At 38.4% G+C, this 258,090-nt stretch overlaps 2 protein-coding genes across 3 annotated transcripts; one reads left to right on the forward strand and one right to left on the reverse strand.

Moving 5' to 3' along the window:
- The first annotated feature begins 15,682 nt into the window (after positions 1-15,682).
- On the forward strand, positions 15,683-105,987 carry ST6GALNAC5 (ST6 N-acetylgalactosaminide alpha-2,6-sialyltransferase 5). 2 transcript variants are annotated; one of them, XM_063298139.1, is made up of 5 exons: positions 15,685-15,920; positions 17,121-17,384; positions 86,670-87,079; positions 97,149-97,256; positions 104,211-105,987. In XM_063298139.1, the coding sequence occupies exons 1-5, from the start codon at positions 15,906-15,908 to the stop codon at positions 104,440-104,442; spliced, it is 1,029 nt and encodes a 342-aa protein (XP_063154209.1). In that variant the 5' UTR covers positions 15,685-15,905; the 3' UTR covers positions 104,443-105,987. The 2 variants fall into 2 exon arrangements, with proteins under 2 accessions (XP_063154210.1, XP_063154209.1); XM_063298140.1 differs by lacking the exon at positions 86,670-87,079 and having other exon boundaries at positions 15,683-15,920; positions 104,211-104,328.
- A 4,629-nt stretch (positions 105,988-110,616) lies between these two features.
- PIGK (phosphatidylinositol glycan anchor biosynthesis class K) lies at positions 110,617-226,333 on the reverse strand. The gene is made up of 11 exons (XM_063298141.1): positions 226,217-226,333; positions 224,446-224,499; positions 223,231-223,322; positions 220,117-220,252; positions 218,405-218,516; positions 215,245-215,341; positions 213,833-213,950; positions 213,059-213,169; positions 210,271-210,443; positions 152,272-152,347; positions 110,617-111,418 (listed from the first exon to the last, which is right to left on the reverse strand). Exons 1-11 carry the CDS (start codon positions 226,313-226,315, stop codon positions 111,302-111,304), a joined length of 1,185 nt encoding a protein of 394 aa, XP_063154211.1. The 5' UTR covers positions 226,316-226,333; the 3' UTR covers positions 110,617-111,301.
- Positions 226,334-258,090: the final 31,757 nt, after the last annotated feature.

Consider the following 258,090-nt stretch of genomic DNA (forward strand, 5'->3'; position numbering starts at 1 on the left):
TTAAATTCTTTTAAATTTAAAATTTTTTAAATCTCACCATATATCCTTTCTATGTTCTCAATCTTATCTCCAAGATCTGAAAAATGTTTATTAAGCTAATTTACCATAACAAGAAACTCAAAATTATTTACTTCACAAGGAATGACATCAAAAGGAATTTCTGGGGTAAACACAGATCTTGTGTATCTCCCATTTGAATTGGGATCCCAGTCAAAGTTTCCACCTGGTGAGAAGTAGGTAGTTTCTAATTTGAAACCTCACTCCCCAGTTCTACTGCAATCTCTTTGGAAACAGAGATGGGAGAGGGGGAGGCATGAATGGTAGGTGTCTCTGCTGAAGGAGAAGGAAAAGGAAGAAAGAGGCTGCTTCTTAAGTTTACGAGGCATTTTTATCTTCCCAAATTACCAAAAGTGGCAGAAGTTTAATTAGATTTTCAATTTGCCATCTCTCTTCAAACACAGTCCACAAATTTTATTTTTGCAGCTTACAGGGGAGAGAATAAACTGCATCTTAGCATGTGACCATTTTGCCAGAAGTGTAAATTTACATCTTCACAACTGCTTAATAAACCATCTGAAAGTTGGCGAAGTCCTTCTATGAATGATAATGGATTCCAAAAGCAAATGAATGCTGAGACATTGCAATACTTTGAATTATATGCTGGAATGGATAGCCCTTAAACATTGTAGAAGGCTTACAAAGCTTAAATGTGTAGTTGTATTATTGCATATGCATTGTATGAAAGGAAAATTTAAAAAAATGAATGAGATTTAAAAATAAATTGAAACTCTTTGGAAACAGCTAGCTATTCTAAATCCAGTCTATATAGGGAGATACAACAAACTAAATATGAATTTAATAATATTTTATCATAAGTTTGTGTTAACATTCTTGTGTCAAAAGTACTAGGAAAATGGTGAGATACTTGGATGGATTTGAAGTGAAAAAATCATATTTTTTCACAGCCTTTAAAGATGGGAATAATAAGATATGTAGTTCCCTTAAAGAAGATACCTGTTCCTGGTGGTATTAGTCAATCCATTAAGTTTGAGAAGGGAAAGCTGTCTTTGATTCCTATTTTAAGGAAGTGACATCTTTGGGGGCAGTAATGGAAAAGCCTTACCTTTGTGGCCTTGAAGATCACACTCCCTCAAAGATGGACCTTTTCTGTTAAGGCTTGTCTTCTTTGGAACAGCATTTTTCCCTAGGATTAGAGCATCTCTAATGTTAAGATTTAGAAAGGTCATTTAAGACTGTGTTGTTCCTAGAAGCCTTGGGGAACTGAAATTAGTTATAGGTCCCCTACAGTAAGTGACTATTAATACTAATAAAGTTTTTATGTATAATTTTAATCCTTTTTTTCAATATAGAGAAAACACTGCTTGGAGAAGGTTCCGACTGAAGCACCTTATACGCCTTACTATTACATATACACACAAATATTAAAGAGAGGAAAATGGATGGAGAAATACTTTTCACAAATGCTGACAGAAAGGTAGTGGGTAGTAGGTAGAGTAGGTGGTCTGTTGTACAGAATGAATGAAAGAAATGTTTGCAAGAAATGATTCAAAAAAGCAAAAATAGCTAGAGGTAAGACTGTGCTTCTGTGCACTTTGTTATATGAAAGTGGAAGGTGAGTATGTCAAAGAAAGATAAAAGCTGAATGCAGTGGAAATTGATCAGTTAAGGAGTATGCATGGCAAAACAAGACAGGGTCAAGAATGAATGGGTGATGAACAAATGTAGATTGAATATAAAAGTGTAAAAGAAATACATTGAGCTGTTTTGTTCATATAGACATAATGAGTAAGGTTCAAATTATTAAAAAAATGTATGAAGAAAGAATGAATGGGTTGAGAGAAAAGGAAAGGCCAAGAAAATAATGGGTACGTAGAGCTGATTACATCTTCAAAAAGAGAGAGGTGAGAAGTATGAAGAATTTATCTTCTGCTCTTTGCTTAACATATATCCTGAAAGGAAATAGTGTGCTAATCTGTGAATATATGTACATGGAGATGTGTATGTGTGCATATGTGTATTTAGTGTATTATTTGGCTACAGCTATTAAAGAAAAGAATGCATAGCTGTTATAAAAGATGACATCGCATTTGAATCACTATTTTCCTCAACTGAAAATGTTCATGGGAGGATTCAATCCACATATTATCTCTTTGCGTATATGGATGCAATGCCCACATTTAAATTAATGGAGGAACCATTGCCAATGACAGCATGCAAAGAAGATTCAGGCCTTTGAAGGACCTAGTTAATGTGGACAATAGCATTGCTCCTTCTAAGAGTTCTAAGGGAACTAATTCTTACTGCAAAAGCATCCTTCTTCCATGCTGCTTAGCTGACCCTCTTCCAGACAATAGTGGAAGTCTGATCCGAGTTGGCTTGTGCCCACCCTTGTACTGATCTGGGCAAATATACAAGTTTGAAAATGTGTATTTCTATTATTTGGATTTTGTATGTATATTACAAAATAAGACCAGATTAAAACACCCATTAATAACTAGATTTATTTTAATGTATCTCTGATATGAGGATCATTTCTCAGTTTTTCTGTCAGTGTCGTCTAACGAGTCAGATCCTACCTCGGGTGGCAGCCAGCAGGTTGGCCGACAAGGTGAAACTTAGAGCACCAACTGCATCTAATTTTTATACATGCTATTAAGTGATGGAGGCAGCAGCAAGAACTTATTAACAGGGTGCCATGCAAACATCAGCATCCAATATTCTCATAAAAACCAATTATTCGGTCTTCTCTAGCCCATAAAACTAAATTACATACAGTGGAAAAAGAATCACTACTAACAAAGGTCTTGATGACTTTGGCTACCTAAACTTCATACATCCAAATACCTGATGGTAAGAAATAGTACTGTTGCTTTGTTGCTCTCTCTTGTGTGCGTTCATCACCTATCCCCAAAATAATTAATTATATGAGGGTCACGACAATCCTGTAAAACATTCCAGGGATTCTCTCTAACCTTCCCTTTCCCCCTCCCCAATACATACAAACATACAGCAAAAACATTTGCTAAGCTGATGTCAAGGACATTTGAAGAGCTTCTGACATGCTCTTGGACGGGTTTCACAGCATCAGATCTACGTTGTCACTACTGCAGTTTCAGCCTGTCTTCATAAGTGATGTTTGTGTAAGTAGCAGCAGGAGAACTCCCTGTGGGCTATCTACTAATACACAAGGCGCTAGAAACTGAGCCATAATATATTGTTATCTTTTGGTTCTTTCTCATGCTTTATTAATGCTTTTTCCTCTGCATATTAGTTAGATGAGCCTTTCCTCTTTATGTTAATGTTTTCTCCAAGAGCAACATTGTTCTGCAGTATTTCTTAGCTAGGCAAAAAACAAAAAGAAACAAAAAGAAACAAAAAGAAATGCAGACTGTAAATCTGCTTAAAACACAGCGAAATCTGGTTTAGAGTTCAGCCTTTTGTGTATTACATCTATCCTCTAATATTTCTGAAACAGCTGTCCAGTCTTTTTAAATGGTTGCAGCATTTTCACTTAGTTTTCTATGAATTCTATAGCATACTGTATATACTTTTCCATAGAAAATTGTCTAGGTAGAGAATGGTAGAGATCTCTAGGTAGAGATTCTTTTGAAGTTAGTAAATATGTATAAAATTCTTGGGAGGTGTAAATCAAATGTCCAAAGGTTTAAATTAAAAATAGAAAAATAAAAACATGCTTTCTCTGCTTCAGATATGCCAATGTTTTTATATTAAAAAATTTCAAAGGTATATTTTTTCATCTCAGTTTCTTAAAGATATGTAAGATTGTTAAACCATTGTATTTTAAAAGAAACAAGTACATTGCATATTCAGTCTTAACTGGTGTGTTTTTCCCATGCTGCTTGATAATATTTGCTGTCAAATAGCCAAAGTCTTTTAATGTTATTCAGAAAAGGAGAAAGTCCGGAAACAAGATGTATTAAAATGGCTGACTCAGCAGATCCTATCGTTTTTTTCCCCCCATGCATTTTCATTTGCACTCATTCCTTCTCTGCAATGTTTCATTCTTTAGCTGTTTGCTTCTGTCAGAAGTTCAGAGACAACCCAATTTCATAATAGGGAGATAGTATTGATTGTTTCAGCATATTGTATCTTCCCTTTTTTTCTTTACCAGTTCTCAATGCACATTCCGAATTTTGAAAAGCATTTCATGAATCAGTGAGCAGTTTGAAAAATCTATAAAATGAACTCATTACCATCCTGGTTGCTGAGCACTGGTTACGTTTGCAATGCAAAACTGACTCCAGTAATCTTTTAACTTTGCATAACAAAAATTAAAAAAAAATCATCCATGCACAAAATGTACAATATACTGTATATAATGCAACCTATAGTCACAACACGTAGATATTAAGTGGCACAGCATACTTTTAACGGCTTCTCTGTTCAAATTTAACTCAGAAGTGTTACCTCCTTTGTGCATCTTGACATCTATTAAAGACAAAGGTGGCTTATGCTGGTGTTTTGTAATGCTCTTCCAATTAAAGAATTATAGATGTTGCAGTGTCAGAAATGGAATAACCATATGTTGAGATCAGGGATGAGGAACTATGGCTCAGCATACCCAGTAATGAAGTATACTGAGTTTTAGCCAAACAACACATCAGACTTAGTATTGGAGAAGCACAGACCCATAATTCTATCCTAGACAGATAAAACACAGAGATTGCTTAACAAAATCTAAAATACACTAACAATGTTTAGGGTAGTTTTGTATGAAAAACCTACCGATTTATATTTTTAAATCTCAGAACAGCTCAATACCTATTGGATCACTGGTATACAATCTGAGACCCGATGGCTAAGGGGTCAGATACAGCCTATTTTTCTCCAGATTTTGCTGCCCATCAGAAGTTGCCAGATCTGGAGAAACACTAGATGGCAGCAGAGATAGAGAAAATTCTTAGTAGATAAACTGTTATCTATTGGTCTAGAGAAGTGTTTCTTAAACTTTTGCTCTCAGGATGCTTTCCCACTTTTAAAAATTATGGGAGACCCCAACAGAGCTTTTTTTTGCTTGGGTGATTTTTATCAATATTTACTGTATTAAAAATTAGAAGTGATGCATTTGTAGAATATTTATTTATTGAATCATGTAAAAATAACTATATTAAACTCACTAGATATTAATATAAATATTTGCATGAAAACCTATTTTTAATAAATAAAAAATGACAAGAGTGACATTGTTTTAAATTTTTGCAAGTATCTTCAATATCTGGCAAATAATTTTGATTTCGTAGACCCCCAAGAGGGTCTCGGGGGACCTCCTGGGGTCCTTGGTCCACACTTTAAGAAACACTGGTCTAGTGATTACTGTAAGCCAGGTACAGTAGCCTTAATACCAGCAACAAATCCTCACATTGTTGCCACTACCTCTCTCTATATTGTCCTACATCCTCTTTCACACACGATTGTGTGTGCAGTGAAGTACAGGTATGATTGTATGGGTGTGAGGCTTTGGAATTTTTAGGTTGCTCATATTTATTGGTTTTAAACATGGGAATCAGCTAAGTATGAGGGGTTGGTGATCACTTTAAATGTGCCACTTAAAAAAGTTAATTAAGTGGGAAATGCTATTAAATATTTAATATATATATTTACTATAAGTATACATAATATCTTCAGCAAAGGATCGTTACCTTGTCGTGGTGCTGGAGCTTGAGCACCTCAATGATGCCATGAGCTAAACCGTGAAGGGCCACCCAAGACGGGAAGGTCATGTCAGAGAGGTCAGACTAAATCCGATCCCTGGGGAAGGTAATGGCAACCCACCCCAGTATTCTTGCCGTGAAAACTAAATGGATCAATACAACCAGAGATATGTCGGTATACCATCGGAAGATGAGACCCCCAGGTCGGAAGATGGTCAAAATGCTACTGGGGAGGAACAGAGGATGAGCTCAACTAGCCCCAGACGTGATGACGCAGCTAGCTCAAAGCCGAAAGGATGGCTAGCGGCCGACCGTGCTGGTGGTGAACAGCGAATCTGATGTTCTAAGGATCAACACACCATTGGAACCTGGAATGTAAGATCTATGAGCCAGGGAAAATTGGATGTGGTTATTGGTGAGATGTCAAGATTAAAGATAGACATTCTGGGCGTCAGTGAACTGAAATGGACTGGAATGGGCCACTTCACATCAAATGACCACCAGATCTACTACTGTGGACAAGAGGACCACAGAAGAAATGGAGTAGCCTTCATAATTAATAGTCAAGTGGCTAAAGCAGTGCTTGGATACAATCCAAAAAATGATAGAATGATCTCAATTCGAATTCAGGGCAAGCCATCTAACATCACAGTGATCCAAATATACGCCCCAACCACAAATGCTGAAGAAGCTGAAGTAGAGCAGTTCTATGAGGATCTGCAGCACCTACTGGACCACACGCCTAAAAGAGATGTTATTTTCATCACAGGAGACTGGAATGCTAAGGTGGGCAGTCAAATGACACCTCGAATTACAGGTAAGTATGGCCTGGGAGAACAAAATGAAGCAGGACATAGGCTGATAGAATTTTGCCAAGACAATTCACTCTGCATAACAAACACTCTCTTCCAACAACCTAAGAGACGGCTTTATACATGGACTTCACCAGATGGACAACACCGAAATCAGATTGATTACATCCTTTGCAGCCAAAGGTGGCGGACATCTGTACAGTCGGTAAAAACAAGACCTGGAGCTGACTGTAGTTCAGATCACGAACTTCTTCTTGCACAATTTAGGATCAGACTAAAGAGATTAGGGAAGACCCACAGATCAGCTAGATATGAGCTCACTAATATTCCTAAGGAATATGCAGTGGAGGTGAAGAATAGATTTAAGGGACTGGACTTAGTAGATAGGGTCCCGGAAGAACTATGGACAGAGGTTGGCAGCATTGTTCAGGAGGCAGCAACAAAATACATCCCAAAGAAAGAGAAAACCAAGAAGGCAAAATGGCTGTCTACAGAGACACTAGAAGTAGCCCAAGAAAGAAGGAAAACAAAAGGCAACAGTGATAGGGGGAGATATGCCCAATTAAATGCAAAATTCCAGAGGTTAGCCAGAAGAGATAAGGAATTATTTTTAAACAAGCAATGTGCGGAAGTGGAAGAAGACAATAGAATAGGAAGGACAAGAGACCTCTTCCAGAAAATTAGAAACATTGGAGGTAAATTCCAGGCAAAAATGGGTATGATCAAAAACAAAGATGGCAAGGACCTAACAGAAGAAGAAGAGATCAAGAAAAGGTGGCAAGTATATACGGAAGACCTGTATAGGAAGGATAACAATATCGGGGATAGCTTTGACGGTGTGGTCAGTGAGCTAGAGCCAGACATCCTGAAGAGTGAGGTTGAGTGGGCCTTAAGAAGCATAGCTAATAACAAGGCAGCAGGAGATGACGGCATCGCAGCTGAACTGTTCAAAATCTTGCAAGATGATGCTGTCAAGGTAATGCATGCTATATGCCAGCAAATTTGGAAAACACAAGAATGGCCATCAGATTGGAAAAAATCAACTTATATCCCCATACCAAAAAAGGGAAACACTAAAGAATGTTCAAACTATCGAACAGTGGCACTCATTTCACATGCCAGTAAGGTAATGCTCAAGATCCTGCAAGGTAGACTTCAGCAGTTCATGGAGCGAGAATTGCCAGATGTACAAGCTGGGTTTAGAAAAGGCAGAGGAACTCGGGACCAAATTGCCAATATCCGCTGGATAATGGAAAAAGCCAGGGAGTTTCAGAAAAACATCTATTTCTGTTTTATTGACTATTCTAAAGCCTTTGACTGTGTGGACCATAACAAATTGTGGCAAGTTCTTAGCGGTATGGGGATACCAAGTCATCTTCTCTGCCTCCTGAAGAATCTGTATAACGACCAAGTAGCAACAGTAAGAACAGACCACGGAACAACGGACTGGTTTAAGATTGGGAAAGGAGTACGGCAGGGCTGTATACTCTCACCCTACCTATTCAACTTGTATGCAGAACACATCATGCGACAAGCTGGCCTTGAGGAATCCAAGGCTGGAGTTAAAATTGCTGGAAGAAACATTAACAATCTCAGATATGCAGATGATACCATTTTGATGGCTGAAAGCAGAGAGGAACTGAGGAGCCTTATGATGAAGGTGAAAGAAGAAAGTGCAAAAGCTGGCTTGCAGCTAAACCTCAAAAAAACCAAGATTATGGCAACCAGCTTGATTGATAACTGGCAAATAGAGGGAGAAAATGTAGAAGCAGTGAAAGACTTTGTATTCCTAGGTGCAAAGATTACTGCAGATGCTGACTGCAGTCAGGAAATCAGAAGACGCTTAATCCTTGGGAGAAGAGCAATGACAAATCTCGATAAAATAGTTAAGAGCAGAGACATCACACTGACAACAAAGGCCCGCATAGTTAAAGCAATGGTGTTCCCTGTAGTAACATATGGCTGCGAGAGCTGGACCATAAGGAAGGCTGAGCGAAGGAAGATCGATGCTTTTGAACTGTGGTGTTGGAGGAAAATTCTGAGAGTGCCTTGGACTGCAAGAAGATCCAACCAGTCCATCCTCCAGGAAATAAAGCCAGACTGCTCACTTGAGGGAATGATATTAAAGGCAAAACTGAAATACTTTGGCCACATAATGAGAAGACAGGACACCCTGGAGAAGATGCTGATGCTAGGGAGAGTGGAAGGCAAAAGGAAGAGGGGCCGACCAAGGGCAAGATGGATGGATGATATTCTAGAGGTGACGGACTCGTCCCTGGGGGAGCTGGGGGTGTTGACGACCGACAGAAAGCTCTGGCGTGGGCTGGTCCATGAAGTCACGAAGAGTCGGAAGCGACTAAACGAATAAACAACAATACATAATATAAATGTATTATAAATATAAACTATATAATATAAATGTTTAATCAGTTTCTGTGCTATATCCACTTTCTAAATCTTATAATGTGATCCTGAAGGCTGTCTGACTGGAAGGTTGGTATACAGGTCACTGGCTTTATCTCCGACTTACAGTTCTGAGACAGAAGCACCCAACATGTAATTGCCTGCCTCTGATGAAGATTGGATACGTAGCAGTGAAAGCTCAATGACTAACTTGGCTTAGAAGATCACTCATATCTTAGCAATTGCTACTGCTAATGCTAGGAAAATGAATCATGGAGGATGTGGTCTGGCAGAAGAAACAAGTGGCAATAACAAAGGGCTGAAGATGTTGAGGTGGTGACCTACCTCTGAAATCCAATTGCAATGACTAGGTGGAATCTATAGAGAATGGCAGAAAATGATCCAACCCTAGATCAAGGAGCCATCAGAGAGGTATAGATGGTCTAAACATGAGCTGAATAAGGTGATGTAAGAAAGGCAAGGAAATGGTAAAAAGTACAGTGGTTAGTCTGGCAGTAATCCTTTTGATGAACAATTTTCTTCAGAACCCTGTGAGTGGATTACAGAGCACCTGCCACAGTGGTCACGTGGTGGCTATACAATATTCAGCTGACTTGTCCTAGAAACTGAAGCCAGGAGTAGGCCAGATATATGTCTTGAACAGTTGTGTCCTCTGGAGAACTGAATGTGGAATAGAATACTGTTGAAGCCATTGGTTCTGGTTATGAATCTGCTTCAGGGTTTGTTGCGTAGCCTGATAGGACTGAGGACTTCTTTTGTTCTGAATGCTAATTCTTAGACTTATTTGGCTTTTTTTGCTTGGACTTCTTAGATTTAGCACTTAATTTTTTAACAAATAAATGCAGCCAAGGTAAAAATGATCTACCTATGATTAGAGAAGCCCATACTGTAGTTTCTCCTGATCTGTTATACTTTTCGATGTCCAGCTTATTCTTTGGAGAGAATGTCCATCATAGAAATTTTAGTTGGAAAGATGGAAGTTGGACTTTTAGCACTTTGGGTGTTGAAGACCATGGAATGGTCAGCTGACACCTGTTCTTACCACAATGCCCGAAAACATGTTGATTCCCCCAGCCAGTTCAGTGAAGGGTCAAGCAGCAGGGTCATAGTTCAACAATGTGGTCCTCACCTAGGCAAGTAAGACACAGGGAGTGGCTGTTTGTCAGCAGTTTACTACTGCTATGCTGGTACTCGTAAGATGATGTCTTTAGCACCATATGGTATTGAGGAGGTGCAAAATACACCAACAGTACACAAGCCAACCAAAAGAAAACACTAACAAAGAGCAACAAAATAAAGCAATAGGGGAAAAAAAACTGATTTTGAGAACTTGTTCCAAAAGACTACTATGGTGGTCAAAATGGAACCAAGGGGAAGGGTGGGAGCCATACAGAAAATGTAACCGCCAAGTGGAGCTGTCACCAAAAGCTTTAGCTGTGGAAGGATAGTCGGCATGTACAGAACTCACCTGGGTAGTTCACAGAGACCATGGTATTTCATCTTTTTTTCTGTGATTTGCAATACTCTGCAAGCACGCTTCACAATTCATTTCATAATTTTGCAAAAATTATGCAAAAAAAGCAAAATAACGCATAGAGAAAATGCAACGTACTGCTTCTCTAATTTTTTTCTCCAGTCCTCTTTCTCCCCCTCTTCTGCCATGCAAAAATAATCTGTAGCATGATGACATGGTGAATATTATTCTATATCCACCTATACTCTACTGTTTGCAAGTACAATGCTGGCTCATATATAATATATTCTTACATAGGATATTCTCTTATAAACATAGGTCAAGCAAAAGGTCAACATCTCTTTTTCAGTATTAAAATTTAAATACTGTGTATCATAGGGAGGTACAGAGTTAAACATTCAAGATTAAGTTTTGAGTTTGATGGAAGGATAAAGTTGAACAGCTGTAGACTCTGCATGGCAATGGCTTGAAGGCATTCTGAAAGAAGAGGACAGATGATAATGGGCTGATTTTGGAGTTATTACAGGGAAAACATTTGCATGATCAGAAGTGGAAGACCCAGTTAACAATGGGAGCATTTCAGAAAATTATGTTAATTTCAGCAGTCAGGAACAGTAAGTGTTCTACGCTGATATTTAAGTGTTGAAGTATACATTTTATTTAGTATATATATCTTTCTCACATATACACATGAAGAAAAAAACTTTCTTGTTCCTGTTTTCCATGTTATCTCTTCTAAGCCATCACAGAAGTTCTAGTACTAATCCAAAGTATCTCATGAAATAATTGAAATGTGCATGAAATGACTGGAAGAGGTTTGTGTCTCTCTTTAAATATAACTAGTCTATGACATTGATCTATTGGCAAATAATCTCTGAATCTGGAAGGATACTGCATTCCCTGAAAGAATAATTCTAAAACCCGATGTCTGTGTGCACACACAAAATACACACAATAAGAAATAAAACACAGACTCCCACTGCACATTATTATTTTGTAACTGACTGGACCATAATTCTCTCTTACAAAAAAAAATCTTTGTCAGTCCACAGTAAGGCAACAACACAGTCACAAAGGAAGCTTTGGCATATTTGTATCTGCACTGAAGATGCCATTTCAGTTTTGACTCTTCCTAACTTCCTTCCCATCCACCACTGTATAAAACTCCTATTTTCTACAACAACATGATAATACACATGGTTGTCCAAAGGAGCCTGCTTCTCTTCTAAGTCCATTAAGTGCAGGGTCTAATTATCCAGCTGCATCTTTAAGAGCTAACAACTAGGGCAAAACAGGAAATCTCTATGGCATTAAAGCATTCCTAGTGTATTGCCTGGAGTACTAAAACACGGATGCTATGTAGCACTAACACCAGTGCTTCTCTCCAGAATTTTAATTAGCCTTAAATGGAAGTGTCATAATGCTAGCACTAGCTCTATGCAACACACCTGTTCATATCTGGCTTCTATTTAGAAAATCAATCTTATTCTAGTGCTACCATATTTCTGCTGAGGCTGACAGAATAACTGGAAATTTGGACTGTAGCACTTCGGAGTACAGGTGAATCCTACCCCATCCCACATGTCATTATTGGTGATCCTCTGACAAAAATCTACAAAACAGTTATGTAGCACAAGGCTAAAACTTAGTGGATTACAGGTCAGTTACTGCCAAGGGAAGAGACAACTTCTCTGAAACACCTTTCCTGGACCAATGAACTTTCTCACGAACTCCAAGATACTTCCCACTGAATGATATAATTGATTAGCAATGGGTTCCTAATCAATTATATCATACAATGGGAAGTATCTTGTATATAACAATTCCTATACATCACAGGTTCAAGATATGGTTGGACCTGTATTTTAATTTTTAGATAGAGAATGAATAAGCACACACATTTAAAACCAGACAATAGCATTTTGGAGGCTTATGATGCAAAAGTATCATGAGAGGATTAATCAGGAACTACTTGCATAAGGCAGGGAAAGTATAATCTCAAAACCTCGATAAAGGAATCAGTTCAGACCTCTTATAATCGCTGTCCATCCTACTTACAGTCTGTTGCTTGGAAAAGAAAAAAGTGGGTGTCAGAACAACAGCAACAACAGACTGTCAAAAGGAAGAAGAATGACTTTGGCTCTGCCCACTACTACTTCAGCCCCACCACTATGGATTCTCCAACAGACTATCTCTTATGAGATGAAACAACAACATCAACAACAAAAATGGCCAGCCCTGATGGAGGAAAGATTAACCACAATTTAGAATAGTAATAATTTCAGTATCCATCTATATTTTTAAAAAATAATCATTATTCACTTTATATTGAATCTAGCAAGTTCAAAGAACTTTTAAAATTATTTTATTTACCTGATTCTAATTCAGTGAGAAATGTTTATGAATTCAGACTGAATGACTATTTCTGGAAAATGTTTTGTGCCTTTCCATGTATGTACACACACACACACTAATATTAATAGGCACCAAGCTAAGACAAACCACCTTCAGTTTAAAAATAGATAACTTGGCTTTTTTTATAATTGTCTTAAAGATTTCCCTTGATACACCATGTCTACACATAAGAAGTATGACACAGTGTGCACTGATGACTTGTTTGTAACAGTAGTAGTTCAGCTGCCAAATGCTGTATCTATGACCATCATGGCAAACTAATTATCTGAGAATCAGACAACTGGATATGATTCAAAGCAAGCTCAACATTAAATTACAAAATTTAACCTCACCACTTAATCAAGACACTCTGTAGCTAACTCTATCACCCCAACTCATAAGCTTGATGACTCGGTTAGACATACTGTGTAACAGATGTCCAACATACAGCTATGAGCCTTAATCATAAATATGGTGTTTTTGTTTGGCATGAGATAACATAAAAAACTTTGCCAGTTGCAAGCAAATGGCTTGCTGCTGATGGTGGAAGGAAAAGTACTTTTAGATGAACGACCTATCTTTCATAGTTTACTGAGGGAAGTCTTAAAGAACCACTACTAATTTGCTTTCAATGATTCATCAAGCTCATTCACTAATATAAGTATCCAGTGAAATTACATAATAATGAAACACCAAGACTTCATCTTTTTCTCAGACTGCTCTATTTTGTAATAATGTTCAGTTTTAAACCAAAAATTTTGTTTCATGTAAGCAATCTTTGTTTTAAGATAAAATATGTTGGCTATTATCTAATCACTGAACTATTTATTATACAATACATACAGTCGAAGAAGAATCTGGTGGCACTTTAAAGCCTAACAGATTATATTCTGTCTTTGTGAAGTATACACTTTATCAAAGAGAAGTAACTTTTTGCAGACCACAATGAACTACAGCATATACCACAAGTGTACTATAATGGAACTGTACACTTTGTTAATTATTAAGATGCCAAACACTTTGATGGGTTTTTTAGTGGGGTGGGGAGACATGCTTGCTAGGAGAAGTTTCCACTGTACTCAGTGGGTCTTCTGAGTAGGTACATACAAGATCGCACTATTAAGTGCCAACTCTATCACATACAGAGGTGGCATTTATTTCATTTTAGTGAGGTAATAAGAGTGGATTTTATCAACAATTTCAGCTTTGAAAGAGATACCATTTGTCCTCCGGATAAATTAGTTTGCAGATAGTTTTCTTCTTAAAATACTTTTTAATATTAGATAGAGATTAGAGCAGCTGCTATGTTATTCTGTAGTTACTTGAAAAGAAGTTTGAATACAATTAAGAAGCATCTTATTTAAATGCTATCATTTTGCCATTTTAATCATTTCATAAGAAAACTTCCTGAAGCACCATCATTTAATTGTACGATCTGCAGAAGGGAAGTATGCCATAGAATAATTATTTTTATTTTAAAAATTAGATACATTAAAATACATCTTTAATGCAGCAAGAAAATATAACATTACAGGTGGCTCATGCTACCTATATTCTCTGGTTCTGCATATCTGCCATTGGTAATCAGAACAAAACCTTGTATATACATAAGGCATTCCATGATATCCATAATTTTGATCTTATTTTCTGTTACTTTACAGATGCATAAAATGATAGCCTGGCTTTTAATATGTATGAAGTCTATTTTTTAAGGATAACTTTGGGCCCTCTGCATAGTGTAGTTCTCCTCTCCTCCTGCTTGCTGGTTACAGAGGACCTGGTGGGGCAGCCCAGACAAGAGGCTCCAAGCAGTTTGCTTGTAGCACCTGGGATCTCCTTCTTTGGAATGGCTAATTTGGCTGATGAGGAAAGAAGCTGGGTCATACTAGCTCTGCCATTCCATGTGGCTTTCACAATCTCAGGAGGAGCACCTTTTGATCACACCACTGGACACTAATGCTGCCTGTAGGTTGCTCATGACTAGGCTGAACAAGCAAAATCTACTGCAATCAAGCAAGGAGAAGGACGAACAACTCTAGGTACGTTGCATAGACAACAGCTATGGGAAGAAGAATCCCCAAATTCCCATAGGCTCAATTGTCTTAGTTCATGGGTTAGTGAACCATGGTTTTATGCATGAATGGAACCCCATCGACTAAGCCAAAATAATTTCCTTTACACAGAAAGTTCCTATTAACATGCTATAAGTAATATATACATCTGGATGGTACAATATAGATGAATCCTACCTTCTTAAACATAAAGCAATAAATAAGATATAGACAAGCGTGCTGTATGAATAGGCAGTGGAAATATTTTAAATTTTTATTTTATAAAGATGATGATAGAGTAATTTTGTATATAACAACCATCCTGACTTTAATGTTTTAATGTGGTTTACTCCCAGTAAGCAAGTTATTATAGCTCAAATGTAAATCTTGAGGGATGGGGTAAATGGTTACTAGTGGCCAGAACATGTGGTACTTTTACAGGAAAGAGGAAAATAATTGGAACTTTTTCCTTAAAACAGGATTTTAAAAATGATCCCCTTCAAGAATGTAATACTGCTGTGTTTTTAAAGCACGTCATTGCTGATTACAAGATCACCCAGTGATTAAATATGAGACTGTGGAACACCGAAACCAAAAGCTTTTGCTGGCTGGGACTGCTTGGGTCATGTCTCCACCACAGAGGACACATCTTCTTAATAGCACCAGATTCCTGCTTTGATAAAATGTGTTATTTTAGATTGCTAGGTAGGAATAACCAAAAGGAAAGCTGTTAATTTCTACACACACTGAAATTCAGTGGGAGAAGACATAGGAAAAGGCGGGGTTTAGGACCCTGAAAGCCTCGTCAGGCGGTAGTTGTGCAGATCACTGGGAGACTCTAAAAGGGTCCAGTTTTAATTCTGCCTCTAATCTCTGCAACAGCCGCGCTTCTCCCAGCAGCTCAAGGTTGGGTTGATCCTGACCGTGGCTCTGGATTTTCGCTCTCTGTTCCCGCCAGAAACTATGTCGCCGGCTCCTTCGCAATGGAAGCCGTAGAAGAAAAAGTGATTTCAGATGCTCGAGTCTGAGATCGCGGTATAAAGGAAGGGGTACAAAAATGAAGACGCTGCTGGTAAGTCAGTTGATCCCAGATCGCCCCGAGGAATTGAACGGAAACCACAAGATTCGGCGTGGGAATTGGCGGGTGATCTCAGCGTTTCTAGGGCAGGCTGGATTTGTTATTTCATCCGGGGTTGGGTGTGCAGCTTTGCCCTGCCGATGGGCATTTTGCAAAACCTGCGAAAACCTGCAGGAAGAGGCGAAGAACTTTCCGCTGCTTGCTTTTTTTTGGGAGGCGTAGGTAGTGTTGGGGTTTAGGGCTGGCGGGGAAGACGAGATCTGCTTGAAATGAAGGGATGCGGGTCGTCATTAGGAATAACAAGTGATGGTGATAATGCTCTGGCACTTTGAGCAGCTATCTCCGACCTAGCATGTAGGGTTGTATATATTCACGCCTTAATTCTTGGCGAGGGAAGGCAGGGTACAAATCTAGCAAATCGATAGATTCAAAATAGAAGCAAAAATGAGAGGTCAACGGGGATGAAAGGAAAGGTGGGTGAGCCCGAGAGGGGTGCGGATATGAAAAAGGACTAAGAAGCGGAGGAAGTAGAAGAAAGAGAAAGGGCAACACATTACAACAACCAAGTACACTTTTCACAGGGCGTCTTTGCTTTGGAACTTGCAACGGGCTGGGCAGAGGTGCGCGGTCTCTTTCCATCTCAGTCAGGAACTGTAAATGAGTCAACCGAGCAAGCGTTCCGCCCTTCTTTCCCGCGCTCCCCAGCTGTCCTTTTCCAGAATTTATCAGAAAATAATTTAAAAACCGTCCAGCCGTTCCAGAAGAAGTCAAAACTTCCACAGGCTGCAAGCTGCTTCAACAAGGGGCGTGCTTAAGTGTGCGCGCGGCGTGCGCTCCCTTGGCAGCCTTGCTGAGAATTCATTTACCCCGACGGGAGTGCTCCGGGCATTTGCAGCACTGCCTAATTGCAGGGGTGGGGGGCGCACAAAGCAGAAGGGCAGCCAGGCACTGCTGCAAGTCGCGCGCAGCGGGAAGAAGAAGAGCCGCGTGGAGGGAGGCTGTGGAGCTCGTACAAGCTCCTCGGGAGATCCTGGCGGCCGAGCGCCGTTACCTTACCGCCGCACTTCTCTCCGCGCGTCACTGTGGTGCTGAGGTCCACAGTTTTTCCTCATCGCCTGCCTCTTGCCAGCTCAACCCTGACCCAAGCTGTGTCCAGCGGGTTCTCAGCCTCTCCTTGCCCCTCCCTCCTTACAGCGCCATGGGCTGGCTGTGTCTTTAGCGCTCACCACCATGTGCACGAGCTTGTTGCTTATGTACGGCAGCATCGGGAGCGGAGGCGGCGGCAATGACGGTACCGGCCGCGGGCGAGCCTTGAAAGAGCAAGTCCAACAGCAGGTGGCGGCGACCAGCCTCCAGAAGCCGGAGAACCAGCAGCGCCTGGGTGGCGCTTCCCTGCGACCCTTTCCCAGACTCGCCGACCGCCCTTTGGAAGGCTACATCAGCGTCCTGGATCACAAGGTGAGCGCCGAAAAGCGGTACCGCGGAGGGAGGCGCCAGGCGGATGATTGACGTTTGAGATTGAACTCCTCTTTGCCTCCCGCTTTAAGGTGCTGGATAAAAGGATTTCAAAAAAGGAGGAACGTTGCAGGGGGACCAAAGGTCAGAAAGGGAAGATGTATGCACTCTCTTCTTTGCATCATGGCAATTGGGAGTGGAGATTTCAAATGCACGGTATCTTGTAGCTGCACCTGGGTAGCTAAAGGGAGGTAGGGCTGTGGGATGTTTTTAGCAGCCAAACTGTGTTTTGAATGATTGCTCTGTATTCTGGATAATTGCAATCTATAAAGAATAATGATGGTAACAACAACTGGGGTTGAGAGACTCTAAAGAGCAAGCACCATCTCTCTCACACAGGTTTTTTTTTTTAATTGCATGGCATAGCAGTTAAATGTTCATGCTGCTTTTTCTTGCTGGGAAGTCCAGCAGCCAGATGTGTAGACTATTTAGCCTGACAAGTCACTTGCCCGGGGTGCACCACCAGGAGGCTAGTCTACATTGCACCAAGTTGGGCTGAGAGAAAGTGACTGGCCCAAGGTCACCCAGCCGGCTTTCGTGTCTAAGGTGGGACAAGAACTCACAGACTCCTGGTTTCTAGCCCAGCACCTTAACCACTAGACCAAACTGGCTCTCTTCTCCCACAGGTTGTTACAGATGAATGTTTAATTTGGTAACAATGCCAAACCAGTTTCAAGATAGTTTACAAATAGTTTACAGCATGTTCTATTTCCTTGGAGATATTTGCCCTGCTCTGAAAGGTCAAGCCACCACTCAAGCAGGTCCTAAATTATCTAACAGATAAGTAGTTTTGATCACTCTGCTTTGCTGGAGTGGTTCTATAAAAAGAGGGCAATTTTTAAAGGGCACCTCTTACTTTTAAAGTGTAGCTTATCAGCTGTAATGGGAAGTTTCTGCTCCTTGGGAGAATAACATCTGTGATACTGATTTTTTTTAGTTCTCTGTAGATCTGAGACTATTGGTACTCAAGAGACAAAAGGAAAGAAGTAGAATTTACAATTACATGTTCATTTTTAAAAATATTGTGCATGCTGATTAAGAAACCAGGGTGAATGAGTCTGTGAAGTGGTTCTGTATGTATTATTCCTAAAACAGCGAACAATGGAAAAAAAACTGGTTACCTAGTTAAGTTCAGAAAGCTTTCAAGATATAGTTGTCCTTTATTTTACTTTATTTTGAAGAGGAGTTTAGAAGCATGTTCTATTAGAACAGAAGAGATGCTGAAAAACTTGTTTGTTTGTATCCTCTGTTTGTGTAAACACTCAAAATATAAAGCAGTAATAAAGCCAGTGCATTCATTACATTAATATGCCTCTTAAAAGTAGCTGCATCTTCTTCCTCAGGCTCACCAGGAAGTCTGAAGACACATCTGCTTTTCAAAAAGTGCTATGTTCATGCACCCCTTCTTTCTGTAGCACCTCTTCTGGATCATTTTAGAAGAATGTAGAGCCGAATTAGGTGCAGTAATAGAATTCAGAAAGAGGGGTTTAACCACTTCTATACTCTTGCCAGGAAAACTGCATAAATATGTCCGTGCTGTCATTTCCCCTGTGATCAGAGTAATCCCAACTGGTACAGAATTCATGAAAGCTATGAAGACCTGGTTATGCCAAGCAGTGTGTTCGTGGAGTGTAGTATCAACACCCCTCTGCAGGCATTGCTTGTTTTAACAGGACAGTGTTTTCTTAGGATATCCAGTTGCAGATTATTCATGTTTTCTTTTAAACTGTTGTAATTTTCCTACAAAAGTGGAGTGTTTTCTGCTTAGAGCTGGCTACAGTTGAAGAAGCCTGTGTGCCTACAAATTAAAAATAAATATTAGCCACCAGGACCCAACTAGACTTAAGGGCATCTATCTTTTTATTTTATCTAGCATACTGTACTCATGGGCAACCTACAGGTTCTTATATAATTTCTAATGATCAGTAAATGTTGCTCATGGAACAGTAATGCTAATTTAAAAAGTCCTGTTTGTAACTTTAACTAGTTTTATTACTTCTTGATTTCATGACGTATAGTCCTTTCTTTCTTTTGATTAGTTTTGCCAATGTGTAAGTTTCTCTTCCTATCGTAGAGTGAAGCTTTATTGATTTCCCGTCATTCTATCTTTTCTTTTTAAAATGGAAAATAGTATTTTTTTTAAAAAAAACCAATGCTTTAAATGGAAGGAAAGCAAAGTAATCTATAACTAATGCTATCCTCCACTTCAGAAAAATAGACTTAACATCATTTTGCTCTTTAGGGAGTTCGGTGAGTAAATAAAACATTTGCTGTCACTAATCCCACTCACAACCTCAGCCCAGATGAGCAGGAAACAATAAAGCTGGTAGAAACTACAAAAATAGTGTTCATTTAATCACAGAAAAGTTAAAAGCATTTATAGAACTTGTCCTGTAGATTTTGTCAAGTAAGTCAGATCTGAAATAACATGGGAGAATTTCTTAGAAAATACTGGAATGAAATGACACTAATCACAAAAGAATATGAATGCTTCATTCAAAGTGAGAGAGGAAAGAATAATAATTCCAGATAAAAGAACTAGCCTAAAAATAATGGTTCTGGAGGCAATGTCTAACAAGCCTTACAAACAGAGGATATGGTGAAAATCGCAGTGTTCCATCTCAATTCCAGCTGTTTTTTATTATTTACATTTATAGGCTCTTTGTCAAAGTACCATACATAATTTCTGTGAGTCAACCCTGATCATATTTCAAAAGTCAACAGTTGCATTCTTCCTTCCATTCATCTCTGTAGGCTTGATCCAATGAAAAGCAGAGTTGCTTTTTCCAGAAAGAAATGTTAGTGTGAGTAATTTAACAAAAATGAGGCTGTCTGTGCTGAAAAACACAAGGTAATGCTGATAATTTGCAAGTTTCTTACATAGAATTCATTTTAAAAAGAAATGTTAGTATTATTCCTTATAGAAAAAGACCTCTTTATTCTAAATTAATTGCTACTTTTCCTCATTACAAATTTTTCATTTTTTAATGAGTTAGTATTTAAATAACTGGCAGTAAAATCACTTTCCATAGAAACAGTTTTGAGGGAAGAAATCCTTCAGATATCAATTAGTTTGCATTTTCAGTAGACCGCCATACTAAGAAAAGTTCGGAGGACTTAGATATATCCTTAAATACTTTCACCAGATAAGAGAGCCAGTATATAACATTTAATTAGAAAGCAATGTTGTGTGTATAGAAATGGAGCAAGAACAGTATTGTAATTAAGTGTGTGATGAAATGTTTGTGCATAGTTTGTACTTCTATAATCTTCAGTATTGAAGAACACTGTTGGGTACATAATTATTTTGTGTAAATCAATGAGAGATATTACTAGTATTTGAGAACAAAGAATATACTCTACATTCTGTTCTATGGAGACTGTTTTGTAACAGTTATAAAATATAGTTGGAAATCTATTGAGACTTGCTGCTTCATCTCTCTTCTGTTACAAGATAAGTCCATTACTTAGCCAGTGATAGAATATATCAGCTATTCAATTCAGGCTTAACATCAATTCAGTTTTACTCTGGAGGGTGAAGATTTTCAAATATACCAGAGATGTTATAATATTGAGTATATTAATGGAATATTTGCTGGATAACAGATCTAGCTGGGGAGTCTTTTATTCAAGAAAAAACTATTTTAGGATTGGGTTATCTTTATATAGTTACAATTTCCCCAAACGTGTCCCAATCTGCTTACACACATTAATACATTATTTATTTATACATTTATACATTAATATTTATTTATTTATTTGTAGCATTTTATGTCTTTACTTAAATAGGAAAAAAATGCTTTCAAAGCACTTTAAAGAAGTAGATAGTAAGAAATTCCTTGCCTTCAGGTGTATGATGGAAGAGATAGAGCACAAAAGGAAAAGGAATTGGGAGGACAATGAAAGTAGCAAACTGAAGCACTAGGCCTTTTTTTTTTACGGTATTTTATAGTGACCATATATGGAATGGAAACTGTTCTAGAGAAGGAATCAGATGTTACTGATGTTTCCTTGTAATCAACAGGGTAGCTTACTTCCCAGTTCTCTCTGTATCTCTTACAGCCGCATAGTATGAGTTGCTACATGAGAACTAAGTGAGAGGAGTACTAGATGAAGCTGAAATCAGCAACTGATGGAATGATGTCGCTTCTTTCTTTCACAATAGTTAAGACTTCACCTAGGGGTAGGATCATTTGTATAGCTTTTAAAAAAATATATATTATTAGATTTTTATCCCTCCTTTTTCATATATAACTCAAGGTGGTGAACATACCTAATACTTCTGCCTGCTATTTTCCCTGTAACATCAACCCTGTGAGGTGAGTTGGGCTGAGAGAGAGTGACTGGCTCAAAGTCACCCAGCTGGCTTTCATGCCTAAGGCAGGACTAGAACTCTCAGTCTCCTGGTTTCTAGCCCAGCACCTTAACCACTACACCACACTGGTTCTTTAATAGAATAATTGGTCCACAAATTCATTATCTGTAGAAGAAGCTCTTCAGCAAAGGATCGTTACCTTGCCGTGGTGCTGGAGCTTGAGCACCTCAATGATGCCATGAGCTAAACCGTGGAGGGCCACCCAAGACGGGAAGGTCATGACAGAGAGGTCAGACTAAATGCGATCCCTGGGGAAGGTAATGGCAACCCACCCCAGTATTCTTGCCGTGAAAACTAAATGGATCAGTACAACCAGAGATATGTCGGTATACCATCGGAAGATGAGACCCCCAGGTCGGAAGATGGTCAAAATGCTACTGGGGAGGAACAGAGGATGAGCTCAACTAGCCCCAGACGTGATGACGCAGCTAGCTCAAAGCCGAAAGGACGGCTAGCGGCCGACGGTGCTGGTGGTGAACAGCGAATCCGATGTTCTAAGGATCAACACACCATCGGAACCTGGAACGTAAGATCTATGAGCGAGGGCAAATTGGATGTGGTTATTGGTGAGATGTCAAGATTAAAGATAGACATTTTGGGCGTCAGTGAACTGAAATGGACTGGAATGGGCCACTTCACATCAAATGACCACCAGATCTACTACTGTGGACAAGAGGACCACAGAAGAAATGGAGTAGCCTTCATAATTAATAGTCAAGTGGCTAAAGCAGTGCTTGGATACAATCCAAAAAATGATAGAATGATCTCAATTCGAATTCAGGGCAAGCCATCTAACATCACAGTGATCCAAATATACGCCCCAACCACAGATGCTGAAGAAGCTGAAGTAGAGCAGTTCTATGAGGATCTGCAGCACCTACTGGACAACACGCCTAAAAGAGATGTTATTTTCATCACGGGAGACTGGAATGCTAAGGTGGGCAGTCAAATGACACCTCGAATTACAGGTAAGTATGGCCTGGGAGAACAAAATGAAGCAGGACATAGGCTGATAGAATTTTGCCAAGACAACTCGCTCTGCATAACAAACACTCTCTTCCAACAGCCTAAGAGACGGCTTTATACATGGACTTCCCCAGATGGACAACACCGAAATCAGATTGACTACATCCTTTGCAGCCAAAGGTGGCGGTCATCTATACAGTCGGTAAAAACAAGACCTGGAGCTGACTGTAGTTCCGATCACGAACTTCTTCTTGCACAATTTAGGATCAGACTAAAGAGATTAGGGAAGACCCACAGATCAGCTAGATATGAGCTCACTAATATTCCTAAGGAATATGCAGTGGAGGTGAAGAATAGATTTAAGGGACTGGACTTAGTAGATAGGGCCCCGGAAGAACTCTGGACAGAAGTTCGCAACATTGTTCAGGAGGCGGCAACAAAACACATCCCAAAGAAAGAGAAAACCAAGAAGGCAAAATGGCTGTCTGCTGAGACACTAGAAGTAGCCCAAGAAAGAAGGAAAGCAAAAGGCAACAGTGATAGGGGGAGATATGCCCAATTAAATGCAAAATTCCAGAGGTTAGCCAGAAGAGATGAGGAATTATTTTTAAACAAGCAATGCACGGAAGTGGAAGAAGACAATAGAATAGGAAGGACAAGAGACCTCTTCCAGAAAATTAGGAACATCGGAGGTAAATTCCAGGCAAAAATGGGTATGATCAAAAATAAAGATGGCAAGGACCTAACAGAAGAAGAGGAGATCAAGAAAAGGTGGCAAGTATATACGGAAGACCTGTATAGGAAGGATAACAATATCGGGGATAGCTTTGACTGTGTGGTCAGTGAGCTAGAGCCAGACATCCTGAAGAGTGAGGTTGAATGGGCCTTAAGAAGCATTGCTAATAACAAGGCAGCAGGAGACGACGGCATCCCAGCTGAACTGTTCAAAACCTTGCAAGATGATGCTGTCAAGGTAATGCACGCTATATGCCAGCAAATTTGGAAAACACAAGAATGGCCATCAGACTGGAAAAAATCAACTTACATCCCCATACCAAAAAAAGGAAACATTAAAGAATGTTCAAACTATCGAACAGTGGCACTCATCTCACATGCCAGTAAGGTAATGCTCAAGATCCTGCAAGGTAGACTTCAGCAATTCATGGAGCGAGAATTGCCAGATGTACAAGCTGGGTTTAGAAAAGGCAGAGGAACTAGAGACTAACTTGCCAATATCCGCTGGATAATGGAAAAAGCCAGGGAGTTTCAGAAAAACATCTGTTTCTGTTTTATTGACTATTCTAAAGCCTTTGACTGTGTGGACCATAATAAATTGTGGCAGGTTCTTAGCGGTATGGGGATACCTAGTCATCTTCTCTGCCTCCTGAAGAATCTGTATAACGACTAAGTAGCAATAGTAAGAACAGACCATGGAACAACGGACTGGTCTAATATTGGGAAAGGAGTACGGCAGGGCTGTATACTCTCACCCTACTTATTCAACTTGTACACAGAACACATCATGCAACATGCTGGGCTTGAGGAATCCAAGGGTGGACTTAAAATTGCTGGAAGAAACATTAACAATCTCAGATATGCAGATGATACCACTTTGATGGCTGAAAGCGAAGAGGAACTGAGGAGCCTCATGATGAAGGTGAAAGAAGAAAGTACAAAAGCTGGCTTGCGGCTAAACCTCAAAAAAACCAAGATTATGGCAACCAGCTTGATTGATAACTGGCAAATAGAGGGAGAAAATGTAGAAGCAGTGAAAGACTTTGTATTTCTAGGTGCGAAGATTACTGCAGATGCTGACTGCAGTGAGGAAATCAGAAGACGCTTAATCCTTGGGAGAAGAGCAATGACAAATCTCGATAAAATAGTTAAGAGCAGAGACATCACACTGACAACAAAGGTCCGCATAGTTAAAGGAATGGTGTTCCCCGTAGTACCATATGGCTGCGAGAGCTGGACCATAAGGAAGGCTGAGGGAAGGAAGATCGATGCTTTGGAACTGTGGTGTTGGAGGAAAATTCTGAGAGTGCCTTGGACTGCAAGAAGATCAAACCAGTCCATCCTCCAGGAAATAAAGCCAGACTGCTCACTGGAGGGAATGATATTAAAGGCAAAACTGAAATACTTCGGCCGCATAATGAGAAGACAGGAGACCCTGGAGAAGATGCTAATGCTGGGGAAAGTGGAAGGCAAAAGGAAGAGGGGCCAACCAAGAGCAAGATAGATAGACCTTTTTAGGGAAGGTGGTTCAGAAGGTGGTGGCGCTGCAGCTCCAGAGGGTCCTGGAGGAAACGGATTATCTGGACCCCTTTCAGTCAGGTTTCAGGCCAGGATATGGGACAGAAACTGTATTGGTTGCACTTATGGATGATCTCTGGCAGGAGCGGGATGGAGGCAGTGCATCCATCCTTGCTCTCCTTGATCTCTCAGCGGCTTTCAATACCATCGACCATGGTATCCTTTTGGGACGGCTCAGGGAGTTGGGGGTGGGCGGCATAGTTCTGCGCTGGTTCACCTCCTTCCTCCAGGGCCGGTCCCAGTCGGTGGTAATAGGAGAGGAGAGATCTGACTCTCGACCCCTCCATTGTGGGGTGCCGCAGGGTTCGGTTCTCTCTCCTCTCTTGTTTAACATCTACATGAAACCACTGGGTGAGATCATCCGTCACCATGAGTTGAGGTATCATCAGTATGCTGATGATACCCAATTATACATCTATCCCGGGTGAGGTAAGTGATGCAGTGACTGCCCTTTCTCAGTGCCTGGGGGCTATGGGGGTCTGGATGGGGAACAATAGGCTTCAACTGAACCCTGGTAAGACAGAGTGGCTGTGGGTTGATGGGGCTTCAACTTCCGGGAAACTGTCATCTTTAGTTCTTGATGGGGTGGCACTGCCCCAGACAGACTCAGTGCGTAATCTGGGGGTTCTCCTGGACTCATGACTCCTGCTCAAAGAGCAGGTGGCAGTCGCGGCCAGGAGGGCCTTTGCGCAACTTCGGGTTGTGCGCCAGTAACGCCCGTTCCTGGATCGTGAAGCCCTCCGAACAGTCATGCCCTGGTTATCTTCCATATATACTACTGCTATGCAGTCTACATGGGGCTACCCCTGAAGAGTATCCGGAAGCTTCAGCTGGTCCAAAATGTAGCTGCGCGGGCTATTTTTGGTGCACCTAGGTGGGCACATATAACACCGTTGCTGCGCGAGCTGCACTGGGTGCCAGTTTGCTTCCGGGTCCAATTCAAGGTGTTGGTTATTACCTTTAAAGCCCTACATGGCATGGGGCCAGGTTACCTGAGGGACTGTCTCATCTCCATTACATCGGCCCACCCCACCCGATCATCCAGAGGGGGCATGTTACGGACCCCGTCCATAAGAGAATTTCATCTGGCAGGGTCCAGGAAGCGGGCCTTCTCTGTGGTGGCCCCCGCTCTCTGGAATATCTTGCCCCCGGAGGTGAGGCAGGCCCCTTCTCTCCTGACCTACTGGAAGGCCCTGAAGACCTGGTTTTGCTTTCTTGCTGGGGCGGGAAAGTGAATAGCCATTCTTGGGGATGGCTCGCACCCTAGAGTCCCTCCCGCCAGCCTGGATTTTACATTTCTCTTGGATTTTATTTATTTATTGGGTTTTATTATAATTGTTTTATGTGATTTTAATGTTTATGTTTTATGTGGGATTTTATTGTAAACCGCCCAGAGTCCCTCTTCTGGGGGAGATGGGCGGTGGCTAAATATGAGTAATAAATAAATAAAAATAGATGATATTCTAGAGGTGAAGGACTCGTCCCTGGGGGAGCAGGGGGGTGTTGACGACCGACAGGAAGCTCTGGCGTGGGCTGGTCCATGATGTCACGAAGAGTCGGAAGTGACAATGAATAAACAACAAGAAGAAGCTACAAACAGGCTTTCTTTTGGGGTCGTTTGATATTGAATTAGTTCTTGTTTGGGCTAGCCTCAATTAAATTAGAATTTAAAATTAATATTTTTAAAAAGTAGGAAAATGTCACTAAGGAGTACTTTTACCCTACGATTTAATAATCAATTACCTTACGTTTAGTTACAAGAAAGTACGTGAATTGAGCTAGGTCCTAGTGTCTTATATGGATTCATGCGGTCTTCTTGGCATAATAAGGATGTCCTTCGCCTTTTTCTGCAATATTTTTCAGTTTCCCAGAGTGTCCCCCATATTAACTAGAACCAAATAAGTCAATGATGCATTCTTTTATATGTTTACTTGGACATAATTTTGTAAGATTTACCGCCTAGTCCATATACATAGGATTGTCACTTGAGCATTTATTTTAAAGAAATATTTTACAGCTGAAAATTTAAGGGTTTTTTAATGAAATCATTTTGATTAAATTTAACAGGCAAATTATATATTTTAGGGCAACTACATAGCTTGAAAGCTAGGCATATTTCCTAACCCTGCTCAGTAATTGGTTTATACATGATAAAAAAATTGGCTTTCTGTATGTCAAACCAGTAAAAAAATACCACTTAGAGGGGGAATATTATTGTCTAATTGGCAACTAGACACAAACAAATATATCACATTATAACATCTGATACTCTTTTATGTGGGTTGTTCTGAATAAAAGCCACTGACATTAGCATTGAAGAAAAATGGGGCAATTGCATTTTATGAAATTTTTCTTTTTCGTGTCAGAAGCACCTACCAAGGTGCTTCTGATTTGAAAGGATCTGCCAGTGACATCACCGTTGCCCGGGGGACGCCTTAGGGTGCTCCTTTCATGTCCCTGTTATTTTCCCACCAGAGTGGTACCTGTTCATTTACTTGCATTTGCATGCTTTTGAACTACTCGGTTAGCAAGACCTGGGACAAGTTGATGGGAGCTCACTCCATCATGCAGCTCATGCTTTTGGATTTCAAACTGCCAAGCTGCCAATCTTAATGGTCCTCTGACTCAGCTTCTTAACCACTGAACCACCATGGCCCCTTATTTTATGAAATAATTGAGTATAATAATTATAACAGTGGTCAGTGAGTTAGAGCCAGACATCCTGAAGAGTGAGGTTGAATGGGCCTTGAGATGCATTGCTAATAACAAGGCAGCAGGAGACGACGGCATCCCAGCTGAATTGTTCAAAATCTGGTGAGATGATGCTGTAAAGGTAATGCATGCTATATGCCAGCAAATTTGGAAAACACAAGAATGGCCATCAGATTGGAAAAAATCAACTTACATCCCCATACCAAAAAAGGGAAACACTAAAGAATGTTCAAACTGTCGAACAGTGGCACTCATCTCACATGCCAGTAAGGTAATGCTCAAGATCCTGCAAGGTAGACTTCAGCAATTCATGGAGCGAGAATTGCCAGATGTACAAGCTGGGTTTAGAAAAAGCAGAGGAACTAGGGACCAAATTGCCAACATCCGCTGCATAATGGAAAAAGCCAGGGAGTTTCAGAAAAACACCTGTTTCTGTTTTATTGACTATTCTAAAGCCTTTGACTGTGTGGACCATAATAAATTGTGGCAAGTTCTTAGCAGTATGGGGATACCAAGTCATCTTCTCTGCCTCCTGAAGAATCTGTATAACGACTAAGTAGCAACAGTAAGAACAGGCCATGGAACAACGGACTGGTTTAAGATTGGGAAAGGAGTATGGCAGGGCTGTATGCTCTCACCCTACTTATTCAACTTGTGCACAGAACACATCATGCGACATGCTGGGCTTGAGGAATCCAAGGCTGGAGTTAAAATTGCTGGAAGAAACATTAACAATCTCAGATATGCAGATGATACCACTTTGATGGCTGAAAGCGAAGAGGAACTGAGGAGCCTCATGATGAAGGTGAAAGAAGAAAGTACAAAAGCTGGCTTGCGGCTAAACCTCAAAAAAACCAAGATTATGGCAACCAGCTTGATTGAGAACTGGCAAATAGAGGGAGAAAATGTAGAAGCAGTGAAAGACTTTGTATTTCTAGGTGCGAAGATTACTGCAGATGTTGACTGCAGTGAGGAAATCAGAAGACGCTTAATCCTTGGGAGAAGAGCAATGACAAATCTCGATAAAATAGTTAAGAGCAGAGACATCACACTGACAACAAAGGTCCACATAGTTAAAGCAATGGTGTTCCCCGTAGTAACATATGGCTGCGAGAGCTGGACCATAAGGAAGGCTGAGGGAAGGAAGATCGATGCTTTGGAACTGTGGTGTTGGAGGAAAATTCTGAGAGTGCCTTGGACTGCAAGAAGATCAAACCAGTCCATCCTCCAGGAAATAAAGCCAGACTGCTCACTGGAGGGAATGATATTAAAGGCAAAACTGAAATACTTTGGCCACATAATGAGAAGACAGGACACCCTGGAGAAGATGCTGATCCTGGGGAGAGTGGAAGGCAAAAGGAAGAGGGGCTGACCAAGGGCAAGGTGGATGGATGATATTCTAGAGGTGACGGACTTGTCCCTGGGGGAGCTGGGGGTGTTGATGACCGACAGGAAACTCTGGCGTGGGCTGGTCCGTGAAGTCACGAAGAGTCGGAAGTGACTGAATGAATAAACAAAAAATAATTATAACATATATGCTTAATGCAGGCGGCTTTGTAAATCCTCCTTCAAACTTGGAGAAAAACAGCAACAAAAAGCATTGATTAAATTTAACACAACATGGAATGAAACCAAGTGGCTGAGATGTGTAATTACACTGAAAAGCCTTGTCCAGCAGTGTCTATCTGCAAAAGAAATTTTTCTTCCCTCTGTAGCTTCCCATGCACCCTGAAAATCTACTATAAAGAGGTAGCAGTTGCGTGGCCTTCATGTGTATATTAGGGAAGAGAAGAAAGAAAAAAACCCATTGCATGAGCAGAAGTCCCCTCATGGAATGTTGAATAGGATATTATCCTATCCTAGTTAATTTTAGAGTTTAGCCACTTAACACTGGCTGTTAGAATATTGATTACTCACTATCGTGTTCTAAATGGCTATGGAATTGCTTAATCATGAGCCCTCTGCCAAATTCTTCATATGCTGCATTCTTCTTTAACAACATAACTGCTGACCGAATACATGGAGCAACAAAGCATACAATTGTTTCACTGCATTTCCAGTTATGGCGCAATGTACAGGTCCTAACGAATCAGTAAGACCCTTCCTTCTTTCATTTAGAATCTTAACTATGTGACCGCATGCTTCTTTTTGTTCTTAGCAGCATTATTTCTCTGAGCTGGAAAAATGGCATTGCTGGTTCACTTCATTTAGGTTCTTCTTGTTTAAACTTTCACTCTGTATTAAGTAATAACATCCTGCCTGTATTAAAAAGGAATGGAACCAAGTTAGAAGTTCATACCTTTAGTTGAATTCCAGATTGCTCACTTCGTAGCAAAGCAGCTGTCAATCTTGACTTGGCACCAGCTCTCTCATCTTTTGAAGTTCTTTATTCATTATTGACACGATCAATGTAAAAATATGCTCAACATGCTCTGTATTTAAAATTCCATACTGTTAATCATTTGCTATCTAGAATCAAATTGGGAAACATGACACCTTTCTTATTTGGTTGTTTGCGTGTAAAGCAGGGAGTAAACGTAAACTGTAAATGCCATTTTTAAAGATGGATGAAGTATATAGTAAAGTGACAAAATGAGATGTGTGATCACATCTCTCCAGTAGAAGTGGTTTCACTGGTAGCAGTCTATTGAACAAGCCAGTATGTGGAATTCAGAGTCCGAGGCAGGGAATATGGTCAAGGCAAGATGCCAGAATACATCATTTTACAGCAACAAGATGAAGTAGTAGCTCAGATTAGTCTGATATCAGAGCAAGATCCCAGAGGCTCTACATAATGTAGAACTAGTTCCCATATTTCTTCTTGCTGCTATGTGGAAGGAATTTTCATATTATTCTCTTGTTGCTAGCATGAAAAATTCTACACTTTTTTGTCCAACAGTAATAACTTACGTCATTAGAAGTGCAGTAATGCTATATAGGCCCACTAATCAGATAGTTACAGGTAATGAGCTTCTGGCTACATAATACATCTGAGGTAAAATGTTATTCTAGATAAATTCATAATCTCTGGTATGGCTTACTCATACCTGCCTACAAGTTTTAGAACATCCTACTTATTGGAAATGTACAGAAGAAAAAATTAGAATTATTTTTTTAAAAATTGGCAACTCTATAAATGCATCATAATGGTGAAAATGTATCATTTATGACTATACAATCTATCTCAGTTTGATACAGAGGTCTTCCACCCAGTCTCCCCCAGCCCCCAATAAATATAGGTAATGGGTAGATGTTAAAAGCTAGAAGTTAAGGTAATAGCTAAGAAGTTAATTGCCTGACTTTTAATGCAATCAGCTGATATAAAATTTATTGGCTGGAAGCATATTGGTTAGAGCCAGTTTGGTGTACTGGTTAAGGCATCAGGCTAGAAACCGGGAGACCGTGAGTTCTAGTCCTGCCTTAGGCACAAAGCCAGCTGGGTGACCTTGGGCCAGTCACTTTGTGTCAGCCCTAGGAAGGCGGCAATGGCAACCCACTTCTGAAAAGCCTTGCCAAGAAAACTGCAGGGACTTGTCCAGGAAGTTTCTGAGAATTGGACACAATTGAATGGATTAAAAAAAAAAGCTTATTGCTTAAAGAAAAAGTAGGCTTCAGCTTTATATTTCCTTTTAGTGCTATTGTTTATATGGCCTAAGTTGTGCAATACAAGTACAAATGATGGCATGATTCTCATGAAACCAAGACAAAATACTGATTTAGCTTCTCATTACTATAATCAACTCAGCTGAGCTTTGGTGCTGATATAAGTTAATGTGACAGCACAAAAGCCATTCTCAAGGTGAGGCTAATTATTGACATTGCTTCTGCCCTATGAAAGATGCTTTTTGGTGCTTCCACTTATTGCTTCAAGATTGATTTAATTAATAATTTTATACTGTATATTAAATTATTTAATAAGTATTTTAAATCTGTTTATCTAGTGCTCCATCTTCTGGGATGAAGTAAAATTGTATGTAAAAGGTAAATTTAAAATTGTAATCTAATAACATTACAACAAAAATGAACACAAAATTTTAAAAGTCAAAACAATAGTAAAACCCTTTAGAAGTCATTGATAAGATTTTTATTAAAACTTAATAGGGATGGAATCTAATTCTGTCTTAGGGATTTCTGTAGGAAGAAATTTCATAAGATGCTGCTTCAGAAGCTCTTCTTTGTGTATCCACCAATCTGAACTTTTTCTTTGGCGGAACATAAAACCCGATCTTCACAAATGGACTCATATTAGCAGTTGGCTCACAACGTTCAGATATCGTGGCTCAAGATACTTAGCATTTATAGATCCAAACAAGTTAGGGAATTTTAGAAGAATGTATATTGTTGGAATTTTAAACTAGTCAGTATGCTTCAGAAGTCTTAATTTCAGAGAGAAAGAATCCAATTTACATTTTATAATGAGTCTCTGAGATATAGTTGACCATACCTTATTAATCTTGCCTTGCACATAAGAGCTGCTTGTTCATTTATTTATACAATTTATGAACCACCTCAATCCATATGGACTCTGGGTGGTATTCCCTATCAACCAACATTCCAATAAGCAGGAAACAGCACCAGATAAACAATCAGAAAAGAAACAATAGCCTAATCAAGGGCCATTATGTAAGAAACCACACCCCAACCAAAACTGGCAGGGCAGCCAGCAGACTTCACTCTCCCAAGCGCTCGTGATGTTACCAGCCTAGTAATCTGCAGGAAAACAATCCCATCTCAGAGAAATGCTAGAGTCCAACCACTCAAACCTGAGTTACATACAGCATATTCTTTAGTCGTTGAGATTGTGGGGTTATAAGAACTTCTGATTAAAAAATACGTAATACTGTATCAAATCATAAGAGAAAAAAATTAAGGCAGGTGTTAAGTAGGGTGTTAAGTAGGGTTTTTAAATCTTTTTTGATAACCAATATCAAAAAACTAGTAACTAAAATATATATTATAATAATTTAGTAGGGATTTTTTTGCACTTCTGATTGCTTTTTGAAAGCACTAATATATAAAAATAGTATTATGGAATATATTATTTACTAAGAAATGGTCTGAAAAATTGAGAGGATATTGGTTCAAAGCAAATTATGAATTGTGAGCTTGCCTTGCATTTTTCCTTCAGATAATCAGATTTCCTTTGCTTGTTGTGTCCAAGGAACCCGCTGTACAAATGTGCTATTAATGCATGTTAGATTTACTACAGCTTTAATAACCATAAAATAAATATTTTCTAACATCTATCCTTTGCTTTTTGTTAAATTTGAATAAAGTTTGCCCTTTGGTTATGGGAAGGTCAAAGTAGATGAAACGGTTATAATAACACTAGTTAGCACATTAGTCCCCGCAGCTTTCTCTAAGGGAAAATAACATTAACCCTGCAGAGCTATGGAACATGCACTACTCTACATGAGGTATAGGGTACATACTGTAAATACCTTCAGGGAAAAGTACTGTGCTTGGGAAATTGTTTAGTGATAAAGGGTCCAGCCTAAAAGGACAGAAGTGTTCTGGAGATGGGATTTGTTTTCACAAACATGTTCTCTTTCCAGTTCTCCAAATAGTGATAGAATACTCTCTTATGGCACCATAGTGTGTGCCTCAACTTATTTTTCTTCTCTCTGTTCTCTTTTCTACCACCTTCTCAGCTAACCTTAATTTCATTCTCTGTGTACAAATCTCGGTTCTGTCCATTATCTATATATAATTAAAGATAGTTGTTAAAAAAACAACTTCTGACCATAATTTGTGTTCCCTTTTATTATTACTATATTTCCATATAGCACAATTTATCACCAGTACTGCAGCCCAATAGAAACACGATAATATTCTATTGTTTACAGCTCAGGGGCTTGTGTGTTTTATTTGCCATAGAAGAAGACAAATTATTTAGGTTTATTTTAAATATAGACCTCATGAATGTTAATGCCTTGTTATCTAATCTCTTGGAGTCTCCAAGAATCTTTAGATTGTGATCTAATCAACTACAACAGAGTTCCAGTCTGTATTCATTATAATATTTTCTACTTACATGTGTTTTTTTTTAAAAATCCGTTCAGTCATGTCTGATTCTCAGAGACTGCTTGGACAAGTCCCTGCCGTTTTCTTGGCAAGGTTTTTCAGAAGTGGTTCGCCATTGCCTGCTTCCTAGGGCTCAGAGAAAGTGACTGGCCCAAGGTCACCCAGCTGGCTTTGTGCCTGAAGTGGGACTAGATGTCACAGTCTCCCAGTTTCTAGCCTGATGCCTTATCCACTACACCAAACTGGCTCTCAGTTACAAGGATATAATGAGGTAAACAGAAATTGAGGCTATCATGTCATTTGAGAAATCTCAGTTGATTAATCTATGTATGAGTTAAAACCAGTATTTCTAATGAGAAAAAAAGTGATATGAAAAGTTTGTCTTTTGAAGTCAGGCATACTGCATATTTAAGGCTCAAGCAGGTAAATAAGTTATGATTTTCCCTGCCCAATAATTACCTTTGAATTGGGAATGGAGTTGGCTCATTAGAGTAAAAGAAGCTTTGAACAACAGGAATGAGCAAGGGATGCAAATGGCTGCAAACTTGCAGCAAACCATGGATGCCTTGAATATTAACTTTTGTTTGGGAGTGGCTGTTTGGTGAATGTAATCCTTTTTATGTGTTTGGTTATTTAGTACTATTTATGCTGTTTCAATCTAACCTAAGTGGCATATAGAGTCAAATAGAGTCAAAATAAAGCAACACATATAAAAATAACAACACAATTCCTCTCACTATCCCCTCCCTCAACTCCCAAGATAAAAATTCACATAGAGTTCACATATTTTCTTTAGTCCTCAAAGGCTCTGTGAAAAGCCTTGGTCTTAACAAGCTTCCTGGATCTTACAGTGGATGTGACCAATCTTTCCTCTAGGGTTAAACTATTCCTGAGGGGAGCTTCAATGAAGAATGCTCTCTTCATAGCCCTCTCCTGCCAAATGCCCTGATAGGTGCACTTTCAGCATGCACTCTCTTTTGCACACATTGGGCAGGCACTTTCTATTTGGAGTAGGTCATCTCAAAGATAGCCAGGGCCCAAACCCCATAAGTTATAATCTGCAACTTGGACTGTACCCCCCAAGAAACTTGTAATAGGCACAGTTTCCAGAACAACAGTATAATATGGCCCTAATTTTCCCAGTAAGCAAACAGGCCACTATGTTTTATACCAGTTGAAATTTCAAGATGGCCTTCAAGGGCAGCTAGATGTAGAGTGAATTATAGTAGTCCAGCTGTAAGGTAACAAGGGCATAAATGTCCTCATGTATCAGGAATGCCCCGCAATTGGACACCAGTGGAATTTGGTCCAGGGCCTTCCTGATCACTGCTTCCATCTACTCTTCCAGCAAGAACTGTGAGTACTGGATAGTCATCAGAACCAAAATTGGTTCAGTCCTGGAATTGCCCAGCTTCTGAATCGGCTGCCTTTCCATCTTGTTTGGGTTTAGCTTTAGCCTATTTTTCCCATCCAGGTACTGATGGCTTCCAAGCACCACCAAAAAGTTGATGGATTACTTTTTCCAGTGGTTTCTTTTTTTTAATATAATTCTTATTAAAGAAATTTTTAACAAAATAAAAACAATAAAAATTTTAGAGAATAAATAAAATAAAGAAAAATAGTGAATAGATAAGAAAGAACACAAGAAAAGGAAAAAAGAAAGAACAGATAAAGAAACTGCTTCTGGTTTTCTTAACGGTGGTTATAAAGGCATTTATGTTTACCTTCTCGCTAAGATTACATCATAATTTCCTTCTTTCCATAGTCTACCCTTTCTAATCATCAAACCCATACATCACAAGTTCATTTTTTTCTTCGTTCAGCAAAAAGTCCATAAAGGGTTTCCAGTCACTAATAAATAAGGTGATTGTCCTTTCCCTAATCAGAAACTTTTTCCAGTGGTTTCATGTCAATATTAAGCAAATTTGGGGAGGGGCCAAGCTTTTGGGCACCCCTATATTGGAGGACTTTATTGTCTTCCTTTTCTCCATAATATTGACTTAGGAAGGAGTGGAACCATCACGAAGTGATACCCGCCCTTTACCTTCACTGTTGATCTAGAATGATACCATAATTCACAGTAAGAGCTGCTGAAAAATGCAGGTTGCAAAGCTCACCTCATCAAGGGCACGTCTTCGAGATCCACATGCTCAAACACCCCTTTGGTAACATCACAAGACATCACCTCTGTCAACTCCTTAGACTCTGCCCAGCCTCAACTACTTCTGAGCAAATGTGTGTAATTTTATCCACAAAATGTCTAGCTAAAAGATCACAACAGCACACAATTGGTTTTTTTGGCCTTTCCTTCTCTAACAGGGTCCTAAACAAAGGTTCTTTTTCTTTTCTTTCCTGTCCTTATTTCTTTCCTTACCTTATCTCTGTCCAACCTTTTTCTTCCCTTCCTCTTTCCCAGCAGTGTCCCCAGCAAGCCATAATATAAAAATGTCAGTGACATAACATGAATGCCACCCTTGCCTATTTGCATCCTGATGCTGCCACAAGTAGACATGTCACAGTGTTTGCATCATGGTGCTCATTTTGCCACTTGTTCACTCTCTCTTCCCCCTAATTCATCTCCATCCTCTTTCCTTCACCTTTTTCACTATTTCTGCTGAGGGAGAGAAATATGTGCAATTAATTTTAATTAAATGTCTTTTTGTCCTGGCTATGCCTTCCTGGGGAGGGAGGCTTGTGGTAATTATACATATAGCTGTATATGTATACATGTGTGTCACATTTATCGGGGATAGGGAATCTATTGCTTTCAACTGGGCTGGTGGTTAGATGGATGTGGAAGTCTGTCTTTAGATAAGGCTACCAATGTAAACTTGGTAGGTGCTTCTGACACATACACACAAACACAAATGTAAACTGATTAAGAGACACTCCTGGTCTTATCTTCCACCTGAGTTTCATCAGGATTGAGTCTGGTCTAGTGGTTAAGGCAACGGGCTAGAAACCAGGAGGCTGTGAGTTCTAGTTCTACCTTAGGCATGAAAGCGGGCTGGGTGACCTTGGGCCAGTCATTCTCTCTCAGCCCAACTCACCTCACAGGGTTGCTGTTGTAGGGAAAATAGGAGGAGAAAGGAGTATTAGGTATGTTCGCCGCCTTGAGGCGGGCTGAGAACCAGACGGTGGAAGACTGTCTAACGCATATAATGTTTTATATGGAACATTGAGTTTTCCTACTTGCAGCAGTGCTATTTTTCCTAGATTAAATTTCAGTGTGTTTGTTCTCACCTGACCCTGACCCTGATTCAAGAGCTCCGCAGATGCCGTGTATGAAATAAATGGAAGTAAAAGATAGAATTATGTTATCCTCAGTCCAATCCTTGCATCCCCATCAGTTTCATAAACACTGAAAAGCATAGAAGACAAGATAGATTTGTACAGTATCCCCTGGGGCCATGGGACAAAAATCTTGTATCGGAGCACCATTTCTTAAAATGATATACCAAAAAAGAATAAAATCGTAATATCATTGCTTGCGTCTGCAAAATATATTTAATCATAAACTAAACAACAGGCTAAGTTATATATTCTCATCCTAAGTAAATGTATGTGGATTTAGTTGCTAGGTCTAATTTAACTGTTTAATTATATTATGTGAACTCACCTGTTACGTCTCCCAAGTCCAACCCATATAGACAGTCTCACTGAATACCATGATTGATGGAATCATAGCCTGCTGAAATATTCAGTGAAGCCAGCAAGATTGCATTCTCTGTATTTTGTGTTTTGGGAAGGAATTAAACCTGTTATATGTGGTCTATATATACTCTTCATACAGTCTTCTCATTCTGCTATGTAAGTAGGCCAGGTGTTAATGTCACTAATATATTTGTTTATTGAGTTGCTGTTGTACTACTGGTTCCACACAATTTTATTACCATCATGAAGTATTTATGTCATTTTTCCAGCCTCTTAATGTTGCAGGATTTGTTTCATTTATTTTTTTAAAATTGATACCCTGGTTCCTGATTGTTTTTAAATAATTCTTAAACAAATAACAACAGATGTTTTAATTTCGGGTAAGAAACTATTCTGTTCTTTGTTCTTGAGTAGAAAGGGTCTACCTAACTACATGCTTTCCAACCTGGGCAACTTTAAGATGTGAGGACTTTACCTCCCAAAATTCCCTAGCCAGCATGGCCATTACTAAGAATTCTGGGAATTGAAGTCCACACATCTCAATATTGTCCGGGTTTGGAAATACTGGCCTAGCTACTTTACAATAGTTACATGTTTATAGATGATATGGCAGCATGCTGGACAGCTGGATGTCTTTACCTTCAACTCTGTAAATGTTTAATCCATGTTGCTTACCTCATGAGTGACTCACCACCGTTTGCTAAAATATAATTCCCAATATTCTTTACAATTGGTTATGCTAATTTGGGATTCTGGGGGTCAAAGTCTGGTGATACCTGGAGAGCTATAGTCTAGATTAGACTATAGAAAATTGTTTAGAATAAACTTGCAATATTGGGTGGCTTGCATTTGCTTTATTTACTTTCTAGGCTGAATGGTTACTTGCTTTCAGACTTGGCCTTTCATTACAGTAATAGTACACAGCTGTAGCACAAAGTGAGTGGAGTCAAGATTATGGTCTGCTGCTGAGGGATTTTGGAATCCCAGCATTTAAATACTTTAAACAAGTGCTGAGTTGAACCCCAGAGATTTACTAAAAGGTCAAAGCTTTTCCTCATAAGCCACTGACCTTTCTTTTTAATTATCTTTGTGGATTGCTTCAGTCTTTGGGTTAATAGAACTTAATAATCAAGGAGCTAAAACTGGAAGCTTGGGGTAGAAGTGACAGATTGGCTAGATGTGTGGTAAATACAAAGGAAGAAAAAGCAGCTTTGACATTATGGGCATGTAAACATCATAAACATTTCCTAGAAATACAGAAGAATGCATAGTATTGTACCATAGATATAATCAGTGCTACTAAATATTACACAGAGCTTGCCTTGTGCTGCTTCAGACTTGTAAACAAAATATTTTGTGTGTACTGTAAAACAGGATTATTTCTTGGAGCTCATGTTTTTATCTATCTAGCCCTAGGGATTCTGAGAATAGCCATAAGTATTTTTTATCTTTCTCTCATCGGAGGAGAAAGACATGGCAAATACTACTTAAGGATCCTAAGAGCAACAACTTAGGTCATTTGCTCAATGTAGATTTCTTAAAATAAGTAATTCCTCCCCATCCCAGATTGTTATAGAATCACTGCATTCTGAAGTTCTACTGAACCATTTGGGATTAGTCATGCTTTGGCAGGTACCAAACCCAGAACATTTGACGTATTCTGGTTTTTGGCTAGACTCATCTGGAATGATATCAGTTGAGTAGGGCAGGTCCAATTCAAATTGCCATCTACTCCTCTGTATGGTCTCTGCACCTATCCTTTACTGAGGTGGTCTCAGCATCTCTCTGCTCAGCATATCCTACCATCCCTTTCCATCTCGTGAACTTCCTTGTCTTTCTCCTCCTATCAGCTGCTGCTGATGTCTGTATGGTAAGAGGGAAGGAGTGAGCCAGTTGTTGTTATTGAGTTTATAATCCACACAACTCCAATGGGCTCAATGGAATTAGTGAGAATTCAGTATGGGTGAAATATAAGGCCTTCTCTGTATCACATTGGTGACATAAGGGGCTAGCTCCTCCCTTCTCATCTTTCACTACCTTTCCACATCACTTTAGCATCATAGGCACACACTGTCGTTAGGAACACAAAAACACTTCTTCCCAGAACAACTGTCTTTCAGTTCATATCCAGAACTAAAAGCCCTATTTCATTCCATGTATGGGTCAAAATAAATGTAACTTGCATGTTTCGGATTATGAATGGACCCACCCAAAACCAGATTTACTGTATACGAAACAATTTAAGCTCAGAATATTTATTTGAAATTAATGGATGTAATAAAAATATAGGGTTTTTTTTGTGTATGTGCAGGCAACTTAATACATGTGCTATTATTTGTTCATCCACTCAGATCCCATTTTTTAGCATTTAACCTTCATTCTTCAAGTCTTCAGAATAAATCCAAATAAATAACATTCCTAAAGGGGCTGTTGAGAAATATAGGAAATGGAAAACTATCAGCACCTTTATCTTAAGGGAAATCTAACAGCTCCTGTTGAATACTTATTTCCCTGTCTTAACTGATTTGCTCAAACATTCCTTTAAATTCTCACTAGGGATTTGTCTATGCTGGGCCAGTATTTAATGCAAGATAAAGCTCTATCAAAATAATGTTTGTGATAAGGAGTTGCTGTTTCTAAAACAGACAGTCTTTATATTATTATAGTTGACAACAACTGTTGAATGTCATGATCCACTGTTGTCCAAATGAAATAATCGAGGGATATGTACTGTATATGTTTTTAGTGTTCTAATTTTGCTTATGTTGAAAATTAAATATAAAGGGCTTGCTGTACAAATACTGTCTTATTTAGTGAGCTGTTGATTACATGTGTCTACTTGGAAGTAATTCCCACTGAAATCAATTGGACTTACAGTATTTCTAGTTAAGTGAGTGTAGAGGTTCAGCCTTAGTGACTGGACATGCTAGATAGCAGAGAACATATTCAGAGTATATTTTACAGCCTGGGCTTCACTTTTTATTTGTGGATCTTTGTATTTGTAAAAGCAGTACATTTTTAGATTTCTCTAGAAATAAACTGCAGTGATGTGTGCATCTTAACAATGAATAGATACAGTCTCACTGCATATTTTATATTACAGTTTTCAAATGTGACATGTAATCATTGCATAGCTTTCACTTTTCCCATTGTAAAGTTTCAATCATTCTTCTAGCATCTTTATGAGCTTCTTCAGTGGTGTCCCTAGATCGGCAGTTTATTTATGTATTAGATTTATATCCTGCCTTTCACTCAGGAACTCTTTGGAAGGATATATTTTTCTGAACATAAACTCCATATCCTAGTTCTCCTGATCTAACCCTTTTCCCTATGTGATCCACCAAACTGAATGCATCCTTTCAACCGTATAAGGAATACTGTTGAGATTACTATGATTTTATTGCCTATTTAAACTGAAGTGGGAAAGCTGGGGACAAGGGTTTGGGTGGAGGCAACTGGCAGTCCATGGTACATACATGTTGGTCAGATTTACTCAGTATGGGTCTCAGTATAATTTATTGCATGAAATACTGCATTGGTTTTACTCAAGGCATTTAAAAATAATTGTTACCATGAGCTAAAGCAGCAAGTAAAAAATGCCGCTTGAAATCATTGAATATAAATAATTCTTTCCTATTGAGCAGTGTTTGAGCAGAATAATGGGCAATATGAATGAGTTTCAGTTTCTTAGCTATATAAACAAGGTAAGAGATATTGTTTGCATTTATTTAATTTATTTCTCAAATTTTTACTACTGCCCATCTCCCCCCACATGCTTTTTTTCCCTATAATTCTCTAGTTTAGTGGAGACTGTTGGATTACAACACCCATTGGTGTAGCTAGCATGGCAAATGATCAGAGATGATGAAAACAGCCTTCTAATTATAACTGAAAGATCACAGATACCCATGTTGCTATAAAGGAATCTTTAAATAATGATTTCCAGCCTTAGTCCGATTAAAGTATTACAGAGGCCAAAATAAAAAAATGTTCTTTTAAATTGACTAAATGCTTGGGAGATGGACAAATTTCATAAGATTTTGATGTTCTCAAGTTTTCAGTTGGTATCAAAATCTCATGAAATTTGATATCCACAGGATTTGGACCTTTTTAAAGTTAAAAATATATTAAATACAGTAGTTTTAAATTATCTGTGAATGTCCTTTAAAGTAGACATGTATGTCATAATGCTGCAGTTCCCAAACTGTGCGCTATCATGCCCCAAGGTACTGCAGCAAAGTTGCAGGGGCATTGTGGAATATTTTAAACTTTTGAGAGAAACGCATTCATACTTGACATCTGTTAGATGCTGCATGAACTTCTAGTCTAGTATTGCTGGGGCACTGCAACACACAATTTGGGAACTGAGGGGTGCCATGAAAAACTTAACAGTACTAAAACACTAAAGATGCTATGAACCAAGTTTGGGAACCTCTGTCATAATGTACAGATAGTCCTCACTTAACCATTGGTTTAGTGATGGTTCGGGCTTACGATGGTGCTGAAAAAACAACTTATGACCGGTCCTCAAACTTATGACCATTGCAGCGTCCCCACACTCACATGATCATGATTTGGGCACTTGGCAACCGGTTCGCATTTATGACCATCACAGCATCCCATGGTCATATGATCACCCACATAGTTTGCTTAATACCTGCAGTGATCCACTTAACGACTGTGGCAAAAAGGTCGTAAAATTGGGTCAGATTCACTTAATGACTGCTTCACTTAGCAACTGAAATTCCAGGCCCAAGACTACCTGTAATTGTTGGTTCCTAGACTGGTAAATATTTAGGAGGTGATTGTTATTAAGGTGTTGAACTGGCATGAGGGTAACCTAATTCTACTCTGTCCTTAGCCACAGAAACTCACTAGGGACTTGGGCCAGTCATTTTCATAGCCTGACCTACTTCACAGAGTTGTTGGGGAAAATAGCTAAGAATGCTATGTGCACCACCTTGAACTCCTGAATGAAAGGCAGGTTATAAATGAATTAGTGAATAAATGAATGTTAATACTATTTAAAAAATAGGCCAAAACAAGGAATGCTCCTAAAATTTTAGGCAGACCGCTGATGAGGAATGGAGGAAAAGAAACTTGAGAGTACAAGGATTGCTCATACAAAATCTTTTCATGGGATTTTCAGCATGGGTTCTTTTTATGTGTTTATGGGGCCTGAAGGGAATTATTTCTAGATACCTTCCAGTTGCAGGATTCTGATTACTTATACTATTTAATTATTTTTTACTGCTTTATTTATTGCCTAGTTAATCTTCCTTCTTCCCCAGCCAAGTATAACCACAGTAATTCAGTCAACAGCAGTGTCAGCTCATGCTTTTTCTCCCCCTTGTAACTCAATTAGCTCATAGTCAATTAATATGAATGAATTATTCTCACACCTACCCCATTCTATCAAATAATAATCCTATCAATTTATTCATTTTCCATCTCCACACTATGTTGTCCATATCTGATTGTACAGACTTTAAAATTAGGTATCTTGCAGTTCCTCATTCCTCACAAAGCAATATAGTTGCCCTAACATGATCCTGAATCTGAACACAAGTATTAGTAAGAACATATTGATTTGTGCTTCTATTATTTTTATCTCTATTTATTCAATTTCTTGTTGTTTATTCATTTAGTCGCTTCCGACTCTTCGTGACTTCATGGACCAGCCCACGCCAGAGCTTCCTGTCGGTCGTCAACACCCCCAGCTCTCCCAGGGACGAGTCCGTCACCTCTAGAATATCATCCATCCACCTTGCCCTTGGTCGGCCCCTCTTGCTTTTGCCTTCCACTCTCCCTAGCATCAGCATCTTCTCCAGGGTGTCCTGTCTTCTCATGATGTGGCCAAAGTATTTCAGTTTTGCCTTTAATATCATTCCCTCCAGTGAGCAGTCTGGCTTTATTTCCTGGAGGATGGACTGGTTTGATCTTCTTGCAGTCCAAGGCACTCTCAGAACTTTCCTCCAACACCACAGTTCCAAAGCATCGATCTTCCTTCTTTCAGCCTTCCTTATGGTCCAGCTCTTGCAGCCATATGTTACTACGGGGAACACCATTCCTTTAACTATTCGGACCTTTGTTGTCAGTGTGATGTCTCTGCTCTTAACTATTTTATCGAGATTTGTCATTGCTCTTCTCCCAAGGATTAAGCGTCTTCTGATTTCCTGACTGCAATCAGCAACTGCAGTCATCTTTGCACCTAGAAATACAAAGTCTTTCACTGCTTCTACATTTTCTCCCTCTATTTGCCAGTTCTCAATCAATCTGCTTGCCATAATCTTGGTTTTTTTGAGGTTTAGCTGCAATCCAGCTTTTGCACTTTCTTCTTTCACCTTCATCATGAGGCTCCTCAGTTCCTCTTCGCTTTCAGCCATCAAAGTGGTATCATCTGCATATCTGAGATTGTTAATGTTTCCTCCAGCGATTTTAACTCCAGCCTTGGATTCCTCAAGTCCAGCATGTCGCATGATGTGTTCTGAGTACAAGTTGAATAGGTAGGGTGAGAGTATACAGCCCTGCCATACTCCTTTCTCAATCTTAAACCAGTCCGTTGTTCCGTGGTCTGTTCTTACTGTTGCTACTTGGTCGTTATACAGGTTCTTCAGGAGGCAGAGAAGATGACTTGGTATCCCCATACCACTAAGAACTTGCCACAATTTGTTATGGTCCACACAGTCAAAGGCTTTACAATAGTTAATAAAACAGAAAGAGATGTTTTTCTGAAACTCCCTGGCTTTTTCCATTATGCAGCAGATATTGGCAAGTTGGTCCCTAGTTCCTCTGCCTTTTCTAAACCCAGCTTGTACATCTGGCAATTCTCGCTCCATGAATTGCTGAAATCTGCCTGCAGGATCTTGAGCATTACCTTACTGGCATGTGAAATGAGTGCCACTGTTCGATAGTTTGAACATTCTTTAGTGTTTCCCTTTTTTGGTGTAGGGATATAAGTTGATTTTTTCCAATCTGATGGCCATTCTTGTGTTTTCCAAATTTGCTGGCATATAGCATGCATTACCTTGACAGCATCATCTTGCAAGATTTTGAACAGTTCAGCTGGGATGCCGTCGTCTCCTGCTGCCTTGTTATTAGCAATGGTTCTTAAGGCCCATTCAACCTCACTCTTCAGGATGTCTGGCTCTAGCTCACTGACCACACCGTCAAAGCTATCCCCGATATTGTTATCCTTCCTATACAGGTCTTCTGTATATTCTTGCCACCTTTCCTTGATCTCTTCTTCTGTTAGGTCCTTGCCATCTTTGTTTTTGATCATACCCATTTTTGCCTGGAATTTACCTCCAATGTTTCTAATTTTCTGGAAGAGGTCTCTTGTCCTTCCTATTCTATTGTCTTCTTCCACTTCCGCGCATTGCTTGTTTAAAAATAATTCCTTATCTCTTCTGGCTAACCTCTGGAATTTTGCATTTAATTGGGCATATCTCCCCTCATCACTGTTGCCTTTTGCTTTCCTTCTTTGTTGGGCTACTTCTAGTGTCTCAGCAGACAGCCATTTTGCCTTCTTGGTTTTCTCTTTCTTTGGGATGTATTTTGTTGCCGCCTCCTGAACAGTGTTGCGAACCTCTGTCCATGGTTCTTCCGGGACCCTATCTACTAAGTCCAGTCTCTTAAATCTATTCTTCACCTCCACTGCATATTCCTTAGGAATATTAGTGAGCTCATATCTAGCTGATCTGTGGGTCTTCCCTAATCTCTTTAGTCTGATCCTAAATTGTGCAAGAAGAAGTTCGTGATCGGAACTACAGTCAGCTCCAGGTCTTGTTTTTACCGACTGTATAGATGTCCGCCACCTTTGGCTGCAAAGGATGTAGTCAGTCTGATTTCGGTGTTGTCCATCTGGTGAAGTCCATTCGTTTTGTTCTCCCAGGTGATGCTTACCTGTAATTCCAGGTGTCAGTTGACTGCCCACCTTAGCATTCCAGTCTCCTGTGATGAAAATAACATCTCTTTTAGGCGTGTTGTCCACTAGGTGCTGCAGATTCTCATAGAACTGCTCTACTTCAGCTTCTTCAGCATCTGTGGTTGGGGCATATATTTGGATCACTGTGATGTTAGATGGCTTGCCCTGAATTCGAATTGAGATCATTCTGTCGTTTTTTGGATTGTATCCAAGCACTGCTTTAGCCACTTGACTATTAATTATGAAGGCTACTCCATTTCTTCTGTGGTCCTCTTGTCCACAGTAGTAGATCTGGTGGTCATTTGATGTGAAGTGGCCCATTCCAGTCCATTTCAGTTCACTGACGCCCGAAATGTCTATCTTTAATCTTGACATCTCACCAATAACCACATCCAATTTGCCCTGGCTCATAGATCTTACGTTCCAGGTTCGAATGGTGTGTTGATCCTTAGAACATTGGATTCGCTGTTCACCACCAGCACCGTCGGCCGCTAGCCGTCCTTTCGGCTTTGAGCTAGCTGCGTCATCAGGTCTGGGGCTAGTTGAACTCATCCTCTGTTCCTCCCCAGTAGCATTTTGACCATCTTCCAACCTGGGGGTGTCATCTTCCGATGGTATACCGACATATCTCTGGTTGTACTGATCCATTTAGTTTTCACGGCAAGAATACTGGGGTGGGTTGCCATTACCTTCCCCAGGGATTGCATTTAGTCTGACCTCTCTGACATGACCTTCCCGTCTTGGGTGGCCCTTCACGGTTTAGCTCATGGCATCATGGAGGTGCTCAAGCTCCAGCACCACGACAAGGTAACAATCCTTTGCTGAATTCAACTTCTAAGGCTGCCTAATTGCCAAGTAACCTGAAGTGCATACAAAGAGGATTGAAAGCATATCACAACAATGAAAAGAATAGAAATAATAAAATGCACACTAGATTATACAAAAAGTTAAAGTCCTGTAACATTCCAGTGTGTTCACGGATCTGTTGTCCTGTTAGTTCATTTTTAAAAGTGTGTTGGGATTTCATGGTGTATTGTTATTTCTGTTTTGTACTTTGTTTTGCAATAAGTGTTTATCAATGAAAAATAGGTAACGAAAAAAGTAATAATAATGTCCAGGAATTGTGGAAAAATATAATCCAGTTAAGGTAGCCATGCCAATATAGGTGTACTTGAGCAAGTATATTCATACATCTTACTTTTTGTGTGTGTGTATGTGCTTGTCTTAGCAAAGATAATTCTGTGTTCAGATCTTTTTTTTTTTGCTGTTCTCTCAATCCTCACAACTTGTATTGTCTTTACTAACAAAACACTAAAAATTGTGTGCAAGAGGGAGACTTGCCAAAGATCACTGTTTTTATTTTAGTTTCTTACAATTATTGCACTGTCACTTCTGCTTAATCTTGATAAAATGTGTTATAAAATGAACATGTGGAAAACACAAAAACACACCTATAGATCCAATGTGATAATGAGAACCAATTAAATAGAAAAAAATATGCATTATTATTTATGTAGTGCTGTATGAGTTCACTGGCTGTTTGATATACAGTAAGTTATATGGCATGGCATATTGATTTTACATAATTCAGTAAGAAATGAGTATAGGTCTTCACATGTCCCTATTTTGTTGCAATTTTATGGTTCTTTAGAATTATAAAGTGCTACTGACGTATGTAACTTGATGTGGTTCTTCAGGAGGCAAATATTTGTCTTAGTGGAGTTTGAAATAAAATAGCAAAGATACAAATAACAGGAAGAGTAGTCTATGGGATTTTTTTTTCCTGCAGAGAAGACCAGAAAAAAATAAAAAGAATTTGCAAGGCATATATCTAATATAGCTAGACAAAATGTCTCACAGAGAAGTGTAATTAAGTAAATGCTTCAATACCTCTGTTGAAGACAAATAACTCCAGGTGATTGGATGCACTCCCAGTAGTGCTGTATGGACACCCAATGTATGCAGCTTACTGCCCATGTAAGATCCCAGAATGCTCAGAGTGAGGTAGATATCCAATGCTGCTATTTTCAGTATTTACTTGCATGCAGCATTAGGTATACAGTAGTTTTTACCTGAAACCATCTGTGAAAGCTAATTTGTCATATTTGCAAAATGAAATACTACATGTAGATTATTTTGTAATAAGAACTACTTGTCCACAATCTAGGGTAGGGAGTTTTCAAATTATACTCCTATATATATATGCCATTATAGTCCTATTTATACAGTATCAGGAACCCTACCATTAGATAGAGTGATACAGCTGTCTTGAGTGGCAGATTCCTGAAGGGCAGGGATAGTTGGGGATATGACAGAAGACAAGGACATACACACATTGTGCATCATGCTGTCTATTGTGTAAGCTTGCTGCTTCAGATGTAGGGAAAGGCACTTTCCCATCATCAATATTGAAATAAGATTTAGGAATTAATAATGGAAGCTTCTGTAATGGTTCAGATAGTGCTGTCCTGTTGTTTGCTTCAGGTAGCAAAATATCTTAAGTAGATTTGATCACTGCATTTAATAAGTTGGTCCTTGTTTCTAAATGTGTAGGAAGCCATGGAAATCACCTTGGAGATACCATCCAGACACTGTTAAGACAATAAGAGGTGCAGAAGCATGCATGAAGTCTAGGGAGACAGGAAAATATTAGAAAGACACTCAGACTGGCTCCTCCCTAACACTCAGGGGTAAATGAGGGAGGGAAGACACAATAAAGGCAGATTCTGTTACTATAGCCTTTCTCAATAAAGTATAGTTCTGGTCATCCTGTAGAGTCAGATCTGGTCTACCTCAAAGGGCTGACTTGTCAGTGGATCAAGCATTACAGCCATCAGGAATTTCCTTGGAAACAAGGGGGTAATTAATCAGACCAATTGGACTCAGTGTCATATGGTGTATATTCTTACCTTGGCCCACATAAGTCAGAGAGAGAGAGAGATGCTTCACGCATAGGGACCACATCCCATGGCATCCACAACAATTCCCTCAAGAATAAAATCTTCACTTAACCTAGGTGCAAGCTACTATTAAAAGATGTAATATTCAGTTGGAAATGTGGGTTATGTTTTCCCAGAGGCTGGATGATGAAGACGATACTGTGACTTAAGAGCTTCCAGGAATGCTTTACAATTGCAACTAAAAGAGCATATACATAAGAACCTTCTGCTACTTGACTGGTACTGTTGTGACCTCTGTTGTGTTACTAACTGCACTGTTAATAATTACCTTACAAATTGCCCTCTTGCATTGGAGCCATGATGCCATAGGGCCTGGCTTTGATGGTAGTCTTCTTCCATCCCCTCTCTGTGTCTCATAAAATGTGAATAGAACCCTATTGGCTTCTAGTAAGAGGCATATACTTTCCATATATTTTCACATTTTGATGGATCACCTGCTTTGTTTGCATGAACATTTGCATTTTCTGACAATTCTGTGCAAGTGTTTTGGTTATATGTGCAAATTAGAATTTCAGGAAGACAATACACATTTTACCTATGACTTTTTATACATGGTACAGAATTATGGCAGTGTCTTTAGGAACATTAGAAGCTGGATGACTAAATAGCAAGACTATGTGCTTTTTCACCTTATATCTAAAAATGTCCTTAGTTGATGGGCTTGTATTTCTAAGACTACATAAACTCTTGACAAAAAATCAGTTTCAGAGGGAGATCACCCATTATCCAAATCTACCAGGCACTAAATTAATTGTTAAACTCTGTTGGTGTAGGCAGCTGTAATTGGAAAGAAGTGAATCAGAATATGAAGGTTTTGTTCTCTGAGAGCATTCAAATGCACTGAAGGATTCCATGTCTGGGAAGGGAATTATAATATGTAGAGTTGGTACTGAATTCTCCTTCAGCACTTTCTGAGGTATCCTTACATTGTTTGTTTTGTGCATGTCAGATCCACTGCCTTTGCAGCCTAGCCTTGTGCATTGCAGGAAAAAAAGCTGAAAAATTACATATTCTTTTCTGATACTTAATTTTTATATAAAATGCTTCTTAGGTATGCTTAGAAGTGCACAATTTTACAGAGTGCAGCTTTTGAAGTTTTTATGTGATTAGTTGGTAATTGTTCAACAATTAAAAGTTTTTAATTTTCATAGGGCTTTGAATCTAATCATAGTCTGCTCAGACATTAGCTCTGATAAAAATTTGCACAGGTATTTTGGGAACAATACACTTCCCATATTTTTATGGGCATTTTGTTTATAATTTATTCTAGGGCATTATTAAATGGATATCAATACAGCTGGATCCTCCCTTGGCCTCTTTTCTTTAATATCGGACTGTGATTATGCACGGGCTACACTTCCATAGGTTCTTGTGCATTAGTTACAAATTTCACTGTACTTTCCCCCTCCTTTTAGCTGGATTCAGTAATGTTTATAACATAAAATATAGCTGAATCACTGATTTGGACTGGGATACCACCAAAACAAGTGTTTTGGTTTAAACTTCCACTGCAGGCATATCCTTTTGAAAATACCTTTGATGCCAATTAATGCTAGTGGAAATCTTTTTCTTTCATGTTGGGAGAGCAGTGCAGGTAAATTTGAGGAAAGAATTAGTTGGGGAGAAATATTTACACTTCTTTTATGTGTTCTTGTTCATCCAGATAAGAATTCTACATGCTTATTTCAAGTAAAAAATGAGAGAAGGTACCTACAATATAATGAATGTGTTACAGTTTTTTTTTAGAATTTTTTTATCCCACCTTTATTTTTATAAATAACTCAAGGTGGCAAACGTACCAAATACTCCTTCCTCCTCCTCTTTTCCCCACAGCAGCAATCCTGTGAGGTGAGTTGGGCTGAGAGAGAGGGACTGGCCCAAGGTCACCCAGCTGGCTCTCATGCCTAAGGCGGGACTAGAACTCATAGTCTCTGTGAGTCTCTGGTTTCTAGCCTGGTGCCTTAACCACTAGACCAAACTGCTTATGGTAAAGCCATCAAAACTCATGGAACAAGTTGGTCATGACTATTTTGTCTCAGTCAAAGAGAATATTTATAGCTCAGGGTTGAACTGTGGAGTCTTTGGTGAACTGTGGAGTCCTTGGTGAATGGTGAGTCCTATTTTAAGTCCTACTGATTTTCTGATTGAATCTAACCTTATTAGAAAGGAATTTACAACATTTGAAATTTGAAAGAGCAAATGTGGCATAGTGGTATAGTTTCTGGAATGGGATATAATTGAGGCCCTTGATACTTTTGTTTAATATGGTTGTTCAAAATCCACAGCTGAATATTGTATCGGGAGTCCTTGCTTAGTGACCACAATTGGGACCAGCAACTCTGTTTTTAAGTGATGCTGCTGCCAAGCGAAACATCATGTGACTGCAAAAGACTTAAGATGTAACTTCCCATTTGGTTGAGTCACCACGGTTCGTTAAGTAAGACATCACATGACTGTGACTTACAATTTTACTACCAGCTTCCCCATTGACTCTACTTGTGAAGTGTGCAAGTGTGCAATCACATGACCAGAGGACACTGCAATGGTCATAAATGCATGCCGGTTGCAAAGTGCACAAATGTCAATCACATGACTGCTGGGGACACTGCGACAGTTGTAAGTGTGAGGACTGGTCGTAAAGTGATTTTTTCAGCACTGTCATAACTTTGAATGGATGCTAACCTGGGCAATTGTTAAGCAAGGTCTATTGGTATTAGCTTGAGATGGGAAACTTGAAAACTAATGTATGTTAATACAGTTAGAAGTATAAAGAAGAGTGAAAAAACCCTAGCCCTGCCTTTATGCTGCTGCTGCTCTGTTCACTTTTCATCACCCCCTTCCCATCATGAAATGTATCCAGCTGCCAACATTCCAGCCTGACATTACATCATTATGATGTAAATGTCATCATAATGCCAAGATCCTTGGCAGTCCCACAGATGGGGGTGGGGGCAGAGCTCCTAGCCACAAAAGTGGACCACTAAATAAAGATTTGGAAAATGCAGGGATCACCCATTTAAAGATCTCTGTACCACCACATTTTCATCTTTTAACAGCAGTGGGATTCACATTTTTTGCCAATAAAGGAAAAGACTTATACTTGTATATGCCTTCACATTCCACCCATTTTAAAAGCCCTTTTTAAACTAATTTTTATCCAAGCTTATTTTCTGTTTGAATTTATTTTATGTATTCCATGCCATAATAACAACAACTCTCAGCATACAATTACTGTTCAGGAATAGTCTTCAATATAAATATCTGACTACTAAGGGTTTAGGGATGAATAGATCTCCAGCCCAATAAATCCCATTTTTACATATTCATCATATTTCCTATTTGCACTTTTACTGTTAGGCTGCTTGTACAAGATTACAGTTCTACTTAGCACAGCACATACAAACTCATGATTGGTAACAGTCATTGAGACCATTTACTATTGTTTTATGAATGTTAGTATTCACATTGTTAGATGTGTTAGTGCCAACGAATGACTTTTCAGCTATTGAACTTTTTTTGTGAGCCAGCTGTGAATGTTGCAGGCAGCTCTGGCCTGGTTAGCTTACTGGTAGGGAGGCTGCATGGGGCACCACCTGATGGACTTCTGCTAATAACGGGTGGTTCACAGACCACAGTTTGAGAATCACTGGTTCAGTCTGAGACAGGAAGGAAAATGCAGATCACTTTGATAATATACGTAGGAAAGCAGAGTTGCTGAAATTCTTTATTTCTGGGCCTTATGGAGTTGATATCCAGCAATAGTGCTATCTGGATACAGTTGTTTGGTAAAATGGTGTCCACTGTGAAATCAGAATAGAATAAAAGTGCTGCCAATAACAGAATGACTAAATGCTAAGAAAAAAATGAATGAAGGTGAATAGAAAGTAGTAACTCTAGTAAGATTGCAGTTACTTCATGACAGGTAATAGATAACTTCAAGGAGGATAGGTGAGCTTCTTGCTTTAAAACTGTAATAAAAGATAGAGTATCCAGGTAATTCTTGCTTAACGGCCATTCAGCAACCATTTGCAGTTATGACAGCACTGAATGAATGGTAGTTACAGCAGGTCCTCAAAGTTACGACTGTTGGTGCAACCCCCACAGTCACGTGATCAAAATTTGGGCGCTTGGCAACTGGCCCACAGTTACAACCACAGCATGCACTTCAACTCCACCGACCCACCTATCTCCTCCCCATCTATGCCCTTTTGACCATCCTGTACTCTGCCACCTAGTGCCACCCCCCATTAACCTTTGCTGCCTTCTTCCTCCCACTGCTGGCCTGGGATCCAGGCACTGGGCAAGGGCATGGCAGAGCCTTGTCTGCTGAAGGGAGCCAACCGGGCCTGGCTAGGGAAGAGGCAGTGGGATGGAGCTGGGGGAGGAGGCAGAATGGCAGTGTGGGTGGCAACTCCCTGGGCAAATGTGGTGCTTGTTAGCACTGTGCAAGGCCTTGCAAAGGGCCAGTAGCAGAAGTAAGATGGAGAAGGTCAGCTGGGGGTGGCAGGGATAGGCAGTGGAGTGCAGGGTAGCCAAAATGGCAGAGATGGGAAAATAGGTGGGGGGGAGGCATTGAAGCAGAGGCGAGTGCGGCAGGGCGGTGGAGCCTTGTCTGCCCAAGGGAGTTTGCTGGGCCCAGCTATGGAGGAGACAGCGAGTCAGAGCTGGCAGTTTGCGCAGAGCAGGAGAAGGGTGAAGTCCTCGCCTAACAACAGCACGGTGCTCACCTAATGACTGTAACTGGGACTACTGGAACTGCCGAAGCTAAGCAGTGCAGTCAGGTGATGTTTCACCTAAAGACTGCTTTGCTTAGCGATGGAAATTCCAGGCCCAATTAAGGTCATTAAGTGAGGACTACCTGTATACATGCTTGGTAGGAAATAGATCCTAGTGACCTTAGTGAGACTTAATTTGAATAGATGTTCATAAGGTTGTACTTCAGCTGAATGATTTTCTATTTTGTTAGATGTTTCTTAGGTTTAATGTTGAGGATATGGAGAAGTTCTGTTGAATGTCAGAGCCTGGCTCACTGAATGTTGATTATTTGCCCTTAATAAAAAATATTGTGTTACTATCTTTGTTTTGATGGCAGATGTTTCTAGTAACAAAATAATCATTGGATACTTGACAATATTGATAGAATATTCTTAAAGTATATCACATACATACATACATACATTCATATAAAGAACTTGGATACCTTGACTAGCCAGATATCATCTTGTGATTAAAATATCCCTGCTCTCTTTTTTACTGCCTTATAACAGTCTTAGTGTGTTTATTTAGAAAAAAATAAAATTGGGCTTGCTCCTAAAAGGTGCATTACTCTATTTTTTTTCCATTTACAAGTATGTATGTATATATGTATGTCCGTGTGTGTGTGTATGTATATGTGTGTGTGTGTATGTATGTATGTATGTATATATATATATATATATATATATATATATATATATATATGAATGGGATAAAAATCTATAATATCATCTTAACAAAATACTGATTAAATTGTGATGCCTACTGGAGTAATTTGCAATAAATGGAAAACAAGTCAAACCTAACATATTGTTCTGTAGAGACAGGATGGAACACTGGGAGCCAGCGTAATTCCTTTTTAATAACAGCAGAGAGGTTGCACATTTCCTTTGGGTATTCCTCCAACATGTTAAGGACACAATATTGCAAGATGTTGGGTACACTGACCCATGATTGTATTTGTTTCCCAGCAGGGTATGCTTTCTCAGTATCAGCTGTTACTGGCTTCAGTGAATGAACTGACTAGACAGTTTTGGATTCTGTTCAAGCAGTACCATCAGTTGCATTGAATAGTTGCCAATGTGAAGAATGGGCTGTGATTACAAGTAAAGCCTCCAGTCCCTAAAGATGTGGAAGCATGTGACTAACCTGGAGCATAGAGTTTTGTTAAACTTTCCTGTGCTCTTACTTACCTTGCCAGCTCGGGACTATAGTGATGAATGATGAGTTATCTGTGATGCAATACAGCCATTCTTCTCTTTTTCTGTGGTGAGCATAGGTTGCATTGCACCATTTCTGAATGGCTCAAAGGAAGTGCAGATTTTTCACCAGAACAGACTGCTGTTGAGATAAATATTCTCAACCTTTTATTAGTTCTCATTCCATTTGTTGAAATACAAAAATGTGTTCCTGAGGCTATTGGAGAAGACTTGACTTAAGACTGAAGAATGCAAATGCACTTGCTATCTTCTTCTTAATAATAACTAATTTGTTTTGAATGCTGTGGTAAGCTTGAGGAAGGAAGTAATTCTGTCATAATTGATGAAGAGTATCATGTGCACTGATTAAATGACAGTGAGGTGTAGAATTTTAAGGCTAGTTAAAATTTAGTTTTGCAATTCACTTCCCTGAGTACAATGTCACTGACATTTCTTGTTTGGGAAATTAATACTGTGATTACTAATGAAAAAAATAATATTTGCAGAGCAGTGGACTCTGAGCCTATAAGACAAGGGGGGAACCTTTGCTTCTTAGACAAACAAAATCAACATAGAAGCATCCATCCAAGCATCCTCCTTGCATCTGATGTTTGATGCCTGAATTTGTTTGAAGCATGCAGCCAACTAATGAAGTATTTTAATTTTAAAAAGTAGAACTGAAATAAATGTACTGATACAACACAAAATGCCAATTTTAAGAGTCCCACCAAGTTTTTTCTATCAGTATATAGCATGTTATATTAAAGTTAGCTCCAACCTACATGACTACATTAAAATTATTTTCAAGTAAATTTGTTTGGAACCTATGTTAAAATATTAAAAAAATAGATATTGATACATATGTATTCCACAACCAGTGGAATTCACAAAAAATGGCAATATATCATCATGTAAGTGCAAGCCGGAATAGAGAGGATAATGGTTTTGAATTTTCAGCAGTTATAAACTTTGCTTCTTGAGTGAATTCTGTGCTAATGAAGCAGATTGTATTTGCAGAATGTGCAGGTGTATGTGCCATTTATGGTAAGTGCAATATATGCAATATATGATACTTGATTTTATTCTGTGTTGGGTTATGTGGCAAGCCAATGCAGCTATTACAGGTAACTGAAAGTAGTGAGAGATACCAAATAGAATACCTCTCAAACAGGGTAACTTAGCAACCGTTGTTTGGCACAGAGATAGACCTGATTACAGTGGTCCTGTATGATCACATCATGCCAGGATCTCATTAGTTGATCAAGTTTCCTTTCCCATCACCTTAGGGAAACATTCTTGCCTCTCTGGAAGCATTTTACTTCTCTAGATCAGATCTCCATTTTGTCTGTATAACATTTCCCTAGGCATAAGTGTGGTAGAGTTCAGAAGACCAAGCCAAGGTAATTGTAACCACAGATACCAACTTATTTAGGTAGGGGGACCACCTAGGAGAAAAAAAATGACTCAGCACAATAGAAAACCAGACTGAACATTACCAGAGCATCACTTAGTTGACAGTGAAGAAACTGGGATAATGGCATGCAGGTCTTGGTGTCAGAGTGGTATTTTAATCTACACGACTTTCAGTAAAATAACTTTCTGATTTGTACTTCTAATATTGTACCCATTTGTAATCCAGTTATTTGTCTAGGGGATTTCAGGAGACATGCTCATTTGGCACAGTAGCCAGGCACTGCTGTAGGCTTTCTGTTAGTATAATTTTCCATAAGACAGATCAAGTACATGACAGCCACACTGGCTAAATCATTCCTCACCATTTGACCTGGTGAGAATGAACCATTTACCTGTATAAAAATATCAAGAAATACCAGTTTTTCTTCTGGTCAGATTTGTGCTTGAAGCTGTGATTTGCCAAAGCCTGCTTCAGCCCTCACTATTGCCTCACAGCATGGCCTCCTGCTCTCCTCAGTTACTAGTTTTTGTCATTTGTTCAATCAGCAGGCTTCTTGAGCTGAAAACCCAATTCCTGCACGAAGACTCCTTCCCACAGCACAAACCACTATTGTTTGATGCTCCATGCATATATTAAAGCAAGATGGTCTGGCCTATTAGATTTCATTTATATGCTGGAATAAAACACTTAAGTGCCATAAGATACAAATAAGCCTTTTTTCTTTTCACGGGCTATGTTCATTCTTAATGAATTCCTTCTCAAAACAACGGAAAAATAGATTTTTCAGTATCTGCACTGGTTTTTCTACTTTTGTGTACATTTTCAGTTTATGTATGAGCAGCACAGGTATTTATAATTAGTATTCATGAAAAGAAAAGTCTACTCACTCTGTATACCATGCTTTCTCAGACATACCTTTATTGCATAAAAGAAAGCAGGCATTTCTTTTTCAAGCAGGCATTTCTTTTTCAAGCAGATCTCCTTTATCACACTTTGTCCTCACTCATACTTTGTCCTTAAGCCCGTCGGATTTTTTTCCTTAAGTAAAACTAACATTTATTCCTAGAGAAGGTGAGCAAAATATGCCTCTGACTGCTGCTCATCTTCAGGCCACTAGCCTTTCGGAAATGTGAACTTAAACAGAATCTAAAGAGACACTTGATCAAGTTGGGGCTCTTCAGCAGCAAATTCACTAGAGTGGCAAGGTTAACTATTGCATTTTGAGTGTGTCACGATCAAATACTTAAATTGCTGACACCACTTAAAAGCCGCATGAGGTAGGGATAACCTTTTGTGACTTCCAATGCCAAAGAGAGAAAAATGATTGGGAACAGAATTCCAATACAATCTGATGAGCACAGATGTAATTAGCACTGTGCTGGTTGGTATTAGCTGTAATGTATAGATGGCAAATATATAATGTAATGATATCAAAGCATTGAATTAACTTTGTGAGGTATTTATAAGGAACAAATTTTATCACTCATCTATCACTACCACTAATTCCCTTCTGTTAATATACACACTCATCTGTATGCTATACTATTTAATTATTGGTTTATTTATTTATCAGATTTATACCTTGCTGCAATTGCAGGACTCTGTGTCTCACAAAACAAAGATACACAATAACAATATAAAAACATAAGACAATTTAAAACCCAGATACAAAACATCAAATATTATATAGTTAAAATCAACAAACTGTTAATACTTGAGATGTCAGATTAGGGTTTCTCCACAAGGGTTCTGCGAGAGGTCACTAGGGGTTTCCTGGGAGATCACAATTTATTTAAAAAATTATTTCAAATTTGGGCAACTTCATATTAAAGAGATAAGTTTCATTCTTTATTTTTAGTTTAAGACTACTGTTAATGCATATAGCCAGGCCTACACGTGAAACAAATATAATAGTTTTGTAACTTCTGGCCCATATTCGAGCCTGAATGTGTAGAGATTCCCCGAGGCCTGAAAAATATTTCATGGGTTCCTCCAGGATCAAAAGGTTGAGAAAGGCTGTGTCAAATTATCCACAGGTTCTAAGCATTACGAAGCACTAAGTTCTTTATCCACCAGTTTTTGCTCTAGCAAGAAGAAGGCTGACTGTGTCTTGTGTAGCAGACACAGGCTTTGGGTAGCAGAATGAGGCTAGCAGGACAAAAATAGCATTACATACACATTTGGACAGCAGCTAATCACATGGCACCCATTTTGTTGTTATTGCACCGCCACTTCTGATTATCTATTCATGCTGCAGTGACTGCCTTCCTTCCAAAGGGGACTGCTTCTGTAACAAAAGGACAAAGGAGAGGAGTTGGGGCCATCCATAACAATGATTGGGGAAATATCTGGGCATAGTGAAGTGGCATGCCAAGGACCCAAACAAGCCCATAATTGCCCCAGATCAGTGAATTGTTACACAGTTTTTAGGATATGTGCACTCTTTCTAGCTGACAGTTCAACAGTCCTGCTGTGGATATGAACTCATTCTGTTACAGCAAGCCTGAGCAGAGTTTAATATTCTTGTGGACTCAAAGGTATGAGTAGTTCTACAGTCCACAGAAATCATGGATTCAGGTATGGATACGAATACAGGTACAGGTACATCAGTGTACAGGTGCATGGCTGGTCTTGGTGCCCTTCCAGCAATTGTCAAACAACTGTTGATAAAATAGGCATGCAAACTCAACTAAATATTCTAAAGCCTAGAATATTTAGCATGTAATATGGTTTGTATCCTATTGCTTCTATACCAAATAAAATATAAAATTTTCCAGCCTAAAAATAATTACCTTTACAACCAGATATGACTGATGCAAAACATCTCATGTAGTACAATAGGGCTGTGACCCTCTAGTAATTGAATTTTTTCTGAATAGTAGTGGAAGGCTAGGACCCTTTATTAGCATACACAACTGTGTGTATATTGTATAGTAGTTTCTTTGTTTTAAAGGGAAACTTGAGCTAAAATCTATTCAGTAACGTTCTTTGAAATTTAAGAAGGTATTTGATGCTTTACATTAATATCAAGTAATTATCTCTAGCTGTAGTAAAATAAAGGTCAAGACTGGTTCTAACTCTTAAGATGGAATACTGTTTTGTTCAACATCTTACTGCAAAACTGTGCTTGGAAAAAAAGGGAAGAAAATGCATTCTAATAGAGTCCAATACAAATTTGCAAGTTTGGTTCTTTGGATCTGTGGTAGTTCAGTTTTGTAGTAATATTTTTATTGAATTGAAATAAACTCTTGGTCATTTAACCTAGAATGCAGTTTTCAAACCAAAATCACTTCCAGATACCTGCAGAATAGATCAAACAGAATAAGAATGTTCTTCATTATTGCTAAAAACTGAACTGTATTTTCAGTTAACATATTCTGTTATAACATGTTATATAACATACAACATTTTCAGATGACATATAAGCAGTAAATCTTAGGGTTTTCAAAAGAACCATGTTCATAAAAAAAAAAAAAGTCAGCATTAAAAGAAAAGTCCCAGGTTTCACATGTTAACAGTTTGTCTTGAACTCGGATATGACCACTACATTAGTGTTTATACATTAGTATAAATTATAGGGTTGTTCAATGTTGTGCAATCCCAAGAAAAGACAAGGTTGCTTTAAAAGTGATTTTACTTCCACTTTCTGTATTAACCCTGCTTGTGAGGAATGTAAATAGTGATCATGTGACTGTAGGATGCTGCAACGGTTGTAAATGTGAGGATTAGTCACAAAGTTATTTTTAGCACCGTCGTAATTTTGAATGGTCACTGCACAAGGCAGTCGGTAAGTGAGGACTATTTCTATAGCCAGGCAATTTTGAATATTTATTAAAATAATTTTGTAACTTCTGGCCTATATTTGAGCCTGAATGCAAAGGGATTCCCCGAGGCCCAAAAAATATTTCAAGGGTTCCTCCAGGATCAGAAAGTTGAAAAAGGCTACTGTAAGGTATGAGCAAAATTAGAAGTAATGTTTAAATACTGCTGGCCAGTATTATTTCAAAAGTACCATCTAAAAAGGAAAGGCCTTACATCTGACACATTTGTTCATTTGTGAAACAAGGATATTAAAGGCAGCTTCAAGTTTAAAGTTCTTTATTCAATAGTGTACCCTGTGGAAGTAACAATGATAATTCTTATATTTTCCTTTATAATACTGCAAATATGTAGTAGCACTGTAAGTATTTTCATTGTCTGCTGGAATATTTGCATGCTAAGTTATCCATATGGAAACCACTGCCAAACCTTTACATAGTAACATTTACAGTGTTGTTTACTATTAAAAAGTTTTTAATTTATGCATTATTGTCATTTTCTATGAAGTCTTTACATCCCTATGTAAATAATTTTTCTAAGACATTACAACCATTGAAATAGAGCATTGATGCAGAGACCACTTGAGTAATTTCTGTGTAAAAAATGTGAAATACCCATTGATTTTAATGTCTTTTGGGGGTAGGAGACAGGCTTAACAAAAATGTTTTTTTTTTAATATTTTCCCCAAAGTTGTTTTTTCCTTTACCAGGAACTTATAGCTAGTTTGGCACTGTATTACCTTAAACATTGTGAAAGATCTTCACCTGTTACATTTGGAAATTTGAATTAATTTTTCAGAGCCACTGAGAATAAAAGATGAAACATGTTTGGACTATTTGTTGAAAATGAATCCTTTTGGGTTTGTTTTAGATCAGGCTGGAAGGAGAGGAGAAATGCAACTATGCATCTTTGGGAGACATAAAAAGAATAATTAGGACTTTGGCATGATACGCATTTGTTTTAATGAAATGTATAAGAATCAGGTAGATAAGGATGGATAAATCTGCATATTTGGAGACACTGTAACTTAATTGTAAAGCATTTATAAGCATGACCACCACATACATCTAAATTAGTTCATGCTTTCAGAATAGATAAAACTGGCACAGAAAATAAATTGATAAGCTGTTTGAAGACCTAATTTTACGATTAACCCAGTATTCAAATAGCAGCCAAGATTCTTCATGGTTATGTAAAGCAGCTTTAAGTCCTAAAAATATCTGTATATATTTTTAATGAATGTCAAATATTTCTGGAGGACATTTTTTCATTGCATTGTTTTTCTGGCAGCACTGTAACATAATGCTTTTTTATCAGAAAGGAATGCAACTAAGCTATTTTCAACATATGAAAGTAAGTCTCATTTAAATCATCTGGAGTTTTTAGATACTATCACTTAAACTCAATGAATTGTGAAGGACTATTTATTCATTTATTTATTTAAACCATGACTCTAGGCAGTGCATAAGGTTTAAAACCAACAAAACATAATTTTAAAAATAGAAGCCTAAATTAGTAATCATAATAATATTTAGCAATACTAATTATTGCTAGTGCTGTTTGCAAATTACTGAGATTGAGTTTACCCAATAAAGCACTCATTAACTAGTATAGAGCTTTCCAATTTTTTCTTGCAAAGAAAAAAAAGTATCATACAATTTCATTTTACTTTCTTGTCTAGTGCAAGAAGTAAATCAGCCTTCCTGAAAGTTATAGGTAAATTCAATATGCCATTAGGACACTTTGTGATCTAGATGTATTTTGCTGGGCTAGAGATATTAAAAGAAGCTATAAAAATGTTGAGATGAAATTAATACAAAACACTGAAAAGAGTACAATTTCTTGGAAAGCAGAATGAAAAACAGAATGTAAGAATTATTGACTATGACTGACAACATGAAAAGTGAAAACTTTATTTCATGGATTCAAAGCATACTGGAAGACAAATTTTTGATTTCCTCCATTAATTTTTACATTCAAATGTTTAAAATACAGCTGTTAGTGACATCTGTTGAATGAAAATTGCTGCTCAAGAAAATGCAGTTAGATACTGTATGTTTTCTTGAACTGCAAATATCTTGTGAAATACTTGGATTCTGTTTTATCCAACCCATTAAGCAATTTTCATTTCCTTAGCATTTAAGAAACTGTCAGTATTCAAACCATTAGGCAAGAAAGCACTGTAGTTTGAGGAGTCAGCGCATAGAAACTGTTCAAGAATAAAATGTATTACATATATTTATACATATTGCTATATAAAAATTATTGTGCACATAGATATAAAGTAGTCATATATGCTATTTTTCAGCAAAAAAGTTTTAAAAAGTATTTAAAAGTTCTATACCCAGTAGCAAATTTATTTTAAATACTTATCTACCTATTATTCTATAATAGTTACTGCTGCCTAATAACTGTTCTCATTAATTTCTAGGCAATATTGCTTTTCTTAGTAGACATGAGGTGAGTGATATTTTGAGACTAATAAGCACATACACGGTTTGGCTGAATTTATTAATGGGAAGCATAGATAGATTCTGTTCTGGAAAATATTTCAAATCTTATTACTGGTAAACTTTAGTTGATTACTGGTAAACTTTAGTTATTTAGTTGATATCTAAACCTAGTTTCCAATGCAGTCCATTATCCTATCTGGACTACAGGTAGTCCTTGTTGGTATATCGTTATTATTCTGCAAGCAATAAGCCACAGAAATGCCCTGGTACTATGGTAACAAATTACTTCTTAAGTATCAGCAGAGTCAAAGGGTCAGGCTTTCATTGTTCTCAGGTTGAAATGTGGCAGAGGTCAGAAAGGTTAAGTGTTGGATGACCGTATAAGGAAAGCTGCATTTTGAAACTCAGTCCTTGCTTCTTCTGTATTTGAATCCCTGCCAGATCTTGTCCAGATCTTGCTTACTTCCCGCATGCATGTGCATGTGTGTGTGTAAGACTATAAAACATGCTTTTTGTAAATAGAAGATTTTAAGAACTCCAGGGATCTGGATGGAAACAGTTTATGTTCTCTGTTTGAATACAACTATTTTTGTTGAAGTGCTTGGTGTCTTCTTTCTGATCTCTTGGGCCAAATGCTTTCCAGCACTCTGCGCATGCACTAACAGGTTATGGGCCCAGGGAGCCCAGGCAAACCAGAGAGAGCAGAGAGAAAAGCTTGGCACCTCATTCGCATTTTAAAAGCAAGTGAAAAAGGCCTGTGAAGATTTTTTCTTGGGGCTGCCTGGAGGCTCTCCAGCTGCTGTTGGTTGCAGGACAAAAGCAGCTGAGCTGAGGTGACTTGCAAAAGAAGAAGGAAGCCATGGCTATTTACCAGCCCTCAGCGATGCCGCTTGAGTGTCTGTCAGAAACCAACTACTTAAATTGGAGTCTCAAGATGGAAATGTTCCTGCGCAAAGAAGACCTGTGGACTCCAATTGGTGAGCAAACCCCTGTAAACCGCAGTAATGCATGGCTTAGACAGGATGAGCGCTCCAGAGTGTCCATTATTTTAGGAGTTGAGGACAATTAGCTAGTGAATGAGTGTGGTTTGCAGTCTGCAAAGCAACTTGGGTATGCTTTGAGAGACTTTTATGTGAAGGCAACGGCAGGAAGTAAAGTTTCCCTGACTAGAAAGCTGTACAAAGCCTACTTAACAGGAGGAAAACCTGCCAGAGCACCTGCATTATATACAACAGCTGTTCGTTGAATTATAAGAAAGAGGCATGGAGTTTGCACTTCTGACAAAATCCTACATCATTCTGTCTTCATTGAATGAAATGTGGGACATGTTAATTTGTACCCTAGAGGCAATCAGCAAAACAGATTTCACCCCCTTGTATGTGACTGGGCGGTTACTCACAGAATGGGAGAAGAGACAGCAAAGGTTCCCCCCCCCCCCCAAATCTCTTCTGGGACACCACACCGCAAGAAAGTGAGGGAAATGAAGGGAAACGAAGCTGAAACAACAGCACTAGCCAGCAGGCGATGCTTTAACTGTGGTTCAGCTGGACATTCGCAGAAAGACTGTGCCTTAATGCCCAAAGATCGAAAGACAGGGAAGAAGAACAAAGAGGCAATGTGGAAAAAGGCTCTCCAGATAACGCACATTGCACAGGTTTCTGGAAACTGTAATTCTGATGTATGGGTGCTAGATTCTGGTGCTAATTGACACTTATGTAATTGTAAAAGCTCTTTTGTTTCACTGTCTAAAACTGACTGAGAAAGTGTGTCTTTAGCTGATGGGTCTGTGACTAAAATTATGGGTCAAGGTGACATGTATCTATCCTGCTTGAGAGAAACTGTGAAAGGTATGCTGTATGGTCCAAATCTACAGTCAAACTTTTTATCTGTGGCACAATTAGTAGCAACTGGATATGTCATTATATTTAGGAAAAATGGTTGTGAGATACAAAAAAATGGTAAATTACATGCTACTTTTATTTTAAAAGACTCTTTGTACATTGTGCAAAATGCAAGGAAGCCAAGCTGCAAAACTGCAATTGGCAACATTCCAACTCATGATCAGTGTATACATTTGATGCGTAGGAGATTTGGTCATGCTAATTTTAGATATAGCACAAATGCCACAGCTGTGTGCTGTCCTGAAGTTGAAACCCTGTGACAAGTCCTTCCTTGGGAGGGAGATGGGTGGTGATAAAATTTGATACATACATACATACTTAAGACTGTGTAGTCTGCAAAGAATGCAAAACACAAAAGGGTCCTGTGAGCAAGCACAGTGATAGAGTTACAACTAGACCTCTAGAAATTGTTCATTCTGACATTATTGGTCCTTTTACTCCAAGTTTTGGATAAGCAAGATTTATGATAACCATAATTGATGACTTTTCCAGATATATGTTTATCTATCTGTTAAAGCACAAAAATGAGGCATCTGATAAATTTAAAACTTTTATAACATGGGCAAATGGAAAATTTCCAAAGCCTGTATCTGCAGTGCAATGTGATAGAGGAGGGGAGTTCCTTTCTAACAAATTTAAAAAGTTCCTGGCAGAAAAGGGGATAGAACAAATTCTTTCTAACCCTTACACTCCTTAGCAAAATGGTGTTGCTTAAAGAAAAGGCAGAACGCTTCAAGAAGCAATGATGCACTTGTTTAAAGCTGCAAGATTACCTTCTAAGTTTTGGGGTGAAGCAGTTATGTTCAAAACAGACTATATAATTCTGTGATTCAGGACACTCCATTCCATTTGTTTTATGGTATGAAACCAAAAGTGAACCATCTCAGAATTTTTGGTAGTACTGCACGGGTTCATATTCCAAAACAGCAGAGAAGGAAAGGAGGTTCCAAAGCAGAGAAAGCTATTTTTGTTGGATATGAACAAAGTCAAAGAAGCTACAGGTTCTTTGGCAATAAACTAATAATTAGCAAAAGTGCTTCTTTTGCTGAACAAAACTGGGGGAGACTAAATTCTAGTTCTCCAGTTGATTTAACAACAAGGGAACAGCAAGGACTTGCTGATAATGATCTACAAGATCTTTCGCCTAGTGAGGACACTAAACCAGAAAAGCAAACTGAAAATCTGTCTGGTGAGACAGATGCTTGTCAGAAAAGTGATGGAAATCAAGATTTTAGCCCTGAATTACCTCGCAGATCTCAGAGGAGTAATAAAGGCATTCCTCCATCACCTCTCCAGGTGGAAACAGTAAAGCTTTACTGAACCTGAATCTTTAGAGGAAGTAAGTGCTTTGCCACCTCAAATTGCAAGAAACCAGCATTCTGCAATGCATCAGGAATTAGCATCCTTGAAAGAAAATAAAACTTGGAATTTAGTTAATCTACCTCCCCCCCAATGAACACTGTTTAGGTTGTAGGTGGTTTTTCAAACTGAAAAAGGATGCTAGTGGAAAAATCCAAAAATACAGAGCAAGGTTGGTTGCAAAAGGATTTTCTCAAAGGAAAGATTTAGACTTTGACAAGACTTTTGCACCTGTTACAAAAGGTGGATCAATTAGATTGCTGTTAAAAATTGCTGCACTCAAAGGGATGTCAGTTCATCATTACAACATTCAAACTGCATTTCTGTATGGTGAGTTAGACCAAAAATTATACATGCAGCAATCCCCGGTTATGAAAAAGGTGAAAATCCGGTCTGTGAGCTGCAGAAATCAATCTGTGGTTTAAAACAAGCAGCTCGATGCTGGAATTTAAAATTAGATGAAACACTGCAGAATTTTGGTTTTGAAAAAGGAAAAGCAGATCCATGTGTTTATGTTAAGAAAGACAAACAAGGCTTTATGTATTTATGCTTGTATGTTGATGATGTATTGTTGCTTACATCAACAGATAGTCAAAGGCTTGATTTTGAAACCTGCATGGGAAACAATTTCACATTAAAAAGCCTTGGAATAGTAACAAAATACCTAGGCTTGGAAATATACACACAGAGAGATGGTAGCTTTTTGTTAAGCCAAACCAATAAAATTCAGAAGCTCCTAGAGGAGTTTAACATGCAAGATTGTAAGCCAGTCTCCACCCCTATGCTTCCTGAATTCCAGAAGGAGGCAAATTTAGATCAGCAATTGGAAGTTTATTGTGCATTGCAAATCATTCTTGCCCAGGCATCTCAAATTCTGTGTCAATTTTAAGTAGACAGGTAGAAAAGCCTACATCTACTGGAAAAGCAGCACTGAAAAGACTGTTTAGGTATCTGCAGCAATACATAGGGAATTAACAGAAAAAATTGGTCTGTGGTCTACTCCTTAGCATAATAAAGGGGAGTGGTGGTATATCATTATTATTCTGCAAGGAATAAGCCACAGAAACACCCTGGTACCATGGTAACAAATTACTTCTTAAGTATCAGCAGAGTGAAAGGGTCAGGCTTTCATTGTTCTCAGGCTGAAACGTGGCAGAGGTCAGAAAGGTTAAGTGTTGGATGACCGTATAGAATCCCCTTTTGGGGAGATGGGCAGTGATAGAAATTTGATAAATAAATAAATATAAGGAAAGCTGCATTTTGAAACTCAGCCCTTGCTTCTTCTGCATTTGAATCCCTGCCAAATCGAGCCCAGATCTTGCTTACCCCCTGTGCGTGTGTGTGTGTGTGTGTGTAAGACTATAAAATATGCTTTTTTGTAAATAGAAGATTTTAAGAACTCCAGGGATCTGGATGGAAACTCTTTGTTCTCTGTTTGTTTGAGTACAACTATTTTTGTTGAAATGCTTGGTGTCTTCTTTCTGATCCCTTAGGCCAAACGCTTTCCAGCACTCTGTGCATGCACTAAAGTCCTCAACTTACAACCATTCATTTAGCAACCATTTGAAGTTAGAATGTGGTGAAAAAAATGACTTACAACCACTCCCTGCATTTACGACCGTCACAGCATCCCCACAGTCACATGATCGCAATTCGGGCGCTTGGCAACCAGCATGTATTTATCAGGGTCATGCGATCGCCATGTGCAGCCTACCCAGTTGGCTTCTGACAAGCAAATTCAATGGGGAAGCCAGAATCACTTAATGACTGCAGCAAAAGTTGTGAAATTGGGTGCAGTCGTGTAATGCCTCACTTAATGGCCATACTACTTAACAACGGGTTGTCCAGTCCCGGTTGAGGTTGTAAGGATTACCTGTATGATTCTTTTCCTAACGGTGAAAAGCTTATATCCAATCCAATCTAAATCACTCTGAGCTGCATCAAAGAAGTATATTTATTTATTTCTAAAGTACAACAATAAAATCCTGTCTGGTGATAAAAACCAAGTAATGCCTTCTAGCTCAGGTGTTTCTGCAATCATTACTGGGTTCTGTTTTGTTCTGTTATGCTCTGGAGTTAAAAACCATCATGACTAGAAGCTTTTGATAGAGGATAAGACAATGAATTTGTCCCATTCTCTAATCTTCTCCAGTGTAATCAAGAAACAAAACAAGATATGTGTAAATACAAATAGACATCAAGAAAGCTCGGTCTTTGCATAATATGTCCAAAATATGATAATTTGAGTCTGGTCATTTGTGTCGCAAGTGAGAACTCTGAATTGATGTGTTCTATGACCCACTTGTTTGTTTTATGGGCTGTCCGTGGTATTCCCAGGAGTCTTCTCCAACACCAAAGTTTAAAAGCATCAATACTCTTCCTATCCTGCTTCTTCAAAGTCCAACTTTTGCTTCCATGACTATCACAGTATAAACCACTGCCCACACAGTTTGGATCTTTGTAGGTCTGCCCATACATCATAGAATCTATCTTTTCAAAGCCTTCATAGCTACCCTACCAAGTGCTAGGTAGTGGCCTATTTCTTGACTGCTAGCTCCTTAGTTGATTGTAAAAGGCAAAAGCTATCCACCACCTCAATATCTTCATTGTCCGTTTTAAGACTAGTTTCGGTTGCTGTACTGTTGTCATTAGTTTAATCTTTATATTTAATCTGTACTCCTTTACTTTCATTACTCGAGCTTGCAGATCATTTGTATTTGTATATCATTTGTATTTGTATATGCCCAACTCACCCCACAGGGTTGCTGTTGTGGAGAAAATAGGAGGAGGAAGGAGTATTAGGTATGTTCGCCACCTTGAGTTATTTATAAAAGAATAATAAAGGCAGGAAAATAAATAAATAAATAAATAAATAAAAATTTCATGTATCAGAGTAGGCTGTGGTTTAGTTTGGACATAATAAACAATTAGGGTTTAGCATTTTGAATTCATGCACATTCTGACATGTTAACGAATAAATATAATTTATTGAAGCAAGCCAACTTCATAAATCATAGTTTATAGTAGACCTGTTTCAGTGAGCTATAGTTGACTAAAAATACTAGGTTTGGGGTACACATAACACTAAACTGCAAATAGTTAAAAATAGTATGGAACTTTACATTTCCAGTATGACTATGTTGAGGGAAAAGAGTTGAATGTTAAAGAGGAAGAGGAGTTCACAAGCTTGAGGCTGGAATGCCAAATGATAATTTTTAGAGATATAGCTGAATGCTAGTATTAAATCATGATTTTGTATTATATAGGAAACTAATCCAATATGATAGCTTCAGAATACACTAGTATAACAAAGATAATGGTTGTAAGCAATTTCTGCAGCATCAGATATATTTGTCACCATCATAAAATGTTGCAGATTTGAAACTGAATTTTCCTTTCTCAATTTGTATATTATTATACATTGATAGCAAGTCATCATAATTATTCTCACTTTGTGACAGTGGTAGGATTGTACATTGACCGTTGTGCAGAGTACAAGATTTTCATAAGTTTAATCAGTCAAGAATCTCTGAGGTCAGTCAATGAAATGCCTACATATAATCAATTTAATCACATTTTTATTCCTGTCAGTAATCAGGTGAAACAGTGGCAGAAATTATGTTGATATATTTCCAAGTTGTATTTCAGTAGGAACCTTATTTATTGTACTGTGTAATCCATGCTAATCAGTGAAAACATGTCCTTTCAGGATACTGAATTAATATTTATAGTCTTTAAGTGTGGAATGAATCTAACCTTAACTCCATAATTGACGTTTCTCTGTAGTCCTATAATTGTCTAACCTTGCCAGACTGTCCCCCTGTGTTAGTGTGGATTTTAAATTTGGTATTCATTGAAGGTAATTTACTTCTAGAAGTTCAGCAGAACTTCTCACTCGGAGTTTTTGGAATATGTTAGATGAACTCTTGGAATGTGTACTATTTGATCATTTACTAGCAGTTTCTTGAATGTACATGGCAGAATTACTGTAGTCCCTCAAACATGAGTAAAGACACAGGTAACATGAAAAATGGAATATCTCTCTGTCCAGACCACATTTAATACGGAATCTTGGAAATGGACAGTATAATACAACAAGGATTGAAGATACTTCTCCTAGATAACTCTGTTTGCTCCTGAGATTCCAATTCCCTGTGACCTTGGATGTGGCACAATTGGTTGGGTCAAGAGAAAGGACTTCCTTATAATAGTCACTTTCACAATGCCAATATCTTACCTGTTGAGATTTTTTGATACCTCCCCAGTGTTCTGTTTTCCACTGGCTCATTATATTTTTCTGATTAAGAAAGTGTTTGCCTGACTGGGTAGAAAATTTTATAATATTTTTAATCTGCTGCTCATGTTTACATATTTATGTTGTCTTTTTTAAATAGTTAACTTTGAATTTAATTGTACATAAATTGTCTTGATTGATATAAATGTATTGGGAAGTTTTTATGTTTTCTACATCAATAATAATACATGCATAATAACAATATATGTTAGTTGGGAAGTTTCCAAATTGCATCAGTCAGGAGCACAATTGGCAAATAGAGGAAATAGACATCTCAGGTAGCTAACCATTCTTGAAATACAGGAGTCAAGCAGTTCAAAATGAGGTTTTCTTCTCTCTGATTCTGGACTATATTCAGTAATATTAGGACTGTTACTGAACCTGAAAGTAATTTCAGTAAAATTTACTGAAAAGAGATGAGTGAATACCACTGACACATGATGCAGAGCGCTTTGTAAATGCTAATTGTATTACTGCCAATTTTCATTGCGCTATGTTTTTATAACATTTTAAACCAGCCTTTCTCAACCTTTTGACCCTGGATGAACCCTTGAAATATTTTTCAGGCCTCGGGGAACCCCTGCACATTCAGGCTCAAACATAGGCCACAAGTTATAAAATTACTATTTTTGTTTCATGTGTAGGCCTGTCTGTATGCATTAACAGTGTTGTTAAACTAAAAATAAAAAATGAAACTTACTCTTTAATGTGAAGTTGCCTGAATTTGAAATAATTTTTAAAATAAATTGTGATCTCCCAGGGAACCCCTAGTGACCTCTCGCAGAACCCTAGGGTTCCACAGAACCCTGGTTGAGAAACCCTGTTTTAAGCCATGCAAAATAAGTCTGTATTTTTGAATTGTCATGCTGGGACATTATTCAGATTTTTTTTTAAGTTGTTTTTGATTTAAGCTTGGCTCCTGGTGATTTACATACAGTGTATACATCCAGGCAGCTTTCTTGGCATGATTGTCTTCTTTCAGGATAGTTTTTTGAATTCGCAATCTAGTGTGTGTATCCCTGGACTTGCAAATGGTCTCTATCCTGGGGGAGCTTGCTTAGTGCTCTAGATCAGCCAAGGTTGGCTATATGCTGCAGTTCAAAAACATGCAAATGTGAGTAGATTAATAGGTACCACTTGGGCGGGCAGGTAACGGCGTTCCGTGTAGTCATGCCGGCCACATGACCATGGAAGTGTCTATGGACAAACGCCGGCTCTTCGGCTTTGAAACGGAGATGGGCACCGCCCCCTAGAGTCGGACATGACTGGACTTAATGTCAAGGGAAACCTTTACTGTGGTACAAAGTATTTACAGTTTTCCTATAAAGTAATTTGCAATTATACTTTTGGATTATTTGAATACTGCTCTTCACTAAAGCATTTTGAATATTTAAGTTAAACAACTTTCAGTTTATGACTGGAAAACCATTTTTCATATTTGTTTACCAAACTAAGCCAAATAAACATGATAAATCAAAATTTAAAGCAATGTTACATGTTTCAAATCAAAATACCTTTGGGCTTGTACCCTCTCCTAAGACATGAATTATACCTTCTGAAGTAACCTAGCTTTTCGACAGAAAATATGCAATTAAAGCTCCTGTGAATTGACTTCTGAATTATATCATGCCTGTCAGGGGCATAAGCTACCTTCTCCTTAAACTGCAATTTAAACATGTATGTAGGCTTTTGCGTGAGGGTATTTCATTGGTACTACTGGATTGAGGTGTCCCTGGGCAAGGTGCCTTTAAAAGAGGATTAGACTCATTTTTGGAAGAAGAAGCTATGAATGGCTTCAGATTATAATAGCTATATATTAGCAGCTCTGTTGAAGGCTGTATACCTGAAGGACAGCTGCTGAAAAATCAGTGTTAGGAGACTGCTGCATGCTTGACTAGATATATTTTTGGTCTACTACACCAGCAAACATTTAGAAACTTGCATTTTGTATTGCTTTGCTGCACTACCTTTTTACTTTTAAAATGGAAAATGGTGCATACTTACTGGAGGTGACTGTTGGTAGCTTTATTGTAATTTGGTGCTATTTATTTGACCTAAAAAAGAAATTTAGTCTATGTTTTGATGCAGTATAGAAACCTACATGGACTCTTTTAAAGATAAACACAAGGATTTATTTCTTGGGAGCCTGTTCATCTGCATGTAACATTCCTTCCTGAGTTTTTTCTGTTCTTTTTCTCGTTGCATTTTCCTCCTCTTCTCTGATTGCTTTTTCTTCTTAGACCATTACACTGGTTGATAGGATGCAGTGATAACCTGAAGCTATCTGCCTCTTCAATAATCCCATGATTGATGCTAATCTTCCTCCTGGGACACATTTATAGGATGCTGGATGGAAAATACTCTAAATCTGAGCATCGCATCTGCTAAACAATTCAAAAATTATTGTTTATTATATGTGAGTTTTTAACCCCACATTGGCTGCCCAGAGATGCTATTCCAAGATGGGCGGCTATATGAATTGATTAAATAAACGAAGTGTTGTATCCTATATTATCATCAAGTGAAGGTTATAGGAAGGAGCAAGTTTAGTGAAAATAGTCTTGCTTATAAAAGGTTTTCATATGACAGAAAGTCTTTTTTTATCAGTTATATTCTACCTTATATAGATAGTTTGCCTACCAGCAAGGCAGAGCCCAGAAAGGAAGTGTCCCAGGAGGAAGATTAGCATCAATCTGAATATGATAGGGGATAGTAAATCATACCTGGTATGATTCTTGTAATTTTGTTTTACCTAATTTTTTTCTTTTGCATTCTACACTTAAATATGCTTTTCTCCTGCCTATGATGCTGCCTGGTCTCTGCAGGTAAACCACCACAATAAGAATATGCTTTCAGCTTCAGAGACTCTTGTTATTAGAAGGGCTCACTAAATCCTATAAAATAAATAAGCCCATGATTAGCCTTTATAAAATTCATTATGCAGTTTTTAAGTCTGGATGGAACAAGGTATTAGAAACCCATTTTGTCTAAACAGTGGGAATTGCTTTAACCTCAGTACTCATTAGATCTTAGATTACAGTTTATTTGACAAAAAAAGAATACTATTAGACCCATTGCATTTATACAGAGAAGGAATGAGTAAGGCATCATGTTGCTGGAGATGCAAGATGAGTAAATAGCTTATTAAAATATATGTTTTGCAATGTTTTAATTATGTTCTGGAAGAAACATATTCTTTTGAACTACATATCTATTACATGGAAATTGACAGCTAGACAACAGAAATGGATTTTCTGTGCCTTTCTTATTGCTAAGAGACTAGTCCTCCAACATTGAAAAGACAAATTTATGGCTTCAATTACTCAGTGAATTGAAGACCTCATGTTACTTGTGACTTAGGAATGAGTAGCTTATAGATGGAGATAATATATGGACAATTACCATGAAATATAGTCATCCTTTTTTGAAACAGTTATATAAAACTTGTATGTATTTATGTATGTATGAGAAACCACACACACACACACACACTTTTTGTTGCTGCTATTGTATTCCTTTTTTGTTATTTTCTTTTTGTTGTGTTGTATTAAATAGCTAGCACACTAAAAATAAAATAATAGTAATAAATTTAATGACTGTTGGTTTACCAGTTGCTTTTAGTCATTGTGTTAAACTTCTTAAATGATTCCATTTTTTAAAGGGGGGAAAGGAGCTAAGCATTCATTAATAAGTAAATACATATTCCCAAATGCAGTAATACTGCATATTGCTTATGTAATGTAATTCATGGGATATCTGAGCCACACTAAACTTGTGAATGTATCTTTGAATGCAAATAATACAGTGAAATTTCATCCAGGGCCAAAAGTGCTTATCTAAGACTGTATGTTGACCAAGTTCATGATTTCTTCTTTGTTCCTCAGTGTGTAAGGTTAACAGTTGTTTCTTTTCTTGTAGCTGATTACATTATTCTGACTATTTGAAAACAGTTGCCTTTCCCGGGCTCGCAAATGTATTTCCAAAGATGAGCTATATTTTAATTATTCTACTGAAAGCTTTAACTAGCAGGCAAACCCTTGAAAAGGAGTTAATGTGGCGGAAAACACTTTCCCTAAGCAATGACTTTTCATTGCTCAACAATACTTTTTAAAAAAGAAATTATCACATGGAAAGCTTTATGGAGCATGGTGTTTTTTTATCACCTTGAGATAAGAGTCATGTTGTATAATCAGTAAATATTTGTAGTAAGACAGTTCAAACTGCTTGGGTTTAAAGGATGTATTTTCAGAAGATGTAATAATGAGCCTGTTACTAAAGCCTGAAGGCATTTGTGGAAAGTGAATAATCAATCCTGTATCAGAATGCTGGACTTTGATTACTCCTACAGTGAATAAAAAGCTGCTAATTGTATTTATTATTAGGTAATTAAATCAGTGCCCAGTGGTAGAATCATGTTAATTAATATGCAAAGACAAGACCAAAAAAAAGTTTACTTTAGCTTTTGCATCTTTTTAAATAGTTACATGTTTTACCTTTTTTTAAAAAAAAGCATACTAAAGCTTTTTAATTTTTTTTTCATTTATCTATAAGGTTTAATACTGTAGGAAAAGCAATAACTTGCTAACCTGTTAGCCTATCATCTGCTATTGATGGCAGACAAAGCCTTCAGATATGGATTAAACAAGAATATTTTCATGAGGTAAACTCAAAATTCACAAACAGGAGACTGTCCCTTTTATTCACACAGATGTGTCCCAAAATGAAGATTATACTTTGTCAAGATTATACCCTCTCCTTCCCTTATGAAAGCTTTAGAAAGGTGCTGAACTAACAAAAGATTCCATTTGATTTGCCTTTTTAACATTACAAACAATCCTAAAGTGTATGTTTCACTTGCTTTCATTGACAAGTAGACAGAAATAAGATGTGTGGCAAACTAACAAGGAATAATCTAATTTCCACTAAATTGTAAGTTAGTAAGCACTTCTTCAGATATTTTAAAGTCTAATAGGTCCACAGTATTTATAGCTATTGCCCCATCCAGGACTTGGTATTAAATCATAGATCTGGTCATTCTTAGTTTAAGTTGGCTCCTAGCTAGATCTAGCAAAAGCTTCATAGACATGGCTTGGCTAGAAAAGAATACTGCCAGACAAGAATGAAGCAAATTAATTGCCTACTGCCAGTAAAGTTGCAAATAACTTATATACCCATTGTGGTTTAAATTCCTTGCTTCTTTTTCTCATCTATTCCACAAATAAATGGATTTTTGGCACAGTGCTTGGGGGCTTTGAAGACAAACTATTGCTATACATTTACATAACTACCAGCTCTAGCCTGAGAACCCCTGGCTTCCCACAACCCTCATTATTTCTTGGACCCTTGAGATAATCTTTAGATATCAACTGATGGTACAATTGTATAGCCACTTGGAGGACCTGCCAGGGCATAGCACTGGAAGAGGATGGAGCCTCAATGTTAGTCTGCCCACATTGCCATCCTGATGTCTGACAGAATATTATTTTGGTATTAAGGTAGAGCTACAATTTAAAACATGAATGCTGAACTTTTTTCAGGCTAGCTTCCATGTTTGGCCATTGAGTGGTACCCATAGGACTGCACTTCACAAGTCAAGCAAGGCCAAGACAATGAAAGGGGGAATCAAGAAAAAAATGAAAATTGTTTTCATTTAAATGTATATTTAATTAAAGCTAAATTAATATGAATTAATATGAATATTCACCAGGTGACCTCTGCTGTCATATAAGAAATGTATAGCTTGGAGGAAATATACAAGTATAGAAGGGGTGTAGAGATAGGCGTGTACAAATATGAGAAATAAATAGATAAATAAAACTATGTACTAGAGTTGCTTGGTGAGATGGCTGGTGAAGAAATGTGAGAAATAAATAAATAGGTTTGATGCCTTTTATTCACAATGGAGCTAAAACTTTTAAACAGTGGGAGAAAACTAGCACAGGAAGCTGTTTTATAGCTGGCACAATTCTTCTATTTCTGGCTCAGCAAGATGACTTCCACCTGTTAGGTGATGTGTAGGAGATAATTTTTTTGCAGGGAGAACCCATGTTAGAAAAATGTCCATGCAGATGTTATCTTATTCATGCTGAGTGCTTAAGGCTGTTGGAGAAAAGAACATCATAGGTCTGCAGGATCTTAAAAAATACTTTGTGATCTTTATGCAAGTTACATCCTACAGTATTGTGAACAAGGAAAGAGAGGCCCATTTAGCTAACTAATTCCATATTTTTAAAAGGGTTAAGTGGTCTGTCCTGAGCTGTAAAGGACTCCACAGGATATAGTCTTCAAGGGTCTGTTTTTCTAGGTGTAGGGCTCTGGGAGGGCTCTAGTAGGGAATTTAGGATTTCATATTTTGGGATTAGGGTATAATATGCCCTAGTGCCACAATAAACACGTGCAAAGATCTCAATCTTCATTGAGCCAGAGCTCAGTAAGAACATTTTCAATTTTATTGTAACGCTGGCATAATAAAACCATTGATTGCTTCCTGGCTAAAGAGAATTCCGTAGGATGGCACAGATACAAAGAAGCCTGCCTGAGAGACTCTGTGGAGAGAGGCTCACCAACAATCCTTTCCAGAAAGGATATACGGGACAGGAACAGCCTACCGAGAAAAGGCAATCTTTTCCTTGCTTTTTTGGGAAGGAGGGGCAAAGTTAGTGATTCTATTTCATTCTTAACATATATAACTAAATGGTTTACCAACCCAGCTAAAGACATAGGGAGGGATGTCTCCTGCCACTTAGTCCAAGTTCTGAAGTTGTAAGCCTTCCTGTGATGGTAATTTTGCATCTGATGAACGTGTCCCTTTATTGCCCAATTTTGTTATTCACACATTGGGGAAAAGCCTGCTTTTCTGAGTTCTCATGCAGGCAAAGAAAAACTATTTGATATCAGGTCTATTACATAAACAAGGGACAGAATGAAGTAGGGTCTCCAGTAAATAGCAGGGGACAGACTGCCTGTTGCACAGAAATGGCAGGAGAAAATGGCTAAAGAGGTTACAATAGTGAAATCTCTCTCTCTCTCTCTCTCTCTCTCTCTCTCTCTCTCTCTCAAAAACACACTTGCTGGAATTATTTCATAATGACTTAAGAGTGTTTTTTTTACAATAAAAGACTTAATTTACGGTAACTGAAAGAGCCTTAGCTACCAAAGAAAAGTCTGTGTCCGTGGTAGTTGCCACCATATTTTAATAACTAGGGCGAGGATTTCTATGACATGTCATATTTTTTCTGGAACCTTTATTTCAATTTGTAAGTAAGTTAAAACATGTTTTAGAGTAATCTGGTGAGAATTAGATGCTTTTTATTTTGCCTGAAAAGTGATATTTTGAATTTTTAAAGGTGTTATGTCATTTTTCTGCTTAATTTTGTAACAAAAGTCATATTTTGGTCATTGGCTACCCTCCTGATAAGCCAGCAAGTTCAAGCCAGCAAAGAAAGTGAGAATTTGCCTGGTTTTTTTCTTTTTCTTATTCACTCCCCAACTCAGGGAGGTGTGTGTGTGTTTGTGTGTGTGTGTATGAGAGAGAGAGAGAGAGATGGTAACAAAGGCTTCTCCCCTGACCAGGCCTGAAAAAAAGGGTGAGAGTTTGCCTGTTTTGTTTTCTTTTTCTTATTTGCTCCCCAACTCAGGGCTGTGTGTGTGTGTGTGTGTAAGAGATGGTGAGCAACCTTTTTTAAAATGACATCAGCAGGCAGAGGCTTCTCCCCTGACCAGGCCTGAAAAAAAGACTGAGAAGTTGCCTTTTTTTTTCCTTTCCTTTTTCTCATTTGCTCCCCAACTCAGGTGTGTGTGTGTGTTTGAGCTGGTGGAGTCATGTGAGAGCTGCAGTCTGATTTTAACATACCTAAAAGATGTTCAGCAAGTGTGAAATTCCAATCTCTTGGTTAAGAATTTGGGGAGCAGATTTTCAGTAGCGATGGTGATATTTTGTTTTGTAAATTGTGTGAAGTTAAGGTATCGGCCCAAAAGCGTTTTAATATTCAACAACATTGTGACACCGCGAAACACAAGAGTTGTTTAGCAAGATTTACCTTCACTGAGAACAGGCAACGTCTCCTTTTCGAGAGAGCTGCTTCTTCAACTGCAGGTTCATTACATAACCAGTCAGAATTTTGTAAGGATCTCTGTACAATGATGGTTACTTCAAATGTTGCCTTAAGGAAATTAGGTAGTGGTAGCCTCAGGCACTTTTTGGAGAAGTAGACCAGTCACCCGATTCCAAATGAATCAACTGTAAGGAAAAATTACATCTTTGCTTGCCATGAAGATGTGTTAGAAAAGATAAGATCTGCTGTTGACAACAATAAGATAAGGGTTTTAGTAGAAGAAACAAGTGATGTAAACGAAAGATATGTAGCCAGTGTTATTACTGGCACTCTGAAATGTGACAAGCCTGGTGAAGTATTTCTTCTAATATGTGAAACTCTACAAAAAGTAAACAATTCCACTATTGCTATGCTCTTTGATGATTCTATGAAACTACTCTGGCCAGATGGTGTAAAAAGGAGAAATATCCTTCTCTTTGTAAGAGATGCCACTCCATACATGACTAAAGCAGCCAAGGGACTTAAACTTCTTTATCCAAAAATGATCCATATCACATGCCTTGCACATGGTTTACACAGAGTGACCGAAGAGATTCGAAGCAGCTATCCTGATATAGATAAGATAATTTCAAATGGGAAAAAAAAGTTCATTAAAGCTCCACTTCAAGTACAAAGAAATTGCTCCTACTTTGGCTCTCCCTCCCCAACCTGTCGTGACACATTGGGGGACTTGGCTGGATGTGGCTATGTATTATTTCACAAGTTCTGCTTCCTTGCAGCGGATAGTTAAAGAATTTGACTGTTGTGAATCTTCCTCCATCAAGATTGTGCAAGATTCTTTTTCTGAAACCTTGGCTGGAAACAGCATATATAGGATCTCACTTTAGTGAATTATCAAAGGCAGTCACCCACCTTGAAACTGTAGGAATGGGACTTAGTGATGCCCTGAACATTGTAAAACAAACTGAGAGTGATTTAAAGCAAGCAAAGGGGAAAGTGGCTGAAAAAATTACTGATAAACTGCAGAAAGTGCTGCAATCTAATCTGGGATATTCAACACTTTGCAAAATAAGTAATGTTCTAAATGGACTTGAAGCAAAATTTGAAGACTTCGAGCAAGAATTTTCTCCAGGTGAGTTTGCTTTTTTCAAATTTGTTCCTATAACCTCTTGTGATGTCAAATGGAGTTTCTCCAGATAAAACAACATACTGGTGGACAACAGGAGTTTTGAATTTGATAACCTCAAGATGCACATGGTCATCCAATGCAATTCTGCTGTTAATGAAAAGGAAGTGAAGAAGAATAAACCTTTTGGTTTGTGTGTGTGTGTAAGCACAGATTTTTAAAAATTGGGTGCTAATATCAGAAACATTGTAAAGTCATATTTTTGCTTTAAAAGTCATATTTTTGCTTTAATTGGTCATATTTAAACAGTTGTAAGGTCATAAATGCTTGCATATTTCTAACATTTTTGGGTCATAGAAATCCTTGCCCTGTTAATAACAGATTATGTAAAAATGCATTCCATAAACTCCATGGGGGTTGGAAAGCTTACGAAAAAATTGAAGGGAAGCAGGATGGTTGAACAAAGGACCTTATTTTTAATAGAAATCATGCCAGTTATGATGGACTTTAAAGGTCAAAATTAGGTCTTGTTGAATTGGGGCAGAAACTAAAGGATATTTCAGAATTAGCAGCATGTGTTTTCAGTGGCCCACTCCAGTCAACAGCCTAGGTACTATATTATATGGTGTTTGTAGTTTGAAAGAAAGCTCTTCAAAGTCCCCACATATATGCACTGAAAATAGGTACACTGTTATTGAACAAAGAACAAAGGAAGATTATTTTGGACAAAACTGTCTTATGTGCTTCTTCCAACTCACATTAAATGAACACACTGGTGCTTGTTAATGCTTTTTTTAAAACCAAAATGCACTTCATTTTGCCTTTCCAAGCTGCTTTACCTTTCTATCCTGTTGTTGAAAATCCATCAAAATGACATGTGAAGTGTGTGTGTGTGTGTGTGTGTATAAATAAATAAAAACAGTTAAGTAATGCTTGAGAGGCAGTTTGGTGTAGTGGTTAAGGCAGCAGGCTAGAAACCGGGAGACTGTGAGTTCTAGTCCCCACTTAGGCACAAAGCCAGTCTCTCTCAGCCCTAGGAAGGAGGCAATGGCAAACTACTTCTGAAAAACCTTGCCAAGAAAACTGCAGGGTCTTGTCCAGGCAGTTGCCAGGAGTCAAAAACTGACTTGAAGGCGCGTGCACGTGTGTGCACGCGCATGTGCACACACACATACCCATAGTACTGCTTTAGAAATCTTAGTTCACAAAGGCATGAACATTTCAATATATAAGGATAGCTTTCTTGGTAGTTTGGGAAGGTTCATTTGGGAATGATAAAAGAACTGGATCTGTGAGACTATTCCAAATGTTAGATTGTTCTGCCAGGCTAGACAGTTTTACTTTTATGTCAAATTGCCTCAGTAATCATTAAGTACTCCTGTGGTGGAATTTTCATTACCTTATAATTTATGACCACATATGAGAAGGTGTATTTGACCTTTCAAAAATGATACTATAAAAATGCCTAATTTCTTAGTGTTAGGAAAACAAGTAAATGCTGTATCAGGAGAGACCAAGGCATCTCTTACTTTCTGCTCCATAAAACAAAACCAGCCATCATTGCTAATTTATATCTTGGTACACTGATTTCTAAAAAATAGTTTCATACATATATGTCTCTCATAGAAAATTAAATGGTATGTCACTATGCTGACTTCAGCTTTCTTTCAGTTAAGCTTCCTAAGAGGCCCATGAGATTAATATATAGAGACACGCTAACTGTGTGTCTAATGACACATAGATAATTCTCTGCCACAGGAAATCATGGCTACTAATTTCAAACAGTATTAAGAGCCGTCTGTCATATGCTGAAAATACTGAGTACTTTAACAAGACTGAACTTTTAATGCTGAATGTACAGTAGTAGGGCTTTGCATAGTTACTGCTCCCAAACAAAAATAACTGTGGCACAAGAAATTGCAATTGCAGAGACAAGATGAAAACCTTGACTTATAACCTGCTATTAAAAAATAATTGACTGGTCTTCATTATCACTGTTTAAGTTTCTTGAAGTATAGATAGTGGCTATGCTGAACTATTTCCTTGGATGTAGATACTGTTCTTCATTGACCTAACTATGATTCTCTGAAATGTTTTCATCAAAATACAACAAAGCAAAGTACTTGCTTAGTCTGTGAAATGGACAGGTGAGCTGCAAGTATTTTTCATAACCTCAATTTGGACCTCAAAAGAATTACATTGAAAGTCATTCTCCATTCTTTCAAACCAGAAAATGGTATCCAATTTCTCTCTATTATGGCTTGAGCTAATTTGACCTATAAAAATAATAGTAGTATTTCCATTCACCAAACTGACAAGAAATTAATTTATTTTTTAGAAATGGTTAATGTGTTACTACACATTACAGGGCCACATTACAGAAGGTACTTACATTCTTTTTAGTAAACATTGATTTTACTTTGCTTTAGCATTTCGAATGGACCTTGAATATGGTTATCTTTACAATGAGGGGTGTGTGCGTGTGCGTGCGTGTGTAATTTTGATGAAATATATTAATAATTTTTATTAAAGATATTACTAATGATATTTATTAATGAATCCTTTATATCAAACAAATCAATTTTTCATATCAAAATTGAAATGATACAGAAAACTAAATGATACTGAAAATTCTGTAAAATTGGGTTTGATATATGAATGGCTATTGTCAGCGCTTCAAGATAGACCAAAGTTGGAAACCAAAGATGTGCAAACTAGTACTACTTTTATTATAAAGTTATAGTAACAGAATCTTGCAAGTTTGAATGTGATTTCCCACTCCCTCTCTTTAGCTTCATGCGAACTAGAGAGGGTCATGTCTGAGATACTTTCTCAAATTACATTTCTGCCCTGGACTCACCCTGTTGTCTTAGTTGCATCTCTTCCTACTGTTCTTAAAGGGTATTCCTTCTGCCCATTACAGCTATTAAAAAAGTGCTCCGTATCGTCATTTCACTTAAACACTTAAAGTCAGTGTTCTTCTCTGCTCTGTGTTGGTGAGATCACACCTAGAATATTGCATCCATATCTGGGCACTGCATTTTAGGCCACTGACAAACTTGTGTACTGTACATTCAAAGGAGAACAACCAAGTGATATGGAGCCTTAAAAAAAAATTACAAGCAATGGTTGGAGAAATTAGATATTGCAGCCTGGAGAAAATAAGACTTGTCTTAGGTATCTGAAGGGCTGTCATGCAGAAGACAGGACAAAATTGCTTAGAGTTGTTCCAGAAGATGGAACAAGAAACACCTGGTTTCAACTACAAGAAAATAGATGTTGGTTGAACATAAAAAGAAATTCCTTGCAATGAGAGCTCTTCAACAATAGAGTAGGTTATGTCAGTAGGTGGTAGAGACCGTTGGAGATGTTGGATGGCAATATGTTTGAGAGGCTATAGTAATGAATTCCTGCACTAGATAGAGGGTTGGACTACATAATCTCCAAGGTCCCTTTCAATCCTTACTGTTTATTCCATTATTCTATAAATGCTTCTAGTTTCCATGACCCATGTTACAAAAACAAAGTGGAGTTAAATCCAGAACACAATAGAAGCACAGTGGCATTCTTTTCTATGGGGCATATGAGCAATCCCTCCCTTAAAGATTAAATATTTTTTGACATTCCAGTCCTTGCTATAAAACGTAACATCACAGTTGGCAAGGCTATTACAGTTTTATTGGCATCACTACTGTAAGGCACTTGGACTTAATAACTCAAATATTTTTATGTTTTTGACATTTCTTATGTCTATACTGGTGTCACCATGAGGTGGGAGATGATTTTAAAGATAGTTCAGCACTCTGGGAACTCATGTTAACAATGGAAGAAAATATTCTATGTTTTTACATTCCATGCCTAAGTATACGTATTGACGTTTGAGATCTGTCTGTCTGTCTGTCTGTCTGTCTGTCTGTCTATCATCTGTCTGTCTGTCTATCATCTGAAATGCAGTGATAAGCACAAAAGCTACTCAGCTCAAATCTGATACTAAAAATGCTGAGCAAATACTGAGAAGTACTCTGTTTTTAAATTCTTAGCATGTTTCTTTCATACAAACACGTATTTCTTTGTCTGCTGGATCTTGGAGTTTTAGAAAGATAATATCAGAATCGATTCTGCTTAATCTAGGTCTACATGACAGCTTCACTGAGAGCAAAGGAAGCTAAATCAGAGTGAGGGCAATACATTGGTTCCTTTAAACAGTTGCTGAAAGATGAAGATGCTTTTTGTCACTGATTTTTTGTATGATGCTTCCTTTTCATTCAACCCTCCATATATCTTAACCATGAATCTCCAGTGTTTTAGGGCTCTTGGGCGTCTTTTAATTCTAGGGAAAGTTTGTAAATCTGATAATAACAATTGTCTTAGTAGGCATAGTAGTAAGGCATTCTGGGAGCTGTTTTGGTTGAAGTCTTAAGTACATAAACAAGCAAGTAAAAATACTGTCACAGAATTGCTAGCATTAGTTGTGAGCAGTCACAGTGTAGTAACACAACAAAACACTTTTTTTTTTAAAAAAAAAAAAGGAAAATTACTCAGGGGACCATCTTTTGCTTCAACAATGTACCCATTTCAAAGAAAGGCAAGCCAAATTTCCAAATCATATCTAAGCAAATTATTCTGAAATGTAAATCCTATAAATTATGTTTGCAGTATAGGAATGTAACTGCTAATTTTGTGCTATCCCCAAACTCTCCCCTTGTTTTGTATATTACCAAGTGAAACCAACAAAATCTCCCTTAACAGATATCTGCAATTTCCAAATGTTTTCCTTCCTCTGGATCATCCCTAACCATTTCTCTATTTTAAAGACACCCATTCAAAACATACACTTTTAATCCATTGCAAGCATATGCAATCAGTCTTACAATCTGAAATCTAGTAAGTTGACTTCTGCTGCCTCATGCCTCTAGACCAGTGTTTCTCAAACTTAGCAATTTTAACATTTGTGGATTTCAACACCGAGAATTCCCTGGCCAGCATGCTGGCTGGAGAATTCTGGGAGTTGAAGTCCATGCATCTTAGTTACTAAGGGTGAGAAACACTACTCTAGCTTACTCATTCAGCCACCCAGTTTCTCTAGCTTCCTGTCCCCACACCATTCTTTCCCTTTCATTCCCTGATGTTACAGCCTGACAACTTTATCCAGAAGCTTTTACTTCCTGTCCCTCTCCTTTCTTTCTGTGCTGGTGAACATGGCTGGAAAACAGATCTTCAACTATCCTGCAAATTTTCTGGAATTATGTCTTTTCTCTCATTCTTCTCTCCTTGCTTTCTTGAGCTGGTTCTCTAGAGAAAGAAAGTGAAATGGAATAAAATAAATTCACTGAGAAAGGAGATAACAGCATACCACAGATTATTTTTGCTGATATCAAGTTTGATTTAAAAGCAAAAATAAACAACCTTGCCGAAACTGATTGTGTGACTGTCACAGTGGTTAAGTGGTTTTATAAGCAAGGAATATGGATCAGGTCACCATGTTTTACAGCTGTAAGAACTTTTGGAATGTTATATAGTTACTTCGATTTATATAGATGCCCCCATCTCAAATATGTGACTCTGGGCAGCTCATAGCAATTAAAACTATATTCATAATAAAACTTTAAAAAACATATGTAAAAACAATATATAAAAAACATTCAACAACACAACCTGTAGCCAACGTATACCAAGAATCACCAACAACAGTCAGCACAGCTACTGTACAGACACTATTACACACCTGGGTCCCCAAGCCCAGTGACAAAACCAAGTCTTTAAAGCCTTACAGATGATAACAGACTTGAGAACATGTCCTATGTAATGGTATGTGGGAATGACCTTTGGAGACAGGGCAATGAGACACAACCAAGGGAACAGTCAGATAAAAGGCAGTTTATCCCACAGCAGGAATATGGGCAGGGCAAGAGGCTCAGAAGAGACCCTCCCTAGTTTTTTGGCTGTAAAGAGGACGGGGGGAGAGAAGTACTTTCAGACTTGCAAGATTCTGATCATGTAACCTTACAATAAGGTAGAATTAGCTCATCTGATTGTGTTTCCTGTCTGGTCTACCTTGTAAGGCTGAGACCTGTGAGGACAGACTGAAGAACTTGAGAGAAAAAGATTTAAAAAATGGTTTTATGTAGAGGTACATAAAAGGGTGGCATGGGGAAGATGGTCAGATTCTATTTTTCATTGTCACAGAAACTGGGACCACAGTTTATAGCTACCTAGATTTTATTTAAATATAAGGAAAAACTTCTGATGGTAAGATCTGTACAACAATAGAGTAGTTTACTTAGGAAAGTTGTGGGTTCTCCATCTCTGGAGAATTTTTAAGAGTTTGGACAGCCTCCTCTCAAGGTTTTCCTGCACAAGGTTGGACTTGATGATCTTTGTGGCCTCTTCCAAATGCACAGTTTTGTGATTCTATATATAAAAGAGCAACCTAAGCAATGCTGGGCAAATTTCATTAGCCCAGAATTCTGATCCTATGGAATTGTATTTTGTTTGCAAGAATAACACCATGAAGCATCATATTTTCTTATATATGAATATGTAGCAGCTGTAAAATGCTCCATTTATGATTATCAGAAACCCTTGAATTGAAGATAAAAAATATTTCAATCAAGCCAATCATTTTAATTTGGGAAGCCATGAAGATAACAAATGAAATATCCTCTTGAAGTAACTGCAAATGTTGTTTTGGAATTTAGTTGAGTTATGTTTGTCTGGAAATATATATTGGGGCTATGCAATTATAACACTAAAAAGTGGTGTCTGGATGCGTAAAACCCAGATGTGAAAGATAGGAAAAAATAACTGTACTCAGTTGGCATAATTGTTCAATATGAGAACGCAGTGTCAAAGCAAAGTTTCTGAAATTTTTTAGTGCCTGAGGCATAAGAAAGGGAGGTAGACTAATTTGAAATAATCCTTTCTTTTAAAAAAAATAAAAATCTCCCACTGATCTAGTAGAGTCGTGTGAACATTCAAAGAGGAAGTCACATACTGAAGCATTAAATTACTTGTTTGAAATGGTAGAAATGCCAACCCACTTCCTTGTTCCTATTGTATATAAAAGCTTGTCACTTTTAAAGAAAGAAATTAAAATACACTTGTATGGGTTAGAAGCATATTTGCCCATGTGAATGAAATGACTCATTGGGATCTAGACAATGAAAAGACATTGGGATCTAGTGGGAGCTGTCAGCTAGAAAAATGGAACAGGAAGACAATAGGCATTTATTCTCCTTCCATTCTTTGCATCAATTCTCATGCTGGCTGGAAGGTCCATCCCCCTAGAGCAGCTGTTCAGAAGAAGACTACAAAGGGAATGAGAAACCAGTGAGATCGAGTCTCCATCCTTTTCCCCATCACAAGTAGAATGCCCCTAAAGGCTAAAGTTGATGCAGTCCTATGGGTTTTTATTGCACTCATAGTTCCCTCCCTCCCTCCCTTCGTTCCTTTTTGGTTCCTTCAAGTCAGTTTTTTTTACTCCTGGTGACTGCCTCAACTAGTCCCTGCAGTTTTCTTGGCAAGGTTTTTCAGGAGCAGTTTGCCCTTGCCTCCTTTCTAGGGCTGAGAGCGAGTGACTGGCCGAAGGTCACCCAGCTGGCTTTGTGCCTAAGGCAGGACCAGAACCCACAGTCTCCTGGTTTCTAGCCTGGTGCCTTAACCACTGCACCAAACTGGCTGTCTCATAGTTCCCTAGATAAAGAAAAAAGTGTTTCTGCAAATTGGCAATAATTTGCTAGGCTACATTGATTTCTGAGGTATAGTGGATAGGGGAAAGGAACTAACTTTTCATCATGACATTGGAAGCCTGCCACTTGCATTTAGTTTGTTCTTTTTTTTACCATGTATTTTTGTTATTCTGGAGAATTTGGATATGTATTGTGACATATTTGGATGTATACTGAGACATTTATTTCTCTGCAGCCTTTGAAAATGCATTGCACAAGTTGTGCTCTAGTAACAAGCTCTGGACACCTTTTGCGAAGCCAGCAAGGGAACAAGATCGATCAGACAGAGTGTGTAATACGAATGAATGATGCGCCTACACGGGGATTTGGAAAAGACGTTGGAAACAAGACAAGCTTGCGAGTTATAGCTCATTCCAGTATCCAGAGAATTTTGCGAAATCGCAATGAACTATTAAACATGAGCCACGGGACTGTATTTATCTTCTGGGGCCCAAGCATTTACATGAGAAGAGATGGAAAAGGATTAATTTATAATAATTTACAACTGATGAATCAAATACTACCTCAGTTAAAAGTATATATGATATCCCGACACAAAATGCTTCGATTTGATGACCTCTTCAAACAGGAAACTGGGAAAGACAGGTATGAAAACAACTATACAAGAATAGATTAGAAAAATATTCCTATATTTAGTAGAACAATTACTTGACACATATGCTCTCAATTGAAACCACTCTGTAGAATGTAGGAGGACAGCCATGTTAGTCTATGGGGACAAAAAATCAGGAAGAGCCTGGTAGCACTTTTTCCAACTAACACATTTTATTAAAGGCTGTTAAGTTTCCTGTTGTTGGTATTGATATGTAGATTGATCCCTTCATTTTTTTTATATATAACTTTTATTAAGGGTTTAAATTGCAATAGTAAAATCTAATACAAACTGAAAGAAAGAAGAGTAGAAAGAAAGAGTGAAAGGTGCAAAGGAAAAGAAAAAATGTAGAAAATAGAAAAAAGAAAGAAAAGTAAGAATATAGTAAAGAAAAATATATAAAGTGGCTTCCAACCTTCATCACAAGTATAAACAATTTTAGTAATTCTTCACCCCCTCTTAGTTTACAACCAGTGATCTCTTCAGCCCATATCCCATCTCTTATGTATAGACAAATACATAAAACATCATCTTTTCAGTCCTGGTGTCAGCGGAAAGTCCATTAAATTTTACCAGAAATAACAACTTATTTTAACCTTGATCTAATAAACCAACTTTATATTTATTCTTTAGACCATTCAAACTGTCATAGAATTTGTTTTCATTTCTTCTTTGTCCCTTCTCACAAGATTCTTCAAAGCTTTAACAAGCCTCTTTTATAAATCCAATATAAAAAAAATTATCCAGCTCTTGGATTATTATTTGTATTTCCCTTCTGATCTTTGAAACATCAACAAGTTTATTTTGTATGTCTAGTGAGACATTCTATTCCATGTCATTCTCAAAGCCTGTCTATAGATCCACTTTTGATGCCATCAATGTCTTGTCAAATAAAAATTGTTCCTCATTTGCCATTTCTTACATAACATTTTTTGGACACAGTCTGTCCATAGAAGCAAACATCGCTATTGACATTGTTGATACTAACTTCTGATTCTGTTTTTCAAAAGTGTCCTTCAGTATTTTCAATGTTACCATGTTACATAGGTCACAGTTAATTAACTGTCAATCAGGCTATCTTAGTGTTCTTTAAAAGGTGCCAAATGTGGTGTCTACTCATTGGCTCTTCATTCTTAGCTGTGGTTATTGGCTCAGCTTTTTGCAGAGTCATCTTCCTCTGGAAGTCGATATGTAGATTGACCTCTTCCAATGTGCTTACCACTGTGCTGTTCCCCAGATTTTCTGGCATAGCTTGGTTAGAACCTTGAGTGATTCTTCTTCTGTTGCTTGCCATATTTCTGTAGATATTCCATCAATTCCTGTAGCCTCTTAAACATAGTAATGACTGAAGTGCTGATCTAACTTCATCTTTACATATGTCTTTACATATGTTGTTGTAATTCTTTTATTTTCTAAGGGCTCTGTAAAATTCTAAAGTTCCTTCCTGAGATCTTTGTCTTTCTTGGCTATGGCTTCTCCTCTCCTCTCCTCTCCTCTCCTCTCCTCTCCTCTCCTCTCCTCTCCTCTCCTCTCCTCTTCCTTTCTTGGCAATTTGCAGAGTTTGTTCTGACATCCAGTCTTTTTGTTCTTCTTTTTCAAAGAATCTTTGGCAGTCTCTTTTCACATTTGTCTTTAACATATTCTTTAAGTTTATTACACAGTTCCTCTGGTTCCTGATCAATGAGATTCAGAATTTCAAAGTGATTCCAGGTGTTCTCCTTGAAAACGGCGAGTATATACTCAACACCATATAGTGGAAACTGGTTGCCTTTCTTCTGCTGCTTTAGCTCAACTTGGAACTTCCACATGAGCAATTCATGATCTGTTCTGCAGTCAGCCCCTGGTCACATCTTTGTTGTTATAACTGAGCTCTTTCCACCTCCTTCTACCAATAATAGAATCAATTTGATTTCTCTGCGTGCCAACTGATGATGTCCATTTATATATAGGTGTTATTTTGGTGGTTTGAAGATTCTGTTAGCAATGAAGGAATAATTGGATTGGCAGAAACTAATAAGTGGTTCTCTTACTTAATTTCCTAAGCCATACAGTCCAACTACATTTTCCTCCTTAGTATTTCCAGCTTTGGCATTACAGTCCCCAAACCACATCTTGCTTGGATGTTCTACCAACTTCAGATTGAACTTCATCATAAAACTTGTCAACCTCATCTTCTGCAGTGGTTGGAGCATAAATTTGGATGTCATAATTGAGGTTTTTCCACAAAGTCTAACATTATTTCATCATTGATTGCACTGTAGCTAAATGCTATTCTTGATATACCCTTCCTAATTATGAAAGCAGTGCCATTCCTTCTTTGTTTTTCATGTCCTGAGTAGTAAACACTGATCTTCTGAGTGAAAGTGTCCAATTACAGTCCATCTTAATTCACTGATGTCTAAGATGTCAACATGTAGTCAATTCATTTTTCACTGTGTTGTGCTTTCCCATGTTTGTGCTTCTTATATTTCATGTTCCTATCATAATTCTGTCTTAGCAGCTTTGAGTTTTCCTTTCCTGCATGACAACATGAGCAACTAGGTGTCCTAAAGGCCTTAATCCTGCCAAGTCATATGCACCATTAGTATTCCAAAAGATCCTTAGCTCTTCCTCAGTAGCTTGTTGACTGCCATTCGAATTGAGGGGCCCATCATCCGGGACTATATCATCTATCATTTTATATTTTCTATCCCTGTGGCTTTCTTGGTAAAATACACAAGTGATTTACCACTGCCTTCCGCTGTGCAGTATGAGATGATGTCTTTGCCATTATCACTAAAGTGATAATCCATGTCTGGTATTTTCCTGTATTGCTGTTGCCCATTGTAGATACCTGCTTGCTTTAGCTGGGCAGCTGGGATGACCTTCGCACCTTGGGTAACCCTGCTGGGAATATATACTGTTGGCATATGCCCTTGGTGCTCTTCACTCATCCCTCTCAGGATCAGCCCCCTGCCACAATGAAGCAGCACAGCAGGACTTGGGGAGGAGGGAAACTCTGTAATTAATAATAAGTTTGAGCTGTGAGCTGTAGGTGGCAACCAGTGATGTTCTGTTGTTTTGTTTCTGTGATCCCTCTTAAAAGCTAAAAGCTTTCTTAGGCACTGAGCAGCAGGTCCATACTTGTATACAGATGGGACTTTATCTCCACCATTGAATGGGAGGTTGCTAACTCACATACATCAAAAGGTTTCAGGCAATCCTGGAAGGTCTCAGTAAATACAATGGGTTTTTAACACATCACAATTGACAATTGATAAAGTCCTTGTCATCTGTCTCTCATGTAACCTGCATCAGCATAGCTAACCTGTCTTCCTCTCCTGCCCCTCTCCCCGTTTTAAATCCTACATCACTCTAGTTACTCTAGGCATATGACGATGTGAGCTGCAGCTGAACAAAGCTTATGCCTTTTAATAAAATTTATTGTTTGGGAAAGATGCTACCAGACTCCTCCTGATTTTATAGAATTTATCTTCTTTTGTTTTTATTAATGTTAATATTTTTGTGTGTCAAATAATTTTTGCAGTATAGCACAGTGATGTAATCATATAACGTATCTGTGCTTTAGCTTTTAAATACCTAAATCAATATATAATGAATACAGTTGGTAAATAGAATTCTAGGACAGCACAATGTGAAAGTAGATGGTGAATTTAAATCTTACTTTAGGTAATATACCTGAACAAACAATTCACTGGTTCTGAAAAGGTAGAATTGGTAGGTTTTTCTTTATTGAGTCAATGCTGTCATTTGGTGAATTATAAAATCTACTTATTGCCTTCTTGGAACATTTTAGCAATGAAACTTTCTTTTTCATACATTAGACGCCTCTGAAGTGCTCATCTTATACTTCCAACTGAAAAAAGGAAAGTTATTATGACACTTGCCTCCTTTATGAGCCCATTTATGGCCTACAAACAGATCTTCAGATCAATTTGTTTAATAAGTGACCCTCTGTATAACTGCAAACTACATTAGAAATGAATTTCTTCCCCCACAAAAAAGAATGGATTTATTTTTATTGCTTATGTACTCATTATCTGTTTTTTGCACGGTGAAAACATGATGACAGAATAAGTACCACTTACACATTTATGTATAAATTAAGAACTCACTTTGGAGAAGAATACATCTAATATGGTGTTGTTTGCTTTTTCCATTTCAGTGTACCATTATCCTCAATAGAAGTGTTCTGCAGCTTACCCTGTTACATTCTTTGGAGAAAACTTTCATTTAAAACCTTACCATGATTTTTAAAATCCAGAGCCAAATACAATAGCCACTCAGTAATAGACCATCAATACTTAAACCAGTTCTCATGATTGTTCCATGTTTTATTAATCCTAGAAACAAATTCCTCAGCACCAGATGTCTTTCTGTCCCTTCTTCCTGCTGCAATCAGATTTTGGTGCAAAGATCATGGTTTGTACTAAGTCAGATATTCTCTATTATAGAAGAAGAGGACTGTTGCTTAATGCCGATTATTCACCAGGCTTATGGAATCTGGAATGATTGTCTGAAAGGGGCCATGAGCTTAGGCTCTCAGAACAAGAATAACGATTAAGCAAAGGGTGAACAAAACTGTACAGCCCTTTTCATACTTGGCCCTCTAAACATCAGATATCAATCCATCAGTTCCCTTCCCAGTCTCCCCTCCTTCTTTAAAAGAGATGTTTAGTGATGTGCTTTCTTCTGTCAGCTTTCCATAAAATGTATCAGATTGATCAGCTAGACACTGAAGCTGTATGAATCCAGCAGTCTAGTTCTTAGCTGATAGGCCAGATGCTAGACAAATGGACAGGGCATTCCACAGCTATGTATATTCTCCATTTACCAAACAATTCAAACAGCAAGAGACATTATAATCCTGTGTGGAAATCATCTTATGCCATAAATGTTAAAAGGATGATATTTAGGGGATAGCCCACAGGTTAGGTTTGGACTATCAAAATATGAAGTATACCACTCAGTAATATAATGAAATACACAATTCTGATTACTTAGAGATCCAGGGAAGTACTTACATAATGTGTAAAACAGAAGTTTTTTATAAGTATTCTGTTTTCTGGGTAAGCCCTCAGGTGTATATTCAGGCTTTTTTTACTGTAACGTGTGATGACAGCACTACTTTACAAATCATGGGGCCTTAAAACTGGTACCAGGAGAATGGCATATCTGTCAGCTTCAGGAATATAGGAGCCACAGTCCACTGTATCTCTGTTATGAAAAGATTATCTGAAAAGAGTAACAACAATAACAGAATTAGGATCAAGATTAGATATAGTGGTGTCCTGGACTCTTGATCATACATGAGATGACATATTATTCTTTATTTATTAAGCAAACTTACATAGTCAAAAGAAACTCTGGGAGGCAGAGTAAAAACACAGTATACTAAAAGGACTATTTAAAACAATAAACCCCAATAAAAGTCACATTCATCCACCAACCACCCCATATGAGCTCCATCCACAGCCTGGCCCCACAGCCTGGGGGAAAAGCCAGGTCTTCTTATGTGGAAAATATCTACATGTATTCCATGCATTTCTGGGCATAGCATTGTCAGTCCCTCCGGACTATGGTAAAAGAGCTCAGAGCAAGCCAGCAGGTATATAGTCAGTCTTGAACCCTCTTTAAAAAGTTGGGGGATTCAGAACCCTGATTTGCAACAAGAAACACACATGGAAGCATCTAAGGGTAGAGAAGAATCTGTTGATTGCCAGACAGACAAAGCTATGAAAATATAGGGTTTATAGGTTATTTTATTCCTTATGCCACTAAAGTTCTTTGAAGTCTGAATCAGGTAAGGAAGAGGTGGAGGAAGAGAAGAAGCTGGTTTCTGAGTGTCATAAAAAGGCCAGTTTGAAAGAAAGGTGGATCAGATTAACATGAGAGAAAAATAGAGGTTTCATGCCCCTGTGCTCGCATTTGCTTTCATCCCCCAACATATTCTTTCTATTCTTTCCCTAATTTATATACAAAATAGGGAAAGTAACAGTAATGGAAGAATCCTCTCCCTTCCCTTAATCTGTGTTACAACTGGAGGAACAGTTGTGTTTGGTAGGCCAAATGCAAGGATTATCGTTTTTTTTAAGTTGCAGCTTCTGCATTGCATAAAGACTAAGAGCTGTGGTAGACTACAAATCCCAAAATTATTCTTTCAATCACAATATATTGTTGAAGGCATCAGCAGTTGCTCATGAGCTTTTGAACCCATGCTTCTTTCCTACCTTTTGCTGCTATTAACCCTGCCTTAAAATTTTGTGTGGGGTTATCTTTACATTTACTGATTGGTTTCCTGATTGGCTCTTCTGCATTATTAAATCAATAATAAATTGCTTTATGATTGGTCTGTAGAAAGCCTATTAATAAGGAAATAGATTTGACCAGAAACCATACATAGCCAGCCTAAGTCTAGACATGCTGCTGAAAATATGTCTAATGACAGAGCATCTTTAAGTCAGTAAAGGGTAGAGTCACTCTGATATGAAATCAGTCAACCTTTGTCCTCTTAGTATACCTGGGAAAATCTCCATAGTAAACTACTCTGGAATATAAACATATTATTATGTTAAGCCAGAGATATTTGGTAGAAAGAATTAATAACTAATATAGGCTGCACTATTATAATAATTTTTCCAATTTTTCAACATGTGAAGTCCCAACCCTTTTTCTATTACATGTCAATATAACTGCAAGATAGTTCACTATAAGTCCCATTTTATAAGACAATGTAAAAAGGAAGACTTACCATGAAACCTGCCAATGAGTCATGGTTGAATAAACTTTTGACCCATTATCTGTCTTGTTCAAATCTAACTCACCATCTACATCAATCTTCAGAAAAGATGCAGGGCCATAGAAACCATCAACTCTGTAACATGCTTATGAGTATTTCTTAACCATCAACTACTCTTGTATCCTTGTCCAGTATAGTCATATATTCTCAAAATGTGTAGCTTTCATGCACATAATACATTTTTAGAACAACTAGGCAGCAATATGAACATGACAGTATCAAAATATATAGGCCTCTAGTATGGGTATGCAGCATACTAAAGGAATTGAATGTAGATTAAACGAACTATCTAATAAAGTGAGATTAAATAAAATTCTTTAACATATATAATATAAATATTTACTACAATATATTGAGTAGACTAGGTTCTTTTTGGAATTAATGAGCATCAAATTGCAATAGTAAAGTACAAAAAGGCAAACTACAGAAATATAACAGCTAATGCCATTTCTATAGTAATCTTTGGTATTATGATTGAAAAGATTGATTTTAACATCTTGTTAAAAATACTTATTTTAAAAATAAGCCAAAAACATCTAGAAAATATTAGCAATTAAATGGAATAGTGAGTGATGTAGACTGTAGAATAATACGCTTTCATATTACCAGAGTAACTGTACTTGAGTATTGGTTTATAAATGAGTAAAGGTTCATTAAAGAAAACTATGATTCAGGGCCAGTAATTAAATTAAAATGCATAAATAAGTTGCTGAAAGAACATTTCCAGAGAATTATAAATGAGTCTGTGATTGGAGCAGAAAGGTAACCTCATATGCTCCAAGATTTATTGGAGCAATGTGTTACATCATAACATTAAGAAAAAACGATCTCCATAATAAGCATGTGGCATGCTGTCTTTTCTGTCCTTACAACTTAGAGGGTATTAAACCAGGAGATCTGATTTTGTAATATTCCTCATTTTTAAAATAAAAGATCTAAAACAATATACTCCTTTTTCTTTGCTTTCAGAATGTGAAAGTAGCATTGCAAGAAAGAAGCAGATTTACACTGGTTCCAGGGAACAACTACATGCACAAACAAATGTTATGGGGCATAGTGCCTTTGGAGATAAAATTCTCACCTCATCTCCTTAATCTCTGACAATGCTGATACTTTGTTTCTAGTATTTAATTTATTTCAGTATAACATAAGTAGTTACGTTATTCTGGATGTGGAAGAGATAAATGTTTACAGCTATTATAATACCCACATCTGTCTACCAAAGTTCTCTACAGGAAATAGTGGTCTGTCAAAAATACATTTACTGATAACTCCAACTCACTGAAGTCTTTAGCTAGTTTTGTATATAGAAGTCTTTTTCAGATCCTCCTCAGTGTATTATATTACGAAATTTATCATTCTTCCTTAGCTTTAGTTTATACGTAATGCCATAATTTAACTAGGGAACCACTTGTTTTGCTTGACCATATGTACATGAAAAATTACTCGGTTCAAGGGTAGAAGATGTCACTCTGTCTATCTTGTGGTACCAAATGGAATGTCTATCTCTGCAGGAATTGCTGTTGGCCTCTATTTCATTGTTTACAAAGCTCATCTTATTAACCATGTTTCTCCATTTCAGGACTACCATAGTATATTCATTGGAAAAACATTGGAATATGTTTGTTTATTTATTATTCCAATTTCTATCACCACCCATCTCCCCCAGAAAAGGTGAACTCTGGGCAGTTTACAAGAAAATTAACCATTTAAAAACACGAATATATAATTCATATGTATTACATTGTTAATAAAGGCACTTCATCTTAGTGCTCTTCAAATCTGGGAGGACCTCTATAATGTTGGCTCATTAGTGCCCAATAACTCCAATCTGAAGATTGTATTTGTAAGAAACACGACACTTAAATTGATAGGAAAATATCATGCCACTTAATATGCAAATCCAGAGTGTGCTCTGAAAGTTTTCAGGCACAAGTTTAGCATTTCAGTGGGAATTAAGGCCAGAGCATTTCAAGCAGAATTCCAAGATAAGTCAGCTGTACTATGAGGTTGACACATGAGTTTAGGCAGCCTGATTTCTTTCTTACATGCATAAATGCTAAGTATTTATCTCACTCTGTGGGCACATTTAAGAGAAAAGTTTAGTTTACACATTTCTCCTTGAAAGCGTCAACATATCCCTATCACAGTTTACACAAGTTCTAGAAGCTTGATAATTGCTTTGTGGGGGAAGAATCTTGCTTAAGTATTGTGAAAATGATTGAGAACTTGCTTCTGAAAAAAAGGTGACTCAGTTTAAGATTATCCCTTCCCAAAAGGAAGAGTAGAGAGAAAATAAATTCTGTGGAATACCCAACATTCCCCCTTTGCCACTTTATGTTTGCCAACTCTATCCAATCCTAAGGATTTCTCTACCAGTAAGTGGATGCATATAACATATGCATATAAGTGTATGCTCGTATAAGGTACAGTATGTATGCTGAAAGCCACTCTTAAAAAAAAGGCTAGGACAAAAAATCATCATCAACTAATACTCTATAAAGATGACTCATTTTTCAAATTAATTGATTCCCTATGTGCACGTACAACCATTTTTCTTTCATGCTTTCCTACACATACATACACACACAAAAGGACATTCTCGCTCCCTTCTTGCTGGAGAAGAAGAGGAAGAAGAAGAAGAACCAAGATGGCTAGAGATGGGGAAAAGAAAAGGGTAGCTGTACTAGGAAGGGAAGGAAAGAGAAAGGAGACTTGAACTTGATGGAAATGCTCCAGAGCTCTTCCAGGACTATTCATTGCAATTATTTATATCCGTTAGATGGAATTGGAGACTGTTGCTCACCATACCCAAGCAAAAATGTTCCAAGTCATGTGAAACTTCACATTTTGTTGCATTGTTGCATGATCAGTATATTCAGCCTGAGCATGCCATGTGCTAACAAAAAGTCTGTTAATTCTTCCATTAACAAGATAGAGATTTGAAGTTTTTCTTTCCCATTTAATCAGTGGGACTAATGCAAACATGCAGTTTACACTTGAATATTATTCAAGTAAGTGCACAGATACATAGTACCACTAATGTCAATATTAGAATGAAAAATGTAATTACTAAATACATTTGTTCACAACCAGAATAATATAGTTGAACCTATTACGTGGCGTGGGAGTACTTTGAATGTTGACTGCCCATGTGTATAACTTCTATGAATTTTAATAGGTAACTTTAAAAAATCCCTCTAACATGAAGTTATCTCAAGTATTATTTGTCACCTTGGGAACTTAATTGCTTCTGTTTTCAGGAAGATATCCAACACTTGGCTGAGCACTGGATGGTTTACAATGAGCATTGCATTAGAGCTGTGTGACAGGATAGACGTCTATGGAATGGTACCACCAGATTTCTGCAGGTAACTATTCATCTGGATTTATAATTAGGTTGAAAAATTCAGTCTTACAGATTACGTACACACACACACATGCCTTTATACTACTCAGAAAGCATATGTAGGGTGTTCCTGAAGCTCTTAATTAGCATGTCCTGTGATTGAGTTTTGAAAACAACAAACAGCATTTAATTACATTTCATAAATTATTAAAAGTTTTTGTTTGTACTGTGAGGAATTAATTCACGTCTTGTTAGTTTGCCTTAGTCTTTGAATATTTATTAGGTAAACATAATGCTATAGAATACATGAAATCAATTTCTAGAGAAAAAACATTTGAAAATATTGATTTCAATTTTTTTTAACAGATTCTTCTGAAAAAATAATCTAAATCAAGATTGTATGGGCATGCATACAACACATACAGTTACTGGGATGTTTCATTTATTGTCTATGACCTGGGTGTGTGGTTTGCTAGGTTATGATAGGTCATGCAACTAAGCACATTAGAGTGAAGAGGACAATTATGCTATTTAATGTGAAGATCCATTCTTCGGCCTGTATGATTTACAGATTTCAATTTCCACCATAAAACTTCTGAGTGAAACAGACATGGCTTCAGCATTATAACTGCCAACAGTATGGCTGCACACAAAACTGAAAACATATTTTCTTTTAAGTTTGAATGGCTTTGTCCTATTTCAGATTTACTGTTTCAAAAGTTCTGTATTCTGTTAGAAGAAAACTCAAAATGTTTCAAGTGTTTTGGCTACAGACTCTAGGACTTAGGGCCAGCAGCTGCTCCCTCATTCTTCATCCTAGGGCTATGAGAGTAGGTAGAGTAATAGTCCAGGCGAAGTGCTACCAGTTACTAAAATTACACAACACTTGATCAAGGAGATTACTTTTAAAATATTTTTGGAAACATTAAAATAAATCCATGTAAGAAACAACAGGAGCACAGCACTGCTCTATTCCATTAACACATTTATTTATATTAGAATATGTTTTGAACAAAACCTTCTTGCACTTCCCTGCCTCTCTGAACAGAGAGGTAGGACTTTCTTTAAATAAACTTTTTGTATCACTCGGACAATAGATTACAAGACCACAAGGCAATAGATTACACAACCAAAAAGCTCTTTAACATTCCTTTCAAATAGCACATCTCCTTCTATAATTTCTTAATTTTTGAATCCTGGCTAATTTTTCTGTAGGCACTGACACCCACTTATTTAGCAAGCAATGGATTTGATCTGTGTCTTTTAGCTCCCTTGTCATGCACAAACCCAGAAAAAGGTCACTGTTTTATTGGTATTTTTGCTTGTACATGGTGCTTCTTGTACATTAGTTGCATGAATAAAGTTAAATTACACAAGACACAAAGCTCATCAAAATAACCCAAGTTAGCATAGGATCCTTGCATCTGTAAATACATTCTAAAAGTTCAAAGCAACAGGATACAAGCCTTCATAGAGCATGGATGCTGATCTTAACAAAAGACCAAACCAACATTATGCTTTACAACAGCATTAGCAATACTTGTGTGTGAAGCACATCATGCACGTATACATACACCTTTGCATTACCTTCTTGCAAAATAAAGTGCAATGCAGGTGGTCCTCACTTAACGGCCACTTGTTCAGCGATGGTTCAAATTTACTACAGTACTGAATGAGTGGTACTTACGACCAGTCCTCGTACTTATGATGATCGCAGCATCCCCACAGTCACGTACAATCTAAGTGTTCTTAGATTACAGGTAGTCCTTGCTTAACGACCCTAATTAGGACTGGAATATCTGTTGCTAGGCAAAGCAGTCATTAAGTGAAACGTGACCACACCACATAGTGACGGCAGTTCCAGTAGTCATTAGGCAAGGACCTCATGCTTCTACCCTGCTGCGCTTGCCTCTGCTTCAACTCCACCCTCCTATCTCCCCCCCATCTCTGCCCTTTTGGCTGCCCTGCACTCAGCTGCCACTGCCTACACCTGCCACCCCCCCACTCCCAGCTGACCTTTGCCATCTTCTTCCTTCTGCTGTTGATGAGGTGTGCAAAGGGCCAGTAGCTGCCTTGGCCAGGCATGCCTCGTCAGCAGCAGGAGTAAGGAAACAGTGAAGCTCAGCTGGGGCACTGGGGGGTGGCAGGGGTAGGTGGTGAAGGTGGAGTGCAAGGTGGCCAGAAAGGCAGAGATGGGGAAATAGGTGGAAACAGGCACGCTACGGTCGTAAATGCAGGCGGACTGTCAAGTGCCTGGCTTTCGATCACGTGACGGCTTGCTGCAACAGCTTTAATGTCAAGGGCCAGTCATAACTACCATTCGTTCAGCGCCGTTGTAACTTGAATGGTCATTAAGGAATACACATACTACAGTTGAAGCTGTGTTCAAATGTACATGGATAAAGTATTATTTTCAACCACCTTGTAGAAAATGCGTTCTACGGAGTGTGGGTGAACACTGTTGGTTCTACAGTGTTCAGCAACACCCGACAAGGGGCGTGCCTTGGCATGAAGGGGCGCCTTTGAGTGAAGGACATGCTTTTGCTGGCTTCATACAGACCTTGTAGAAGATCTGTAGGTGGTGGAAGAACTCCACATCCTCTGCTTGGCACATGCTGTCAGGCATGAAATTTCCCCATGTGAGGCTGTCCCACCTGCGCACCCTCCCCGAGCCTTGCTGCACTTGCACCACACCTCCCCGGCCACTTGTGCACCCTCTCCACTTGGCAGCCGCCACACCAAGCCCTGCCACGCTCATGCCACACCTACCCAGCCACTCACACACCCCCTCACTCCCTCCCCCACCCAGAAGCAGCCACTTACCTGCATGCTGGCCTGCTTGCAAGCAGCCTGGGACTTGAAAGTTCCTGCTGCTTCCCCACTGACTTTGGTTGTTGGAAGCCGGCAGCAAGGTGTAAGGAGATGCTTGCTTAACAAACAGGAGGAGGAAGGAGTATTAGATATGTTCACCACCTTGAGTTATTTATAAAAAAAATAAAGGGATAGCAAACAAACAAACAAACAAACATAAATAAATAAATAAATCCTCGCTGAATAACAGCAATGGAGACAGTGGGATTGCTGTCACTAAGCGAAGCAGTCACATGACATCGTACTTTATGACCACATTGCTTAGCAACAGAAATTCCAGTCCCAACTGCCATCATAACTCGAGGACTACCTGTACTTCCTCTGTGAGAAATAACAGCTTCCAAACCTTTCTTAAGAGTCTTATTCTTGGTTTTGGATTTTTTTCCAACTCTTTTGTCTCAGGAATATTCTTTGGTCTTGTTGATTGCAGTTCGTGTTTGAGATCTCCCCACATTTATTCAATCTATTCCAGAACCATCATCTTTCTCTCTTGTGCAAGCTTCATGGTTGATTTCAGGTATGCTTCAGATGGTTGTCTGAAACTCTTTTAGCTCATAGGAACAAGCATGACACCTGCCTTGGTCATATCCTCTTTCCACAGATCGACCAAGTCTTTGAAGGATGACCAGCTCTTAATATATGAAAAGTCCACACATCATTCAGGAATTTGCAGTGTTATCTAGTTTTTGAAGGCAGACCATTTTAACGTGTCCCAAGACTTGGAAAGAATCTAATCTGTGTATTTTAGCACAGGAGTAATGGAACAATAGAGCTGTTTTGGATTCCCCTACCCAGTTTTACCCATTAGTTTCTATTCTGACTAGCAAAACCTGAAGTAACTATTAAACTATGAGGTGCTCTTTAAGGGGGCTTGGCCCAAGAGTTAAAATTATTGCCATCTCTGACAGCTTGGGCAGGAAAGCATTTGGGCTGCAGTTCAGTGTAGCAGTATGTAGTAGTATCCAAATCTTATCATGACATCCCCTGATTGTCAGGATATCATATTAGAGGAATGGATTTATGATATCATTCTATCACCTTGCCAGCTTCTATTCTGGAAACGCTTGTAGACTGTTTATGCTTGTGCTACAGCAATAAACTCTGGAGCTTAAAGTTCTTGTCAGTTAACTGATCTGCCATTAAGTATGAGCATCATATGGATTTCCTCTAGAACAGTGATGGCAAACCTATGACACACGTGTCAAAGGTGACATGCTATGACGTTTTGGGTGACATGCCAACGTTCACCAACACCCGGCAACAAGGGGGGTGTCTTGGCGTGAAGGGGCACCTTTGAGTGAAGGGCGTGCTTTTGCTGGCTTCATGCAAAGCCGGTTCCTGGATAAGCCATTCGCAATTTACAAGCAGCTTCTCCTGGAACCAGCTTTGCGCGAAGCCAGCAAAAGCGCGCCCCTTCAGTCAAAGGCGCCCCATCGTGCCAAGGCACGCCTTTGTGCAAATTGCAAGTGGCTTCTGCAGGAACCAGCTTTGTGCAAGAGGGAGCAAGAAGACGGCCAGGTGAGCTGGGGCGGCGGAGGGCAGGGCAGGGCAGCAGCGCTCTCAGGGATGTTGAGGGTGACTGCGGCTGGGACTGGGCTGGGGCGGCTGCGGCTTCACGGGGTATGGCAAGTAGCTGCAGAGCCACACGGTTCTGGGGCTGCTTGCCACCCCTCAAGGCAGGGGGCAGGGCGGCCAAAAGGGCAGAGTGGGAGGGGGAAGATAGGCGAGTGGCGGGAGTTGCAGTGCCTTTTGTTCATTCAGTTTCTTTGGTAACTCAAACCGCACCACACATGATTGGATTGTATTTTTTAAAATAAATGAATATGTAAAGAATTGTTTCTCTTTTGTTCGAGGTGGGAGTGACATGCCAGCAGAGTCAGGTTAGGCATTTTCTGAATTTTTGTTGCGCCGAGCCCAAAAGGTTCGCCATCTCTGTTCTGGAACAATTGAATATCCTTTTGTTCTACCCAAAGCAAACATTGTAGTAGAAGTAAAATACAGACTACTGCACTTGGGGGAAGTAATGTATTTTACATAGTTGCATCTGTAAACATATTCCTACTGTAATATTAATAAGCGTGTTAATTCTGACAAAGTACTGATTTATGTCCAATATCACAGAGTAGTAAAATAGCATCTGTTTTACTGTTAATAAATAAGAATAGGGATGACTTTCAACATTCTCACATAAATTGTTCATTCATTTAATCTGCTGGCATAAAAACGTAATTGCTGAGTGGGGAGTTAGCATGTAATCTTAATCTGGGGTATTCAGACTAGAAAGATGAAACTCGTAAACTTATCCCAACTCTTTTTGATGATGTTTAGGGGTATCATCTGGTCCAAAAGACCCAAGACACCAGGGCAGATGTTCTCTCAGGATTTGAAGATGAGCGAGGGTGGGTTCCTTTGGGTTAGTAAGAGCTGTACTGATCACAGCATTTTCTAGCTGAATGTTGTTTCTGTGTAACAACAGAAGCAACGTTAGGGTACCCTACAGGGGAACAGCTGCACATTTATTACTCAAAGAATGGATAAGCTAGATATGAAGAGGCAACGTTCATTCCCTTCCATTAGCCACCACACTCAGTGGAAGCAAACATTATAAGGCTTATAGGTTCACAGTACTCTGTTTTCTTACTTGGAATGCATACTTCAAAGCAAAATTCATTGTGCGATCTCGTTGCACTATGCCTTTTTCCACCATGAAAAAAACTGACTGTTATTAGTGGGGATAGGGAAAGCCACAGTGCAGTTTCACGCTGTAGTTTTTAACGGCGATTATCAAGATAAACGTGGGGAGCCAAAAAAGCATGAACCTGCGGCATTTCTTCCTTTGGTATTTAGTTCTGTCCTGGCATGTAGGATTGTTGTTAATTATGCCGGAAACCACGAGCACTATAATTCATCCATCTAAAGCTTTCCTAGTTCAGAACATCTGTCTTCATATTTAGAGGCATGTGATAGCATTAAAACTAGTTATATGAAGCTTGTATCGTTAAGACCTTTCTCAGGCATTATAGAATCTGGAGGAAGTGCTCCAGGGAAACTCTGCCCCCACCTGCCAGAGATGCTAAAGTGATACCTGCAGAATTAAAGGGTTTGTGCATTTAACTTTGCGTCTATTGGCTCTTGTGTGACTGCACAGATGCCTTATGCTATGGGAGTACAGGCGCAATCATTCTTAAATTACGATCCTTTGTCAGCTAACACATTTATACTGCCAGATTGATTTTTGCTTTCTCTTTTATTAAATTGGACACATCTTTGTGAAATGGATCAAACCGTATCAAAGGTGCAGACCTAAAGAGGAAAAATAATCAGACAGAGTAGTGAGCATGCAGGGCACTTAGCATTTTCACTGCTCCTTGGAACACAGTTTCGTGGAATTTAAATGTTGATACTGTCTGAGATAAAAAGAAAAAAACTTCAGGAATTTATTACTAAAATTAGCAGTATTGAGGATGAAGCTCCTATATATACTAAATTATTCATACCCTGGAGAATAAACTAAGTTTTATTTAATAATCTAGTTTTTATTTAATTGTTGTACACCTCCCAGGGTCTCCTTGTATGAGATGGGCGGCCATATAAATGCGAGCAATAAATAAATAAATATAGTTGAGTGGGGTTAAGACTTTTTCCAACCTTGCAGTTGGTTGTGGTTGCTAAATAAAATTATTGTCCTTGCAAATCACTTAGGAGCATAGTGTCAGTTTAAAACAAAACCACAGAAAAGTGACAATGCCAAATTGACAGTTCTAGGTGTGCTTCTATCCAGATTGCTGTGCTGGCTGGGTCAAAAGGCTGAGATCCTGTTACTATTTTCCAAGCCGCTCATCCCTCTGAATGCATCTCAGGTTCTCTCTCTATACAAGCTAGATACATAACAGTGGTACCCTTCAGTATAGTCAGCCATTTGGTTCTGGAGTGGTTATATTTTAATTAGCTCAGATAAAACATTCCAATGTTTACAATACTGTTTTAGAATCTAGCCTTCTGGGAGATAAGGTGGATGGGGAAAAAGACCTTTTGAACCCTTTGGCTTATTAAGGACAGCATCGCTTTGCAATCCCATCCAACTATTTACTCTCTTTTTCTGCAGGGATTCTAATCATCCTTCAGTACCTTATCATTATTATGAACCTCTGGGACCTGATGAATGTACAATGTACATTTCACATGAACGGGGAAGAAAGGGGAGTCATCATCGTTTTATCACAGAGAAACGAGTCTTTGAGAATTGGGCCCGGACTTTCAATATTCACTTTTTTCAGCCAGACTGGAAACCAGAAGCACTTCCTGTCAATCATGCAAAGATTAAGCTAGTATTCTGAGGAATGAGTGCACAAGGCTGTAATCACAATCACCTACTCTATCAGGTTTCAAAGGACTGAACATCATACCACAGCAAGCCGACCTGAAAGAAGTAAGGTTAACAGGGTTTGTGAATAAAAAAACTGCTACAATATTCAGGAAGTTGTTATGAAGGAATCCCTAAAAGGATGCTTGGTATTCAGTATTCAATTAAGCAAATATTTTAACTTCTGTCTATTTCATATGTATATGTGATTTGTTAAAAAGGAAAGAAGATAACACGGTATTAATGAGCATAATTCAGGAGATATGTGATTCATTATGTTTTTAAGGCACATTGCCACCGGGTTTTCATAGTGACATTTAACAGTTACTTAGTGGAAGTTTTTAATGCAATCCAGTATTTTTCTATTTCACAATGATATGGTTATCTTTCATAATTGCTCAAAAACTGAGGATTTATATTGCTGCTGGTTTAATGCCCAGCTTCTTGTTTATACATTTTCTCTTTGAACTATAGAATAATTCTATCTGGCATGTAATTAATATTTGATCTGGAAGTTATGTATTTTTTTTAATTTTGTATTCTTAGGCAGTATTCCAGCATCAAGCCATTTTGATAGCAAGCACATCCTTATGGGGAGCTCCAGCTGAGAGTGATGGTTACAGCTATAATATGTGACATGAGGTATACAATTAAGAATTATAAGGAAAGGCACTTAAGACTTTCCATAGCTGACTCTTTTTGATCTTTTGGTATTGCTAAAAAATAACCTGGCAGCCCTAATTCCATTTGGTCCAAAAATAATTTGAGCAAATCTGATTCTCAGAAATGTCTCAGAGTGTGGTCTCTCACATGCATTCCAAGCAATTAAACCCTTCTAAACTATATTAAGAAATGTTTGGATTACATTCCTAGGGATACTTACATAGAAATCCCATTCAATTCACTGGACTTTATCTCCAAGTAGATGTGGATAGAGATGCAGGATTAAATGCAGTTATTTGAGGATGACATGGAAAGATAGGATGGGGCTGCAGTAGAACTAGCAAAGGCTGACTGATGCCACCTCTGAAAATGGCAAGTCCCGGTCATTTGTATATACTGGTTTATGTATGCAAGTAGCAGTGGAGAGAGGGCAGGCCAATGGGAAAGCAGATTCTGACCATAAATGAACATCCTGTATGTTTTGTGCAGTAGGAAACAGATCATACTGTTCTGAAGTGCAGTGAATTATATGGATGCAACATTGGTCTTGCCTGACATAATGATCAAATGTGCTGGTTTATTTGAGATGCCTCAGCAATATCCAGATCTAGTAAATGATACTGGATAGCACTAAATAGTTCTGTAAATGGATACTCGCTCATCATGTTTCTTTGTGGGATTATACCTAGCTTGTGAATAAAAAGCATTTCATTCACAGTGTTATTTGACCTTCCACGTGACAGATCATTTAAGCCACGCAACTTCTTCAAACTAATTGTCAAGAATTACTTGGCCACTTGCACACTGCCACTCACAACTACTTCAAATAGTAAAATTATTCCATATTTTGGTGTTAGAGTTGTCATCAAAAGCTGGATTTATTTTAAGGTGTTATGCATGGAGGGTGGGGGACAGGAAGAGGGATTTGGAGGAATGTGTTTTTTATCAGTCTGAGAATTTATAAAAATAGTGTTGTGATGCAGGATTTCCTTTTCAAGCTATAGAAAAAAAGAATAAATTCCCAAGCAAAATATTGAATTGTGAGAGAAAAACAACTCAGTCACTAACTTCTTTTTATTATGGTGGAAGTATTTCTCATAATTACATCTGTTCTTTACTATTGAATAAAATATTATGAATTGGTAAAAAATTGCACAATTTCACCAATACTTCATGTTTCTTTCCAAAGACAGATTGCTCATCTGAAAGAATAGGGAACCCCATACCGTCATAAAGGAAAAATGAGTTGTAGGTAAATGCATGATGAGAGGGCTTCTTGCCTCATTTAATTGACACATTTCATGAAATCTGATTTACAAGCCGTATCTACTTCACTGGAAAAAAAATTAATTCGAGACTGCAGTGATTATCCACATTCCCCAAGGAGGAGCCTTTTAGGGCATGAACTACAGCAGTTAGATAATACTCATTGGGAGCATGTTAGCTATTTTATCATTAAATACAAGGAATTGTATTCTTGAAAGTTAAAACTGCCTGGGCTATGTCCCAGATAGAAAACATAGCTGTTACATGGTCCCAGATCATTTCAGTTGTTATTCACTATTCCAATCAATTTTTTTCAACAGTATTGAAATAATGGCTGCTGTCTGAGACTGCACAGAAAAGTTCCTTTTTGAAAAGCAATAACCGCACCAGATAGCAGCAGAGTTGTGTAGAGCTGCAAATGGGAGAATATCTCATATTCAGGCTTCAGATCAAAAGGATCAGAAGAATTATGCTCTTGAAGGGGAATTCTTGTATGCAATCCTGCTGCAAAAATAGGGAGATGAATCACACTTCTTTTATTTATTTGCATGTGTTTGGAGTCTCCTTCAGGCCTATATAATCCCTTTCTGAGTCAGGTCATATTTATTTTTTGTACAAGAACCAAATACTAATGTGGGAATCCTGCGATAAGGATTTTCTGTGCAGCTTGCTTTATCAGGCAGCAGACTTACACAGATTGGAAAATGGCATGTTAGGACAGCATGTATTGATGGCTTGGAGAGAAAAAGGGGCAGCTACATTGATAGCAGGATTGTTTTTTTTCTACCCTTGCATGAAAAGTAGAGATTGGTATTGGAAAGGTGGGAGGCACCAGAGGTGTTAAGCACACACTCCCCCAATGCTATTTCTTTTTATTTAAAGCAAAGCAAAGCACATGCAAGTAATAAAAATGCTAATCATTGGCTCTCCAAGATCATGTCTAAGTTTTGCTCTAAGAGTCAGCTTTAAGCAAAAATAGGCAATTTATGATCTGAACAGTAATACAACACATACAGCATAGGCAAAATTGAATCATGATATTTAAAAGCACCTTTGCACATCTTTCATGTGAATGAAATTTACAGGAGGGTAAGAATGCCTAAGGGTTTTGACTACGCTGAACAGAACTGGATGGCCCTTAAGAACGGGGATATATTGGGTCACTCATCTGCCAACGGAAGCATTTGTATGATGACCAGGAAGCAACAGTTAAACAGAATATGGTACAACTAAATAGTTCAAATTTAGGGAAGGAATATGACAAGGTTGTATACCATCACTTACCTATTTAACTTATATTCAAACCATACAGTCAGAAATGTTGGTGATAATGCTAGAAGCAATGTGGACTTAAAAGAATTCCTTGTTGCAAGTGAAAAAGGCCTCTCTGTTGTTCATTTGAAAACAAAAAACAAAATCCACTAAGTTTATGTCAAGAGGCAATGACAACCCAATGCAAATGGGAGAAGCTGAAGTAGTAACAGCCTTTATTTTCTCAAGTTCAGAATTCACTGTGGTCTTGAAACAGAAATGTCTGCAGCTTGGAAAAGGACCATGATAAACTTAGACAAAATACCAAAGTGCAGACATGCCATATAGAAAACAAAGATATGTTTTGTCAAGTCCATGGTTTTCCAAGGTAAAACATGACTCTGAAAGCTGGACCATCAGAAAGGCTGAGCAAAGAAAAATTGATGCCTTAGAATTGTGGTGCTGGAGAAATTTGTTGATAATATCTTGGACTGCAAGAACAACACAGAAGTCAAGTAAAGCTAAAAGTAAAACTAAGCTGCTCACTGGAAGTGCTAATGATGAAGCTAAAATGTGTCCAATTGGAGACAAAAATTGGAGGCAATTGAAAAGAGGCTGACAAAAGACATGTTGATTAGATACTACCACTGATGGAACAAGCATAATCTTAGAAAAACTCAAGCTGTTACTGACAGACAATTAGGAAATTTCATAATGAAATTATGTCCATCAGAAGTAACTGCACATATAATTTCAGATTAAACAACTACTGCAGACTTACCCATTTCTGCATAAATGATTGCTCTTCAGGTATGCATCTGCACTTTTCATGACATGTGAAAAGGGGGGGGGGGAATAAAGCCAAGAGCTGCATTTTAGAAGAACTATCAGATATAATGGGTCATACTGGAATGAAGGAGAATCTAGATCCCAGGCTTTATAAACCACTTCAAAACGCCTGTTATAATTATGAAGGAACTAATTTTTCTGAAATGAGAGCAACTCTTTAATACTGCAAATTTAAAAAGAGGGTGATGATAATCAAGCTTGCTGAGTACATTGTCATTTTATGTTTTTACTTGAACTAAGGTTAAAATCAGACAGGAAATGTTATCCTGTCTAGAAACTCATCTAAGACTGCAAAGTGCTGACTAGCTCATAAAAGCCAATTTTTTTGAGAGGAAAAAAAGAGACTTCTAGGATATGCTGTGTAGTCGTTTTTCTTTTCAGTTTTGTTCAACAAACCATGATTAATACAGCCAACATAAATTTCCTAAGAGTAGACAACAGGGTTGTGTTAACTAGTTCAGAATCACATTAATCTTTCTTGTACCTGTATTGCATTGTGCCTCTAAAGCCTTCCAAAGCGGTTTCTCCCTGGAAGCATCAGCAGACAGAGAATGTTACAGTCCAATTGCCTTCCATTCTTTGTGCAGAAAGAAATCTTACCTTCAGAGTTATTGAGCGTGAATTGCAGCATTTCAATCTAATTGCTTTCCTCACCTCTGTTAATCAGCTTTGCTGCTTTTTCTGTTTTGTAATAACTGCCTCCTTTCCCTAAGCAGATTGTCTTGGCCTGTACCTCTCTGCCCCTGTGTTCCCACAGAGCACCCTCCCCCCAAAAAAGAATACTGTTTTTACTCAGATGGACAGATCTTAGGTTCAACAAGAAATTTTGATGAGGCCTACGAAGTAGGAACACCACTGCTTAATTGCAACAGGGTTCTACTGATTTTGCCTTTTTCTCAGTGTGACTACTATCCATAAAACTATTATTAGATTTTGAAATATAGCAATTTGGGAAATAAAATTTAAAAAGTGAAGTAGACATCTGTGATGTGTTTGGTTGAAGAATATATTCAGGACTCTATACAAAGTCTGTATACAGATACAAATAGTGTTTTTTTTTATTATTTACATTCACACAAACACATTTGGAAATGTTCATATTTAAGCAGATTATTTTTGTCTTAACTAATCTTCCTGGAGGGACGTTCTGTTAAAGTATTGAAGCTCAGCACCAATCCATTTATACATTATCAAAAAAACAAAACTTGTCTCTACACTTTCAAATAACAGATTAATCATTGCTGTTTTGCTAGATAAAAGTATTCTTATAAAAAGTGATCTTTTGTGACAGGAGGAATGTCTTTTGGTCAAATTCAAATTTAGCAATATTGGTCTTCCTTTATCTACGTAAGTAATCCACAGCCTCTCTTTGGCTCTAATTCATTCAACAGTATTATATAAATCCAAGTAATAATGTATGAAATGAAATCTGAAACACACAAAATGATTTCGTTCAGCATAACTTGTCAATTTTTTAAACAAAATATGAAACAACACCCTAAGTGGAGACTATTCTATATTCACCATAATGGAGAACTTGTAGCAATGCATCTTAGATTTATGATACGCCCAAAAAGTACATTTGTAAATACTTAATTTTTATATGTATGTGACATGTCCAGTAAAATTTCATAATGTATATGTGCAGGTTCAATTTAATGCAATTCACTCAAAAATACTTCCACCTATACCTTTCTCCACAAACATACTACATCAGGAATTGTACATATATATAGCTCAATCTAAAGCCATATTGAATGTACTCTGGATCCCATACACAAGGCTAGTGGATTATGGATGTGGAAAGTCTAAGTACACATTTGCTGAAGAACTGACAAGTTTGCTATTGGTTGTAAATTTGAATGAGTCATGGAATCTGAGAAATATAATGGCTGTAGGTAAAAGGTTTGATCTAAGGGGCTGAATTTAAACGGAGGAAATCAATACTCCCTTACAGTATTTTTGTTTCTGTTGAGCAGATATTCAATACGTACAGCAAAAATCTGCAAAGTGACTTAAGTGTATATCGATAAGATGACATCTTAAATAAGGTTCAGCATATTGTCTAAACCTTTGTTTCAATGACAGGGGAACTATTTTTTATAAATAGAGACAACTATTTTTCAGTACAGCTCAGAAGATGTTTATTGATTTTAAAACATTTAAATAAAAAGTCTAGAGTTTCCTCTGCATTCATCTGTTTCCTCCCACTGTTTGACCCAATCATTCTTTTCTATAACAGAGATTCTTGCCTATTATAAAAATAAAGGCTACTCATCTGCTGCTCTACATAATGAAAATGATAAACGGTGTCATTCCTGATGCGACAAAGACAAGGAACACTTCCGATTCAGGGTTTCTCCAAGATATCAGCAGCATTGCCACTTTTAACAATATACTTAGAATCTGTTTTCATGGTAGCATCCGTGATGCTTCCTTATATCGTACACCAAGTTGCAGTGACCTTGAAGGAAAGAGGTTTCTTAACTGAAATCATGTCTGTGTCCTTTCAGAGGCCTTGTTTGTACACAACAGTGATTTGTTTTTCCAGTGGAGTCTTGCAGGTGGAAAGCTCCAAGTCGATAACCTCAGCCCTTTTACGAAATTACATTGTATTCTGAACCAATGTTCAACAGCTGTTTTAAAGGTGAAAAAATAAGTTTTTTAAAAAAAATTAAAGCTCATTTTAAGAAACGGAGCATAACATGACAAAATATTCCAAGCAGACAAGTTCAGCACTTTATCCGTTCAAATATATTCTGGTATGGAGGCATTCACAGTGCAAACGTGGTTGTTTTGAAGTTCTAAAAGATGTGCTTCATGTGCTTGATTCCATAGGTTTTAAAGAAGACCATGATAATCAGAGCCCACAGTCCTAAAATAAAGCCTCCGGGAGGATGCCAGTCCTTTTGTTTTGGTTTCTGTAAAGAGAAAAAATACTAAAAGATGGTTGCTAAACACCAGACAAATCCACAAAATATATAACCAAGTGTTTACAATTAAATCCCACTTGCTCACTCTCTTGGATGAAGCCAGAATATTGTAGAAAGCCAACATGTACCCTGTGGCAGGAATTTAAAAGGCAAGTAGGCTAAACTACACTCCTTTTGAGTTGATTCAAGCATCAAATTTACTTATTTTATATTTCAAATTTCTATCACCGCCCATCTCTCCCAAAAGGGACTGTATATAAATACAAATACTGTATTTAATTGAAAAGATAACTAGAATTTCCTGTACCCTCCCAGTGTACAAATAATTTATTCTTAAAATGGGAGGACTTAGGGAACTGAATTTGTCTCATCTTCCTGGGGATGAAAGTGATCTTAAATTCAGTGCTATCTTCCATCTGGGTAAATAAAGCTGCGGTGAAGTTTTGCCTGCATTTTCCATGCTCCTGACTGTCCGGTGGCAGACAGGCTCAGACAATCCACATCTTCCTGAAGGAGAGGCCCTTTGGCATGTAAATAGTCAATTTCTCCTCCCTCTCTTAGAGGAAAAAATGGCCTTTTTAAAGGTGGGAGAACTTTGGCATAAACAAAGGGCAGAAGGATGGACCAAGGCAAGAGGAGAGGAAGCAGAAAAACCTTGCTCCCTTCCCCCAGCCGCTGATTAAAGTATAATTTCTAAGAAGGAAAAGGAACAAAGGTACTATCTGTTTCCAGGATTATCTCTTCTCTACAGGAATATGGAAAAAAAGCTTTAGTTAAAAACTGTTCTACAATTCCTTGTTTTCTTTTTTTTTTCCCCCTGTGTGGACATACTAAATAATAATAATTATTTATTATTATTATTTAGTATCAACTTTCATCTGTGCATGAATTTTCCACTAGGAAAAATTCTTGGAGTTGACATATTAATTCAGAATTCTCCAACGTGTCTACTGATGGAAGACTTGCAGTAGATCAGTGGCATCTTGTGGTCTACTTGGAGCATTACATTACCTGTTGCATTTTCTTTTAATCAAGGTGCTGGTTCTTTCACAATCTAAACAATCTGCAGTTGTTCCCTTCATTAGGGAATTGTTCCCTTCCTATGCTGCAGGAAGGCTGATATAATAGTAGCAGTCCCATCTGTCACAAGCAGGGTCTCATATCTGGCTATCTGGCAATAGCTATTTCCCCACACCTATTCTGGGGTCACAGCTGATGCCACACCTGAAACCAGGTGGGGACTTTTCTGAGAACTCCCCCCTTTGAGCCCATCCAGTGCACGCGCACGGTCTTGTGCTCTCTCTTGCACTAATTAGAAATTCTCCAAATGCTTATTGTTTGTAACAAGTAATACTTCACAATTCTGGCTGTTCTTGGAAATAATGGCACCTTTGCAGAAAGTTACAGGAATGTGGACCAATGAAACATTTACATTCACGAGAATAAAGCCAATAATTGTAAATACTATAGTCATCTCAAAAATGATCAAGCAATTCTCATTAACAATAAGCTGTATGCAGTACCAATCATTCTTAATTGATATTCACAAGCACGCATTTCTATATCAAGAAATCAGACTTAAATATACAAGACTGCCAACACCTATTTCACACAAAGGAAAATTCCTGCTTAAATTTTCCTAATTACCAGCAATATGCATATTGCATTGCTCATTTCATCATTCCCTTTGTTCTATCAATCTTTCTTCACTTGGATCACAGACAAATCCTCACCAGAAAGTGACACATCACCCTTCTAGACAAATGACTTCAATTTGCAGTCAGTGACACTAAAAGTCCTTCTTGTCTATTTTTACTATAGAGTACATAATTTAATTTCTTTATAGATCTAAATATTTATAAGTTGGCCTTGATAGAAGGTTTTACATTTTGTCATATAAGATGCCAAAGCTCTCGCTGTTCTTCTGGCTGCTGAAATTCAAAGAGGGCCCTAGTTAAAAAGCAACTTTTCTTATATTGGAATTGAAGAATATGCAAGCCATCCATTTGATGCTGACCAGTACAGCTGCATGGGATACATTATTAATAAAACCAATAGCTAAGGCAACAGTAAGAAAAATAGTTAAAAGGGAAAAATGCATTGCCTTCTAACAAATTAGTATGTCTTGATAATCAGGTTGAGAAATTTACAGAACGGAAGTTGTGTGCAGGCCAAATCTCAGCTATGGCAAAGAGGACACTGTAGGGCTTTGCAGAGCAAAGTGTGCTGGTGAAGAAAACTCCTCTTTTGAAGTATGAAAGCAGCCCCTCTTTTGCAAATCTGTCCCCGATTACCTGCCTCTGCACACCCAGGCAACATTTTCATTGGCATCACCACAGAAGCAAAGTGGCTATGCGTGCACACACATTCAGAGAACAGCCAGGGACGTCTTTTGAAGCAGCTTCCAAAGTCAAATTGCTTCATTTACAAAATGCCTCCTTCAAATGCTTTGTACAGCTTTAGAATGTAGTTTCAAAAAATGATCTGAAAGTCCCTAAAGGCAGAAAGGATTTTTTTTTCCTCACTCAGCAGTGATGTTGAACTTTCTCAGCTGCTTTTATATTATTTTGGTCCTTATTTCATTATATCCCTTGTTTTTAAGTGAGTTAAGTCTAGTCACCTTGAAAAAGCCTGATGCAAAAGCAAGATTGCATTCCTTAATAAAAGCATATGACTTTTTTTCTGATTCAGCACCTCTGAAATTATCAGCAGTGCTTCTTTTATTCTTCTGTTCCCTCAGAAAGGGTGCAGGGAAGTTCTAGAGTCATTGATAGTCAGGCAGCATACAAGTTTAATAAATTGTTACTGTCACTGTCACTGTCACTACATTACATGACCACTTACGGTTTTGAATGAATTAGGTAATGTGACACCACAGGGTAGAGGACTTTCCTCCTGAATACTTCAATACCTTAGATTCCTTCCTTCCTTCCTTCCTTCCTTCCTTCCTTCCTTCCTTCCTTCCTTCCTTCCTTCCTTCCTTCCTTCCTTCCTTCCCTTCTTCCTTCCTTCCTTCCTTCCTTCCCCCCTCCTGCCCTGATTATTCTAATACACTTTTGATCTGTCTAATTACTGTAGCTTTCACTGAAGAGTGCAAGCTATTTAAAAAATTACCACATACACACCCTAAAATTAAAACCTCTGAAATGTGTGTGGGCCTTCAAGTCAGCGTTAACTCCTGGTGACTGCCTGGACTAGTACCTGCAGTTTTCTTGGCAAGGTTTATGAGAAGGGGTTTGCCATTGCCTCCATCCTACGGATCAGAGAAAGTGATTGGCCCAAGGTCACCCAGCTGGCTTTGTGCCTAAGGGGGGACTAGAACTCACAGTCTCCCGGTTTCTAGCCTGATGCCTTTAACCACTACACCAAACTGGCTCTCTGAACCTATGAAAGACACATAGAAGATTACAGGAACAAATACATATTTTAATACATGCATATAGATTTTACTCCTCAATATGAACTTCAGGTGATATCCCTGTCTCAGTAGCTGGCAGCACATAGCTGTCCCTGATAGCTTCAGTAAGCACCTTCCAAAAAATCTCAGAGCAACAGGCTAGTTGAAAAAGATCCCAGAAGAAGGCAATGGCAACAATTTCTTTACTCTTTCAAAAAAATCTATGTCTATGTCCATGTAGTCAACAGAAGTTGAGTTTGACTCAAGGACATCAATTTACTTGATACTGGACATCTTGTATACTGATCACCTTGATTCATTGTTCATTAATCCTGCAGTGGTCAACTTTTACATGTGTTCCTATCAGCTCATTCCAATTTGCTCTTTAGAAACTATTGGCCTTCTGATTTTCATCTTAAGTATGAGTACTTCAACCTTATAGTTTAATAACTTTGAACTTAGAGTCACTGAACCTTTTGCCACTCTTCCTTAGAGTTCGATTACAACCATAAACATAATGGTTGTAAAAAGAAGGGTTGCCTTTGATTTAGAAATTAGCAAACAGATATCAACATTAGTACTATTGTAGACTGATCTTCCATGAACCTGTCCCATTCCTTTTAAAATCATCTGCAATTACAACTGCTAGCAACAAATCCAGCAACTGGCCTATCTAGTGTGTAAAAAAAACCCTTTATTTTGGTCCTGACTCTCTCTCCATTTAGTTCCAATAGATAATACGTTTTGGCACTGTAAGAAAGAGAAAAAACCTCACTCTCTCTCTCTCTCTCCATGTTATCTACGATAAGTATGATTTAATATTCTTATATTATGTTTACCCTTCTTCATTCTAATCTTAACAGTCCCAATGGCTGTAGACTTTCCTGTACCTGTCCTTAGTTTTTACTCAGATTACGCTACTAAGTCTCTTCATATGATACTCAAAGATAAATTTTGCACTCCCACTCTAATAACAAGCTAGCAGTTGGGGCAAATCATGGCTGGTTTGCAAGCCTTCTCCACATGGTCAGTTATCTCTATTGCCTGCTCTAGAACATATTTAGAAAGCTGCAACTGGGCTTTATGTTAGTGAACAGCTAACAAAAATGCAGCTGCAACATGACCTTGGGAGAAGACACATCTGCTTTAACAATGCCCCACATGTTCCAAAGCACCTTTTTGCTTTCAAATCTTCAGCACTGAACAGCCCTGTGGGTAGATATTTGTTAGAACTCCAACAAGTCAACACATCACTAAAGTTTTGCCGCCTAGCACATCTTCCTGAAATATTTAACCATCTGTATGGTATACATATATGACTCTCAATTCTAAATCCAATGGCTGAAACATGAGCTTACAATTCCAGTAATTGCTTCTGGCTATATCACTTGATACCCATCCATCTTTGCCCAAGGAAGTTTAAGGCAACTTAGATGGGAGAAGGGCTGTATTAAATGAACCAGCTATTCAGAAGTTATATTTCTTACTGTCAGAATAGATTTTCCAAATATTATTTGTTTTGTTTTCTGGTTGGATTAATAAGGATGTTAATATGTATGTTGTTAAAATGCTGATCTTAATTGCAACAACACTTTCCTTATTTGCTGGGCTGGTATCAGTCCTTCAGGATAAACCAGATTAGGAAGCAGACCACAGGAAGACTAGAACTATCCTTTATTGAGACAGGCTACAGTAACAGAATCTTGCCAGCCTTTACATCCCCTCCCTCTTATATCATCAGTGATTTGGACGATTGTACCTCAGTCTTTTCTGGATATTCTTGTTTCCCAAGACTTAAGGAATGTTTCAGCCCTCTTTTCTTAAAGGTTTTTGCCTATTTCCTTCAAGGTTGTCTCCCTGATTTTCTACACCTGCACGCAGGTTCTTGCAAAGGAGCCTCCATAATACAGTAGTCAAAATGTCTTGTTTCATAATGAATATGTCAAGCCTTAAGGCATACAAGATACAGTGAGCTCAACAATCCCTGGAGCACCTGCTAAGCTAGGTTCATGTTTGGTTTTTATTCTAGTTTTGTTCCTAAATTTTGTCTGCTGATTTCATTGGAATGGTATCTCCAACTTGCCACTTTGCTGCAGTTCGCAAACATTTTATAATGGATTTTAGATCTCCATTATATTAACCCTTTTGTATATATATTCTTTTTCCAATAGAATTGTTGATAATGGGTGAAAAAGCATGGACAAAATGTAACAATGGGTTGTGAGCAAACACTCATAAACTGAAGGAATGGCTTAAATTGGAAGAGATTCTGAATTTAAAAGCTAGGTAGCTAAGCAACAGCTAGCTTCCATCTGTGAATAGTTTTTTGTTATATTCTTTATATTTTGAATAGAATCATTATCCTGTGGAATTTCAAAACAGTTAACAGAGCTGAGTTCTGTGCATTGTAATTAAGGAAAAGATAAAATGGATTGGACTGGATTGCTCTGCAGGGATCTCAAATGGAAAATGTCCAGGATTTTCAGCAAACACTTTTTCATGCACCACACAGCACAGTTATTACTAGTATTGTCTAGAAAAAGGGTTCATACAGATATAGTGGCAATTAGGCATATATATTTTAATTCCAGATAGAACTCAAGATTAATGCGTTTTGCAGTCAAACTTCATAAACAGAAAGCTATTCCTTGAATCAAATATACTTTAGATTTTATTTTCAAAGATTCAACAGATATATATCCCTAAAATAAATTCTGAAATGGGTTTTATATACTATATGTCAAACTTAATGATTCTACAACCCCTTGAAATACTAAATGGATTAGTGTGATCTTATGCCAATGAGTAAAATTTACTGAAATACTAGATGCTACCCTGGAAGTCACCAGCTGACACAGGTCTATTAAATTTAAGATGATCCTTCCCCAAAAGGAAAAGATGATGGGAGAGGGGAAAAAATCCACAGAGAGAAAAATATCCTATGCCACAGCAGCCTTTAACAGCCAGCTGAAACCAGTGCTGGAGATTTTCTCCTTCCTAGTGACTGCCTACATTTGACACACTTACGGAATTCACACTCTGGAAAAGGGCAAAGCCGGACTGCCACCATCACACCCAGCCCAGCCCTGCAGAGCAAAAGTACCTTAGGTGGCAAAATGGAAGGTTTCCTACTTCAGAGATAGCCTGGTTGCAAGAAAATCAGCCTGGCTGTTCTTCAGGATACTAATGGGAGAGCACTGCCAAATCAGGAATGGGCTAGGAAGGATGGGCAAAGTACTTACACAGACATAAACTTGCATAATATTTTCATCAGTGCCATCTTGGAATGTATAGAGACAATATTATGATTAACAATCATGTAAATGCAAATAGAAATTAGAAGAGAATATCTGTAGTTCAGGGTTGAACTGTGGAATCCTTGGTGCTCTCTGAGCTTGGCTGTTGGCACTTATGATGTTATCTAGTCAGGTAATGAAATGTCTGCAAGCAAACAATCAAGCTCAGAGAACACCAAGGACTCCACAAATAGAAATTAATATGTTAATAATAACTAATGATATGGAGATGAAAAAAAAAACCACCAGAAGGTGCATATTAATCTCCTCATTCACTCTAGGAAGCACAAATTACTTTTTATACAAACAGGGAGGCATCTGCCCTCACCTATACTCCTCTTCACCTTCCCCAAACAATCCTTATTCAGAGCTCCATAAAGGACTTGGGGGGTTTAAAAAGGAAACTCCCCAGTATCAACCCTCTGTTGCTTTTTTACCTAGCTCTTAATGCCTGTCTTGTTAGTCTCCTGTGTAGTGTTATTATTTTCTTCATCATTATTTTATTTATGAATTTGCAAACCGCTTCAGTCGAGGTGATTCTAAGCAACACCCACAAGCAACAGCCAGAGCCAGCGCAATAACAATAAAGTACAATATTATGCAATCAAGAAATACAGTTGCAGGGCATAGATATCTAAAGGGCTGCCTTTCCAAATAGCTTCGGCCTGTCCCATCCAGATGGGCAGAGCAGACCTACTGAGGGTCCTCCCCTACCAGGAGGTGTATCAGGAGCGGGCCCAACCACAGGGATTCTTGGTGGCAGCTCCCCTCCTATGGAACAATTTGCAACCTGAGTCAAGGAAAGCCCCCATTCTCAGGGTCTTCCAGAAAGTACTATAAATTGGCTTTTTCCAAAGGCCTTTAGGGACTGATCATTAAAAACACAGATGTGGGTGTATCTGCAAGAGGGGAAGGAAGATTTAAAAAATGAGAGATCTGCAGCATTCCAGAACAGGTGAGTTTTTAAGGAAGCGGGGAGCTGTTCCAGAGCAGGTAAGCCCCCACATAAAATGCCCATTTTTGGGCCTCTTCCCATTTCAACATTTGATAGGTGGGGGTCTGAGGTAGGCATTCACTGTGCCATGGAATGGAACAGCAGAATCTATATGGAATAGGCAGCCTTGAAGGGACTTGAGCCATATACAGCTTTGTAGGTGGTGACCTTTAAATTACACTCAGAAATGTATTATTAACCACTGCAGCTCCTGCAGCAATAGTGTGCCATGGCAATAACAAGACTGTCCAAGAAACATAGAAGATGCTGGACTTTGCACCAACTGAAGAATCTGGATGATTTTCCAAGGTAGCCCCATGTAAAGCAAATTACAGTAACCCATACAGGAGAATACAAAGGAATATATGACCATCTTCAGTGCCCCTGTTCTAGGTAAGGCCAAAATTGGTGCTCAACCTAATCTAGCTAAAAGCACTCCAGGCCAAGGCCTCCATTTGCAGCTCCAGCAGGAGCTGCAAATCTAGGACTCCCAGATTGAAAACTTGCCTTAATGAGCTATCTTGGAATCTGCATACTTGAAACTGAATTATAAACAGAAAAGGTCCAGCTAAGTTAGAAAGTATTAAATTCCTCCTCATATTAACTAGCAGGGAAGATAGCATGCCCAACACACCAAATCATTCGATCCTTATTAACTCACTAAATTAACATTATGAGGAAATCCGAACTTGAAAATAGTAATTTCACTGGAGGTCCCAATGTTTGATGTCCATATCTTAAATCAATTACCAAGATCAGATGATGATGATGATGATGATATAGATAGAGGTGATTATTTCGGGAATTGTAACACAATTTATCATTCATTGAAAAATACAGAATGATCATATATTTTGGTATCTGGATAAGTACTGTTATTAATTAAATTGACTGAAATGTTAAAATGTAATTATATTGATATTTACACCCACACACAGGTGTGTGCGTGTGTGTATAGAATTTAGTATGTGAGAAGTATCTTTTCTCTTGCTGCTGCTTTCTACATACTAACAACAGCACAAGCGACAAGTTCATTAGGCACTAAGACTTATCTAGGCTGCAATCCTAAACATGGTTTACCTCTGAGTTGCACTACTACACTCTAGAATTACAAATTAAAAGTCTAATAGTTTTTCATTAATGGAATAATTGCAATATGCTGAATACAAATTATTCGTATTAAAACTGACAGAATTTATTTGCCAATAGATGTGAGGATAGTGCTTCAACTAGCCTATACAGTATTTATGGTCTGGGAAGATACGCCAAACAAATACTAAAATCTTTACAGCAGCAAACTAGTATGATAGGAAGTAAACTCAGAATATAGAATATTTTTAATATCTTACTATTTGTTATCCACTCAAAACTGCTTATCTCCCATGTAATTCCAAATCAATGTAATCCAAAGGAAAACTCTTATACATAAAGTAATTATCTATCTATAACTTCAAGATATCTGGACCAGTTGGATAATTCTCCTTTAAAAGCTTGCTAAATACTAGAACCATTAAATTAATCTGAAATATTGACTGAGCACTCTTGCATTGGATATATTAAAGTTAATGTTTGTCTGGTGAAAGCTTAAGATGTCTCAACTTCTGAATTAAATTACCAACTGCAACATAAATGATTTAGAATGAAAATCTGCAATCCATCAATCATAATGGGATGATGAACAGAGTAAATTAAGGCATAGTCAAATCTGAAAATAGCAGGAAAGATCTTTTATTAGAACGCTTATGTTAAACAAGTAATTAATACTCTAAATCAGTTGATTTTAATGGTTGTTTTGATTATTTTGAAAGACTGTCTTCTGAGTTTGCCTTCAGTATGCACTTGGCAATATACATATTAACTAAACAGTATAGCTTCAGCAGTCACTGAGCTATTTGCAATTTTAATTTCTTTAAGTGATGCTGCACTTCAATGGAAATCAACAATTTAATTTTAATTTAAGATATTAGAAAGTGAAATGGAAGTATTAGCTATTTATTTGATCTGTGGAAGGAACAACTGGAACAACCCATTTTGGAAAATCAGTGAGTGCAGGTATTAAAAAACATGAAATATACAGTACTTCCTGTGATTTAACAATGATATTCATTCAACAGAAAATATTATTTCAAAGGTTGACATTAGACTTTTTAAGTTGGCAATTTAAGAAATCTGACAGTTCTTTAACTTACATGATTTGGTCTTGTTCTGTTACAGTTTTGTGTTGGTTTCAAATTAATAGGCATATTTACAGAAATTTGGGAAGAAATATTATATTTAGGGATCTCAATGTGTCGTTCAATTATATTCCTAAAATATGGCATTTGCCATCTTATGAAGAACTTTGGCTTTATTGAGCTGGGAACAGCAACTTGAAAGAAAGTTGCTCTCCTGATTTTAAGGAACGGATCCAGGATATGAGTTTGTTATCCATTTTTGACAAATCCTTGTGCTCTAAAAATGAGAAGATGATATATTATGTTGCTATACGATCCAGACTTAGTAAGCTTAACAATTAAATTAATTCCATACAGGTATGTATGTGTGTGTGCATGTGTATACACACACACACTTATTGTACGGATCTTTTCATTTTTTGTTTTTGTTGTTTTTATTTGTTGCTCATTTAATCACTATAATATATTTAGGGGTTGTTGTTTTTTCTGTTCACTGTGTTATCACAATTCAATGTACACAGACATATTCAAGAAGTACTATGAAATTTCAGAGAAATGCTTCCTAATTATAACATTACTTTATAAAATAAACTTTTCTAAAATTATAAAATTAAATGTACCTAGAAAAATAGTTCAAGAAGAATTTATGGAGCAAAAGAAATTAGTTACCACGAAAAGCCAAATTAAAATGCATTGTAACATTTATGTGGAAAAAATAGGTTTAGATTCTGGAAAATACAGCATTTGGTATTAAACTTTCAAAAACAAAAACAAATCCAGTGGATCCTCCCACTTGGGCCAATAAGGTTAGATAATTGTTTCCAGTACAGTGTCTCAATTTTGTAATTGCCAAAGTGATATTTATGAAGATTAGACAAAAATGTTCCCAACTATTTTACAGATTAACAGGCATCTTTTATGCTGCAGTTCTGCTAGGACTTTAAATCTTTCTATGGAAATAAAAGAGGATTTACTTTATTAGCAGATGTTGGAATTATTGTTTTCTTTTCTATCATAAAAATTGGTAACACTTTCTAGGTGCGAGGATTACTGCAGATGCTGACTGCAGTCAAGAAATCAGAAGACGCTTAATCCTTGGGAGAAGAGCAATGACAAATCTTGATAGAATAGTTAAGAGCAGAGACATCACACTGACAACAAAGGTCTGCATAGTTAAAGCAATGGTGTTCCCCGTAGTAACATATGGCTGCGAGAGCTGGACCGTAAGGAAGGCTGAGAGAAGGAAGATCGATGCTTTTGAACTGTGGTGTTGGAGGAAAATTCTGAGAGTGCCTTGGACTGCAAGAAGATCAAACCAGTCCATCCTCCAGGAAATAAAGCCAGACTGCTCACTTGAGGGAATGATATTAAAGGCAAAACTGAAATACTTTGGCCACATAATGAGAAGACAGGACACCCTGCCGATTCTGGGGAGAGTGGAGGGCAAAAGGAAGAGGGGCCAACCAAGGGCAAGGTGGATGGATGATATTCTAGAGGTGACGGACGGAGCCAGGGAATGCCTCCCACTTGCAACGTCTTGTAATGAGCTCCTCTAACAAGTTCCTTTTATTTCTATTTTATCGCATTTTAAACTCACCATTCAACTTCAGATAGTTTTTTATCCTACTATGGAGCCTCCCTTGCTTATTTATATTTGACTTATACCACTTATCTCTTGATATGGGGAAAAGGAGGAAGAGACAAAGGACTCCCTCGGCAACCCAACCCTCTTCTAAACTGCTGAAACAACAGAAGGTGGACAGATTTGTTACAAGTAAGCGAACCTCATCAGTAAACTATGATTCCCCAACTTATTTATTGAATAGAAAGGATTCTTTGGAGTGGGACTTACAGGCTGAGATAGAAAGTCAGCAATTGTTGGAGTTTTCTTCATCATTGATAGAAAATGCTTCTTCCCCAGAGGCTGTTGCTGTCTGCACAGCTGCTGAACAATTAAATAAGGAAGGACTCCTTGATCATAAAAGCTTGGAAGTCCAGAACTCATTGGAATTTATAACCAGACACAGTCTATTGACGGCACAGACAGTTCTCTCAATCTTTGATTTATTGACTACGATCAAAACTCAAGTTGATTCTTTAAGAGACTCCCTGGTTGAATTTGGCATGAGTCTTGCAAATCAAACTGAGGCCTCTGATAAAGCTAAGGGCTTACACCTGCACCACTCCTCTCAGTCAGGCTGCTGAGGAAAGGAAGTTTCAGCCTCTGAAGTTAACCCTATATTAGGAGCTAAAAGGGAAGATAAAGAAAATGACAAACATCTGTATAGAAATGGATGAAAAGGGTAAAAAACCTGTATTAGGTAAATGTTACTTACAACCCAATAAGATAGCCCTTCAAATACAAACTAATAGAATTAATGGAGGCAAATGGGAGTCGAAAAGAGCTATACTGCAATCATTAAGTCAGTTACTACGATGTGAGAAACGATTTGTGGATTTACAAAAGATAGACTGGCTACCAGCCAGAGGCAGCTTCAGATGGATTCTCTTGACTTTTGGTCTTTCTCTGATACCAAGTATGCTTCTAAAAATGAAACCTCTGTTGAATACTTTCTCAATATTCCCAATTCAAGTTCTTCATTCAGAGGAAGTTAGTCCCCTTATAATTCAGCATAGTCAAGAGAGTGTTATAAATTTAACTCATAGTAGAAATACTCCTGCAGATAAATTCAAGGACACCTCATTAATGGAGACTATGCCAAGGAACAATAATAGTAAACATTCTCTCCACCCGATAACAACTCAGTTGCGTCCTGTTCCTTTAGAACGGAACTTAATTAACTTATCCAGTGCTCCACCAGATAATAGACAAGTTGATACACTTAAGAAATTAAATGACTTAAAAGGAGCTTTAATGGCAACTTGCCACACAGCGAACCCTCTATTAAATTTAACACCTCAAACAATGCAAGAAGAAAATCCTCACTTGGGACAACAATATGAATGCACTGAAAAGAGAGGGCAAACTAGCTGTAGGCAGAAAGCTGTCTATGAGAACCATGAACTACAAAATCCAGATGTAGTATCTGAGATAGAGGAGCCTTTTGCTCTCACTACAAGTATTAATATCACACAGAAGCAAGTGGAAACAACTAAAGCAAAAATTATTACAGTGGCCCAAGTTCACGAGCAACCCTTAGAAATTTCCGACCTTGGCTCTTTAGAAGATGGGGATATGGATGGGACCCATTTGGATCATAAAGAGGGTTTGTCTAGATCAAGGATATTAACGCATATGGCCTGACAGTATGCAGACCAGTGTAAGATAAATCCCCTGAAAATTATTTCGTGGAATATAGCCAGATGGTATCGTAACAAAGGCCTTAACCATTTAGATCATTTGTTAGATACAGATATCCTTTTGCTTCAGGAAATTTGGACAGCTGATGATCTTGTATTCAATGGCTATTATTCGTACAAGTTGGAGGCAACCGCTGGCAGAGGGCCAGGGTGGATGAAAGGTGGACTGGGAATTCTTATTTCTACTGCTCTGAGAGTAGGCCATAAATCCATTCAGCCACTTAATCAAATAGCTATGGCTATTTCCTTCTTAATTATTAATGTGTATTTCCCGCCAATACAAAGAAGAGCCGAAATAGAGGCAATGTGGTCAGATCTAGAGCAGTACGTGGATAACCTCCTTTTGGAATATCCTAGTGCCTCGGTACTACTCAGGGGGGATTTTAACGCCAGGCTAGGTCCTGATGACCAAACACTGTTCTCCAAATTTCAGAAGTACCCGCCAACCCATGCTCCTAATTTACCTGATGCCACTCTTGTACGCCTCTTCAAAGATAAAAATCTAACTATGCTGGGATTTGTCTGGCCAAGTTTGCAAACAAGTTTAATCTATACATACTAAATGGCTCCATGAAAAGTGATCACCCAGGAGAATATACATTTATGGCTGGAACTAGGAAAAGTACTATTGATTATATGCAAGTCTCTATTAATTCATTACATTCAGTGGAGTCCTTTAAGGTGCTTCCGCATCTAGAAAATGACCATCTTCCTTTACGTCTACATTTGAAGATACCTACTAGTCAGCTGCGGCCGGAGACATATTTTACCCCTGTCATTGTACCAGCAGGACAAGTAAGTTGTCGTGCCAGATGGACCTTACAACTTGATCAAAGGGTGAGGAAGACATTGGCAGAGGATGATTTACAAACAATTCGATCATCGTTTATGTCTCCCAATACCTCACAAGAGCCATTGATTTTGTATAAAAATTTAATACAAAAATTACAAACGGTATTGACTCTCATTACTAACCCTGACAGCAAAAAGGTTGTGACTCTCTCTAAGACATGGTTCGACAAAGAATGTGTTGAAGCTAAGAAAGCCCTCACTGCAGCTTATCACTTATATAAATCTGAGACAGAGTCTATTAACAACACAAATACAAAATCTCTTGAACACCTCCTTGCTAGCAAAAAAACAGTAAAAGGGATTGATGGCTGATAAGAAGAAGCAGGATATGAAAATCACGTAGAAACATCTTATTGAAGCTGCCAAACTGAAGAACACCTCTCTTTTTTGGCAACTATTATCCAATCAGACTGTCAGATCATCTACTATTCTAGACTCTCACATTTCACTAGAGGTGTGGGAATACCATTTCCAGAAAATGTATGAGGATCCTAACAATGCGATGTTGACACAAATGAACAAAGGTCTAATCGAGTGGCCCTCAGTCTCGGTGGCTGAAATCAAATTTCTTATTGGACAACTTAGAAAAGGGAAGGCTCCGGGAATGGATTTTATTTCAGCGGAAGTATTAAAGAATAATGTTGAATGGTGGTCCCCAATTTTAGCATCACTTTTTACTTATATGGATAATTCGGGGAGAATCCCAGAGGATTGGGGCCTGGCTATTATAGTCCCGATATTTAAAAAAGGGAAGATAAATGATCCTGCCAATTACCGACCTATTAGTCTACTGAATATAATTAGTAAGCTATATGCTAGACATTTGCAAGGAAAACTCAAAGACTAGCTGGACCAGAGAAATCTTATAGCGGACGAACAGGCTGGCTTTAGAGAGGGCAGAGGAACTATTGAACAATGCCTGATTCTTCAACACTTGATTGAAAAATATTGTTCCAACAAGATAACATCATTGTATGCTGCTTACATAGACTTAAAGGCAGCTTTTGATTCTATATCTAGGCCTAAGCTGTGGGAGAAGTTGGAAGCCGCCTCAATAGATAGCAGGCTCCTCTACCTAATACATGCCCTACACTCAGATACGGCCTTGAAGGTCAGGTGCAATAGATCTGAGTCACTGTCCAAGCCGATTAAAGTACAAAAGGGGGTGAAACAGGGTTGCATTTTGGCTCCCCTACTTTTTAACTTTTACATTAATTATATGGTAAGATGCCTAAGTCACCCAGACTTTCATCCTCCTAAATTAGGGGACCGAAGTATTGCCCTGCTGCTGTATGCAGATGATGCGGCCATACTCTCCAGGACTCCTATAGGTCTCAAGAGAGCTTTGACATCCTTGGCCCAATATTGTATTAATAATCAGTTAGAAATAAATTATCAGAAAAAAAAGATAATGACCTTCGCTAAAAGGCTGAAACTTCGCTCCTGGCATATAAATGGGCACAGAATAGAGCAAGTGACAATCTTCAAATACCTAGGGGTAGTTGTGCATGCCACTGGATCTAGGAAACCTCACTTTGAGTATGCAGCTGATTCTGGACAAAAATCAGCCAATGCCATTCTAAAGTTTTTCCGAAGCAAAGGCGGACACTATATTCCAGCAGCTCTTAAGCTCTTCCAGGTGAAGTCATTAGCCCAGCTCCTTTATGGGTCCTGCGTTGGTGCTCCGACTTCAAGCATTACACCTCTGGAAAGAGTGCAGTCCAAATTTATTAGAGCAGTACTCCAAATGCCCAAATGTGTGACAAACGCTCAACTTCGATTGGAAGTCGGCATGATAAAAGTCGAGGCAAGAGTGCGTCTAGCCTCCCTGAACCTTTGGCTAAAGCTCAAGCATTATCCTCAAGGTTTAGCACCACTCATTTTTCAAAATTATTTCCAATCCTCTTGGTTAAAGGACATTGAATTTAGCCTCACAAAGCTAGGATTTTCTACAGATTCAATTCTTAGGATGGATTACGAACAGGCAAAATTGACCCTGAAGCAAAGGATAAAGGATATAGAGAGACAAATGGACTTACAGAAGGCCCCTCATTTCCTATCTTCAGAGCATAATAAATATATTGTCAATACCGCTAACTACCTTTCTCAACTTGAAATTCCTAGCCAGCGGAAAGCTTTCTCCCTAGCTCGAAACCATGCACTCCCTTCTGCAGTCTTGGAAGGCAGATACAAAAAAATCCCAATAGCTGCAAGGCGGTGCCCTTGTAACAATGGAGAGATAGAAACTACAGACCATGTGCTTCTCCATTGTCCTTTTTATAAAGAGCTCAGGAGTAAACTAATATTACCTTTGATTAGTAAATGCCCTAGATGGAAAGATATAGATTGTATGCAAATGTTACTTATAGATCAATATCCAACTGTCACGGTGCAAGTAGCCAGATTCTGTGCAGCTGCTATGAAGATACGTCAGATTATGATTGGAAAAATGTACTAATGTATCCCTTGTAATAACTTTGTGGTCTATATAACACATTTTATATATGATATTTTACTCTTTTTATCATTCCTTTTAATATTTTATATTTTTATAGACACTTATACCTGATAGAATATTAGTCATGATAATGCAAATTAATAAGGTTGTTTTTAAACTTGATTAAGGGGCTCACTTACATTGTGATCCAAACGTATTTTAACACCTAATTGGAACTTGTAAACTCAAATTTAAAATTATTTTAATTTAGATGGCTCATATTTTATGGTGAATGGCTAATGTGCATATTTTTATAGAATTGTATCTTGTACTGGTCAGTGACCGTAATAAAATCAATTGAATTGAATTGAAAATTGAATTGAGGTGATGGACTCGTCCCTGGGGGAGCTGGGGGTGTTGATGACCAACAGGAAGCTCTGGCATGGGGTGGTCCGTGAAGTCAAGAAGAGTCGGAAGCGACTAAACGAATAAACAAAAAACCGTAAAAAACACCCAAATTGTAAGCTTGCATATTTTATTCATATGATGTTTGTTAACATCTGTTGGGATTATTCTTTTGCTTTACTTTGTGGGAAGGAAAAGAAAAATGAATTCCACAAACATGTTGTCCAAATTATAAATACGTTATAATCACAGTTGTGTTATATATGGGGAAGTAACGGAATGCTAGAGGAATGAAGGTTGCACTTTCCTTTTCAGGGGTGGAGAATGCATCTTTAATATGTGAAATGCTTGATTCATCAATTTAACGTGCAAAAGTTTCGATTAAAATTGCTTTCCTATTAAACTATTTACAAACGAAGACTCAAGACCATTCACAATACATGAAGAAGGCTGAGCAAAGAGTCATCCTTCATTTCCTTCCTTACCTTCTGTCTCTGTAATTATGATTCAACACATAACCCTAGCAAATATTATCTGAGATTTCCTGAGGCCAACTCCTTCCTTTATGAGTCAGTCTCTCAAATGCAACTCAAAAGAACATTCCCACCAGAAGCTTGTTTATCCCAGTATTTTCAAGTTTAAGGACACATTATAAAAACTGTAAGTGGGTCCTGGGCTCTTGCTCCAAATGGCTGCCATACCATGGTCAGACCAGAAGACATGATGGAAACCACAAACAACAATTTTGTAAACAAGAGTGGGAGACACACAGGCACAAATGCAGCTTCATTTATAGCCCATAGCAACAATTAAGATGGGATGTAGTCAACACAGTGTATAACCATCACAAATCCAACCTGCTGAAGAAGGGTTGCAGTTGGTGTGCATGATGTAATTGCGTGAAAACTCTCCGCCCCATAGCTGCCATCTCTAAATCCAGTGACATCCTGGTCAATAAACATACTGGACTGCAAATCTACTCTTTCAGAGGGGAAGTATTCCTTTTTAAAACAGACTGAACTTTAATCTCTGAGCCCAGTTTTCAACAGCACCTCTGTCTTGTCTGGATTTAATTCATGAGCTGTACAAACTGAAAATAATCCAGAAATAATAGGATAAACAATTGTGGTTGCCAGATTCCATCCCTATGACACGCCCCAACTTCGGAGTCCACGTTGAGGCAGATCAGTGAAATTAGCATAGGCTGAATGAGGTGCTGTCCCCCATATTAAAAGTTATAATGTGACCAAGGCTTTGTGTGTGAACACCCTACCTTTCAATGTAGAATATTCTCTCGTGATCTGCAGCCTTCTTGGCTTCCCTCATTTCAATTAAATCTTAAGGAACACAGTACAAAGGAACTCCCATCAATTCTGTCAGATTAGGAAGTCTGAACAGCCAGTTATGGAAAGATATGTACAGAAACAATGACATAAACAGCCCCACCATGTTTGTGACATAATCAACAGTGATATGAAAGACATTTTTACATTCCTCATGAATAAGGCTGAAAACAGAATCATCTTTTGCAGGAGAAGAAATTACTGAAACATTCATTGCAAGGAGATTTTCAGCCCAGTATTCCTTGGTCCTTGTTTCCAAAACATAGTGTGCCTTCAGAGTTGCTTCTTCTCTTGCCAATAAAAAAAGAAAAATCACTTGTGCTCTCTCATCCAAAGGGTTCCCCCAAGGAGCATGGACAATAGTGTTTACCTCTTTTCATGCCTGAAAAATAAGACTGCATCTCAGGAGCACCAGAAAGAATGCCTAACAATTATGTACTTGATGGAGTATGAATTAACTTTCTAGTTAAGCAAATATCATTCCTTCAGGATTAACAGAAACACACAACCCTCCGCCCTCAAAAGTTAATGTGGCATAAACCTGGGAACATTTATACAATGAACAAGGCTACACTGCTCTGCCTATTTAACACTGCAAAACTGTGCTGTCTCTATTTGTTTTCTTGTTCCTGTTCATTCTGGAAAGTGAAATAATTTGATAAAAGATCAGCTTTCTAAATAATTTAAGAGAATAATGTTAGAGGAAGCTGCCCTGGCAACCATCCTTTTGATACCTTCCTTTTTAATCATCAGTTCTGTCCAGATAGACCTGCATGTCACATGGCCATAGCATCATGTTATACGATAAAAGGATAAACAAGAATCACCAATATAACATCTGTTTAAGATTACATGATGGTTCAAGTGTGATTAATATGTGCATCTACTGGTAGCAAGGTGTTTTTTTTTTCTGTTTGACTAACAGTACCTAGAATAGCAAAAGCTATTTGAAAAGCCAGCCCAGCAATTAAGTTGATCAAATATAAATCAAACATACGTACAAATCAACATGCCCACACACTGCAAGGACTAGCAGCAGTATTCTCAGTCAATGTAAGTTTGTAAGTAACAATTATACTGTTTGGGCTTACCTTTAAAAGAAATGAAACTATTCAAGAAAATAAAGTTAGCAAAACTCAGATTTCTTAAAAGTTTTTTCTCCTGCTACTATTTCTACATTAAACAGATAAACAAGCATCCATCTTCAGTGAATCATTCCTCATATTCCATACTTGTGTATAACATTCCAAATTCTGCTGGACATCATTTGAAAGAGAATCTTGACTTACATTAAACTTCTCACCTGGAGAATTTGCCCATGGCCTTGGAAACAAATTATCCATGACAATATTTGATCATCTATCTGTAGGATGGTACTAAATCTGGTATGCCTCAAACGAAGGCAAAATCATTTGCTAAGCAAAATGAAATCATGAGTTTAACTCCAACATCTGGCATTCGATGTTTTCTAACATCACAGATTTAAATTTCACAAGCATGATCTAGGATACCACATATAGGACTGAAAAGCACTTCTGGTGCTGCTACTTCTTTTTTATCCAATGACTCAGACATATGGAATTGTGCACAGTATTATATCTCATGTTCAAATGAGATAGCAAGCCATTGTTCTTAAGGAAGGATGGAAAATATTGAGGTAGATATACCACAACATTATAACAGTCTTGAAAATAACCACTTGCCCACAGTGAATGAGAATTGCCTCCAAGAATGTAGGCAAGAACTTCCTATGGATAATTCATTTCTGCAATGCCAGGAATACACTACCCTCAAAGAAAGAACCTGCCTCTTTCAAACTACAGATGGAAAATAAAAATTGTTTAAAGGGGGGGGGGGCGTATGGCTCACCATTATTCTTAATACTAATAACAAACTATAGCTCACTGTAGGTTCACTAGGGTCCACGCACTTGAATTGGGTCTCCCTACTTCCACTAACAAATACAGAAGCAGAAAAGAAAGTAAATGATCTACTCAACCATACTTGCTCCAACAAAATTATGATATTTCTAGGTCTCTCTCATCCTTTCATAGCAATTATTCAGAAGCTAGCTCCACTGAATTACCATGACAGAACAACACAGGTCCCACTGTTACTCTGAAATACCTGCTCCTCCTGCTTCTTCTGTATTCTAGGGGGAAACAGATCCTGTTCAGCCACATAAAAAGGAGAGCTCTTCCCCCTGCCCCCCAAATCTTCGTTGCAGACTTCTTTCCTATGGAATGGATAATTGAGTATAATGCAGTCTAGTTCAAATTCAGTTTTTATAATAATCACTTGCTGCACAGTGGTAATATCTTCCTTCTGTTTTTCCTCCAATAGGAACACTGTAAATCCTTATGTATTTCATCTCCGTCTCTTTCGATTCAGGCTCACAGGAACTAATTAGGTCCTGTTTGATTTTTTTTATCTGTGTTTCCTAACTTTCCATAACTTTGTTATTTACTCTTTTCCTGCCCCAATGGGAAATTCACATGTTCATCCTATTTCAAGATTATTCCTACTTCATTTTATATGTTCTCACTGTTTTTTTCCCTGTTCAATTGTGTCTGATTCTTGGAGACTGGGCAAGTCCCTGCAGTTTTCTTGGCAAGTTTTTTCAGAAGTGGTTTGCCATTGCCTCCTTCCTGGGGCTGAGAGAGTGACTGGCCCAAGGTCCCCCAGCTGGTTTTGTGCCTCAGGTGGGACTAGAACTCACGGTCTCCCAGTTTCTAGCCTGTTGCCTTAAAAACTACACCAAACTGGCTCTCTCATTGTAGTAGACTGTAAAAACTATTCACTTGAAACAGATCAAATATGCACTATGTTGCATTACTGGGTTTTCCTTGTAAAGTATGTGTGTTGTGTATTCAGCATTTATTATGCACTATACATTATACAGGGACATGGTGGCGCTGCGGGTTAAACCGCTGAGCTGTCGATCGGAAGGTCGGCAGTTCGAAACCGCGCGGCGGGGTGAGCTCCCATTGTTAATCCCAGCTCCTGCTCACCTAGCAGTTCGAAAACATGCAAATGTGAGTAGATCAATAGGTACCGCTTCGGCGGGAAGGTAACGGCGTTCCGTGTCGTCATGCTGGCCACATGACCCGGAAAATGTCTATGGACAACGCCGGCTCTAAGGCTTAGAAACGGAGATGAGCACCGCCCCCTAGAGTCGGACACAACTGGACTTTACGTCAAGGGAAACCTTTACCTTTACCTTTATACTTTATACACTGACCAAAACCACACCACCAAAGAGCAGCCCTTCAAACTTCACCTAATGCTTTCTACACCCAAAGCTTGAAAAATAAAATAAAATGAAATACAGGAAACCTGTATAAATCTTCAAAAATATTCAACTTCACAGATGTAATTATTTTCTGTGCCAATTCGGATTCTGGTAGAGTCAGTGGTTGAATCTTGAATTCTTTTCCCTGCTCCAATCTACATTGTTTAGGTTCAGCAAAGACTTTCAGATAATGTTTGAGATACTTCTACTTTATAGAAAAGTAAAGGTGTATTCTAGTTATTCATGATGGCTGCACAGTCAACAAAAATGCATACGGTAAGTAATGTATATTTAACCTTCAGATCAGATACTTTTTCCAAATTTGCATTTAATTTGTGTCTACCTCATACAGGTATCAGTAAATAGAGGTAATTAATAATAGGATGAATTGGTTTTGTATTATTCAGTCATTAGGCAAATTTTCTCACTATGATATGAAAAATACCAGCTATTTAATTAGTACACCTCCTTAAACTGAAATATTCTACTGAATCCACACTAACATTTTAGTGTTGAACTGCAGGGGATAAACACTAGCAATTACGTTTTCTATGGGAAAGTTTAAAATAATTAATAGAAGCCCTGAAACAATTATCATGAGTGACATTCTCATAATAAGAAAAAAGTCACTCTTGTCTGGGAGAAAGATTATGAATTGGGACCAACTGCAGTTCTTCTGAATTCACCATTATTTTTTAAGCCGTGGCTCATGGCAATGCTCAAGAGGCATCTCATTAGTGGAACCCCATGTTGCAAGAGAATAAGTTATCTTTCCATTTGTCTTCTGCTGGCAGCAGAAGACTTCGTTTTAGCACTCTGTTGTGTTTATGACTATTCATTTGCATTCAATATAACCTTTGTGTAGCAAAATACAGTTAAATTAAGTAAAATTCCTTTAGAGAGGAAAAGCCTCTCTAAAGTGAAATTCTACAAACAGAAGATTGGGCTTCATTTCTTTTATTTCTGGAAGAGAAAAACCCTCTAAAATTGCTGTCTAAGAAAACCCTCATTCTTTTAATATTGGAAAAAAAAATACTAGCATAATCCAAAAATAGAGTTTATCAGAGTGTGCTTGTGTTTATGCATGTGTGTGTGTGAGAGAGTATAATTGCCATAAATACACCACCATGTATCCTAAGCCAATATGATAGGCATTGTCAGCATTATTACTGGGGCCTAATGTTAATCCTTTACGTTATGCTTGTGAGGAAAATCAGACCTATAGCTTGGTTTTAACACTTCTGTACAGAGTACTCTAAGCTGCTGACATACCAAATTCTCAGTGTTAAGCCAATACTTTGAAATAGATTCCTGTGCCCTCAGCTACAGTAGACATATATCTCCCCAGGTGCATGGTACGTTAGAACACTGGGAACGCTATTAAGGTCATTAACGCTTACACATACATATTTTTAGTCTACTTCTATGCAATTTAGGAAGATATCTGCATATTCTTCATATTCCCGCAAGAAATAAGTCATTGGAGAGATCTACATAATATTAACTGCTTTGATTACTATCCCAACCCTGCCCAAAGAGGAAAGGGGGAAAAAAAGCACAAATAAATGAGAAGCACTCTAGACAAATGCAGAGACTATGAGTTAAGTCAAGCAAGAACTTGGGGTAATAAATGACAAATGCAGATGAATGCAGACAAATGTAGCATAATGAGCCTCAGAGGAGCAAAGAATAAATGAGGAGGGTAGGAAGTTAAAGGCTTAATGGGAAAATTCTCCTGTAGCAGAGAACAAACGAGAGATGACAAGCTCTTACTGGCAAGTGCTATCAGGCCTTGGGCGAAAGGGAAACTGACCAAAATGCTCCAACAGACAAATTATACAGTACGTTGCCAGCTGACAACATCTCTGACAAGCAGAACAAGGTCCTTAAAATGCTGATCTTCAAAGTTTAGATGGGCTTTAACTGTGTCTTAATATAACTTGAGGCTAGGCCAACAGATCATCATTTTTAAGCCATGTACATTGTTTAATTCACAACAAAGACTCCAGAGCCCAAATCTGCCCAGAAAATGAAGTCTGTGACAAAATACAAAATTTATGACCCCAAACGTATCCAGCAAATGACATTATTCAGTAATAAAGGATAAGTCTTTTGGACATGCTCAGAAGAATACTTTAAAAAATGTTTTATTTGTTCTAGTGCCAAATTCTAAAATGGGAAAATCTAACATTAGGTCTAATATGCTTTTGGAATGAATTAAGATACATCCTCTATTAGTACATCATTACTAGGCATTTCTAATGCTGTTAATCTTTACTTTTATTTTTCTTACTGGTATTTCCAAGCCACTCTACTCCAAAATACCTTCAAAAAAGAGGGAAAACCAACCATGTGTTAAAACCAGGCTTTCCATTGTATAGAATTACAAAGTGTTCTTGTGAATTATCTCTAAGTAAATAAGGGATGCAGTGGCACTGCGGGTTAAACCGCTGAGCTGCTAAGCTTGCCGATCAGAACGTTGGCGGTTTGAATCCATGTGACAGGGAGAGCTCCCGTTGCTAGTCCCAGCTCCTGCCAACCAAGCAGTTCGAAAACATGCAAATGTGAGTAGATTAATAGGTACCGCTTCGGCGGGCAGGTAACGGCGTTCCGTTTAGTCATGCCGGCCACATGACCACAGAAGCGTCTACGGACAAACACCGGCTCTTCAGCTTTGAAATGGAGATGAGCACCGCCCCCTAGAGTAGGACACGACTGGACTTAATGTCAAGGGAAACCTTTACCATTACCTTTAAAAATGAGAACAACATATTGGTGACTTAAGCTGCAATCCTACACATTTGCCAGGAGTAAACCACACAGAACACAAGATTTAATTCTAATTATACATGTTCCAGTCAGTTATGGGTTTTTTTTCTCATCAAATTGGAATTTTTCTGTTTTAAAATGATGGTTAAGTGACAAAACAGCCTCAAGTTAAAATTAAACATGTTAAAATAATTAAATACATAAACAAATTAATAATTATTGCCTTTAAGATGAATGTTAGGATTAAGAGTAAAAATGTCTACTTAAATTCATTTCATAGAAGCTTTTCAGGATTTTTAATACATATTTCCTCAACTAACCAGTAGAGCTAAATTGTTTTTGCAATTTATCTGATAAGATTAACTCCTAAAGCAACCCAAAAGAAAGAATTGAAACATGCAAAATCTCACAATGCTGATACAGCTCTGCTTGGCAACATGCTACCTCAAGCCATTAAAAAAAACCCAACGTTTTTTTTAAAAGGAATTAACATTTTTAAATCTGGACATTGGATTCTTTCCTTTGTCAAGAAAGCCTTCAGAAATTTGAAGAATATTGGATAATAATAGGTTTCTCATCCTCTCCTCTTTCAAGATTTAAGCTCACAGTGATAAACTGCGTCCTGTTTGATTTTTATATCCATGTTTCCTGACTTTCCATAACTTTATTATTTATTCTTTTCCTGCCACAATACAGAATGCCTGTATAAACCTTGAAAATATTACACCTGACAAAACCATGAAGAAAACCATGCTTAACCATTATTTCTATTATGTCTAACTATTTATGTTAATTCAGTTTTGTATATTCACACTTCTAATATACACTAAAAAAAAGATAAATTAAGATATACACACACACACACACAAATATACCCATCACACTATTCCCCTTCAAGGTAAGGGACATTATTGCACAGGAATATAAAGGCAAAATCATACTACTACTTGTATAATCTGTCTTTTCATTTTTTCAAATAAGAATGCAGTCAAAGCAAAAAAGAAAAAAATAGATTAAATATGTTTAGTTTTCTCACTTCAGCAAAGGATCGTTACCTTGTCATGGTGCTGGAGCTTGAGCACCTCAATGATGCCATGAGCTAAACCGTGAAGGGCCACCCAAGACGGGAAGGTCATGACAGAGAGGTCAGACTAAATGCGATCCCTGGAGAAGGTAATGGCAACCCACCCCAGTATTCTTGCCGTGAAAACTAAATGGATCAGTACAACCAGAGATATGTCGGTATACCATCGGAAGATGAGACCCCCAGGTCGGAAGATGGTCAAAATGCTACTGGGGAGGACCAGAGGATGAGTTCAACTAGCCCCAGACGTGATGACGCAGCTAGCTCAAAGCCGAAAGGACGGCTAGCGGCCAATGGTGCTGGTGGTGAACGGCGAATCCGATGTTCTAAGGATCAACACACCATTGGAACCTGGAATGTAAGATCTATGAGCCAGGGCAAATTGAATGTGGTTATTGGTGAGACGTCAAGAGTAAAGATAGACATTTTGGGCGTCAGTGAACTGAAATGGACTGGAATGGGCCACTTCACATCAAATGACCACCAGATCTACTACTGTGGACAAGAGGACCACAGAAGAAATGGAGTAGCCTTCATAATTAATAGTCAAGTGGCTAAAGCAGTGCTTGGATACAACCCAAAAAACGACAGAATGATCTCAATTCGAATTCAGGGCAAGCCATCTAACATCACAGTGATCCAAATATACACCCCAACCACAGATGCTGAAGAAGCTGAAGTAGAGCAGTTCTATGAGGATCTGCAGCACCTACTGGACAACACGCCTAAAAGAGATGTTATTTTCATCACGAGAGACTGGAATGCTAAGGTGGGCAGTCAAATGACACCTGGAATTACAGGTAAGCATGGCCTGGGAGAACAAAACGAAGCAGGACATAGGCTGATAGAATTTTGCCAAGACAATTCACTCTGCATAACAAACACTCTCTTCCAACAGCCTAAGAGACGGCTTTATACACGGACCTCACCAGATGGACAACACCGAAAGCAGATGGACTACATCCTTTGCAGCCAAAGGTGGCAGACATCTATACAGTCGGTAAAAACAAGACCTGGAGCTGACTGTAGTTCCGATCACGAACTTCTTATTGCACAATTTAGGATCAGTCTAAAGAGATTAGGGAAGACCCACAGATCACCTAGATATGAGCTCACTAATATTCCTAAGGAATATGCAGTGGAGGTGAAGAATAGATTTAAGGGACCGGACTTAGTAGATAGGGTCCCGGAAGAACTATGGACAGACGTTCGCAACATTGTTCAGGAGGCGGCAACAAAATACATCCCAAAGAAAGAGAAAACCAAGAAGGCAAAATGGCTGTCTGCTAAGACACTAGAAGTAGCCCAAGAAAGAAGGAAAGCAAAAGGCAACAGTGATAGGGGGAGATATGCCCAATTAAATGCAAAATTCCAGAGGTTAGCCAGAAGAGATGAGGAATTATTTTTAAACAAACAATGCGCGGAAGTGGAAGAAGACAATAGAATAGGAAGGACAAGAGACCTCTTCCAGGAAATTAGAAACATTGCAGGTAAATTCCAGGCCAAAATGGGTATGACCAAAAACAAAGATGGCAAGGACCTAACAGAAGAAGAAGAGATCAAGAAAAGGTGGCAAGAATATACAGAAGACCTGTATAAGAAGGATAACAATATCGGGGATAGCTTTGACGGTGTGGTCAATGAGCTAGAGCCAGACATCCTAAAGAGTGAGGTTGAATGGGCCTTAAGAAGCATTGCTAATAACAAGGCAGCAGGAGATGACGGCATCCCAGCTGAACTGTTCAAAATCTTGCAAGATGATGCTGTCAAGGTAACGCATGCTATATGCCAGCAAATTTGGAAAACACAAGAATGGCCATCAGATTGGAAAAAATCAACTTATATCCCCATACCAAAAAAGGGAAACACTAAAGAATGTTCAAACTATTGAACAGTGGCACTCATCTCACATGCCAGTAAGGTAATGCTCAAGATCCTGCAAGGTAGACTTCAGCAATTCATGGAGCGAGAATTGCCAGATGTACAAGCTGGGTTTAGAAAAGGCAGAGGAACTAGGGACCAAATTGCCAATATCCGCTGGATAATGGAAAAAGCCAGGGAGTTTCAGAAAAACATCTATTTCTGTTTTATTGACTATTCTAAAGCCTTTGACTGTGTGGACCATAACAAATTGTGGCAAGTTCTTAGAGGTACGGGGATACCAGGTCATCTTGTATGCCTCCTGAGGAATCTGTATAACAACCAAGTAGCAACAGTAAGAACAGACCACGGAACAACAGACTGGTTTAAGATTGGGAAAGGAGTACAGCAGGGCTGTATCCTGTCACCCTACCTATTCAACTTGTATGCAGAACACATCATGCGACATGCTGGGCTTGAGGAATCCAAGGCTGGAGTTAAAATCGCTGGAATAAACATTAACAATCTCAGATATGCAGATGGTACCACTTTGATGGCTGAAAGCGGAGAGGAACTGAGGAGCCTCATGATGAAGGTGAAAGAAGAAAGTGCAAAAGCTGGCTTGCAGCTAAACCTCAAAAAAAACAAGATTATGGCAATCAGCTTGATTGATAACTGGCAAATAGAGGGAGAAAATGTAGAAGCAGTGAAAGACTTTGTATTTCGAGGTGCAAAGATTACTGCAGCTGCTGACTGCAGTCAGGAAATCAGAAGACGCTAAACCTTGGGAGAAGAGCAATGACAAATCTCGATAAAATAGTTAAGAGCAGAGACATCACACTGACAACAAAGGTCCGAATAGTTAAAGGAATGGTGTTCCCCATAGTAACATATGGCTGCAAGAGCTGGACCATAAGGAAGGCTGAAAGAAGGAAGATCGATGCTTTGGAACTGTGGTGTTGGAGGAAAGTTCTGAGAGTGCCTTGGACTGCCAGAAGATCAAACCAGTCCATCCTCCAGGAAATAAAGCCAGACTGCTCACTGGAGGGATTGATATTAAAGGCAAAACTGAAATACTTTGGCCACATAATGAGAAGACAGGACACCCTGGAGAAGATGCTGATGCTAGGGAGAGTGGAAGGCAAAAGGAAGAGGGGCTGACCAAGGGCAAGATGTATGGATGATATTCTATAGGTGACGGACTCGTCCCTGGGGGAGCTGGGGGTGTTGACAACCGACAGGAAGCTCTGGCGTGGGCTGGTCCATGAAGTCACGAAGAGTCAGAAGTGACTAAATGAATAAACAACAACAAAAGTTTTCTCAGCAACTTGAAAGACCCACTGGAATAAATATTAGATCTCTTTACTTTATGCATACATCCTGGTATTGCACATATATTTATCCTTACAGAATAAAGTAAATAAAGTGGTCAGACCAAATTACCTTGCATTTAAAAGTGTGTATTTTGCTAGGGTAAGATCTTTAACTACAGATCAAAACTGCTTAAAAGGATTTATAAAAAATGCATCCTAAAGGTCACAGTTTATGTGGATAAATCATTATGGCATATGCTGAAGATTAGAAAAGCGAGCCCTTTCATTTTCCTTAGCAGCTTTTCAGTTACCCTTTCACACAGAGAGTAACAACCAATGATTGACACTGTTAGATGCTTTTCTCAATCTTAGGAAGTGGGATTAAATCAAGGTACAGTCACATCAAGTATTCCCAGACTCCATACTTCGAACACTCCAAAAGCTGAACATACGTAATTCAATTGCTGATTAAGGCCATAAAGCAAAGCCTTTAAGCATTTTTTTCAATAACCTAAAACAAAATTCAAAGAAACTCTCATTTAATGGAATACTGTGATGCTATCTCCTGAAAGGGGTCTGTATCTCTGAAAATATTGGAATTACACAAAGGAGATAAGCAGCCATTGAAACTTTGAAAGATTTTGGCCTTAAAGGCAGGCTATCAATACTATAAATAATAAACAAATAAAATGGCCATCTTGTTGTAAACCGCCCAGAGTCCTCCGATGGGAGGAGATGGGCGGGGATAAATTAGATAGACAGACAGACAGATCTTTGTGGCATCAACTTAACCATGGCCATTCAAGGGACAAGTTGAAAAGTTTTCTAGCCCCAATGCAGAATACAGTGGAATCCCTTGGTGAATACACACACACACACAAACCCCAATTGTTGTGAAACATAATTTTCCTGTATTTCATGGATATTTCCAAGATTTTATTTTGTATATTCTCAAGCAAGTATCTTATTAGGCATTTTACTAGGCATCTTGATCATTTGAGAATCTCAACAGCCATACATCCTGCCAAGAAGTACTACGATGGAGTGATGAAGGTTGTTCCACTGCTGTTTTCCTGACTGTGAATGCTATTAAGCAGTAGAATAACCTGTCTCCTGGAGTCATTGAGTCATTGGTGCTCCATCACTTAAAGTTTTCAGATAAAGGCTGGACACCCTTTTGTCTGGGATGGTCTGAGGATTCCTGCCCTGGGGATGGGACCAGACGTCCAAAGTCCCTTCCAGCCCTATGATTCTATGTAAATATTCTTTCTAGTAGAGTCCATATGGTTTTCCATGCAGCAATACAGAGCTAGTTTACTGTCACCTTTTTCCAGTTTTATTTTTAACTTCACATCTAGTGAACAACCTTAGGATTCCCTGATAGTGTTCCATTCAGCTACTAAGTCCAACACTGCTTGGCTCTTTGGGATCAGTAAATGTCAGATACATGCTACCATAGATAATACATTTGCCTGAGAGAGGAGGAGGCGGAAGGGGGAAGACAGAATATTCCAATCACTGAAGGTCATAACATTCCTTAGAAATATTGCCCTAAATAAAAGGTGGGGGGATTTGGTCAGGACATGTGAAAATTACTTATGTTTTTCTTTGATTATGGACTTGAGAGAAAAGAGCACAAAGGGGGATGTAGGGAGAAATACACTGGAAGTTCCATTTTGCTTCCTTCACAAGCTCTATTTACCACTTACCTAGAATACTTTTAATATGGGACGTTATATAAAGAAAGTAAATACATAAACGGAATGGAAGGGATGCTTTTCTGAATAGTCATCAAGCCTAGCCAGACTCTCAGGAAGAAATTTGGATGTTTTGGTATATCAGAAGTGAAGACAAGAGAGGTTTTGGTTTAGGATTGTAGAAGAACTAGATTTACAGTCCCATCAGTTCAATAGAGGTGGAAAATAAGCTTTGATTTTCTGTTTACAAAGGAAACAAGTTTTCTACTATAGCACTTAATGCAGAACCAACCCAACCGCTTGACATTAACCAGCCTCCTTCATAAAAAAAAATCTGTTGGGGATTACCTTAGTTCAGACTGCTTGTTAGTCTTTATGCACCTGGGGACAGGGATGTACCCTCTGAGATGTCTTCCCTCCCACCCCATCCCACACAAAAATAGTGACAAGAAAAGTTATATTGAAAGTTATTCTGCATTTTCTTCATGGAATGCCTCAAGATACACTAGGGACAAAATTGCAAAGTGCTTTTGCCTGATACTGCATAGAGAACTGTATTGTGGCTCCCCTCCATCCTTCTTCTCTGCAGAACTGGCTGGAAATGGCAGACTTCTGAATAGTGGTATCTATTGCTTCAGACAGTTTGTTGTGTTGCTGTTGGGCTCCTAACTGCCATCAGGCTTCAGGAAAACTCAATTATTACGGGGGAAAGGTACAGTAATTCTCACGTATGATTTTACAAGAGACACCTCTCAAAATGCAGCAGCAGAAACAAACGTTACGTGAGCAGCTTTCAGGCAAATATACGGGTCTGCTTTTTCTGAAGACATTAGCAAGACATGTAATTTTTGTTACGCTTTTTCGTACTGCTGCTGTATAGCCTTCAAGGTGCCCTGTTAAGCTATGCATTATTGTCATGCATAAGGCAAGCAATGAAAAAACGTACAACAGGACATCTGTTTGGGACGCAAATTTTTTGAAAGATGGAGGAGGACCATCAAAGTAACAAGGGAACTCCATCAAAGACAGGACAATAATGGCTATTGAGAAGTAATGGATCATATCAAAGGGGTGACCTAACCAGCATTGTGTGTCTGGTATCAGAAAGTCAAAGCAGGGTGCAACTGTCACGTAAACAGGAAACTTTGTTCCAAACAGGCCCAGGAGAAAAATAATTACATCTTACAGTATGTAAGGAAGGAAACAAAGAGCATATAAATGCAGGAGTAAAGCAGAGGTATACAGGGTGCATCTTAGCCATAAAGTGCAGTCTAGGCAACAACTCAGTCCTGCAATAAAGGACTGGACTCTAGCCAATTAGGTTATGATTCAAACTCAAGCAATGAAAAAGTCCTGAGGATGAATTAAATAGTTTTACAAACAGAAGAAAGACTTCAGGGGTAGCTCTTCAAACAAAGGACACCACCTGGAAACTGGGAAAATTATACTATCCCTGCTTCTGGATATCATTTAGATCTCAAGAGAGATGATTCCAACTCTATGCCTGAAGACAGACTTCTGCAAATAGCCTCTCAAGTTCATAACCAAAAGCTATGAGAAAAATCAGGGAGAAAAATAGATCAGGGACCTCATTTGAAAAACAGAGATGGCAAACTGAAGGTAATATTTAGACAATTAAATGAAGAGGGTGAATGCCTATTTGTTTACCTGCACTCAAATCCTAAACACCATAGCATCTCAGTTGTTGCACAGTCAGGTCAGGGAACTAAAATCAAATCTAAGAATGATTATAGAAATACAGCCTTGCTCATCAGCCCACATTTTTCCTCAGATTTATAAAGGGCTCACACATTGTGCTAAGGCTTAAGGTGGCTTGTTTGGAATGGCTTGGTATACATGTGTGAATGGAGTCATTGTGGTTTATGAGCTGTGATTTAACAAAATGTGATTGATTTAATAAGTTGCCAATAAATTTAGCGCAATGTGAAAATCAGGCTAGAATGTAATTTTAATAATTAAAAAAGTCAACTGAATTTTGGGGCTATCAATGTCTATTTTAGCACCTGTCTGTTTATCTTGTTCTGTTTTGCCCTCCCTACCTTGTTAAATAATTTTTCCTACTTTCAGCCAATGTAATTTCTTCAGAATATGAAGACTAGGAAAATTCAGTATTTGGAATCTGCTACAGAGCAGACATATCTTTTCTGATACAACACCTTTATATCCAATACATTATTCTTCCAATACTGCTTCATCTTCACTTACATTCTACAGTCCTTCATATCTGAAGGCCCAATGATTTAGAAAAGTATTTAGAAATGTTGGAGTAGTTCCACATTAGGCCAAAATAGCAACATTCTGAAGTACAAACCATGTCTTGGATTATATACAATCCATTTCACAGGAAACACAGAATGTTTCCTGACCACTAAGTGAACAGTAATATAACTGCCCTTGAAAAGGTAACTTCAGACATGTTGAAGATAATAAATTGTAACTCACTTGGAAATACCTTTTTTAGCAAGGTGCTTTAACAACTGGAAGGTCAGGAAGCTAATTTTAATCTTACTACAGATTTGGTTTAGCCCTAGAAGAGCCTTGCATGTCCTGTTGGAGAGCTTTTATCCTAGGAACTTGCCGTAAGATTACAGGGTTTAAAAATTGTGCCTAAACGATAGTATGGTTTAGATTTGACTTAGCACGATGCACAAATCCAGACACTATTGCCTATAAAGCATAGTTTATAGCTCAAAGTTATGTGAAGCAGATCACTATAGCTTGTTCAAGACACTATTGTTAAAAATAATATGCATGGTATACAATCACAGCTACTGAGTCAGGCATCCATTTAGCTTGCTGTTGTCAACTCTAACTGGCAGTGACCATCTCAGAGTTTAGGCAAGAATTTTTTCCATGGGAAATAAAGATGTGAAAAACTGAACCTGGAACCGCCAACGCATGTTTTACCAACAAGATACAGTAGGAAGGAGATAGGATAGTGATTCTATCCTTCTATTCTTGTTGATTCGTCCACCTTTTTGTGGCTTTATATATGCTGGTAGATATCCACAGATTCCCTTTGTGGATTATATTGGGGATAATATATTGCAATGGTTTTATTTCTGTTTGCAAAATTATTTCCTTAGACTTGCACTGTGGAAATCTTGCTCAGTTATGTAGCACTTAGGTTTATTGTACATGCAGATATTAATATCTGTGTAAAATTATTAGGACAGTAATTTTCATTTATCATAATTGCCTCTACAATATAATCTCACAGCACAGGTGATCGACTTTTGAATTCTTCGTATTTTATCAGTCTTTCTAGTGCAATTTCACCTGCTAATCAAAGCATAATAGTGCTTCCTTATACCTAAAACCTGTACTGCTTTTGTTCATTTATCATACCCTTCCCATGCCTGATTAACATTTTAAATATCCTTAATTATCTTTATAAGAGACTAATAAAAATCTATTGTGTGCTAATTACCATTTTATTTTTAACAAATCAAACAGAAATGGATCTGTTAGGGTATAAATGAACGTATTTTTGACCCATCTGTGGGCTGATACTGCTTCCTCCATGGAAAGCCTAAAATCTTGATTCTGATCTCAGAGAGGCTGGCTTATCTTTAATGTAAATAGATTTCCATTTAAAAATTGCAAGAGGTAACTTGTTCATAAATATGCTTTTTGTTTTTTCTCTATGAATAAATTCAGGCACTGGATTGCACTGCTGACATAGCCTCCCAGTAGATAACACCAGCAAATGCTGACAAGATTAAAATGGCAAGTACTAATGCATTCAGGCAAAGCTGATGGGCATCACTTCCCATTCATGTGCTTCATCCTTAGCAGTCAGGCATGCTGCAAAGAGATAGTCTACCCTGTATTTCTTAGCAGGAAAGATTTCTGAAAATAATAGTAGTAACTACTTCAGGCCATAGAAACAACCGTATAAAAAATCAAAAGCAATTAGTCTGCAGTCTGGATACTGATGGAGTTGCTTTTCATTACAGATGATGAACACCCTTTGAATAGCAAAAAAAAGATAATCAGTCCCTTGAGTCAAACTCAACTTCTGGTGGCTAGATTGGCAGTTTTGGTAGTTTCCTTGGCAACAAGGATTGCTGCTTCCTTCTTTTGGGATACCGTTTCAATTTCCTCACTAGTCTATAAACTAGAGATTTTCTGGATGTTTCCCATCCAAATACTAAATAGGCCCAACCAGCTTAACTTTTTATGAGATCAGCCTAGACTGTATGTTTTGTGACTTGTTTTCTCTGAATGAAGACAGATATATATTGTAGCAGGAAAGAATCTGAAGTGGATAGGCCATATGGTTCAGAATGGGTTGAATGTTCACATCAAGAGAACCTCTGCAGGCCTAAACCAACAGTCAAGGAACAAGAGATTCTTGTTGAGTACATGGAACCTGGAGATAATCTTTCCAGAAATGTATTGCTTTGCATCAAGGATGAAAAAAAGAAAAAAGGTTTCTCCTGGATGTACTTTTCTCTAAAGTGAGAAGACTTGGTAAGATGTTCAAGTTTGTTAATATGTTTTCTACTACAGATTAAGGTTACTATGGTAACTAATCATTTTGGCTGGGTGAAGAGGTTGAATTTAATTGTCCCCTTTTCACATGTTAATGGTTGCATTGCCTAAGGGAGGAACTTGCCTGAACTTGTTTTAGTTTCAGTTTCCCTTCTGTGTAGGCATGTAGAGAGTTAAGCAGCTCTCACTGAGAGCCTCTAAATATGTTTGCTTTCTGTAAATAAAATTATTTTTATAGAAATGCCTGGTGTGTGACTTTTCTGATCTCTCCTGGCCAAAGGCTTTCCTAGCAATCTGCTAACAAAGTTAACCAGACAGCAAAATGTCATTCACACAGATAAGCTGGGGTTCTCCAATTCTGGAAAAGGTGACACTTTCATTCTTCTTCTAAACTATGTCAGACCCTAAACTACAGTTTTGATATGTTTCCTACCTCAAACCAGAAACTGCACTATCAATATGGAAATTACTGGCATAGGTGAAGGGGAAGTCCAAACTGGAATGCTGATTGCCTATCCCAGCTTTCTATGCTTATAGGAAGTAAAGTGTTCATTGCTTGAGTTCGTTTTCACAAAGCTAGTTTTTCAGTTACCCTGACTAGAAGAGCATAGCACATATTACACAGGCAAGGATGGATCTGAATTGATATCATAAGGGTTGTCCTTTTCATTTTTTACAAATGCCAATCAGTACCAAACAGCTAGAATAGCAACAGTAGAAATAGAGGGGATGGAATATAAATTGTAGAAATAAATGTAAGTTTCGCTATATATTCATGTCAGTTGTATTAAAACCTGACATGGATCTTAGAAATGAAGTTTACAAGAAAAAAATTTAAAAAGTTGCTCAATGTAGTTTGGCATTGTTCAAAATAAACGTAACAGCATTTGTCAAGCAGAATTCTGTCAGCTTTCAACCCTTATGTTCAAATCACTTATCCAATTCTGGTGAAGAGGCTTGTTATTTGAACACTGCAAGGAAAAACTCACTAAAGGATTTCTGAATTAAATAAAATGTTGCCTTACTTTTAAGCAACTCAGGTGCAATACATTAATAATCAGTTTGTATTGTGCTAAAATGACTTAATTTATTGCTGATGCTGAAGAAATAGCATGAAAGATTTTGGTACTCAAAATAAAAATATTCATTTACACGATTTTGGTATTCTAAACATAGATGTGTTAATGCCAGAAAAGTGAAGAATTATATACTACTTTTGTCTGCAATATTATATGTGTAACTTCTAAAGTCTTTGTCTTCATATTTGGTATGCTCTCCGCATAAGTACAGAAACTCAAGCTGTGTTGATAATCCTAATACCTACACCATACCATGTATGATTTTTGTTCAGGGCAATAATAGTAGTAGTAGTAGTAGTAGTAGTAGTAGTAATAATAATAATAATACAAAGAAAAAAACAACAGTGTTGATAATTATGATGCCAGTACCATGATCTTCATATTTAACCAATAAGCAGAAGAGAGCACCATAAATAGGACCACAACCTATAAAACACATTACACAGGTAACAATAGTTAGAATAGCAAAGGATATGACATTTAAAAGTGCAGTGGAAGATCAGAAATAAAGAGGAGGGGGGGTAGGAAATCGACCAAAGAAATTCTAGCAGAAAAGATATGATATATAAGTAGCAGAAGAAAAATATCAATAAGAGAATTCCAAATATGAAACAGAAATGCTATTAAAGTCAACAGGAGAAATGGGATTTGAATGTGCAAGTCAAAACAGAACCTGGAAGATGTGGGTTTAATCTTCCTAAGATATCACATGTCATTGTTCTGGAAGAACAAGATTAATCAATAAAGAGCAGATTAAACGCCCATGCACAAGTGCCCAGTCCAAACAGTGCTTCTTGTGCTGCATATTTAATCATTTCCACTTTCAATGATATCTGCATTCTCTCAAATATGTAAAGATCTGTACAGAAGACAATTCTAATTCTGTACAGCTTCTCTGTTATATTCTATTTAATCAGTTAACTCCTTATTTCCATCTTCCCATTCATTCACTTTAAACAATTAGTGATTTTCAGTATCACATTAGACATATATTGGGAATAGCAGGTTTGAGGGGTGGCAATTGTGCAGTTACCCTCCTTGTTGTCCAACACACCCACTTTCATTGACTCACCATTCTCTGTATTCAAAGGCACAATTGTCATTGGGCTCCAACCTCTACACATCCTTTTACCCCCTCACAGTATGGAAGAACACAGACCAAGGACCTTGCAGTGCCTTACTGCACTCACAAAGACCATTTGATTCCACCATTTCCTTGAAGGACGCAGTCCATAATTCAATCAAGAGGCACCACAAAGACTGCCCTTGTTCTGGCTTCTGGGTTAAGCTGAGCATACACCACTGAAGTTTGACAGGAATTCCTACTTTAATGGGGCAGAAAAACCACCCATGAACCATTTAATCAGAACACCTTCCGAACAAAGTACATCTGTAGTTGTCACCAAAATTTGAAAGTAATATGTCTATATTTAGATGTATGTAATATTTTGGAACTCCTTAACTTGGTGCTCCTATGTCAGTTTTAACTGAAGTAGTTTGAAATTTAGAATTTTGTAAATTTATCAAGTACATAATGGAAACTAAATTATTAGCTATTTTTGGTGATCTTTTATTCCACTTTAATTCCAAAAAAATCTCAGAATATTACCAGTACTGAAGTCATGAAAACAGAAGTTCTTTGAAAATGTTATAGGAGTTACCAAACTCTTATATACTCATTTATATGACTTAAAAATCAAATAATCATTATTTTGAAGTTATTCCCATACCAACATGTGCAGAAATCAACACCAATTAAAATTTTCTTATTAATATTTTTAAAACCATAGGAAAATAAGCTATGTTTTAAATTAAAATTTTAAATTAAATTGAAATTATCTATTACAGTAAAGTTTGATAGTTTAACACTAAATTTAAGGGCTTTATTTTTTTCTAAAAGAAAAAGACTTCCTACAACTTTAATTTGTGTTCTGCTCCTTCATTTATATACTATATTTCAAAACAATGACTTATCATTACCTATGTGGGAACTACCTTTAATGTAATACCCTTAATAATGGTTTCAACATACATCTGGCTGCCAATTCAATAAATATCCTTGAGAGAATCTGTACGAATCTTGCCTGGTATACTGTATATAAGGTAATCAGTCAACTAAGTACATAATGAACCCTTCAATAGAAATGGATTTTATATAAATTTGTGCCACATGATGAGTATTAAAATGTTGTGGCTAAATGAGTGTATGATCTAAAGTGAAAGCCTCTTATTCAGAGCTGATGTCCAAAATCTGACATGAAAGTGGGACACTCAGAAAGGCCATTATGCTATACTAGAAAGGGCCAGAAGAGTCAAGTATTTGCTCTGATAGGGTGTTTTGCCAGAATTATATAATATGAATGTTTGCTCTTTGAAATAGCTGAAATGCATGAGAAAACACATTCCTCATTTTGTTCAGTAATGCAATCCTCTGCAAAATGGCACAAAGCTGCCAAAATGAACCCAACAGAGTTATATTACTTTCTTGTGCTGTAAAAATATTACTGTGGCATTTCATCTGGTCAACCATCTTAAAGGTTAATTCTGTTTCCTATCATAGTTATTCCTTTAGGTGAACCATTTGATGCAGTTCCTATTTACTTATTCCAAACAATCCTCAACTGTTTCATTGCTCACTCTCACTGTTAAGAACATATTGACTTACTGCCTACTCTGCTGTTTAATTCATTTATGCTTAGAATCAGGCATGAAGAAAGAATTTGAAATGTGACATCTGCAGGCTGCTGGGTCATTTGAAGCTCTGACAGCACCAAGGGAAATCCTGACATACAAACTGGTCCTGATTTCTAATCTTCCATGTTCAAAACACATCAGATATTCTTCCCGGAGGTGCCCAATTCAGTCTAAAGTTTTAAATTTCCTTTGGGTTTGACATCTTGCAGGAAAGGCCTGTACACTTGAAAGTTTTAAAATAAACCCTGTGTTTTGTTTCAGCTAGAGCTACCATTGCCTCCAGCAAGCAAATTCAATTGTGGGAAGCGACTTTGACTGAAAAAGATACCTGGAAACAGACTTAAGAATAATTAATATCCAGGGGATATTCCCAGCAATTTTGCTGCTTAGCAAACTTTCACTTGTCCTCTTCGTCTGCCCTTGTTGAAAGGCAACTGCATCTGAAGGCCACAGCAGTTGCAGATAATGGCTCATTTAGATGACAGCATCTGGCTAGTTTGCCATCAATTAAATATGGTCAAAGCTGGAGTAGAACAGTTACACATAAATTCCTGGTAACTATTGTGCTGAAAGGAGCCTGGAAGTGCTCAAGTTAGACAATACTTGCATTTATTTAGAATTATTTTAAAGATTCTCTAATTTTTATCAGATGTGGTCAAGTACAGAAAGACAGACATTGCTTGAACTGTGACCAGGATTGTTGGGGGGCAGGCAAGCTAAAAAGTCAAGATGGCATGGACAATTGTATGACTGAAGCCTTGCCCCCTTCTTTACATGTTTTGTGCAACACAGACAAAAAGGAGTAGGGCTTCAATTGCATGGTCACCAGCTTGTTTTTTTTTACTGCCCCTGCATTCATGGCACTGACTCTTCTGTAGAACTGTCGGAATATTTATTTTAACTTTGTTTTTATTGTTGTTTAATGATGCAAACTGTCATGGCTTGGGTTGGGCAGAAATTCACAAATATCAATCAATCAATCAATCAATCAGTATTATTCTATGTTTTTCCAATGTTTTTCTCAAACAGTTGAGTTTCAGGTTTTGAGTCCAGAGCTCTAACTCTGGAATGCCTTCCTTAAATATGAATTCTTGTATCATGTAATCAGATTAAGTTTCTGTTTAAGCAGTCATTTTAATCTGTATAATTCATCAGTCTGCCTCATAACTTTTATATGCTATATATTTATGGTCATGGTCTGATACTAGTTTAATTCTATTGTACTATATAGGCTCTAAACCATTTTTGTTGCTCAAGGTTCCTTTCTGATGAAGGACAATAAATATTTTCAGCATAAATACATCCATTTTTCAACAGTACTTGCTGTGAATTAGTTTAAAACATAAGATGGAAATCTCTCTTCCTAATTTAAATTAAAATTAAAGAAACAAATAGTACATTAGCAAAACAGGCAAGCCAAATAAGCATGAAACAAACAGCTAATTCTGTCTTCATGTGTAGTTTTAAGTTATTCTTAGTTCAGGTTTTAGGTCTTTTTAGCTCAATATTAATAATAGTATGTTAGAATACTATACACCCGTGCATGGAAAGACATCAAAATTGATATTTTCTTGATGATGCTATTGTTTGATTGTTTCTGTTTTTTTATGCTGGTGTTTGACCAAATAAAGATGATACTGAGATTGTCCTTCATGTGACTTTGTTGTTAATCTAAAGAAGCAGAGAATACAGCACCATTAAGGAGGCAGTCAGGAGTATGTGCCTATTAACAGCATGGTTTTTTTTCAGGTCTGCTGAAGTGTGCTACTGTTAGCCCTTTGAGATAGGCAAGGTCAAGAAACAGAAGCAGCAGGGATTCCATGAACGTTCTTTATTTTTTAGGGTATGATAACAGAATCTTGAAAACCTGTCAGAGTTCCTCTCTGTCCCATCTTACATAAAACAAAATCAAGGTGGGGTTGAGTTTCCTTCTCATGCTTTCCACTTTCTTATGACTGAGTTACCATTTCTCCTCCCTTAATGTTTTATTGCTCTCTTTGCCTTTACCAAGGCCAGAACTGCATTTTTTCACAGCCATAAACTCTTGCTAACTCTACTTTGTACCACAAATACTTTATTAGAAGACTGAAATCAATTAGCTAGAGGCTTCCTTTGCTACTTAAGGGAAACTTTAGTAGGGACATTATAACTATTCTTGTGACATTCAAGATTTTTATTTTATTTTCGGTACTCTAAATAATATCACTTCCTAAATGGAAATCTCTGCTTCCATACCATTTGTAAATATAAGCATTTTATTAACAAGGCTGAAGCCTTACTTATTCTTGAGAGAAATATCAACAAACAAAGTGATACCTGGTGTATTATTCGTGCTACTGGAAGTTGTTCTGCATATTTTAAAGGTTCCGTTGCTACTTCATCCGTAGCAGGCCTGAAAAAAAATTAAATCAGATATTAAAATAATATAGGGAAGAACAAAATCAGACAGCAGAAGTTACCACTAACTAACTGACATACCTTTCCCAAATCAACCTCAAATAATTCGTAATATCACTTTGGTATGAAACACAGTCATTGAAAAACACATTGTCATGTTCACTGTTTCAATGTACAGTATACATCGTAATGTTTCACATGCCATGGCGCTGACGCGCATTTCTGTTTGGGAGGGAGCTGCTGTGAAACCTTGTACCAAGCTCTGTATCTGTGTTCATCACAATGGAATGTGTTTGGGTTATGTTCTCTGTTCAAGGACTTTTCCCACAGACCATCAGAAACCGTTAGGAGCACCTGGGATTGTGAACTTGGGAAGATTCTATGGGGGGAGGGATTTCATTTGCACCAAGGGTTTTTAGTTTGTATTTGGCGCACTTTTATCATTCTCAGCTTTCTCTGTGATCCTGCATACTATTCTTTAATAAATCAGATATCTTTGAATTCCTGCTCATGAGTCTGATAGTGTTTTAGAATAGGCAACCATTACATAAAGCTGAGAATCACCAAAGTTATACTGTTAGCTCCTACCAAGATTAGTTTCTTGTGAGGGAAAATAGTTAACAATGGCCAAGTCCAAGTTTACGACTGGGGGACTTGAGGAGACGGCTAGCTTGATGCCCGAGTCAACGGTCAAGAGTGGAGAACTGAGCCTCACCCCAGAACCTTCAGATTTCCAGGATGAATCGAGATCCAGTCCTGAGGTGGAATCTGACGATGGGGGAGAACCAGAGCAACCGGCACCCAGCGAATCGCCCGCAGAGTTGATCACATGGGATGAAGTGGGAGAACCCCAGCCAGGGACGTCCCAGGCGTCCTGGAAGTATTGGTTCCCGCTGACCCCAGACATAGAACTTACCACAGTATCAACAGAGAGACAGCCTAACATGCGAGAGAGGGAGGAATCTCAAACCCCTGAAAGGCTAAGAGTGATGGAGGCCAAAATAGAATTGATGGAGTACATGCTAAGAAACCTGTCTCTGTCATTGGGGGGGCAGGGGAAGCATGGAGAAGATCCCAGCTTCACGCAACCATCCCCCATCCTCCCATCCGGACCGCCGGCAGAGCGGAGCCAGAGACGGCTCCAGGATGAATCTCCACCCCGCAGGGCTCGATCACCACTGTCCCCACCCCAAAGAGGGAAAGCTACTGTAACCTGGGGCCCAACCACTCAAGCAGCTGCTGATTCCGCTCCAACCGGAGTGGGGGTGAAAGACTTTTCTGTCAAGTTTGATGGGGATCCAACCAAGTTATCTTTCTTTCTAACCAATGCTAAAAGCTACATGAGGCAGTTTGGAGCATACTTCCCTTCTGAAGAGGCTAAGATAACTGCCATTGCCACCAAGTTGAAGGGTCGAGCGGCTGACTGGTATGTTCAATTGAGCGAGGCTGACTCCCCTGCACTTGATTATTTCGAGGACTTCATGTGGGCGTTAAAGCTGCATTTTGAGGATCCTCTGGCCAAGGCAAGAGCTAAGAAGGCGCTGAAGGATCTTACCCAGGGCCAAATGTCCGTAGCTGATTACGCCCTAGAGTTTAAGGCTCTAGCTGGGAAAATCCCCGACTGGTCTCAGTCAATCTTAATAGAACAGTTTAAAGAGGGACTCAACTGGGATGTCCTACGGTGGGCGTTGTGTAGAGATGACCCAGAGTCATTGTACAAATGGATCTGTCTGGCAGGCAAGGCTGAGCACGCTCAGCATACCTTCATGCAAGCTAGAAGATCTGAAAGACCACCTGCAACCATGAGGGCACCCCGAAGTGCTGCGACTGCTCCCCGGCCAAGCTATAGAGCCTGGGATGAGGAGAGAGATCGGCGCTACGCAAGGGGTCAGTGTCTCCGATGCAGAAAGGAAGGGCATCAAGCAGCTGATTGCCCAAAAGCCAAGGCTGGAGATCGAGCGGGAAAGCCACCAGCTAAATCGCCCCCCCCCTTGTGGCGGATGACAGCAGCCAAGGGTGCAGCCAATGCTGAGGAAGTATTCTACTTCTCGGGAGAGGCTGAATACGACTCTAAGGAGCCGGCGGGGAAACGCCAGCCACCTGCCATGAAGAGCGCCTACGGGCAGGTGGAGGAGGATGGGCGCAAGGATGCTATGGTGAGTACAAACTGCCCCACTTTAGCAGTAAAAGTGAAATTGGGTTCCCGCACAAAAACTACAGAGGTCTGGGCTTTGGTTGACTCTGGTTGTTCCAGGTGTTTAATTCACCCTGATCTGGTTGCTGCTTTGGACCTGCCTAGCTTCCCCCTCCAGCAGCCTTTGATCTTCACAGAGTTGGATGGTTCAACAGTGAGGGGGGGGGCAACCCATTTCACTGGAACTATCACAATGCAAATGGGCAGCCACTGTGAGACTTTGAAATTCGTTGTAGCACCTGTTGGCAATCCCTTGGTAATTCTGGGGATCCCCTGGTTGACCTATCGAAGCCCATATATAAACTGGGAACACAGAACCGTGACTTTTAAAGATGGGTTTTATCAAGCTCCTACAGCGGAGAGAGCTGCACATACGGGGGTTGGAAGGGCTGCAGTTGCCACGCCGCGCCCTAACTTGGCACATTTAGAAGGCTTGCCCGATCGACACCAAGACTTTGCAGACATATTTGGGGAAATGGAAGCAGATCAGCTACCCCTCCACTGGAAAACTGACTGTGCAATAGAGTTGGTTCCCAATGCTCAATTGCCCAAGCCAAAAATTTATCCGATGACTCAGAAGGAGCTTGAGGCATTACGGGACTTTATTGACAAAAATCTGTCAAGGGGGTTTATTGAACCTGCAAATTCCCCAGTTGGGGCACCTGTGCTATTCCGGGAAAAGAAAGATGGCACGCTTCGACTCTGTACGGACTATCGAGGGTTAAATTCCATCTCAATTCTCAACAAGTACCCTCTTCCGCTCATGAAGGACATGTTAGCTCATTTGTCTAAGGGCAAGATTTTCTCCAAGCTCTATCTTCACAAAGCCTATTTCCGCATCCGCATACAAGCTGGGGATGAGTGGAAAACTGCTTTTAATTGCCCACTGGGTTCATTTCAGTACAAAGTCCTCCCTTTTGGGTTGGCAGGGGTGCCCGGAGTCTTCATGCAATTGATTAATGAAGTATTACATGATCATTTGTTTAAAGGGGTCCTGGTTTATTTAGATGATGTTCTCATTTACACTGAAACCGAGGAACACTAACGCCTCCTCAAACAGGTGTTACGCAAGCTTAGAGATGCCAAACTCTATGCCAAACTTTCCAAATGTGAATTCCACAAGACCCAACTTGACTACCTGGGCTATCGGGTGTCTGACAAGGGCATTGAAATGGACCCTGCAAAAATCCAGGTGATTTTAAGTTGGGAACGCCCCGGCACCCGGAGGCAATTGCAAAGTTTCCGCGGGTTCAGTAATTACGATTGCCAGTTTATCCAGGGGTTCACTGAGATTGCCTTGCCCCTCACTGATTTACTCTGTAAATTTACTCAGTGCCCGTCACTGATTTACTCTGGGGGAGACACGCAAGGTAAAACATCCTGGAGCAGTGCTGAATTGGACGCCTGAATGCCAGGCAGCGTTCGAAAAACTGAAATCCCTTTTCACTGCTGAGCCTATTCTACAGCACCCTGATCCCGAACGCCCCTTGTGGTTGATGCTACTGACTCCTCAGTTGGGGCTATTTTGTTACAAAGAGATTCTGAAAATGACTTAAAACCCTGCGCTTATCTGTCCAGGAAATTTTCTGAAACCGAACGCCGGTGGCATGTTTGGGAAAAGGAGGCGTTTGCTGTAAAACCTGCTTTGGAAGCCTGGTGTCACCTCCTTGAAGGCGCTAAATGCCCTTTTGAGGTTTGGACTGATCATAGGAATTTGGAAGCCCTCCGCACCCCCCGGTGTCTCAGTCCTAAACAAATTCGCTGGGCTCAGTTTTTCAGTTGTTTCAACTTCCAGTTAAAATTTATCCCAGGAAAGAAAAACTTTCTGGCCGATGCTTTGTCGCGTTTACCTCAGGATTTTGACCAGGGGGCAGATGTGGTTGGGACTGTTCTCACTGAACCACAACTGGGTTTCGTTGCTGTCACTCGGAGCCAGACCCATGTGCAGGGAACCCCACCCCCAGCCCAGTCTGGGAAGCGGAAAGTGCAAGTTCCTTGTCAGTTACACAAGGACTTTCTCCAGGTGCTGAAATCTGACACTTGTTTGCTAGCTAATAAAGACACTGTTTCTTTTGAAAACAATCTGGCATGGGTGGAACATGGCCTTTATGTGCCTGAAACTTTAAGAGCTGAGATTTTACAGCGTTCCCATGATGATAAACTTGCTGGACACTTTGGTTTTGTCAAAACATTACATTTGGTTTGTCGTCAATTCTGGTGGCTTACCTTGAGACGTGATGTAAAAGACTATGTTGCGTCCTGTCCTGTTTGTGCCATGTCAAAACGTAAGGGGGGGAAACCACAGGGGCTTCTACAGCCAGTGGCCAGCCCATCCCGTCCCTGGGACGATATTTCTATGGATTTTATTGTGGATCTTCCTCCCAGTCAGAAGAAAACTGTCATTTGGGTTGTAAAAGATTTTTTCTCCAAACAAGCTCATTTCATTCCATGTGCATCCATCCCGTCAGCCCCGCAATTGGTGCGCCTATTTCTCATCCACATCTACCGCCTCCACGGTAGCCCCTCCCGTTTGGTCAGTGACCACGGGGCAGTTTACCTCCCAGTTTTGGAAATCATTTTTAAAATTGATTGGCACCAAACAGGCGCTGTCCACATCTTCCCATCCTGAGACTGATGGTTCTACTGAGATTTTAAACTCCACTCTTGAACAGTTTCTTAGAGCATACATTAACTACCATCAGGATGATTGGGTGGAGTTACTACCTTTTGCTGAAGTGGCTTACAACAATGCTGTCCATCAAAGTACCGGGCAAACCCCTTTTCGTGTGGTTTCTGGTCACGACTTTGTTCCCATCCCTGAACTGCCACAGCCCCCTTCCCAAACATGTTCTGCATCTGACTGGCCTGTTAAGCTGTCTGATTCCTGGCCGGTGATTCAACAAACTTTGGCTGATGCCCAGGCTGCTTACAAGTTTCAGGCCAATAAGCATAGTTCCTTGCAACACGACTTCAAGATTGGGGATCAGGTGTATCTTTCTACCAAATTCATCAAGTTCCCACAGCCCTCTAAAAAACTTGCTCCCAAGTTCATTGGTCCTTTCCCTATTGTTGGTCTTATCAATCCAGTTACTGTTAAGTTGGACCTGCCTCACAATTTGAAACGCTTACACCCTGTTTTCCATTGCAGCTTGCTCAAGCCTGTCCACCACTCCTCCCGCTGGCATCCTCAACCTCCTCCTCCTGCTCCGATCATGATTGACGGCCAACAGCACTTTGAGGTCACGGAGGTCGTTGATTCTCGCAAGCTTCGAGGCACCCTCCAGTATCTGGTCCAATGGAAACACTTTCCTCATCCTGAATGGGTGTCTGCCTGCCATGTTAATGCTCCTAATTTAGTTCACCATTTCCACCTTGCTTACCCTTTGAAGCCTGCTGCTTAGTGTTTTCTTTCTTTTGGGGGGGCAGTATGTCATGTTCAGTGTTTCAATGTACAGTATACATTGTAACGTTTCACATGCCATGGCGCTGACGCGCGTTTCTGTTTGGGAGGGAGCTGCTGTGAAACCTTGTACCAAGCTCTGTATCTGTGTTCATTACAATGGAATGTGTTTGGGTTAATTTCTCTGTTCAAGGACTTTTCCCACAGACCACCAGAAACCATTAGGAGCACCTGGGATTGTGAACTTGGGAAGATTCTATGGGGGGAGGGATTTCATTTGCACCAAGGGTTTTTAGTTTGTATTTGGCACGCTTTTATCATTCTCAGCTTTCTCTGTGATCCTGCATACTATTCTTTAATAAATCAGATATCTTTGAATTCCTGCTGATAGTGTTTTAGAATAGGCAACCATTACACACGTACCCATTAAATAATAGCCATGTTTCCAAGTCCCTTTTCATGCTTCAGCTTCTTATCTATATTAATCAATCTGAATCCTTCCTACTTCAGAAAATTCTTGAAACAGCAAAGAGATATTTTATCACCTATTTATATTACCTGTATAGGAAGGCTGGATCACTAGTTTTCTACTGAAAATCGTTTATCAAGTGGCTGCTACTTGCCCAGAAGGATTAACAAAACAATACTTTCAAGAGAAGTATAGGAACAGCAAGCAAGATTTTTTCAGAAGGAAGGAAGGAAGGAAGGAAGGAGAACCAAAATAGTGTAGGTCACATTACTAATGAGGATTTGTGGCTATTTTTCTCTAAAATAAAATGTTCATGTTAAGATGAATGATTAACAAAGCTGTGCAATCTTTTAAAGAGGTTCTTTGCAAAATGCACTTCATAAAAAGCACTTCTCTTTGAATCATTAAAGCAGCTGCATCATTTCCTAGACAATGGGATAAACATGAAGCCAAGTAGCTGTGTTCATACACACATGCCAGATGGCTGTGTGAAAAGACACATGCAGAAGCAGCTGGAAGCAGCCATGTGGGCCTAGAAAAGAAGCTTCTGCTGTGTAAAGGGAGATGCTTCTTATGCATTCCAGTGTGTTGTAAAGTTCTTCTTTAAATTATCTGCACAGATGAAATTACTCAGAGAGTTTCATCCTCATTTATCCACTGAAGTGAAAGCATAAACTCTCCAAAACATGCCCACTTAAACGGCAGGAAGAGAAGAAGAATTCTACTAATGTTATATATTATTTGAAATGAAATATACTTTGTGTACAGTTTAACATTTTTGTTATCTTGTGAGCTATTTTAAGCAGTATGGGGAGATATAAATACCCTTAAAAACTTATATGAAGAAAATTAATATTGCAATCTCTTCCCTTCCCTTGGGACTGAAAGAATTCTAAATTACAAAAACATTCAGAAAATTTCAACCTCCTATAGAAGAAAAATTAATCCCAAGTGAAGAAAGGCAATGAAAACAAGTCATTGAACCATTTCAAATGTGAAGCATTATCTCAAAGCTTCTGGGTATCATTTCCATATTTTCTTCCTGCACAGTTTGGAATTTGAGTGCTTTCTGAAAAAAAGAGATACCACAATTTTCTTTTAATGGTCAGTTATGAACTTTAAATGTAAAAGCCAATCAGGATACAAGAGTTGCAGTAGTCTGAATAATATAACTAACCACTGTATGATTTCTGCATAATGTCTTAAATTATTATAGGGAATCTGTATTCGCATTGGGTGCCAACCATGATTAGCCTACTAGGACAAGATCTGCATTTTTCATCTTCATTAGGAAATAATAGTATAGTGATTATGTAAATCAGCTGCTCCAGTGAGAACCCAGGAATTTCTACAACTGCAGAGAGAACAGAGAGAGAATGGAAGGCTAAAGGTCCAGCATGCTGCCTAAAATTAAAGTCTTTTTGATATATTTTAACTATATAGTATTAGAGCTAGACCTTGCTGATCTTTTTTTTTTCCAGTGAGGTTGCTAGGTAACTGCTAGGTAATTTTCCCAGTGGGAAATGGCATGCACTCTATCCCCCACTTAAATGATGCCAACTGAGCCAAAAGAGACTTATCCAACTTTCCTACCACCTGACATACTGGACTATAACTACCATTACCTCAGCCAACGTGGATTAGTAAAGTCTGACTCTGAGTCAGAGAGCCACAGATACACTTATTCTGATAACATGAAAACTAAGTTCATTGCAATTATCTGCAGGGCTACTAGGGGATGGATGGATGGATGGACGGACCGACAGATGCTATTTGTTTCATACTGGTCCCAAAATACTCAAAATCAGTGTTTATCCTGCAGTGGCAGAGTTGCTCCATCAGCATCTCACACCACTATGTCCTGGACCAATTGTAACTTCCACGTTCTCTCTAAAGGCAGCCTCAGACAGAGTGTATTGGAGTAGTCCAAACACAAGGTGATCATGACTGCTGACTGAAACACTTCTGGTGGGGAATATGGCCAACTGAACAGCTGTGTTTGTGAGCTCCACGGACAGAACTGACAACGTGGTGCCTTTTTTGGGCTTGGGCAAGTTTTTACCTGAAGCCCAGAGGTTTTACATGAATAAAGAAAAAGCTCAGAATCATACCATCTGCTCTTCAAAACGCCATCTTGTACCCAGAGAATCACAAACAGTGTTCACAATGATCCAGTAAGAGACGATGGGAGACAGGGATGTCACCATTTCCAACCTGTGCTGCAGCTTTAAAAGGACATTAGGTTGAGCCGCCCCATTTCTAAATCACCCAATTTATATATTTTTTTACATTTTCATACCCTAATAGAGGCTTTCTACAGTAAGAAGCAGACTCTCAGTGCTTATCGTTATTTCTGGATTCAAATTTTAAAATCTATTTAAGTTTTGGCTTGTTTTCCCATTTAAAGACTAAGGAGAACTAAGACTAAATAATTGCCTCCCTGTTGTTATTTTTGTACTGAATTTGAAGGATTCAATATTTTCCTATACATTGAATTTGCTGTTTTGAACCTCTAGCCCTGTTCACTTTCTCTGAGACTTACTTGTTAGCACACTTTCTCTTGTTTCAATTTCACTCAGAAGTTTTTTATTAACTCATTAGCTCCTATCTGCGCAAGTCAGGTATCTAGGGGGAGCCATAATCTACTGCCTGAAACATGGAGGATTTCAAGGAGTTTTTTTCAGAGTTCCACTGTGAGCTTAAGCAGACCTACAAACAGATCTTGTCAGATTCCTGCCAAGCTATTCTGCAGAATATTCAGGACATTGCAGAAGATATTATTTCTAAAGTGTGTCATCTGACTGAAGATGTTACGGAAGAAGATGAAGATTTTGACAAGGATGGAGATCTTTCTACTGACGGAAAGACTGAAGTAATGACAGGCAAAGACTACATTTTGATGCTGAAGGGGTTAAAGCGACAGTCTGAGCTGCAGATTACAAGGAGAGTTGTTTTTCTGAGGGAATGTTATGGGAGAAAAGAGAATCTGCTTTGTAGGAGTTTTTTTTGCTGAGAAGTCTGAATTTTTAAGGGGGCAGTTTGGCTGTTAGATTTTTGCAAGAAAAATGCCTTGTGTGTAATAAGGAAATATGTAAGTGTCTTGGTATATTATGAAGTGGGATAAAAATTTAAGAATGTGGAATTGGATAGTGAGGTTATTATGATTTCATTTCTCCTTAGTGATTTGGACTAAGATATACTGCACCTTTTAAAAGGTTTGTTTGATTTGTAAGATTTATAAGGTATGTATAAGGTATAATATAATTGCTTGTTTTTAGGTTTAATAGGGTTAAGATTGCTGTAGTACTATTTATTATAAAAGTAGACAATTTATACGTTTTTATAATTTGATTTTTATTATAGTGCACAGAAATATATAGATTAGGGGTAGGAAGGAAATAACTAAATAAATGTTGTTTTATGGGGGAGGGAAGTTGATTTAGAAAAAAATTTTCTTTTTCTTTTACATAACGGGAAGGAGCAATTGCATTAGTGATTTGTATATGTTATAATGGAAGGATTCATAGAAATAATGTGATCTTGGTTTATTTATTTATTTATTTATTTATTACTCATATTTAGCCACCACCCATCTCCCCCAGAAGAGGGACTCTGGGCGATTTACAATAAAATTCCCCATAAAACATAAACATTAAAGAGTAATGTTTGATAAAGAGTAAGGGTTTGATTATGGAAATTGCTGTATATTCTTGTTGTTGAAAGTCGGAAGTCACTTCTTTATGTAATCTTCAAAAATTTTTGTGTTTTGCACTTTTTTAGTTTTTCTTTTTTTTCCTTTTTGTAGTTCTTTGCATTTTTGTAGTTTTTATCTTTGTTTCAAACTTAATAAAATTCTTTTAAAAAATGATTGCTGATTGAAACTGTCCATTCATGTAGGAACAGAACCATTGTAAAACAGTTCCCTCTATTCCCAACCCATAGCTATTGCTATTGAACCATCAGTAGGATTCCATAGCAGATGGTGTGGAATGCCCTAAAGGGTATTAACAGGACCAAGAAGGTGCACTCTTCCCATTTAACTCCTGATAAAGATCACCATTTCTGTCTCATGATTGGACCTGAATCACAGTGGCTTCATGTAAAATTAAAAGTGGAGAGAGAGAACCAAATCCTGAGGAAACCCACAAAGGAATTGTCTACAGGTCAGCCTCTCCTCCCTCAGAACCCTATTCCAGGAAGGGTCTACTTTAAAACACTCCAGATCTACTATAAAATACTTCCTCCAATCTCCAGCTCTTGCAGACAGTCTAGAAGGATATCAGACTCAATGATACTAAACAACTCTTTCACAGCTATTGACATCATCCTCTCCTGAAAGGAGGCCATGACAGCCTCCTGGATCAGCCTCTCCTTCAGGCCAAGGAAAGGTATAGATCCAGCCCAAGATGACAGAAGTCATTCTACAAAACACCCTATTCTCTGCATCAGAGTCTACAGGTCAAAAGAGTCCCAGATAACATGACCAGATATTGCCAAGTCACTACATCAGACTCCATCCACAGAGAGTCAAGACGTTGGCAAATCTCAGCAACCTAATCTGCAAAGTGCCATGTAAAATGGTCACAGCAGCCAGAAAAGAGCTACTGACCTGCCCCAGAAAGGAACTGGCATCCCTAAAGAAGAAGACTGGCTGATATTCTCCTGATGCAATAAGGTAGAAATAATTATGCTTCACCTCTTTTATCGTCACAATTTTTTTTTACTGACTGCAATTACAAGATGGGAAAAAAAATTAACCCAACTCTCTCAAGCAACATTCCTGGTGAGTTAAAAGGTTCTCTCAACAAACCAAAAGGAAAAAAAAAATCATAGCTCATTCTGGAAATTGCAGTTGGCTGCAGTTGCCCATAACATGTAAAATTGCCATCTACTGAAGAGTAATGGAAAATTTCCCTCTCCCTTTTTTTCAATTTACTTTGTACAACTGCCTGCATTTGGGGTAGAACCAATTCCCTTCTCTATGTGCATTGTCAGTTATTTTCTCCCTGCTGGCAATACAGTATTTATTAACAAGATGAGGAAGAAAAATATTTATTAAAAATAAAGCTTCGGTTTCAAGAGTGGTACATTTTACAGAGAGCTCTATCAAGATGAAGATGTCAATTTAAAGTCTTCAAACAGCATGAAAGCAACATTTCACAAACCCATTAGAAGTAACTAATAAATTTCTATTTATACCTTTGTCCAACATTACTTAAAGTAAACCACTCAATTTACTTCAAGGCTAATTGCTATGGAAAACAAGTGATCTATGCTTGCTATGGAAAACAAGTGATCTCTATTAAAGCTTATTAAATTTTTTATTTTAGACAGCGTGTTGGCTTAAAACACAAGCTTATGCAACACAACTCCGTTTTGATGAGAGTCAAATTTAGTTCTACTTTACAGCTGATAAGCATTTTCAGACAGTTGAGTATCTCTTGCTGAAAACGCTATAAGAAAGGTCTGCTTATCCTGAAAGAAAATTGCACAACCAAGTGTTCGTACTGCTCTTTGAAAACCCTCTGGAGGTGCATTTTAATATAGCAAGTGCTCACTAATAACCCAAAGACTTACAAAAGGTTTAGGAAATTTGAGAGCTATCAGAGACTGAGTGAACCATAATTTCTTAAAATGCAGCATGCCTCACCAAGGAGACTATAGTTGATTTTAATAATTCAAGACCTACAGTCTATCATATCTCAGTAAATAATTTGTGTGATATTTTTGTAAAATTAATAATATACTTGGTTTGCAAAACAATATTGAGATTTAATGAAATATTTGTAGCATCTTTTATCACTGTCTGATGCTACTAGATTTTGCCTGAAGCCTCTTACTTTGAAGTTTATATTTCAATTATCCTGGTGACACAGCTTTTTTTCAGGTCAACCCAGGGCCTATTTACACCCTTTGCCCCCAGGTTTTGCACAATTCATTTATTTGTGCGCATTTGCAACAGATATTGTTCAGTATCATTTGAGGCTAAAGTCTCTAGATTATGTTAAACTGAAAAACATGGAACAAATTTAAATCAAACAGTATAATAAAGAAAATGAATTTCTTTTGATTGGACTCTCAGGGACCAAACGCCAAGCACATTTTAGCCCTATAACTGAAGGCTATCAGCACCACATAATAGCCACAGTCCAGCACACTCAGCACATTCTTCTTCATATAAAGCCTGTTAATCAATTAAAGGATTTTCAACTAATCAATAATCTTAATTTAAACTAATTAAATTACATCCCAATAAATCAACTTAGCATACCTAATGGTTCTCTGTCTATTTTTAATGTTAAATTTATTTTGATAGTGAAAGAACTATCTCAAAAAAAAATAGAGAAGCAATAACTGCTGAGACTTTTTAATGAAAATCTGCAATAGATCACTCAATTAACTTGTTTCCTTTCAAGTTAAGGCTAAAAGATAAGATTATAATTAACATGATTTTATACACTAGCACTATAAACAGTGAATCTGCAATCTTTGGTCACAAATTTCATTCATTTTCCCATTAATTTTGGAGTAATCTAATGCAAAATTGTTCCTTAAGTGTCCTGTTTCCTAAGGAACCTACAGCATTCTAAACCAGTCAGTGAGGGAAGATATTCTTATTTTCAATATAACATGAAGACAAATTATCTCCTTTGGCACCAGTAGCACCAGAGTCACTTGACTTGATAACAGTAATTAAAAAACACAAACATACAAATATATTTCCTAATTTAGTTGACACTCAAGCCCAAAGATCCTTATTTTGATTATATTCATTTTAAGAACAATTTCACAGATCTTTGATTAATGACAAAAGGAAACAAATAAAGTTCAGAGAGAATTGTGTCTTTTGACAATTAGTTTTCCTTTGTATTGAACTTCCCAACTACTAAATATAATTACAGATGTCTGCAATTGTCAATAGAAGTTAGACACACATCTGATTGTATGTAGGTACTTGCAACTTAATGAAAAATATAGATAGCTATCACATTTTTTCTTTTTTCATTTGTATTAATTTACACAAGTATTTTATATATCTCTGCTACTGTTTATTTGTTGATTTAAAAAAAAGAAATATCCTCTTGCTTGATGAGGACAGAAAATCTTAATTTCCTTAATGCATCTCAACAAAAATAGGTGCTCAGTATTAAGCACTTAGCTAAGAATAGGAACACTCTTCCACTACTACTGTAAAGTTTTAAAAAACACAATATCATAATACTTCCAAAGTTCATTTGATCTTGGGAACAAAAAGCAACACAATTTGATCATATAGCTACCAATCTTTCTCCCTTTTGCAGACATTCTTCCTCACTCTTTTCACTTTAGTAGAAAAGTGTACTGGTTCACAAATAACTCTAACTAGGTATAGCTCCAAAACTGGAATACTACAGGAAAGGAAACACATGCCTTTGAAATATTCCCACTTGCATTGTGGCTTTGCAACCAGACATCATTAAATCTCAACAAAGGGTTAATCTAAACATGAGTTTCAGGCAACGAATAGCTTCAGATAGTTGTTTGCTGGGCTATACACTCAAACTGCATAGTAGTCATCATATCAGAATATCTACTGTATTGGCAAGAACGAAAAGTTATGCAAAGTAAAAGACAGAACAGTCTAATTGAGCTATACTCCAAAACAGTTTTAAAGTCAAGTTCTTTGTATTGAGGCCTTACACATTCCAAGATTTTGCTTTCATATCAATATGTTCAGAAGCACCAGCAAAGGCAGGTAAAATTATAAATAGGAGATGAAAACTTAAAATTATAAATAGGAGATGAAAATAGGAAATTTCAAGATATGCTAACAAAGGATGTACCCCACCATTTAGAGATGGAAGAGAACATGGAAAAAATATGAAGAAAACAAGTCCCCTAATGCTACTCCCTGGTGGCAGCTGCTTACTCTACTTAACAAAAATGGAGGGTTTTTTTTAAAAAAAAAAATTCACAAACATCTTTAGAAGACCAAGTAGTACCTTCATACTTTTGAATATGACAGATATGCAGTTTACATGGTCAACAATATTATCATATTCCAGATTTCCAGGCACCAGCCACTATACCTTTGGAAGAGTCATTTGGGATTTTTCCAAAGTTGTTTATCCCCAAGAATTCACTCACACACACAAAAACCCACATTTGCACTACTCAATTTCTGAATTTAGTTTAAATATTAATACACCTTTCCCTAGCATGGCACTCTTCAGATGTGTTGAGATGGCAACATCCAGAATAACTACCAGGTCCTTCTAGAATATCACCAAAGCATCTTGCACAATGATTAGAATTACTTACTAGCTCAGCTCTAGCAGCACTTTTTTATCGGCAACATGACACCTATTATATAATCTTGTGTTTTCTTTCCAATATATTACAACTCTTTTTTAACAATTACTTAATCTGTTTAGTAGCTGCTTCATTGGTGAAGCAAATTTTTTTTATATCCATTCAATTGTGTCTGATTCTCGGAGACTACCTGGACAAATCCCTGCAGTTTTCTTGGCAAGATTTTTGGAAATGGTTTGCCATTGCCATTGAAGCAACTATAGGCAGCATTTAAAGGTAAGAAACTACAGTATTTAAAACAGGCATAAACATAGCCAACAACAAAATATACATAAACCATTCATGACAAGGAAGCAACAATAGAAAATAACATTGTGGTGAAGGGAAAGCACCAGCTGTAGTAAGCTACAGCTCCTAACTCTAAGGCCCTGCAGGCTCAGGGCTGGCTAAGCTTAAAGGATGCTCTGCCAAAAGGGCAGGTGTGGTGTTGATGAAGAAGGTGGAGTAAGATGGCAGATACCAAAGAAGGATGACAAAGAGGAAGCACTGGAAATTTCCTTCTCAAGGCCTGTACAAACAAACTTCCCGACCTGCCTACACTGCCTGGTTGGGTCCCAGCTCATTGTCAGGCACTAAATAGAGCTGGTTCCTTGAAAGGAAGGAACCAGAGTCTTTACAAGAAGGCATTGCCTGTTTGCTGAGGCTGGGATGCTCACTGAGTCTGCTGGTGTGAAGGAGTATAACAAGCCTCAAACTGCTGCTGCTTGTCCCATTTTCCCTCCTTGGCTTGATATTTTGAGAATTTTTCCTTTTGTATGCTTGATTTGGACTGCTGATACCCTAAAGAGACTGTTTTGTGTTCAGCCCCTGACCCTGATTGCTTAAGGGTCTGGGAGGAATAAACTGCAGCAGGTTTTCTATATTTCTGGAGACCTGTGTTTGTTGCTGTTATTCATAAGTCAGATCCCTGCCTTTCTGGCTACAAGGGACTCTGCCACAAACATGTACCAAGTGGGGTTCACAAACCATCCTGTCCCAGGGCCTGTTGAAAAAGTCAGGTCCTGGGGATGAGCCAATTTAAAAGAAAGAAATCAGATGAAATTTGGGAATGAGTGAGAAAATAAATCTTGCAAATGTAGCTTTGAGACATGCTTCTTTAAGAGCAGTTTGGTGTAGTAGTTAAAGCATTAGGCTTGAAAGTGGAAGACTGGTTCTAGTCCCTGCCTTAGACACAGAGCCAGCTGGGTGACCTTGGGCCAGTCACTATCAGCCATAGGAAGGAGGCACTGGCAAGTCACTTTGGAAAAACCTTGCCGAGAAAACTGCAGGGACTTGTTCAGGCAGTCTGTCAGAATTGGACACAATTAAATGGATTTTAAAAAGGCATTACAAAAAGGAAAATATTGTTAAAAAGCCACTTTTTCATTAATAACCAGTTCCACTAAGACAATGCTATGAATTATGTAAAAAATAGTATTATACTAACTGAATAGTGCTCTTTCGAACATATTCAGTATAGACATTATACTAGGGCAGTTCTAAGCAATTGGACCAAGGCAATTTTGCTTTTGATTGGTACCTAAATGCTCACTGTACCTGGAGAACATTGTAGTTGGCTCCATGTGACTCTCTAAACAATTCCATCAAGCTCTCAAAACAAGCTTTATTGAAGCAAAGGCAACTCCCATAGCAACATATCATGTTCCCATCTCCAACTAATCAATAGATCCTCATATTTTATTTGGTTCTCAAAAGCAGCATAAAAAATCCAAATCCAGAACTGGCATTAAAAAAGTGACATATTGATGATCATATAAGTACATTTTTGGACAACACTACCACAACAGGATCTTTCACCCAATTCTTAGGAGCACTGAAAACTACCTCATGCTGAGTCACATCTAGCCTAGAATCCTCATTTTTCACCAGCATTTCAGGAAGGACTTTTTCTATCCTTACCTGGAGTCACTAGCAGCTCCTAAGACACATATTCATTCTATCACTGGACCCTACTAAGTACAAAATACATGTTCTATCACAGAGCTTCCTTCCTTCTGGACACACTTCTTTCAACTGTTCCCAGTATTTATTGCAGTTAAGCTTTACATTGTCTCTATAATTATGGTCACTTAAGGCTATTCCTTGATTGAAGTTTAAAACTAATTAACAAATTATCAAACTGGTTAAGAGAAAACCTGCTCAGCCTTAATCTCAATTGGAAGTTTCTGGCATCAATTTTCTTAAGTATGCAATGCAGTAAATGGTAAATGCCTTAAGAAAATTTTCTGGGGAAAAGATGTCAGAACATTCTACAACAACCCAAATTAAGTTCACTGTGTAAATGTCAAAGAAATTAGTTTCTGGATAATGATATTATGTCACCTCAAATAGTTGAAAGCTAATATTTTCAACCTAATGTAAATATACCCAATTCCAAATAACGGATTAGTAAAGAATGCTAAAGTAATAAATCATAAAACCATATTCTTTTAGGAAAGCTCTTTTGGACTGTCCCAACTGACTGCATGGTAATATTCCCAGCATATGTAACTGCAGAGCATTATGTGATATTGTAAGTCGAGAAAACAGAAGAAGAAGAGATCAAGAAAAGGTGGCAAGAATATACAGAAGACCTGTATAGGAAGGATAACAATATCGGGGATAGCTTTGACAGTGTGGTCAGTGAGCTAGAGCCAGACATCCTGAAGAGTGAGGTTGAATGGGCCTTAAGAAGCATTGCTAATAACAAGGTAGCAGGAGACGAGGGCATCCCAGCTGAACTGTTCAAAATCTTGCAAGATGATGCTGTCAAGGTAATGCATGCTATATGCCAGCAAATTTGGAAAACACAAGAATGGCCATCAGATTGGAAAAAATCAACTTATATCCCCATACCAAAAATGGGAAACACTAAAGAATGTTCAAACTATTGAACAGTGGCACTTATTTCACATGCCAGTAAGGTAACGGTCAAGATCCTGCAAGGGAGACTTCAGCAATTCACGGAGCAAGAATTGCCAGATGTACAACTTGGGTTTAGAAAAGGCAGAGAAATTAGGGACCAAATTGCCAATATCCGCTGGATAATGGAAAAAGCCAGGGAGTTTCAGAAAAACATCTATTTCTGTTTTAGTGACTATTCTAAAGCCTTTGACTGTGTGGACCATAACAAATTGTGGCAAGTTCTTAGAGGTACGGGGATACCAGGTCATCTTGTATGCCTCCTGAGGAATCTGTATAACAACCAAGTAGCAACAGTAAGAACAGACCACGGAACAACAGACTGGTTTAAGATTGGGAAAGCAGTACGGCAGGGCTGTATCCTGTCACCCTACCTATTCAACTTGTACGCAGAACACATCATGCGACATGCTGGGCTTGAGGAATCCAAGGCTGGAGTTAAAATCGCTGGAGGAAACATTAACTATCTCAGATATGCAGATGATACCACTTTGATGGCTGAAAGTGAAGAGGAACTGAGGAGCCTTATGATGAAGGTGAAAAAAGAAAGTGCAAAAGCTAGCTTGCAGCTAAACCTCAAAAAAACCAAGATTATGGCAACCAGCTTGATTGGTAACTGGCAAAGAGAGAGAGAAAACGTAGAGGCAGTGAAAGACTTTGTATTTCTAGGTGCAAAGATTACTGCAGATGCTGACTACAGTCAGGAAATCAGAAGACGTTTAATCCTTGGAAGAAGAGCAATGACAAATCTCGATAAAATAGTTAAGAGCAGAGACATCACACTGACAACAAAGGTCCACGTAGTTAAAGCAATGGTATTCCCAGTAATAACATTGGCTGCGAGAGTTGGACCATACAGAAGGCTGAGAGAAGGAAGATTGATGCTTTTGAACTGTGGTGTTGGAGGAAAATTCTGAGAGTGCCTTGGACTGCAAGAAGATCAAACCAGTCCATACTCCAGGAAATAAGGCCAGACTGCTCACTTGAGGGAATGATATTAAAGGCAAAACTGAAATACTTTGGCCACATAATCAGAAGGCAGGACACCCTGGAGAAGATTCTGATGCTGGGGAAAGTAGAAGGCAAAAGGAAGAGGGGCGACCAAGGGCAAGATGGATAGATGATATTCTAGAGGTGATGGACTTGTCGCTGGGGGAGCTGGGGGTGTTGACAACCGACAGGAAGCTCTGGTATTGGCTGGTCTATGAAGTCACAAAGAGTCGGAACCGACTGAACAAATAAACAACAAGTCGAGAAATAAAGGGAGCATTAAAATAATAACTCTATTAATATACAATTCAGTAGATGGATAAAAAGATTACAAAATGTATTTGTGTAACCTTTGTACTTAAATGCTTTCCTTCCCAGAATATACTTCTTGAGTTCAAAGGCAGAGAAATTACTGCTTAAAAAACAAAAACAGGACTTAGCACTTTGCAAAATGACTACCCATAAAGTTACTGTAAGCAATTTCCAAATATTCAGACACAACAGATCAAAACTAACTGCTCTTAGAACAAAGCTACACACTTTGCTTTACCGAATTATACACATTCATACTTCACCCTTTTCAGGTAGAAGACTTTTCAAAGAAAAGGGCATTTCTTTGAAGGAAGATAATCGATTTCTCTATTGCCTGTTCCTTCAGAAAACAGCTTGAGTTTTGTTTTTTTATTATTTCCTATAGCTCAGCCTCTTCTGCTGTTTAGATAAATTCCTAAGGGAAAGTATAGAACATTTAATTCCAAAAATGAATTATGGTTTTGAAAATATATGCATTGGCACAAGCCTTTAACTGTAACTGCTTCTACCTCCTGTACAATTAATATTAAGCTTAACATTTATCCTTTACTGATAGTACTTCCTGCATTTAAAAAAAGTCATACTCTCTTCGTTAGGCAGTTACAACCCACAGAGTAGTATATCGGTAAGGCTGAATTACAAGACTGCACATGAACTGATCCTAGTGGTAGCTACAAAAAACAATGTTTTAAGAAAGACTGGAATCCCAGGTGCAGGGACCGGAACACCACATGCACAATCCAGATTGTGCTTTATTTAGTATGTTATTCCTTTATTTGTTTCATATATATATTACTGATTTATGTGGTGGTATAAATGTCAGCACACTGGAATGAAAACAAACATTTCTTTGCTGCTCTTTTTCCTATAAAAATATGAAATGACATTGATACTTACAGTGTAACTACAGATTAAACAAATAATGGAACAACTGAAGACACACTGCACATATATTCAGGAAAAGAATCCAAGATGAGCAACACAATGAGAAAACTGTCTAAATATTACATTTTCTTTTGATCAATTATGTGCCATCAAGTTCGTGTCATCTCTTAATGACTATACAGACAGACCATTTCCAAAAAGATCTATCTGCAACTTGGACCTTCAGATTTTCTACCAGTGCACCAATTATCATTGTAATTGAGTCCAACCACCGTAGCACTAGCTATCTTCTTTTACTCTTTCCTTCTACCTTTTCCAGCATTATGGACTTCTCAAGAGAGCGAAGTCTTTGCATAATGTGTCCAAAATATGATAATTTGAGTCTGGTCATTTGTGCCTCAAGTGATAATTATGGATTCATTGGTTCCATGATCCATTTGTTTAGTTTTTTCCCTATCCATGGTATTCTCAGAGGTTTTCTCCAATACCAAATTTAAAATGTCAATACTCATTCTATTTTGCTTCTAAACTTCACTTCTACAGAATGTCACAGGGCCACCCACTGCCAGCACAATTTGGATCTTTGTAGCTACAGACACATTGTGGCATCTGAGTATCTTCAAGGCCTTCCTAGTTACCCTACCAAGTCCTAGTCTGTGGCATGTTTCTTGACTGCTGGCTGCTTTACTGTTGATAGTCAGTCCTAAAAGGAAGAAGCTATCTACCACTTCAATATCTTCACTGTCAGTTCTAAGGCTAGTTGCTGTTGTCCTTAATTTGGTCTTCTTTATATTTAATTATAATCCCATTTTTTCCCATTGAGTTTGTGCTGCTTGACTTTCATTACTTGAGCTTGCAAATCAGTTGTATTTTTAGTTATCAGAGTAGTATCATCACCCTAGTGCAGATTACAGATGTTTCTTCCTCCAATTTTAAAACCATGTTCATCTTCCAATCCAGCTTCCCTCTCTCTCTCTCTCTCTCTCTCTCCACACACACACACACACACACACACGCAAACATATTGAAGATATAAGGAAAGAGTAGACAACCTTCTCACAACTCCTTTACTGACGTGGAGGCAGTCTGTTTTGCCACATTCTGTTAGGACTGTGGCTTCCTGTTCTGTGCATAGGTTTCCCAATGACATGTCTTGGGATTCCCATTTTCTTAAGGACATTCAACAGTTTGACATGGTCCACACAATCAAAGGCCTTTTTGTAATCAATGAAGCACATATAGACTTCTTTTTGGTATAGTTTGTTTTTTTAATTATCCAGGGTGCATCAACAGTAATGTCCGTTTTCTAAAGCCAGCTCAAACTTCTGGCATCTCTCCTTGGATGTAGGGCTCTAATCTGTTTTGGATGACCTTAAGCATCATTTTGCTACTATATGCAAATAAGGATATTGTATGATATTCACACACTCTGTCAAATCTTTTTTGGGGGGTACTGGTATGTAGATTGACCTCTTCCAATCAACTGTGTTGTTTTTAGGATTTGCTGGCTAGGACCTTAGTTAGAACCTTGACGTATTCTTGGTTAGAACTTGATTTCTTCTTCTGTTGTTTGCCATATTTCTGTAGATATTCCATCAATTCTTGTAACGTTACAACTTGGTAATGAGTGTTATGCTGATCTAACGTCATCTTATAGTACTAGAGTTTCTTATAAATAGGGGAAATGTTTTAAGGTATATTGGATGTTGATATTGCTACTGTAAAGAATTTCAGTATACTCCTTCCATCTTTGTTTGATCTTCTTTGAATCAATTACTATTTGTCGATTGGTTTCCAGAATACCAATTTGAAGTTGGAACTTCCTTCTTTCCCTGTTTTTCACTTTCTGTTTTCATTTTTTATGTCTTTATGGATGTTGTAATATTGTTTCTTATCTTATCTAACAGCCCTCTGAAATTCTTCCTTAAGTTCCTTTCTGAGAACTTTGCATTCTTTTTCACAATTTCCATTATTTCTTCTGACATACAGTTTGCTTTCTTCCATTTCTTGATCTTTGGCAGTCTCTTTTCACATGTATCCTTAACAACATCTCTGATTTCATTCCACTATTCCTCTGGTTCCCTATCAATGAAATTCAGGACTTCAAAGTGAATCCTGATGTTCTCCTTGACAAGGGGAGGGGGTATATGCTCAAAATCATACTGTGGAACCTGATTGGCTTTGTTCTTCCAGTTTAGTTGGACTTGGAACTTGCTCCTGAGCAGTTTGTGATCTACTCCACAGTCAGGCCCTGCCCTTGTTATAATTGAGTTCTTCTATCTCTTTGTGTTTTTCACAATATTAAAAAAAAAAACTAAATATAACTGCAAATATCGAACGTAGTCGATTAACAACACTTCACTAGCTTCCAAATCAACACCGATCTACTTGTACACTCTTAGTACACTTTCTAGATATTATCATGATCAATCTCTTTCATCTTCAACATTACAAGTTTGCTACTAGTGATGTTTCCAGTTTTTTAAAATATAATATATATATAGATGATACAGACATAGATAAAGAATAACGGGAATTTAATTAAAAGGCTGACCCCCTTACATACTACATACACATACAGTAATACTAAAAAGCCAGCTTAGGTTAAAGACGCAAATACTACCACTTTATAACTTATACTATAGTCTTACACATCTTTTCCTATGAGTTAGTACTATATCAAACAGTTTTGGGTTTACATCCTTCTACCTCCCATTGTATGGTGGCTTCCATTTTATTTTTCAACCATTTGAGCATTATATCTGAGTGATCTGATTTTTGAGGTTTACTTCAATTGGAGTTTTGTCTGGGATATAGTACTGACACTGCTTGGTGACTCTGAGGAATTACTTATGCCAAAAACTGGATCAGAGTATACAGTCCTTCTATTTCTCCTAGATTTCTGGTACTTTCTATACCACAAATGATAGTATCTATTTCAACTGCCTGGAAGGACTGGGCCTTGGGAGCACCATTTTACACCCAGTACTGTAAAACCTGTCGATACAAAGGTTCCTAATAGCTGAAAAGCAGTTAACAATTTCCAAAAGTTAGAAAAGTATGCAAACTCAGTGTCCTTTTAAAGGTGCTGACTGCAGTTTGAGCAAGATGGCGTTCCCTCGTCTCCCAGAGCTCTAAACCTGCCAGAGACTGCTCTCTTGTGGTCTCCTTGCAAGGAGCAACTATCTGGAGCACTCTCAGGTCCTCTCCTTGTCCAGAGAGGAATTACAAAGAGCCGGTCTACTCGCCAGCTCTTCATTCTGCCATGGTTGTCAGCTCCACTTTTCACAGAGCCATCTTCAGTTTGCCATTTCTTCCCCAGAAGTCCTCTAAAACAGGATTGGTCCAAATTTTAATGTCTGTATTCCCCCTGCATAAAAAAGTACTTTTTGAGAAGTAAGCATTTGTATACATGGATGGTCAGCTGATTTCCATAATCTTTTTTTTTTTAATTATAACCCTAACCTTAGCTAAGGGACTCATCTAACAACGATCATCTTACTATTACGAAGGGATCCATTTCTATCATTAGCCATAAAAAAAGAGAGGAACAGCATATCTATGAAAATAAATACCATGGCTCAATGAAAATTTCTTAGCATCCACTTCTACATTCCTTCAACAGACTCTTGTCAAAATTGCTTATGTTTTTACTGTTATAGCATGGGGAAAGGGAACAGCAGCAGAAGCTCCCATTTCCAAGCACAGAAATCAAACAGATTCACCTCAATGTTTTATTCATGCATGTTAAGTTTCAAGAAACAGTTCATAGCAGTTCTATACCAGATGGGATCTAATCCCACATAATTCAGTATCTCACTTAACATAAGTAAGTTGAAAGAGATGAACATGTCCTCTGGGATGGTTGTATAGATCTCCCACATGCATTCTGCACCCACTGGGAAAGGAGATGCTGCCAGAGTGACAAGAGAATCTTGTGACTGATCTGGCCAATACAGTTACATATTCACATGAATCCATCAAGTCACAGAACCCACTTGCAGAAATATCCTCTACATCAGTGTTTCTCAACCTTGCCAACTTGAAGATGTGTGGACTTCAACTCCCAGAATTCCCCAGCCAGCATGGATGGGAGACATATTCTGTACCTGGGAAGATGCTCCAAGATGCTTAATGTCCTGACAGAACCAGCTATTTTAGCTATCTTTTCACAGAAATGAATATGTAAAGGTTGGTATGCATAGTGTGTGTGATTGGTAGGCTGGGATTTCAGTTTATGTTTGCTCATGTTCCAAATGAATGCTTCCACAGACCTGCAGGCAGAATGCCAAAATGAAGTTTCTTAAGAGCTCAGAAGAATCAGTACATGAATAATATGCATGAATGCACAATGAATTGGTACTGTCATCTGAAAACTATACAAAGAGTTCTCTATGGCTTAGCTTGATTTGATGAAAAATTGGTGAGAACCCCTGGCCTGAAAGCCAAATCTGGTGTTTAGAATTGACATTCTAAACAAGCAAAGGCAGACTCTGAGCAGACTACTGTTCATCAGCCAGCACGTCCTTTAGTTGCCTGCCTGCATGCTACCACTGGACTTGTGTAATATGGACAGAACTGAACAATGTAGGGAGAATTGACATGGGAGGCAGGGAGGAAAGAGGTTCCTCAAAAACCCAGTTGAGCTCCCAATGGAGACTTTACTCAGCTGTGTTGTTTAGAGGTTGCTTTCCTAATGGAATAAGGTAATTCTTTTTCAGTACCAAAATCTGATTCTCCCTCTCAGCGTTTTAATTAAAAAAAAAACACTCGTTCTCCCTCCCACCAAAAGTGCAGGTATTAAACAGAGGTAATACAGAAATGCTTACCAATATACTATGTTAATAACAAGTGAAGTGAGATGAATGATCAGAACTGAAAGAACAGTGTAAATGATGGAAGATGGGTTCTAAAGTTTAAGGAAAGTATTGTATTTCCTAAGAGGATTACTATTGTTGCTTTTATAAAACTGGATTGTTCCCTTAGTTTCACTGAGAATGTAACAGGGGAAGGTTTTTTTTCCTTTGTAAATTTTTTTTGGGGGGGGGAGTGACAGTTGTAAAGTCCAGGTTATCAGTCCTTAAGATAGATCACAATGCACTGAATGGAACAACTCCTCCCCACTCTACCCTATTAAGAGGGGTCAACAGCTCCACAGGGAACACAAAGCAAGCAGGAAACTGCTGTATTCCTTGTGTCCCTACAGGCCTTGGGAAGAACACTCTTGAGTTCACACATCATGCCCCACTTAACCATGATTTACTAAATAAGCCACAATTAACTAGGTTCATACATAATGCCACTGAGTTTTGAAAGGTGAAGAATGATTTACAAACCACAATGCCTGATTTCACATGAACCAAAAGCAAGCAAATCTTATTAAGACTTAATGCAATGTATAAACCAAATCTCCCAAGAAATACTTGTGCATGTGGGGGATGGGGCGGAAAAATTATAAGGAAGGAAAGTAACGTCCTTTATCATCATTGCTGTTCCTCCGCAAGAGTAAGTAAAAGCAAGAATTAAAGAGGATGCTGGAATAAGGAACTAGTGAAAAGGGGGGTTGGCTTTCTTTCGTTCAGTTGTATGAACTCTTTCAGCTGCCTTGGAAAATTCAGTGAATTTCTTTCTAACTTCCAAGGAAACTAAATCAGATTATTCATACATCAGTCAAAGAAGATCCAATGATGCTTGCCCATTTCTGTTAAACAACTTGTCTGGTTAGACAGAAACCAGTTACACAGACTAGTTAAATCTTTTCTACAGTCTGGTTAATGTCCATGATTTGGTTGCTAAATATCATTTTTTATTTCTGTGTAGTTTGCCAAGTTGTTCAAAGAAAGGCTTATTCTGATGTCACATGCAAAATTGCAACATTAAATTAGAACTCATGGATATTCAGCTCAGCTCTGTTTTGTTTCAAATAGATTTCATTATTCCTTCATTCCTCTTATTTGACGATCACTACAAAACCATGTAGTAATTTGCAATGTGGTCTTTATTCTTTTCCATCATAGTCTATGTCCTAAAAAAGTTGCTTGAGAAAAAGAATATAATAAAAATCATGTTAGTAATACTTGCAGGTTCATTTTGTTCTGTTAAATACTTAATCAGTGGTCATACGTGCTATATAGTCATATTTCCTCTCTTTTATATTGTTCTCCCCCCTTAAGCACCAGTAGTTGCTATGGTAACAAGAGATTTTCTCCTCTTCCCAAGATCATCCAGGTTTCCATCAACTTCAATAACTATTATTTTTGCAAAATCTCAGCTAGTCCAGAGCAGTTGTTTGCTGATGAAAGTATAGTTATCTATCAAGAACTCATGTATTCATTCTAATGAAAGGAGAAGCATTAATTGATATACACTAAGAATTAGCAACCTAATTTAACCAAATGAAAAAAGAAAGAGAATATTCTCATTGCTTAATTTAATCAACTAATCTTATTTAAAGCTTACCTTCAAATGAATTGTAGCATTGTTTGCAAAAAACACATGTCTCATTCAACCATGATGCAACTCAGGGATGGTCATGTACAGCTTCTCCAATCAGAGTTAGCCAGCAAGCCAAGGGTGAGGAATGCTGTTCACCTCTGATGTAAACTCTTGGTACTCATGTGTGGTGAACATGTTAATAGCCATCTAATAATACACTAAAAAGAACTGCTCTCTGCACCAAGATAGGCAACCTTTTCATATCTTGGGGTTGATCACTCATTTTTCATCACAATTCTTTCAGCAACCCCAGATCAAGTAAGTGTGACTGTGTCACATAAACATCTCTGAAGGAGAAGGATTTTTGAGGCTATTTTAAATCAATGGGGGAAGAGTGGCTTTTTTAAAAAGTAAAACTGAAGTGTTAAGTCCATCAAAGGCTTACTATGCCTATTGTTATGTTTCTGAAAAACAGTCAAAAATTGTGCTACCATTAGCTAACAGTATGCTGCTGATTTCCAAGGACATGATCATCGGGAGCCTGTGAGACTAGGAAAGCTCATGGTCCATCAACCCTTGCTCGACATATTGACATACAGGTTGGCTACACTGTCTGCTTGTTGTTGTTGTTTATTCGTTTAGTCGCTTCCGACTCTTCGTGACTTCATGGACCAGCCCACACCAGAGCTTCCTGTCGGTCGTCAACACCCCAGGGACGAGTCCGTCACCTCTAGAATATCATCCATCCACCTTGCCCTTGGTTGGCCCCTCTTCCTTTTGCCCTCCACTCTCCCTAGCATCAGCATCTTCTCCAGGGTGTCCTGTCTTCTCATTATGTGGCCAAAGTATTTCAGTTTTGCCTTTAATATCATTCCCTCAAGTGAGCAGTCTGGCCTTATTTCCTGGAGTATGGACTGGTTTGATCTTCTTGCAGTCCAAGGCACTCTCAGAATTTTCCTCCAACACCACAGTTCAAAAGCATCGATCTTCCTTCTCTCAGCCTTCCTTATGGTCCAACTCTCGCAGCCAATGTTACTACTGGGAATACCATTGCTTTAACTATGAGGACCTTTGTTGTCAGTGTGATGTCTCTGCTCTTAACTATTTTATCGAGATTTGTCATTGCTCTTCTCCCAAGGATTAAGCGTCTTCTGATTTCCTGACTGCAGTCAGGATCTGCAGTAATCTTCACACCTAGAAATACAAAGTCTTTCACTGCTTCTACATTTTCTCTCTACACTGTCTGCTACTGGACATAAAACTTGACTAGCACACACATATGCCCACTCCAGATCTACACTAGCACTTCATCATTTGGAGAGCATGGCTAGCATGTGTACAGCATCTAAGACATGTTAAGCAGCTGCTATGCTACTAAAGGATTCCTGGGATTCCAAACAACTGAACAGGAATAAAGTGACAGTAGACTTTGAAATGCAATAAAATTACATGAAGATACCACAATTATTTGCACCTGCTCTTCCCTCTTTCCATGTCACATGCGGAGTTCATACAGAAAAGTTTGGATTATTAAATAATGAAATCAGGAGGAGGGGGCTTGGGACCATGCACATAGAATGCTCTGCATTTTTGTATAGAAGGGGATACAGGCTTGGCAGCCTTGTCAGGTATTGGGCATTCCACCCCATCCCCCCAAAGGATAAAATATGATCTCATAAGATTTGGACCAAATGATAAAATATAAAGGAGGTGAGTAACTAATGGTAAGCCACACAGGCTTAGGCTTAGTTCAGCAAAGTTCTTCTATGATTCAGACAGTGCTTACCCAGAAGGAATTATATTCATCACACCATCAAAGAAAGTCATCACCATGTGATACATACAACTTTGCTCAGGTTGCAAATATGGGACCTATATTACTAAACAGCAATTTTTAGAGAGGGAATGAAATCTGCAATCTTGTGAATTTTGATGTTGCTGAAAAGGTGAGGAACAATAAGGGAAGGATTAGTACTCCACCTCAATAACCATCAAGAGCAAATGTTTAATCCTTTACTTACCCCTGCAAATACCCCTTCCCAGCCTTTAAAAAAAACTCACGTTCATACAGACAACAGCATAGAGTATATTGCTATGAATGAATATTCAAGGCAAAGATGGTAGAAGAAAAAGAGAACATGGTGATTAATGTTTATCTACAATTTGTTCAGTACAGGATAAATGAACTAAAAGCATTTAAATGATGGCTATTAACACAGAACAACAGAAGTTGATATTATTGTGGCAGAAGTAAGTTTAAATTATATCTGCTAATAAAAACAACTCCTATACAAGCATTTCATCATTTCATAAGCTCTGCACTGTTGCAAAAAGAGTTCTATGGTAGCCTTACCTGCCTGTATGTGACCTCAATGCACCATGCTGAGTTGGTATATAAACAAAACATGTTGGGGGGTTTGCTGAACCAATTAAAAATCATGATAGTTATTCCTATATGTTTCATGTCTTGTATATCAAACAATATAATCTGTCCCCAAGGCAAACTAGGATTTTGAAGGAGGAATTTAACCTCACTTCTCAGGGAGGAAAGAAATTATTTCACTTTTTTTTACTACCAAAAATAAACTTTTATTCCCTTTTTAGTTGAGAACTAGGAACCAAAGCATAAGTATGAATAGAAGAAATTTCCATTTGGCCTAAAATATTATAAAAATTTGCCAAATTTGCATATTTATTTATTTATTTAGATGATTCATATTGCCACCTATCTCACAACAGTGGGCAGCGTACAAAGTTAAAACAACAACCACCATGTTATCCATGATACCCAAAGTTAAAACAATAAACCCAAATCATAAAAACCATTATCAAGAGAACTTACCTAACCTTCTGGCCCAAACATCACACAGATTAGAATGTATTCGCACATTGAAATCCAAATTTGTTTTACTAATTTGTATGAAATTTGAAACAGTACACAAAATGCATTATAAGGAATACTTTCTTACAAAAAGTGTTACATGAAGAAAACTGGATATCAAATGCTTGTATTAGAGGAAGCTTGCCTTAAAATACATATACATTTTCACACTGCTTTTTCCAGATTCACAAAGAAATACAAAAATGGATCAAAACAACCACAGTTAGAAAAGTGAGAGATGGACTATAATCTACATGGAAAGAGTTGCCCACTCTATGCTTTCAATAGCATAAGACCTACCTCCAACCCCAGTGTTATTGCAAAATAGGGATTGATCCCTTTTCCACTAAATTGGCAGCTTCTCCCCCAATGCCATTCCAAAAGCACATGCAATAAGCCCCAACAATATGGTCATGTTATTTACACATGGGTCCATGCACCATACAGAAGCACATGTGACTCTAACCATGCAGAAGTGGTTCCCATACTGCCAAGAAGAATGTGGCCTGTGGAAGGCACCTGAAAGCAGGACTGTATTACAAAAGGCATTAAATTCCCAAGGAGTCTGGGACTCAGTTAACAAGTGCTCATGAAGAAAATAAACATGTCTTTACACCGATATGAAAAAGACCTGAAAGATCAAGACCAGTGTGAGGTCATCCAAGCTGAATCAAATTTTTCACTCTGGATATAAAAGCCCACAATAACAACCAACATGCAAATGATGTGACAGCTGATGAATCATACCAGCCAAATACAAAAATGTAATCTGTCATAGTGCTTGATTTTTCTTTGCATGCCAGAAATAAGCCAGTCGATTGCTATCTATGTCATCATCAAACATTGCCCATCATCTGCTCCATGGGCTCATTAAAAAATAAACCCGCAGATTTATTCATAATGTAACAGCTTGTGAGGTTTGTTGGTGTTTCCTGTTTTAAGTTAATTAATCTTCTGAAAGAAACTGATTAAATGAAGCTTTGTTCCAAATAAAAGGTAACCACAGCTTCTCCTTTTCACCTTGCAGAAACAACATTGCTTATAAGACAAAGGGATACTGATAAAATGTTTGGAATACACTAAAATGTTATATAAACACTAAGCATTATTATTACATAAAAAAAAAAAAAATATCCAAAATAATACATTTAGTACTGTGATTTCCCCAGTACTAATCAAAATGATTAAGATATCCCCTGAATTTATTAAACTGTGCAATAAAACATGTCTATACAAGGCTCAGGACAACAATAAGCATAATAATTTTGAACAACACAATTTTAGCATCCCCATTTCTCGTAATATGTGTAACAAAAAGAGCAATAACTTTTTATCTTCAACACTGCATGAATAATCATTTTATACATAATTTAGATTATCCCACACATGCAGCTAAGGATGGAAGCAGCTTTTCTGCAGCTACTGAGGCTTGAACAAAACATTGTTTTATATGGATGCAAAGCAAACATTCCAAAGAGCAATCCACCATACATTACATTTAAGTACTAGGCCGACTGCAAGAAAGAGGAGTAAAGCTACATACATTTGCCTTATCCCAGCAACTGTGACAACTCTAGACTTTTATTTTATTTTATTCTATTTTATTTATTTTCTATCCCACCTTTATTATTTTTATAAATAATTCAAGACAGTGAACATATCTAATACTCCTTCCTCCTCATATTTTCCCCACAACAACAACCCTGTGAGGTGAGTTGGGCTTGACTTGTCTTCATTGAGTTCAAAGGACTCCTCTGATCTTGTGAGAATGCATGTTCATCTTGAATGTCTGAATAGACCAACTGTCTATCTCAACATGCAACATTTCTCAAAATGTCCTCTTCTACAATTTGGTAACCTTATGCCTAAATAAAGGATCTGGTTTGGATAATCATTCAGACTAAAGTAGCTTATGAAGTTGGGAACCAGCATTAGACTCTCCTTCTCTTTCAGCTTAATTTTAAGCCAAACAAGGTTTTCTCACTACATCTTAAATCTATCTTGATGTCATTTATCCATCTAGCATAACGAACCAGAATCTGATCATATCAAATTCCATTCCATTTTTCTCTTTCCTGTCCAAACATTTTCCACACTTACAAACCTAAACAGATTAAGCAATCTTTGTTTGTTGGATTTTGTATGTGCATGCACATATCTGTGTGCATATACATCAATATGCATATATGAATATTGCTTTGTATTTTTCTTTTTCTATTCCAGAGTTTGAAGATATGTACCTTCATCTTTAAAAATGTAGGAAACTGTAGGAAAATGATAATTTAACTTTTTTTCTGTTCATATGCTACCATCTTGAATCCACAAAAGGATAAATTGTATTTATTATAGCCTTCTTAGTGGTAGTGCCAGGAAGCCTACTATGCAGTCATATCAAATCTGGATAAAAACATTCTTCCAATGCATTACTGCATGAAGAATAAATCACTCTTAGTATTTAATAAAGATGTAATGTAAATTCCGTACAGTAAAAGGTATGTTAATATTATAACACTTTAAAGAAGCAAACACTCATATAAACATTCAGCTGTGAAAATTATAATATCTACAATAATATCTACATACGTATTATTAAGATTAATTAATATAAAATTAATTTACATATTAACACGAATTTCACACAGATCCATGCATTCCTTGCCATAGTATTAAAAACACTGATAGAAGTTATAAGAGAATGCTACTAATTAATATTTCTCAAAATTCATTGGCTTTTTTAGGCCCTATTCACAAGCAGAAAGAATAGAGCCATGCCTGATCCCATCATCAAAATCATGTAACCATGCTAGTAGCTGCATTCTCCTTTCTACATTGGGTTTAACACAAGGAAGAGCCCAAGTATGCTATGGCTTCACAACATCCTTCATTCTTCAATGTGAAAATAGGGCTATCACCATCTTTGGTTTCAGACTATATCATCTCTCCTCGTTTCTTCCCTTACCTTGACAAAATTTTCTTGTCCAATATCAATATAGCTAGCTTTCCAGATCAGGAACTATGCACTTAAGTAAAAATGCATCCAAATATACACCTGAATGCATATTTTAATGTGCATTTGACATTTTATTCCATGCATCTCAATACAGACATATCCCAATATACTAAATGCAATATATCTGGGTGACCTTGGGCCAGTCACTCTCTCTCAGCCCAACTCACCTCACAGGGTTGTTGTGGGGAAAATAGGAGGAGGAAGGAGTATTAGGTATGTTCGCCGCCTTGAGTTATTTATAAAAATAATAAAGGCAGGATAAATATTAAATAAATAAATATATATGCCCTCCCTCGCTTGTAGTACACATCTCACATACTTGAAAGTCCAAAGAAGAATCCTCCTTTGCAGTTCTAATGGCCATATGAACAGTCATATTCCTTGACACCATTAAGAGCCATTTCATCTGGAAGGCTATAGCCTGAAGACACCCAAGCAACAAACTATTTGCTAATTCTAGCAGCTAAGGGCCTAAGTTAGAAATGAGACTGCTTTCTGCTGCCAGTAATTGAGGCTTCAAAGGGGCAATTTGCATAGATATTCGGTTTTACTTGAAGACAGTTCCTTCTCTCGGCTTTAGAAGTTGTGTTCCATTCAGTGACAAGCAGTATCATACAATGAATCATGCAGGACACCCACTTTACTAATAGAGGCCTGCTTTATCTAAATGTTTTTCACAAAGACACTTTCTATCATGCACACTCACAGCCTGCAGATTTGAAATGGTACATCTGAAAGCCAGGCATACCACCTCTGAGAAAACTAGGCCTCTTTTTGACAGCAAAGGAATAAAAAAAGGTTATATTTTTGATAACTGAGATGTCTCAGTGGGTGGCTGTTCTGCTCCAATTCCCCAGATAAAATTTAGACCTACAGGCAGTAGTCTTCATTGCTATTCTGTACTAGTGAGAGTATAGATTCTTAAATAACGAATAGACAATGTTCAGCGGGTAGCTACAAAGCCTGAATACTATACTACACCGAGGCTGAGATAAGCCATACACTTATATAGATGTTATTATTGCACTGCTCAAAGAAACTAAAGCTAATCCACAAATTGCTAGATGTACAAAGAGACAAAATGGCCTCCAATTCAGATAGAATTAGTGTGAATTAGACTTCAAAGACATCCTGAAATAAAGTTGCAATGATAATTCTATATGCAAGTCAGGAGCAAAATATAGCCAGATACATCTTGTATTTTCCACGCTTCTATGTAATTATACTTATTAAATTAATGCATGCCATTCCATAATCCTATTTTGTATGATTTTCCTTCCCTCTACCTTCATGTGATTTATATATAAACTTTCCCTGTTGACATAAATTCATACTGCCAGCTGAAGTTATCGACAAAAAACAATATAAAAACCCTACAAAGCGTACATATTTGAAAATAATACAATCAAAGTAAAAGACGAAACTGACTTGTTTAGTGAAAAAATCAATACAACTTTATCTGGACTGTAGTCTTTGAACCTCAGATGTATAATTGGACATTCTGACCTAATCATTTGCCATTACAACATTTTTTCACACAAAGTTCCTGTCTGGAAGACCTTTCCATCAAACAGCACACAGAACTCACCATGAGGGCAATTGCAAGTGAACAGTTACATATATAAAACTCAGCTTGAATGGGACCTACAGTGAATTTCATAGAAGTAGATTTCAATACATTCAGTGCATGCTTACTTGGAAACAAGCACCACTGAACTCAATGGGGTTTATATACTGTATATAAATTGTTAAGATTTTTTTATCCTGCCTTTATTATTTTTTTATAAATAACTCAAGGTGGGGAATATACCTAATACTCCTTCCTTCTCCTATTTTCCCCACAACAACAACCCTGTGAGGTAAGTTGGGCTAAGAGAGAGTGACTGGCCCAAAGTGACCCAGCCAGCTTCGTGCCTAAGGCGGGACTAGAATTCTCAAGTCTCCTGGTTTGCACCTCACTATATCGTTCCAACTTTTCAGTTAAGGATCATTAAATTAAGATGAACACACTGAAAGGATGCTCATTCCTCTTGAAATTTTGAGTGTTCATTTAAAGTGCATTTTAGTTTTCGCTCATTTTTATAAAGGAATAACATATAAAGCACTGGGTTCCACAACATCTATCCAGCACTTAGTCTGATCATGTAATCATAGTTCCCTTTCTGAATGGAAAGAAATCACATATTTATATTTTCCTTCATTGTCAGCTATGCAGAAAGCATATGGTCTAATCAGAAAGTAATGTAGTTAGAGGTACTGAAAAAGTAAAAAAAATCGTCATTTAACAAAAAACTAAACCTTTAAAAAGATTAACTGTGAATTATTTAAAAAATAATAAAGGCAGGATAAAAAATCAAAAAACAATTACACACATGAAGTTATTCATAGAACCTCTTGAGAATCAGAACAGCAGAGTGATTTTGAGGTAACTGGCTTTGATCTCATCAATCTTGAGACAGAGAATGGGGAAGGCTCTGGTTCCATCCCTCTAGAGCGTGGAGGGCAGTTCTGAGAATAAGGTCTCATCAGAGACCTATCATGATTTTTTAAATTGGAAATCAAGTCTGAAACAAGAGAAGGACATGAAAGAGAGCAGATGATTTAGATCAGCAGGCCTAGCCATGGAGGTCCCATAGAAAGTGAGAACAGAGAATACCAACATGATGAGACATCTGTAGTTACAGGATCTGGCACTGAAGTGATCACACATAGCAAGGCCCTTATCTCTTCTCCCTTCCGTCCATCCGTCTATCACTTTTAGAAGGCTTTAGCTATTTATCAATTTCCCCAGTGTTGATGGCATTGGATTGGCTTTGCCAGCAGCATTCCGCATATAAATATGATAAATAACCCAACCAACTCAAAACATGCTAGATAAAGGAGGCAATCTCCAGCAACTTTAGTAGGAACCTTAGGGAATGATAAAAATGAAGCATCTACAGTAGTCTCAACACCAGATGTTCTAAGAACTTAATCTCAATAACATGCTTGCAAATGGGATGCCTAATTGCAGTAAATTCTTTAGTAAACACCTGACAATGTTTACAAGAATCTACGTGTGGCTTCCCACAAGGCACAAAAGGCAACAGTTGTGTTCATCTGAGGGGAGAAGTTTGCTACGGCAATGCTGGCAATTGTGGTAAGGGGCCTTCGACACCAGGAGGCCATAAGGTTCATGAATAGAAAGCCAGTAATACTATGTCCCAAGCACTTTCACATGATAAAACAATAAATGGAATGCAATGCAATGCAATGCAATGCAATGCAATGCAATGCAATGCAATGCAATGCAATGCAATGCAATGCAATGCAATGCAATGCCATGCCATGCCAAGCCAAGCCAAGCCAAGCCAAGCCAAGCCAAATCAAGCCAGAATGATCAACAATAAATTCAGAGAATTGGCTATCACTGTGGTAGTAGAGAACAAACTGAGAGGGATCAGCATAAGCTGTGCCTAGTCCTGCATATTACAGAGAGGGCAGGACTCCTATCTAAAACCTCCCTAAGTTTCTGAACAGGCTCTGCACAGGAACATAACCCATGTGTTGGAATCACAGAGATGATGGTGAAAAAAAGAAAGAAATTCATATTATCAACAACTGAAATGGGACGTTAGTTTAAATAATTGATAACATACAAACAAAAGTACACTTTACTTTATATATGACAATTTTAAAAAATTCAATAATTGGATCCAACAATTGTATTTTGCTAAGTACCACAAGCATGCTTAAACAAATATTATTGTTGCCTTCTTAACTGATGGTAGCAAAACACCAGTGGCACAAGTTATGCTACCCTTCAATCCAAAAGTTTTCCCAGGGCAGTTTACTTAGCTGTGTTTAAAAAAAAAACTTCAAACAAAAATGTAGGGTAGTATCTGTTACCAATCAAAAGCCATCAACACAATAGTGGAAAAAATAAGATTCTTATAAAACACAATACTGCAACATAAATTAATACATAAAAACTCAGAGAAGAGAAAAGGTCTTTACCAGGTGCCAAAAAGACCACAAAAGGGTGGGGGAGGGGCTTGTGGAATCTGCCACTCCAAGGAGAATAATGGAACCACAGTCAACTTTCAGCAGGAAAAAAAATCCTGATTTCAAGTACATTAATTTAGTGGCCTTCTTCAACTTACTATTCAAGAATGGTAAGAATTATTGAGAACTTCATCATTTCTTTTTTTTAAAAATCAAGGCCTCTTTTAACCTGACCAAGAAACCCCCTTTTTTTTTCATGGAACGTGTGCTTGGATCATGACTCGCTACCTACACAACGCTGCACCTACATATTTTCAGGTTTAAGTGAAACCCAATATATACTTCATATCTAGTAATATCTTACACATGGCTTTGTACAACATGACAAGGACTGTTGAATGAAAAAAGGGCAGTGGTATCAGGAACTTTAAAAATGTTTAAACTTGGGTCATTAAGAGTTGCTTAGCAAAAATTCAACCTGGGAGTATAATTAGAGAATAAGCATCTTGTTCTTCATAACGCATTTAATTCTGTTAAAATCCCTGTGCATCATAGAGTTTTGCTGAAGCGTGAACAACTGTGATTACTCATTCATAGTTTTTGGAATTTAATGTACCTATGGTTATGCACTTTTCCAGTCTAGAAATATCTGGGTTGAAATTCAGTTGATTACTAATGTAGCCAAGTCAGCTATTCAGAGAATTGCTAGCTATTCAGAGAATTTACCTAGGTTCTTTAAAGATGCAATTAGTCCCAAAAGAGGCAATAATCTTCCTTTTAGCATAAATGCTAATGAAATTGAGTCCAGCTTGTCTAGGTGCACTTGTACGTCCTTGCTTGCAAGTACAGTTACCATCTCCCTTGTGAGTATATCTATCATAATGATTCAACTGGACAAAATATGAACAATACTTCCATTCAAGCATTTGTGCTAACATTCTACCCAAGTCACAATTATCATCTGGAAAACAGTTCTTTAAATTTAAATATTTGATCTTGGGTGTTTCATTTAATATGCCAGTTTCACAAAATAAACATCTACATGCCACAGCCACCCGGTGGCATACTATTGTTTGATCTGATTCGTTTTGGATTAGAAAGGAAATGGCACTTCTTATAATTTGCAAACATTCAGCAAAACATACTTTGTAGAAGCTGAGACAGTTGTAATTGGTATCACTGCTGAGAACTGTAGATTTTCTTCTGACACTCAAAAGACATGCCTGCATGGCCGCACATATCAGCATGTCAGATTCAGATTGTTGTTGTTGTTGTTTATTCGTTTAGTCGCTTCCAACTCTTCATGACTTCATGGACCAGACCATGCCAGAGCTTCCTGTCAGTCGTCAACACCCCCAGCTCCCCCAGGGACGAATCCGTCACCTCTAGAATATCATCTATCCATCTTGCCCTTGGTCGGCCCCTCTTCTTTTTGCCCTCCACTCTCCCTAGCATCAGCATCTTCTCCAGGGTGTCCTGTCTTCTGATTATGTGGCCAAAGTATTTCAGTTTTGCCTTTAATATCATTCCCTCAAATGAGCAGTCTGGCTTGATTTCCTGGAGGATGGACTGGTTTGATCTTCTTGCAGTCCAAGGCACTCTCAGAATTTTCCTCCAACACCACAGTTCAAAAGCATCGATCTTCCTTCCCTCAGCCTTCCTTATGGTCCAACTCTCACAGCCATATGTTACTACGGGGAACACGGTTGCTTTAACTATGCGGACCTTTGTTGTCAGTGTGATGTCTCTGCTCTTAACTATTTTATCGAGATTTGTCATTGCTCTTCTCCCAAGGATTAAGCGTCTTCTGATTTCCTGACTGCAGTCAGCATCTGCAGTAATCTTCGCACCTAGAAATACAAAGTCTTTCACGGCTTCTACATTTTCTCCTTCTATTTGCCAGTTACCAATCAAGCTGATTGCCATAATCTTGGTTTTTTTGAGGTTTAGCTGCAAGCCAGCTTTTGTACTTTCTTCTTTCACCTTCATTATAAGGCTCCTCAGTTCCTCTTCGCTTTCGGCCATCAAAGTGGTATCATCTGCATATCTGAGATTGTCAATGTTTCTTCCAGTGATTTTAACTCCAGCCTTGGATTCCTCAAGCCCAGCATGTTGCATGATGTGTTCTGCGTACAAGTTGAATAGGTAGGGTGAGAGTATACAGCCCTGCCATACTCCTTTCCCAATCTTAAACCAGTCCGTTGTTTCGTGGTCTGTTCTTACTGTTGCTACTTGGTCATTATACAGATTCTTCAGGAGGCATACAAGATGACTTGGTATCCCCATACCACTAAGAACTTGCCACAATTTGTTATGGTCCACACAATCAAAGGCTTTAGAATAGTCAATAAAACAGAAATAGATGTTTTTCTGAAACCCCTGGCTTTTTCCATTATCCAGTGGATATTGGCAATTTGGTCCCTAGTTTCTTTGCCTTTTCTAAACCCAGCTTATACATCTGGCAATTCTCGCTCCATGAATTGCTGAAGTCTCCCTTGCAGGATCTTGACCATTACCTTACTGGCATGTGAAATGAGTGCCACTGTTCAATAGTTTGAACATTCTTTAGTGTTCCCACTTTTTTGGTATGAGGATATAAGTTGATTTTTTCCAATCTGATGGCCATTCTTGTGTTTTCCAAATTTGCTGGCATATAGCATGCATTACCTTGACAGCATCATCTTGCAAGATTTTGAACAGTTCAGCTGGAATGCCCTCGTCTCCTGCTGCCTTGTTATTAGCAATGCTTCTCAAGGCCCATTCAACCTCACTCTTCAGGATGTTTGGCTCTAACTCACTGACCACACTGTCAAAGCTATCCCCAATATTGTTATCCTTCCTATACAGGTCTTCCATATATTCTTGCCACCTTTTCTTGATCTCTTCTTCTTCTGTTAGGTCCTTGCCATCTTTGTTTTTGATCATACCCATTTTTGCCTGGAATTTACCTCCAATGTTTCTAATTTTCTGGAAGAGTCAAAAACCCAAACTAAAACAACTTTTAAGTTTGGTTCTTTCCATGTTATACTTGAAGCTAGTACTTGGAAACCTCTGTAAATGTTTCAGCCACATGCAAAACAAATAAACATGTAAGTATCCATATTTTTGCCCCAGGTCTGACTTTTGTTGTTTTCCAATGGATCCTTTATTTTCTCTTTGAGTATTCTGTTGGAAGTGTTTGGGGGTAGAAAAATTATCTCACAATACAGAATGTCATATTTTATATGGCTAAAATGAATGGAGGACATATACAGTAGAGGATATATATCCACAGCCCTTTTTCAGGAAGACTGTTCTCTGTTGATAGCATAAATATTGGTAATTCAGCAATTTCATGGATGTTAATTCTGGAAATATCACAGTCTAGAAGGCCAAATCTGGAGTTTGTCCTTTACATTTTAACAAATTTGGTGGAAAAATTCGTATCTCAGTTCTTGGCAAACCAAATTCCTACAGCTAAAATACATCTAATGTGAGGTTAAATGATCAGATTGACTTGTAATTCCAAAAGCAGAGGAATCTTATTATTTATTAAATTTGAAATTGTAACTGTCATAAAAAGAATCAGGAATCCAATAAATATTCTTAGCCCCAACTAATTATCTAACTATCATTATCTAGCTAGCTATCTGCTTTTTTGCAAATAGCAACTGTTAACTACTTTTAAGAAGGAAGCAGTAACAGCCATTATTCCCACAATGCTCTTTCTGCAAGAAACTATGTACTGCTACCTTATTTAAAAAAAAAACAGAAAAGAACCATGCAGTTGTTACACCTGAAAATACCTTCCAAGCACCAAAGAACTATCAATTTATTTAGCCATTTTAATTATTAATGCTTTAACCATCACTGTATGAACAATTACAAGTTCATAGGTGATGTTTCACTGCAATCTGATCCTCTGCCTCCTTTCAATGAATCAGAATGAAACAGAAATCTTTGGTAGAAAGAAAAAAAAATTCTGACCATCTGGCAGGTAATCCTTGAGGGATTAAAAATAGCATAAAGCTTTCTCACAAAACGGAGAAAGGCAGAGACTGAGAGGACTTGCATCTGGTTTAATGCCAAACAGAAAAATATTAGGATTGCTTGCACCCTGCAGCTTTCTAGGATATATATGTATGTGCTCAGCTCCATTTTTTTCAGGCAGAAAGGAAGAGTGTAACACATACTGATTGCCAAGAAGCCAGAAAATGAAAGAATTAAGAGATCAACCTTCACTAGTCTATTCTTTTGCAAAAGCATGCACCAGCAACTCCAGCCATTAACACCTTATCACTGCTAACAGCGCTAGGACAGGTGGTAGGCAACTGGCAGCCCAGGGCTTTAATCTGGTGTCCAGCATTATCCGAGCCTCCAAACCCTCCTTTACAAGGAACCTCGTCTGCGCTCTTCAAGTAAATGAGCAGCTTAAATGCATAATGAAATAAAAGTCTTTGCTCAGACCAGGAGGAAGAAATTAAAGATATATTTGCCTATTACTTTGTTCAGGGAGAAATGGCAAATAGAATGACACGCCTGGCTCAGTCTGGTAGATACCCCCGCAAATATTATCAGGGATCTTACTCCATGTGATTTCATGTAAATTATGTGACACAATAATACACATTGTTTGCATTTTATATGTAAACATTAAATATAATGCCAGGGTGACTGACTCAAAGGAAGGAAATGAAATACTTTAATTTAGCCAGCTGTAGAATATTCTGTGGCCCACATTTCAGAACATCCAGACATTTTCCATTTAAGAAAGTATGCCAGGAACTCATCTTATAAATGTAGGAAAGAAAGATGTATGCCAGGACCTAAACATGAAATAAGATACTTTGGAATCAAGCATTTGCTAAAATGAAAAAAGACAGAAAATGTGGCAAGAGACTCCTGTTTCAAAATTACAGTTGCAAACAGTGGAACACTCTGAATAACATGGAGGTTCATTCAAATCAGTAACATATGCTAAACTAGATATCGGTCTATCAAGTTCAGTACTTTTTCATTAACTGACCATGGTAGTCTACAGATCCTAACAGGATTTTTTTTCTAGAACTATCTGTAAATGCCTAGAACCTGGGTTCTTCTGGATGTATTCTGGATATATTATATTCTCAGCCCAACTCACCTCACAGGGTTGCTGTTGTGAGGAAAATAGGAGGAAGAAGGAGTATTAGGTGTGTTTGCTGCCTTGAGTTATTTATAAAAATAATAAAGGCGGGGTAAAAATTAAATTAAATTAAATTAAATTAAATTAAATTAAATTAAATTAAATTAAATTAAATTAAATTAAATTAAATTAAATAATAAAGAATATAGGCTTTATTACTGCAGATAAAACTGAATTACAACTTGGAAAAGGCAAAAATAACAAGAATTCTTTGAAATCATTTAAGATTAATAAACACTGGCAGAAACGTTTTTGAGACAGAACCCACTCCCTCAAATGCACACTATATAGTTATAATGAATGTCTCAGCCTTAAATATGTTACTGAACTCTTAATTTTGCATATTTGGAAGACAAACTTAATGCAACAAAGAAGTGAGAGAAAAGAGACTGAGAACTATTTTAACTAATAGAAAAACTCTTGGGAACAGCCTATCTTCCGAGAAAATCTAAGAATGCACTGAGTAGTTTAACTTTTTAACTTGATACAGAGAACTTACACCCAAATTTTCATTCTGTTGTCTTTATATACCCAAGGGCATTTGCATTCCATTGGCTATGTTTCATGTAACAATGGACAGGGCCGCAAGTAGGGTCTGTGTCACTCAGGGCAAACGGATTCTGCACCCATTTTGGCGCCCCCCCCAGCACTCATTTTGGCATCCCACCAGTGCAGCGCCTGGGGCACATGCCCCGGTTGCCCCTCCCCCAGTTGCGGCCCTGACAATGGATCAAGAACACAGACCTACAGGGACCTTAATATCTACACAGATCTACATCACACTAGATAATGTTCAGGACCTTCAAAGCTACTCTGCCCTTTAAAAATAAAATTCAAAAAGGTCCAAATTTTAAGGTACATTTAAGGTACATTTTGGAAGATTTGTGTTCTTTTTGAGATTTTGCCCATGCTATTTCTTCTACTTTTGTGACACTGCACATGAAATTACACAATAATGCTAATGCCTGGAAAGGTTACAGATCAGTGACATAAAATGTTGTCATTTTCAAATCATCCATGATAACATGAAAATGAAAACACATGCATGATGATATCATTACTTAAATGATGTGATTATGTACTGTAATGCCATCATGATGTCTGATGGAAATCATGTTGTATATGATAATGTCCTCATGAATATCTAACAAACCACATATGATGTCCCCATATCTAACAAACCACATTTCAGAGAAACTACACACCTAAACTAAGTAACCATCTCCTTCCTATCAGCAGTGGAAGATCTGAATCAATAGGAGTCTCTGGTTCTGCTCAGATGTGCAGAAGCTCTTGTAAAATCTAGCTCAGTATTACGTGAAACGAGCCTATTTTGTAATTTCTTTTCCTGACCGCTCTGGAAAACAGGCATAGAAACTCAACTGCTGCTCATTCCTTAACCACAGAATTGTATTTTAAATATATGCATCAAACTGCATCATAGTGATCTCAGTTATCAACTTGTCATATGAACAAACTGGGACATTACAGATGAATGCCAAATGGCAAGGTAAGCCAAAGGAATCACTTGGCTTTTTTAATTTAAAAGGAGGAAAAAAAAAACCCTAAGAAAACATGACCACATGAGAAAAAAGAAATTATTATTTTGATTATGCCTTTATTATATAAATTTCAAATGCAATTATCTATTTTCTTGTATGCCAACGAAGACTTCTTCATGGAACAAAACTAGAAAGAGATTCCATTTATGGATTTCCCAAAGTATACCTACTGAATTTATATTAATACTACTTCATCAGTCAGGCTAATGAGATTCCTTATCCTAAACTAATTAATTGAGTAGTTCTCTAGTGAACAGGGTTTATTAAATCTTGAGTGCAGTCTTATGTAATCATCCAGCTCTTCCCCCGTCTCTTCCATTTTTCAGATTAAAATAAGATGATCACTGTCCAGCACAAAAACTACATTATTCTGACATGTTTGAGAGCAGTTCCCTGAATACATCTTTCAATGACTGCTGAACAGAAGCACACTGCACCTTATTGATTTGCAAAGTATATACAGTATCCAAAATAAATAAAATAAAATAAAATAAGGTTTTGTTTTTGTTTTTTGCAAAGTATATACAGTAAGCAAAATAAATAAAATAAAATAAAATAAGGTTTTGTTTTTGTTTTTTGCTATTCTGTGCCCTCATCTCAAATCCTCTGGAGTCTCATTTTCCTATCCCCTATTTAAAAGTCAGAGTTCTAGGGGAAAAAATCTGCAACAGAATGAGAAGATATTTGAGGAGGCATTCGAATTAGGAAAAGTTATACTTGTTTGCCTCACCACTGTTCTAAACAAGCTGGCAGTTTTTAAAAATGTATTTCCTCCCAAAATTTGTACAGCCTCCACCCTGGTCCTATTTAAATAACCCCTTAAAACCTGGCTGTTGGGTCAGAGTGGGTGATGGAACATTGTATAATGTTTTCGGATTTTTGAATAATTGCTGGGTTTTTTCCTAGCTTTTCTCTTTTGATGATGCAATTCTTGTTTTTTTTTTTACTTATTCTTATGGTTGTATTCTGTAAATCACCCAGAGTCATAACAGATTGGGGTGACCTAGAAATCTCGTAAGTAAATAAATATACAAAATACCATTGCCCAGCTTATGTACTAAAAAAAACATTCCTCACCATTCAAGAAGAATCCCATGCTGCTGCTAAAGAGCCAAATAAAGATTTTTGTAATATGTATGTACATTGTAAGTCCCTTAGTCTTTAAATGAGTCTCTTCTAAAAGGAAAGACAAAAAGTTTCTTCTAAAAGTTTTGAAAGCCAGCTAATGGCTAAACTACAGTAATGGCAAAAAATGTAAGATGACACACATAACTATACAAATATACTATTCCATTTCTGACAACATATAGCAGGGTCTGCGCCCCCCCACAAATATACCTTTTTTAAAGAGTTAAAATAATAAATATTATTATATTAGATCATAAACCTTTGCAATATTTATGTACATTATGAGGTAAAGTAGAATTTCAGGAGGGAAGTCATGATCGAGAGATATCTACATTTTTGTGAAAGGTTACACAATGTCTCAGAAATGAAGTCACCAAAATCTTGCAGATGTTGATGGTCTTGTGAGATTTACATTTTTCTTTTTTCTCTGAAGGAACTGCACCATTGGACAAGATTGCAAGAGATGTTCTGATGACTGAAAATATGTTGATCTGATAATTCAAATACCCATTCCCCAAAGATGAGCAAAACCTTATTTATCTATTATGTACTTCCTAGCCAATGCAGAGATCTTTTTGTCAAACATAAAATGGGTCTAAACTTCTTTAACTTGGTGAATTCAAATACGTCACTGCTAGCATGATGTGTGAACCCAAATGGGCACTCAGTGCTGTGCTTTCTGTAATTTTTAAAAAGTAAAGGAATGAGAGATCTGAAAATTAATACAAGCAGCAATCAATTCTATCCTGTCTCTCTAACATAACAGCAAACTGCTATACTGCAATTTTATTGCCATAGTTGATGTTGTTGATCAATTGGAGTGGAATAACTAGAGATAGTTCATTAAATAATGACTTTTTAATTTTTTCTTGTGAAACCAATCTCCAATTTTCACTGCTCCAATTTTTCATCAAGCCATTGTTCTGTTTGCATAAAACAGTGTGACTGGATAATGCAATCATTATTTTTTAGTTCTATAATAAAATGCTTTAATTTTTGTTTTTAACACTTCAGTCTAATTCCACAGTATCTCCAAGCTTGCCAGAATCCTCTAACTTAAAATAAGAATCAACTGAATTATTCTGCTTGGCATAGCTGCCATCTCCTGGTAAAATACTGACATCTCATTCAGACCTAAAAACAAGTAGCTGTAAGGAATGTGTTAATTTGCTTCCTCTCAATTAATAGCAGTAATCTGGAATATATAGTCACAAAAATCACAAAAACTTCATTGTCTGCAGCCTAAACCTGAAACTGGTTTAGCCCAAGGTTACTTAAACTTTTTGTTCTCAGGACCCCTTCAACTTAAATTATGGAGGACCCCAAAAGAGCTTTTGTTTGTATGGGTTATATATATTGATATTGACCATATTAAAAATTAACACTGACACATTCACATGACACACAGAATATTCAATATTTGGCAAATAATTTTGATTTCACAGACCCCTGATAGGGTCTTGGGGGACCCCTGGGAGTCCTTGGACCATACTTTAAGAAACACTGGCTTAGCCAAACCCCACATGAAAGTTTGGCTTTTCAACAAATCTGAAACGTTTCCCTGAGGTACAATCATGACTGATTCTCTCTCATTTCTAGGTTGTAAATATTGTTAGGAACCTCTTGGTGGAAAACCAGATTCAATATTTTAAAAATAAAATAACATCCATCACTGATAATCCCTAAACCTAAACATTTCACCTGAACACACTAATCTAGTTTGACACTATATTGAGAATGAAACAGAAGTACAATTCCACACGTCACAGTTTATAAACCAGCTGAAATGTCAGCAAATATTTAGATTAAAACACTGAGATCACTAGACACTTGCTTATTTGGTCATGAGTAACAGTATTAAAGCAGTAGACAGAATGCATTATTCTGATGGACCAAAATGATGATGGAAAGGAGATGCACAAACTAAAGAAGAGAAAATGCAGGAAAAAAAATTCCCAGAATACTGAGAAAGTTTCATTATATGATGGAGAATGTCAGTGTTAAGATATTTAACTGAATAAAGAGTATGTTTTTGAGAAGTATAAAGCTGTAAAGCCTCATTGTCTAGTTTTCTATCATGTAAGAATTTTTTTAAAAAAATCTATTCAATTGTGTGCGATTCTTGGAGACTGCCTGGACAAACTTCCTGCAGTTTTCTTGGCAAGGATTTTCCGAAGTGGCTTGCCATTGTCTCCTTCCTAGGGCTGAGAGAGTGTGACTGGCCCAAGGTCACCCAGCTGGTTTTGTGCCTAAGGCCGGACTAAAACTCACAGTCCCTGGTTTCTAGCCTGGTGCCTTAAGCACTACTCCAAACTGGCTCTTACGTAAGAATTAGCAATGTTCATAATATATGTAAGGTTCATGAGGAAACATTTTTATCAGGGGCTTGATCCTGACAAAGGGAATTTTGGGGAGGATAACATTTTTCTCAAAAGTATCACATCTGAGCATCAGTCCTATGTATTCATAGTTATAAATCATGTAGGATTTCCACTAATGTGGCAGATTGAGAATGTGTACAGCTCCTATTTCCCATAATTGATAAACCAGAACTCTTACCAGTCCTAGCTCAGCAGAAGAGTCATTCCTGCTTTTCATCCTATGATGTCTTCAAGTATCAATACTTGTTATTTTCTGTTGACGTAGTAATATTATTTTAGGCTTAGCTACATATGGCACTGTTTTTAGAAGTATTTTCTTTGGTTCTCAGGAAAGGTTATTTATCTTTTAAAATATTCTGCCTGGACAACCTCTTTATATTCTAGCTTTAGAAACATAATTAGATTCAATTCTAGTAATTTCATCATCTGATTAACTTATCAGTTTTCTGTTTTTATGTAATACTTTATTGTATTTTATTTAATACATTATAGCAGTGTTTCTCAACCTAGATGGCTTTAAGATGTAGGGACCAACTCCCAGAATTCCCCAGCCAGGCTGGGGAATTCTGGGAGTTGAAGTCCACACATCTTAAAGCTGCCAAGATTGAGAAACACCGCATTATAGTATTAAATATTGTCCCTAAAATCTATTTTTATCTGTGGCACTCCTAATACATTAACTCTTGTTTCTTTTCAATAAAATATCTAAAAAATAATATTTCATTATATTTGAGAAGATAAAATTTACTCAGTTTTGTTTTTCAGACTTTTCATAAAACTTAATTCTTAGCTGGCAAGGGAAAATTGAAGAATGAAGTCATCTATGTATAAAAAGAAAAAGTACTAATAGTTTAGATACACTAAAAGAGCTTTGAAATGCTGTATTTATTTTAGACCCATTCCAATGCAGGGGAGATACTATAGACCAGGGTTTCTCAACCAGGGTCCCATGGAACCCTAGGGTTCTGTGAGAGGTCACTAGGAGTTCCCTGGGAGATCACAATTTATTTAAAAAATTATTTCAAATTCGGGCAACTTCACATTAAAGAGGTAAGTTTCATTCTTTATTTTTAGTTTAATACCACTGTTAATGCATATATACAGGCCTACACATGAAACAAATGTAATTATTTTGTAACTTCTGGCCTATATTTGAGCCTGAATGTGTAGGGGTTCCCAGAGGCCTGAAATATATTTCAAGGGTTCCTCCAGGGTCAAAAGTTTGAGAAAGGCTGCTATAGCCATTTGGAAAATTGGCTAATTATTTTATATATAAAATGCAGAATAATTCTTAGGATCCATTTCTGGGGGGGGGGGGGAAGTATGTAAAAATTGTATACTTATTTACCTTAAATTTAAACTATTATAGGAGCAAGTTTCTGTTTTATTGACTATTCTAAAGCCTTTGACTGTGTGGATCATAACAAATTGTGGCAAGTTCTTAGTGGTATGGGGATACCAAGTCATCTTGTCTGCCTCCTAAGGAATCTATAACGACCAAGTGGCAACGGTAAGAACCAACCAGAGGCCTGAAGACCTAGGTCTTCACCTAAGCCTTTGGTGGGGATGACTTTTCACCTTTTAACCTAAGTTGTTTTCATTGTCTTGTTTTCATATTTTAAATCATTTGTAAACTACCCAGAGTCACTAGGAGTTGGGTGGCATGTAAATAATAATAATAATAATAATAATAATAATAATAATAATAATAATAATAATAATAGCAGCAGCAGCTGGCATGTTATAAACCATAATTATTTAAAAAGTTATCTTTTCTCTTATCCAGCATTTTACAATTCATTTTAATTCACTAAACAAGACAACAACTAAAGACTTTGAAATTTATTTCCCAAAACAAGATATTAATTTGCTAGTAATACCTATGAAGTAGCACATCTGGCATCAGCATAGTCAAATTTTCTCTACTTCTTAAACTTTTGGATTACTTGTAAAATAGCTTTTCTTTCTGCAACAAGATTTTTTGTTCTTAATGCAAAGACTGCTTTTCTTGGTCAAAAGCAAGAAAAGCCTTGAGACACACAAAAATAGCTCTAAAAATGGAAATGAGGGATAGAATTTATGTGTGAGAGGAAAGGGTAAGAAAGAAAAGGGTGTGGGAACCAGCAAGATGCTCCTGGCTTCCAAACCATGCTGAAAAATAAATCCACACTAAGCCACAATATTTATTGTACTTTAGAATTCCATGTCATTGATTCAAGCAAATTTAAGGACACAAACCAGCTTGTCTCAGTACAACTAATAAAATCTGAAACAGCCTTTTCTTTCATTTCAGTTCTACACAAATGTAAACAATCCTTTTGTTGACAAAGAAATGGAACATTAAAATTTTAAAATAGACTAGTTATAAAGTTTGCAATGCAAAACCCAAGCTTTGTTTTTTCAAATTCAGTCATGGGGATGTGCAATTGAGGAGGGAAAAATCTGCTGGGAGTTTTATGGTCAGTATATCCAATAGCAAAGGCAGACAAACTGGTGCCATCATGCAGCCTCCAGCCCCTTTTTGGTACCGCCCAAGTTGACCAAGATTGCCAATTAATTTCATCCATGCAAACTATTAATTTAGTGGTGTAATTTTTATTCTTTTACACACTAAATGAAAGCATTTTACGTCTTTAACCTCATATCTTTTTAAAGATATTGGAACAATGCTGCAGGAAACTTGAATCTTCATGCATAAAAGCTAAATAGAATGAGAAAAGCAAGAATGTACTCCTACTGCCTAAAGCGAGGACATATGCAGCTGCAAAACAAACAAATACAGGTAGTCCTCGAGTTAGGACCACAATTGTGAGTGGAATTTCCTTTGCTAAGTGATGTGGTCATAAGTGCGAAGTCACGTGACTGCATCGCTTAGCGATGGCAATCCCTGCAGTCCCCACTGCCATCGTTAAGCAAGGATCACGGGTCATTAAGCAAGCACCTCCTTGCAACTTCCTTCCAAGTCAGTGTGGAAGCTGGAAGGAAGTTGCAAGTCCCAGGTGGCTCGTAAGCAGGCTGGCAGGCAGGTAAGTGGCTGCTGCCAGGTGGGAGAGGGAGCGAAGGTGTGTAGGAGGCCAGGCAGGTGCAATGCAAGCATGGTAGGGCTTGGGGAGGGTGCACAATGGTGCACAAGTCACCAAGGAGGGTGCACCAGTGGCTAGGGAGCATCACGTGAGCGCAGAGGGTGGGCAGGGGAGACTTTCCCAAGCAACTCGTGACCTTCCCTGCTGGCTTCCTCATTGAGTTTGCTTGTGGGAAGTTGGCAAGGAAGGTCGCAAATTGCGATCACGTGACCAAGGGACACTGCAACCATCATAAGTGCAAGCCAGTTGCCAAGTGCCCAGACCATGATCACGTGACCGTGGGGGTGCTGGAAACTTTGAGGACTGGTCATAACCACCACTTGTTCAGCGCTGTCATACTTTCAAACAGTCACTGAACAAGTGGTCGTTAACCAAGGACTACCTGTAAATAGATCTGTTTTGCAAAGGAATGTTTATAGTATCTACCTTTATCATTCACATACTGTACTTATCGACTATGTAAATTAGTCCTCATCCTCACCAGCCTCCTATTTCTCTTTCTATGGTCTAGAAGTAGAACTAGAATTAGGACAGGGATAGGCTTCACTGTTCAGGCAGATACTTGATCACCATCATTTGAAAGATTCCATTCACATGTAATGGCTAAACTACAGTTTGGCAGTATGTGCAAAAGCAGAGAAGAGCCAAAGCTGATGTCTTAAGGAGATATGCTTTGGAGTATATATGCTTTGGACTCCACTGTTCTGCCTGCCCTCCTTAACTTTATTTTCTGAAGGCTGCCTAGTTGCTACTCCCAAGGCACAGAAAGCTCTACCTATGTACTGAGGTACTCTACTTTTGGTCTTTATATATTTGTGTCTTCAGGTTGCCTACAGAAAGATAAATTACTAGGATAACATCTCTGAAACCTATTTAAAATTGTATAAAATAATGTCTGCAGAAAGTATTACCAAGCTACATCATTCTGCTATTGAGATCAAGTCATTCCTTCTTGTTAAAAAAAACCTAGTTTTTGAAAAACTTGTCTAAGAAAAAAATTAACACTTTATTCCCTGGAAGTCTCTTTCAGAATTTAATATATGCAAAAAACCATGCAAGCGAAAAGGAGAAGCTTCACAGAAATAGAACTCACAGGTTAGCAAAATAACTCTGTTTAAAGTTCTGAGATTTGCTGCTATTTTTCAAGGGAAGCCAAGTATTGTCTCAATACAACCATGTGGCATTTGTAAACAGGCATAGATGGGAAGCCCACTTACCTCTGATATTTATTTTGCTACAGGTTTTCCACTATAACCTATTTGTACAAGTCCCTTTCCAGAAAGGAGCAGAAACTTGCTCAGGTTAACAACTCTGGCACCACCAATCCTGAGGAGGGAAGACCTGGCTTCAAGGCCTTGCCAGAATCAACCTCAACTGTGGATTCCAACCTGAAGCCAGCTGCCTCCAAGTGCATCACCAGATAGCAAAGATACAAGAACTACCGTATAGCTGGGAACAGCTGCTTGAAAGTAAAGTGGTGCTACCAAGAAGTCCAGCAACTACAATCCAATATAACAACTATGCTTGAGCAGAAACTAGGAGTTTTTGGGGTAGACATTTTGCTTAAGCAAATTCAAATATTAAAACAATGTGTTGGATGGCCTGACCTAGATGGTTCCTTCAAAGCCATTTCAGCTGTTTGGATAACTTAGCTACTGCTTGAACCTTCATAGGTCTTTGACCATCTTTTTGCCTACTGACTTCTCCCCCCTTACTTCTGAACCCAGGATTGTATGACATGGTCTCCTGCACTTCTGTGTTTACCTATAACGTTTTTTTTCCTCCAACGCAGCAGTTCCTAAGCTTTTTGCCATTTAGGGCAATTTTAATGTACACACTTCTCCTAAAAATCCAAACACCAAAATGAACACAAATGAATAATGAAAACAATACAATGAAACATTATTTTTAATAAAGACATAAAAAGTACAAAATCTTCACACCTCCCCGGACTCTGTCTGCACCTCCCCAAAGGAGGTACAGCTGACAGTTTGGGAAACTCTGCTCTAATGGAATAACTATGGATTGCCTCTTCCTGTTCGCTGCAGTTCCAAGTCTGTTGCAGACTATATTTTTTAAAAATTAATAAAAATTCTAAAAAGAATTTTCTTGAAAAACTGCTCCAAGAATATTGAAGGGAAGAGCAGCACTATCACTTGCCCAATAGGCAGTCAATCAACCTGTGTAGAAACCTTTGCCAAGAATCACAGAGGTGGCTTTGTCACAGATACTGTTAATCAGGCTGAGTAAATCCAGCTTCTCCAGAAGTCCAGAAAATTCTCTTTTTCACATAATTTGTTTTGAGGTAGAAGTTTACTGTGCAGATTGGTATAAATTTGAACTTCATCACTACTCGACTGAAGAAAAACCGTAAGTTTGTTCAGTATCAGCTTGCTTTTGTGGAGGTCCTTAAATCATGAATTTCCTGAGGAAGTATTCCTTCTGGCTCATTTGTTGCTATGCTACAGTAAAATAAATCTCAGTACATTGTGAACTGCAGGCTAGGAATTGTGGGAACTGAAGGAGGTGGGAGAGCAGCGGGTGTGGAAGGCTTGGAAGAAAAGGAAATGAAATGACCAGCAATAGCCACTAGGTCAGATTTCTCTCCACCATTCACCCTGACTGTGAAGCAGAATTGTTACTCCTTTGAAGAATAGCAGTCAGAAACAAAACACCACAAAAGAATATTGTTTCCTTCCCCTCCGTCCCAGTAGGAAGAACCCAGGGGGTAAATCTGAATGTTCTGCTGACTGCTTGCTCCAAGGAGAAAAATTTAACCTACTTTTGTACAGTGCAGGAACTGGAGAAACTTTTCAGGGCATAACTCATGTGGCTTGCCTACTAAGACATCACTTTTGCAATCTCTTCTGAAATGTCTCCATGATTTAGCTAAAAAACTGTTTATGCTGTTCTAATTTTTATGGTATTTTATAGTTTTTCTTTTGTTCTTTAAAGAATCTAGGTTCCAATCTACTACTTTTTACTTATTTACTTAGACTACTGCAAAGATCAGTGTTCCTCAACCTCAGCAACTTTAAGATATGTGGACTTCCACTCCCACAATTCCCCAAACAGCTAGCTGGGGAATTCTGGTAGTTGAAGTCCATACATCTTAAAGATGCTGAGGTTGAGAAACACTGGGGTGTGTGTATATATCAATGTAAAGTTAAAATCCTTGTCTCATGTGCCTTTTGAGTGTTATTTTACTCATCTAAGCAGGCGTTATCTTTTACTCATGTGTTTTATTACTCATCTAAGCAGACGTTATTTTATTCGTGTGCTTTTTACTCATCTAAGCAGGAACATGCAGATATAACCGCCCAGAGTCCCCCGTTGGGGGGAGATGGGCGGTGATATAAATTTAACTAATAAATAAATAAATAAGGGCTACCTCTGAAAACAGTCCAAAATTGTAAATTTATAATATGGCTATAGAATTGCTGATATTTGCAATATTAGCATATCATATCAGTGCTTCACCATCTCCACTGAATCCCAGTTTATTTACAAACACACTTCAAGGTGCTTTTCAGTCCTCCTTCAGAGCCTGGCACTAGGGTACTTAAGAACTATCGCTCTCTATGCATTCCTAGGTGGACCTTGAGATCTCCCTAGTGTCACCTCCACATACATTACTTGAGTCCAAGTGAGAGGCCTTTTTCAGTAGAGGGCAAAGACAGGCTTGCCCAACCCTACTTTGATTACCTTTCTGTGCCAGGCAAAGCCAGTTTGGTTTCCGCAGATTTAAGGAATCTTAGGCCTGAATTATTTTTACTTGAATCCTCTAGGCTACAATTTGACTATCTCGTCCCTTATATGAACGATTCCTTTTCAGGAAAAGGAATAATTTCTATTTATTAAACTTATGACACCACCATCTACTAAGATTTTTTATTACAGTACAGTACCCTACTCTGATACTCTGCAAAGGGAATAAACTACTCTATTATTAACGTTCAGCCAGTTCAACCAGGTTTAGTGGTTAAGGCACCAGCCCAGAAACTGGGAGACCATGAGTACGAGTCCTGCCTTAGGTGCAAAACCACCTGGGTGAACTTGGGCCAGTCACTTTCTCTCAGCTCTATGAAGAAGGCAATGGCAAACCACTTCCAAAAGTCCTTCTTGCAAGGACTTATCCAGGCAGTTGCCAGGAGTCAACCCTGGCTCAAAGGATCCATCTATCTATCTATCTATCTATCTATCTATCTATCTATCTACCGAATATTAATATTTTAATAATATTTTAAAATTTTAAAATTAATTTTATCTATTATTAATGTTAAAAGAGGATATAATGCCTGATTAATTTGGAAACATTTGGTCAGACCACAGTAAAAACCAATCAAGACACCAAAAAGACCTCAAAACACACAGACATCACAATGAGAATATGAATTCCACAATGCTCAAAGTGAGCAAATATATTTCTACAAATACTCACCCAGAATACTATACTAACATTCCCTCATGAGAATTTTGTTAGATTATCCCATTTATCATGCTTCTAAATCTGTTTATTATACTGTATGTCTCCACAGACACACACACCCGCAAGCAATTCTTCCACACAGACACACTTCAGTGATTAAATATTGATACCAAATAGTCCATGTTAATGAAGAACAGCTCTCTTCCTCCAATATAACATTGTGTGGCATGATGCATGTCATGTACTCCTTCTCCAGAGATTAGACAATTTATTGACTATAGCAGCAAAGCTAGAAAAGGCAACATTAAAAGGCTGCTGAAGTCCCAAGATAGAATTGTGGCACCTTCATGAGTTACTGCAATTGCTGTAAACAATCCCAGAATTGCTGCTAAGGCAGACTTTCTGGGCTGCCCCAAATGCACATGGACAACAACCTTACATTCACTTGCCCCACATGAAATTCAATGAAACTCAATGAAATTTAGAAAATAGACCTCTAGAGTTGCATTAATATACATTTAAACATCTCATATTTGATTCAATATCTGCAGCAAAATAGAGCTTGCAAGGAAAACATACATTCTTAAAAATACACTGGTTATTGCTTTGTCCATTGGGGTTTATTTAAACAATATTTTTGTAGAGTTTGGCATTTTCAGAGAAAACTATTCTGAAAATCAGGAAAAACTATGAGGTCTTGTTCAGTGATATTGGCAAGCTTTCCAATCCAAATATTGGTGAAAATACTAGGTACTACCAGCTACTCTACCAAAACAAGAGGGAAAATACATATATCTATATACACCTACTCGTTTAGTGACTGTGTTCCATTCCAATGACTTGGTCGTTAAGTGAAATGGTTGCTAAGTGAACGTGAGAGAGAGAGAGAGAGAGAGAGAGAGGCGCTGCGAAGATCACTGGTTGCTGCCATCTCTTCTTTTTCAGATAAAGTTCTCTCATGCAGCTTCACCAGTGTTACTCTCACTCCAGCATGCGTTGCTGTCAGGCGCATGAAATTTGGTTGTAAGTGCATGCATTGGTCAGAAAGTGAATTCTTCATTACCGTTTATTACTGTTGTTTTAGTGAATGGTTGCTAAACAAGGAGTAGGTATATACAGAACCATACATATCCATATATATTTTTCCACAGATTCAGAGAAAAGAATTGTGGGCATGAAGTGAATTCTTGCAAAAGAACATTTTTGAATAATCCTAAACTTTAAAATGTGGCAATTGTAAGTATGTTCATTTTGCATGTTTGTATTTTACACAGGATTTCTAACAGGTGTCCTGTCTATCACTGACCAAAACCTTATGCTTAGTGACAGTCCAAACTGGTGTATGTCTCGTATTTATTGTATTTTATTTATTTATTTCCTATGCCGCCTTTATTATTTTTATAAATAACTCAAGGTGGCAAACATACCAAATACTCCTTCCTCCTCCTATTTTCCCCACAACAGCAACCCTGTGAGGTGAGTTGGGCTGAGAGAGAGTGACTGGCCCAAAGTCACCCAGCCGGCTTTCATGCTTCAGGTGTATGTTTCTGTTAAAAATATCAAAAATATGCAATTTGGTTCACCCTAAATTTTGCAGGAACTGATTAGAATTCAAATATGCAGTCATTTCCTTTTTCTCTCTTTTAATACTAGGATTTGGAGTCCTTCACTGTGACAATCTGTCAAGAACTTCAGAACAAAAGATGTGTATCTTCAGATTAGAAGTGAAAAAAATAATCAGCTGTGAATTGGGAACAAATTTGAACATACTGATCCAAGCAGACTTCATAAAAGTAAAAGCATTCATTTTCAATAATGCAAACTTCACAATAAATTATGTCTGAAAAGAAGGAAACAGTACTGAAAATTGCAAGCAAATCGCAATACATAAACAAACACAAAACTTTCTATTCAGAGAGTTTGAATCTAAATAACTTCTAGGATTATTTGGAAGTTTTTAAAGAAGTTCTTAGGCTATTTAAATTAATAGTTACATAGACCAGTGAGACAGATACAAATTCTTTCATGATAACCAGACAATCCAAAGCATTAATGATTAGTAAAATTATATTTTAAAATCATACAAAAAACCATATTTATACTTTCTGACATACATTTTAGCCCTTTCATCCATAACTAAACCTACATCTTCTCTGTATGTATTCATCAAGTCCATTCTACAAGATTAGACCACTTTCATTTAGAACTATTACATCCTTTGCCTTTCTCTTGGCTTTAGAGGCAAACAACATACTGCATCTATTTTCTGTTCTTTCATTTCACTTATGTTGTTTACCAGATTCTGCTCTTATGTTCTCATTCCCAGTCTTTAATAGGCCAGGGTCATTACCTGATGGGCGCATAGATATTGATCTCTGCTGCCCATCATGACTTTGGTCAAGTGAGTTTTTCACATTGCACTTCTTAGTAAGACAGAGAAGGTGGTAGACAAGGTTACCAGCCTTAGTTGTACACATGCCACATTGTCTAGTAACAATAAAAACAGTCTCGGTCAGTTGTCACACATTTGGGCCAATATACCACAAGGCATAATCATGGCCTAGTTCTACCCCAAGCATGTTCATGCTATCCTATGCAAGATAGGGTATCTAATCTAGAGAGTGCTTTGCAAGCCACCATAGTGTTGCCCACATCCCACCACAATGGAGATTCTGTGGTGTACTGACATTTACTCAGGCTTTTCAGTATGCTTCACCTCTCAAAGCACTTATCCATTTGCTCATGTTTCAAATTTTAGACTACACACTATTCTGTTTTTTTATTTGTACTTCTCTGGGTAAATGTGTGCTTTTCTCCTTCTTTATCTCTCTCTCACACACTTATAAAATAAGGAAAGGCAACGTTATAGTGGCCATAGTGTCAGATTCAAACCAAGAAGACCCAGGTGGAAATTCCCATTCAAATGCATGCTTACACTGAGTTATTATTCACCTATCATTCAAAGTTACTTCACAAGGACAAAAACGGGCATTTGGAAGCATGATGGAATAAATAGAATAAGTATTTTTGTTCTATAAAAAGATTAATGTAATTCTTCAGACAGCAAATATTAAAGGAACTAAACTAGAAAAAAATATAATTATTACTTTGAAAAAGATAAATTACTTTAGAAATGAAATATTTTACTTTATTTATTTATCTATCTATCTAATTTATCCCCGCCCATCTCCTCCCATCAGAGGCCTCTGGGCGGTTTACAACAAATGATATGAAATCTTGTTGATCCAATTTTTGTGCAACACAGATTTCTGCAACATATGGCTACTTGTAGATAAAATAGGACAAAACAGTTTTTTTATCCCAAGAGCTCCCAACAGATGGCAACACAACACCACATATAAATTAAACTTGTTGCTTGAAAATGTACATTCCATAAATGTTACACACTTCAGAGGAATCCTTTCTTTACCTTTTATTTCTCCCTCAAACATACCGATCTAAGATTCAGAGGCAATATTTCAATTGTGGTATACAGATATGCTTACAAATTCTGCTGCGTACATGCATGTTTTCCCATTCATATGTGATGAATCTGAGTCTCCAAGAATCAGGATATGATCCATCCATAAAAGTATATTGTCACTCACTCCTTGCATCTGTACATGTGAACTACCTCCCCTGAAGGTACTGATTCTGAGGGCTATTGAAAACTCTGCTTGTGAATTGGAAATCAAATTGTTTACTGTTTTCAACTGTAAAGAAAGAATATACATATCTGAATTGCCCCAATGATTGTTCCCGTTCGCCATACCTCCACCCAGTAGGTATTGGATACACTGGTATCAAGATATATTCTTTGCTCTATAATATATCCAGATATATTCTTGGCTCTATATTCTCTCTGACTATTAGTATTCTGAATATGCAGTAAGTGTTTTATGAATGCAGTATTCCAGACAGACAAGCATCAAACATCCTTTTCATAACTTTTTTTTTTGGTAACTTTTAGATATCTAGTATTCAGTAATTAATTAACATCAAACCTGAGCCTTCAGACTTCTCAAATACTTGGTCTTGCTTCTTTGATGATTCTGGAATCATATACCATCAAAGCATGCATGCTTCCATTGCTTCCTCTAATCCTGTGATTCCCAAGCAACGAAGTACAAAACCCAAAGTATATTAAACAAAAGGAAGCCCTTCAATGAATGTTCGCACATGCTATAGTGCCTTCCTGAACATTACCTAGAATCCTTTTGCAGTAAGATCATTCCAGTTGGTTCACACATTCTAACATTATTTGCATGGATCAATCTGTCTGAATCTTCATATCTTGATGTGTATTTTTAATTATTTATTCAATTATGAATATCAGAGCTTCAAAAAATAAACCAAAATACCTTGTCTCTGCAGGTGCTAAATTAGGATCCAGAGAAACTGTCTCAGTTGTAATCTCCACTTTCCGTACACTTCCAAAAAAATCAGTTATCAAGACATTATCAGGATTTCTCTGAAAGAGATCTGTCCGGTGTCCAGGTGTTGACACACATAAACTTTTAGGGCACACCTGAAACTATAAAGAAGATAAATTACTCCAACAAAACTGAACCATTCAAGACAGCCTTTTCTCCTTAAATTTATTAATGGGGCATTTTTTACATTCTACTTTTTTTTTTCAACTTTCCATTTCAAATCTTCATGAATACCTTTGCTGCACTCTCTTCCCAACTGGGTGTTTGTCCCTTTAGTGAATGAGAGATCATCCAAAACCAGCATGCAACTTGTGACATGCTTTTCAATTCCCCAATAGGAAGTCTAAATAGTTTTATTCATTGTCAGAGTGAATTGATAAGTTTAACATAACTGTCAAGCCATGTTTGGGTCACTGGTACCTTGTTTCAGAGTTATAGACTATTTCCTCTCCAAATTACAGACTCCAGTTACTTAAATTACTTTCTAGTTGAGAAATCCACAATTTGCTGTTACAGTGAAATTGATTTACCTCTAAACCAATCAAACTACAGCTGGAAATGAGTACAGATGTTTCTGAAAATGACTGCCCCAATCAAAGAGCAAAGAAAACAAAGCAAGAATGGAACATTCAAGTACATGACATAATCTCAACAGCCAAACTCTACGGATCATCCTAAAATCATTTATCTATCCTACATGTGTCTATTCAGAAGTGAATCCCACAATATTTAATGGGGCCTCATATCTGCAAGTGTGGGAAGGGTGATAACCTTAATTTCTCCTAAATATTAAAAAATGAAGTAGAATTTAATACCATTAAAACAGAAGTGCTTGGAAATCTGCTGTAACATCAGCAAATTCTAAACTATAATTTCTAACTGGCTAGCCCATTTTCACAATATTTCCCAGATGGCATTTTATTTACTTGTTAATGCTGTTGATTTCTAGTAAGTTAATGGACTCCACAGAACACAAAGTTTACCAGCCAAGCCTGTCCAAAATGGTATAATCAGTTTATCATTATACTACATTATACCCTATATTAATCTATTTTAAAAGTAGATTTTGTATGAATTAAAAATAAAACTTCTTTCTCAGCTGAACATTGGTCACTTACTCAGTTCTATGTCTCTATCAAGCTTGGCAGTGTGGGTTGCTTACCGCAAAACTAATGCCATCTTTTCTAATGGTAAGGTAATATACAGCTGTCTCTGTAGACTTAAATCCTTGTAAATGATTCTCTACAGCTGCTTTCTCATATGAAAAAAGACTTGGAGATACAAATTCACAGCTCATATCTTTTGACACAGCATGTCAAGCAAGTTTTAATTTAAACTGGACAACACTCAAATCTGCAAAACAGGATATGAATGCATAACATGTGCATCAGAACCTCTCCCTTAACATAATATGGAAAGGTTCTGAGAGACCAGCTAATCCTTATCTATGAATATACACATCGCTGTTCAATATTTTTGCATCATATCACCTGGCTATACTTTTATGACTTGGGGAGTAGAATTTTCATTTTGGTAGAAAAATCTGTCACAAAAAAATGTCATATATGGAAGAATGGCCAGGAGTCTGTCTTCTCCCTAGGCATCAGTTGAAAACTTTCATCATAAGCAGACTGACTTGCCATATGGCATCATCTGAACATATTCAGAATGCACCACTGAATATCTGGAGCTCTGCTCCATAATTCCAATGTTTAAGAAGGCTTCCAGGAGAGGTATGAGTCCTAAATCTTCTAGGTAAAGGTAAAGGTTTCCCTTGACGTAAAGTCCAGTCGAATCCGACTCTAGGGGGCGGTGCTCATCTCCGTTTCTAAGCCATGGAGCCGGCGTTGTCATAGACACTTCCGGGTCATGTGGCCAGCATGACGACTCGGAACGCCGTTACCTTCTAACCACGTTAAAATTTCAAATAAATGAAAAAAGTATCCTAACCATACATAGTAGAGTGAGAATCCTACTAAATTTAGTGGGACTTATTTATGGGGGAAAACATGCTTATGATTGAATTTTGAATGTTGCTAATTATTTACCACACACATTCAGGAGTAGATTTGCTTCTACTGGCTCCCTTCTACTAGCCAAATCCATGGAACTGTCTTATATCATCAGATTATTTGCTCTGTTATACAACACCTTTCCAGGACCACAATTAGAATCCTTTCTAGCAACTGCAACCTGATTCTTTCACTAAAGATGCCAGTCCCATCATTTGCTTATTGAGAATTACACTCTACCAATCACCTATGCTTCTTTTTACGCTCTGCAATTAGTTCTTACATTTAACTTCAGTTAAGGCTAATACCTTTTTCAGCTTAATTCAGGAACCAAGCAATGGTTCTGAATCTTGCATAATACAACTTTTTAATATAATTTTGCTGAAAGACAACACTGTATGCAACAGGCCAGAAACAATGCAAATTTCACCATACAATGGTTATAATGAAAAACACAGCTTTGCTACTAAGATTGCATGCTATAAGAGGATTATTTTCTTCTCTTATAGAGCTAATAAAGTTTAAAGCTAATTTAGATAGACTGAGCAAATCTTATTTTTCAGCTCTGCAACTAGAAAAAAGGGTTTTCTTCCCAACCAGGGAAAACACAGTGACAATGGAAAAAACAAGAAAGGGTATTAAAAATATTATATAAAATTATGTAAAACACACAGCCTTCCAGTAGTGATTTCAGTTAAGCTTACCAGGTCATTCATATTGGTCTGGCTAGCTGGATTAATTTCTTCTAAAAATTCCAAGACGTAAAATGTGTATCTATCCATCAAATGGACTCCAATGCCAAGATCTGGTTGATGCTTCAAAGAGAATGTTGTTATAAATATTATTGAATTTACTATATATAAATGTTTAGCAATGAAAACTGAGCAAGATAACACTATGTCCACATCCTGTAACAACAGTTGATTATCCTCTGCGATCTACCTCCCAAACTATGGATAGCTACCACGTGGCACAGAGAGGAACACAAATAAATAAGGCCAAGCAAGATATGTGAATGGGCTGGTTACCAGAAAGGAATTTGTTTCTGCAACACTAAGACTATATTTCAACTGCCAAACCTGTCCTGACTAGGAGAAAAATAGCAATCCTTTACCCGCTTCTCTTATGTTCCCAAACTCACCCTTCCTGGAAGGTGTCACTGTCCTGGAGAATTGCTTTCAGGCTTCCAAAATATACAATAAAATATACCAGGGTTCTCAAAATAGGGTCATAATGACCCCCTGGAAGGTCATGAGCAACTGAACATGGGATCACAATTTTGTTTTTGCTTTTTAAAAAATCTTGTTTTTCTCCACAGCATTACTATTTATTTAAAATATATTCTCGTTCCATTACAAATGCAGTACTTGCCAGCATCTTATCTTATACAGGCAGATACACCACCAAACTGGAAGAGGTTTTAATTTGGGAACTATACCTATATATTGTTAACAAACACCATGAAACTATATACTTACAGAAAGTGAATCTTCTCCAACTTGGCTGCTAGCCAAAGCCATTATATTTGGAGAATAAAACCGTTCGTACATGGATGCTCCTTGGCATGTATCAATGATAAACAGCAATTCATTGTACCTGGAAGAAAAAAAAGCACCCTTTCTGTTATTTCTTATTGCTCTTCATGTTGTTCACTGTATATGCACTATCCAACCACCTGGCCCCTAAGCATTCTACAATAATCAAGCACATCAAAATGTTCAGAAAGGAAGTATAGTCCTTTCCAGTGTATAAGAGGTAAGCCATTTCTTCCTTTACCCATCAGCTGACTTCACCCAGCCCCATGACCAAAATGCTATTCTTAAGTAAGTCTTCCTATAGATTTTGCCTTATGTCATTCACAGACTATCAAGTTTTATCACAATTACATAGAAAAAAAGTATTGGTGATTAAATGCACAATCCAATGTGTGTCTGTTCAGAAGTAAAATTCTGAAACCTCATACTAAGGCAGGCCCATGTAAACATGAACAAGACCTCAAGCTCCTGAGGTCCAGTGCAGTCTTCCTTTTGCAAAGAGTTGTCTGCTCATTCAGAACCAAAATAGTAAAGAATTTTCTTTGATTACTACTTTCTTTGATTAACTAACCATAACGTAAGATTACATATACTTATTGGTTTATACAGATTTGCATGCATATTTTGCTAGACCTTCAAATGCAAATCTATATCAACATTAACATATTCATATGTCAATAGTTTGCAGATGGGGGCATCTAGGACAATTAGAAAAGAAAAACACCCCATTTTTACCTTGCTAGAGTTGGATTCATGCAACCCAATATGAACTTACCCTTCCTCCCTTACCCCCTGGATAGAGTTTGTAGAGGTCTGTCACACCTGGGAGTTGAGTTGCACTGAAAAATACCTCTTTCAATATATTTGCATAGTCCTAGTATCTATGAATCAGCCCTTAGGTCTCAGGTCATATTTGTAAAGATCTGTGATGCAAATGCCCCAGTAGATCAGTTAGTATTTCCAAACCAGCCAGTCAAAAAAAGGCACCAGCTTTGCCAGACATTTCTGGGAAAGGGACATTGCAAAGGCCCACTGGGTCCATGACTTGACTTGTTACAGGGGATCCCTAAGACTTAGTTGTATGATCCTCTAGGGGTACAGAGTCCATAACATTATCAAAGGAAAAAATGTGAATAACAATTTGAATGCAGATGTTGACAGTTAATGCTGTTAATTGTAGGGGGGATGAATTGAATGGTTTATGGATTGTTGTAACTGTATATGAATGTTTGCTAAAACCTATGGTTGAAAATAAATGTATTAAATGAAATGAAATTTGTAAATACATTCTAGGTAAATCAGAAGAGGCAGGAAAAATGCATGTACACTTGGAGAAGTCAGGGATTAGAAGTTACCTCCTTTTCTGCCACATTTGTTCAAAGGCATCAGCGAGTTCTACATTTGTGATTTCTTCAGAATCTTGAAATTTCAAGAAACCATTCCCACCATGACCTTGGCCAAAAAAAATAAAATAAAATATAAAGTCAGGATATTCTTAAAAAATATTTTCTGAAACCTTCAAACAATACAGTTGGCATCAAATGAGAACAATGCATAAGCACACTCTCGCCCACCAAGGAAGCCTATATTAAGGCAGATGAAAGAAGCTAGGCAAGAGAGGTGTAAGAAATTGCTTTGTCTACTGAAACTCAGCATTAGCAAGCTCAGAAGTCAAATAAATTCGGCTTTAAACTTCAAGTAGTCTGTATTACCCACTTCCCTCCTAACTTTCCCTGCGTCACTGCCCCTACTAACATACATACAGCCACACATCTTGGATTCTCTTTTGAATCTGAATTTCCAGAGTAATAATGGATACTTCTAACTTAAGCTAGAAAAATCTCTATAGAGCTTGAACAGAGTGTTTAAACATTAACTACATTCACACATATGCTAGGCCAGAATTTTTTTTAAGTTATGATTTACTGAATATACCACTGGCTTGTAAAGTGTACAGTCCAAGGATCCCAGCATCCCATTTGCCCATCCCCCACAGGACTGAACAGGAATGAGTTTTTTAGCCCTATTTTTTCAGTGGGGGAGGCGATGGGGATATTAAAGGGCAGCAACTGTAATGAATAAGCCTTACACAGACCATGTATATTTTTGCTTCGTAGCTATATGCTGTGCAATGTATTTGTTGATTTAATTCTTGCATTGCTTATATTTAAAAATCCTAGTATTATCTATATATGCATTGATGATTGATTATAATGCAAGCATTTTAGTGTGAGAATGAAGAATGGTGGAAACAGTTATGAAAGCTATGATCATGCATTAATCATTGCCTGTAATGAATATTAGTAAATGCTAAGACTTGATTTTGGCTTTTCACATTCTACAGAAAACAAGTGTGAGATAAACACAATCCCCCTGGAATTTCTACACTTCTCAGCTGGCCCTATTTAAACAAGCCATTAAAACCTGGCTGTCTCCAGGCCCTGGGTCACAGTGGTGATGGACTCTTTGTGGGATGTGCTTGTCTTTTGAGTAATTGTTGATTTTTTTCCCCAGACTTTCTCCTTTTATTATACAATTCTGTGTTTCTATTGGGTCTTTACTGTGGTATTTTGTAAGCTGCTCAGAGTTGTAACAGATTGGGGCAGCCTACAAATGTCAAAGCAAGCAAGCAAACAGGGGCTCTTGAAACTGAACTGTAAGCTGAAACAAAGGAGATACTATGCAACACCTATTATTGTCATGTGCTAAATCACAGAATTAGTTTCTGAAAAAAGAAATTTATAACCCTAAGAAGAAATGTTTCTTCAGAAGTCTATAAAAGTCCTCAATTTACCGCAAAAGGACACGATGCTTCTGTCTCCAACTAAGCTCATCTTCTACATTCTACTCACTTGGGGCTAGCTATCCAAGAGTGTGAAAATATGAATGTGAAACATTATACAAATTAGTGAATGAATGGAAAATTCAAATACAGGATTATTTAGGTTTACAAGAAGCTCAATTTATAGCATCTTGGAAGAAAGTGATAGCAAACCTCTTCCATACTACTATCAAAAAAATCATGTGAATGCACTCTTAAAGGAGACTTTGCTTTTATTTTATTGAATGTAGGTGTTAAACTTACACTTGGATTGCTCAATAACTTTCCCTTAATGATCCTACAGTGCTGATCAGATCACTCCACCAAGTTTGGGAGTCAAATAAATTAAATGAATTTGGCATAATAATATGGCTTAAGGTACCACTTTAACCTTTAAAAACCACCAAAACCTCGAAAAGGAAGTCAGATTTTTGGCTCTTGCCCACTCCAGTGATGTCATGACATTACATCCTTTTGTGGTCCCCAGGTAGGGTACAAAAACCAATGTACAGGTAGTCTTCACTTAATGACAGAAATTGGGACCAGCAACTCTGTCGCTAAGTGACATGGTTGTTAAGTGAAACGTCACATGACCATGCCTGACTCACGTCAGCCAATCGCCTGCGGTCGTTAAGCATTATGTCACATGACTGCGACTTGTGACTTACTGACAGCTTCCCCATTGACTGCTTGTTGGAAGCTGGCTGTGAAGGTCGCGAATGGCAATCATGTTACTGTGGGATGCTGCAACTCTTGTTCAGGTGCGCAAATTGCCACAGGCCCTAATCGAAATCATAGGACTGTGGGGATGCTGTGACTGTTGTAAGTGCAAGGACTGGTCATAAATCTACTTTTTCAGCGCCATAATAAGTTCAAACAGTCGCTAAACAGGGCAGTTGTTAACCAAGGACTACCTGTATAGCTTTCAGGTGGAAAAAGCTTCCTCATCTTGATAAAATGGATGGAATCACATAATCCCAGTTACCATAACATGATTAGTTGTGCTTTTACCTAGTACAATATGTGACTTAACAGTCATTAACATTGGTAAACTATGGTTTGGAATTAGCACAGTTGTGTGAACCTGCCCACTGTGAGATGCATTGGTCAGAAAGGTAATTACATCAGCCTACCCCAAAACCCATACAATCAAATTAAGGTAATCCATATGATCAAACAAACATTTCCAAGAGAACTCCCTCTAAATATCTGAGACTCTCAGCTTTTATTAAGTATACACAAAGGGAGCAAGCAAAAGTTGCATTTTTATCCATATTGCATTTAAGACAATTCGCCGTTCAAGGATTAAACGTCAGTTGCATGCATAATTGCTACATTACTTATATTCCAGTGATTAGACAATTAACACTGGTTTTTCAATGTCTCAGTACACAAACACATCCTTTTGCAATGAACAAGAAAGCACTGCAAAAACAGCAGTTTAATAGTGCTCTCCTAAACACATTTTCCTAGCTTTTGGTAAGTTCAACATACAATTTGAATTCACAAAGCAAGAGACATCTGGTTTCAATTTTCCTGATACTGACCTTCATTTCACCATTCTAATAAACCTACCAAAGAATAAGCTATACAGGAAATATACAATCTCAAAACAGAGCCAGTTAGCCCAACTGACAATGCTGTAGAGGTATTTCCATTATTACTATAGGAAGTGCTAAATAAAACACAATTACCTGTCATGTATATGAGAATATTGCTTCTGTCATCAGAAAGCAAACGTTTGGAGCGAGGTGCACTTGCTGGGATTCGGCCCGTTAACACTCTCAAAAAATTTTCCACAGTAACCTAAACAATGAAACAACATCCTGTCTAGAGAATGAATTTAATCTTTCCAGGCATTATTTTCAAATTAACGGCCCAATAAAATATATACTAATGCATACTACAGCATATTAATGGATCAACAGATCAGATTAAGTTTTTGCATTTCAGTATCACCAAACATGCAGGAATTTTAATGCAATGCTTATTTATTACTGTAGAATAATGTTTATTTCTTAAACTTACCTAACAAGTCTACCAACATTCTACTTTGTAATATATATTCAGTGCTTTGAACTCCTGTCAAACTGTATTATTTTATCTCTGAGAACCATTTCAACATTTCCTTACCAGCAATACAACTAGGCGTTACCATGGAAAAATGCTCATAAACATATTTTAAGGCTTAAAATTCTGCATGGCTTATGGAAAACAATGTTCCAGTGGTTAAAATGATTTGATCACAGATCATTCATCTGGCCAGCAAAGAAAAAAGAGTCTTTCCATGAAACTTCACATCTGCTAGCTCTGAAGGTAAATTTATAAGGCTCCAAAAGTACTCAGATAACCATGCTAGTGACAGACACTAACAACATTCAAAATCTCAACCCGTATACAGATAGTCCTCGTTTAGTGACCACAATTGGGACCAGAAGCTGTTATTAAGTGAAGCAGTTGCTAAGTGGGAGATCATGTGACTGCAACTGTGCTGTCCAGCTCAAAACTGACAAGAGTAATCAGTTTCACACGCTCAACTTTTGTTTGCCTCCTAACCACTCCCTCGCCCTTTGGAATGCTCATCCCAATGCTGGGATGATTATCAAGAAGGGAATTAATATTTGTATTTTCATTCATTGGAGAGGAAGGGATTACAAGACAGTAAACAGGCACACAATGGGAAATACACATTGAAAGGAATGCAGTGGCACTGGCAGCCCCAAGTGTGCTATGCAAACAGTCCAGTGTATTCCCCGCTGTGTGCCTACTTACTTTCTTGTAATCACTTCCTCTTCAACCTCTCTGCTCTGCAAGGGGAGAAAAAAAACAGAAAAGCAAAAGGTCAGGCACAGGACAACGCATACTGACCGTAATGGCACTCACGTGACTGAGAGACATTGCAAAGGTCATTAAAGCAGGCATTGGTCATAAAGTTGTTTTTTCAGCACCGTCATAACTTTGAATGGTTACTGAACTAGGCAGTCATAAGTGAGGACTACCTGTACATCATAACATAGTAGTTTTCTTTCAAGAAGTCACACAGAAAGATAGAGATATCAAAATGTAATAAAATCTTGCAAATTTCTTTTTCTATTAAGTGTATATTTTAGCACAGGCATCAAGAGAATCTTATCCTCTATTTACAGAAGGTATATATATAGGTGCACGGAATTTTTAACCTTCTAGACACTACTAAACAGATTTGGTAGGCTAAAGATTTTGATACTGGATGTGAAGTCCTAATACTCGTACATCATTTTGAATGTTTTCCAGGCTTCTCATTACGCTGAAGTACATCTCTGTGGCCCAAGAATTTGCAAGTTCTCACCAAGTCAGTTGACCTAAATGTTATCCCCTTCCTCATTTCCTTTTTACATTTTAATACAGAATGTATTTAAGAATTAACCTCATAATTTCTGTAATCCACTTCCACATCATCTCCATAGACATTCAGTTCCATGTTTTTGTGACTAAACACAGTGGCTGGAGCTGGATTTCTCGGATTGCAGGCCATATCATCTGCTAGCATTAAGACTATATGACTAATTGGAAAGAGAAGAATGAAGTTATACAATTTGAGCACAGTAGCAACCCAAAGCCTCAAGAAATATACACAGTCTGCTAACTTTGAAAGGCTGTTTAGTAGTTTTAATCCTATTTTCTATGAAAGGCATTCTGTGACTAAGCCAAAACCTCACACAGAATGAAGATCAGCTTTTAAAAGTTAGTAAGACTAACATTATTTGCACATGTATTCAGTTCTATGCAATTTACAAAACTCAGTAATGCTTGGAAACCGCTTCGAAACAAGGATAGGTGGCTGGCTCACCCTGAAAATCAATCTCTGAAAATCAGTCCGTTTTTCTCTCTCAATGTATTCATCAGTTTTCTTCACTGTTGTTTTATCGTTAGCATAGATACTAGTGTAGAGAGCAAACCAGGACCAGTTGGCAGTACTAATATATGCAGAAAGCACTGGGTTCGATCTCTGGCATCCCTAATTAAGGAACAATACCAAGTATCGCCAGTTCTTATAGCATGTTTGACATCTTAGTTAAACTTGGGAAAGCAACCTTGAATACATGTCATAACCCAAACATACATTCCAGCTCTCCCCTTCACCAAAGGCTTGGATGGGGGCTAGCGGAAAATTTCATTATGATTCTCAGCTTTATGTAATGGTTGCCTAATCCCAAATACTCAGTCTCACAAGCCCGGGCTTAAAGATAACTGATTTATTAAAGGAATAGTATGCAAATACAGAGAAAGCTGAGAATGAGCCAAAGCGCGCGAAATACAAACTAAATACCCTCGCTTCAAACCCAATCCTGCCCCTCACCTCACCATAGTAACCACCCCCTCCCAGGTGTTGGCAACCGTAACACATCGGCCTGGGAAAGCAACCTTGAATACATGTCATAACAGACACGGAACAGGAAAGTGACATGTGAAACGTTACGATGTATTCAAACCATTGGAACGATGAACATGACAGAAGTTGTATATTTCCATTTTTAAAAATATGCATGTATATTTTTCATTATTAGTCCTGATTAAATAATGAAACGTATCAGAGTACATGTAACAAGTAACAACAACAGGGATAGATAGGAGCATAACCAGGACAGAAAGCTCAAGGAAACATTCTAGATTATTTATAATTTAACCTGGTATAAGCAGACTAGCATGAAACTTAAGAAACCAGTTTAGGTCAAGGTCAACATCCAGAAGTAGATTTTGCAAGGAACACTTTCAATAATACTTCTAAAAATTAATTTAATAATATATACTTATTTTACTAATTTTGAACACTATTTTTCAGACAAATCTGCATATTCATATTTCATATGGCAAGCTTACTCCATGATTGTTTTTTAAAATACCTTAACCTGCAGGACATGAAACATGTCATAGATTGCTAAACTGGGCCTAGACAGAACCCATCACAGTAAGTTAGTGATGCAGTATAGATGTGCCAGTAGGAGGATTGTCAAATCTAATTGCCCATAAAATCTATATGCCCCTTCATTACCAACTGCTATAAATTTTAGCAATCTAGTAGTGTCCCATGAAAGCTGAAAATAATGGAACACAAAAGTAGAAAGCAATCCCAGATACATGGTGTCCAATTGCTTCAGAATTCCTAAAAGTTAAAAGCAAAGACTTCATGGATCTTGAAGGGGTAAAATCTTAGCATGAAAGCTTGTGTCCAAACAAGCTTTCCCACAAAAGCTTAAAAGAAGAATCTCCGCCTCTCATTCAAATCCATAGTTAAATATATGTCAATGACTATGAACTGTATTGCTCTGCCAATATCTGTGATTTATATGTTAAATTAGCCCTGAACTAATAATTTCATAATTAAGATTATCACCCAGGTTCATTTTTAAAATCAAGTTAATGAACAGGCATGTAACTAATTAATTTATCAAACAATTTACTTCAATACGTCAGTGCAGGAAAAAGTTTAGATGATTAATGCAATAGTAACAAATAGTAACATATTGTTTAAAAAGAATTACTTCAGTACAAATACAAACATAATGTTGTATAATTGCATCACAGATGAATTAATCCAGAGTAAGTGCTTTCCAGCCATATTCATAAATAAAGACTTGGAATATCAAAGATCAAGGCAAAATGTTTTAGGCAGGAAACACAGTGGTAGCTCATTTCTTATGCTATGATCTGTTAACCTATCACTGAGAATGCTATGGTATTCTATTCAGAACATCATATTCAAGAGAGAAAATATCTTTGGCCATTAACAAAGAAAACTATACACATTCAATGGAAAAGCCTTCAATGGAAGATAGCTAACCAAGTTGTGGGAGCATGTTTCCATGTCTAGAGTAACCTCGTACTTTAAAAGCAAATGTGCCAAAGAATTCAACTTAAACTGCAAACTATTCCTAGGATATGACTTAATACACAGATTGGTATCATATCCAAACTTTTGGTTTCTCTATGCAGATTCTATATATTAATTTTACAGGATACTTAAATCACAACAGATTCTTAGTAATATGGATTGCATCTATTTCAACTCATAATAATCATAATTTATTATATTTATATGCTGCTTGACTCCCAATGACTCTGGGAAGTTTAGAAATTGTTAAGAACATTTAAAAACAAGGAACAATACAAAAACAAAACAAAACAAACAAACGAAGACCAGAGATGGCAAAGAAGTGCATTGACTATCTGGATACTCACTTTTAGCTCAGAGTTTACTAGTGATTCTTAATATTTTAAAGGGGTATAATATATAATATGCTCAATTATTTACAACTAATTAGTGGTATTTTAGAAAGGTATAACATCCAAGATATTTGTACAGTACTTCATGCTTTATGCTTTTTTCATATCTCCCTTTAGAACCTGTTTATATATTTTCTTTAAAGTGTCTATTGAAAATGCATAGATATAAAAAAAGAACAGGAGACAAGGACAGGATCATCTTAGCAGAGTAAGTACTCTGCTTGTACTTGATACCATTTGAAAAGGCCCTTCTTACCTATCAGGAATGCCAAGTCTCTTGACGCTTCTGTAAACTGAAAGAGTATTGGCCACATGGCGATAGTTGAACCAGAATCGAGATGTGCACACCTAAACAGATTAAGAGAGAAATATATATGCTTGTGTTTGTGTGTGTGTGTGTGTGTGTGTTTATTTATTTAGGGGGAGAGGGAGAGAGAGAGAGAGAACGTGCACATGTGCGAGCAGGGTTCCATGGAACCCTAGGGTTCCGCGAGAGGTCTAGGGGTTCCCTGGGAGATCATGATTTATTTAAAAAATTATTTCAAATTCAGGCAACTTCACATTAAATAGGTAAGTTTCATTCTTTATTTTTAGTTTAGGTAAAGGTAAAGGTTTCCCTTGACGTAAAGTCCAGTTGTGTTCGACTCTAGGGGGCGGTGCTCATCTCCGTTTCTAAGCCTTAGAGCCGGCGTTGTCATAGACACTTCCGGGTCATGTGGCCAGCATGACTCACGGAACGCCGTTACCTTCCCGCCGAAGCGGTACCAATTAATCTACTCACATTTGCATGTTTTCGAACTGCTTGGTGTGCAGGAGCTGGGACTAGCAACGGGAGCTCACCCCGCCGCGCGGTTTTGAACCGCCGACCTTCCGATCGACAGCTCAGCGGTTTAACCCGCAGCACCACCGCGTCCCATTTTTAGTTTAAGAACACTGTTAATGCATATATACAGGCCTACACATGAAACAAATATAATAATTTTGTAACTTCCAGCCTATATTTGAGCTTGAATGTGCACAGGTTCCCTGAGGCCTGAAAAATATTTCAAGGGTTCCTCCAGGGTCAAATCAAAAAGGAGGGAGGGGTGGAAGGAGGGAGGAAGGAAAACAAAAAACAGAAGAATAAATTCTGTGACTATAATGCAGCAGCATGAGTGTGCAGGAATAAATGGGCCATTCAACTACAGCTTATTTGGAAATTTCACTAAGGACAAATTCTCATGTCAAACTGAAGAACGGTTGTTCTCTTTCAACTGCAGTCTAATGCCTGCAGTAAAATCTTCAAAGACCTCCCTACTTTATTTCTTCTCCCATGAGTGCAAATACTTCCTACAACATATAGCATTAGTAAATTATGGTCAAGGTGATTATGAAAGCTAACTTTTTTCTGAAAAAGTTTTATTTTAAAAAACATTGGTGATGGCTAATGCTTTAAATGTGTTTAAATAGAGGAGAGGAGAGGACATCTTACCAGAACTGCCCAGTTGTTTGTATGTCCACTTCTAAAAAATTGTTCTGCTTGATCCTGAAGAGAAAATGTATAAAATAACTGTAGGATTCTACTTCAAAGGACCTACTACTGTGTAAAACTATGCAGCACTTTGGAAGACAAAATAGTGGTTTGGAATTTGAACCCAGTACTTGTTTGTAACTCCTTAAAGCAGCTTGGTCTTTCTGCAGGATTACACGGGTACCCTCCGCAGCTGCCCTACAATCCCAGAGAAGATACATTTGGTTCAAGGGATTGCATACAGGAGCTACATTTGTGCCCCCACACATTCCAAAGTATCTTTCTGCATTTGAATCCAAAGTGCTGCACAGTCTGATTCCTGTGCAGCTACTCCTCCAGAGAAAACACTGTGAAGACAGTTTTGCAGCATTTCCTCTGGAGTTGTAGGCAGATTCCCATAGGTGAGAACTCTCATTTCAGAGTCAGTGAGGCGTAGTGATTAAGGTGTTGGGTAAGGAATGGGAGATGCAGCTTCTACCAGACTTTCAGCCATGGAAGCTCACTTAGAGACTGGAGACAGTCAAGCCTCTCTCAGCCCAACCCACTTCAACGGTTCTCCTCATAAAAAGCCCAAAACAGGAGGACACTACTATGTATGCCACCCTGAGTATCTGAATGAAAAGTGGGATATAAATGATGGAGGAGAAGATTGCGATCCTGCCTCCTGGGATTTCCCCACTCCTTTAGCCAACATGTGGTGGTGTCTCCTCCTCTCCAGTTGCACTGAGGCCTCACTTTGCTGCTTCCTTCCCTCACAAAGCCCAATTGCTGTTTTTTAGCTTTTTCTCTCCAAACTTTTGCTTCTCTTCTCTCATGAAAAGAATGCAGGGGATGGTGGTTATGTGCCAGCAAGGTGCCATTTTTTGTGCACTTCCCTCAGTGAACTAGAAGGACCACTGGCTAAGCTCCATGAAAGGAAAGCATGAAAGGCAGCAACCGGGTGAGGAGGAGCAGGGCGTAGGAATGACCAGAGCAGGGTTTCTCAACCAGGGTTCCATGGAATCCTAGGTTCCATGAGAGGTCACTAGGGGTTCCCTGGAGATCACAATTTATTTAAACATTATTTCAAATTCAGGCAACTTCACATTACAGAGGAAAGTTTCATTCTTTATTTTTAGTTTAAGAACACTGTTAATGCATTTATACAGGCCTACACATGACTATAAAAATTTTGTAACTTGAGCCTGAATGTGCAAGGGTTCCCCGAGGCCTGAAAAATATTTCAAAGGTTCCTCCAGGGTCAAAAGGTTGAGAAAGGCTGGACCAGAGAGAGGACCGGGAAGGAGCAGCAGCCCTGCCACGTGCCATCAGGGGGCGGTCGAGCATCCAACCTGAGCGACCCCCATTACGATCCATCCCCGCTCGTTCTTCCTCTCTCTGGCTGCAGGACTGCAATGACGGCTGGGGGTGGGAAAGAGATAGAAAGCAGATCCCAGTGCCGGAGCAGAGCCTTTCCGACAGGCATTTCCAACACCGCATTAAATTGTATGGCGAGAGACAGACAGCATCTAAAAGCTGGCTTCTAAAAGCCTCGGCCCTGTTTTATTTTTAGGCGGTCGCTCTTGAGTCACAGACATCTGCTCATTGCAACAAAGACCAGCCCATGGAAACAGAAATTCAAGTCCTGGATGTCAAATCCACACACGGGAGGAAAAAAAAAACGAAACAAAGCAAAGGACTCGGGAGAAATCAAGACGCGCCGCCAGCCATCGCCCTTCCCTTTGCGGCGTACCTGCATTCCATGACCGAGCGCTAAACTGCAGCGGCTCAAGAAAAGAAGCAGCGCTGTTGCTGCAGGAAAACAACACCGGCTCGGGGTGGAGGCAGCCATATTGCATCTCTCTCAGGACCCAGGAAGGAGGAAGAGCGGCCGAGCATTGGCTACCGCCGCTTTGTAACTCCTCCTCCTTTCCTTCTGTAAAGTTTGCGAGGCGCTGCTCCTGGCGCCGGGCTGGCTAAGGTTGTAGTTGCGTATGGGGCTGTTTCCAAGCGTGGTCTTCGATCTCCTAGTTGTGAACATTGTCCTTAACTTGGAAAGAGATCGCGAGCTTCTTGGCGATACTGACCTAAATTAGTGGAACAGCAAAAATTATGAAGGGCGTTAATATCAAGCCTTGAAGTGCTTAACTGGAATGAACATGAATCAGTTAAAGATCCTTCTAGGCGCTCTATCAGGAGTTTTACTGACAGTACATCAACTTAAAATCTCAATAAAATAAGGGCAGAACTTTCCCGTTTTATATCATGGTACTTAGCAACTGAGTCACTGAAGCCGTAATAATCCAATTACTCAGTAGATTCAATCCTAATGTTATTCTTGTAATTTACAACGCGTTGCTTACCGTCAATGTTGATAATGTATGGACAATAACAATGTAATAATGGTCATCCCTTATTGAAACTGTTGTATACTTACGTTTTCTAATTTTCTATTGTTTTATTTTCTTTGTAGTATTTTATTAAATAAAGCTAATTAATAATTTTAAAACTGGTGTTTAGAATATGGATTTCTGTTTTTCTAGACTGGCTTACAGGCCCAGATGCAAGTATTGTGCATGTGATGGTGCATATAATTTACCTCACTCTAAAGTAAGGATCTGGTACACTACACTTTGGGATTTGTAATAAATTGGGATCTGGAGAATCTCCTCAACCAAAAATTATGAAAGAAATGTTCTCTTTTTTACAGAAGGAAGCTCTATGACTTTGACAAGCAGTAGCAGAATTGTTCAGATTAGAAAGAGGGTTTTTCCTTGGAAAAAGAACAAACACCTTTGCAGATTTGTTCACGTGTTTATTTTTGTCCCATACCTTTACTCAAGTTGTTCATCATGTGTAGAGAGGAAGATGACTTTGACAGAAATAGGTGAGATCCATTACCAAAGCAGCAAGGGGAAAGATGTAAGTCAAAAATAAGCATAAAGCATGCAGAAGCAGCTCAGACACCTCCTTAATTCACATGGGTATAAGAAAAGGAGGAGGTACAGCACAATCACACTTGCAAGTTTCTGTTATGATTGATTGATTGACTGACTGATTATGTGTCATCAAGTTGTTGTTGACACTTAGTGACCACATAGATAGATTTTCTCCATGAAGATCTGTTCCCGAACTTGGTCCTTCAGATCTTCCAACTGTACACTCATCACCCTTGTAACTGAGTCCATCCATGTTGCTGCTGGTTGTTGTGTTCTTGTCTTTCCATCTCAGAGCCTTCTCCAGAGGTAAATCTTTGTGCAATGTGTCCAAAGTAGGATAATTTGAGCCTGGTCATTGTACCTTGAGTGACAACTCTGGGATGATTTGTTCAGTGATCCATTTCTTTATTTTCTTGGCTGTCTGTGGTATTCGCTGGAGTTTTCTCCAACATCTGTTATTATAGCCAATCTCAATAAAAGTAGTCTTAGCCTTCCTCTGGAATTGATTCCTGGTCTGGTCTGCCTGGCAGGGCTGACATCATGACAGTTTTAATACACCAATGAACAGAATCTTTCTCATAGTACTATACAGCTGTCAAAGCTGGACACTGAAAAAATTGAAAGAAAGAAGATAGCCACCTTCACATTATGGATATGGATATACTTGCAAAGAATGTTATGATCCATACAAGCAATCAATCAATTAGTCCTGGACCAAATAAAAGCTGATAATGATCAGTGGACAGAAGTTCATACACTGTGGGCCTGGGATGTGAATGGTTGATGAGCTAGAAAAAAATAACTATGCTTTCAAAGTATAAGGAAGTAGAAGAAGGGAAAGACAATGGATAAGGTAAGTAAAGAGGATTGAAGAGATTACTAGAATATCATTGGAGGAGCTATGAGTTTTTGTTAAGACAGGTCAAGATGGCAAGTAGGGGTGCTCAATTCAGCAATTCAGGAATGGAATAGTCTGGAGAATCCAGAATATTTTGTTCCCTCTCTCAACAATGTCAAATCTCTCCCAGATCATGCCCTTCTGGGGGTGGTTTTAATTCCCTGAACTGGAAATAGTTTGAAGTATCCCATACATGGCATTCAATCTCCCATCCAAATGGTAACCAGGCCTGACTTTGCTTAGCTTCCTAGCTGAGATGAGGTTATCCAGATGCTGTCATCTGAGGAGAATGTAAAGTCTCTAAGTTCAGCTTGATTCCTAGCAATTATGTAGACATGCCCATGTTGTTTTCCTGACAACAGTATGGAAGTATTTTGCCATTGCCTTTTTCCATAATGTTTTTTTTTCCCCCAATTTTCCAGTCTAGTGTAACGATTTAGAATTCTGGGTGATCTCTCATTCACATAGCAATCAAATCTGATATATAGTAGCTTTTTCAAAATCATCCAAAATCTATACTGTTGCTAAGAAAACTGCATAGATAAGTCCATATAATTAATCATCAGGAGTCAAGGTTGATTTGATTTGAAGTCTAACTGCATTTAGATATAACACATTAAGGTCTGATGGTATATCAATGAACTCAGAATCATGCATGTTGCTTAACTAGCCTGAACGAAAGATGACTCTCAGGAAAATATTTACCCAGTGGTTTATTATTTACAAATGAGATGAAATTATACCAGGCACCTATGATAAAAGTAGTTGAATTGTTGTGTTTATTATAAACATAAAGGTGTTTTATCAATTGGTATGTTAATTATGGTTCTTACAAGAAATGACACCAGATACATATAATAAAAGAAGTTGAATCATTGTGTTTATTACAGGCATAAAGATGTTTTATCGATCTGTGTCACTGTTTAACTGACTCTTCTATTAGGAAGCTATTTTCAGTCATGTCAAAAAAGGAAAAAGACAAGTGCTTCTGTTAATCTTGAACACAACAGGGAACGCTTTGGCATCACAATCAAAGCCTTGGTATGTGGGTAATTTTTTATGTCTAGGACGTGATTCTAATCATGCAAAACTGGCTGAATTATTGGTCAATTACCGATCCTAGAGAATATTATTGTTTTTAATATTACCCTATTGTTCTTTTGCTACTAGAGGAGCCCAGAGTAGTTTTATTGAAGAACAATAAAAACCACCTGAAATAAAATTATTAACAATAAGAAAAGCAATACTTTTAAACACTACCTATCAGAATTAAATTAATAAAGGCATCATAATAGGGAATCTAAAAGACAGTCTTATCCTGGAGCAGTTGTCCTACAAATGCCTGGGTGAAGAATTGTTGTATAAAAGACAGTGTGAGGAGCAGTTGCATGTCCTTTGGACAGAGTTCTACAACTGAGAAGCTGCAACTGCAGGTAGTCTTCGCTTACTGACTGCCTTGTTTAGCAACTATTCAAAGCTACATTAGGTGGAAAAAAACAGCTTTGAAACCAATCCTCGCATTTATGGCCGTCACAGTGCCCTGTGGCCTTGTGATCACCATTCAGGTGATTTGCAATCGGTACACATTTATTTATTTATTTATTATTCAAATTTCTATCACTGCCCGTCTCCTCCCAAAGAAGGGGGACTCTGGGCGGTTTACAATAAAGTTAATGATTTAAAACCATCCATATATAAATTACCTAACAAAGAACCAAACAATAAAATAATATATATAAATATATAAATATAAAATCCAAGTGGCAGAGATTACATTGGCTAGGGAGACTCTACGACACCAGCCACCCCCAGGAAGAGCTACTGCCCTTCCCCTCCCAGGCGAGGCGGCAGAACCAGGTCTTCAAACCCTTCCAGAAGATTGGGAGCCAAGGGGCCTGCCTCACCTCAGGGGGCAGAATGTTCCAAAAGGCGGGTGCCACTGCAGAGAAGGCCCGCCTCCTGGACCCCACCAAGCGGAACTCCCCTGCCGATGGGATCCGTAGCATGCCCTCTCTGCATGACCAGGTGGGACAGGCCAATGTACTGGGATGAGACGGTCCCTCAGGTAACCTGGCCCCATGCCATGTAGGGCTTTAAAGGTGATAACCAACGCTTTGAATTGGTCCTGGAAGCAAACTGGTACCCAGTGCAGCTCGTGCAGCAGTGGTGTCACATGTCCTGATCTTGGAGCACACATAACTGCTTCTGTGGCTGCATTCTGGACCAGCTGAAGCTTCCAGATACTCTTCAAGGGTAGCCCCATGTAGAGCACATTGCAATAGTCTATGTGGGAGATGACGAGGGTATGAGTGACTGCCCGGAGGGCATCTCGATCCAGGAAAGGGCATAACTGGCACACAACACGAAGTTGCACAAAGGCCCTCTGGCCACAACTGCCACCTGCTCCTCGAGCAGGAGTCGTGAGTCTAGGAGGACCTCCAGGTTCCGCACTGCTTCTGAATGGGGCAGTGCCACCCCATCCAGAACTAAAGATGGTAACTTCCCAGATACTGAGGTGCCATCAACTCACAGCCACTCCACTGTACCAGGACTATTATGACTGTCACAGCACCCTGCGGTCATGTGATCACCATTCAGGCACTTCGTAATTGGCACACATTTATCACTATCACAGCACCCTGTGGTCATGTGATTGCCATTTGCAAGCTTCACAACCAGCTTCCAACAAGTGGAATTAATGGAGAACGCAGAAGTGACATCACAAGTCACAGTCACGTGATGCCTCACTTAACAACTTCAGTGATTCACCTAATGACAGAACCAGAAGTGATATCGTAAGTCCAGTGTGGTCATGTGATTTTTTGCTTAGTGACCACATCACTTAGTGACAGAGTTGCCTGTTCCAAATGTGGTCAGTAAGTTACTACCTATAACAGGGTTATATCCTGGTTATTGCAGCTTGGATCTCCAGTGATGCATGAAATGGATAATTTTGGGAGAAATATATTTTAAGAACTAGGATTGCACTTACATTTGATTGGAAATTATTGTTCAGAAAGTTACCAACAAAACAGAAATGCATGCTCAAATGGAAAAAAAAAAATCATCCAATTCCTGAGCACTTAACATCTGAACTGAAATGAGACCTTAGAGAAGAAGGAGTATTCTTGGATAACATTGCTGCACATAGCTTTCTTTGGCTTCAAGAGAAGGACTAATGGAAGCTTCTTTTCTAATTTCTCCCTTGTTTGCGTCAAGAAGAGAGATACCTGCATGTAACTTTTTTTTTCAGCCAATGGCTTCCAAAACTGCAGTCAAAGGAAAAGAAACTAAAATGCATTTAATTTTTTAAAGAAATTGCATTAGTTAAAAGTACATTAAATTATCTAAATTTATTATTACTTTCCACATATTGAATAATGTTTGTCTTCTATCACATTAATTAAGAATTACAATTTGCATTAATTAAATGCAATTTAACTATGTATTCATTAAATGCAATTTAATTATGTATTAATTAAATGCAAATTAATTAATTACGTATTGATTAAATGCAATTTAATTATCTGTTGGTTAAATGCATTAATTAAATGCATTAATTTTCATCAATGATACATTAAAGTATCTAAATTTAACATTATTACTTTCCCCATATTGAATAACATTTGTCTTCTTTCATATTAGTTACGAATTACAATTTGGTAGCCAGTATGTGAGGGCCTGTGACGTCCTTTCCCCTTCCCAGCTTTCCAAGATCATACATAACCCTGGAGGCCCTATGAATCTGTGATATGAAGATCAGTGGAAGCCAGCAGATTAAAATCAAGCAACAGATCCCCCAGAGAGCCTTTTCTGTAAATTCCACATCAGCCCCCAGCTCCAGCTAACAACCCTTGGCTCTTACTAAAATTCCATAATGAAAACTGCTGCTTCTCAGACACATTCACTAAGCACAGATCTCAAAGCTGTTGTCTGCAGATGAATTACCCTTTCCAAAAATCATCCTGTCATTAATAAACATAATGAACCATTTATCAGATCTCTTACCACTTATTTGCTGTGGTCAATAAACCAGGCTATTTAAAAACTGAAACAGGGAAAAGTTTATTGACATGGGTTTGATTACTGTTTTCCCATATTCTTGTGTTGATGTCATGAGTAAGGATGGCGAGCAGGAGGCTCCCATCCAGGCTGTAAAGCGCATGCATAGTACTGAGGAATTAGGTATCCATTCAAAGAGACACAGATCGGGCCCGCCTTAGCCTTTGGGGTTTATATGTCTGGGTTTTCCCATGCTTCTTCAGTTTGTTAGGATTTCCTGTTATGTAGCAGTAATAAAACACTAGAGACCTATTCCTTGTCTCAGCGTGGTTCCTGGCTGTTAGGAAATCAATCCTAACAAACTCCTACTCCCATCGAAAGAGGGAGGAACAAAGAATTTAAAGAGGAGACATTTGGAAATGTCTTCAGAAAACCAAGAAATTCAGCTTGCCATCCAACAATTGGCAGCAGCCCTGCAACAACACCAACAACAGGTAGATCTACAGGTCAACACATTACAAGCTGCCATGCTACAGCAGTTACAACAACCATCTCCGATTAACCTACAACCGGCGCCAGCAGCAGCAGCAGCAGCTCCGCCAGTAGTCTTGAGATCCCAGGGCAGTCTACCAGAGAGGTTTGGAGGAGAAGCAGGACAGTTGAGAACCTTTCTCACACAGTGCACAATGTTTTTCGACAGCAGACTGGCAGAGTTTCCCACAGACAGAACCAGAGTCACCTTCATCCTAAGTCTGCTAAAGGGCCCAGCAGCCAAATGGGCTATTTCCATGGTGGAGAACAACGACCCGATTCTCAACGACTACCAGAACTTTTTGGCAGGGTTCCGAGCACACTTTGACGACCCGATCAGAGAGGTCACTGCCAGCCGGGAAATTCAGAAGCTCAAGCAAGGTAACAAGAGGGTGGGAATTTACATTGCTGATTTCAAGTTGTTAGCAGGAGATCTGGACTGGAATGAGAGTGCATTAAAAGACCAATTCAAACAGGGGCTGGATGAAGAAATTAAGAATGAATTAGTGCGCCAGGGAACACCAGCTAACCTAGAAGCCTTATATCAGTTGTCTGTGGTCATAGATGCCAGGCTAGAAGAGCTCAGACAGATGCAGCCGGGGAGAAACAGGGCCCTCAGAGCACTTCCAGGATTTCCAGCTCTCTCCGTAGCATCCACTCACTCAGGACCAGAGGAGCCGATGCAGATCGGGGCGAGCAGGAGGCTTATTTCTGAGGCTGAGAGGCAGAGAAGGAGCCCTCTGTTTTTACTGTGGAGCCCAGGGGCACATGGTGAGAGCTTGCCCAGTGAGAAGCCAAGCAACTTCAGTAAGACCCCCAGGGCAAGCAGCTGAAACAAGAGCCATCTCCGCCTCTGCTTCCAACCAGGGAAACTCTGTCGGTCTCCCTCCACAGAGCTCAGCAGGGAGACCATCAATCAATTAAGGAGGGCTCATTCTGAGGATTCCAGGCAATCCTTTTACTACTTACCAGTAATAATGCACGTCAACCCAGAGCACCAGGTCAAGCTAGAGGCCCTCGTGGATTCCAGAGCTTCAACCAATTTTATTGATGTGCAGACCGTACAAGACTTCAACATCCCAACCAGAGAATTGCCATGTCCCATAGAAGTGGAGACCATTGACGGCCAGCCCCTCAAGGCAGGGCCGATTAGAAGGTTCACAGAACCGGTGCAGCTGACAACGGGAGACCACACTGAGTGGATCCAGCTTTATGTTACTGCATCGCTTAATGTGCCTGTAATCCTAGGCACGCCTTGGCTGAGGATCCACAACCCATTGCTGAACTGGACTACAGGAGCAATCTCTTTCCCAGCTAAGGAATGCCAGCACCACAAGATTCAAGCCGCTCTCCGCTCTCCAGCAACCAACGCAGTCACGGAAGCAGGGGGGGGGTCCAGTTGCCAGCCAAGTATGCAGATTTCACAGACGTTTTCAGCGAACAAGAGGCCACAGCACTACCCCCCCATAGGGACTGTGATTGCACCATTGAGTTGATACCAGGAGCCAGGATTCCAGCAAGGAAACAATATCCCATGTCTCCCAAAGAACTAGCCACCTTAAAGGATTACCTGGATTCTAATCTCCAAAAGGGTTTCATCCGACCATCTACTTCCCCAGCGTCTGCTCCTACCTTCTTCGCACCAAAGAAGCCTGACCCGTTGGCACCTGCAAACCAGGAGACACCCATGAGAGTGGTCCACGATTTCAGTTTTTTAAATAAACAAACAAAAAAAAGAAACTTACCCACTGCCTCTAATCTCTGATCTGCTGGATCGCTTACAGAAAGCACGCATTTTTACCAGGTTGGATCTCAGGGATGCGTACAATCTGATCTGGATGAAAGAGGGGCATGAATATCTAACTGCCTTCGACACCAGGTTTGGTTAATTTGAGTACCTTGTTTTGCCCTTTGGCTTGTCTAATGCAGGAGCCATATTTTCCAGATTTATGAATCAAATTTTCTCTGATTTACTAGGTAAGTATCTGGTCATTTATCTAGATGACATATTAATATTCTCTGAGGATGCTACAACTCATGTAACCCATGTACGTAATGTCTTACAAAGACTGAGAGAGAACAAGCTATTTGCCAAGCTAGAGAAGTGTGCCTTTGATTTAACTGAATTACATTTCCTGGGCTATAAAGTATCAACAGAAGGCATATCCGTGGATCCTTCTAAGGTCCAGGCAATTCTCTCTTGGCCACCTCCCCGAAATGTTAAAGAAGTACAAAGATATCTAGGATTTTGCAATTTCTACAGGTGGTTCATAAAAAACTTTAGTGACAGGGCTAGACCCCTCACACAGCTTTTGAAGAAAGGATCAAAATTCATGTGGGGGGAGAGAGGGCAAGCAGCCTTCCAAGAATTTAAGCAACGCTTTGCATCCCAGCCACTGTTAAGACACCCTGATCCCACGAAGCAATTCATAATGCATTCAGATGCTTCCAATATTGCCATTGGGGCAGTGTTATTGCAATATAACAATATAACTACAAACAAAACCGAGAATACATTGCTTCCGTGTGCCTTTTTTTCACACATGCTCTCACCAGCAGAGAGAAACTATGATGTTTTTAACAAAGAGTTGCTGGCAATTAAAGCAGCATTCCAAGAGTGGAGGCACTGGCCAGAAGGTGCAACCTTTCCTGTGAAAGTTTGCACCGATCACAAGAATTTACAGCTTCTACAAAACACCAGATCCCTCACCCCACGCCAAATCAGATGGAGCCAGTTTTTCTCCCGTTTCAATTTTGTTATTTCTTATGTGCCCGGGGCGCAAAACTGCTTGGCAGACGCCCTGTCTTGATCCTTTCAAGCAACCCCCGCCACTCACCAGGAGGTACAGGCTACTATATTACAACTTCACAACTTTGATCAATCTATGTGGGGGAACCAAACAGAGATTTTAGCAGCAGGCAGACAAGCAGAGGACCTATTTACAAGAGTCAGAGCTCAGCAGCAACAGGACCCGTATGCCAGGGCCAGGATGGATGACCTCCAGAGGGGCCCGCAAGACACTGCCCCCCCCCATTCAATGTGGAGGCAGGAATCCTCTGACATAGTGGGTGATTATATATTCCCCCTTCATTGAGGGAAGAAGTACTGAGACTTTGCCATGACCACCAAACAGCAGGCCACAGAGGTATTTTCAAAACTCTACATAGAGCTCTGAGAGACTACTGGTGTCCTAACCACACTGAGACAAGGAATAGGTCTCTAGTGTTTTATTACTGCTACATAACAGAGAATCCTAACAAACTGAAGAAGCGTGGGAAAAACCCAGTCATATAAACCCCAAAGACTAAGGCGGGCCCGATCTGTGTCTCTTTGAATGGCCACCTAATTCCTCAGTACTGTGCATGTGCTTTACAGCCTGGATGGGAGCCCCCTGCTCGCCATCCTCACTCATGACAACTGGTGGCCTAAGATGACTGCAGATATAAAGGGTTACGTTGCTTCTTGTCACACCTGCAGATGAGCCAAGCCTCTCCCAGGGAAGCCCATAGGACTCTTGCAACCCCTACCCACCCCCAGTAGGCCTTGGGATACAATCTCCATGGATTTCATCACTGATTTACCCCCGGTCCAGGGGCTGACGTCCATACTAGTGGTGGTGGACCTTTTCACTAAAATGGCGCATTTTATTCCTTGCAAGGGCCTCCCATCTGCACAAGCCACAGCGCAGTTGTTCATGGACCATATTTTTAGGCATAGAGGTATGGTGAATCACTTGGTGAGTGACAGAGGCCCACAGTTCACTTCCAGGTTCTGGAGGGCCCTTTTCCAGTCATTAGGGGTCCAGATCCACCTGTCATCATCGCATCATCCTCCTAGTAACGGGCAAGCTGAGAAAATTAACCAATGGTTACAGCAGTATCTCAGGTGTTACACCACTTATCAGCAAGACAATTGGCCAGCCCTGCTCCCCATGGCAGAATGTACTTATAACACATCTGTGCAATCCTCGACCAAGATGTCCCCTTTCCAGGCACTCTACAGGGTTAACCCTCGGATGTTGCCCACCTCCTCCCAGCAGGGAGCTGTTCCAGCCGCGGCTGATTTTCTTAAAGAGCAACAAGCCGCACAGGAGTTGTTAAAGGAGCAGCTGAACAGGGCAAAGAGTGCTTACAAGAGAGCTGCAGATGCTCACAGACAAGAGGGGCCAGCGATTGCAGTAGGAGACAGAGTGTGGCTCTCTACCAAGTTTTTGACCTCTACCAGACCCTCCAAGAAGTTGGACTCTAAGTTTGTGGGCCCATTCACTGTGGTACAGCAGATAAATCCAGTGGCTTATCGTTTACAGCTACCAGCATCCATGAAAGTCCATCCAGTGTTTCACAGATCATTGCTAGCCAAAGACCCTCCCCCAAGTGCCTTACGATCGCAACTGCCCCCCCACCTCCAGTAATTGTGGAGGGAGAGGAGGAGTACGAAGTTGAGGAAATTCTGGACTCTAGGCGGAGGGGAAGGGGCATCCAATATTTCATGCACTGGAAAGGGTACCCTGAGGAAGAGCGCACGTGGGAGAATGCCAGAGATGTACATGCTCCAGCACTGGTTCATCGATTCCATCAGCTTTTCCCTCACAAACCCAAGCCTCGCACTCTACCAGAGATTCCTCACTTGGATGAGCAGGCAGAGGAATTCGTAAGTTTGCACCTTCCACCCCCGCCTGAAGCCCTGACTCCAGTTACAGAGGAGGGGGGGCCCCCGCAGCCCTCCACCTCAGGCGTGCATTTCCCAGGGGGGAGGGGGGATGACTCTTCTAATTATCTAGCTATTTTCCAGCAGCGGCCACCTGGGCCAGAAGCATTATCAGACCTGGAGAGCAGCACTGATTCGTCTTTGGAGGAGTTTTCCTTTGAAGACTTTCCATCGTTGCCCAGTTCCCATGGGACCTTAGAAGGAGACATCGAATCTTATCAAGCCTCTGGAAGGGAGGGGGCTGAAATGGAATGTGAATCTGGAGGGGAGGGTGATGTCATGAGTAAGGATGGCGAGCAGGGGGCTCCCATCCAGGCTGTAAAGCGCATGCATAGTACTGAGGAATTAAGCAACCATTCAAAGAGACACAGATCAGGCCCGCCTTAGTCTTTGGGGTTTATATGTCTGGGTTTTTCCCACGCTTCTTCAGTTTGTTAGGATTTTCTGTTATGTAGCAGTAATAAAACACTAGAGACCTATTCCTTGTCTCAGCGTGGTTCCTGGCTGTTAGGAAAGTTGAATTTTTAAAACTTTTAAAAGATGAAAGAAAACTCAAGTACTATATGTTAATCTGAAATCCACAAGTCAATGTGTTAAACGAGAAATGATTCCAAATGTATGAGAATTCATTTTAAAAAGTCTTTTTTACTTATTTTTCAGGCACTTCTAAAAGAAAACTTTCAATGTGTATTTATATTATAAATTGCTGAGTTGACATTATCAATTGCCAGGTTAAGTTCCCGCAAGAATTTCAGTATCTTTAAGAACAGCATAGAAGGAAGGGGAAATGCATTATTGCTACAGCCTAGGAAACATACATATAATTGCCCTGCAAATGTTGCTGTTTGTCATTTACTACCTTGGCTTCAATTTTTATGTTCAGCTTACTTATTTGTAAATAAAATTGGTTTTTCAAAGACACTAAAAGCCTTTCCTGATTTGTAATCCAAGGCAAATAAACCTCATAGCAATGTTCTGGGAAGTTCTTATGACTCAGAGAAGAGAGCATGTGCCCTATTTTCTGAAGTATAGTCTTTGGACATAGGAAATGCACAGTAACTCTCTGGGAAATTAGGTGATGTGCTGTTTGCTCAAGGGAGCACAGAGCTTTGGGATGCCCATCCAAACTTTGCAACAAAAAGATACTTTTTATTGTAATGGAAGGGGAAAAATGACCATTTAACTGGAATGCAAATCTACCCGTATTAATTAAAATATTAGAATTTTAAGTAAAGGTAAATTTAAATAAATTAAATCTGTGTATTAATGTTACATTCTGCCTTTCCATCTATATAGGATTCAAGGTGGCTTGTGACAGTTAAAAGTACAAATTATAAAATCAGAGTAAATAGGACTAAATTCAAGGTGAAATTAAAAACAAAATCAATTTAGCTTACAGTTATAAGGTGGATGAAAGAAAAGGGTTTCATTTTTTTAAAAATCATCTAGCCTTACCTACTTTTTGAGCCTTCCAAGTTGAAAAAAACGGTGTACTTTTAGATAGTGCTTTCTTTCTTAGAAAACTGTATTTTTAAAACATATTATATAGCAACTTAAATGCAACTTTGCTTTTATATAGCCAAATTACTTGGGGGAATTTTATAGATTGGATGATTGTATATAGCAAAACATCTGTTAGTTAGAATTTTGGGACCTTCAAAGCTTCCTGAAAAGCTATTTTTTTCTTTTGACTTTGTTATTTCTTAATATAATTAAGGAAGCATTACTAGAAGCTTATTATTTTGTCCCATATATATATATATATATACTGTATATCCTGGTCCTCTTTCCTGGTTCCTTCCATTTTACTGGAAGCTTTCAAGCTAACAACTGCATTTGTTCCTTCTCATCTTCCATTAAATGAACACAGAAAAAAGTATCTGTTTTAAAATACAGCAATTAAGGAAATAAAAGCTTTCTGTACATTTAAAAAATATATTATTATTTTATTTTACTTGGAATCTACTGTAGCCAAAACAGAAACTAGAATTTCAAGAGCCATATAGGGAGAACACTTCTATTCAATATTATAGTATTACGAATAATGTTGCTTTCAAATATGCATTTGCAGATAAACAGAGTCATTAGTTACAATTTCCTTGGTTGGCTTCAAATTTGAAATGATTGTTCACAGAAATAGCTTTAAAGAATACCCTACGTGCATCTACTCAAAAGTAATTCCAAGTAAGAATTTTGGAAACCTTGTGATCTTCTAGATGCTTTTTATCTAAAACTTTTTTTAAAATCTAAAACAGCACCCATCACTCATTCTGTTGAAAGCAACATATGGAGGATTATCATTGCCTATGCCTGGTACATACTGTAATGGGCTGTGAGGATAACCTTGGGAGACAGGAGGAAGAGCTGCAGCCTAGACAATGGTGTGATAAGAGAAAACTGAGTCCAAAGGAGGGATGGGGTTGGAGAAAGCATCTCAGAAGGGATCCTCCCAACTTCTCTGGAAAGTAATAGCAAGGGAGGGGGGAAAGCACATTCAGACTTGCAAGATTCTGTTACTGTAACCTTACAATAACAGTAGTATTAGTACTCATGGTTTTGGTTTCCTATTTGGACTACTCGAAGGGCTGATACATGCACCTGTGTGCGCGCGCACACACACACATATAAAGCTTTGTATAGCAATCCCTGGTAAGAAAGGATACTAAAGTAAAGCATTTTAGCTTGTTCCAGACCAGATAAGAGTTATTCCTATTATCTTCATTGTGGACCTTTGTTTTTTAATATTTGTTTCCATTGGTTCCATGGAAGAGGGGGAGAAAGTATGCTGGTTCAAAGCTAGTACAAGAATAGAGGTCTGTTAGGCTGTGCCAGTAAAATACTGTACGTTTGCTGAAGGTATAGGAAAAATTGTATTGCTCCCAAATGAGAAGGCCTTCAGAACATCCCAATTTGGCTATCTACGTAGGAGTTGAACTGATGTGCTTCCACGTACAGATTTTTAATTGACCCTTTTAGTAGCATCTTCCCCATATAATGTGTGGAGTAAAGAGTTCTGCTCACAAACTGGATAGGGTGGGGATGAGAAAGCAGCATATACAATGGATAAAACCATTCTCTGCAAATCAGCTCTAGGCACATTAACCTTCCGCCTAGGGTGCCCCCCTTCCCAGATGTCCTGAGCTTCAAGTGTTATAATCCCTAGTCAGGGATGAAGGCATCTCAAATCCCATCCATCTAGAATGGTGTTTTCCAACCATGGCAACTTTAAGATGTGTGGACTTCAACTCCCAGAATTCCCCAGCCAGTTGCCATGGTTGGGAAATACTGTTCTAGAGTATACCAGGTTGAGAAAGAATATAGATGGATTTACTTTGAAAATATGAAACTACTGTTTTCTGTAAAGCTTTGAGTAAATTAATGTTTCTTTTAGAAAATATGCCTTATTTTTTTTAAAAAAGAACTGAGCATAGTTCTAATCATTTAAATAAAATAGCTTGATTTGTATCCACATTGAACCAACTGCCATGGCTTGTTCGTTAGAGGAGTTTTCTTGCAACACTAGCTTATGAATCTTATTTTAATTGGAACCACTGATCACTTTAACTATGCAAACGCTTCTGAATGGAGCAAACATGCATTTGTTCTTATGAATCTATGTTTTCATTTTAATGAATAAGAATAACAAAGTGAAGAAAGGAAAAAGGCAATTTGGGAAATTGGCAATGGGCTTTTCATAAACTCTTTTTTGTTTCCAGAAAACAAAGAAGGAACAGCTAGTCCTGATTAATTTTTACCAAAATGGAATGAATAGTGAAAGGACAATAGCTGATCCAGTTTAGGGCTGGATGCAAGTCATGGTTTTAACTTTGACTTGCTTGCATTGGACATTTGAGAAGCTACTGGATGCAAGCCTCTCCCATTCATATTTATGCATCAACAAGAAATAGGAAATACATCACCCTAAAATAAGCCAGTAGAAGATACAGATTTACATAAAATTCACATATGAGGGAGTTACACCTGTCCCCTTTGTCATGGTCAGACCACGCCCTGGTGACCTTGAGATTCTCCTATGCTGCCCCCCTCCGCAGGGAGGCAGGACCCATTTGATTGGTCCACCTCTGGCGACTGATGGATCCGGCAGGGTTTCAGAGGGAACTGGGGGTTATAGCTGAGGATCTGCTGCATGGTCCAGCAGAGGTTCTGGCTGCTACCTGGAAAAGGGAGGTGGCCAGGGCCTTGGACAGGATCGTGCCTGTGTGGCCTCTCTTGTCCCATTGGAGCCAATACTCCCTGTGGTTCATGGAGGAATTGAGGGTCCTGAAGAGGATTAAGAGGTGTCTAGAGTGCCGCTGGAGGAAGACAAGGACCGAATCCAACCAAACACAAGCTAGAGCTGCTCTTAAGGCCTACCTTGTGGCAGTAAGAGTGGTGAAATGTCAGTATTTCTCTGCTCTTATTGCATCCACAGAATGCTGCCTGGTGGCCCTGTTTAACATCACCTGATCCCTTCTTGGGAAAGGAGGATCAGAAATCCACCTACAGGGCCATGCTGAGGAGTCTTCTGGGCATCTGCAGGATAAAATCGCTTGGATCCATTCCACGTTGGACTCCAAGCATGAGACAGGGTCTGTGGAGATGCCCAGGGAATGTGCTTACCCGGTTATCTGGGAACAGTTTGATCCTGTTGGGCCTGAAGAAGTGGACAGGATCCTCTGGACTGGAAATGCCACCACTTGTCTGTTAGATCCATGTCCCTCCTGGCTAGTGAAGGCAGCTCGGGAGGTGATGTGTGGTTGGGTCCAGGCGATGGTAAATACATCTTTGAGAGAGGGGACGTTTCTGGCAACCTTTAAGGAGGTGCTGGTACACCCCCACCTCAAGAAACCATCGCTGGACCCTACTATCCTGCACAATTTCCATCCGGTCTCCCACCTCCTCTTTTTGGGGAAGGTGGTTGAGAAGGTGGTAGTGTTGCAGCTCCAGAGGATGCTGGATTCAACATATTATCTAGACCTCTTTAAGTCAGGTTTCAGGCCCAGATATGGGATGGAAACAGCATTGGTTGCACTTATGGATGATCTCTGGCAGGCGTGGGATGGAGGCAGTGCATCCATCCTGGCTCTTCTTGACCTCTCAGCAGCTTTCAATACCATCAACCATGGTATCCTTTTGGGTTGGCTCAGGGAGTTGGGGGTGGGTGGCATAGTTCTGCGCTGGTTCGCCTCCTTCCTCCAGGGCCGGTCCCAATCGGTATTGATAGGGAACGAGAGATCCAGCCCTCGGCCCCTTATCTGGGGGTGCTGCAGGGCTCGGTACTCTCCCCGCTCCTTTTTAACATCCACAGGAATCTGCTGGGTAAGATCATCCATCACCATGGGATGAGGTATCATCAGTATGCTGATACATTTATTTATTTGCTTCCAGGTCCAATTCAAGGTGTTGGTTATCACCTTTAAAGCCCTACGTGGCATGGGGCCAGGTTACCTGAGGGACCATCTCATCCCCATCACATTGGCCCGCCCCACTCGGTCATGCAGAGAGGGCATGCTACGGACCCCATCTGTAAAGAATTCCATCTGGCAGGGTCCAAGAAACGGGCCTTCTCTGTGGTAGCTCCCGCCCTCTGGAATACACTTCCCCCAGAGGTGAGACAAGCCCCCTCTTTACTGGACTTCTGTAAACAACTAAAAACCTAGCTCTGTCATCATGCCTGGAGCAGGAAGGGGGACAGTGTCATGTTCCCATTCCAATGTTTATGGTTCCTCATAACGTTTCACATGTCATATCTGCAGTTGCGTGCCTGCCTGGCCACGCTGGTAAATTTCCTTTGTGCTGACTTGTGATCTTCTGGAATGTATGTTTGGGTTATCTCTGCTGTTCAAGGTTACTTTCTCAGGCCGATTCTAACGGTTGCTAGTGTCTGGGGTGGGTGGTTGCTATGCTAGCCTGAGGGGAGGGTTTGCAACAGGAGCAAGGCTTTTTAAGTTTGTAATTGGTGCGCTTTTGCTCATTCTCAGCTTTCTTCGTACTTTGCATACTATTCATTCAATAAATTAGTTTTCTCTAGTAACTACTGATGAGACTCCTTTTATTGGAATAGGCAATCATTACAGATAGTCACACATGGGGATGGCTAGTGCCCTAGAAGGGCCTTTATACTCATGGATTGAGATATAACCTTTAGCCATCTGGATTTTTATTATGTTTTATATTTTTTACTATCTATCTATATTATATTGTATTTATAAGGTCATAGAATTTTAAATTTTGTTTTATTGTAAGCTGCCCAAAGTCCCCCCTTTGCGGGGAGATGGGCGGTAGTAAAATTTGATTGATAAATAAATAAATAAATAAATATGCTGATCTATATAGAGAAATGCAGATTTAGCCATCATGGCTGTTTTAAATACAAATATTATCATTGTATAGCAATTAAAATTGCCACCAGGCGATCTCTTGGCCTACTTAATCTGTATTCACATGACACACTCAGCAATAATCTAGCCAATGCATTTTAACCTAGCATGCTGTGTGAACCTAGCTAATGCAGTAAATTTATATTTCAGTGTGAACCAAGAAACCTGGGTTAGTTTAGTCAGATTATAATGAGCAACTACGTTGTGAGAATGCAGCCTTAGTCTTCTGTGCTGGTGCTGGCTAGCAATGAACAACTGTAAAGGCTCTGTTCTGCCATCTAAAACTCTTTAGTATATTCCTAAATTTGCTTTGGAGAAGTAGAGAAAACTCTTTTGGTGGAGATGGACGGTGGCTAAATTTGAATAATAAATAAATAAATAATCAAAACAGAATTGCTGGGATTTCCAAGACACGACTTCCATTTGTAAACCACAGCACCTGGCATTATACACAGCAATGTAGAGGAAAGGAGGTCTTCTCTCCAGGGGTGTATCATGCAGAGATCAAAAAAGACAAGATAGTGGAAGCAGCATCATAATGCAAGCCCTGACCCCTGTATATATGTGAACAATATACAGAAGAAAATAATCATAAATTTAAGCTGGAAATCAAGCAGAATAGGTGTGTGCTAAGTTTCCAATTTAACTGAGATTTCTCACATGAAATACAAATGACCAGGCTCAGTCCAGAGACCATAAATAGCCAAGAAAGCAAATAAATGGATCGTGGAACAAATCAGTCCAGAGTTCTCAGTAAGGCACAAAAGACCAGGCCAAAGTTATCACATTTTACATGTTATGTGAAGATCCAGCTCCCTTGAGAAGTCCCTAAAGCTGGAAGAGGTGGAAGGAAAGAGAAGAAGAAGGTAACCACCACCAGCAAGGTGGATGGATTCAATTACAACAGCAGTGGATGTGCCTTTGTGTCATGTCCCCCGTTGCGATGTATACATACATCACAACGGGGAACATGCCTTTCCGGTGAAGGGGAGGGGGGAGGAAAGAATCAGTGCTAATCCCATAAGCACTGAAAGACAAAACAGATAAAGGACAAAGGAGCCATACCTTTGCCCTGACCCGGGAAGCCATCACCCTATCTCCCTGACATCTCTGCATTACCACGGGAGACACACCTGCTCCGGACACAGGAAGAGGACAGAGGCAATCAGCGCTAATCCCCCTGATCGCCCATCGAGACTCCGGGTTCACCGTCGGTCAGGACTTTGGGACAACAGGGGGTGGGGAAGGATCAGGTCCGCACCACGGGTATTTACCGGCTACCTCGCACACCATGTGCTCATTCCCGTCTTTCTCCGTGTCTGCATTCTATTCTCAATAAACCAGATATCCTTATATGCTATTGCTGGTGAGTCTGTGTTTTTAATGAATAAGGCAGCCATCACGCTTTGGAAGACCTGAAATGCCAGGCTGGGGACAGATCATCCTAGAAAAGGTCCATCTATGTGTCACTACTGACTTGATGGCACATAAGCAATCAAAGCTTCCAACAGGGCCTACACCTGTATTAATGTTTGAAAATGTCCACAAATTCCAAGAAATGCACAAAATAGGGCAAATCTTCGAACCCTGTGACTTCAGTCATGTCATCATGTTACAATTATGCCCTTCCATGGCTCTTGACACCTAAGTCAATTAATTTAAAAAAAAATCCCCCTTAGCCATTAAAAATGGGCTTGCCTTGGGCACTTCACATCTGTCATTTCAGTATGAATTATTCATCTCTAGTTAAAGGTGATTCATGAATGGAAAAAAGATTTCTCTGTTCCCTTTAATTATGAAGAAAGAAAAAAGTATAAAAAGACTCATTTCCTCTGAATCCTTTTCAAGTAAGATCAAGGACATTAAAGAAATATGATTTCAGGGTATGGATTACACTGCACAGCAGGCGTCTTATTTGGTCCTCCTTGCAGCACTCTGTTCTTCAGCACCATTGCAGTGCAATGCGAAAGTAAGAAGCTATCACTAAACAGGCAGTTATGAGCCAACTTACTCTCTTCCCTCTGACTCAAAATGACCTATTAAAGAATGAAGAGTTCTGGTTGAATGCATTTGGTGGAGATACTGCCTCGAACAACTCTGAATGTTTGTTACACTTTTCCTTTGTTGAACTACACATGCTAAAAACAGCTATTTCTTTATTAACAGCAAGTGCTCAACATCGTTTTACTCTTGCCAGTTGCTTGTTCATACAGTATGTTAAGGGTGGATCTGCCTTCATTAGATGCTTTTGGCAAGAACATTTTTCTTATCACCAGAGCCCACGTAGCTGGGTAACTTCTGCCAGTAATAAATTAAGAAAAGTTTCTTCCACTTTTTGTCCTTGAGACAAACCTCTTGCTGTGGATATAATTTCCTATTGAGATCACTGAGTTTATGGGTCATCTGGTCTAACACTGCAGACTAACTTTGCCATTCCTACCATATTGCTATTGCCAGCTGTTAAGACTAGAGGCTGTACAAGAATAGGAAAAAAAAATCAGAAAGGAAAAAGACAAAACTCTGAACTACAAGAAAATATAACCAATTACTCTTTGCAGAGTGATTATTTTTCTTTCCAAGGACCATCAGTGGATACCTGAAAAATCAACTCAGGCAAGCATTTGTTTATTCTTTATTTCATCACAACATTTATATGCTATTCAGTTAAAAAAAATCAGTGCTAGACAGCTTAAAGTAAAAAAAAGTAAAAAGTAAATCTATATAAATACATTGTAAACATAAATCTACAATTTAAGAAGTCACAGAATAAAACCACAAGGAAACCAGCAAAAAATTTTTTAAAGTAAGAGCAAACAACCTTGAAAAGCAATGAACTCTGTAAGACTGAAAGAGCTGAAAAACATAAAAAAGTAGGTGCCAGCCAAGTTTCCTGCAAAATGGTATTCCATAGGGTGCTACCACTGAAAAGGCCCTTTCTTTGTATGAAGAAAACAGAACAGTCACTTCCTACTACCCAGCATAAATGTATGAAATCATCAAATGTGGTTGCCTCCAAATACTGGCAGGATAAATGCAGTACTGTTGCCACTTCATCCTGTTTTCTCTATTGGTCCAGCCATTCACAACATTTATAATGATTTTGGATTTCTCAATAATGAGCAATTTAAATGGTTCTAGGTGCTCAACCACACATGGCTGATTTACAGGAAAAAGGCAGCAGAGAGAAAAGACCTTCGTCAGGCAGCACAAGAAAGACGTGGGCAGGAAACTGATGAAGATTAGAATTAATGTTGAAATACTGTGCCAAGCCTTTCTACAGCTTGGTCCCAGATGAAATGAAGTGCTGGTTGGGCTCCTTTCCAGATGACAGAATGACATGGGCAGACCAGAACTGGATTAGAAAAATAATGATGGTGAGGATGAGGATGAGGATGCTGATGCTGATGTCTACCTAGGGAAAAGAAATCAAAACCTTGCCAGAAGTAGCTCAGACAGTAGAGACAAACCAGGAGTCGGTAGTAGAGGAATCCAGCATCGCTACTGAACTGTTCTCATTCCCAAACCAGGCACCCTCTCCTCTACCTTCTCCTCAGAAAGAACAAAGTCCTCTAACTGAAAAATAAGAAGAACTGACTCGAAGAATAATCAAGCACCTAGAACAGCACCAAAACAACAGAATAAGGTTGCCGGCATTGAAGCTTGTTAAAAAAAACAGCTAGCACAAGTATTAAAAGAAGCCATTACTAAGCACTAGCTTACTGCAAGAAACAAACCAGCTGATGTACAGCACAGCTGCAGTTCTAACTGAAGATCTTGGATGCAAAATCAACAACCAAGAAAAAAAACCAAAAGGTGCATCACCAAAATGGAAGATCAGGTTGGAAAATAAGATCAGCTTGCTAAGATCAGATGCCAGCAAGCTAGGACAGATGAAAGAAAAGAAGCTGAAGAACAAGAAGACCAAGAAGACCTGATCAAGAAATATCACCTAGAGACAAGGAAGATCAAGGAAGCATTGGAAATAATAAAGCACCAAATAACAGCCATAGCCAAGAAAATCAGCAGATATGAAGCTCGAATTGCACACTACAGGCAGAATCTGTCTGATTTCAGTCAAATCAGAAATGTTTCTACCAATCCATCAAGGGAGAAGCTGTAATGAACCAGCCAACAACTGTCAAGGAAGAGACAGTGCAGTTCTGGGCACAGCTATGGGACAACCCAAAGAAATACAAGAAGAACGCAGCTTGGATAAAGGAGGTGGAGAAGGAAAAAAGGAAGCTGAAATGAAAGAACTTGTAATAACAGCAGAAATGGTGGAGAAAAGGGAAAGGAAGATCAAGAACTGGTCAGCACCAAGTGAAGATGGACTGCATGGTTTCTGGTTGAAACATTTGACTGGTCTGCACCCACTCATAGCCAGCAGTTTAACAACATACTGCAAGGAGGTGAAATTGAAGATTGGTTAACATCTGGAAAAACCTACCTGATAATGAAAGATCCAACAAAAGGGGCAGCACCAGGTAAGTAAAGGCCGATTAAGTGCTTACCAACAACTTTCAAATTGCTAACTGGTGTGGTAGCTGATACAGTCCAACAGCATCTAGTTGAAAACAAGCCTTTCCCATCTGAGCAGAAAGGAAACTGTCCAAACAGCAGAGGGACAAAAGATCAGCTTCTAAATGACAAGATGATTTTGGAAAACTGTAAAAGAAGGAAGACCAACCTGAATGTAGTTTGGATTGATTACAAGAAGGCATTCGACTCCCTGCCACATGACTGGATAATCAAGTGCCTAGAAATAACAGGAGTCAATAGAAACATCGGAAACTTTGCACAGAGATCAATGGCACAATGGAAGACATAATTGTTGGTCAATGCGATAGACTGGGAGAGGTTAACATCAAGAGAGGAATCTTTCAAGAAGACTCACTATCACCACTACTGTTTGTCATCGAATTGATTCCTCTGTCAACAATGTCAGGCCATGGCTATCAAACATCAAAACATCTGCCAGGCTATCCAATCTCCTTTACATAGATGATCTGAAACTGTATGGAAGAACACCATCTGAATTGGAATCACTGCTCAACACTGTCTGAATATGCAGCCAAGATATTGCAATGGAGTTTGGACTGGACAAATGTGCCACCTTTACCATCAACAGAGGAAAAATAGTGAAAACTGAAGGAATCAAGATGCCTTATGGAAATAACATCAAGAGGCTGGATGAAGAAGATCACTACAAATACTTGGGCATCCTTCAGGCTGACTACATCAAGCACACTGAAGTCAAAATAAGGTTAGTAGTGAATACATCAGAAGAGAAAGAAGATCTTAAAGTCCAAACTCAGGGATGGAAATATAATCAAGGCAATTAACACCTGGGCAATTCCAGTCATTAGATATACAGTTGGAATAGTGGACTGGACTGAAGCTGAACTAGAAGCCCTGGATAGGAAGACCAGAAAAATAATGACAGTGAATCATGCCTTTCATCCATGCAGCAATGTGGACAGAATCTATTTACCAAGGAGCATAAGTGGGTGTGGAATGTTGCAAGTACAACAGACAGTTGAAGAAGGAAAAGGGGCACTGGAAGAATATCTGAAGGACAGTGAAGAAGATGCACTGAAGCAAGTATACCATGAAGGCTTACTGAATACCAAAAAGACCAAACTGGCCTATAAGAAAGACCAAATGAAGAATAGAAAAGAGACATGGCAAGGCAAAGTATTACATGGCCAGTACATTAAAAAACTAGCAGACAAAGCAGATAACAAGACCTGGCAATGGCTAAGAGCAGGAAAGTTGAAGAAAGAGACAAAGGGCTAATTCTGGCTACACAAGAAAAAGCCTTAAGAACAAATGCATATAAAGTCAGAAATGAGAAGACAGCTGCACACAGCAAATGCCCTCTCTGTAAAGAAGCTGAAGAAACCGTGGACAACCTAGTTAGCTGCTACAAGAAGATTGCACAGACTGATTACAAAGAACAGCATGACAAAGTAGCAACAATGGTGCATTGGAATATCTGCAAGAAATACTACTTGCCTACAACCAAGAACTGGTGGGACCACAAAATAAACAAAGTAATAGAAGATGAAGAAGCTAAAGTGCTCTGGGCCTTTAGCATTCAAACAGACAAGCATCTGCCACACAGATTTGTTGATAAGAAAGACAAAAATGTCTGGATGGTGGACATTGCAATACCTGGAGACAGCAGAAGAGAAGAGAAAGAACTGGAGAAAATCACAAAATACAAAGACCTGCAAATAGAAGTAGAATGACTATGGCAAAAGGAAGCAAAGGTAGTACCAATAGCAATAGGCCCCTTGGGTGCCATTCCAAAACATCTGGAGCACCATCTGAACACCATCGGCATTGACAAAATCACCACAGTCAATTGCAAAAGGCAGCTTTACTTGGAACAGCTTACATCCTGTGACGATACCTTTAATATTATTAAACAACAATATTTGCCTATCCAGGTCCTTGGGAAGGACTCGAGAGGTGGACAAAAATGCCAAATCCAGTCTAAACATCTGGCTGACTGTGCAGCCAAGTATAATAATGCAAAACTAGACTGATGACTAGATTTTTTTTTAAGTCTTTGTTCTCATTGCAGCCAACTTATAAAACCAACGTTGGTTTAGAGCCAAATCCAACATTTCTAATAAAATGTGATGAGAAAATTCCAGGTCAGCATTTTCTGATTTAGTTTGATTGATTTTTCAAACTGAAATAAGAACACAGTCCAAATATATATTGAATCCCAAGTAATCCTGCCATCTCTTGCAGCAACTGTTATTGAAGGACACCCCACCTCTGATGCCAGAACTAATGCTTAGTGATCACAACCTGTCCTTACAGGAGAGTTTAGTACCTGGGAAAGAGGTAGTATTATCAGATTCGTGAATTGTCATGTTTCAGGGAATAATTTTCACAGACAACTTGCTTGTACAGGCCTGCAGTTCAGAGTGGCATCCTCTCTAATCAGTCTGCCCTGCCTTAAATTGCCATCTCTTTGCCTAATCTTTGTGAAGATTATCAGGAAGTCTCAGAAGCTATGCCACACTACATTTTACTCTATATGTATATGATATAATGTGAATGTTAAAGGAAAGAACTCCGCTTCCTCCCTCGGGTTTTTAGGTGGATAACAGAGGTCGTTTTATTTCGCCCAGCTTCCTGATGGCTTCTCCAGTGGTTTATGTAGATCTGCAAAATCATGGGGAACCAGACTGAAACTTAGAGTATCCTGTATACTGACAGCTGAAAGGCAAAAAACAGAACAAACAAAACCTCCTTTAGCACCACTTTCTGAGACTATCACAACAGGAGGGATTGGAACTACCCTAAAATACTGCCATCCATATCTAATGATGACATGGTTAACAATATTAAAATGATACAGAGACTTCCAGGGAAAAATAAGGAAGTAATCCCATATCTACTCCATTGCTTCTGTTCTGAAATGGTTTCTGAAACCAGATAGGACATAATTTAAACTATTGGTTTCTTCTAATTATCTGGATTTAGGTAGGCACCATTGGCTCAGATACTTTGCTCTAAAATGGAAAACTGGATTCTGAGGGGTAATCATCCATGTTCATAGGGACAAAAAAAGTCTTATTTTTCGGAAGACTTAAAAAGCTTTCTGATGTTCCTCTTTATCAATTCATCAAAGCAAGGAATTCTCCAGCACTTGACAGGCTACAATATATTGCTGCTGGCTATGTTCTACAAGAAGATATTGCACAATTAATCTAACATTTAAAATGGTTTTATATAAACAGATTTTTATCATCATTTGTATCATAATTTTTCTAGCAGACATTAATGATATAGCAATACAAAATAATCAAACCACTCTACTGTATATATATTGGCTTCTGTATATTAAGTTTAGGATGTCGACAAAAAGATCTCCATCTCTCTGCCTCTCTGTGGCCCCCCACAACACATCCCACATAGTTCAGGAGCTCTTCCTGATCCAATAAAAAAGGATATTTTTGAAATTACAGGTTATAATATACTATAATATAATAAATATACAGTTTGTACAATTAGCTCTGGGAAAAGCATGGGAAAAGTGAAACTAGCTCCTTCTTTTCCTTCCTTCCTTCTTCCTCCCTCCCTCCATTGGAAAAATATTCTCCACCGCAACCCCAACCCCCCTTTTTTCCCCCAAAGCCTAGCATATAACTTTATTGTTGATTATCAAAAGGTATTCCCCTTCTTTCTAATATAGGAAGGGAACCTCTATTTCAGTTTGGCCCTGTATTGAATAGTAGAGTCAGAAGGAAGACATGCTGGATCCAGAGTTGAGCTTAGAGAACTCAAAGAACTTAACTCTGTGGAGGAACAGGATAGGAAGTAAGTCTTTGAATTCCTCCCAAGGGTGTCTTTTGGAGAGATCAAAATGCTCAAGATGGCATCCATGACAGCATGATTGAAGCCCTGACCCTGTTTTGACACCCATTAAAAGGGGAAGGGCCATGATTGTGGGCCACCATCTTGACTTTTTTTACTCCCTCTGCAAATGCCTCTGATTCCTTCTTTTCTCTGTACCTCCAGAAAAGCCATTCAGAAAGGCTGAGACTCTGGAGTAGCATGAGAGAGAATAAAGGAAAAGTAGAGTCTATTAATTAATCCCACAATGCCAATTAGATTCCTTTCCTGCATCACACACCTTCTAGTAAATCTTCTTCTCTTCCCCAACTGGACTATATTTTAAAAAATATTTGTGACAAAAGAAATAGGAAAAATGTATTTGATTCATTTTAATTACCAAAGAGAATGACTGTATTTATATATCCCTTTGACATATATTTAAAAAAACCCAGAAGAAAACAGTTCATCAAGATTGCTATTTATATCTCTTAAACCTGGATGAGAAGTAAAGCTGACATACTGCAAACCTACTCTTCAATATTCATTGTCACAATCAAATTCAAGAATTATGAAAAACATGCCAATCAGATCCAGTTTTCAAAGCTGACACATTCCCAAATGGTCTGGCATGATAGCCTCAAGCCATAAAAAACTCAATCATTAAACAACCAGATAAAGACTCTCCCTCACATTTCTGCCATGGTGCAACCTCTAAGAAGGGTGTACACTCACAGCACACACACAGGAAATCTTGTGCAAGTTGCAACAGATAATGAATTAGAAATAATTTTTATTTACTACAACTATTTTTCAGTGTGATTCCATTGGTCAGTGGTTCTCTTTTTCAGATTTTCAGAGCAAGAATTTCCTTGACTATGTCATGTACTGTATATCCATGTTTTAATAAATCAGAGTTAAAACACTATTTTGTTGTTAGGAGTAGTGTTCTTGGTTGTTACATTTTTCATGAATAATTAATTGCAAATACAAATTCATCATTTGTTGAACAGACATTTCCCAACCTGGTGCCCTCCAAATGTGTTAGAATCATTAACTCCCAGAATACCCAGCCAGCCAGCATTCCTAGCCAGAAATCTAATATATAGACCCAAGATGAAGAAAGCTGATTTAAATCAAATGTTTGATCAATTCTACTCAGATAATCTATGCCCTATTAATATGCAATTTCATACCAGTTTCTAAATCATTGTCCAGTGAGATGGGGGGAAAAGTAACACTATGTGGCCATATGAGATATCTGGAATACTTTTGATATGTGAGGGATGTAGAGAAAATTCTTCCATAAACATTTTCCATTTAAGGAACACAAATTTCATCTTAGTCATCCCATCCATATGATTAATGTGCTAGTTGCTAATGGACTGGGCACAAACTGCAGTTCTACACAAGTTGTGCATTTGAAGACTTTATTTTGGAATAAATGAATATGATTCAGCAAGATTTTTGGAGAAGATTTCACGTAATATTTTTCACAGAATCCAAACTTGTGCACTTTCCCCATATATATGATTGCATAATATCCAGATGGAGCAGCAGAACCAAAGCAGAAGAAACACAAAAGAATTAAAGATTCTGGGCTGGCATTTCCAAAAACAATGTGGGATGGGATAACACACACCTTCAGCCATTATGTAACTAAGATAAATACAACAGATGAAAATTATGAAAATCCCTGTGGGCATCTTCCCATCTGGTATCTTTATAGAATTATTGTCACTATAGAAATAGTCCATATTCATATCAGATTATTCAGGAAAATGAGGTTATCCTGTTCTACTTTTTCATGAAGTGATTGTGAGGATAGTGTTGCTGGTTGTGGCTACTGCAGACTGAATTCTGAAGAAAGAATGTTTCCACAAACAACAATGTGGTTCTAAGTTCAGCACTAATCAAAGATACGGTTCATTCAGAGCTCAGTCTGAAGAAAAGATGAGCATCCACTGAGTTTATGGCCTAAGCTGAACATAAATATCCATAGTCATGTCCGACCATGATGCAATATTGTAGCCTCTTATAGATCTTTCGCTTAAAAGATGGCTTAGGATATACAAAATTATAATGTATGAACAATTAATGAATCCCTTCATAAGCTCCTGGTTATATTAATCAAAGAAATTTATATTTCCTCCTCTCTTTACCTTATCAGTCTGCAGTTTCCATATGACCGTAAAGTTGCAATGTAAGGGTATTTTGGCAAGTTGTATCACCAAAGATATTATAATCTTTTGAGTTTTATAGATTTTTTTGTATGATATTTTTGAACTGGCCTTTCACAGGTTCATCATGCTTACCTGTAACATGTTCAGTTTGGGTTTAGCATGTTGTGTGAACCTAGCCATTATTATTTGGAAAAATATGCCTTAGTTCATTATGTGAATTGTCTTTAATGTTTTAAAAGTCACAGGAAGCCATCTTAGCAATTATTCAGCTAAATCAGTTACCAAAAATGTGCATGTTTTCCAGATCTTCGGATCTCTTTATGAGCAAAGAGATTTGGGTTGGGGGGTAAAACTAATAGTGTATAAGTTAATGAATGAGTCCTAAAAGGGAATGTGGGAAGAAAAGAGGGAAAGGTAAACATAATTCCAGTTTTGCATGAGATAAAATTCCTTCCTTAAAGGAGCCTTCAGAGGCATGCCTAAATTCTGTATTCTTTATTATGCAGAAAACAAAACATAAAAATCTGCCACCTCCTTGCTAAGACAAGGAATTAAATAGAAGTTTGTCTATCTTTAGTGCCTACTGTAAGGTTTGAAGTGAGTAAGGTAGGATCTCTGGTTTTCACACCACAGCAGTGGCATCTGCAGCAGGGACATCAACACACATACAAAAGGGGGGCTTGCGTTGTGACACTCTGTCCACCATCTTGCTGATTCTGATATACATATGCCCTGTGAGTACCAGAAAACACCATTTTGTAAACTAGGGACTGAAGGCAGAAACCTTCAAGACTGGGAAACGAGCAGCTACATGGCCGTTGACTCACAAAGGTGAGAGGAATGGGCCAGAATTTAAACTAGGGAGTATCATATACAGAGTGCAAGATTCCAGATTGCTGTTAGAGAACTTCTTTGTATGTATGGCTTCCTAATTCTCTGGTGTATATCTACTGATCTAACCTTCTTGTGCCTGCTTGAGAAGGTGGAGTGGGTGCAGGGTTTAGTTGCAATACTTGGTATGAAGGCTTAACAACTACTGCTAAAATCTCCAAATGGTGGTGGAGTGAAAGGTATAACCTAGGAATGGCAACCGCACAAGAACAGTTCACTACATTCAGCAGCCTCAATGAAACTGGATAGAAATAGCCCTCTTGCAGCTCCATGACTCTGCCCATTGTACTGACTTGACTGACAGTAATTCTACAGCAAGCCACAAAGGTACTGAAGAGACACAGATATGTCCATGACACGGTGGAGAGCTTGGCAACCATGTAAGGAGACTTTTTGGGGGCGGGGGGTATAGGGGTGATGACAAATGAACAGGATGGATGTTGGAGAAGTGAAGAACATCCTAAATGGGTCATTAAAAGAAACAGGCAGAAGAAAGCAGCAGCAGAACTGCAAGGCCAAATACAGGAAAGAAGCAGTTTATGTTACAAACAAGGGGCAAAACAGCAACATTCCGGGGGAAACTATTAGATTCAATTTTCCGAAAAATGTCTACAAAAAAAAAAGTTGTCAACCTTTTTCCTTCTTGCCAAAGAAAACAAATTGACAAGAAAAACGAGCAAATGCTTATAGTAAATGGGCAAAGGAGCAGAACAGTTGTGTTAATAAATAGGTAAGGCAAGCAAAACTTCTAATGGTAAAGGAGAAGGGTAAGAATTGTGGTGCCTTAGATTGGGTGCTTTCATCCTGGGAAACTCAAAAAGAGGGACAGAAGCGTAAGACACATGCCAATCTACCTCTTCACCCCTTCCACCGATTGGGAGCTATTCTGTTGGATATGAGAGAGGGGATGACTTTGGTATTCTGCCCTCGAGGTTTCATCCATCTAGATGACGTGCAGCTGAAATTCTACCTAGCAGTAAAATGCTGTGACTTAGTGCCTGTCCTCCCAAGACAAACAAGTTATTCGGACAAAGCTGTTTCTATCAGTTCTTCATATCTCTCCTTTTTGTTATACAGTATATCCATACCAAAAGTCCAGCCAGCTTCTTATGTCATTTCCAAGGATTCGTAATGATAAAGCCAAACAACGAAGCTGCAGTAGAAAAAGCACATGTCCTGTTCTCTTCTGCCTTTTCTCGCTCTGGAGTCATCCATCATCTGTGTTGGGTGCTGCCCCATCATCTTCCTGCAGCAACCCAAGTGTGGGCTGCCCCAACTGGTTGCTGTCCAGATGAGTTGGACTGCAACTCCCTTCATCCACAGCCAGGATATCCATTAGGAATGAGACAATTTTGCCATCTTAGTCTGTTAGAAAGGGAGTTTTGCTGCAACTGTTATTTTTATGTATTTTCTCTATGAATTCCCCAGTGCTTCCTCAAGCAGATCTCTGCACCTTCACAGAGTCAGCAGAGGAACATAGGAATTAATAATAGTTCAGAGAATATTTCTTTTAACTATTTGAGATGGTTGATACTTCTTTATGTTTCCAAATGTTGTTCTATTACACATACACACACACACAGACTTCGCAAATTTCATCATTCTGTCATATCTCACCATCCAAAATGCGAAGAACTTTCTGTCCAGGTATGATACAATGGGAACACAGTAATTAAAAAAAAAATTAGTACTAAGCTTACAAGTTCATGCACTCAGAAGGCCTGGCAACATGGAAGGTAATAGGATTAAAAGAAGGAAGATAGCTATCAATAAAATAAGAATACAGGTAGTCCTCACTTAATGACCACAACTGGGACCAGAATTTTGGTTGCTAAGCAAAGCTGCCATTAAGCAAATCCAACCTGATTTTATGACTTTTTTGCAGTGGTCATTAAGTAAATCACCATGGGTGTTAAGCTAACCAAGTGGTCATTAAGTGAATCCAGTGGTTCCCCATTGATTTTGCTTGCCAGAAGCCAGCCAGAAAGATAAAAAATGGCGATCACATGACCACAGGATACTGCGACAGTCATAAATGCGAACCGGTTGCCAAGTGCCCAAATTGTGATCATGTGACCGTGGGGACGCTGCAACTGTCATAGGTGTGAGAACCAGTTGTCAGTTGGTTTTTCCAGCACTGTCGTAAGTCTGAACTGTCACTAAATGAATGGTTGTTAAGCGAGGACTACCTGTAATATGTAGACCTAAGCTCTCCTTGGTGCTCTTCTATGATGAACAATGGATTACATGTGAATGACACTTACTGTTTTCAAGGTTATTAGAACATTATCTATAGATGATGGCTATAATACATTTACCTTTCTTAAGGTATTGATACGAAACTGCACTCATGGCACATTATTTTCCCCCTACCCTAGCTACAAGACGCAAGCGAAGTTTAGGATTAAAGACAAGTTGTAAGAGAAAGAAATTACAGATATGCTGAACTGTATGGCACTTCTTCTAACAAGCCAGTTTGATAAACATTCTACTTTTAAAGACAGGCTAGATATGATTTTAAATAAATGCACAGAAGAATAAATGGTAGAGCTATACTCCCAGGTGAGAACAGGCAACCAGACCAATCATGGCACTGAGTTAGTTGAGAAAGACTGTAAAATACCAAATTATACTATTTATTTAATCAGAGTGAAACGAAATTACCTGGATTTAATTTAAAATGAAGGCAACTGCAAAGTAAAGCTGTATGACAATTCAGATTACAGTACCTTGATTGCAT

This window comes from Candoia aspera, chromosome 3 (genome assembly GCF_035149785.1).
Source record: "Candoia aspera isolate rCanAsp1 chromosome 3, rCanAsp1.hap2, whole genome shotgun sequence".
Taxonomy (NCBI): domain Eukaryota; kingdom Metazoa; phylum Chordata; class Lepidosauria; order Squamata; family Boidae; genus Candoia; species Candoia aspera.

Excerpts from the sequence above, each read along its gene's own strand:
- ST6GALNAC5 (XM_063298139.1), top strand. Across the intron at positions 87,080-97,148 it reads CAGGAAACTGGGAAAGACAG|GAAGATATCCAACACTTGGC; the intron begins GTATGAAAACAA and ends TTCTGTTTTCAG. Across the intron at positions 97,257-104,210 it reads GTACCACCAGATTTCTGCAG|GGATTCTAATCATCCTTCAG; the intron begins GTAACTATTCAT and ends CTTTTTCTGCAG.
- PIGK (XM_063298141.1), bottom strand. The coding sequence starts at position 226,315 with ATGGCTGCCTCCACCCCGAGCCGGTGTTGTTTTCCTGCAGCAACAGCG. Across the intron at positions 220,253-223,230 it reads AGACTTGGCATTCCTGATAG|TCATATAGTCTTAATGCTAG; the intron begins GTAAGAAGGGCC and ends CTTTCCAATTAG. Across the intron at positions 152,348-210,270 it reads TTAGCACCTGCAGAGACAAG|GCCTGCTACGGATGAAGTAG; the intron begins GTATTTTGGTTT and ends ATTTTTTTTCAG.